The sequence below is a fragment of the Puma concolor genome, chromosome E3 (genome assembly GCF_028749965.1).
Source record: "Puma concolor isolate L17-30 chromosome E3, mPumCon1.1.hap2, whole genome shotgun sequence".
NCBI classification, from domain to species: domain Eukaryota; kingdom Metazoa; phylum Chordata; class Mammalia; order Carnivora; family Felidae; genus Puma; species Puma concolor.
Genome location: NC_141682.1, coordinates 954,470 through 1,231,127, shown reverse-complemented (window position 1 = coordinate 1,231,127; position 276,658 = coordinate 954,470). Strand labels below are relative to the sequence as shown.

General features: G+C 58.9%; 8 protein-coding genes and 2 long non-coding RNA genes across 45 annotated transcripts in view; 3 read left to right on the top strand and 7 right to left on the bottom strand.

The window, feature by feature from the left end:
- GPR146 (G protein-coupled receptor 146) overlaps positions 1 to 8,869 on the bottom strand; it is a 19,140-nt gene extending 10,271 nt beyond the window's left edge. For 2 of the 13 annotated variants that reach the window (XR_015245212.1, XM_086691185.1), the window contains exons 1-3: positions 6,870 to 6,995; positions 5,561 to 5,656; positions 2,812 to 3,048 (exon numbers count right to left, since the gene is read on the bottom strand). Coding sequence is in view for 12 of the 13 variants with exons in the window: in XM_086691185.1 (XP_086547311.1) it covers positions 2,812 to 2,826 (15 nt within the window). In the remaining variant the exon portion in view is untranslated. Of the gene's footprint in view, positions 1 to 2,811; positions 3,049 to 5,540; positions 5,657 to 6,309; positions 6,394 to 6,869; positions 6,996 to 8,446 lie in introns of those variants that run through there. The other 11 variants (XM_086691187.1, XM_086691188.1, XM_086691189.1 and 8 more) reach the window with 11 other exon arrangements.
- The window catches only part of CHLSN (cholesin), a 101,891-nt gene extending 66,502 nt beyond the window's left edge, over positions 1 to 35,389 (top strand). For both annotated transcript variants that reach the window (XM_086691198.1, XM_086691199.1), the window contains 3 exons: positions 24,479 to 24,675; positions 30,101 to 30,182; positions 34,727 to 35,389. In XM_086691198.1, the coding sequence (XP_086547324.1) occupies positions 24,479 to 24,675; positions 30,101 to 30,182; positions 34,727 to 34,909 (462 nt within the window). In that variant the 3' untranslated portion in view covers positions 34,910 to 35,389. Of the gene's footprint in view, positions 1 to 24,478; positions 24,676 to 30,100; positions 30,183 to 34,726 lie in introns of those variants that run through there.
- Positions 35,390 to 41,563: 6,174 nt separating this feature from the next.
- Positions 41,564 to 46,794, bottom strand: CYP2W1 (cytochrome P450 family 2 subfamily W member 1). Of its 2 annotated transcripts, XM_086691184.1 has the most exons (9): positions 46,597 to 46,794; positions 45,116 to 45,278; positions 44,668 to 44,817; positions 44,440 to 44,597; positions 43,198 to 43,371; positions 42,724 to 42,862; positions 42,420 to 42,604; positions 42,144 to 42,285; positions 41,564 to 41,894 (listed from the first exon to the last, which is right to left on the bottom strand). In XM_086691184.1, exons 1-9 carry the CDS (start codon positions 46,768 to 46,770, stop codon positions 41,674 to 41,676), a joined length of 1,506 nt encoding a protein of 501 aa, XP_086547310.1. In that variant the 5' UTR covers positions 46,771 to 46,794; the 3' UTR covers positions 41,564 to 41,673. The 2 variants fall into 2 exon arrangements, with proteins under 2 accessions (XP_086547310.1, XP_086547309.1); XM_086691183.1 differs by lacking the exons at positions 45,116 to 45,278; positions 46,597 to 46,794 and having other exon boundaries at positions 43,198 to 43,900; positions 44,440 to 44,511; positions 44,668 to 44,774.
- Positions 46,795 to 54,391: 7,597 nt separating this feature from the next.
- COX19 (cytochrome c oxidase assembly factor COX19) lies at positions 54,392 to 59,937 on the top strand. The gene is made up of 3 exons (XM_086692708.1): positions 54,392 to 54,549; positions 55,105 to 55,220; positions 59,333 to 59,937. Exons 1-3 carry the CDS (start codon positions 54,468 to 54,470, stop codon positions 59,411 to 59,413), a joined length of 279 nt encoding a protein of 92 aa, XP_086548834.1. The 5' UTR covers positions 54,392 to 54,467; the 3' UTR covers positions 59,414 to 59,937.
- A 17,054-nt stretch (positions 59,938 to 76,991) lies between these two features.
- ADAP1 (ArfGAP with dual PH domains 1) lies at positions 76,992 to 129,345 on the top strand. Of its 4 annotated transcripts, none has more exons than XM_086692401.1 (11): positions 76,992 to 77,252; positions 105,850 to 105,980; positions 110,723 to 110,814; positions 113,991 to 114,073; positions 120,307 to 120,419; positions 120,948 to 121,094; positions 127,352 to 127,381; positions 127,601 to 127,663; positions 128,271 to 128,342; positions 128,524 to 128,752; positions 128,841 to 129,345. In XM_086692401.1, the coding sequence occupies exons 1-11, from the start codon at positions 77,171 to 77,173 to the stop codon at positions 128,867 to 128,869; spliced, it is 1,071 nt and encodes a 356-aa protein (XP_086548527.1). In that variant the 5' UTR covers positions 76,992 to 77,170; the 3' UTR covers positions 128,870 to 129,345. The 4 variants fall into 4 exon arrangements, with proteins under 4 accessions (XP_086548527.1, XP_086548526.1, XP_086548529.1 ...); XM_086692400.1 differs by having other exon boundaries at positions 76,993 to 77,252; positions 127,298 to 127,381; XM_086692402.1 differs by lacking the exon at positions 76,992 to 77,252 and adding an exon at positions 93,815 to 93,912 and having other exon boundaries at positions 127,298 to 127,381.
- On the bottom strand, positions 121,450 to 131,037 carry LOC147572838 (uncharacterized). The gene is made up of 3 exons (XR_015245538.1): positions 130,572 to 131,037; positions 127,346 to 129,507; positions 121,450 to 126,539 (listed from the first exon to the last, which is right to left on the bottom strand). It is a non-coding gene; the product is annotated as an uncharacterized LOC147572838 (long non-coding RNA).
- Positions 131,038 to 131,268: 231 nt separating this feature from the next.
- On the bottom strand, positions 131,269 to 151,912 carry GET4 (guided entry of tail-anchored proteins factor 4). 3 transcript variants are annotated; one of them, XM_086691363.1, is made up of 9 exons: positions 151,680 to 151,912; positions 146,990 to 147,068; positions 146,577 to 146,658; positions 146,029 to 146,178; positions 139,270 to 139,408; positions 138,091 to 138,231; positions 137,855 to 137,930; positions 137,650 to 137,722; positions 131,269 to 132,101 (listed from the first exon to the last, which is right to left on the bottom strand). In XM_086691363.1, the coding sequence occupies exons 1-9, from the start codon at positions 151,829 to 151,831 to the stop codon at positions 132,016 to 132,018; spliced, it is 978 nt and encodes a 325-aa protein (XP_086547489.1). In that variant the 5' UTR covers positions 151,832 to 151,912; the 3' UTR covers positions 131,269 to 132,015. The 3 variants fall into 3 exon arrangements, with proteins under 3 accessions (XP_086547489.1, XP_086547490.1, XP_086547491.1); XM_086691364.1 differs by lacking the exon at positions 151,680 to 151,912 and adding an exon at positions 151,207 to 151,335; XM_086691365.1 differs by lacking the exon at positions 151,680 to 151,912 and adding an exon at positions 150,989 to 151,007.
- A 1,847-nt stretch (positions 151,913 to 153,759) lies between these two features.
- On the bottom strand, positions 153,760 to 208,056 carry SUN1 (Sad1 and UNC84 domain containing 1). 16 transcript variants are annotated; one of them, XM_086691348.1, is made up of 23 exons: positions 207,924 to 208,056; positions 192,702 to 192,793; positions 185,857 to 186,045; positions 184,250 to 184,434; positions 183,234 to 183,260; positions 182,930 to 183,127; positions 177,201 to 177,398; positions 176,559 to 176,642; positions 176,140 to 176,250; positions 174,924 to 175,022; positions 174,281 to 174,374; positions 172,491 to 172,549; positions 172,200 to 172,345; positions 171,564 to 171,740; positions 168,799 to 168,885; positions 167,631 to 167,674; positions 165,851 to 165,986; positions 163,929 to 164,180; positions 163,396 to 163,480; positions 160,280 to 160,395; positions 157,541 to 157,708; positions 155,829 to 155,921; positions 153,760 to 155,411 (listed from the first exon to the last, which is right to left on the bottom strand). In XM_086691348.1, exons 2-23 carry the CDS (start codon positions 192,776 to 192,778, stop codon positions 155,298 to 155,300), a joined length of 2,739 nt encoding a protein of 912 aa, XP_086547474.1. In that variant the 5' UTR covers positions 192,779 to 192,793; positions 207,924 to 208,056; the 3' UTR covers positions 153,760 to 155,297. The 16 variants fall into 16 exon arrangements, with proteins under 16 accessions (XP_086547474.1, XP_086547472.1, XP_086547473.1 ...); XM_086691346.1 differs by lacking the exon at positions 207,924 to 208,056 and adding an exon at positions 194,948 to 194,968; XM_086691347.1 differs by lacking the exon at positions 207,924 to 208,056 and adding an exon at positions 194,948 to 194,968 and having other exon boundaries at positions 182,951 to 183,127.
- Positions 208,057 to 225,878: 17,822 nt separating this feature from the next.
- Positions 225,879 to 274,583, bottom strand: DNAAF5 (dynein axonemal assembly factor 5). 2 transcript variants are annotated; one of them, XM_086691827.1, is made up of 13 exons: positions 273,931 to 274,582; positions 271,288 to 271,472; positions 263,617 to 263,741; positions 263,116 to 263,234; positions 251,180 to 251,412; positions 249,986 to 250,198; positions 244,997 to 245,140; positions 243,567 to 243,735; positions 241,474 to 241,621; positions 239,024 to 239,174; positions 237,466 to 237,622; positions 234,905 to 235,099; positions 225,879 to 226,914 (listed from the first exon to the last, which is right to left on the bottom strand). In XM_086691827.1, exons 1-13 carry the CDS (start codon positions 274,556 to 274,558, stop codon positions 226,778 to 226,780), a joined length of 2,604 nt encoding a protein of 867 aa, XP_086547953.1. In that variant the 5' UTR covers positions 274,559 to 274,582; the 3' UTR covers positions 225,879 to 226,777. The 2 variants fall into 2 exon arrangements, with proteins under 2 accessions (XP_086547953.1, XP_086547954.1); XM_086691828.1 differs by lacking the exon at positions 244,997 to 245,140 and having other exon boundaries at positions 273,931 to 274,583.
- Positions 248,336 to 249,700, bottom strand: LOC147572837 (uncharacterized). The gene is made up of 2 exons (XR_015245368.1): positions 248,848 to 249,700; positions 248,336 to 248,810 (listed from the first exon to the last, which is right to left on the bottom strand). It is a non-coding gene; the product is annotated as an uncharacterized LOC147572837 (long non-coding RNA).
- Positions 274,584 to 276,658: the final 2,075 nt, after the last annotated feature.

Sequence of the window (276,658 nt, the reverse complement as noted above, 5' to 3'; positions counted from 1 at the left end):
TCCAGGCTGGCTCTCCAAACAGGCCCGTCCTGTCACCACACCTCCCCACTAGGACCCCTGGGCCCATCCTTGCTGGAGCTCCCCACTGCCTCCCTGGCCCCTTGTGCCTGCCCTCCTTTTCCACACGCTTTAGAGCCCTTTCCGGAAGGGTCCATGGGCAGAGACACCTGGCCTGCTCTGCCCTTCCCGCCCCCACTCCCTCGGTGCCACTCTGCCTCTGCTGGCCCTGCCTCTAGCCTCCCAAAGCCTCTTCCAAGATTCCTTCAGGACTGACACCCCATCATGTCCATCCAGGTGCCCTGTCTGCACCCACAGCGATGGCTGTGCCCACGGACCGGCACCCAGGGCCCCCCGTGAGCCCCCGCTCCTGCCAGCCCACCGTTTCACTGCAGCTGAGCGCTGGGACCGTCCCCGAACCTCTCCCCTCCTCCCAGGGTGGGTGTTCCAGGTCGGAGCCCCTTCCCGACCTCACGCCACCGGAGCCGAGAAGCACACGAAAAGCTGCGAACATCTTCCGAGAGCCCCCTTCCCCATCCCACCCCGGATCTCCATGCATCCTCAAGACCCCCGCCGAGATGGGTCTGCGCTTCTCTGCGGTGTCGTGAGCCCAGACTGCCAGCCGGCCTGGGTGCACAAAGCCAGGCGCCCCTGGCACGTTGGCAGGAATGGGCACAGCAGGACCCCCGGGCCCCCACCCTCTGCTGGTCCAGAAGCGGGCGCGCAGGGCGGGGCTGCAGGAGTGCTGTGCGCCAGTATCTGGGCCGGGCGGCAAAAGGGAGGCGCTCTCCAGGCCGGCGACCACGCACCTGCTTGCGGCTGTCCAAGAAAGACCAGGTTATGAGTTCATTCTGGCTTTTCCTGTAAAGGTGACTCATGTACCCTCTCTCTCTCCGAGAGCTTTCTGTGTGTTTCGTTCTCTAATCACACTCAGAAGAAAGCCTCCGCACCATAAGGACTGGGCTGGCCTCTCCAGTGGCCACTCCCCTTCCCAGGCCTCTTCAAACGGCTTCGGGGCAGCACGGATCCAGGCCTGTGGGGCCAGTCGACAGGTGACCGAGGTGGGGGAGGGCGGAGGAAGCTGCCTGGTGAAAGCAGGCGCCGGGACTGGCCTGAGAGATGGCTGCATGAAGCCCCCCGCCCGGGGTGAGCCCTCAGCCGACTCGGACCATTACCTCGAACCCTTCGGTGGCTTGGCTGCGCATCCCAGAGGGGCAAGAGGTCACAAATGGCCTGTTCGTCCAGAAAAACCTGAGAGGACCCGGAGGCTGAGGGGGCACCCCTGCACGAGGCTGGCTGTGCGGCTGGAACCCTTCGGAGGGAACAAGGCTGTGCTCGACGCTCCAGCGTGGAGGGGTCACCTCTGGGACCCGTAGAGGAGAGCGAGGCCGAGGTCCACAAGGGCAGGGTTTCTTGGTCAAAGCTGGCATTCCATTTCTGGACTTGGTGCCACGGCTTTGCCATCCAGGCCTCTCTGCGGGCTCACGGGGTGACCTCGGGCCAGCCTCTCAGGGCGCAGTAATACGGTAGCCACCCCTGGCAGGGCAGGGGAGGCCTGACTAGCGCTTGTGGAGGATGGAGCGAGAGGCCACCGGGCGTGCAGGTGTCTGAGCATTTCTAGGGACTTAGTTTCCGGAGCCCTCTGTCTCCCTGCATCCCCTACAGAGGCCTGTGTGTCCTCAGCTGGGTGACAGTCATTTACTACAAATGCTCTCAGGTAGAAAAGAAAAGCCATTTACTTCCAAGACCACCTCTGGGCTTCAATAATTATTTTTCACGAAGGTGCTTTCCTGGACTTGCCATTTCCAGGCCCAGGAGGTGCCCCGGCCGCTCCTGGTCACGTGGGGGGGTCGCCCTCGAGCCGAGGGCCCCCCTGTGCTGGGTCAGGAGGTTCTTTGGCTGGACTGCCAGCTCAGCACAGGAGTGTCCAAGGGCTGTCTGTCCCCTGCCTGGGGCACGAGCAGCTGGACAAGGCCAAGCGACTCACAGACCTGGAGGCCCTGACGGGGCGGGGGGGGGGGGTGTCTGGCGCTGGCCTGGCGGCCCGTGGGCCCTGAACGTGCCGCCTCCGCAGGGGTCACTCTGCAGACAACCGTGAGGCCCTGCTGCGAGAGCAGGTGCACAGTGGCACTGGTGGCCTAGTGTCCAGAGCAGCAGGGGTGATCGCCAGGCCTGGGTGACGGAGGGGGACAGACGGGGACAGCACAGCGGGGCTGCAGGTAGGCTGCCTGAGGCAGGAGAGCACCGGTCCTCAATGCCTCTGCTTTCAGGCACTGCCCTGGCCTACTCCCGTCCCGCACAGGAGACTTTGCGGCGGGACCTCCACGGTACAGGAGGCCACTTACGCGGAGACTTGAGCCTTGCAGAGGGGGCTCAGTTAGTGCCCGTGACCCGGCTCAGCGAGCTCTCAGGACAGCCCTGTGGAGCCTCCGGGGTGAGGCTCTGCTCACCCACCGGGTGGTGCCCGTGACGCAGGTTCTGTGCTGCCTCAGTTTCCCCAGCTTAGGAGCTCAGGTACCTGGAGCGCGACCGGGTGGGCCTGGGTGAGTCGCCGGCGTGGGGACGAGGAGGATCTGAGCCCGCGCCCTCCTCCCCAGGCGCTCTGGGTGCCCAGAACGCGGGTGCGTGAACCTGCGCTCCGAATCGGTCACCTGAGACACGGCGAGAGGAAACCGACCGGGAGGGAGGTGTGAGCACGTGACCACCAGTCGCAGGCCCGGCGGGGCTGTCGGGGGACAGGAGCGAGTTCACAGGCTCTGCGGGCTGAGTTAGGGCTTTGGTGACACACAGCGACTTTCCTGGTGTTGCACTCACATTGAACTGGGGCATAAGTAAGCGTGTGCTTCCCTCGCGTGCGCTCACGGTGTGCAGGCAAGCCGGGACGCAGGACGGCTCTGGTCCGTTCTTTTCCAGCCCTCCGTCAGGAGGACGCCGGAGAGGCCTCTGCGCAGCGACTGGCCCTCCTCTTCCCTGCTGGCAAGGCCCGCCCGCCCGTTAGGCGGCCTGTTAGAAGCATTTTGAGGCAAGACATCGGCGGCTTGCTTTCTGTGCCTTTTCAAAGAAGACAAGATGGTATAAACTAGCCCGTCAAAACTGCACGCCTGCAAGCAGTGGGAACGCGCCGGGCTGAGGTGCAGAGTGATCTCCGTGCGGACCGGTGCCAGGAGTGGGTCCAAGCAGCATGGGTGGGGGGTGGCTGAGCTGCTGCAGGGACGGGCAGGGCTCACGGCCACTGGGAGGGAACCCCGCCTGCACACGCACAGACCCGGCAGACGTGGAAAACCAGCAGAGAGGAGTCACGCCGTTGAAAGGCAGCCGAGCTGGTCTCTCTAAAACCTTACCTGGTTTCCTTGCTTTGTTATCAGGAAATCCTGTCCTCTGGTGTGGGGCCCATCTGGGCCAGGCACCTGCCCCCCCACCCCCTGCTGGGGCCGGGCGGGGGTGAACACAGCTTCCCCCGTCCCTTGTCCACTGCCGTATGCACACACTGGTCCCTCGCCTAGACTGCCTTTCCTCGGTTCTCCGTTCCTTTGTGAAGTGCTAACTCAGTCCTGAAGTTTTATTTTGGCATCAACGCCCCGGGGAGCCCTCCCTGACTGCTGTCCCCACCCCCCAGCCAGTCCTGCTGAGAGCTTTCTGAGCTCTCTAAGCTCTCTGAACGGCGGGGGGGGGGGGGGGAACGGTGATTTGTGCCAGAAGCCTGGCTGGCTGGCTGGCTGGCTGGCTGGGGAGGAGGACCGTTAGGTCACAGGCTCCTCCCCAAGGTGAGCACCAGAACCCCATGTAGTAGAAGGGACGGCAGAGAGTGGGAGAGCTTCTTGAGGGGGGCACAGGGCTGCGAGGCCCGGGCAGTGCACCCTGCTTGGGCAGACAGCCCGGCCGGGCTGATGGTCCCGTGGGTTTCTGTTTGACATAGACCCGCTGTGCACCGTGAGACTCAACTTCAGATGAATGTTCTAGAACAATCAGAATGCTTTGAAAATGACTCCTGAATGTTTATTTCCTTTTGTAATAACGGGCAGAGGCTTCAGCTACAATTAACATCCAGCTGGCAGGAGCCAGACACTCCGGAAAGGCTGACGTTTTCATAGGTTTTCAATGTAGAGGGCTTGCACATACTGATTTCTATCGCAAACGCTGCGCCTTCCTGGGGTGCGATAAGAAGCTGTTCTTATACAGATGGGTTGTTTTGAATTTTATAGCTTTTTGCTTTTTGCTGCTCTCAATTGCAGAGCAGTGAGTGGGCCAGGCAACCTGGCTGAGACGCATAAACAAAGAGCCGCCTCCCTCTCCCTGGAAGAGAGCAGGCTTGTCTGCCAGCTCAGGAAGGGCTGTGGGGGGCTGAGACCAGGCCGCCCGGTCCGGGCCAGCGGGGCGCCTATACAGGCCACAGGCTTCCTTTCCCTGGAAGGAGGTGGGACACACACTCTTTTGTCTACGGGAGCACTAGTTTCTTGGGCTGTTTTGTTCCCTGACTGACTTGGTCTGTGGCTCACGCTCCTTCCAAGTACCCCAGGCCAGGGGGAAACACAGAGACTCGCTCGGAAATTCAAAGGCCTGAGAACAGACCAAGTCTCCCAGTTCGGACTCTGGGCAGGCCTGGCACCCCATCTGGGTTCCCGACCTCCCCTAGCTATTAACTAGGTGTGCTCTTACCTGGGGGGGGGGGGGGGGGGGGGCGGGGGCTGCTCAGAGCCCCTCATCTGGTCATCGCCTGCAGTCATTTTCGAGGGAGCAACCAGCTGGCTGTCTGTACTGAGTTGCTTCCTGGTGTGCTGGGTTCTAATTAAAACCGGGAAGCCCTTGGGCACGCCCCCCCCCACCCCCCGGCATGTATGGGAGGAAGGGGACCAGGCCAGGCCTGCTGGGGGACACACAGGACACCCGGCCCATTTCACCCTGTCCTGCTACTCCAGAACGTTCTGCTTGCACATGGGGCCCCCAGGGGACAGGACTCTGCTCCCCAGTGGGGCTGTGTCCTGGCATCTCCAGTTAGAGGGAAAACCAGCCTTTTTCTTATCTAGACTGAGGACCGAGTCCTCTCCGCTCTCTGATGCCCAGGTGGTAATTTGGGTCCTAGGCCCGAGACCCCCGTGGGCACACGCGGCCTGAGGCTGCCCAGTTATACAAGTGGCTTTAGGCTTTGAGCCAGCAGCAAGCAAGAGGAAATAACCAGGAAACACTGTTTAAGGAAGAAGGAGCACGGTTTTGTCACGCGCACGAACGTGGAGGAGCTCACCCCCCACCCCCCTGCTAGCAGCCCCCAAGACGTGGCCCTGCTATGTGGTTGGCTCCTTAAGGGCCAGGTGGCAGCTGTTTTCTCAGGATTCCAAATGACATCCTAGGGCCGTGGACGGGTGCAGCAGCCCCAGGACCCCCCTCCCCCGGCCCCCGGAGGCAGCACAGCCCTCTTCCCACCTGTAAATCAAACAAGCGGATTTCCCAACAGCGATCTCTGCAAGGATGTCACTTTCTCGCTATGTAATAGGTACAGTCAGTCTCCACAGCCCACAGCCTACATGACCCACATCAGGTGGACGTACCTTGGCTTCCATCAACCTACCATGCGCTCTGACTTGCGGGAACGCCAGGTCAACGCTGACAGTTACGTCCTGGCCTCGAGCCGTGTCCCTCTATCCCCTGGAGGTTTCCATCCTGACTGGAGAGGCAGGACACCCCATGGTCAGAGAGCGGCGTGTGGCCCCGGGCCACGGGCTTTCCGCTCTGGCCCAGCTTCCTGTGTCGAGGGGCCTGGTAAGCACTCCCCAAATACGAGCTCCAGTTTTTCGAAGCTAGGTGTCGAGAGGCCTGCTTCGTTCGGGGAGAGAGCAGAGGTTCTGGTCTGGAGAGACGGGCCCCACAGCAGTTCCTTTAGGAGCTCTGCCGCGGGCCACGGACGGTGGCCGCACGCTGGGCGTGATTATTAATAGCACCTCTGTTCGCTCCCAGCCGTGCCCCAGCTAGACCCGGTGGGGACAGTGGAGGATCTGGTCCCCGTGCGTGAGCAGCCTGGGAACAGGGTCGGAGCCATTTTAGTCCTACTCTCGTGTTTGCAGAGGTCTGTGAAACCGGCTTCCAGCCTCCCGCTCTGCTGGCTGCTCAGCTTAAAGCTGGGAGATCTCAGAGGAGGGCCTCTCCGGTGAGGGGACATCACATGCGCAGGCTCCCTCAGGCTCCCCCCAAGAAACGAGGCCCAGCCTCGGGACCAGAGCTGAGGTGTCCTGGCAGCACTTGCTGCCCGCAGAGCAGGTGGGTGTTCAAAGGCTGGGGGCCACTGCCTTCCTAGGAAGTTTTGCGGGAGCCTTTCCATACCCAGGGGAGTCGCGTTTTCAGCAAGTGTCCGAGACAGTCGGCAACAGACTTGATAACTGCGCTCAGACGTAGTTCCAGAACTTACTAAAAATTGTGTAATCACAAAGAGGAGGGAAGCTATAAGCACGGTCAGCCGTCAGCCTCCTTTCCCTCTCACCCCCTCCCCCTCCCCGCAGGACACCGGAGGAACCCTCCACAGGTTAATGACCGCAGGGCGGCTGCCCGGTTAGCTCAGCGGGAGGGCTGCCCCAGGCTGGGGACGGCGCCCCCACCCCGCCCGCAAGTGGACCGGTGCCCCCAAACCTCTGGGGAACAACGCCTCCACCCCACAAGGGGACAGTGCCCCCAAACCCCTGGGAGACGGCGCCTCCAGCCCCCCAAAGGACGGCAACCCCCACCCCCCCTCCCCAAGAGGACAGCGCCAGGGCGGGGCCGAGGCACCCGAAAGTCCCAGCGGAACACTGGCCGTGCGGGGCCGCCACAGCCCGGGGCTCGCTGTCCGCGCGGGCCGAGCCCCCGAGCGTGCCCGCCGCTCGACCCCGCGTTGGGCGCCCACTCACCGGCTCGCTGGGCCGCGGGGCGGGCAGCTCCGGGCTCCGAGGCGGCGGGGCTCAAGGCGCGCACGCCGCGCGGGCCTGTGTACACACGTGACCGCCGCCCGCCCCGCCCCCGGCCGGCCCCGCCCCCCCCCCACCCCCCCCCCCCCCCCCCCCCCCCCCCCCCCGGGCTCGCGCCGCACTCCCGCCGCGCGGGGCGGGGCGGAGCACGTCCTGTGACCCGAGGTCAGCCGGGTGCGGGACGCGAACCCCGGGCGCTGAGGTGGGCTCCCCCAAAGCGCTGGTGCTGGTCGTACCGCCGAGTCAGAACGCGCTCTAATCTGCAGGGGACAGCGGCCCCCCCGCCCCCCCGAAGGCTGTAATCTGGTCCTTCCAGGCGCACCTGCACCTCCCCAAAGCGCGCCTGCTGTCTCCAAGTTCACCCCTTACTTCTGGTCGTAGGAATTTGCCAACCGAGCCGGCCTCGGGGAGACACGGTGTAGCGTCTGCAGCCGCATTAATTTCGTAGCTGTGGTCACGATTAAAAGTCGGGAGAGTTTAAAGAACAAGGAGGTTTACTTTGCTGTAATTAGTACCTTAGCGCCTTCTAATTTATGAAGATCCGTGGTGTGACCGGGGGTTGAACGGGAGAGCGGTCGAGGCAGTTAGCATCCCAGTGCCGCCTGCTTGCTCAGGGCTCCACCCCAGGCCCGCCCGCCTCACGGGTCAGCTTCCTGACCACGGATTAGAGACGGAAGTTGGGGTCAGCTGGGGGACCAGACTGCCTGTGGTAAAAGGGCAGAGCAGAGTCCAGGTCACTTGTGGACCTCACCGCCCGCTTGGCCCTGTCGTCACTGCCTTCCCTTGCTTCTCCGCCCAACGCCAGAAGTGGGTTTATAGCAGAGAGCCGCCTGAGAGCGGGCCACGCGTCCCCCGACGCCTCAACCAGCCACGGTCGTCCAGCACTCAGCTCAGACAGCTGGACAGACCCCTCTTTGCCAGCTCCTGCCCTAGTCCCTCAGAACAGCCTTGGAAGGTGTTTACTTCCACGTTTTATCAGCTCTTAAGACATCATTAGTGCTACCTGCGCCGTTGTCTTACGAACCACTAAAAAGAAAACAACTTGCCACAATTAAGTTCTGACACTGCCGGTTATAAGAAGCATCCTGTTTTTAAAGGTGTTGAAGTGAGAGAGAAAATGTGTTTTAGCAGCAGTGCAATGCAGGACTCCCATTTTAAGTTGCACTGAGGCTCAGAAAACGTAAGGAACCTGCCCAAGGTCACACAGCCCCTGGTGGGGTCAGGATGTGAACCCAGATGAGTTATCTTACCAATGCACCCAAGTAAACGTTATCGCCTTCGTATGGGTGGCCTTGGCAGAATTCCTGGTCACAGTCCCCGGGACGCCAGGTATAACGCGGTCTGCCCACAGGATGTTCTGCAGCCGTTTGCAACTGGGGAGAGCTGACATGCGGTACCGCCTGAGCCACTTAGCGTCAGGTCACCCACACTGCCTTCTCGGCAAAGAAGACCTCTGCCAGGAATGCCAGCGGGGCCAGGAAGGACAGCACAGTGTCCGTGCATGTGTCAGGGCCACCCACCCGCAGCTGAGCCAAGGTCTGCACCTTCTAGCCCTCTCTAGCTGGCTCAAGTAAATCTCCCTCCGAGGGCGACAGCTTTGTGCCTTGTTGGCAGCTGCTCCCTGACTGTTCTGGCCGATTGCTGTGCAAGAGCCGAATGTCTGTGGGGACAGCACCACCGTCCTGGGCGGACGGTGTTGGTGTGCGAGCGTGACCTGATTCCTCCTGGGTTTCTGACCGCCTCACGCTCAGGCGTCCGTTTTCGAAAACCACACGGAGTTAGCCGTCCCCCGGCTGCTGGTGTGGGTTCCTGAGGAGCAGGGGCTGTGTGCCCCCGGGCCCCAGGGCTGTGCTTCCGCAGCCGCTCTCCCTGTGGTCACAAGGCCGGTGCCCTAATTGTGCACCGCGCTCTGCAGCGAAGAGGGAGGCCGCAGCCCAGTGTTTTGCTGAGGTCACGGGGCTGCCTCTCCACGGATTATAGAAACATCACAATGGCCCTTTGCTCACCACATTCTGGAGACTTGGCGAGTATTCCTGGTGACTGGAGTGGCAGCAGGCAAGATGGGCTGGGCTGCATTCCACACTGAGGGGACTCTGCTACCCGGAGTTTGTTTGCATGTGGTCATTCTCGGGGGGGGGGGGGCGGGGGGGCGGCTGGAGACGATGATGTGGAGGGTTACAGCTGCCTTGGCTGAAAAGGCAGGGCCAGCTTCCTTTTGGAGATGCCCCTTCTCTCATAATTATGTGCTTACACTGGATATTTGGTCCTAGGTGATGTGTCGATCAGGGACCAGGAATGTTCGGAGTTCACTTGTTCTTGTGAGTCTGGTTTAAAGAAAGGTTCTATATCTGGACTTCTTCGTGGCTCTGTTGATGTAAGTTAATGTTCTTCAGGGCTCCCTCGAACTGTGGACTCTGATAAGGAGCGTGGAGGGCTTGGCGAGAGAGACCCAGCCTGGAAAGGCCAGTGGTGTAGGCGCGAGGCGCACGGCCGGCCCAGAGCCCGGGACGGCGGTTTGTGTGTCCTCCCCACAGGCTCACGTGCCCCCAGAGTCAGAGCCCAACTTGGCATTTCATCTGATCAAACTTTCCTGCCACAAGTTTAGCAGAAGAGCTCACGATTCAGCTTCCACACAATGGAGTTAGTAAAGACACTCTGTCTTCTCAGAAGAAGCTGTTCTGTGTCGTTCTGCATGTGTTATTTCTATGATTTTTTGCGTATCTTACACTGAACACACACACGTGTAACATTAACCCTAAAAACAGAACCCCCAGTTATTTTACCAGAATAGTAGCTCGTTCCGTATTCCAGAATGGCAAAGGAATCGCACTTACCACGGGCAAACCGTGGTGACCCCCAAGTGCGTCTGAGAATAGAAGGAAGGGGGGGGCGCTGCTCAGGACGAGAGCCCCTCGGAGGAGGCCAGAGGGCGGCTTCTCACTGGCTGGGCTGCTGCCGAGAGAAACCTCCTTCCTCCTGCCGCCAGGCAGGTGCCCAGCCTGGGGCTCCTCTCCTCATTGGCCTGGGGCACGATGGAGCTCTGTGCTTAGGGGTCAGAAGTACGCGCTGAGGCTGGATGGGACGCCCGGGCTTTGCTTGGAGCGAGGCAGGGGCCCGAGGCGGGGGCAGGAGGGTGAGGAGCGAGGATTCAGTATACGGTCTCCTGTGTGTGTTCGAATCTCCTGTAAAATTTCCGAAAGAGGGGGCCAAACAAAGAATGTGCCGCTGCCCGTGGGCCGGGCCTGGGCGCAGCTCCACGGGCTCGCAGGTCCCCGCAGGGCTCCCCGGGGCCCCGGGACGGCCCCCCACCCCCCACGTCCCGGCCTCGGCCCCGGGAAGGGGCCTGATGGGCGTGCAGACTGTGGGCGCTGAGCCCCTGCGGGGGGCGGTGGGTGCACGGAGGAATCTTGATGCTGTTTGCCTTTTCTCCTCCCAAGCCTTTCACCAGTGTTAAAGACAGTGCGTATGGAAGCGCTTCCTGCACAGAACAGGAGTGGGCGCACTTGGAACAGCACCCCTGGGTGTCAGCTCCACCCCCCACCCCCGCCCCCGGCTGCGCCCACCTGCCCCTTAGGCCCCGCCTGCTGTCTGCTGAAGCCAGAGGGCTGCTGTTTGCACGACGGCAAAGGACCCCAGCCCCCGGATCCGGCCAGCGACGTGCCAGCGTCCTGCCAGTCCTGGGGCTTCCGAAAAGACCGGGTGACTGTCCTGCTTGCTTCCCCCGGCGCAGCCTGTCCAAGCCTGTCCATGCCGGTCCGTTCCCCCTCGTGACAGAGGGGCCGGGGGCTTGGCCGCGGGGCATCTGTCCAGGCCTGGAGCTGGGCGAGCACTGAGCCAGGCGGGGTCCCCTCACTCCTGGCTTGGGCTGTACGAGCTCCTGTGGGGCCGCCTGGTCCAAGCCACACCCAGTCCCTCCAGACTAGAGGCACAGACATTGCTGTTTTAGGTTCGGTTTCTGTTCTAGAGAACACTCTCTCCCTTTTGGCTTTTTATGTTTAAATAATTATAGATTCCCAGGAAGTTGCAAAAATAGTAGGGAGGGGTCGCTTGCACCTTTCACCCACTTTGACCTGATGGCTATGTTTTACACGACTCTACACGAAACACTGTGTGTCCCACCTCCACCGCCTAATCCAGACACCGAGCGCCCCCCCGCCCCTGACCCCTGCTGCCCCGTCACACCACCCCTCCCTCTTCCTGGCAACCGCGGATCTGCTCTGTAATCATGTCCTTTTGAGGATGTTGTATACACGGAGCCACTCAGTGTGTGTCTTTTGGGGACTGGCTCTTTTCCTGATCCTCACGTCCTGAGATTCAAGCTGTTGTTGTCCATCAACGGACGTCCTTTTTACTTCCACGCGGCAGTCCGCGGTACCGAGTTTGTGCCCCGTCGTTCAGTCAGAGGCCAGTTTGGCACTATTCCAGGTAAAGCTGCTGAGCGGTTGTGACAGGATTTTGTGTGGAAGTAAGTTTTCAGGTCCCAGTTGCTGGGTCACGTGCTATGTGCATGTGCAGTTTAAGAACCAGCAAAGGGGCGCCTGGGCGGCTTCGTGGGTTAACCGTCCGACTTCGGCTCAGGTCATGATCTCACAGTTCGTGGGTTCGAGCCCCACGTCGGGCTTTGTGCTGACAGCTCGGAGCTGGAGCCTCCTTGGGATTCTGTGTCTCCCTCTCTCTGTCCCTCCCCTGCTCGTGCTCTGTGTGTCAAAAATAAATAAACATGAAAAAAAAAAGAACCAACCAAACTGTTTTCCAGGGCGGCTGTAGCAGTTCTGCGTTCCTACCAGCCGTGTGTGAGGTCCACGCGGGCGCTGTCGCTGCTGGTTTGGGCTGCCCTCCTCGCCGGTGGGAGTGGAGCGGCCTCCTCCTGCTCCGATGCCTCGTCTGCCCTGATGCCTGGTGACGGCACGCACCGCGTCCCGTGCTTTGCCACCCATAGCCCTTTGGTGGCACGTCCCCGAGTTCTTCCCCATCCTGTAATTGGGTTGTTTGTCTTTTTTCGTCGAGGACAGCTGTCCACCGTTCCAGTGTCCTACAGAGTAGTCTCCCTGCTGGAAAATTCCTCCGTGGCCTGCCCGTTCATCCCTGTCCTCCGCCCACAAAACCCCCAGCACCCACCGGTCTTTTACCGTCTCCACAGTTTTGCCTTTTCCAGAACATCCTAGAGTTGGAGTCATTCAGCACGAAACCTTTTCAGACTGGCTTCCTTCACTCAGTAACACGCACTGAAGGCTAGTCCCTGCCTCTTCATGGCTCGACGGCTCAGTTTTCAGTGCCGAACGACACTCCTTTGCCTGGACCGTCCACGGTCTGTTTACACACTCGCCCGCTGAAGAACATGGTTGTTTCCAAACGTGGGCAGTTGTGAGTAAAGCTGCCGTAAACGTCTGGGTGCAGGTTTTGGTGTGCACGTAACTTCTCAGTTCCTTTCGGTAAGTAGCAAGGAGCAGGATGACCGGATCGCAGGGTGAGAGTAGGCGCATTTTGTCAGAAACGGCCAAACCGGCTTGCAAAGTGGCTGCGCCGTGTCGCGTTGCCACGGGCGGGGCCGGAGATTCCCGCTGCTCCGTGTCCACGCTGGCGGCCACCGCGTCGTGGACCCTTCTGACAGGCGCGTGTGAGATAGGACGCCGAGTGCCTGCCACCTGTTCATCTTCTGTGGTTCGCGGTGTGTTTTTTGCCTATGACCGTCCAGGACCGTTTGCTGAAGAGACTCTTTCCTCCAATGAAGTACCTCTACACCTTTGCCAAAACTCCAAGTGCTAATGAGGTGGTTTGGGGTTCTCTGTTCTCTTCCGTTCACTCGTGCGCCTGTCCCTCCGTCGGCGCCACACGGTCTTCATGGTGGCAGCTCTGTGATAATTGTGGAAATCGAATAGAGGGACTCTTCTACTTTATCTTCCTTTTCCAAAATTGCTCTAAATATTCTTTTTCTAAATATCCCTTTTCTTTTCCGTGGAAATTTTAGGGTCATCTCGTATACCTGCACGGAAAGTCTCGCTGGGGTTTTGCATTGAACCAGCGTCTCGTCTCGTGGAGAACAGACCTCTTCACTGTGCTGTGTTCGGTCCGTGAACACAGTAGGTCTCCATTTATTTAGACGTTCTCTGATTTCTTTTCGTCTGATTTCCTTTCCCGTGTTCAGCGCATAGATCCCGTACGCGCGTCATTGGGTTTACGACCTCGTGGGTTTTTTGGAAGCGGTTGTAGTTGGCACTGGATTTTGAGTTTGAGTTTCTGTGTGTTGACTGCCAAGTCACGGAAACACAGTTGACACGCGCACGTTGCTCTCGTCCTGCAATCTTGCCGAATTCATGAGTTCTTGGAGTTGTCTTGTAGGCTCCTTGGGCTTCGTGTGTTGGTCACCGTGCCGTCTACAAATACAGACCGTTGTATTTCTTCTTTTCCAACCTGCATGCCTTTGATTCCCTTTTCCTGCTTCATCGTGCGGGCTAGAACTCACTAGCAGCGGCCAGAGGATCTCTGTGCCCTTTCCCTGGTCTTGTGGGGAGGGGAGGGGAGGGACGCGGACGTTATTTATCAAGCGGACAAGACTTCCCGCCACGAGTAGTTTCTTGAGGATTTAGATCACTGCTGCCATTTGAATTTTGTCAGACGCTTTTTCTGTGTCGGTCGATATGCTTGTGTGATACTTTGTCTTTTGCCTGTCGATAGGGTGGCTTCTACGGATTGGGTCTTGAATGTTGAATCGGCCTCGCATCCCTCATTGAACAAGCCCCGCTCGGTTGTGAGGTACAATTCTTCTTATCTGTTGCTGATTAGGGTCTTTGCTGATTATTTGTGAGGGATCTGGGTCTGTAGTTTGCTGGTCCTGTACTGTTTTTGCCTGGTTTTGGTGTCAGGGCGGTGCTGGCTTTGTGGTCGTGCTGGGAAGTGATCCCTCCTCTCCCGTGTCGTGGGAGGGACCGGCCGCCTGGAGTTGGGTGACTCAGCGGTTAACAGAATTCCAGTGAAGCCCCACTCCCCTGGGCAGGAGACCCGGGGTTCCGCTTTGCAAGGCGCTGCCATGCCGGGGGAGTGGGGGGGGTGCCGGGCCACCCCGAAGGCCCTGGGCTGTACTTGGCTCGGCTGCCGCCCGATCGATCACGGCCGACAGCAGACCCTCTTTACCTGGGGCCTTACCCCCCCCCCCCCCCCCCCCGCCACACACAGTGTCTGTCCACGCCAGGCCTGTCCCTGGAGGCTAAGTGGGACGGAGGTGCCGGCACGGGAGCTCTGTGGGCCGTGCCTGCCGGTGTCCGGTGTCCGGGTTCCGGGAGGGCCACGTCCGGGCCACGTCCTCACGCAGTGGAAGGGGCGAGGGAGCTCTCTGGGTCTCTCTTGTGAAGGCACCGGTCCCATTCCCGAGACTCTGCCCTCATGACCCGTGCACCTCCCCAGGGTCCCACCCCCAACTACCATCACGCCAGGGATTAGGTTCGAACATACGAATTTGGGGGAAACGCCAACACTCGGTCCGTGGCTGCAGGCATTTTCGTCTGTTTCGTGCCCACAGCATAGCCGGCGATCAGAGTCAGAGGAGCCTTCGGTGTGAAGACGTTGCCCGACGACTCCTCCTCCTAACCAGGAGCCAAGTTTCGGGGGGGGGGGGTGGGGGGGGGTGGGGGTGGAGTTCTGGGGTCCCTCGGGACGGGGGAGCTGGTGCCAGGTGCCGCTCCTTCCACCAGCTGGGCCGTCCGCAGGGGTTCTCTGGCTGCACCAGGTCCCGCGCAGAACCAGGCGCGAGGACAGCGGCCCTGTGCCTGCTGCTGCTGACGAGGCCCGGGGCCAGACCGCCGCCGGGAGGCCGGGCCTGGCAGCACCTGCTTGGGGTAGAGCTTCCACGGGCCCAGCGTCCGGGCCCAGCGTGAGGCCCGCGCACGTGCCCCTGGGGGTCCAGAGCGCCTCACACAGGGCCTGGAAGGGACACTGTCGCGGGTAGGCAGCCCCCCCCCCCCCCACCGAGCCCCAGGTTCCTCGCCTGTGAAGTGTGGGGACAGGGTGGCCGGGAGGGAGAGACGAGTGGAGGGCACGAAGGCACCCTCTCAGCCACGCGGCCCTGCGTGTGGTGCACCCAGGGGCACCGCCCTCCCTGCTGCCAGACCGGCTCCCGCCCCTTCCCGCTCAGGTCTCCCAGGGCTGCTCTGGAGTCACCGGAAGCAGACTGGTGTGAAGAAAGCCATCGATCGGAGGGCCTGAAGGCTGTGTACTGACGCCGGAATGCACTAGAAAATCAGCACGTGGGTCCTCTGGGACTCAGAAGTCCCCCAACGGCAGTCTTGGAAACTTTTTAAAAACCATTTCCGGGTTTCCTTACCTGTAAAGTGGGGGTGCTGATGCCTGCATCCCAGGGATGAAGCAAGAAAGCACAGGTGGAAGACATCTGGCACAGAGATTGAGGTCTCCGGCGGGCGGGGCTCCTCCCTGCCCTCCCCTCCCCTGCATCCGTCCAGCTGTGGCCCAGGCTCCTGCCATGCCCGTGTGCCTGCCCCCGCTGCCCCTGTGGAGCAGCCCGCGGTCGCGGTGACAGGGAAAGCACAGAAAGATTCCAGCTTGGCTCCCGAGCCCTGGGGGTCCCTATCGGGCTGGGAAGCTGGCACGGCGACACCCGCCAGCCAGCACGCAGCGGGCCAGTGAAGGGTCCGCAGCCAGAGTACAGAGCGTCCTGGGACGCCTGGCCCCCGACCTTTGCCGGACAGGGGGGCCAGAAGCCCTCCCCTCCCCCGGCAGCCCTGCCGCAGAGCCTCCTACAGGCCCTGGGGTGGACTGGGCTCCCAGCTGCCGTGTGTGGTTTCCTCTTGTACCCGAAGATTCACCTGCAGTCTCACTGGAGGGAGTGCAAGCTGGAGAAGAGACGTAGGGCGTTCACGTGGTGAGGGCAAGACTTTGTGACTCATTTGTTCAGCAGGCCTCGGCCGAACACTGGTGTGTTGCTGGGCAGTGTCCGTGGGGTGTGAGCAGACACAGCCCGACCCTCTTGGAGCTCACGGTGCTGGGGGGACCGTGCTGTTGGGAGGGTGCTCAGTAGGTGAAGCAGAGGTTTCCCTGACTCTGAGGATGATGGGGGAGCTAGTTGAGAGGCTCCAGGCTAAGAGAAGAGCGTGTGCAAAAGCCCTGGGGAGGAGACAGCAGCCCCGGTACACAGAGCCCAAGGGTGGGAATGAGGCCAGCCCGGGGGGAGGGGGGGTAACCAGAGTCTGCCAGGGGGGCGTGGGTCCATGTGATGGGCAGAGAAACGGGGAGCACTTGGGGGCGCTGCAGCTGTGGTTTTCCTCCTCCCCTGTCCGGGCCGGGGCAGGGCCTGTTAACAGGCAGGCCTCCGGGCGAGGGCCCTGTGGCTGCCACCTGGTGGTGCGGCGGGCACCGACAAGTCGTCCCGAGTCTCCATTCCCGCTCGCGACAACCTCCTTCCACCGGTAGCCTGCGTGGGCCTCGCCTCGCGTCCCCGCCTGCTTCGCAGACCCGGCTGGGGCTGGGGTCCGCGCCCACGTGCAGGCCCCGGGGCCCCGCCCACACCCCCGAGCGCCCCCGCGCCTGCGTCACCGCCGGCCGGCTGGATCCGGTTCCAGCCGAGCCGGGCCGGCGTGACATGCGCAGTGCGCGGGCGCTGCGGCCGGGCTGCCCGGGGCCCGCTGGCGGCCCGAGACGCGGAGGTCAGTGTGCCGAGCCCGGGATCGGGGATCGGGGCCCGGGGAGGGGGTGGGGGGACCCGCCCTGCACGAGCGCGCCCGCGCGGAGGGCCGGGCGTGTCCCGGTGGGGGTGCTGCGGAAGCCCGGGGCCGGGAAGATCCCGGCCCCGGTAAGACGGCTCACCCTGCGGGTGGGGCGCCCTTCCCCCTCGGGTCGGGCGCGGGTGGGCCCACGCCGCCGCCGAGGTTACCTCGTCGGGGGGTGGGGGTGGGGCCGGAGCGCCCTGCTTCCCAGCCTCGACGTCCTGCACGGTGAGGATGGGGCCCGAGTTGGGTCCTGCACCGGGAGGTGGGGGGGGGGGGTCGTGGGGGTTGGGCCCGAGCTATGTGCTGCACCAGGGGGAGGTCGTGGAGACTCTGAGCTGTGTCCTGCACCGGGAGGGGAGGTTATGGGGGCTTCCGAGCTGTGTCCCGCACCAGGGGGAGGTCGGTGGGGGGGGGTGGGGGCTCCGAACTGTTCCCTGTGCCAGAGGGGAGGGGGCCCCGAGCTGTGTCCTGCACTAGGGAGGAGGGCTTGAGGGGGTCTCCAGCTGTGCGCCCTTAACAGCTCTTCCTTGGGGAAGGTCTCTGGGGCTCGCAGCCCCTCCGATTGCTGGTTCAGAACCTCGGATTCTAGTCTCATCCCCGGGCCATGTGACCACACGCGCGAGTTCCCTGCCTCTCCAGCCTGTTTCTCTGCAAAACCGGGGAGTGGACTAAACCTTGTCCCTGTTGTGCACCTGGGGACTGGTCTGTCCTTGCTCTCTCCACTCCTGGGACGGGTGTTGTCCTTTGCTTGGGACAGATAGCCCAAGGCGACATTATCTTAGCAAGTCCCACCCACACGTGGCACATCATCATTGTTGGGGGAGTGGGAAGGGCCTGCAGGGGTATCACCATTTTGCTTGTGAAGGTCTCTGGCTTTGACACGTTATTTGGCAATGTGAATTTTCACGGTGCACGCTCGGGAATTCTGGCAAGGCGAGAAGAAGCTAACCCATGGTTTCCGTATGCTAGCTGTGGAGCTATCTTGGAAATTATATTTAACAATGGATGGAGTTGATTTAATCATACGCTGTATTCATCCCGTGCAGCGTTTGTTTTGATGTTGCTGGTTCATTTTGGAGCCAATGAGGTGGTGGTGTCAGTTTCTCCCCATAGCTCAGACCGTTTGCAGATCTTGCACAGCTTACAGGGCCCGGAAGGCAAGGGATCCCCGAGCTGAGGCTATAGTCGTGTTCGCTACCCAAAGGCAAGGGCATTTCCGCTTCCTCGGCACAAAAGCCCCTGGGGAAGAATGCAGCGTACAGACCGCGGCTGAAAAGGCAGGAAAACCTATTGGAAAATCTTGTGCGGAACCGGCGGCCTCTCTGCGGGCTTCGCACAGGAGAGCCTGTGTTCTGGGCCTGCTCCCAGCGCCCTGGCCCGTGAACTCGGGTGGCACGGAGCTGTCTCTACGGTTTTCTACTGGGCTTTCGTTACTAGGAATCTGCTTTCTGTTAATGTGGCGAGTTCAGCACTGCCGGGTCAGGAAGGAGCGTCTGCTGACTTCTTGGAAGTTGTCCAGACGCATGTTTTTTGTGCGTTAAACGCTATTTTTAGACCCATTTCCGATTCCTGTACTTCGTTTTCCTCCTGGCTCTGCCCGTTCTGGCCATCAACCTGCCGGAATGGCATTTCCAGATTAAATTGAAAGTGCACCCTTCAATTTCTGGCCAGTCACACGTTTCCGGAAATGAGAGGAAGGCAGATTCAGAGTTTACTAGGAAGGGGGTGGGCGTGGCTGGGGGGCGGGCTCAGCGGCCTGCCGTGAACACAGGCGTGACTGTGCACGTGACCTTTGCCGTAAGATCTGGCATCCGTGCCTGGAAGCCATAACTGTGACATTCCACGGTCGGGCTGTTGACCGCACAATGCAGCTGGATTCCACGCCTTGCTGGCCTGCTGGTAATGGAGGAAAAGTTTACGGAGTCTAGATCGTTAAACCCCACCGGTGGGCAGTCCTTCTCGGAAGTGACAGAGCTCGCACAGGGGGAGCCCGCCAGGGCCTGTGCCTTCCCCCCACCCCCGATGTAGGCAAAGTCACCCCAAGGCAGTGAGGGCTGGCAGCAGGGACGTGGTGCCCTTGGGGTCTGCAGTCCAGGAAGACCCACCTTGGAGTTAGGAGACCCCGTAGGTCCCTACCTCTGGCGAGCAGGTAACCGTTTCCTTTTCTAGCGGCGGAGGCTACGCCTTGGTGTGTGGCTGTGAGGTGCTGGGGGTGTGCCTCGCCCAGTACCGCGTCCTGGGTCTGGCTGACAGAGGCCTCCAAAGGAGGGGCCCTCACGGCCTCTCTGGGGACCCCGCCTGCCCTCAAAGGCCTTCAGAGCTTGTGTGGCAGACCAGGTAAACCCCCTCGGCTCAGCAGGGCGTCTCCAGAAATGGAAACTAGAGTGCGGGGCTGCTTCCTAGCTCTGTTCTCAGTGGACTCAACGGTCTTCCTGTCCCCATGCATCCTCTTCCATGTGCCCTGTCATCTCAGACCTAAGACCTCAGGGCCCTGGACACTTTCTGTCCCCGAGCCTCTCCCGGCCTGTGCGGACACCCACGTTTGACATCTGAGCGTGTGTCCTGTGAATTGTGCCAAAACCAAGTCCGCTCCTCCCCTGGCCTCCCCCGTCTGCCCCTGGAGCTGGCGTCCTCCTAGTCCCCGTCCCCTTCTCCCACAGCCCTTGTCAGCTCAGCCTCCTCGCACCTCTCCTGTCTTCTGCCAGTGTCCACGGGCTCGGGGCAGGGCCGCGGCCACAGCTCATCCTGTTCACACCTTGTTCCCTGTGCCCCTGGAGCTCCTTGAGAGCAGGGCTGCTCTTCACCTGTGTCCCCTGAGGCGCCTGCACTCTGCCCTGGATGATGGTCCCAGATGGTGCCCATAGAGCCGGCGCTGAGCCTGACCGAGTTGTACCCCGAGCCTCCCCCCACACCTGCCAGGGGGAAGGGGTCACCGATGTCTGCCAGGTAGCTGTCCCCATCAGTCACTCAGCCCCACGGGCACCACCTGCACACGTCCCTCCGGGAAAGGACCCTGGGAGATTTCTCCACCCCCATCCCTCCCCCAAAAGTCTAGCCTGTATGCTCTTTCTGTCTGTCCCCGTGTCTACCTCCACTCAAGAGCGGGCCCTCCCAGGACATGGCTGGACATGCTGATTTTGGGTGAACGGACAGGCCAGCTGTGAAAGAGTAAATGTGCCCTAAAAAAAGTCCTCGCAGGGTCAGGGGACTTTGTCTCCAGAAAAATCTGGTCCTCGTCTCGGGGCTGGAGGTTCCCTGTGTCCCCAGGCAAAGGCACCAGCTGAACCCACAGAGCCCCGTGGGACACCCACAGTGTCACATTGCAGGCAGGAGGCTGGGCCATGTGACTCACCCTGGCTTTGCCAGTGCAAGGGGGGGTGCAAGGGGGGCTCCTCGCTGGCTCGAGACCACCCTGTCCCCAAAGGAGGTTGGTCCCCGCACAGCCCTGCGAGAGATGTGGCATCCTGACTCTGTCCCGGGCTGAAGCTGTGAGGGACCAAAGAGAGGTTTTGTGGGGCTGGTCCTCTCCAGCCTTCCTGCAGCCCCCTGACACTGCACCTGTATCGGCCTCTCACAAACTTCACATTTTGCCCACACTGCAAACTCCTGTTTGTGTCCTGGGGTTCAAAGAAGCAAGTGGGGGCACCCAGGTGGTTCAGTCGGTTGGGCGTCCGACTTCGGCCCAGGTCATGATCTCACGGTTCGTGGGTTTGAGCCCCGCATCAGGGGGGTGGGGGGGCTCTGTGTCTCCCTCTCTCTCTGCCCCTCCCCTGTTCTGGCTGCGCCTGTATCTGTCTCTGTCTCTCCCTCTTTCTCTCTCTCTCTCCTCTCTTTCTCTCAGAAGTAAATATTAAAAAGAAAGCAGTAACAGCAAGAGTGAAAACCGAGTCTCCTAGTGCTGAAACACAGGCTGGCCGCCCAGTGCTCTCCACCTCTGCTGGCGTCCTGGCTCCGGGGAGTCTGGTGCGCAGGGCCTGTGCTAGCAAGGGGGTGGCGCCACGGCCCTGGAAGCCGGGACTGGGTCGCAGGTCCCGCCGACAGCCCAGGCCATGGCTCTGAAGAATGCCCGTATGGGAGAGCCTCTGCGGAGCACTGGCCTGTCCCCCAAGGGCCACTGTCCCTGCCCACCTCCCACCTGTGACCATCTGTGGATAAGACTTGACCCCTCCAGTTCCTCATTTCTGGCAACCAAGGAGGTCACCTCCACTGGGATCCTGGAGTCTGTTCCTTAACGTGTGTCCCTGGGTGTGTGTTTCTGGGAGGAGGGTCCGGCGGTTTTCATCACGTCCATCCTCCAAGGCCAGGTGGGTTTAGGTGGCGAGAGCCGGGTAGGGAAGGAGCCTGGCTGTCCCCGGGGTCGTGGGGGACCTGCAGGCCTGGGCAGGTGGGCTCAGGTTGCAGTTATGTTTTTCACCCCGACTTACAGACCCAGGGAGTTTGAACCTGGATTAAGGAAACACTATTTGCACGGTCTCTCCTGACTTTTGGCATTTCCGCTGTGAATGTTGGCAGGCCACGGTGGCATTGGCGGGATGTGTGGAGGGCACGGGCACTTTCCTGGCACGTGACGGGTGGAGACCGCTCCCGGCGTCACCTGTACTCGGCTCCCCTGCCCGGTTGCACGACAGACCCGCACGGATGGGTTCGTGTGGTGTCGACGGTCTTTTGATGAAGGGTTCCGTTTGTGCCCCGCATGTCCTGTGTGTTCCGTTTCCTGCATTTAAAAGCCTTCTGAGAGGGGTGTCCAGGCCCCGCTACGTTGTGCAGGACCCTGCACCCAGGAGCTGTGCCCCGCCAGGAGCCCTGCCGCCCTGAACAGCCACTCTGACAGCCGCTCTCCCTGTCCTCCAGGAGCTCACTTATATCCGGCCGTGAGCTCCTCGAGGCCAGAGCCCGCGTCTGCCTCCACTCAGCGCCAGCCCGAGACTCCCGGAGGGCGTCGTGCCCACCACCACACGCACCTGGAGACTCGGCTGTGTTCCAGGAGCAGCTTCCAGAATTGTCCGCACACACCTTTTCTGAAATCGTTGTCATTTTAACCAGGACGTTGCAAGCAAAACGAAAGGGGAAATTGTTTCATTCTCGCGGGCGCGAGGGGGTAGCCGTCGCTCACGTGTTACTTTAGCCGGGGGTTTTGGGGTGGTGAGAGGGATTGGGGAAATTAGGCTTTGAAGGATCTGACAGTTCGTACCTGCACGTTCCGTATCCTTCACTGTCACTTGAATCTGCTGCTGTCGCTGTGGGTTTCCGATCGTTGAAAGGGTTCTAGGTCTGTCTGCAGACGGTGCCACGGAACGTGGACAGAGGCCACGTGGGGGTCTGCGATGCCTCTGATGACTGTACCCGCGTCTTGTTTCAGAATAAAACATTTCTCTAAAACGTTGTAGGAAACGCTCTTTTTTGTTCTTCGTTGTTAGATAAGGAAAATTGTGCTACCGTGTGATACCTGGTAGTAAGTCTGATTAAGGTGTACTTTTGAACTAGAGCGAAATTTCTGAAGGCGCCACAGCCAGAGGCATGGGCTTCCTGCCCACCTGTTTCCTAGGTTCAGAGCCAGAAGGAAGTGGGGCCTTCCTGGTGGGGAGGCCTGTGAGCCTGCTGCTGTTTTCTGGACCTGACTCGAGTCCCTTCTGTCCCCCAAGCTCCGGGCCACGAAACAGTTGACGTCAGGGGGCCTGGACTCCAGGGGGGCGGATCCCACCGTGACCCTGGGGAGCACCCAGCTGCGGGGAGCACTGGTTAGACTGTTGTGGACGGTTTATGGACAGACTACTGTGGCTAAAGATCCTCGGCACCGGGGGCCACACAGATGTGGCTCGGGCACGGCTCTGTCCACATCCCTAAACCGAGGACCGAGCAGAGACTGTCCCTCCCCTGTCGGCCAGCCCTTCAGGGGCAGCGCCGTGTGGCGCTTAGGGTGCGTCCGTAGACGCCACGCACAAACTCCAGTCGGGGTTTTGTCGTCTGAGGTGCCCTGACCTCACGGCCCTGGGTCCTTTGCCACAGCAGCACTCTGCCGCCACCCGATAGCACTTTCTACGTGAATGGATAACCGGACCACAGACTGTCGCCTGACGCTTCTCTCGATGCTTCTTAAAACCGTTTGCCGTGGAGCTGCTGCCACGATGAGCCGCCTTCTGGGGGGCATAAAGGTCTGGTTCTGTGGGGGGAGGGGCCTGCCCTCTCCCCGCCCCCAGCCCCTGCTCACGTGCTGCGACTCCCGGCTCTGGTCCCAGCTCTGCCTCCTTCGCCTTCGGGACGAGCGTCCAGACCCTGCAAGCGGCTTGGCTTTCCCTGAGCGCTCCTGGGGTGTCGTGACCTCTGCCCCCACCCCCTGGAAGAGCAGGGCCCAGGTGGGCCGGTCTGCACCCCGCTTCTCCTCAGAGGCCACCAGCAGGCCCCCTGGGACCCGGCATGAAACGGGCAGGAAGGGCGTCTTGCTCCCGCCCATCCTGCTTGGAGCACAGGCCGCACAGAAGTGGTCTCGAGAAACACTGGGTTTATTGCAGTTTTGGCCTCTTTCCTAGGCCGGCCCCGAGGCCACGTCTTGAGTCAAGGTGGAGACCCCAGGAGGGCACCGGGCCTGCCCTCCTGCCTCCCATCATGGTGTCACCACTGCTCCCCTGGACCTCAGGAAACCCTCAGAAATCCCGATGGCCTCGGGCAACTAGGCTTGCAGGCAGGGGGCATGTGCCGCCCCAGGGCTGTGTCTGTCCAGAGACCCCCTCTGGAAGCACCCCCTGTGCTGGCGGCCTGTGAGCCCCGTGTGAGAGGAGCCGTGCGTGTGTGTGCACATGCGTGTACGTGGTGTCAGGGCTGCTGGAGCCTCCCTGGGGCAGCCTGGAGGCCCCACTGCTGGTTTTAAAGGAGGCAGAGGGGGGAGCTGGAGAGAGAGCGTCTCTTTTGTTTTAGAAGATTCCGGAAAGATCTGGCGTTGAGTGGGAACACAAAGGTTGTCAAGGCACTGGCACTTTGTAAGCTGGCCTCTGGGGAGGCGAGAGGGGAGGGGAGGGGAGGGGAGGGGGAGGTCTGCAAACGCTGGATGTGCCTGGGGTAGCCTTTGCCCTTCCGGAGGCCTTGGGGCAGTGGCCTGGTCCCAGGCCAGAGGCGGAGTGACCAGTGCTCGTGTGCCAGGTTTTCCAGGAAAGGGGACGTGTGTGCAGGTCCTGGGGTCATGATCCCCCGCCCCGTTGAAAGCCTGGTTTGGTTTGATACGGGGAGCGGGTTGGGGCTGTACTGCTGGGCGCAAGGTATCTGGGAAAAAGGGTGTCAGGAGGCCGCGGCCCTATCAGGGGAGAGCGAGAGGCCGGCAGCCTGCGTCCACCAACCGCTTAGCTGCTGGGGGAGGCACCCAGGCCTTCCTCGGGAGGGGTTCCTAAGTGGAAAGGCCTCTGTGGGTACCCCACCCCCCAACCTTGAGCAGCATGCTCTCAGCCCTGCCTCAGTGCACCTGGTCTGCGGGCAGCCTGAGGGCAGCAGACAGTGGGGGCAGCAACAGGGCTGGGGGGCTGGGGAGAGGGAAAGGAGGAGGGGCAGGTCTCCTGCAGGGCTGTGGGGGGATGGGGCTCTCCTCTCCGCCCAGAAATCCTTGTCCCCAGTGCGTGAGTGCAGGTGCAGGGTCAGGAGAGAGGTCCGAGGTCAGTGAGCTTTGACACGTGCTGGGGTGAGATAGTCACACCCGGCCCTTCCCCGCAGGACTTGTCACCAGGCGCTGGGTCTCCTGGGTCCCCGGGAGGGCAAGACTTTGACAGCCCCTTCCCCAGGTACTGGGGGTGAGGGAGGGGGTCCAGGGAGCTGAGGGGCACCCTTCCAGGCCGGTTTTCCCTTGCCTTTCAGGGAGGAGCCGCCTGGGGCGCCGGACAGGACACGGCCCTCGAGCTGCCCGAGCTGACCCCGGAGGAGAAGAGGGTCCTGGAGAGGAAGCTGAAAAAGGAGCGGAGGAAAGAGGAGAGGAAGCAGCTTCGGAAGGATGCAGCCCCGAGCGTGCCGGCCAAGCCCTCCGGGGCCCAGCTGGCCCTGGACTACCTCCGTGGGTAAGGCGACCCTCTCACGCGGGGCCTGGCCGGGTCCGGAGGGTCTCTGGTGTACCAGGAGGGACGGGGGCTTGGGTGAGCTGCTCCAAATCTGGCTCCTGGGGCCAGTGGTGTCCCCGCAGCCTGGGACCTGCCCTGGTGGGCGTCACCACAGAACCACCACCCCCAGTGCCCACTCGAGCCCTCGGGGTGCCTGGCAGACCCTGGTTTACCCCGTTCCCACGGCAGGCAGAGCCTGGCATTTGCCAACAGCTCTGTGCAAGCCTGTCTAGGAGCTCCCGGAAAAGCCAGGCCCCAGTGAAATCGCTGGCTTCTGTTGGCAGAGGAACCCGCGGGGAAGTAAAGTCACGGGTTCCAGCAGCCTCCCCCCGCCCCCGCCGCCCACAATGGTTTTCCTCCTCCGGAAGTGGGGTCCGTCCAGTGGCACCAGCGGCCAGCACCAAGACGGGCTTCCCTGGGGAGACCCGGCTCCGACGCACTCATCTGTGCGTTGATCGTGGGGAGCGGTGTATGCGCAGCCGCCCCGGCCGCCGCCGAACTCCTTTGACTCCAACAGCAGCCCCTGCTCCCGGCACTCACTCCCCATTCCCCTCAGACCGCCCCGCCCGCCTCCACCCAAGCCCTCGTCCACCCCGTGTCTCTGTGGGCGCGTCCATTCCGGACGATTGTGCCCGTGGGAGTCACGCACAGCGTGGCCTTTTGCGAAGCGCTTCCTTCGCTCGGCGAAACGTTTGAGGCCCACCCACGTTGCAGCACATGTCAGGCGTCCCTTTCTCTTTACGGCCAGATACCACGCACCGCACGCATACGCCACGTCTCGTTTATCCGCTCACCCGCTCGTGGGCGTTCGGCTTGTTTCGGGCGCGGGGCCGTTGTGGCTGATGCTGTGGTGCGTGTCCCCGTACGGGATCTTGTGGGGACATGTCTTCCTCGGTCTCGGGCACAGCCTCGGAGCGGGATCGCCAGGGACCCCGTTTTTGCAGGAGCTGCAGACCTGCCCACGGCGGCTGCGCCACGTTAACAGCCCCACCGGCAAGGGCCCCGACCTCTGCCCGTCCGCGCCCGCCTTCGCTGATGACAGCCACGCGGGTGGGTGTGAGGCCGTGTCTCGCTGTGTTCCTCGTTTGCATCCTGTACGTGTTAAACAAAGATGCCGATAACCCAGGGGGCTGCCGAGCGGCACCCTCTTGGCTCCTCCCCGGAGGGGTCCCTGGAAGGGCTCAGCCAGGAAGGCGAGTGCCCCCCGTCCCAGCTCCGTGACTCCACCTGCTGGCCCCGGGCGTGACTGCGTTGGGGGCAGGAATCCAGCACACCAGCTGGCTGGCCTCCTCAGGGCAGAGAACTGAGGGTCCCGCAGCCTGGCCTGGGTGAGGAGGACCCTGTCCGCTGGTCCCCGTCCCCAGCCTTAGGGATGTGTAATTCTGTGCGACGTGGGACCCTGGGGCCTCTGCACTCTTGGCTGCTGGGCACAGTGGACGGGGCTGGAACCAGCACCCCTTAAGGAGTCCAGCCCCCAGCGTTGGTGTCACCTGGGCACACGCTCCCACACGTCCCAGTGAAGAGAGAGCTGGGTCTGGGGTCTGGGGTGCGGCTGGGGAATCTGCATGTGCTGGGACCAGGTCTCTGGCTCAGCCCTCCCGGCCTCCCTCCCTAAACTCAGCAGGGGTGCAGGGGCATCGCCAGCCCCCGTAGCCCTGGCAGAGGCTGGATTGGCCCTGCTGCATGTCATGGGTCTAGAGGGGTGAGCCCTGCAGGGACCATACACAGCAGCAGCTCGAGAATGCCGAGGGCTGCCTGGTTCAGGGGCTCAGCACCGTCCGTGCAGCCGTGTTCTCTGAGGTCAGAGCTGAAGGCCGTCCTCGGTTGGTGGCCAGAGAGGGCAGGAGCGCGTGGGTGGGGGCCCCCTGGTACTTGAGGACAGATGCCTGCTGCTCCCTCCGCTGGCGTGCGGGTGTGGGGTCCCCGGCTCAGTTGGGCTGTCAGCACGGCGTGGGGCACCAGCCTTGGGGATGGCAGGGCCTGGGCTGGAGCCAGCCTGCTGCTTGTCAACGTGGGTCCTCGAGCGAGAGGGTCGTCCTCTGTAGTCTCGGCTGTCAGCCTGAGAGCCCACGTGTGTTTCTGTGAGCGTGCACGGGTCACAGCTGGACACAGGAGGCCGCGGGGCCGGGCTGGACGGAGAAGCCGGGGGACAGGCCAGCCACAGAGTGGACCTCAGGCTGTGCCACGGGCGCAGAGCCCGCCTGGGGTGGGCGGGGGTGAGGACAGGCTAGAGGCCTGCGGCCGCTCTTCGCGTACACCCCGTGTGGGCGACAAGAGGCCGGGCTGCGGACCCGGTCTTCACTCCCGAGGCCACGCCTCCCGCCGCCGCGTGGACTGCCCAGCTCCCTGGCGTTCACCCACCGGGGGCCTGTCCTGTCCAGATGCCCCATTACCTAGAGGCTGGCCCGGGGACCCCATCCATGTTGTGGTAGGCCGCCTGTCCTCTGCTGTCTGGGCCTCGCCTCCAGCCCGCGCGGGCTCCTGTGGCCGCCCGGCGTCCCCGTGCCTGGCAGCTGTAGGTCTTGTGTGGCGGGAGCTGCACCCCATGCGTGTGCTTGGAATGGTAGCGGTGGTCTCTGGGCCCGCGGGAGCCCCGAGGGAGCCCCGAGGGCAGCCTGGCCCCTGTGGGATGTCAGACCCAGGGCCAAGGCAGCCAGCATGCTCTCCCCGGAGACCCCACACCAACCCCTCGCCAGGCTGGGGGCAGGGAGACGGACTCCGGCTGTTTCTTCCCTCTTCCACCGGGGCCCCTCCCGCCGACTGAGCCGGACACAGCAGCTCCTCTCTCACGGGGTGTCCTGTCCCGCTGGGCGCCCGGCCCCCAGCCCCATCCCCAGCGCAGGCCGGGACTCGATCAGGTGCTGCGTAAGCGGGGGTCAGCGGGGCGTGCGGCCTCAGCGACTCAGGGCCTGCCTTCCCGGGACGAGAGGCTGCTGGGCCCCATCCCTCGTTTACGCCCGGGGCCTGGGCCGGCCAGCCAATTCCACCTTCCCGTGAGCTGAGAGATTTCTGCCGTGCAGACCGGGCCGTACGAAATCCGCGAGTTGTCTGATTGCCGCGAGAGCACGGGCTGCTCTAGGCCGCGATGGCACTGCCGGCTGGAACGTGGGGGTTGGCACGTGTGAGGCCTGGGGCCGGGTTCTTAGGGTTTCCCTGAAGACCGCGGCCTTGGGGACAGGTTGGTGGAGATAGAGACACATTCACCAGCTCAGGGGCTCCAGAACCTGCCCGATGTTGGGGCTCAGGCGGGGCCCGTGGGACACACGTGTCTCTGGGTGGCCGTGGGCCGGGGGCCTGTACAGCAGCTGCACGTGCTTCTGCCCATCTGGGTGTTGAAGCGTCCTTCACCCATGACCTCACGGAGCCACGTTCTCTGGGAGCCACTGACGACTCCGTACCCCCTCGGGAGGGTGGGGCTCAGCCCTTACGACCAGGGAGCCCACCTAACGCGGGGTCCCCGCTCCCTCCCTGTGGACCCTGGTCTCTCAGATTCTCTATCCCCACGGGTCCTGCCTCTCAGGGAGGCGTCTCTGAGACGGAGCAGGAGCCTGGAGAGGCGGGCTGGCTTGTTCATGTCCGTCATCCCCAACTTCACTCCTGTGTCCTCGTCGTCCTGGTCTGGGGGCCTCCCCTCTGCCTGTCGTGGCCTAGGGGCTTGGGGCTCCCAGCCAGTGCCCCTTGCTTCCTTTGGGCCCACACGGCAGATCTGAAGCCACCGTAACACTGTCTGGGGGTTCAGGTGACCACAAGGGGGGGGTTGAGCCTAAGCTAGACCAGAACCCTGGCTCGGGTCAGGCACACAGCCCGTCCGTGTTGTCGATGCTGTGGCCATGGCAGCCAGGTCCGTGGAGCCCCAGGTCCCAGGCAGTGGAGCTCGGCACCTCCACACCCTCCGTCAGCCCAGGATGGACCCCACAGACCCTTGGGGAGGTCGTGTGCCATCTTCCAGGGCAGGGGAATTGGCCAGCGTGCAGGTGGTCAGTGGAACCAAATGGTGATTTGAACAGAGAAAGTTTATTGTAAAGAAGGAGTAAGCACAGCAAAGGGCTTGCTAGTAAGTCGAAACCCAAGACCCGGGAGGAGCAGACCCCAAGACAGCCGCTCCTCAGGGCCGGACGAGCCCAGGGCCTACACCTTTGGGGGAGGAGTCACAGGAGCTGTGGCCACAGGACTTGCTGGGAAGGCTGCTCACGGGAGGCCTGGCCAGGGCTCCGTGGACCGTCGGCTCCAGGGGGTTGCTTGCTGGAACCAGAGTGCATCAGCCTCCGTGTCCTGTTTTTATGGGTCTGCAGCTACTTCTACTTAGCGTCGCGCCATCTGGCAAACCCATTTTTTGAAGACCCCCCCCCCCCCAGCAGAGTGGGCGATGCACGGTGTGAGCCAGCGCAGTCACTTGATAACCAGCACGGGGCAGGGGCCCCTCGGGTTAACCCGCAGGGATCAGCCAGGGACAGCGCCCGGCCTGGCGGCTCTTGGGCTCTTCCTCGGGGCCTCCTCTAATGACCGCGGCCCGATTTCTGCCGCGCACTCGTTCCGGGCACAGGCCGAGGGCCACACCTGCGGGTGCGGGAGTCCGGGTCGTGGTGCCCTGAAGGCACACCACTTTGTAGGGGCGCCGGTCAGTCTCCAGGGCCAGATCCCAGATGTGAATCCACGGGTCCCCAGCGGGATGGGATGGGAGCAGGGACCCGGTCTGGCTCAGGTCCTGTTCTGTGGCTGCCACACAAAGTGCCCGTGGTCCCCGGCAGACGTGGGGCTGGGCTCAGGCGGCTCTGCTGTCACGTGACCGTGTGTGTGAAGTCGAGTAAGAGTGACTCCACCTCAGCCCCGCGAGCTACTGTCCCTCCAGTCGAGGCTGCAGCTAGGGCACATCACACACCCTGGGGGCTCACCCCCCGCCCTCCTGCCCACACCCCTCGGTGCCCCCGAGTCCCAGACACGCCGCCCTTCTCTTCCTCCTGCTTGTCAGCAGGCTGGCCTCGTGGCCGCGGGTTGGGTGGGGGCTGGGGTGGGGGGTCACACGGCCTCAGGTGGCCCACACCAGCACGACCCTCGGGGTCAGGGTTCCTGGCTCCCCCCGGGCTGCTCTCCCTCACCCTCCACACACAGCTCTCAGTTGGGAGGCCGTCCCCGCTCCGGCGGGCACACGGTGAAGGCTGACGCGGGAGCGGCTGATTTCAGGAGCCTCCGGGGGCCCGTGCCGTCTGGCGCGGATGTGGAGGCAGGCGCTCGGGAGTGAGGCGCCCTCCCAGCGCCAGGCCCCTGAGCCCCCTCCGCTGCTCCTCGTCTGCCACCCTCCAGCTGGGGAGGGGCCTCCACACACCTGCTGCACAGACCCTCTGTCAGTTCCCGCCGGCGCCTGACGTGTCCTGTCCTTGCTTCCCAGCTGGGCCCAGAAGCATGAGAGCTGGAAGTTCCAGAAGACGAGGCAGACCTGGCTGCTACTGCACATGTATGACGACGGCCAGGTATGTGCACCGGTGGGGCGGGGGGGGAAGCAGGGGTGTGCATGCTGCAGGTGGTTTGGACAGGGTTATGCACACGGCCAGGGTGGGGGGGGGGGGATGGTTAGGGCAGGTGTGTGCACGCTGGGAGGGCTTTAGGGCAGGGGTGTGCATGCTGGGGGGAGGTGAGGGCAGGGGTGTGCACCGAGGGGCAGGGGTGTACATGAGGCAGGGAGCAGGGGTGTGCACACCCGGTGGGCGTGGTTAGAGCAGGTGTGTGCACGCTGGGAGGTTGTTAGGGCAGGGGTGTGCACGCTGGGAGGGCGTTAGGGCAGGGGCAGGGGTGTGCACACTGGGGGGGTGTAGGGCAGGGGAGGGCAGGTGTGCGCACATGTCCGACAGCAATCGTGTGTGCACGCTGGGGGAGGGGAAGCATGTGCAGATGTAGGACGGCGACTGCCATGTGCGTGGTGAGTGAGCGGAGGGAGGTGTGGAGCGTGCGTCCCCGGTGGGGAGGAGAGCTGTGTGCACCTGGCGGGGTGGGGAGTGCGTCTGGGAGAAGCCAGTTCTCAGACACAGGTGGGGCACGGGGGTGCCCTCCCAACGCACCTGGTGCAGGATGGTCCATGCCGACCTCCCTCGGTCACATGATTCAGGGGGCACCTGCGTTTGAGCGTGCGGTAATCGGCCACGTCTGTGGACCTGCTTCGGGATTCTAGAAACGCCCCGATTGCCACCACACCGTTGGCGGCTCTCCTCCTGGCCAGTGGTCGCCCTGGTGCTTGCCACGTGGTGCTCCTTGGTCCACCCTCGTCTGCCTTGGTCGGCTGGCTTTCCGCCCTTGGGCAGAGCCTGGCCGCCTGCCCCCTCCCCCGCCCCACCAGAGCCACATCTGCGTCTGCGAGGGTCTTCTCCCAGGCTGCGTAAGCCCCTGCTACCGCCATTTGTTCTGACAAGTATAGCTTTTGTCACAAGCGTGACGGCCCTGCTGCAGGGAGGTCCAGGGTGCCTGTGTGCCCGTGACCGGGGAAGGACACGCCTGAGAGCCAGACTCTGAAATCAGGGTGGGGGGACAGCTTTCCAAACAGGCGCCAGGGCTGGGCCAGCCTGTACCGCTGCAGGAGTCACGGGCCGGCCTTGTGACCCACCGCAGAGCCCGCACTGGGGCGTGACACCCCACCCTTCCTTCCCCGTGACCCCCCCGTCCCGTGCCGATCCGTGGCCGCTCCCCACTCGCCATAGCTCAGGGCCCACACCCCCTCCCCCAGCACATCACCAGACTTCTGTGCCCAGGAGCCCGGGCCCCGCGGACACACCGTCCCTGGAACTCTCTGGAGCAGGTGTCACACACACGGAGCCAGCGGGCAGCTGTGGACAGAGACCTGTGTCCTGACCACCCTGCCCGCCCCCTTCCCCCCTGGGGCCTCAAGGTGCTGGCAGGTGATGGTGGCCTGACAGCCACTCCCAGCCTGTGTGGACTCGCTGTGCCCTGAGGAGGGGCCTAGGCGCCTCGGGAACCGAGGCCTTGCTTCCTGAGGCCCCTGGAGACCACCTGGTCACTGCCCACTGGGAGGTGGGCTGGAGACGTGTCATAATTTTGACGAAGCCTGATTTTTGTCTTTTTTTCTTTTGTCACTTGTGCGTCTGGTGTCATAACTAAGAAATCACGGTCTCACCCAAGGTCAGCAGAATTACCCCAGTGTTTCCTTGTGAGGGTTTTGTAGTTTCTGTTCTTACCTTTAGGTCTTTGATCTCTTTGGGGTTAACTCTGTGTGTGTGTCAATTAGGTTTCTGTGAGTAGACTGTCCCCCAGCGGATGGACTTGGCACCTTCCCGGTGTCCTGTCATTTACTTAGCCATCTGCCCCGCTGGGACGTGAACCCGGAAGGACAAGGCTCGTCGGCTTTCACGGACCCCCACATCTCTGAGCCTAACGCCCCGGAGCTGCCTGGGCTCCCCTGGAAACCGGGGCACGTGCACCTGAACCCAGCTGGGGGGAGGGGTGGTGTCCGGGGCCTTTCCGGAGGGGCGCAGTAACGGGTGGGCGGATGGACCGATGGATTCATTGGTCTCTGGTGAGCCCCCTGAGGTCAGGGTCAGGGTTCACTTGGGGTCCAGCACAGGCAGTGGGATAGAAGAAAGCCCTGGACCGCAGCGGATGACTGTGGCCGAGGCGCCTGGGGGTGGGGGGGTAGGAGGGGAGGCGCGGAGGCGGGGAAGGGGGAAGGGCCCTGGGAACGGTGTGCCCGGCCCTGGGAACGGTGTGCCCGGCCCTTGGTTCCGCAGACGCTCCCGGGCCTGCGTGACTCAGCAGGCTGGTGGCAGGAACAGGAGGGGACCCCGGGGCCAAAGCTGGGGGTCCTGGTTGCTCCGGCCCCCAGACGCTAGACGGTGCTGCCTCCTGGCCCCACACCGAGCCCCGCTTCCCTTTGTGGGCGTCCTGCCGTCCCGCCCACGTGCCCCACCGGCTGTGTGTGGCCCCGGAGCAGAGGGCCGGACCCTCCTTGGCTGGACCGTGGCAGCAGTGGCGCCCCGGTGCTGCTCGCGGGAACAGCAGAGGCCGTGACGTGAGACGAACCTGTTCCGTGGTCCCACGCGTGCCCTGTCTTCCTGGTGCGCCTACTTGAAGAACCCCCACCCCCACCCCCACCCCCACCCCAGCCTCACTTCGAGCCCCTGAGGCGCACGGGCCTGACCTCATGGCTGCCGCGTGTCTGCGTGTGTGCGTGGGTGTGCATGAGCACTTCCTGTCGGGAGCAGGATATGCGATTCGGTTTCACGGATGAGACAGAAGCCACATCCGACCCCCGTGGGGGTGGATGACAAGGGAGGGGAATAGAAAGCCCGGAAGGGAACGAGTACGCTCAGGGTCCACAGAGGCGGAGGGAGCCACGACCATTCGACGGGGAAAGAATGGCCTCCTCCGCAAGCGGAGTTTTGCCAGCTGGATTTGCACGTGTCAAGGAAGGAAGGTGACCCCATCTGACCTCTGTCAGCAGCCCTCAAAGCGGATCGAGGCCCCGGATGTCGGGGCTGAAACTAGAGCTCCCAGAAGCGAATCTGGGGGCACCTGTTGTGGCCTCAGGTCGGGCACAGGCGCCGACTGCCCCAGCACAGCGACCACAGACTCAGACTGGCGGGTGGGGAGATGGCCACCCACCCACCCACAGGAGGGAGGAGGTGGGCGCAGATCCCGATCTCACGGACTGTGGGAGCTTTTCTAGGTCGACAGAAGGGCAGCCCAACTCTAAAACGGACAAAGGGTGTGTGTCGACCTCTGTCCAGAGCAGACGATGCAGGTGGCCTTTGAGCGAGTGCCGAGGAGCTCAGTGTCACAGGCGTTGGGGAGGGGCCGGTCAGAGCAGGATGGCCCTGTGACCAAAGACAGACTGTGACCCCTGTTGCTGAAGACACAGCCGTTCTCGGCGGTGTTCTTCTCTCGTGTTCTCAGTGGATCGTGTTTCCTTACTTCTCGAGGACGTCAGCAACACCACTTTGAAGTTCCCTTCTCTCCGCACGACATTTATCTTGTTCAGGTCGCTTTTGGTTTGTTTGCTCGGCCTCTGACTTTGAGATCAGACACTTTGTTCTGACGTGATGCCCTGTGGGGTCAGGAAGGGCCTGGAAACCTGGCCAGGGCTGCGCGCACCCCAGGGGCCCGTGTCCTGAGCTGAGACCCAGATCCTGAGCTGATGGGCTGGGCTCAGGATCTGGGTTTTCTCTCCTGTGTCCTCAATTTCACGGTAGAATCTTCTAGTCTTGCTGCAGGACACAGGCTTGGCCGCCAACACCGGGGAAGCCTGTGCAGGGAGGTGGGGGGGGGAGACAACAAGGGGTGGGAGAGGGTCCACATGCGAGGGGAGTGATGTGGGGACCCCCTTCCCCATCGAATGGTCTGGGCGCCCTTGTCAAGAGCCAGCTGACCATGGGTGGAGGGGTTCCTGCCTGGGCCTGGCTCTGTCCCCTTGCCCCGTGTGCCTGTCTCTGCCTCCGCCTCCACTGCTGAAGCTTTGGAATTGAGGCCTGTGAGTCACTACCTGCTTTCTGAGCGGACCCGGCCGCCCCTTCACTCTCCCCTCTGGACGGGACCAGCCGGGCCCGGGGTCGGGGAGCCAGAACTCGGTTTTATCAGCGGGGGCTCCACCCTCAGACCCCCGGGGTGTGTGTGTGTGTGTGTGTGTGTGTGTGTGTGTGTGTGTGTGTGTGTGTGTGTCTCAGAAGATTTCTCTCCTCACAAACACGCCTGTTAACTGTCGACTGGCTGGCCTTTCGGGAGGGGGTGACATTCAATGGCTGCAGGGCCCCGAGCCCTCGAAAAAGACCGGGAGACTGGCCTGCCCTCCTCGCCTCCCCCAGCCCCGTGGTCCCACAGCAGCGGCACGGGGTGGGAACAGGGGTGCGGCACACGGGGCCCCGCACCGTCGGCGTGCCCGGGGCCGAGATGACGCCGAGCTCTGCTGCCTGGAGGAGGAGGCGGTGAGCCGCCTGACGCCCGGGCCCGCTCAGTGTCCGCACTCGTCACCTCACCCCGCCCGGCCCCTAACGCTCTGGTCCTCTTCCCCCACCAGGTTCCCGACGAGCTCTTCTCCACCCTGCTGGCCTACCTGGAGGGGCTGAGGGGCCGGGCCCGAGAGCTGACGGTGCAGAAGGCCGAGGCCCTGATGCAGAAGTCAGACGAGGCCAGGGGCGCGGACACCCTCCCGCTGGGGACGATCCAGCGCGTCCGGCAGGTGCTACAGCTGCTGTCCTAGGGCTGCCGGCGGGCCGGGTCACTGCCGCAGCCCCAGGCGGTCCCGGGCCTCTCGGTGAGGGCGACCGCGTCCTCCCGGCAGTGGGGCCCCAGCGAGGGGCAAGCGGGGTCAGCAGCAGGGCAGCGGCCAGTGGGCCCGGGGACTTCCGGGGGCCGGGCCCCTGGCCCTCGGGAGGACTGACTCCACGATGACAGGTTTTCATGCCTTCACAACCAAACGGGAGCACTTGGGGGGTAACCTAGAGACACTGGCCTGGTCACTCCGTGGCCTCAGAGCCCACAGGGAAGCCGAGGGAAAGGCCTGTTTTCTACTGGAATGACTCAGAAATCCACCAGAGCCAGCCCTTCCCGCCAGCAGTGGTCCGTCCCTGTTGGGGGCTGAGGGCGGTCCCTCCGGTGGCGGCCAGGGCTGCCTGGTCACCTGCCTGCGTTCACCGACCTTTTCCACTCCCGTTTGCAGTAAAACCATCCTGTGTCGGCAGTGGCTCTCGTTCTGTGTGTTTCGTTCTCATTTGTGCGTTGATCGACCACGAACGTGCGTCAGGCTGTGGCCGTAGCCCCCCCAGGACGGCGTCCTGGTGAGACTCCCCGTGTGGCGCTTCTGCCTGCGGGCGCCCAACACTTGCTCTGCAGGCCGCTGTCTGCACGGACCCGGGACAGGCTCGTTCTATGCCGAGAGGAGCTCTGGGTGCGTTGAACTCCCCAGAAGTCACGGGGCTCCCAGTGCCCCGGAGGCTGCGCTCAGGGCACCGCGGCCCACACCTCCTCAGCGAGTGGGGGAAGTCGGTGGGCGGCCGGTGCCGGGACCACCTTCAGGAGGCCTGCACTTCCCGGCACCTGTACGTGGAGAATCACAGGGTGGTGGAGATGTGGTGGTTTTAAAACTCATCCACCCAGGCTTTGGCGCTCTGCCCGCGGGGACGCGCGTCAGCCTCCAGCATGGGATGAGGCACGGGTGGAGCCGTGCGGCTCTGAGGCCAGGACAGGAGGCGGAGGCAGGCGGCGCCCTCTGGACGTGTGTCCTTGGGACTTGGCGGCCTTCACGTGGGAAGCCCCTGCCGGATGGGGAGGCTGCGTGGGGATCCACCAGGGTGATGGCAGGCCCTCCAGCGGCTTCCACCCCAGGTGACACCGTGCGAAGCAGAGGTGAGCTGTCACCACCGAGTCCTCACCTTGCGGGTTCGTAAACCCTGTTGCTGGGGCGCGTGCAGTAGACAACCAGGACAGCACGAAGGTGTGTAAGGTGAACTGGTTGTGTCCTGTCACGGTGCCGACAGTGAGTCACGGGCTCCTGGCCTGTGCGTAGACCGCTTATTCCAGAAGAAGGCCTGGGGCCTCGCTGTGGCCGCACCTGGCCAGGCCTTTCCAGCCACGTTCCCCCGAGGCGTCCCCTCCCAGCAGTGTCCCCAGCCTCGGTTTCTGCTTTCACTTGAGCTTCGGGTACTGTGAACCACCCGTGCCGAGGGACGCTTCTCCTTGATGGGGTCAGGCCTCAAGGTGAGGGTTCCCCAGGCCAGGAGGGGCCCAGGCTTCCAGAGGGCCCTGGGCTGGTCCTTGGGACCTCCCCTCTCTCACCTGCAACCCACACCCCTGGGTTCTGAGGGTCACGCGGCCCCACCTCCCACCCAACACCCACGCCTCCCCCGCGCCCCCCCCAGGGGCAGGGGTGATACTCCGCCACTCCCCGGGGGCATCTGGCTCCGCCCCTCCCACTGGTGCAGCTGAAACCCCGCCACGTGCACACACACACCCACTTCCGGGCCAGAGCACCTGGCGGCCCCCTCTTTGGCTTTTAGAGACAGAGGGGAGGTCCCGACCCTCCAGGCATCAGTGACATCCCAAACAGGAGGCACTTTGGAACCCCAAGTTGGCGCAGGCCTGTGAGTGCATCACCAATCCGATGTGTTGGCATCACGGCTCCACAGATAATCTGAGGGTGTCAAGCAATCGGGGTGCCAGCCTCACAGTGCCTAAGCTTTGAGGAGGCACCCAAAAAACACATTAAGGGGCACCTGGGGGGCTCAGTCCGTTGAGCATCTGACTTCGGCTCAGGTCATGAGCTTGCAGTTTGTGGGTTCGAGCCCCATGTCAGGCTCTGTGCTGACAGCTTGGAGCCTGGAGCCTGCTTGGGATTCTGTGTCTCCCCCTCTCTCTCCCCCTCCCCTGCTTGTGCCCTGTCTCTGTCTCTCAAAAGTAAGCATTAAAAAATACGTTGAAAAGTAGACACACAAAGGAAGATCCATAAGCTAGAAAAGGCTTTTTTTTTTTTTTTTTTTTTTTTTTTTAAGGAATCAGGGTTGATTGATCAAGAACCATAGCTCTGGGTTTCCTGGCAGCCAAGTTGAAAAGGGGAATGTGATGGGTCCCAAGTCCTCATCATCTGTTAATGGAAACAGTCGGGAGACCAGGGCACTCCCTTCACTTGAGCACAAACGCTCCCCGATACCAGATGGGAGAGTGCTCTTTCCTCCCTAAGGGCTCCTTCCAGGGCATAAAGTGCTGTCTACTGCAAGGTTCCCCCTGGCAGAGCGAGGAGACACAGACATGTCACCTGGGCGCACCGGGACCAACGTCACTTGCCGGGGGTGTCTGTCAGAGACGGCATGGATGAGGCCCCCGGGGCAGTGACGTGGGAGAGTCTGAGCCCCGGGGCCAGGCCACGGCGTGGGGTGGGGGCCGTGCGTGCTGAAGGACGGTCTGTGAGTCCCTGACTCACCAAGGTCTGTGTGGGGCCACTGGGCCAGGAAGCTTGACCGCGGCCGCTGTTTGCCTGTCGGCACCCCCGAGCCAGAAACAACCCAGACGTCCAGCAGCAGGTGACCGGGACACCAAGGCAAACAGCACTCAGCAGTACAAGGACAGAAACACTGACACAGGCCACAGCGTTGCACTGGGCAGGGGACCTTGGACCACAAGGGGGACCTCAGACCGCCGTTCCACTGACACGAGATTCTGGGAACGGTGAGCTTGCTCACCTGCGGTGACGGAGCGCCCAGGGGCAGGGGCGCCTTCGGGGACTGCGGCCACACAGCGTGTGCAGGTGTCAGACCCGTTCCGGGGAGCAGAGACAGAGCCTCGCGGGGCAGAGCTCACGGCAAAGCACTTTGGAAGAAAAATGGTAAAGAAGTTCATTGTCACCTTAATGTCTATTCTCACCAAAGTTCCCCGCGTCCCTCCTGGAGACCATCTCGAGCGCTCCATCGAGAATGGGTGAGGGAGCGACCAGACGTCCCGGCCGTCACTGCCGACGCCATCACCCTGCCCCACCCTCCAAGGAAGCGCCCTTCCTGGGACTCGTGTCCGAGAAACGTTCAGGCAGGTGTTGCTGTTGACCTCCTGCAGTGACCAATGGCCCCCCGCCAAGCTTCCCCTTCCGGTGCCCCCCGGAGAGCGACCTTGTTTAGTGAAATCAGTGCTTATCCAGTAGGAATGTCCCTGAGGTGCTTCAGGACATTAGGTGGCCATGAGCCAGGACCCCTGCCCTGAGAACGGACCTTCAGCCTCTCGTGTGTCTGCCCTGAGGGTGGGTGTCCCAGCGGCCCTGGGAGCTTGCTTCTGGTTTGGGGGCCAGTGGTGTGACGGGACCAAGAGCCACCCGCCGGCCCCCAGGGGCTCCGTCCCTGACAACCAAGAGGAGGGGCGCTGTGGCCATGGGAACCCACGTTCAGGGGCCCAGCTGCCCCCTCCTCACCCTCAACGTCTGGGACCCTTGATGGACGTCTGCAGAGGCTCCTCCCGAAGCCCATGCAGGCTGGAGGCTGAGCTCATTGGAGATGCAGCCAGCAAGAAATGGGACCCCAAACTTGGAAGTGTCCACCATGGATGATTGGACAACACAACACGCGCCATCCACCCACGAAACACTATTCGGCCTTAAAAGGGAAGGAAGTTCTGGCACCTGCTCCAACATGGGCGGACCCTGCAGACACTATGGTGAGTGACACAAGCCAGACATGGGAGGACACGCACTGGGACCCACTCCCACGACGCCCTGGGGTCGTCAGACGCACGGACACGGGAGGACACGCACTGGGACCCACTCCCACGAGGCCCCAGGTCGTCAGACGCACGGACACGGAGGAGACGGTGGGGCCGGGGCTGGCGGAGCAGGTAGGGTTCTGTGTGTAACGGGGACAGAGTCTCAGTGTGGGGAGATGGAACGTTCTGGAGCCAGACGGTGGGGCGGCTGCACAGCAGCGTGAATGTGCTCGGTGCCCCTGAGCTGCTCACTTAGAAGTGGTTGAAATGGTAATTTCTGTTATGTGTGTTTTACCACAAGAAAAATACAAAGCAAATGAGAGCAACCAGCAGATGATGGGGCAGAGGTGGGGGGAGGGGGCGTCCCATCAACACCTCGGTGGAGCCCCCATCACGGGGCGAGTGTCTACACCAGGTCAGGGCCAGACTGAGCAGCTCTCTGGAGCGGGTGGGCGGTGAGTCCCCCTTGTTTGCAGAGGGGAAGGCAGCGGCACACCTGGGTCTCCAGATCACTCATGCAGGGGCTGGGCCCGGTGGAGGGGCTCGGGGGCAGCGGTGACGTGCTTTCCTCGTGGGCCAGACGTCACAATTGTCATGTTGTGCACCTTCGGTGTATAATACATTTATTCTGTGTCCACCCCATAAAGCGGGGGGGGGGGGGTGGGGGGGGGACAGATATTCCCCAGACGGCCCCGGCTCTCCTGGGCCCCAGCCAGTTCTCCGCAGGGGTGAGGGGAGCCTGAGAATAGGGGGCCCGGAGGTCCCCTGCAGGGGTGAGGGGGGTGCCAGAGCCTTCCGCACCCTGGACCGGGGTGGCCGAGGATCCCTCTCACGCCAGCCCTCTGCCCGGCCCACCTCAGATCTGCACCAGCCCACAGGCCTGAGGAGCCGAGCCGCGGGCGCCTGGGGTCGCCATGGGGATCTCCTGCCTAACGTCCCGCCAGAGCTCCCGGGGTCCCCCACAGGGACCCGTTCCCACCAGAGCCGCCAGCCCTGATGCAGCCACGGGGCGAGCATCGTGTTTGTGAAGCGTTTTCCTCCGGGATCTACACCTTCCAAGCCCAGTACAAAGGCTTCTCACATTTATTCTTGGCAAATCAGAGCAATTACCCCAAAGCAGCAACGACCCTACTGGATTCTGAGGAGAAAAGTTAAGTCACCTTGGAAAGTGGTTCGTTTTGACGCCTGTTCCTGGGAGTTAGGAAATAGCGGTTCAGTGTGTGCGTCCCGCCGCCCGGCTGACGCGGGACCGCCCCGGCAGGTGCCGTGGGCCCAGCTCCTACGGGGGGCGTGGCTCCTGGAAACGGGGTCCAGGCAGCCCTACGTTCACCACAAAGAAAGGAGACCCCCGTAACCGCTGCCTTCGCTTCTAATGCTCACCTTTTCCCTTTTTGGGCTGCCCAACCCCTCCCACCACGCCCGCCCCAAGCAGCACAGTCTCTTCAGCCAAGAGCTTCTTGGAAGGGTTTCCACAGCCATTCCGGAATGTTCTGCCTCGCTCTGAAGGATGCTGTCAGTTGATTGGCCGGGATGAACTCGGATGAGATCCACGCTCCTTGTCGCGCGTGACCCGCTAGACTCAAGCGGCCCCGACCCCTCCACCCAGGTGTCAGACGTTTGAGACAGAAGCAGTCCGGCGACAGAGAAAATCCTCACCTCCCCCCCAGCACCCAGGTCTTTCCAGAAATAAAAGATACCCAGTCCATACCCCTTCCCCCGCAGGGGCCCACCATGTGAACGGCACATCCAGAAGCACACACGGCCACGGCCCTGCCCCCTCTCCCTGAGGGAGAGGCTGCCTGACCTCTGCCAGCCCCCTGCACCCCCCACCCAGGGCTTGGGACGGGGGAGGGCGGCCAGGGTGGCTGGAGTCCAAACCCCATCCCGCCAGGCTCCCGGGCCACCGGTGGGTTGCCAGATACGTACACGACCGCAGATCACTGAATTTCGGGTGCGTGGGAAGTGTGTCCCATGGACGCAGGCTGGAGAGCCCCCCCAACTCGGCCCCCCTGACCTGGTGTCCCCGGTCAGCAACAGATCCCTGCCCTAGGAGCTACCATACATCTTGGGCGGGGAGCTGGGCTTCGGGTATGAGGCTGACTGGCTCGGGGGGGCCCCCGCGTCCTCCCTGCTCCCCTTCCCACCCAAGCCTCTGGTAGCAGCTGACCCTCGATTGGCCCATGTCCCAGGGCTCAGGGTCCTGGCTCCAAGGGCAGAGCGCCTCCTGGATACGGCCCCCCAGGAGCCCCAAGAACAGGGTGGGGTCTGCAGGAGACCCAGCGGGGCCCCGCACAGCACAGAGCAAGCTGGGAACACGGGTCTGAGGCCGGCCTCTAGGTGGGTGTCACCCTGCCACCTGCCGCCTCCCCGCACCCTGAGAGCAAGTGGCCCCGAGGGGAACCTGATGGGGGCAGCGTGGAGGGTAGGTGGGTGGGGAGAGGAGGCATCGGGAGCCCGGGAGACGTGGGGTGCGGGAAGGGGGCACCCTGAGGTTTGGGGGGGACCTGAGTGCAGACCGAGGCAGCGCTGCCGCCCAAGGGGTCTGGGGGCGGAGGGTGGGGAGGGGGCCCGGCTGCCCCGGGGAGACGGGAGGAGGAGGGGTAGAGATGGCTCGGGGCAAGGGAGCTTGGCAGGGGGCTGGGCCCCCGAAAGAGCACGATCGGGCCCAGGTGGGGTTCCGGGGGCCACGGCAAAGATCCCGGCAAGGGGCACAGTGAGGGCTGTCCACCCGTTTGTCCGGCCTCCATCATCCACAACGCACCCCGAGCTGGGACCTGGGAGAGTGACTCAGACCCTCCCCGGGTCTGCTTGGGCAGAGCCCCCATGTCTGGGCACCACGCAGAGGGCCTGTGCTGGCGGCCGCATGGTGAAGGCCGGGGCGGGCGTGGTGTCCAGGGCGCCAGGGCTGAGGCCCGGTGGGGGCAGCAGGCGGTACCTGTGGAGGAGGCCGGCGAACAGCAGAAACAGCTCCGACCTGGCCAGGCTCTCCCCCACGCAGACACGGCGGCCTGTGAGGGAAACCGAGGCACAGGGCTACCAGCCTGCCCTTTGCGGGGCTGTGCCAGGGGGGCTGGCCGGTCCCCTGGAGAGGTGGGGACCCGAGAGCAAGGTGCGGGCCAGCTCCGAGGGGAAGGGATGGGGTGCTGGAGGCTGTGGGCAGTGGGAGGCCTGGGGGCCTGAGCTTCCGAGGTCCCTGGTGAGCAGGCTCCTTGGGGGTGACGGACCCCGTGCTGCCCCTGCCCGCGAGCTGGGGGTACCTGCAGAGAAAGGCAGGAAGGCTGCCCGCTTCACAAAGCGCCCGTCGGCGTCCAGGAAGTGACCCGGGTTGAACTGGCGAGGGGTCTCCCACTGCGTCTTGTCCAGGAGCACCGAGCTCAGCAGAGGGATCACGGGTGTGCCCTGTGGGTGGGGCGGCAGGTGGGCTGGGCCCGGCGCCCCCTCCCCCCGGGGGCGTGCCCCGCGAGACCCAGCTGGGCCCAGAAAGGGGGAGGGGAGCCCTGCCCATCCTGTCGGGGGCCAGGAGGGGGGCCCACCTTGGGGAGCAGGTAGCCGCCCAGCTGGGTGTCAGCCGCCACGCACCGCGGCGCGTGGGGCAGGAGAGTAATGGAGCGCTGGACCTCGTGCAGCACGGCGCTGGTGTAGGGCAGTGACCGCTGGTCCTCCAGCCGGGGGGGGCGCCCGGGCCCCAGCACCCGGTCCAACTCCTCCTGCACCTGGCCTGCGGGCGAGACGGTGGGCGCCCGCGTCCCCGTGAGCCCCGGCCCCCCCCCCCCGCCCCCCGGGCCCTGGGGGACCCTGCCCACCGACGCGTGCTGGAAAGGGAGGCTGGGGGCTCACCTTGCACACTCGGGTGCCTGCTCATCAGGAGGGCGGCCCACTGCAGCGTGGCGGAGGTGGTCTCTGTGCCGGCCATGACCATGTCGAGAACGCAGGCCACCATGTCGGCCTCGGCAAACAGGCCGTGGGGGTCTTTCCCCTGCAGAGTGGGTGGGAGAGGACTCGGCCGGCGGCTGGGCGCCACGGACCCACCCCCCCCTCCCGCCCCCCGCCAGCTCCGGGCTCAAGAAAGGGATGGAAGGAAGGAGCCAGGTTAGCAGGGCACCTGCTACGTTCTGGGCTCGGCACATCTCTGCTGCCACCCCTGAGGCAGGCACTGCAAATGCCCCATTTCACAGATGGGGAGACCGAGGCTGAGAGCGGCCCCCAGCTAGGAGGAGGGGGAGGTGGCGCAGGGCCAGCCCCGCTCCTCCTGGGGTGGGGCCCCCAAATGCCCGCAGGCCTCTGAGGCGGGAGGGTGCGTCCCGCCCACACCTGGCCCTGCTGGATCAGGGCGTCCATGTAGCTCTGCACGGGGCCTGCCCCGGGCGCGGGGGGCCGCCGCGTCTCCAGGAGGGTCCTCAGGATGGCTCGCACCTCCTCTATCTTCCGAAGGACAGGCCGGTGCAGCTGGAGGAGAGCCCCGAGCCGGGGGTAGATGTTGAACAGCTGAAGGCAGAGAGCGAGACAGCCGGGGGGGGGGGTCAGGGTGCGGTCCCCACCGCGGGCCCCGCGCCCCCCAGCAGGTGTGTGCACCTGTGCGGGTTCCCAGGTGCTGCCCTGGGACTCCGGGCGGACCTGTGGGGTGGGGGACTGCCCGTGGCCACAAGAGGGCGCCGGCTCACACTGCTGCTGGGCCCGCAGCCTGGGCTCCCACAAAACCCTCCGTCCCTGGACCGGATGGCAGGTGACGCGCCTTGACCGGTGGCTTCCCCGACGCGGGGCAGCTGTAATCACGCCCCGCCCTCCGGCCACCAAAGCCGTAGGACAGAGAAGGGGGAGAGGGTCGCCTGTGCTGCCAGTCATCGGGACAGAGAATTTGCAAACTTCAGAGCTCCAGCCGAGCCGCTGTGGGAGGGAGGCCACGGAGTGTCTGACCAGCCAGCGCGTGTCCCGCACCAGGTGGGGCCTCGGCAGCTGTCCACGGCTCTCCTGGCTGCGCCCGCATCGCTGTGCACCCCCAGGACGTGAGCGATCCCTGGATCGAATTGCCCAGTGAGGAGCCGGCACACGGGGTGGGGAGGCCCGGAACATTCCACTCCCGCCCCCCTGGCCTCCGTCCTCCTGGGGCTTCCGCGAGGAGGCCAGATCCTCCCGCCCAGCGGACGGCAGGGGCTCCTAGGAAGGAAGCGGGAGGACGGGAGACTGTGCTCAGCCCCTGCCTCGCGCCCGTGGCCGCGGGTCCATGAGAGATTGGGAGGAAGAGACCCGGCGCTGTGGCATCCCTCTAAATCTGTGCCCCACACCTAGATGCGTGCGCTTAGCGCCTAGCGCTGAAATTGCCGCGACGGTGAACGTTTCACGTTCTGGAAAAGAGTGCAATGCCCACGCCCCTGGGAGTCGGGAAAACCAGAGGGCCAGTTCGCGTGACTTCTGTGGCGCTGTGGAGGACCGATACTGGGTGGATCGTCCCTGGCCGGAAGGGCTGGGGGACAGGGGGACATCGAGCCCCACGTCCAGGGAAGAAATGCTCAGCTCCCTGACCGCCAGCCGAGGCCGGGAGCAGCCGCCTCTCACCTGCAGGCTGGGGGTCCCCAAGAGGACCATGACGTCATCGATAAGCCTCAGCAGGGACACGAACACGGGATCCTGGTAGTCGAAGCGCCGGCCGAAGAGGAGTGTGAAGGTGATGTTGGAGGGGGCCCAGCCGAGCAGGGCCAGGGGGAAGGGCCGGCCTGGAGTGGGAGGGACACGGGCCTCAGGGGGTGAGGGACCCCCACCGGGGGGTGCCCGGCCCCCACTCACCTCCGTAGCTGTCCAGCTGCCCCATGAGGCACCTCAGCTCCTGCAGGATCTTGTCGGCCATGGGCCCCCTCCCCACGCCCAGGTCATGGAGGGTGCGCACAGTGAACTGGCGGGCGGCCCTCCAGCGTGCCCCCGATGAGAAGAAGATTCCTGCGGGCCGGGCAAGTCGCCGCTGAGTGACGCAGGCAGGGAGCAGATGGGGCAGACCCGACGTCGGGGGCCTCGCCCCCATGCCCGAGCCCCTTCTGCCAAGAGCTGGCCTTGGCGAGCCTCGTCCCCTCTCGGTGCATGCCGGTCTCCTGCCCCGTGGACACCGTGTCCCTCCCCGGGAGCCACGCCGGGCACACTGTCTCCCGCGGCTCAGAGACGCAGACCCCCGCCCCGGGGTCCGGGGACTCCCGTGCTCCACCGTCCTCCGCCCCCTCCGCACCCCACACGGCACACCTACCCCCACCGCCCTGGATGAGCTGGAAGACGGCGACGGGGGGTCGGTCGGCCAGCTTTGACCCGGTGCCCACCAGGGCCTCCCTCACGGCCTCGTAGCCGGCCAGCACCACCGTCTTCTGGCGCCCCAAGTGCACAGTGAACACCGGCCCGTACCGTTCCGAAAGCTGGTGGGGACGGGCAGGAATCAGCCAGCACCCCCCCCCCCCGACCCCAAGGCTGCACCTGTGCGGGGCGGGCTCAGGGGGACTCAGAGCCAGGGGAGGCCTAGGCGGGGTCTGTGGGAACCGGGCCGGTGGAGAGCGGGCAGAATAAAGGTCCAGGGGCCGAAAAGCAGGAGGTGTGCTGGCCCATGCCCCCTCCCCGTCCATTCCGGGAAGGCAGGGGAGGGGGCTGCCATTGGTAGGAGGGGCTGTCTGCGGGGCCGCCTCCCGAGCTTGACCCCCAGAGGCCCCGCCCCTGCTCAGGCACCCCTAGCACTGAAACCCAGATGGATGGGAGCGGTGCCCGGGTGGCCTCGACCGCTCAGTTTCCCCCACGCTGACCCCCGGGGCACAGAACGACAACACGCGGCTAAGGCTGGCCTCCAAGGCCGCCGCCTGGGGCCATTGCCCTTCTGTGCCTTTACAGATGGGGAAACTGAGGCCCAGAGGCAGCAAGTGAGTTGCGGCCAGTCACACACACTGAGGGACAGAGAGGCCCGCCCCTCCTGTCCACAGCCACTCTGCTCCCCGCATGCCGGAGTATGGCCTACGGGCCCAGCGCTGGGCACGGCCTGAGACTCGGGGGCCCAGGGTGCTTCCTGGAGAGTTGCCCCCGAGGGGCCAGGCCCGCAGCCCCCTCTTCTCCTCCCACATCCAGGACCTGGGGGACCGCCAGGCAGCCACTAGGAGGTTTCTGGAATAGTTGCATTTCTGGGGAAGCACGGAGGGTGGTCATGGGAGCCGTAAGCGGCCCAGGAGTAGCTGGATAGCCCTGGTCGGGCCGGCGCCAGGCCATCCGTCTCCTGGCCGCGGGGCAGGGTAGCCGGCCGGCGACCTGGGGCCGGGACTGTCCAGCCTCCAGCCCAGGGTGGGAACAGCCACACCCGTGGGCGCCCCACCTGAGGGCACACTCGTGCGCTAGTCCAGGTCCCTCTGTCACCAGACCTCTGCTTCCTGGTGCTGCTCCCAGAGGCACCTGCCTCCTCCCCACCCCCACTCTGGCTGCCCCCAAACCTGGCTCTCCTCTAGGCGCTCATCAAATGCTGCCTCCTCCAAGGAGCCCTCCTGGCCTGACACTCCTGGCCCCCTGCTCCTTGCATGGCTCATCTGCTTCCCCGCGGGGGGAGGGGGGGTGTCCTTCTCTCTTCCCCAAGGCGGGGTGGGCACTTGGGCCTACCCAGGCTGGGACACGGACCTCCTACCCCACCGGGGGCCTGGAAAACGGGCTCAGCTTCCCCTGAGGTGGGGCTGGGCTGCCCAGGCGGCCGGAGCCCTGACCTACCTCCATCAGTGACCGGTCCTGCTGTGACACGCACAGCAAGTGCAGGTTTCCGATGAGCGGCAGTGGGCGTGGCCCAGGGGGCCAGCGAGGGGCTGGGGAGGGGGTGCGGGTGTGGGCTCGGAGCAGCCCCCAGAGCCCTAGGAGCAGCAGGAGCCCCACGAGCAGCAGGGCCATGAGGACGGCGGGCGGCGAGGCCCCAGCTCCCCACCTTGTGCCTTATAGGCTGTCGGGCAGGGGGAGGGCGTGCCAGGACCTCGCCCCTCCACCCAGAGAATGTGGACCGAGCGGTTCACAGGGGACAGCCAGGCAGCTTAAAGCGACAGGCGTGCGTGGAATGTGGGGTCGCGTCTGTGGCAGGGCGCCAGGACGCCAGGGGCCGTCTGGGGGGCCGCCGTCTAGACCTTGTACTTAAGGCGTCTCCGTCCCTTGCCTGCTGGAGAGAACACGCCGTGGTGGCCACTGTGCCCCTCCCACCGGCCTCTGCTTCCTGCCTCGGTCTCCCCATCAGAACTGGGGCTTGTGGGGCTTTGGGAGCTGGGCCCGAGCTCTGAGGGGAGCTCTGAGCCTCCCTCGACAGGGCCCATGGGGTAGGAGGTCTGTGGAGACCCCGCGGATGGCTCTCGAAGGTCTGCGCACAGCAAACGCCTCAAACCCCAGGGCCTTCAGAGGCTGCCAGAGGGCCCCCTGCCGTGTCTCAGATGGCAAGCTTTCCCTGGGTGACAACGTGCTCCTGTCACCTGGGGCAGGAGGCACTGGTCTATGCAGGACGGGGCAGGGGCAGAGTGGGTGACGGCCGGCCAGGCTTAGGAGCCCCCATGTGTCTGTGCTGCATGAACTCTGGGCTCCTTAACCCCGGCGCCCCTGCTGGGAGGGAAGGAGGCCCCGCCGTGGAACGAGCCCGTGAGGGGTGGGAGGGCCGTTGGCATCAGAAGTGGCTGGGCCTGCTCCACACCTCCTGCCCCAACATGAGGAGTTGGAACCCCAGCCCCACGCCGGGCCCCTCGCTGCAGGGCCTGTCTCCCGGGGTACCGTCCACGCCCCGCCCCACACCCTGAGCCGAAGCAGCCCGTAGGCCCGTACCTGCTTCCAGCCTCAATTTGCACACGTCCCGTGACGGGGTGCTCGCTGGCTTTCGGGCGGGCTGCCCTGTCGCACAGCTGTGGGGCTTCTGTGACGGAGGATGGTTGTCCAGCGGCTGCGTCTCTGGGTCATCTGGGCTGAGTGCCCGGTACCAAGGCCGCTGCTAGGTGCTTCGGCTGGGGCTCCTCTCTGCCCGGGACAGTCCACTGAATTAATTCCACGAGCGTTTCCGGAGTATGTGTGTGTGCTACAGGCTCAGCCAGCAGCTGGGGCCGCAGAAATCGGTGGTCAGGGATCCAAACAGGGCCCCCAAGTCCAGTGGAAGAGACCCACGTGGCAGTGGCCGTGCCACTGCAAACTTCTGAGGTATTGGGACCAGGGTCAAGTCGCCAAGCGGCGGGGCACTCCAGCAGAGGGAACAGCATGTGCAAAGCCCAGAGGCCCCGTGCCAGCAAGGAGCTGGGTGGGGGCGTGAGGCTGGAGATCCGTGGCTGGAAACGCAGGAGGTGGGAACTTGGGGTCCCTGGGGTGGGGGGCTCCATCCTCCGTGGCCTCCTCTTTCAGGTTGCTGAGGCCTGGGCTCCTGTGAGCCACCTGGGTGCCACCGCCCGGGGCCCTGTGGAGCAGGCCAGGCCCCTGCAGGGAAGGCTGGGGGCACTGTCTACAGGGGGGTCTATACTCGGCCGTTTCCGGCGGTTTTTTTTGTTTGTTTTAATGTTTATTTTTGAGACAAAGAGACACAAAGCGTGAGCAGGGGAGGGGCAGAGAGAGAGGGAAACACAGAATCCGAAGCAGGCTCCAGGCTCCGAGCTGTCAGCACAGAGCCCCCGGGCTCGAACTCATGAGCTGGGAGATCATGACCTGAGCCGAAGTCTGTCGCCCAACTGACTGAGCCGCCCACGCACCCTCGGTTTTTGGCGTTTTACCTGCAAGACCTCTGAGCTCCTCCCGACCGCCGAGGAGGTCACCCCCGCTTCTCAGAAGGGGAAGAGGGGCTGGAGCTCCACCACTCTGATTGGCCGGCTCCTGGGGGGGGGGGAATCCACCAATCTGATTGACTGGCTGCTGGGGGCCGGCTGCTGGGGGGGGGTTCCACCACTCTGATTGGCCGGCTGCTGGGGGCGGGGCGGTGGGGTGTGGTGGTGAGGGGCTCAGACTTGGGAATGAGACCCAGCCCTGTGGGCATCCTGACCGCGTGGTGTTTTCTGGGGTTTAGCGTGGACCCAGCCAGGGGCATGTGACCACGGGATGTGGCAGGCAGGCCCCTGTGCGTGGGGTGAGCTCAGGGGAGGCCAGCTGGGCACCCGGAGCTTCTTAGAGCCCGGCCTGTGGGGCTGGAGCCCCTGGTCGACAGAGTCAAATCCGGTTCACAAGGGTGGAACTGGGTGCTTGGCCTTGAATTTTTCCAGGCAACGTGAGTGTCGAGGGCTCCCTTACATCCAGGCCCCGGAAAGAGGAAGCTGGGGGTGCCCGGCGGAATGTCCCAGCATATCTGCGTCTCTGCTCGCCCCCCCCCCCCCCCGCCACCCCGCCACGGCCCTTCCTCTGCAACTTCTAGAGACGGCGGCTGCCCCCCAACCCCATGGCTGCTCCCCCGCCCACTCCCTACCCCCCAGCACTGGAAGGGTCCTGCTCAGGTCCCCAGGGGCCCCACGCTCGAACCAATGTGAGTCCTGGGGCTGCACAAAGCCACCCACAACCGGGTGTTGAAAACACCAGAAACACGCTGTGGCTGGTGGGCCCAGAAGTCCCACGGTGGTGTGGGCGGCCGTTCCTTGTCGCCAGCCCCCGCCCAGGGTGGTCTCACCTGGAGACCCGGCCCTGCAGAGACTGGAGGTCGCACGTCCGTGGGCCCTTCCCTCCCCCATCAAGGCACCCCAGCTCCAGAAGGCTTTCTGCTAAGGTGTTTCTTTGGATACTTTTCCATTGAAACAGACAATGCACGTGCCCCAGCCGGGGAGTCGGACCCGCCCGGGCGCCCACAGAGCCCCTCTCTCATGCATCCTTCCAGAAACACTCCGGCACGCACCGTCATCGTGTGCCTTTTTCGGTTGTGTCGACGCTTTCATTTATTAATGTAGCAAACAGCTCCTGTGCGGAGCTGAGACCCGTAGACAGCCAGGAAGCCCTGGCCTTGGCCAACTTCCAGAAGGCGGACGTCCTGTCTCCTCCTGCCCTGTCTCCCTCCCTCTGTTCAGTTGCTCTTTATTTGTAAGGTGACAGCGTGGCGGGATCAGACAGCAGCCTCCTCCTCTGGGACCGCTGCCTCGTCTCCTCTCTGTCGCACTGTCTCTGGGTCAAAAACATCCTGGGTGCGCGTTTCTTTGTGCTGTGAAATCAGTTCCTAGAACCAGAATCCCCGAGCCAAGGGGCTGCTGACTCTGACAGATGCTCCCACTGTCCCTCCCGCTGACCCACACCGTGTGGGTGGCGTCGGGAGGGACCCTCGCCTCCCGGCCTGCGTTCCCATCTCCTCCCCCGCGGCTGCTCCTTGTACTGCTCCCTCTCGAAGCCCAGGCTGGGTGGGGGCTTCTGGGTTCCACGCGGGGCTGCTCCGAGCCCACACCCGCACCCCCTCCCCAGCCCCTCGCTGGCCCCCTGGGCCACGCCCACTGCCGCTCATCGGAAACCTGCACTTGCTGTGCGTGTCACAGCAGGACCGGTCACTGATGGAGGTAGGTCAGGGCTCCGGCCGCCTGGGCAGCCCAGCCCCACCTCAGGGGAAGAGCTGAGCCCGTTTTCCAGGCCCCCGGTGGGGTAGGAGGTCCGTGTCCCAGCCTGGGTAGGCCCAAGTGCCCACCCCGCCTTGGGGAAGAGAGAAGGACACCCCCCCCCCCGCCCCGCGGGGAAGCAGATGGGCCATGCAAGGAGCAGGGGGCCAGGAGTGTCAGGCCAGGAGGGCTCCTTGGAGGAGGCAGCATTTGATGAGCGCCTAGAGGAGAGCCAGGTTTGGGGGCAGCCAGAGTGGGGGTGGGGAGGAGGCAGGTGCCTCTGGGAGCAGCACCAGGAAGCAGAGGTCTGGTGACAGAGGGACCTGGACTAGCGCACGAGTGTGCCCTCAGGTGGGGCGCCCACGGGTGTGGCTGTTCCCACCTTGGGAACGCTGATTTTCTCTGCACGAAGAACAACTTTCAAGCTCGAGATTCCTGAGCTTCAGGGCCCTGCCCACACCTCCTGGGCTCCAGAAAGGACCCTCCAACCACCTACAGGGACCTTCCTTCATGTCTCATGGCATCTGGACCTCACTGTTCTGTGCCAGTTGGGAAAACCACCGCAAACTATCCGGAGCAGTGTCCTGGGCAGAATGGCCCCCCCGAAATTCATGTCTCCCTCGAATGTCAGAATGGGACCTTATCTGTAAATAGGGTCTTTGCAGATCAAGTTTAGATGAGGTCATCCTGGATTAGGGTGGGGGTGTCCTCATAACAGAAAAGTAGAAGACAGACACAGAGGGAAGAAGGCCAGGTGACCCTGGGGACACCATGGAGCGTGTGGCCACAGGCCGGGAACCAGGGCCACCGGGAGCTGGAAGAGGCGGGAGGACCCCCACCCCCGCCGCCGGCCCTCGCGGGGAACGCCCACCTCAAGTTCAGCCTCTAGAAGTGGGAGAGAACCATTTTCTGGTGGTTAAGCCCCCAGTTTTTGGTGCTTTGTTACAGTGGCCCTGAGACTCCTATAAGGAATGTTCAGAACAATTCCCAATAGGCAGGAGTCAGGCAAGTGGGTGACACTGGGTCCTTGCACTGTGTTCTCGAAGTCGCCGTCTAGCCAGTCTGCCTGAGCATCATTCAACTACATGTGACTTACCATTTATTACTGACCCAGCCCAGGTGCCCTCAAGCTAGACGTTCATATGGAGCAAACAGAAAAGCTGCAAGTGATTGGCGTTCCTGTAAAAATGCAAATCGTTCCTGTCTGGCAGAAAAGATCATCCCGAAGGTTATGGTTTATTGCCCTGTGAGGGATTAACCTGTTCTAGGCCCAGCTTGGCAATCTGACTCTGGCATCTTTTTTCTTTCTCTGACCGCACGCGGCTATATCGGGGCCGGGGCGCCCTTCTTGGAACCAGCTTTGCCATCAGGCCACACTCCTGCACCCATGCATTCAATGAGACTCCGACACAGGGGCCGTTTATGTTTCTGCTGGAACTACGGTTTCAGCCTTTAGAAAAGAACGCTTTGGCAGCAGAATTTATTAAAGTGGAAAGACCAGGGAAAGTTTCAGGCAAGGTTCCATCCAGGGGCTGTTTGTATAATGTGACTCTGCCCTACTCCCCGTCGGGAGCGGGCTCCCGGCCCTGGCATCTGGCTGGGGGCGTTTGGCCCTGATAGAGGCAGTGCTCCCAGCCCCAGGAGTGCACCGTCTTGAAGTGGGTCCCAGCCTGAGGTTGAGCAACCCCAGCCGATGCCACGTGGGCCTTCTCCAAGGCCAGCCCACACTCCAAGTTCTTGTGCAAAGCAGATTGCCGTTTTACACCTCTGAGTTCGGGCCGTTCGTTACACGGAGCTAGATAGCTCGTGTGCAGGCTGCGTGACCTTGGACGAGGAATTTAACGTCTGGGAGTCTCTATGTGTGAGATGAGGGTAAGAATACTGCCTAGCTGGGCTCGTCCTTTAAAGACTAGTAACGGGACGTCCCCTGCGCACCAGACGCTGTTGTGACAATCCCATGTGAAGCAGCCTGGCACAGAAGGCCCTCCCCCATTTTTTGTATCTGTGCACCAGAGATGAAAGTCCCTTCGTTCTCTCCCGGCCAAACGTGTCATATAGAGCAATAATCATTTGCCAGGTACGGACATGTCAATTAAAAGCTGGCTGTCGCCTCTAGGTCACGGGGCCTGCAATGCTTCATTGGTCCCTCAGGGCCGTCGGACAGAGAGGCTGCAAGGAAACATTGGGGGGCTGGGCTGTCCTTTTTCCTGCTGAGTAGTGTGATCTAGTCAAGTGGAAAAGTGCTATTTGCTGGGTAATAAAAGCGTCTTTTGTTCACGGCCCTGGAAACATATTAATGAATAACCCAGTGCGTGGCCCCTGGTGCTAGCCACGTAAAACAGTCTTTTATGTGACAAGATCAAGGTGCAATTTTCCTTTTGTAGTTTTTAGTGGGTACAGAACACCAGGCTGATCAAGGCCCCAGCAACCGGAATGAGCTTTCCCTGCGGCCCCACCGGACCCTACAAACGCTAGGGCCCAGCTCCACGCGCCGCACGACACACAGCCCAATGCCACGTGAGGCACGGAGATCCACTGCTGTGCCCTGCAGAGAGACAGGAGCGAGTGGGGAGCTGGATGCCTCAGGGCAGGACTCGAGGAGGGGGCAGGCCCTGAGGTGGGGGCTGTGAGGGCTTGTTGGCCGGGCACTTCTCGGCAAGGCCCCTCAGTTGCTGGAACCGGCTCCTTCTCCTGGCCTTAGGAGGAGGTGTGGTGCAGGATCGTGTCAGGAACCGGTGGGGGAGGGGGGCGCGGGGGGCGGTGCAGCTGGTGAGCTGTGTGACTGAGGACCCAATTTGCTTATCTCCAAGGCCTGGTATGTGGCTGGCCCTCGGGGGGCATGGATGAAGTTTGGAGCTCATGACAGAGTCCTAGAGCCCAGGGGCGCTGGTTGGGGGTGGGGCAGTGACCCACTTCCTCCGTTCAGATGAAATCGGGATGCCCAGTTGGGGAAGAGGGGTGACTGTGCAGGGTACAGCGCTGGGAGGAGGCTCAGCCTGGGGGAGCTGGGGTCTCCACTGAGCCCTTTCACCGTTGTTATTGTTGCCATAACGACAATAATAAGCGGTTGCCAGAGCTGACTTTTATTCTGTTACAGGTTGAACTGCACCACCCCTCCCCCACCACTTCATATGTTGGAGTCCTAGCCCCCAGTACCTTAGGAGGTGACCTCTTTGGTAAACAGTGTCATCGCAGATGTAATTAGTTATGATGAAGTCATTAGGGTGGGCCCTAGCCTAGTCTGACCGGCGTCCTCACAAGAGGAGGACCTCTGGACACAGACACACAGGGGGATGCGGTGGGAGGGTGAAGGCAGAAACAAGGCCCAGCGGCCCAGCAGCCCCCAAGACTGCCTGCCAGCCACCTGCAGCTGGGGGGCGGGGGAGGGCAGCCTGGAGCCGGCTCTCCCAGAACCTCCAGGAGGAGCCAGCCCTGCCGCACCTCCTCCGTGTGGGACATCCGGCCTCCAGAACCCGGAGCGACCACCTTTCTGTAGCTGAAGCGGCCCAGGGTGTGGGACTTTGTTGTGGTGGCCCTCACTCCTTCCTTGTCACCAGCTGAGCCCCCCCCAGACACCTGGGGATGCACAGCCACCCGCACAGCCTGCCGAGTGCACTCGCCCTTGGGCTTCTTGTCGTCTCAAGCTGTGTGTCTGGGCAAAGTCCAGCCTCTCTGGACTTCCGTTTCCTCATAAGGACATGACGCCGGCCTCTGCCCCTCGGTCCCTGTGAGGGTCAGCCTGGCAAGGACCCGGCAGAGCAGCCTGGATCAGGGCCTTTCGGAGCTCCCTGGGGCGGGGGCGGGGCCTGATGGGGGGAGGGCATGCCCGGGCGGGGCCTGTGTGGCGAGGGGGACCGGTCCCGTCGGTGGAGAGGAGCCCGGTCAATAACGGGCGTGGCCTTCGAGGCGAAGACGGGGCCCTGCAGCGTGGGGGCGGGGCCTGGGCGGCGGGGGCGGGGCTTGCCGCCCGCGGCCGTTCGCCGCTCGACGTGCTCGGCGCTCTCGCGGGGCGCGCTCGGCGCTCGACCCGCCGCCCTGCGTACGGCGCGCGTCCTACTCCGGGGCTCCGGCGCCGCCATCATGTCGACGGCCATGAATTTTGGGTCCAAGAGCTTCCAGCCGCGGCCCCCGGACAAGGGCAGCTTCCCGCTGGATCACTTCGGTGAGCGGCGGGCGGCCGCCGGGCTCCTGCGCCGAGTCTCGGGTCGTGGGTCTCCTCCGGTGGCGCCGTGCGGCCCCGTGGGCGCTGGCGTCCGCACGCGGTTGCAGGTGGGGAAACTGAGGCCCGCCACGGCCCACCTCCACCACCCCGGAGGCGGGCCTGCGGGAAGAGGGGCGACAGGTTGCGGAGGACGTCCCGAGGGAGAGCGTTGCCGGCGTCCGGGGGACTCGCGCCCAGCCTCGCACAAAGCCCGCAGGCTGTCAACCTGGGCCTCGCGCGGACCTGGAAAGTCCGCGTTTGGGGCGAGCCTCTGTGCGAGCCAAGGCTCCGGAAGTGGGTCCGCAGATTTTTCTCATAACCGACGCCTTCCCCTGCAGTGTCCCAAACACGCAGCGGAGGGGCGGTCGCCGCACCATGGGGCACGCGGTAGGCTCGTCCTTTCCAGCGTGAGTGTGAAGGAGACTCGTTCTGGAAGGACGGCTGCGGGTGCGCGTGCTGTCCCACCGCGTCGCGTTTTCACTTGAAAACTGGGTGCTCTTTTCCTTTTCGTTCTAGGCGAATGCAAAAGCTTTAAGGAGAAGTTCATGAAGTGTCTCCGCGACAATAGATTCGAAAATGCTTTGTGCAGAAGTGAGTCGAAAGACTACTTAGAATGCAGAATGGAGAGGCAAGTACCTGCTGGCAATGAACGACTTCTGGAACCTCCCAGCACTCCCATGGAAACTTTTTTTTTCCCCAAGAGGTCATTGCAGCGGGCCTCATTCATCCCCCAGGTTCCAAGCCTTTGTCTTTGAGAACGTAGAGTGGCTCGCCCCTGGAACGGAGGCCTGCCAGATTCAGTGGCACTGAAGGTTTCACAGTCATGGGGACCCTGCGGAGAGGGAGCGCGTCTTACGGGGTTGCATTCCTGAGTGTTTTCTTTGCACGTTTGGGAGCTGCTGACCCGTCATTAAGGTTTCAGAATCGTACATCTTAAAAATGCTGACGGAGTCAAAAGATGTGCAGGTCGTGGGCACAGGGTTTCTTCCTCTCACGTTCTCAGACCGTAAAAATACCGTTTGGTTCCACGTAGCTCAGCAGTGCCTGAAATATGACAGGGGAGACAATGGGCCATTCAGAAACGGTGAAACATGGAGGTTTGTTCTGTCCTGACCAGAACTGACTAGCGCTCGCTTTTTTTTTTTTTTAAACGTTTATTTGTTTTTTTTTGAGACCGAGAGAGACAGAGCATGAACGGGGGAGGGTCAGAGAGAGGGAGACACAGAATCTGAAACAGGCTCCAGGCTCCAAGCTGTCAGCACAGAGCTTGACGCGGGGCTTGAGCTCCCTAATGGCGAAATTGTGACCTGAGCCCAAGTCAGATGCTTAACTGAAGGGGCACCCCTAAATTACTGTCTTTTAAGTCGATATACCTTTCAGAAATGAACTGAGTTTCTTTCTGGTGCTGCCACGCCCTGGAGACAGTTTGAAGTTGGTTTCTGACCGCGTGTGAGGGTGTGAGCAGGTCACCTGCCCCCGTGAAGCTCAGGTGAGCCCACAGTGGCCAGCACACGCAGGCAGCCGCTCCTGCTGGGAGCTGCTCCAGAGAGTTGGGCCGTCTGGGTCCCCAGAGAGGCTCCTGGCTCGTCTGGCAAAGGACAGCAGAAGGGTTCTGACTTTTCTCCCCATGTGACCCTGGAAGTGGGCTGTCTGCTCTCCACGTGGCCACGCCTCGCTCAGCACGGCCTCTGGAGACCAGCCTGCCCTGAGGCCTGCTGAGGTCAGTGGGGACGGGGTGGCGGCGGGGGGTGCAGCTCGCCTCTCCGTGAGTTCCGTTATTTCAAGCGGCTTCTCTGGTTGGTCCGGTGACGTTAAGACCAATGTAGGGGGTACATGAGTGTTCAGACTCGGTCGGTGATTTTGGCTGTAGACTTTTGGATGGTTTTCAGTTCCAAGTCCATGACCATCCAGGTTCAGTATCGAGACGGCACGTTTATTTCCCTTCCCACTTTTTGTAAACCTTTTTATTCCTTTCATGCTGAAATCCCAGACATTATATACCTCTACGAACGTCCATAGGCATCTTTCTTTTAATGTTTGTTTAGTTTTAGGTGGGAGGGAGGCAGGGAGGGGACAGAGGATCCGAAGTGGGCACTGTGCTCAGAGCCCAGTGCGGACCTCGAACTCGTGAACCGTGAGATCGTGACCTGAGCCACAGTCGGACGCTCAACCAGCTGAGCCACCGGGCGCCCCCACCATATGCATCTTTGTAGAAAACTGGACCACAGTGAGATTTTAGAGTTGCCTCTTGAGGACTTGGCCGTCTCAGCTCGACGTGGAAGCGTGTGTGCGGTTTGGGTGTGGATCACACTCTCGTGGGAAGAGCTGTTAAATCGGGGAGGACTTTGTTGGCCAAGAAAACAGCAAGCACCCTGCGATCTGCGATCTCAAGCCTCTGTGATCTTTTGACTTTGAGTTCCTGCCCCGTGCGGTGGGCATCCGGGGGCTGTGCCACACACCCTGGCGTGCGATCCGGGCCTCCTGGCCGGGCTGGAGGAGGCCCGGCGCACGCTCCTTGGAAAGCCTCAGGTCCTAAAACCCTGCACTGTCCCCTTATGCTGAAGGGGAGGCGTCCACGTCATCCTTTTGGCTTTAGAACTCGGTAATCGTTGGATTGTCGTTGTTGTGTCCTGGCCACAGAGCTGGATTTTGTGAAGACTCACACGTCTGTAGAAGGGGCCTCTTGAACTGCGTCTCACTGAGCTCGTAGTGTTTCCCCCCTCGCTCCCTGTTTGCTGCTGAACACACAGGTCCTTCCTGTCGTGTCTCGAGGAGCACTGCTGCTCCCCGTGCTCCTGGCGCCCCCAGCTCACGCACGTTCTGCAGCGAGACGTCTGACGCAGGTCCCGCGGGCCGCGCCCCTCGTGGATGCTCCAGTGCAGAGCTGCTTCTGCCTTTCCAGCTTCCAGAGGCGCCCACGCCCCTCGGCTCGTGGCCCTGCTCCCTCTGGAAGCCGGCGATGCCGTGTCTCTGGCCCGTCCTCCTCCTCCGTCCTTCTGACCAAAGCCAGCGCGGGCTCTCTGATTTTAAGGGTTCCCGCGTTGCAGCTGAGTCCGCCTGGGGAGTCCGAGGCGGTCTCCCCTCAGCACCACCTGGTGGGCTCCTGTGTTCCGCCTCAGCCCATCCCCCTTTGCCGCGTAAGGACACAGATAACACAGTCAGTCTGGTCTACAAGTGGACTTTGTACCTTTCAGCGGATTCCAGCTTTTTGTAACGGAAATTGCCGTGCGCACCAGTGGAGGGAACGCAGCGCCGCGGCACCTGCCCAGTCCCCCGTCCCCGCGGCTGGAGCCCTCGAGGGCACGGACCCTAAACACTTAGTTTCGTTCTCAGTGGGGACGGCCTGGACAGCCCTTGTGAAGCTTGGGTAGAGGTCATCTGCCAGGTTTTGTATTTCTGCAGGAGGGTAGCCGGCTCGCCTGGAGCCCCACAGAACCCGCAGAAAGTGGGTCGTGTGACCGGTGACCAGGTGACTCACGGTGTCCCTCGGTTCCCAGCGTGCTGGCTGAACCCTGGCTGCCTGTGCTGGCCTGCCGGGCTTGCGGGGGGTGCGTGAGCTCAGCGGTGTGTGGGGGGGTCACAGCGCCAAGTGATGGTGGCTTGGCGCGGCGGGCGTCCCCTTTCCCGCCCGGGCCTGTTGGTTCCTGCAGGGACACTGAGCTCCCACCAGCAAGCAGGATGGACAGGTGGCCCCCAAGAGTTGGACCTATCCCTGCCCCCCCCTCCCCCCCAAAAACGAAGCAGAATGAAATCCAGGCCCTCCCGCCCTGGAGTGTGGGCAGTGAGAGGCTGAACGGGGGCGGCTCCAGCCCAGCAGGTGCTCTGGGACATCTCGGTCTTCGAGGTCCTGACTTAAAGAGACATGGTGAGGGGCTGGCACACGGCTGGGCACAGAGGGAGCGGGAGCACAGCGGACACGGCCGCCGGCCAGCTGTGGGGCCACGGCTCGGGCCGTGTGGGGCACGGGGCCTGGGGCAGCAGTGAGAGGAGACAGAGCTGGTGGGCCACGTGTCCCAGTGTTTCTGAGTCACAGGTGAAGCTCACAAGTGCAGTGACCCTTGGACGACACGATGTGAACGGGGCAGGTCCACTTACCACCCAGATCTCTTGATCCGTGTAGGACAGTGTTGTAAACGTATTGCTTCCTGACCATTATCTTAACGAGCTTTTTTTGGTCCGGCTGACCTGTTGGTAAGAATACGGCCGGAAGACACACGACACGCAAAATGCACGTTGTCGCTGAGGCTTCTGGTCGGCAGGGGCTGTAGTCCTTAAATTCTGGGGAGTCAGGAGTTAGGAACGGATTTTCGACTGTGCAGGTGAATGGTGCCCCTAACCTGTGGCTTGTTCAGGGGTCACTTTACCAAGTGAAGTCTGTCCTGTCCCCGCCCGCCCTGTCCGGTGCATCTTCCCAGCGACCTGGAGGCCGGTTTGAGGTTGGAGCCCTCGAACGGGACACACGTCTGCCCCAGACTGGCACCCGGCGGGGGGCTCGCGGCGGTCTGCCCGCTTCCTTCGGGGTCCCGGCTCCACCCGGCACCCCAGGGGCTTCGCACACTGTGCGCCAGCGGCCGTCCGTCCGGAGTCCAGAGGCGCGGGTGTCAGCTGGGAGGAGGAGGGCGCAGAGAGGCCCTCGGGGTCCCGGGGGCCTGGGTCCAACGGTGCCACCGGCCGCAGGCAGTTGGGATGGGAGCGAACGCGCAGGCCTCGCACGGACAGTGCTGTTCGTTTTTGTTGCAGGCAGCTGATGGCACAGGAGCCCCTGGAAAAACTGGGATTCGGAGATTTGATGGATGGAAAACCAGGGGCAGAAACTACCTCCTGATGGGAAGAAGTCCATCCGCCGGCTGCTGGCTTGTCCAGGGTGGAGCGTGTTGGGTGACCTTGTCAACTGACGGTTTATGGTTAGGCGCTGTGACTTCAGAAGAAGTTTCTGGAACGCCCTCCTTGGCGGAAACCTTTCCTCTTGATGTCTCCCAGGTTATTCTGAGAAGCGATTGTCCCCTTTAGGTCTCATTTTCCCCAGGAGCCTTAGATTTTATCTTTACATTGAGAGAGTTCCTAGGGAGGCCTGTGGCGGGTGGGAGGAAGGAGAGCAGAGTCACGCCCGCTGCGCGAGGGGACACGCGGGCATCCGCGACGCGGTGACTCCCTCTGTGATACCGTCCGTAGCTTCTCAGTACTGACATGCTGAATGCTAGCGGTTTCAGCCCATCACATAGACGCTGCCCGAAAACCATTTCCTGGCAAAATGGTTTCCTTCTGTGCCCATTTATTTCCCGTGTTTTTTTTTTTTTTTAAGCAAAATATAAAATATAAACTTGGAAATAAGATTGTTAACTTTTGACATATTTGACTTACTCGTTTTTTTTCTGGTAGTGCCTGAAACACCAGTATCTTTTTTTTTTAATTTTTTAACGTTTTATTTATTATTGAGAGACAGAGCATGAGCATGGGAGGGGCAGAGAGAGGAGCAGACACGGAATCCGAAGCAGACTCCAGGGTCTGAGCTGTCAGCACAGAGCCCGACGCGGGGCTCGAACCCACAGCCCGTGAGATCATGACCCAAGCCGAAGTCGGACGCCCCACCGACTGAGCCCCCCAGGCGCCTCGAATCACCAGTACCTTTGAACCAGAGGCTCATTTTCAGACCTGTGTGCGTGTACATAAAGCCAGTTCAATTTCAGTAACTCATTTATTGTAACTCTGGAAGTCCGGACTCTTGTAGTTTGACTTGCACGCGTGGTCTTCCGGTGTGTTGCTGTGAGAACACCCATGTGCACGCGCCATCGGCACTGGCTTCCAGGGCCTCTGAGCACACATCAGGGCAGGGTCTTGTGGTGTCCTGTCTCACCGACCAGGCCCACAGCGGCAACGTCCAGGAAGGTACCAGTTTGCCTGCAGTCAGTTAGACCTCACGCGTACCCAGATGCCGAGCCGGGACCCTGGGCCGGTTCGGATGTGGCCGGGGTTCAGATCCATGAACCGGGTGCTGAGTGTGTGGGGTCTGGGCCCAGCACTGCCTTCCCTGGCTCCCGGCCAGCCAGCTGACTTTTGTCCTCACATGGCTAACGGAAGACGGCAGTCGGAGGATCCTGGGCACGTCCCCACGTGGACAGCGACCCCGGTGGGGACAGCCAGCTGTGACCCGGGTCTGGGCTCCCAGAAGTCACCTCCACCCCCGCCTTGGCCATGGCTGGTAAGAGGCGTCTTCGCGTCCAGTCCTCTGCCTCGAGGCCCCTGTTTTCCGTCCTTCAGTGGCATGGTGCCTCTTGCTCAGACCCTGAAGCAGGTCCCTCCCACGTGAGTCCTTGTCCTCGGGGCTCACTCTGGACCTCCTCTTGCGTCACTGGTTGGGCACCACCGGCTCCCTTCTGCAGTTTCCGCGGAATACTGGGTCTGCCCTCCGCTGGAGTCGTACAGGTCTTTTGTGTCCGTGTCTAGTTTATGAAGTGTCTTGGCTTTTACCGCCAAGCCGAAAATCAGGTCACGAGAGTCCAGTTATATCCGCGCAAGGGTATTTGCCGTACAGATCACTGAGGCCATGCAAATGCCCACACTTGTGAGCCTTCAGTGACCTAAGGCCGGTCCACACGGTTCACTGGTGCAGCCGCGGGCGGGCGCAGGCGGGGCGGGGGTTGGGGAGGTCTGCGCTGACGCGGAGTGACTCCATGAGAAAGGCAGCCTCCAGAAGCATCTATGGTATCGTTAACAAGAAAGTCGCAGGAAGCTGGAAGCGTCTGTGGGTTTGTGCAAACACGAAATCGAGGAAGGAGAAACCGGATGCTGAGAACGGTCAGCAGCGTGTAGTGTGGCTCAGAGTCCCAGCCGTCTGCCCGTCTCACGTGCGCAGAAATGAAGCCGCGGTGGTGGCCCAGCCAGGTGGCGGGGGGAGGGGGTTCCGAGCGGCGCACGGCTGGGGCAGAGCGTGGCCGCAGTGGACAGCAGAGGTCAGCCTGGTGCTGGGGACGAGGAGACAGGCTGTGTCCTCTGGGCAGTGGTTCACCCTCCCCAGTTCTGAAAGGGAGCGGGAGAGTGCAGACTGGGTCCTGCTTGTGTCACAGGTGTAGGTGGCCGCACAGAGAGAGACTCGGCTGCGTGCGTGCGTCCACACACGTGTGCCGGCCAGCTCTGAGCACCTGGGTCCTGGAGCTGCGACACCGGAAGCAGGAACCAGGCTCCTGGGGGGACAGCTGACGCTGGGGCCAGTGCCCGAAAGTCCACGCCGAGCCTGGACCATTTTGTGTCCGAAAGTAAGGGATTCCTGGAAGAATGAGGGGGCACGGCCACGCCACGGAGCCACACATGGGCCAGTTGGAACAACACAATATTGTAGTGGGTTGTGGTCCTCAGAACAAATGACTGTCCAGGAGTCCACACTCATAAATAATTAATGGAGGGCGCCTGGGGGGCTCAGTCGCACAAACCGACTCTTGGTTTCGGTCCAGGTCATGACCTCTCGGTCGTGGGATTGAGCCCCACGTCGGGCTCTGTGCTGATGGCCTGGATCCTGTTGGGATTCTCTCCTTCTCGTTCTCTGCCCCTCCCTGGCTCACTCACTCCCTGTCAAAAATAAACATTGAAACAATTTTCATAATTAATGGAATAAATGTGTCAGGGAGGGAGGGACAGTGCCCATAGTGGCACTGGGGACAGCAGTCCCTCCACAGCGGCAAGGGGTGCGGATGGGCCGCCCGGGGGCCTCCCCTCAGGGCGCCCAGCACTTACAAAGGGAGCCATAGGGTCAGTGTGGTCACTTTAGGTGCGTGGTCACCACTTGGTGACCTGCCCACGGCTGCTGCCCCCATCTGATGCCCCGAGAAGACCATATCCTTCTGGGGTTTTCTTACCAGAAATGGTAACCTCTGTCCATTGAGCCAACGCCAAACTGAACACGTTCTGCAGAGTGAGGACCAGGTGCTTTGGGAGCGCCAGGGTCCTGAAAGATAAAAACTGAGGAGGGGTCCAAGGAGACTGACTGCCACGCGGGCCCTGGGTCAGGGCGGATGGTGGCAGGCAGCCCGGGAGGCCTGGCGACCCACAGGACGCTTGGATTCTTGTTCTATGATGACGTAAGATGTTGTTTGGGGAAGCTGGACGTATGAACTCTTGTCCTGTTTTTGCAAATTTTTGGAAGTTCTAGGGGCACCCTCGTGGCTCAGTCGGTTAAGTGTCCGACTTCAGCTCAGGTCACGATCTCACGGTTTGTGAGTTCGGGCCCTGTGTCCGGCTCTGTGCTGACAGCTCAGAGCCTGGAACCTGCTTCAGATTACATTATTTCAAAATGAAGAAAGTATGTGGCATCAGATTCTGCGTGGTTTAACTGTACGTGATTGAGAAAATTCTCGCTCTGAAACGCATTCAGTGGATTTCGCAGCAGGTGACGTGACTCAGTGGTGTCGGCCCGGGGAGAGGAAGTGTGGGGAGAGCCCAGCTCTCTTCGAAGGAGCAGCAGTCGGCATCGCCTTGAACTTCCCAGATCAGAGTCGCTAGCCACGTGGCACACGTCCGTGCCGGACATGTGTCCACTTGAGCAAAGCCACCTAGGCACTTGTCACAAAAAGCCACCAGCCATATTCAAAGGTGCCCACGGGTGACCTCCAGGATGTTTTCCAAGTGTCCTCATGCAGGAGACGGCTTTCCCCGCCCACTGTGGTGAGGCCTAGGCCCACAGCCGCCTTCCCCGAAGATGAGCCCTTCCCCGGTCTGCCTCCCTCTGGCCCCTTGGGTGGGCGCGCTGGATGTGCCCGTGGCCTCAGCCGCACGATCGTGTCCGGAAGCGCTCGGGACGCAGCCCTGGGGTTCCCTCTGCCCCGCCGGCCCTGTCCCTCCCACTGTCACGAGCAGGACAGACTCCCCTCCACGAAGCGTCCTGTGCTCACATAAGTCACCGCAGACCCAGTGGCTTAAACAATACAGGTTTATGTTTATGCTCTGACCGTCCGCAGGTCAGAAGTGTAGATGGGCCCATAGGGCCGCGTTTCTTCCGGGGCTCTGGCGAGAGTCCGTCCCCTTGTCTTTCCAGCTTCTAGAGGCGCTGGCGTTCTTGGCCCGGGCCTGTCCTCGAGGGCGGCGCCTTCTCTCTGCCCTGACCTTCCCCCCTCTCCCGTCTTCTCCCTGACTCTGACCCTCCTGCCTCCTTACAGGGATCCTCCTGTTGACAATGCTGACCCAAATAATCCAGGGTCGCCTGCCTGCTCAACCTCCTTACCCTAATCACACCCAGAAAGTCGGATTCACGGGGTCGAGCCAGGGATGGGGCATCGGACCGCGTGGGCCTCGGGGCCGAGCAGCTGGCTGGTGGGAAGCTCGCGCAGGCCCGTGCCCAGAGGATGTGCTTTTGGGCAGCTGTGGGGTCTGTCTCCCCTGCAGTGACCCCATCACGGGTGGAACTTGCTCAGGGCTGCTGGAATCCCGTATTTTTCTGAGGTCTTTGTTACTGGTTGTTACTGGATTTGCAGCCACTCTCGCTGGTGACGACAGAGAATGAGTATGGCTTAATAAACGGGATCAGAAGGTCAGAACCGGCCTTTGCACGTATGACATGACCCCTCTTCCCGTAAAGCGTCTCTCTAGACATTTCCGGATTCGATGTAGACGCGAGAGAGGTCTGGGATCCCATACGGTGAGTGTTCACAGTGCACGTCCATGTGGCGGGCACGTCTGGACGGACCTATGTGGCTTTCCTCCAAGTATTTTTCTTTATGGCTGTATTTTATAACAAGCGTGCATCGTTTTTATAGAAACAACCGTTAGTTTAAAACTGCTTGTGTTTGGCCGTAATTTTATAGAACCTATAAATTACGTGCTTGTGGTTGTAATTTTATATCGTGCACGAATACTGCCCGGTTTCTTTTTCCCGGTAAAACTGTGCCGGTTTTGGGTTGAGATGCAGTTCCGCGAAGCACACAGGGCTGGCCTGATGTCCCCAGTGGTCACTTGATGGAGTCTTGGAGGGGAGGCGTGGCGGTCTGCTCCGGTCCCCCCCGCAGGAAGGCGGGAACACCGTCACGGAGCCAGCCCTCCGACGCCTCCCCAAACGAGAGCCCCTTCCTGTCTGTGCTGCCTGCCTCCTGCTGGTCTCTCCCGGGAACCAGAGTTCAGTCATCCCACCCACCTGGCATTCGGATTCAGTCTTTGAGTGAGATTATTTACGGGTGAAAGGGCAGGGATTTTAGGACTGCAAGAGGCAGTGAAGAACTTTCTATCAATCCACAGAAGTGACTCTCATAGTTCTATGAGGACAATTGTGAATCTCTAGTCTTTGGGAAGAGTGGAACCAAATTCACACCTGCCGCACACAGAGCTTCGTGGGGGAAGGGACACCTCCTGGGGAGAAGGGTCCAGGCCTGGCGTCAGGCATTGGTCATCAGCTTGGGCTGTCACGGCCCTCCTGCTGGTGGCCCGGTGGCCTGGAAGGACGTCATCCACCAGCTTTCATTAGGGGACACACCATGTGGCTGCACCTGCCACGCTCTCCGGGGCGTCCCAAGGCGTTAGGGAGCCCGGAACCACTGTTGTGTGGGGTTTGTCCGGCGCTCGGGAAGGTGGAAGCCTGGGAGCTTCTGTGCGGGTGTGGTGGCACTGCCTTTTTTTTTTTTTTTTTTTAATGTATGTTTATTTGTTTTGAGAGAGAGAAAGAGACAGCAAGCGGGGGTGGGGGGCAGAGACAGAAGGAGACAGAGAATCCCAAGCGGGCCCCTCGCTGTCAGTGCAGAGCCCGATGTGGGGCTTGAACTTAGCAACCATGAGATCACGACCGGAGCTGGAATCAGGAGTCGGACGCCCGACCGACGGAGCCCCCCACGCGCCCCTGTGGTTCTGCTTGAAAACACCCGTCCGCTGGCCTGTGTGGAGGGCAGGTCCGGGGGTGCTCAAGGTTGGGGCGGACAGGTCCTTCCTGCTGCTGGGCCAACGGGACCCAGAGCCGTGAAGGCAGGTGGGGTGGGTCCGGCCTGCGTGCACGCCGCCTGCCACCCGAAAGCCATGCCGACTTCTTAACCAGGGCAGCAGGCCTCAGGACTCTTGTCCCCTCCCCAGTGAGCACCCTCCTGCCTCTCGTCCAGTTGGCTCTTTCTTCTTCCTGGTACAGGCCTGTCTCCCTGGGCTGCCTGACCACCTCGTCTGGCATCCTGTAGTCAGGACTGGCGCGTCTCCCTGTGCACTGTGCCCACGGCCTCTCCCGGGCCTGCAAGGACGGGGCCGTTCTGGTTCCGTGCAGGCTCCCGGGCAGCTCCTGTGACAGCAGAGTCGGCTCCTGGAGCCGCCCCATCAGGTGGGGGCCGTAGGCCGGAGGGAGCCCTCCAGGCCCCACTGGGCAAGCACAGAGCTGAGAGGTCGGGTGAGCTGCTTGGTGTCCAGCCGGCCGGCAGGCCCTGCACAGGACCCAGCGGCAGCTCCAGCAGGAGAGCGGTCGCCCTGAGACGGACGCGGGCCCAGCCCGAGTGGCTTCTGCGCTCCGAGAGGAGGGACTGACGTCCGGTCTGCAGCCTCTCAGCTCTGATCTCTGATCGATGGTCACCGGGACGGGCTGTGGCCGGGGGAGCCGTCCCCTGGCGGAGGGAGCGTGCCCAGCCACTTCTCGGGAGCCCCTCTGTCATGGCTCAGGCACTTACACTCTCGCGTCATGTGGACCATTCCCTGGGGTCCTGTCCCCCTGCCCGCCCTGTCCCCCACCCCCGGCCTGGGCCCCTTCCCTCCTCTGGGTGGACATCCCTGATTCTTCCAGGCCAGGCCTGCGTCCCCGCTGCAGTCTCAGGGGGGCCTGCGTCCCCTCGGCAGACGGCGGGGCAGGCGGCGCCCAGTGACGACGCGGGAGCAGGTGACTTCGTGGGTGCTGCCCGAGGACGCTCCAGCAGCGCTGAGGTTGGCTGCCAATGCCCAGGAAAGCAGAATGTCACTGTAAAGCAAGTCCTCTTGCCCGTTTGGTTCCTTTTTTAAAAATTTTTATTGGGATAGAACCGGCATCCCACAAATTCACTTTTGGAAGAGTACAGTTCACAAAGTTGTGCGAACATCTCTCACTGGAGTGCTTTCTTTGGGTAAGTTCCATGCCCAGCATGGGGCTTGAGCTCACGACCCTGAGACTGAGAGGCACACAGTCTCCTGCCTGAGCCAGCCGGGCGCCCCAGTGCCTGCTTGGTCTCCTGTCATCACCCTTCTTCTCCCTGAAGTCGGAAGGCAGCCACCAGTCTCTGGGAAGCTATGGATTTATTGCTGAGCCCTGTGGGGAGGGCTGCAGGGGCGAGGGCGGGAGAGCGCCTCGTTCACGAGCCTGCCCCAGTTCCAGGCTGTCTCAGGGCTCGGACCAGCCTGTCTTGCCCTCAGTCCAGTGGAACCCCAGAGTGGCGTGGCCACTTCAGATCCTAGGACACTCTCTGCACCCTCTCCGCCTTGGGAGTGGGGTGCGTCTCTGTCCCCGCCCCTCCATCTGGGACCTTTAGAGGCAGCTGAGCTCTGAGGAAGCCCAGGTGCATTTCCAGGGGGAGCCCACGCGGAGCGGTCAGGGGACAGGAGGAGGGGCGCGTGCCCGTGGCCCCCGGGGCCGGCACTGCACCTGAATTCCCGGGACCCCGGAGCCTGGTCGTGCTGTCTCGGCCACGGCATGTCCCGGACGGGTCACCGGAGGAGGGGAAGGAGGTGGGACAGGAAGTTACTTAGAAGGGGCACAGGGATCGTGAGGCGGGAGATGTATCGGCAGAGATGATCCCACCACCCTGACCGCTGTGCTCCGCCATGACACGGGCGGGGGGAGTTCTGGGGAAAGAGCTCCCGGGCCAGCGTTCTGCTTGCCACCTTCCAGTTTGGGATTTCATCGACTACCACCCCGCCCAGCAGAGGACAGCCCTGCGCTTCCTGGGGGACACCCGGCTTGTGGGTCCTGGTGGGGGAGGGGGGGGGCGGCGAAGTCAAGGCTGGAAGCTTGGGGCTGCAGGTGCGGGGCCCAGGAGGCTCGGGCGAGCCGGCGGTGTTGGGAGGACAGGGGGTCCGGGACGGGTGTGGGGGCCGGGCCGGCTGCCACTTGGGGCTTTCAGGGTTGGTCCGTGGGGCTGGGCGACTGTGCCCCCGAATTACAAAAGCCCAGTAATGGGGCAGGGGTGGGGGCCGACCACTCGGAGGAAACCAGCTCTCCCTTCCTCCCGTTGGCCTGCAGGGCCAGCGGCACCACGGGACAGAATGTGGTGGCGTGGCGGCCCCTGCCGGACAGTGGCGACACCGCAGCGCCTGAAGAGGGCCACCTAGGGGGGACCGCGTGCACAGTTTTCCCCACGCTCCAGGAACTGTAGATAGGAGCAGGGCTGTGCATGCCTGAGGCCCCAGGTCTTCCTGACCTGACGGCCAGGCCGGGGGCTCAGGGGCTCAGAGAAGGGGAGCCTCAGCTGCCCGCCACCGCCCCCGTGCCAGCTCCCCCGTACACGTCGGGGCAGCGCAGAGCAGGTGCATGCCCGGTGCCTGGCACCACAGGGGAGTCCGTGATGGGTGGCAAGGGGCTCGCCGCACCCACAAACCGTGATCTGGGGGTAGTAGGAGCCCCCCTCAGAGGACACCCCCCTGGGGACAAGAGGGTCCCCGTGAATGAGGGGGCTGGGAGGAGGGCTCAGGCCAGGCCTAGGGGCCTTCCAGCCCCTGGGACCCAGCGCTAGGCTGCAGGTGTCTGCCCGGGGCCGCGGTCTCCTGAGGCACGCAGCCCTGTGGCCCCTGCTCCTCCAGGCCTCTATTCTCCTCTCCCCTCCTCCCTCCTCCCTCTCCCCTCCTCCCTCCTCCCTCTCCCCTCCTCCCTCCTCCCTCTCCCCTCCTTCCTCCTCTCTCCCTCCCCCTTCCCTCCTCCTCCCTCCACCCTCCTCTCCCCTCCTCCTCCTCCTCTCCCCCTCCCCCTCCTCCCTCCTCCCTCCCCCTCCTCCCTCCTCCCTCCCCCTCCTCCCTCCCCCTCCTCCCCCCCTCCTTGTCTGTCTCTCCTCTTTCTCCCACCACTATGCCAGTTAGCTCTTGCCAGACTGCAGGCCATCCCAGATTTACCTTCAAGCAACAGCATTTTATGGTTCCGATTTTGATGTCTCTAAGGTCGGCCGCCGCACCTGAGGCTCCTCACTTGCACGGACATGGCCGGCACCTGAGCCGGGAGGCCTCTGTGGCAGCTGGGGCGTCGCTGTCTCCGGGCCCTCTCCGTGTGGTCTCTGCACTGTGGTGGCTGGGGGCCAGGCTTGGTACCTGGAAGCTCAGGTTCCCGAGGAGAGACAGAGAGACGGAGGCAGAGACAGAGAGGGCACCAGGTGGAAGCTACATCCTTTTCGGACTCAGCCGGAGAAGTCTATCCGGTGTCTTGCAACGATCCTGTACTGGATGGGGGAATCACAGCCCCCCACTGAGACTCGAGGTGGGGACGTAGATCCCACATCTCAGTGGGAGGTAGGAGGGATGTCAGTCATATTATAGAAGATCCCATAGGAGGGAAGACAGAGACGGATGATGGATGGATGGTGGATAGATGATGGGTGGATAGGCGGATGGATGGACGAGTGGAGAGATGATAGATGTTGGATGAATGAATAGATGGGTGGGTGGGTGGGTGGATGGATGGGAGGGTGGGCAGAGGGATCTTCTCTGGGAAATACAAGACCTATCTCAAATGCCCTGTCCCATGGCACCTGTCTGAGACCTGTCCTGATGTACTCGTTCGTAGACTCAGTTCACGGCAGATGGGCTCAGAGGCAGGCAGCTGTGTTCGCAGCGTGCGGGGCCTGATAGACTATGAAGTGCTTCCACACCTTCCTCCTCGTGCTTTGTGAGGCTGAAAGGCTCTTTGGCCACGGTGGTCTGCGGTGTGTGGGGGTCCCTTTGCCCTGGTCTGTCCTCAGGCCTGTGGTCTGATCTTGGAGGGAAGCCTTGTGATCTGTGTGACCCAACGCGTCCCGCCTCAGTCTTCCCATCCTCTAAGGGATGTGATGGCCTTGTGTGGGGCCGCTGAGCAGTGGGAGGCGGGACCCCTTCGTTCAGGAGGCTCAGCACAGGGGCCACGACGTCAGACGCGAGAAGCACAGAGCCTCTGAGTTCTTACTGCAACACAGGGAGACCGGCGTGAGTACTCCCGTGAAGGGGACTCACAGGAGTAGAATGCAGCGCGCGTCCTTTTGTGGCTGGTGGATTTCACCAAGCGTCGTGTTTTCCGGGTTCGTCCAGGTGGTGCGTGGGTCACTACTCCGCAGAGTAATATTCCACGGTGCAGCAGGCCACGTGATGTTTACTTATTCCTCATCTGATGGACACTGGGCTGCTTCCGCCTTCGGCTGTTGCGAATAGTATTGAATTTCTACGTGCGTAATGCGGACATGTGTGTACAAGCTTTTATGCGAATGTGGTTTCGTTTCTCTTGGATCTGTACTTGGGCTTGCTGGGCACTTGGGAATTCACTGACCGTCGGAGGACCTCCCAGACCGTTCACACAGTGGCTGCGAATTCTACGTGCCCAGCAGCCGTGGACGAGGCTTTGGGTCCCACACCGTCGCCACACTTGTCACTTTCTGTTTCTGAGTTGCAGCCATTGTTGTGCATGTGCACCTGTGTGTACGTGCGCCTCCCTGTGTGCGTGTGTTCCTGTGTGTGCATTCCTGTGCGTGTGTGTACATGTGCACACGCGTGCATCTGTGCCTGTGTATTCCTGTGTGTACATGCGTGCATCTCTGTGTGCCTGTGTGTGCATGTGCACTTGCGTGCGTGTCTGTGTGTGCGTGTGGCGGGGGAGAAGTGGGATCTGCTAGTGACTCGACCTGCATTTCCCTGACGGCTGAGGGTGTCGAACATCCTTTCGTGTGCGTCCTGGCCAGCTGTAGGTCTTAGAGGAGCGTCTATTCCGATCATCTTCTTGTTGCTAAACTGGGTCACTTGCCTTTTTTATTATTGACTTGCAGAGGTTCCTTATAAGTGATTTTTTGGAATTTTTTTTGCACTGATTTGCGTGTGAACTTAAGATCCACTGCTCAACGTCCTTGCCGGAAGGGGACCGGGTCAGGGGAAGAGAGCAAGCCCCAGTGGCCTATTTCGGACCTCGCCCTTCTCCCCAAACCACGGGAACGGCTGAAAGTGGCAGACAGCCCCAGAGGACCCGACCCTTGCGGCCCGCCCGGCCCCGGGGACGCCTCACGCGCAGCGGGGGGACCATGCCTTTGCCGGCCCGCGGGACGGGTGGGAGCGCCTCCCACACCCACCCTCCTCCCACTGCCAGATGCTGTCGTGTTCTCGCTCTTTGGGAAACCAAGCAAAACTGTCTTTCAGTGTCCCCGAGCCCACTCGGCAGCCCTCAGCACCCCACCCCCACATCATCTTTGGGGACACCCCCGGAGACCCGCACCTTCCGAGGCAGTTTCTGGGCTAGCGCCACGCCCAGACGGCGATGTGGGAAGCATCCGGTGGCTGTGGCTTCTGGGCTAGGGCAGGACGGCGCCCTCTTTGCACATCTGTCGGCCCCCCGTTTCGTCCTCTCTCCCGTGAGGGCCTGGGTGACTGGGATCCTCTTTCCTTTTGCTGTTTCTGTGTTTCTCTTGGTGAGCAAACAAATGACCGTGTCTACGGGGGCGGGGCCGTGGGCTGATGGCCGACCCGAGGGCTGGCGGGGAAAACGGAACTCTGTGGGGACAGGGCTGTGTCCCCAGCCGCACCAGGAGGCCGTTTCTCGCGGCCAGGCGCGTGGCCTCCCTGGACCTCGTGCCGACCCTCCTCGGCTTCCCCATCCCGTGCCCTCCCTGGGGCTTTGCCCGCAGCTGACACTCCGGCTCACAGTGGAGGCCAGGGGCCCCCTGGGGACTGGCAGGCCCAGGGAGGAGGGAGGGCCAAGGCACCCGGATGCGGCCACCCTGCCCAGAGAGGGCCGAGGAGGGCGTGAGGCCCCGGGGGAGGGTTCCGGGACGCGTCCTGGTTCCCGCTCTGCTCACAGCTTGCCCGAGGCCGCCCTGGGATCTGCTGCTTGCTCGGTGTCTGTGGGGAGGGCTCCAGGCTGGGGTCTGGGTCTGGGAGGCAGTGTCTGCCCCGCCTACTCCAGGGTCAGGCCTGATGCAGTGTAGGCCTCGTGCCCGGTGTTGGGGGGGCGGGGGCTCTGGCAGGGGCTGGACCCCCTCTGCTGGGTGCCTTGGGGTCCCTGTCTCCTCCCCGATGAGGTGGCCGGCTCCTCCAACCTGCTCAGGGTTCTGCACGGAGCAGGTGCTCAGTGAACACTGTCGAGGCGCGTGGCCGCCGCCCGGTCCCAGGGGAGGAGGGGCCCGGCTCCCTGGAAAGACAGGGCCGTATAGACCAAAGAACTCTGAGTGTTCTCCCGGCTCCTCCTGCGTGCCGGCCCAGGGGTGGAGGGGATCGGCCTCCACGCTGCCCACCTCCTTTGGGCTGGGTGTGCCCCCTCCCCTGTCCCAGGCGGGACTGCCAACCCCACCTGCTTTACAGAATTTCCTCAAGAGTCTGGAGATGGCTGGTGTCCGGGCAGAAAAAGAGGGAGCCAAGGCAGGCGGTTGGTGGTCAGCTCCCCTCGGGGCTCCTGGCATCCAGGGAAAGGGGACACCTCTGTGGGGACACCTGGGGGGACACCTCTGTGGAGACACCTCTGTGGGGACGGGGACACCTGAGGCACCCAGGCCCTCATGCTGCCTCCTTGTCTCTGAACTTGTCCTCTCCACCTACCATCTGTCCTGCAGCTCCCCCCCCCCCACCCCGTCCCGCCTCACTCACCCCTTCCCTGAGAGCTCCCTCCAGCCCCGCACAGCCCTCCCGGGCACCCTGCTCACTGTAGCCTTCCCCTGTCCCCGTCTCCGGCCCTCTGTGTCTGTGCCCACGGCCCCCGGGGGGACCCCTCCCTGTCCTCCCTGATACTTGGTGGCCTCTCCTCCCCCCTCCATCCAACATGGGTGACGGCCAGTCTCTTGGCCTCCCTGGAGGCAGGGACTGGCCTACAGGGGCTCCCACCCCAGACGGGGCACACAGTAGGTGCTCAGTAAGTGTGTGGAATGGGTCCACCAGGATGGAGCAGGGAGGGCCTCTGGAGGGCAGGACAAAGAGGGGACACCAGGTGGGGGTCCCACAGGAAGGTATGGCCCCGGGCAGGGCTGCGGGCCAGGGGTGTAGGCAGGAACCTGGAGACGTGAGAACGGGCAGCTGGGGCCTCGAGGGCTTCCTTCGGCTTCAGGGGGAGGAATATGCACCCCCAGACTTGGGCCCGGGCTCTAAGGCGGTCAGACCCCCACCCCGTTTGCTTTATGTCTCCCCAAGTTAGATTGGTCCAGGCATCCTGGACCGTCCCCGATGCAGGTGGGCGGGAGTCTGGGGAGGGAAGAGAGCCCGTGGGTCCCCTTGGGTGCAGGCCACAGGGGGAGGTGTGGGTGCCCGCCAGCCGGCTGATGGCTTCCTGACTTGTACGAAGGCGGCTAAGAACAACAATATGTAACTGTGTTAGTTCACTCGTGAGGCTTTGAACTACAGACATTCGTCCCCCCCAGCTCTGGGGGTGGCCCCCATGGAGGCCAGGCTCCTCCCGGAGGCTCTGGGGGAGGCAGCTGCTCTGGGACGCTCCCCTTGCCAACCCCCTGACCCCCCGATCTCTTCGTCCTTCATCACGTGGCGCTCTCCCTGGGTGCGTGTCTGTGTCCAAATCCCCCTTTTATAAGGACTCGGTCATTGGATCAGGGCCCACCCCTCATGTGCAAAGTCCCCCTCCCAGATAAGGCCACTTTCACAGCTCAGGGGTACAGGGGCTGGGACTCCAGCCTGGCTTTAGGGAGACAATTCAACCCACAGCATAAATCAGCAAATGCAGGACACTGTGAAGGCAATCCTGCAGCCCGGGGTGGGGGGTGCTGCCCTCTAGGACCCTTCGTTGCGGGGCCACCGTCCCCATCAGGCACCAGAGCGGCCCTCCTGCCCCAGCGCAACCTTGCTGCCTGCCAGGAGGCGCCTGAGCGGGACGCCCTGCTCTTGAGGCCCCCTGGGCCACTCTTCGCCTCTACCAGCCTTGGTTTCTCCGTCCCGTCTGGACCCCTGCCTTCAGTTTTGGGGCTCCGTCTCCGTGGCTGGGCCGGAGGGTCTCTGTCCTCTGCCCGCCACCGCTGTGCATCCTGGGACCCCTGAGCAGCCCAGGGCCTGCTCTCCAGCGAGGTTCTCCGTGACCAGGCCCAAGTTTCAGGCCCAGAGCGGTCCAGTGTCTTCCCAGCCCAGCTCACACGTCCGAGCTGCACGCCGGCCAAGCCGGGATTCCCTCAGCTTCCAGCCGCCTCAGCGTCCGCCTGATCAGGACTAGAGATGTCAGGGGTGTGGACAGACACCACACAGCACTCCCGTGCCCCAGAGCCGCTCACAGCTTGGAGGGGGACTCCACGGACTAGCAAGGTTTCTTGGTAGTCCCATCAGTTCGTGCTTTGGAGGTCTTAGGATGGAAAGAGCTTGGTGGTAAAAAGACAGGAAAGTGTTGAGAGGGTTCCCTTTGTGTTCTGCTCAAGGGGGTGTTAGAGCGCAGGGTGCTCTGGGCCTGATCATCTCAAGACTCTGGGCTGGGAGCTGGGTGTTCTGAGGTCCATGGGCAAAATCCTGACACTGGGCAGGGGTCATCTTTCCTCATGTGGGGATTTCTGCCCAGGGCCGTCTGGGAGGGCTTCAAGGAGGAGGAAGCAAGGAGCTGTGTGTATCTGCAGGGAAGGGAGCCTGGCAAGGCTCCTGTCACCCGCCTTTGGAAAGTGGGTTCTCTGTCAGTAGAGGCCAAGTGCGAGGCTCAGGGCAGGTCCATCCCTTCAGAGGGGCCCAGCACCGGCCCCAGTCCCTGGAAGCCTGTGTCCATTCCACTCCTTCCTTGGGAGGGCCAGCCCCTGCCAGTGCCGACGTGCCTCCCTGTCCCCTAGCCCAAGGGGCCCGGTCTCACCTTGGCTCTGCCAGCCGGTGAGACGCCGGTTCCCCTGCCGGCCAGCCGTGCGTGGCCTCCCCCGGTGCTGTGGGGATGGGCAGCAGGCAGGCCCCGCCCCCCGGAGCTCCCCGTCTGCTCGGGGTGGCTGAGCGGTCATGGGCGGGCAGGCACTGGCTGTCCAGGCCCCTGCCTGGGCTCAGAAGATGCTTGAGTAACTGGGACTCAGGGACCTTCAGCAGAGCCTTGCAGACCAAGGACAGCGGGAGGGGCAGGCGAGCCGCCCACGCCGACCCCGCGCCTCCCACGAGACCCGGGCCGGTTCTGACCCGGCACCGGCCGTGCTGTCACAACCCTCGGCAGCCCGACCGCAGCCAGCAGCAGCCCTTGGGGGGGCCCACCCCTTGCCGGGCGGCCCGGGCAGGGGCTGCACATCTTGCTTTCGCCTCCTTTGGGGTCATCCCTCCCCCGGGGACTGTGTCATCACCCCTTCAGTCGGAAGGGGGAAGGGGCAACAGAGAAGGCGGAGGACCCCCTCCCCACCCGACAGGGTGAGGCCAGCTGCTCAGGCCGTTCCCTCCCGTGGAAAGCACTTGCCCGTCCCTTTCCTGGTCTTCCTCCGAGCCCCTCTGTGCCCCCCCACCCCCCGTCCTTCCATGCTGTTCTCTGTCCCCAGGTGGACCACATCCAGGTCCACGGCAGTCGGCCTCTCTGGGCACCTGACCAGCGTGTGTGTCTTTCTCTTTCCCAGTTATCCGTTTACTCCGGTCCTGACTTGTATAAGCCATGTGTGGCTTGGAGCCAGTGACTGAATTGCCCCATGCCTCAGTTTCCCCATAAAATGGGAGTTAAATAAGAAAGTATTTATTTTTTTTAATTTTTTTATTACGTTTCTTTATTTTTGAGAGGCAGAGACAAAGCATGAGTAGGGGAGGTGCAGAGAGAGAGGGAGACACAGAATCTGAAGCAGGCTCCAGGCTCTGAGCTGTCAGCACAGACCCTGACATGGGGCTCGAACTCATGGACTGTGAGATCATGACCTGAGCTGAAGTCGGGACATTCAACCGACTGAGCCACCCAGGCGCCCCAATAAGAAAGTATTTCTAGGGGTTCAACCTCATGCCTGGTGCCTGGTGCCTGGTCAAAAGCTGTAACTTGCTAATGTCTTCCTTCGGCAACATTCTTGCTTGTGCTGGGGGGTAGGATCTGACCCTGGCACCGGACCCAGAGATGAAAATGCCATCTGTCCTCATTCACAAGGCCCCAGTCCGATGGGGGAGACAGACGTGTGACCAGTTAAACCTCACAGCACCACGGGATGCCCGGCTGGCTCGGTCGGTGGAGGCTGTAACCCTTCATCTTGGGGTTGTGAGTTCAGGCCCCACGCTAGGTGTGGAGACTGCTGAAAAAAATGATAAACAGCACACAGCCCCACAGGATCTAGAAATGCAGACCAAAGTGGGTTGCCGCACTCTGTGGAAAAGGTGGCTGAGGCTCCGGGAGCTCCGGGACCCTCTGTTGGCCAGGGCGCGGGGAGCCAGGCCCCGGGGAGCAAGCCAGTGCAGCCTTGACAGAGTGCAAATTCACAGATTGGCCACGGATTCAAACGCCTTTCCCCTTGTCCCCGAGGGGACTCCCCTTGGAGAGTCGCAAAGGTGTCGGTGGTGGACTCCGTGGTGTGGCCTGTGACTCTGAAAGTCTGCAAACAGGCCAGCGGCCCCTCAGCCCACAGCTGGGTGGACATGTGATGGTCCCGCCGAGCCCTGAGCAGGATGCAGCCATTGAACAAGAAGGAAGTGAATCTGTATGTGTGGACTTGGGAGATAGGAAGGTTTATTAAGCGAAAATAAATCAACCGACCAAAAACCAAACCAAAACAAATGACCAAAAAAAAAAAAAAAAAAAAAAAAAAAGGCGGCAGATCAGAAGGACTAGGGACTCCCCTGGTGTTCTCACAGGCCAGGGACCATTCTGGAAGGACGCTAAGGGATTGTTAACAGTGTTTGGTTCAGAATTTCCTGGGGTGGGGGTGGAGAGAAGCTACAATTTTTCGGTCTGATAGTTTCAATTTGCAGTAACAGCAGGTACCATTGCATTCATAACAAGAAAATGGAAAGAATTTGAAAAACTGCCGAGGCAAGCAGACGAGGAGACAAGGGGACACCTTTGTGACCTGTCCCCTCTATCTCCCCTCACCTGCACTCCTGGGTCCCTGGCCTCCTGCCAGAGGGGCTTTATCCCGGGCACGGTGACCGGCAAGGTGACAGGTGTCCTGTCCCTTCTGCGGCCTGGGCGCCCGCTGACGCCGGTGCCCGCTGGCCACCTCCTCCCTGGTGGGACTCGGTGCTCGGATGGGCGTGGGCGGCGGGCAGACCTCCGGGCTGGTCCCCACGCGTGCGGGCTGGGGGCCCGGGGCGGGCGCGGAAGGAGGCCGCCCGCCCGCCCGCGCCGCTGGGGGCCGCCCGCGGGCCGCGCCGGCCAGAGCAGAGCGCGCCGTGCGCCCCGGGCCCCGCGCCGGCACACGCTCGGCGGCCGCGGCGGCGACACGAGCGGCGGCGGAGCCGGGCCGGGCGGCAGGAATGCGGAACCGGCGCGCGGGCTGAGGCCGCCCAGGATGGCGCAGGGCCGCGGGCGGCGGGCGGCCTGCGTGGGGCGCTAGCGCGGCGGGCGCACGCTCCGGGCCCGGCCCCGGCATCGCGGGCGGGCGGCATCGCGGCCATGGCCAAGGAGCGGCGAAGGGCGGTCCTGGAGCTGCTGCAGCGGCCGGGGAACGCGCGCTGCGCCGACTGCGGCGCCCCGGGTAGGTGCGGGCCGGGCGGGTGCGCCCCGGGGTGGCTGCGGGGCCCGGGCGGGTGCGGGGCCGGGTGTGGGTGCGGGGCCCGAGCCCGGGCGGGTGCGGGGCCGGGGCCGGGGCCGGGGAGGGTGCGGGGCCGGGATGGGTGCGGCCCGGGGTGGGGGCCGGCCTGGATGCCGGCCCCGGGCGTGGGGGGGGGGGTTGGGTGGGCAGGAGGGCTGCTTGAGGCGCCTGCGTGGCTGGGGGGCGCGGGCCCGGAGTGCACCTGCACGGAGCCGGCCGTCGCCTCCCAGCGGCCCCGGGCCTGAGGCTGTGTCGTCTCCCTCCACCCCCACCCCCGCCCCCCACCCCGGGCTGCGTGTCTCGCTGTCACCCGCGGACCTCCGCCGCCCCGGACCTCCCTCCGCCGCCGCGTTGCGAAACCTCGGCTCCGCAGAGAAAGAGGAAATCGCGCGGGCGAGCGGCTTCAGGGAGGGAAAGGGCCAGGCGGCCCCGCGGGCTTCTGTGCGTGGGTGTGTGTGTGTGTTGGGGGGGGGTCCACCTGGCTCCCCGCCACCTAGAGGTGACGTCATGGCCCCCACCTCGAGCCACCCTTTCGCCGGGGGATCAGGGGGCAGGGGGAGCAAGGACCGGCTGGGTCCCCGTGAAGCCGGTGGGGTGGGAGAGGGCTCCCCCCTCTCCCCCCCGCTGGTGCGGCTGCGCTGGGCAGGCGGCCAGCCCAGGTGGCGCTCGGGGGAGGGGGCAGGTGCGGCCTGTAATGAGCTCGCAGTCCATCCACCTGCGCGGATCCTCCCCGCCGCGGCATCTCCTGGACTTTGCTCCAGGGTGGCCCCTGCTCTGGGGTGATTTCCAAGGTGCCAGAGTCCTGAGTAGCTTCCCCTCCCTTCCTGGGGCTAATTGTCCTGGGATTGACGGGGAACAGACAGGCTGTGCCCTCGGGCCATCAGCACCTGCTTCTGAGCCCAAGGCAGCAGCCCCTGGGCCTCGCTGAAGGTGGGGGTGGGGCAGGAACGGCCCCTAGAGGCTCACCTGCTCCCTGCCTCGTGGAGGGTGACCCCCTCAGGCGCTGTCCCCCAGACACCCCAGGGGGACACTGGACGCTCTGCTGGGGGCTTCTAGCCTGAGCTCCTCAGAACAAAGCTAGCACCCCATGGAGAGGCTAAAGGCCTGCATTCCTCCTGAGACACCAGTCTGAGACGTGCGTCCTGGGCACTCCCAAAGGGACCCTGACTCCCCTCTGTCGCCCACCCGCTAGGCCGGGAGGTGTCTCTGGCAGCCCCAGGTCCTGGGAATCTGCTGGTCAGCGGCAGTGTTGGAGCCTGAGTGCCCCAGAGGGGAGGCAGCGACAGGCTTTTCTGGAAGCCGAGCAGCCTGAGGTGGCCGTTCTCCCGGCCCCCTGAGCTCGGGAGCCGCAGGGCCCACCCTGGTGGTGCGGTGGGGGCAGCACTGGCATCGCTACTGTGCCCTGCCCCCGCCAGCTGGGCTGGTTCACCCCACGCTCTCCCTCCCTCTTCCAGACCCGTTCACTTGTTCGGGAAAGCTGGCCTCGCCGGGGAGAGGGCAGCTGAGAAAGGGCAGCCAGGATGTTCTCAGACGTGGGCTGGGGGCCGGGCTTGGGGGGGTCGGGCCCCGTCGTTCCTGGTCACACTGCTTGGGAGCAGTTTCTTTGGACCCAGAGCCGCCGCCCCCCCCCCCCCCCCCCCGCTGGCTACCTCCGGGGCCCCCAGCCTGTAGGTGGGAGAGGGGGCTTCCTTGGCCTGTTGGGCCCTGCGGGGGGGGGCCTCCCCTCCAGTGGGCACTGCCTTGCCCCACCCACCCGCTCCGCCGGCATCCGCCGCCCCGAGGCAGGCACGCAGGGCTCTGGAGTGGTGGGTTCTTGCAAGCCCAGCTCTCCTTGGCACTGGGCCAAGCCTCTCGTCTTCCAGAATCGACCCACAAATCGGTCCGCGACACCGGCATCTTGCCTGATCTGTCGGGCAGCCTTGTGGAGCCCGTTTCACAGCTGGGGAAACTGAGGCCTTGGAAACTTGAGCCGCCTCGGGGGACATGGTGCTTCAAAGGCAGAGCAGGTCTCCTGATGCTGTAGCCCTGCTCCCCCCCCCCGGCCTCCCCCCTGCTCCAGGGGTGTGTGGAGGGGTGAGGCCTGCTACCCTGCCTCCTCCCTCGTGATCCCCACAGAATGCTCGCCTGCAGTCCCTGCTGCTTGGATGAAGCTGCCTAGTCTGTCCAGGTTCTGAGCCACCGTGGGGTGCTGCCGCGGCCCACATGGGCGACTGGGGGCCATTCTGTGGTGACACGGACCGGCTCGTGGTTGTCCTGACCACAGCCAGGAGCAGGGCATCGCCAGGGCAAGGGTCCCCGAGGCCTGGGCCCTGGACAGCAGGACATCAGGGCGGGCCTGGGTCGCCTCCAACACCCGGCCCGGTGGGGGTGGGGGGCCTTGCGGTAGATTTGGGCAGACCTGGCCGGCTGGTCGTGTGAGGGCTCCTGGGAGGGGGCAGTCCCTGCAGCCCCCACAGGACCTGCTCCCAGACCCTCCCTCCCTCCCTGTTACCTGCCCCAGCAGTGGGCCCCCCCTGCCTTTGAACACGGGACCCGGCTGACAGCCTCCAGAGAAGCGTTTCTTGTGACAGGCCTGGGGGAGTAAGTGTGTTTGCATCCGTTTCTCGGCAAGGCCCGGGTGGGGGCCCCATCTGGAGGGGTGGGGCGGCCCGCACACCCTCCAGGCTGCCTGCCTAGTCGGGACAAGTCCTGACCTCGGGGCCGGTGCCCTGGAGGGACTTGGGGTTCTCAGCTGTTCACCTGGCTTTGGGCGTGGGCCATCATTCTGCGGTACTCTGATGGGCGGGGACACCTGGGGCACCAGGTCAAACCAATCGGGGCCTTCTGGCTTGAGCGGGCGGCTCAGCGAGCAGGGGTCTCTGTGCCCGGCCAGACAGCGGATGTTCTGGGCTGCCCCACGCACGGTTTCCAGAGCCGGGACCCGGAGGGTCTGGGCGTGACTGACCTGGGGGGTCCTTGCGGCTCAGCCGGGACCCGGCGTGTGCCCGCACGGCCTCTCAGGTGACCTCAGCACGAGCCCCTCCCGCAGCCCTGCAAGGCCTCGAGGGAGAGGCGACTCTTCCAAAATCGGAATCGCCGTAAGCCAGGACACAAGCAGCTTGGCGGGGAGGAATTTCCGGAATGTGGCCTAGTTTGGGAGAGGGTCCCCTGGGTGGGCGCATGGTTGGCAGAGGGCTGCTGAGGAGTGGTCCGGGCAGCCCCACCTGAGTTTTGGGTTAACCAAAATGGTGTTATTGTGGTAAAGCATGGATACCATAAGAGCTGCCATTTTAACCATTGTACGTGCGCAGTTCAGCGACAGGAGGTCCTTCTCGTTATCATGCAGCCGTCCCCACTGTCCGTCTCCTGGGCTCTGTTCATCCCGTCACTCTGAAACACGGATCCCCGCCCGCTCCTCCAGCGCCGACCCCACCGTCTACCCTTGTCTGGGAGTCTGACCACCCCGGGACCGTGTGTGAGCGGGTCCCGGTGCGTGTCCCCCCGTGTCGTGAGTCTGATGACCCCGGGACCGTGTGGGAGCGGGGTCACGCAGTGTTCGTCTTGTGCCGGCTTATTCCACTCAGCCTCAGGTCCTCCGTTATCCACCTTAAGGGACCACGTTCTGCTCTTGTGTGGATGGGCCACGCTTTGTCCCGTCATCCACCCGTGGACACCTAGGTGACTTCCACCTCTTGGCTGCCATGAACGTGGGTGGGTGGGTCTCTGAGTCCTGCTTTCAAGTCTTGGGGGTGAAGACGGAGGAGGGGATCGCTGGGTCACGTGAGGACCCTGTGTGACTGGCGAGGGGAACCTGCAGGCTGTTTTCCATACCTGGTTCTGTGCTGAGGCCACAGGCCAGCGGTCCGGTGTGTGTGTGGGGGGGTGTGGGGGGGGTGCTTATGGCAAGGAGTGGTTGCTCAGGACACAGCCACCACCCTCACCTGTTCCCCGGACTGTGCCCGCTCCCCACGTGGGAGGCATAGCCACGGTGCCTGTCCTGCCAGGGGAGATGCACGTGGCTGAGATGGCCCCCGAGCCGACCCAGGGCTTCTGGGTTGACCAGAAGGGGCCCGGGCTGGCTTCTCCCTCCACATGGGTGTGTGAGCTGTGCCCGCGTTCCAGCTGCATGTGGGGCGGGGGATGGGGTGAGGGCGACCTTGTCCCTGGTACCCCCCTCGTTTGCTGCCAGCTTTGGGCTGTGTTTGCTAAGCCCTGGTCTGCACCAGGTGCCCCCCTGCAGGCATGTCCCCTGTTCACTTACTCCCCATGCCTGTGAGCTGGCGCACGGTCCCAGCTCGCCCAGCTCCCCCAGTACACCCCAGGCCCCTGTGCCCGGCCAGGCCCAGGGGTGCAGGGGGAGGGTGTGGGCTTTCTCGTCTGCTGCTCTCCATGAGGCCCAGGACAGTGGCTGGGACAGGCTCTTCTCCCCCTTCTTTCTTTAAAAAAAAAATTTTTTTAAAAACATTTATTCATCTTTGAGAGACTAAAGAAAACAGAGTGCAAGCAGGGGAGGGGCAGAGAGAGAGGGAGACACAGAATCCGAAGCAGCTCCAGGCTCCGAACTGTCAGCACAGAGCCGGACGCGGGGCTCGAACCCACGAACCGTGAGATCGTGACCTGAGCTGAAGTCAGACGTTTAACCGACTGAGCCCCCCAGGCACCCCTTTCTTTTTATGGTTTTAAAATAGGGGCGCCTGGGTGGTTCAGTCTGTTAAACGTCTGACTCTTGATTTCAGCTCAGGTCATGATCCCAGGGTCGTGGGTTCAAGCCCCCCATCGGGCTCTGTGCTGGCAGCTCGGAGCCTGGAGCCTGTTTCAGATTCTGTGTCTCCCTCTCTCTCTTCCCACCCACCGCCCCCACCCCCGCTCACGTTCCGTCTCTGAAAAATGAATAAACGTTAAAAAACATTAAAAAAAAATCCTTTAAAGCTGAGATGTGACTCACACACAGCATTCGATTAGGGTCAGGTGTACAACATAATGATCCGATATCGTGCGTGTTGCCATAGGACCCCCACAGTAGTTAACGTCCATCGCCACACAGTTACAACTTTTGCTGGTGTGGAGAGCTTTCAAGATCTACTCTCTTAGCAACTTGCACCTATGCAATCCGGTGTCATTAACCTCAGTCCCCACGCTGTCCCTTACACCCCCGGGTCTTACTGTCTTACATCTGGAAGCTTGTGTCTCTGGACCCCCTTCACCCGTTTCACCTGCCCCACCGGGAGCCACCAATCTGGCCTCTGTATCTATGACTGTGGGGGATTTTTCTTAGATTTCACGTGTAGTATTTGTCGTTTTCCGTGTGGCTTATTTCCCAAGCCACGCCCTCCAGGTCCATCCATGTTGTCGCAAATGGCAGGGTTTTCTTTTTTTTTTTATGGCAGAATAATAATGCGTATGTGAACGCATTTTCTGTGTCTTCTCGTCCACCAGGGGAAACTTACCTGCCTCCGTATCTTGTCCCTTGTGAATTATGTTGCAGTGAACGCAGGGGTGCAGATAGCGTTCTGAGTTAGTGCTTTTGTTTCCTTTGGGTAAATACCCAGAAGCGGAGTTGCTGGATGTTACAGTACGTCTATTTTTAAGTTTTGAGGAACCTCTATAGCGTCTCCCACAGTGTCTGCACCAGTCTGCATTCCCACCAGCGGTGCGAGGGTTCCCTTTTCTGCACGTCCTCACTGACACTTGTTCCTTCTTGTCTTTTGGACGGTGGCCATTCTGACAGGTGCAAGGTGGCATCCCACTGTGGTCCTGATTTGCATTTCCCTGATGATGAGTGGTTTGAAAAAAAAAATTTTTTTTAATGTTTATTTATTTTTGAGAGAGAGAGACAGAGTGCAAGTGGGGGAGGGGCAGAGAGAGAGGGAGACACAGCATCCCAAGCCGCTCTAGGCTCCCAGCTGTCAGCACAGAGGCTGACACGGGGCTCGAACCCACGAACCGTGAGACTGTGACCTGAGCCGAAGTCGGACGCTTAACCGACGAGCCCCCCAGGCGCCCCAATGCTGAGTGATGGCGAGTACCTTTTCCTGTGCCTGTTGGCCATCTGGGTGCCTTCGCTGGAGAAATGTCCAGTTTTTAATTGGATTGTTTGGGGTTTTTGTTGTTTTGTTTTGCTGTTGAGTTGTATGAGTTCTTCATATATTTTGGACATTAGCCCCCATCAGAGATCTGATTTGAAAATATTCTCTCCATTCCACGGGTTGTCTTTTCATTTTGTGGATGGTTTCCTGTGCCGGGCAGAAGTTTTGCAGGTGGATGGTGTCCCACTGCTTTCTCAGAATTGCTTGGCTATTTGGGGTCTTGTGTGATTCCATACAAATTTTGGGACTGTATGCTCTATTTCTGTGAAAAATGCCATTGGAATTTTGATAGGGATTGCACTGAATAGTAGATTGTTTTGGGTACTGTGGACATTCTGACAATATTAATTCTGCCTGTCACGGGCACAAACTCTCTTTCCATTTATTTGTGTTGTCTTCATCTTATTTCTTTAAGATTAAAAAAATTTTTTTTCATGTTTATTTATTTTTGAGAAAGAGACAGAGCGTGAGTAGTGGAGGGGCAGAGAGAGAGGGAGACACAGAATCGGAAGCAGGCTCCGGGCTCCCAGCTGTCAGCACAGAGCCCGACGCGGGACTCGAACCCATGAACCGCGAGATAGTGACCTGAGCCGAAGTGGGACGCTCGACCGACTGAGCCACCCAGGCGCCCCTAAGATTGTTTTTTTTTTTTTTTTTGATGTTTATTTATTTGTGCGACAGAGAGTGTGAGTGGAGGAGGGGCAGAGAGGGAGAAACAGAAAATCCCAAGCAGGATCCATGCGGCAGCACAGAGCCTGACACGGGGTTTGAACTCACGAGTCGTGAGATCATGACCTGAGACGAAACTAGGAGTCAGACGCTTCACGGACTGAGCCCCCAGGCACCCCTTTCTCTCGGGTTTTACAGTGTTCAGTGTACGGGCCTTTCGCCTCCTTGATGAAGTTTGTTCTTTGGGGTTTTATTTGATGCACTTGTCAGGGGCATTGTTTTCTTAATTTCTCTCTCCGATGCTCTGTTATTAGTGTGTAGAAGCTGATTTCTGTACATTGATTTTGTGTCCTGCAGTTTCACTGAATTCATTTACCAGCTCCAGCAGGTGTGTGTGTGTGTGTGTGTGTGTGTGTGTGTGTGTCGGCTGAGCTGTCGTCTGCATCTCCGTCTCGCCTGGTTGCTCTGGCCGGGACACCCAGGACTCTGTGGGACAAAAGTGGAGAGGCTGGGCTTCCTCGTCTGATTCCCTATTTTCCAGGAGAAGCTCTCAGCTTCCCCCTGTTGGGTGTGATAGGAGCTGTGAGTTGTCACATGCAGCCTTTAGCCGTGTCTAAAGGACGTCCCCTCCGTCCCCGCTTTGTTGAGGGTGGTTATCAAAACAGACGGCAAATTTTGTCAAACGCTTTTGCTGCATCCATTGAAATCATCATACGATTTTAATCTTGCACTTCATGGATGCAGTGTGTCACATTAATTGATTTGCGGATGTCAAATTGATTTTTTTTTTAAGGCGATACAAGTTTATTGAACACGCCAGCAGTGGACGGGACAGCAAAGGGGAGACTGACTGCTCGAATCGATTTCTTTTTCTCTTTAAATTTTTTTTTAATGTTTTTTATTTATTTTTGAGACAGAGACAGAGCATGAACGGGGGAGGGGCAGAGAGAGAGGGAGACACAGAATCGGAAGCAGGTTCCAGGCTCTGAGCCATCAGCCCAGAGCCCGACGCGGGGCTCGAACTCACGGACCGCGAGATCGTGACCTGAGCCGAAGTTGGACGCTTAACCGACTGAGCCACCCAGGTGCCCCTCGAATCGATTTCTTGATCCAAACCCGCATCCCTGGAGTCAATCTCACTCTTTTGGGGCGTGTGACCCTCTCAGTGCGTTGTTGAGTTCGGTCTGCAGATACATCACCGAGGGCTTTTGTATCTGTGTTCATCAGGGATATCGGCCTATGATTTTCTTTTCTTGGGCCGTCCTCATCTGGTTTTGGCCTCAGGGTGGTGCTGGCCTCATCAGGTGAGTTTGGAAGTGTTCTTCCCTCTTCTCCGTTTTGGTATGGATCGGTGTTACTTCTTTAAGTGCTGGTAGAATCCACCAGCCAGACCACCTTTCGCCGGAAGGTCTTTGATTACAGATTCAGTCTCCTTGCTGGTCACCGGTCTGTTCGGATTTTCTACGTTTTCACGACTCCGTCTTGGTAGGGTGTATGTTCCCAGGGATGTTTTAGTTTCCTGCTGGCGTGCAGTCGTTCCTACTAGTCTCTTGTGATCCCCAGTGTGTCTGTGGTGTCAGTGGCACGTCTCCTCTTCGTTTCTGATCTCATCTGAGTCCTCTTGCTGCCCCTCTGTGTTTCTTGTTGAGTCTGGCTAAAGGTTTGTGCTTGTATTTCCCCCAAAGCGGCTGTACGTTCCATTGATCTTTCTATTGCCTTTCTCATCTCTGTTTCATTCATTTCCACTCTGCTCTTTGTTATTTCTTTCCGTGTGCTAACTTCGGGCTTCTTTGGTTCTTCTTTTTCTGGTTCCTTGAGGTGTGGAGTTAGGTGGTTTATGAAAGATCTCTCTTGTTCCTTTTTTTAAAAAATTGTCAATGTTAGTTTATTTTTGAGAGAGAGACAGTGTGAGCAGGGTTGGGGCAGACAGAGAGGGAGACGCAGAATCGGAAGCAGGCTCCAGGCTCTGAGCCGTCAGCACAGAGCCCCACGCGGGGCTTGAACCCCCAAACCGTGAGATCATGACCTGAGCTGAAGTGGGACATTTAACCGGCTGAGCCACTCAGGTGCCCTGTTTTTATGTCTGTTTTGATTATGGTGGCTTTGTATTAGATTCTGAAATCATGAGGTGTGAAACCTCCAAATTGGTTGTCCTTTTTCAAGATTGTTTTTGCTCTTCAGGGTCCCTTGAAATTCCATATGAATTTTAGGATGGGTTTTCCTTTCCGCAAAATATGTCATTCGGAATTTGATCGGGATTGGGTGGAGTCTGTACATTTGCTTTGGGTCATATGGAATTTTGACAGTTTCTTTTTTTTTTTCTTTTTTCTTTTTAAATGTTTTTATTTATCTTTGAGACAGAGAGAGACAGAGCATAAACAGGGGAGGGGCAGAGAGAGAGGGAGACACAGAATCTGAAACCGGCTCCATCCAGTCTGAGATGTCAGCACAGAGCCCGATGCGGGGCTCGAACTCACAGACTGTGAGATCTTGACTGGAGCTGAAGTCGGACGTGTAACCGACTGAGGCACCCAGGTGCCCCTGGAATTTTGACAATTTCAAGGCTTCTCGTCCATGACATGGAATGTGTTTCCATGTATTTACATCTCTCATTTCTTCACACAATGTTTTATAGTTATCATCCTGCAAGTTTCTTATCTGTTTGGTTATTTCTTAGGTATCATATTGTTTTTGATGCTGTTGTAAGTTACTTTCAGATCGCTTATTGGGTGTAAAAATGCAGCCCGCTGGAGCGCCTGGCTGGCTCACTTGGGTGACCTCAGACTTTGGCTCAGGTCGTGATCTCATGTTTCATGAACTTGAGCCCTGCCTCAGGCTCACTGCTGTCAGAGTGGAGCCCGCTTCGGATCCTGTGTCCCCCCCACCCCATCTCTGCCCCTCCTCGGATGGTTCTCTCTCTTTCTTTCTCAAAAATGAATAAACATGTAAAAAAAAAATTAAAAAAAATGCGAGCACCTGTCTGTCTGCTCTGCCTCTGCCCCACTTGTGCTCTCTCTCAAAGTAAAAATTTTTAATTAAAAAAATAATAAAAATAAACATGCAACGGATCTCCGTGTGCTGACTTTGTATCCCGCTCCTTTGCTGAATTCACTTGCTCCGACGGCTGTTTCGTGCAGCCCTTGGGGCTTTCTGTGTGGCAGGACCACGTCCTGCTCAAACACGGTGTTGCCGCTTCCTTTGCGCCGTGGGTGCCTTTTCCTTCTCTCTCTCCCTGCTTGCTCTGGCTGGAATTTCCAGTTCGGTGTGGAACAGAGGCGGCGAGGGCCTCCTCGCGTGTCTGCTCCTCGAGGAGGAGCTCTCGGGGTCTCGCCCCTGCGCATGACATCCCCCGTGGGCTCTCCAGAGACGGCGGGGACCGTGTGGAGGTGGCTCCTCCCGTTCCCGGTTGGTTGAGTGCCGTGATGACCGCGTGGGGCCGGCCAGGGGCCGATCCCGCGTCCGCGGGGGTGGACGATCGCGTGGGTCTTCCCCCCTCTGCCCAGGGGCCGCGCCCCCCGGCCGGCCTGTTGTGGGGAGCCCTCCTCGCGGTGCAGGCGCGAGGCGCCTCGGGGCGCGTCGTCCGTGGGTGCGCTGTCGCGGTCTGTTTGCCGGCGCTCTGCTCGGGCGTTTGCATCAGCGCTCACGAGGGGTGGCGGTCCCCGATCTCCTCCCGGCGCCTTGGGCTTTGGTATGGGGGCTACGCCGGCCGCCTGGAAGGAGTTGGGACGCGCTCCCTCTTCCTCAGCGTTTCTGGAGAAGTCTGAGAAGGACCGGCGTGGGGTGTCCTTGAAGCGTTCGGCGGGACTCGCCAGTGAGGCCGTCGGGACCAGGATTTTGCTCTGTTCGGGGGGCGGGGGTGGTTCCCGAGGGGGGCTCCTGACTCGTTTACCGGCCCGTGCACACCGTGCATTTCTTCACGGGTTCGTCTTGGCGGCCTTTCCGCGTCCAGGGATTTATCCACTTCATCTTGGTTCCCCCGTCGTCGGCGACCTTGCTCACAGCGCTGTCTCCCGGACCCTTTGATTTCTGGTGGCAGTGTCCCCGCTTTTGAGTCTGATTTCAGTGGCCCGAGTGGGTTTCTCAGTCCGTCCGGCTCAAGGCTCGCCAACTGCCGCTCTTGTCGAAGAGCCGGCTCTTGTCGGTTTCGTTGACTTTCTCTCCTGCGTTTCTACTCCCTCCGTCGTCACGCTCGCTCCAGTCTCCCCTCCCTCGTGCCGGCCTTGGATCTGGTTCTTCTTTGTCAGCTTCCTTCCGTTGTCCATTAGGTCACGGACCGGACCCCTTCCTTGTGCTTTAACGGCGGCGTTTGCGGCGCCAGACCCGCCTTTGGCACCGCTTGGCTGCATCCCGTGTTTTGTGGTGTTTCGTCTTCCCCCATCTCCAAGTGTGTGCTCACCTCCCTTGCGGCTTCTCCTTTGGTCCACTGGTCGTTTCGTAAAAGCGCGTTGCTTCCACGAAGTCGTGGACGTTCCACTTTTCCTTGTGTTGACTTCTAACTGCATCCGCCCTGTCACGGCCAGAGAGGACACCTCGTAGGAGGCCGACAGGCGGCCTCACGTGGGGTCGGTCCCGTGCCGCGTCCCGTGGGCACCAGGCCAGAACGCGTCCCGGTCGGCCGGCGCGTGTGGTTGGATCTGGTCGTTTGTGTGAAGTCCTCGTTTCCCGTGTCGGACTCTGCCGTCCGTTACCGCGAGCGCGGTATCGAGCCCCCCGTGTGCTATTCGAGGCCGTTTCTCCCTTCACCTCCGCCGGGTTTTGCTTCGTAGGTCGTGACGGTGCGGCACGAGGCGTGAGCGTGTGTCCCGTCTTCTGGCCGCACCGAGGACTGATTAACGTGCAGCGTCCTCCTTTGCCCCTTGGGACCTTGCTCTGACTTCGAGTCTGTCTGTCTGGTGTCCGCGAGACGCACCAGCCTCCTGGCGGCTGTGTGCACGAATCTCCGTTCCCGCCTTTGACCGCCACCCCGTTGTGTCTCGACCTCGGCCGAGCCTCCCGCGGACGGCACGTGGCTGGACCACGGGCTGTCATCCAGCCCGCCGTTCCCCGTCTGTGGATCCCAGAGCTTCCCGCGTTCACCTTTCCCGTGGACGTGGATAAGGAGCCCGTCCTGTTGCGTGTGGCCTACGGCTTTGCTGTCCCTCACTTCCCGCATCCCTGTCCTCTCTCGTGTTGAGCTTCTGTAGTCGAGCGTTGAGAGTCCCTCCCGGTTCCCTTTTGTGTATGTTCTGTGGCTCTTTGTGGTCGCCATGGGGATTCCATCTAACATCCGAGATCTGTAACCTCCTGGATCCAATTTATAGTAGCTGAACTTCAGGAACGCGCGGAAACTGCTCCCTCACTCGGCCTGGACCACACCCCGTGGTTGTAGATGCCACTGTCTTACCTCTTGGTACACTGTGTGCCCTGAGGCATAAATAGTCATTCTTCTTTTTGTATTTATTTTATTTAAAAAAAATTTTTTACGTATTCTTTAAATTTCTTTTTAATGTTTATTAATATTTGAGAGAGAGAGACAGACAGACAGAGCACAAGCAGGGGAGGAGCAGAGAGAGAGGGAGACACCGAATCTGAAGCAGGCTCCAGGGTCCGAGCTGTCAGCACAGAGCCCGACGCGGGGCTCGAACCCACGAACCGTGAGATCATGACCGGAGCTCAATGAAGTCTGACACTTAACCGACTGAGCCACCCAGGTGCCTGCTAAAAATTTTTAAGGTCATCTCTACACCCAGTGTGGAACACAGACTCGTGACCCCAAGATCAAGAGTCACGTGCTGTAGGGGCGTCTGGGTGGCTTAGTCACTTAAGCGACTTGGCCCAGATCTTGCCTTTGGCCCAGATCATGATCTCGTGGTTCGGGAGTTCCACTCCCACACTGGGCTCTGTGCTGACAGCATGGAGCCTACTTGGGATTCTCTCCCTTCTTCTCTCTCTCTGCCACTCCCCCCACCCCCATGCTGTCTCTTTTAAGTTATTTATTTTGAGAGAAAAAATTTTTTTTTTTTTTATTTTTGGGACAGAGAGAGACAGAGCATGAACGGGGGAGGGGCAGAGAGAGAGGGAGACACAGAATCGGAAACAGGCTCCAGGCTCCGAGCCATCAGCCCAGAGCCTGAAGTGGGGCTCGAACTCACGGACTGCGAGATCGTGACCTGGCTGAAGTCGGACGCTTAACCGACTGCGCCACCCAGGCGCCCCCTGAGAGAAAAATTTTAAATGCAGTAGTTTCTTATGTAGAAAATAAGATTTAGGGTAAATACCAAAGTTAGAGTAACAGTGACTCTTACTTTGATAATTGTTTTTTTCGTTAAATGAATTAGTCTCAAATTCTGTAGAAAACCGTTGTTTGAATGCCTTCCAGTGTCAAGAAACCACTCTTCTAACAGCACTAGCTTCTATAATCGCCACGTTATTTCCTTCTCCGGAGATCTTCGTCTCCGTCCGGCCTCGTCCTGTCGTTTCACCTGCAGGCAGGTCTGGTCACAAACTCCCTTGGCCTCCGTTTAGCTGGGAAGGTCTGGATTTCTCCCTCACTTTTGTTTTTTTTTTTTTTTTTTGTTTTTTTTTTCTCAACGTTTTTTTATTTATTTTTGGGACAGAGAGAGACAGAGCATGAACGGGGGAGGGGCAGAGAGAGAGGGAGACACAGAATCGGAAACAGGCTCCAGGCTCTGAGCCATCAGCCCAGAGCCCGACGCGGGGCTCGAACTCACGGACCGCGAGATCGTGACCTGGCTGAAGTCGGACGCTTAACCGACTGCGCCACCCAGGCGCCCCCTCCCTCACTTTTGAAGGACAGTTTTGCCAGAAACAGGATTCCTGGTTGACGGCCTTTCCCTCTAAGCCCTTTGCACATATCGGCTGACGGTCTTCCGGCCTCTGACGTTTCCAAGGAGACAGCCTGCTCCTCATCTATTTGGGGACGTGTCGGAAGTGACCCGTGGCCACTGTCCCGCTCCACGGCCCGCGAGTCTGGGTTTGGACGTCGCGCTGTTGGGTCGCGGCGTTCAGGAGCCTCGTGGATGCGTAAGCTCCCGGCTCCCTGCACCTGGGGGACTTTCCCGCCGTCATGTCCCCCCGCTCGTGTCCCTGCCCCCGCCCACGAGCCCCCACGCCCGTCGCTTGGCCCCTGAGGCTCTGCTCACGGCGTCTCGATCTTTCCGTGTGGTCCTTGCCCCGCAGCCTCTGTGGGTCCCGCTGCTCGGCTCTGCCTCCGTGTCCGTCTCTGGTTCCTTTGTACCGTTTCTGTCTTTATTCCTATCCCCCGTTTGTTTGTACATCGTTTTCTTGGCTTTCTCCACACTTTTCCGTTAGCTCCTCGAGCACATTTAAAACCGGTTTTTGCATCTGTGTAACTTATCTGCTGCGGAATCTTTGTCGGGGGCACATTTTGTTCATCTTTTCCTTCGAATGGGCCTTGCGTGTCTGTGTTTCTGCCCCGTGATTGTTTTCCGATAAGGTGGGAGCTTGGACATCAGGCTCTCCCCTCGTCCCAGGGTTTCGTCATTGTTTTTGTTTATTTATCTATTATCTCTCTGTCATCTGTTTATTTATTGTTGGAAGATGTCCGCCAAGGATCAGCCTGAGGGTAAACTTAATACCTTCCTGGGTCTTAGTTTTTCTCTGGCGATTTGTGGTCACTTTAAAATCGTTCCCAGGGGCGCCTGGGTGGCTCAGTCGGTTGAGCGTCCGACTTCAGCCAGGTCACAATCTCGCGGTCCGTGAGTTCGAGCCCCGCGTCGGGCTCTGGGCTGATGGCTCAGAGCCTGGAGCCTGCTTCGGATTCTGTGTCTCCCTCTCTCTCTGCCCCTCCCCCGTTCATGCTCTTTCTCTCTCTGTCCCAAAAATAAATAAACGTTGAAAAAAATCGTTCCTGTCTCTGCAGGTGTTTTGAATATCCCGGTCTTTAAGGTCTGCCGTCCAAGGGGGCAGAGGGGGTGCTGGGCCTTTATGCCCTTGGAGGTCACTTGAGCGGGGGGGAGCGGCCGCCCACCTCCTGGTTGGAGGCGGCCGTCCGTGAAAAGAGCTCGGGGACGATATGTGGAGGACGGGGTCCCTGATGCCCACCTGTGTGCTGGGCCGCCGCCTGCCCGGGGCCAGGGGTCCACAGGTGTCGCTGCTCTTGTGCTAAGAGCTGACATTGACCACTGACCGCAGTTTTCCATCCAGGCCTCCCCTGGTCTAGAACATTCAGCTCTTCGGGCACAGGCTTTGGTGGAGGGATGGGCTCTACATGACGTGGACGTGAGGGGCACAGGCCGGGGGGCTGTGAGGAGAGGGGCAGCGAATGGACCGGTGGCCCCTGGCGTCGGGGCAGGCCGCAGGGGAGCGCAGGTGCTGAGGTGGCCAGCGTGGGGTTACTGGCAGTGACCAAGGTCAGGGTGTGGTCCTGGGGTACGGCGAGGGTGTCGTGAGGGTGCCACCAGGACGGGACGTGGGGAACGGTGGGTAAGAAAAAGGGGCGCCGGTGCCGGAGTTTCCGGAATTATCCACAGAGGAGGGGAGACGGCTCCCCTGGAAGGCGGGTGGCCCCGGCCGAAAGGGGAAGCAGGGGGGCCGGTGTGTCCGGAGCCAAGGGTGGGGGGCGGGCTCACCGGTGACAACGGTGCACGCGGGGCCTTGTTGCGGCTCTCGGGGAGAGTCCCCGGCCGACAGAGGTGGGGTGGACGCCGGGAGACCGCGGGGGGACTTTGGAGTCGTTCGGACAAGAGGTGACGCCGCGGGAAGCGGTCAGATTCTGCGCATGTTCTGAAGTTCGGGGAACAGCGTGTGCTGCGACCTGGGGCGTGTGGTGCCGGACAGGGAGAGGCGAGGCCACTCCGGCCGAGGCTGAAGGGAGTGGGGTGGAGACCAGGAGCTGGCGTTCGGGTTGAGAGGTCGCCACAGACCGGGGGGGGGGCGGCGGGGGGGGGGGGGGAGACACGAGCTCGGGGCTGAGGAGCGTTCTGGAGAAGCGGCCGGAGGCAGAACCCAGGTAGAAAATCGCCGACGGTGTGCACCTTTTTCCGTTTCGTGTTTTTCTTCGCCGAGGGGAAAGTCACACAAACAGAATCGACCAGTGAAAGCCACCAATTCTGCGGCGTCTGTCGTATTTCCAGGGCCGTGCGGCCTCCATTCAGCTCCACGGTTGGGTGTTTAAAGCCGGGGGACCAGACGGGGCGCCACGGAGAGCTGGGGAGCTGGCGGTGGCCGGGAAGACCACCGGGGGTGCGCAGGCCGGCCGCGCGCTGCCCCGTCCCTGAAGGGCTCGGGTCGGCACCTTGGAGGCCAGCGGTGTCTGCGACGGGGCTTCGGTGAACGCGGGGGTGGAGGCCGGAAGGTACCGTGGGGCCAGGAGGGGGAAGGGAACGTGCCGGGAGGAGGCCCCTGGGCCAGGTGGGCCGGAGGGGACGGTCGGGAGGGGGGGCCGGGTCCTCCTCAGGGGGGGGAGCAAGGGCAACGTGGGAGCCTCCCTCCTCCAGGTGCCACAGGGCCGCTAAGCGCCACTGTGTGGATGGCCCCTCCTTGGTGGCGGCAAAAGTGCCCCCCCCCCCCCCCCCCCCCCGAGCTTGGCTTCTGCGGGGGGCGGGGGGCACGGGATAAACAAACAGCAGGGTGGCTGTGGGGGAGGGGCCGCCTGTGCCCTCCCCCCCTCCCCGGGCCCACTGTAAGTCTGGACCTCAGCCCCCCTCACTCCTGGGCCTCAGCATGGGAGGGGCGACGTTCTCTGGGGCCCCGGCCACCGGGCTGTGCCAGACCATGGTTCCAGACGATACCGGCTCAGTCCGGCTCAGCCCCAGGATGTGTCTCACCTGCCCAGGTGCCTCCCTTCTGCTCCAGGAAATGGTGAGGGGCTGAGTCACCTCCAAGCCCTGGGAGAATGCAGAGCAGAGGTAGATGGAGGGCAGTGACATCCCGGAAGGCACGGGAGGTGGGGAGGAGAGGAGGGGGTCGCTGGGGGAGTCGGGAAGAAGCCGGCAGCCTGGGGTTGATGGGCAATGTCACCCCAGAGGGCGAGGCCCTGGCCTGATGTGCCGGCAGCCTTGATGTCGTGGGTTTGGGGACAGGGGTAGAACTGCAGGCTCAGGCCCATCGCCCCTCTGCGCCCCTCTGCCCCCCCTGCCTCCCCTCTGCCCACCTCTGCCCTCTGGCCCCCCTCTGTCCCCACCTGCCTCCCCTTTGCCCTCCTTTGCTCCCCCCGTGTCCCCCTCTGTCCCCACAGGTGCTGGAGGCTCACTCCAGACCCCTGGGCCAGGAAGCCCTGATCCCTGGTGCCCGAAGAGAGGAGCGGGGCAGGCTCTGGACAGCTGTGTGTCTGGTCCTGGGGAGGGGGTGCAGCCAGAGCAGAGCCTGGGAATAGGGTGTGGGACCCTCCTGCCTGGGTCAGGGGTTCTGCTGCTGGGATACCCTTGCCCCCCCCCCCCCCCCCCCCACCCGGAGGGGCTCTGAGCTTAGGAGCGTGACATGTGGACATCCTACCCCTGGTGCCTGGCTCTCATATTGGCGGGGGGGGGGGGGGAGGTGCATGTGCACAGGTGGGCAGACCTGACTGGGGGGGGCGTGTGCTCAGATGGGCAGATCTGGCTGTGCTCCAACGGCCTGAGAAGGAAGCCCGCAGGCCCAGCCCTGCCACTTGGAGAACTAAAGCATCAGCCCCATCCTTCTTCCCTTGGGGACCTCCCGCCAGCCTTCATCCAGCTGCTCCTGTCCTCCGTGCACGCGCACACAGGCCCCACTCTGGAGGCCCCGCTCTGGAGGTGAGGGTGACCTCCTGAGAGTCTGCCCAGGGGCTTTCTCGGGGAGGAGGGAGGGGCTGGGAGCCCAGGAAGTCTCTGGCTCCAGGAGAAGCAGCAGCACTTGGCGAGGAGTTACTCCACTAACCTGACTCCTGTGGGGGTGCTGGTCCTGGTAAGACGTGGGCACCGGCAGAGGGCCAGTCTGTTGGGCACTGGCCCTCTGCCCTCTGTTGTGGTGGTTTCAGGGGCACGCGGCGGTGGGAGGGGGGAGGGTCCCTCTGCTGGAGCCCAGGAGTCTTACAGGGCTGCTCAGAATCACTTCCAGAACTGTCCTTCCAGAGTCAGGATCCTTCTTCAAAATAAGGGCTTTTGTTTGTTTTTAACTTTTTGAGTTCAGGGTCTTTTCTGTTTTAATTTTCTTTAATGTTTATTCATTTTGGGAGAGAGACAGAGCATGAGCAGGGCGGGGCAGAGAGAGAGGGAGGCACAGAATCGGAAGCAAGCTTCAGGCTCTGAGCTGTCCGCACAGAGCCCAACGTGGGGCTCAAACCCACGAACCATGAGATCGTGACCTGGGCCGAAGTCGGACGCTTAACCGACTGGGCCAGCGAGGCGCCCCTAAAGTGAGGGCTCTTGCCTTCCCAGGCCCCAGGCCCAGGGGTGACGTTTCAGGTGTGTGTTGCTTGGACAGGGCCCTCTGGGGTCACTGAGTCCGAGGACAAGGACCATGTCCCCGGCTGGCCCCAGGGGGAGGCAGGCACCCCACGCCTCATCTTTGGGATTACAGGCTCTCAACCCCGGTGGTGCGCTCGCTGGGGCTGCTGTGAGCCTACTGTGCGCAGGCCCCTCACACAGGCGGGCTGGCCGGCCGGCCTCCGAGTGGCACTCAGCCACCGTCCTGTGTGACCACAGAGGGGACATTTGGGCAGGATCTTCGCTCGGCAGACGGCACCCCCACACAGTGCTGTGGAATCATTAGCCTGAGGCTTGGGGCGGGGACCGCACTCTGCATCTTGGGTCAAAGTACCCCTCTTGCCGGATCAAGCCCCGCTCCAGACCCTGCCGGCCTGGAAGACGGGCCCCAGGCTTCTGCTTCCTTCTCCCCAGCGGCCCAGCCCGGTCCCGCCCCCTGCTGGCGCTTCTCCTGGCGGCCTTGGCCTTGGTTCAACGCAGAGCTCCTCTGTGGGGTGTGGTGAGGGCTCCCCAGGCGGGGAACCTCTGTCCCGTCTGTCACGGATTTGCGAGGCGAAGGCGTATGCGGAGTCCGGACTCCTCTTCCACACTCCCCCGCCCCAGGAGGGGAGGCCGGAGGGGTGGTGGGCAGTCCGTCACCTCCCGGGACGGCGGACGGGCGGGCCTCGCCGGGTGGGATCCCAGCTGTGCCCAGCCTGTGCCTGTCACTGGTCGTCTTGCTTCTCCGGGCCTGAGGTCTAGGACCCGGGGGAGGCCGCGAGCCCCTGCGCCCATCGTGACGTGAGGGTGTTCAGAGAGGCCCGGGGTCCCCGCACCTCCCCCTCCTGCCCCTGGAAGGGTCGGACCCAAATGTGAAGTCACTCCTCTAGTGGGTTTCCACGGGTGCTGGGAGCCCTGCCCGGAGGCGGGGCCACTGTGCCCACCCTGCTGTGTCCCTGTGGACCTGCCACACGGCCCCCTGGGAGGCCAGCCCCGCCCCCAGGACCTCTTTCCCCCTCCCCTGCCTGGTCCCACAGCCCGTGCCGCTTCCCACGCTCCTGGAGCCTGCCTGCGCTGAACAGGGTCCGGGCGGGCTCCGGGAGACAGGTGCCAGCCTGGTCCAGCTCTGCCCCGCTGTGTGACCTCAGGCGAGTGTGTGACCCTCTCTGGGCTTTATGTGCCTTGTTCTGTAGAAGTAGACTACTAGCAGGATGGGCAGAGCTACGGGACCAGGTGGGACAACGTACTTGATCTTTAGCCCCAAGCGAGTGTGATGGGGGTTAGTGCCCCTACCCCAGGTGGACGAGATGGCCAGCACGTTCCTGCTTCCTGCTTCCTGCTCCAAGGTCAGGCCGCTGGATGGGCCCACATCCAGCAGGTCCCTGCCTGCCCCGCAGAGCAGGGCGCGCCGGGGTGAGAGGCCCTGATTTCGCTGCTTCTCCGGTGTCTGGGGTAGGGCTGGGGTCTAGACACACCTCCGCTTTCTTAAATTCACCTTTACCGAGGCGTGAGTTACACACAAGAAAGCGCACCCCGTCTAAGAGTGCCGGGATGCTGGGAGGAGAGGCTGGAGGGCGGGCTGCCCTGGCCCCAGAGCTCCCACGCCCGTCCCGCTTCCCGGATGGCCAGCCAGGCACTACCCGTGCCAGGTACCGCCCGCACGTCGCCTCTGCTGGGTCGATTCCCTCTGCCTCTCTCTCTGATGGAGTTCTTTTCTTCTGAGTTCGAACAGTTCTTTATGTACTTTGGACGCAAGTCCTTCGTCACATACACGATCTGCAAAACGTCCTCGGTGCGGCCGGCCTCAACCGGTGTCTTTCAAAGAGCAGATCTTTCTTGGGGCGCCTGGGTGGCTCAGTCGGTTAAGCGTCCGACTTCGGCTCAGGTCACGATCTCACGGTCCATGAGTTCGAGCCCCGCGTCGGGCTCTGTGCTGACAGCTCGGAGCCTGGAGCCTGTTTCAGATTCTGTGTCTCCCTCTCTCTGACCCTCCCCTGTTCATGCTCTGTCTCTCTCTGTCTCAAAAATAAATAAACGTTAAAAAAAAAAATTAAAAAAAAAAAACCAAAGAGCAGATCTTTCTTGGGGCACCTGGGTGGCTCGGTTGGTTAAGCGTCCGACTTCGGCTCAGGTCACGATCTCGCGGTCCGTGGGTTCGAGGCCCGCGTCGGGCTCTGTGCTGACTGCTCAGAGCCTGGAGCCTGTTTCAGATTCTGTGTCTCCCTCTCTCTGACCCTCCCCTGTTCATGCTCTGTCTTTCTCTCAAAAATAAATAAACGTTAAAAAAAAAAAAAATCAAAGAGCAGATCTTTCCAAAAATTCTAATGAAGCTTAACTTACTTGTTTAATTTTTCAGTTTTCTGTGGCTAACAAGGCTTTGCCTAACCCAAGGCCCCAAAGGCCTCTCTCCTTTTCTTTGGCAAGTTCCTTGGCTCTGGGTCTTACCGTTGGCACCGCGGTGCGTCGCGAGTGACTTTTCGTACGTGGCAGGGGGTGTGGATGGCAGTTTAATATTTTTGCAGATGTTTTCCAACTGTTCTGGCGCTATGTGCTGAAAGGTTCTTCTTTCTCCCCTGAATTGCCTTTACACCTTTGTCAACAATGCGTGTGGACTGTTTCTGGGTCTCTATTCTGTTCCACTGAAACCAAGTAGCGTTTGTCCCTTTTCCAGGTTGTTTTGGCTAGTCTACGTCCCCTGTAGTTGCACGTGAATTTTAGAATCGGGTTGTGAATATATACTTTAAAATCCTGCTGGAACTCTGATTGGGATCATTGAGTCTCTGGGTTAGTTTAGAGAGAATTTTCATCTTCACGATATTGAGTCTTTCAACCCAGGAAAACTGTATCTCTGCGTACGTATTTAGGCGGTCTGTGATTTATCCCAGCAACACTTTGTGGTGTTCAATGTGCTGTTTTGCATATCTTTTGTCATTTTACCTGTAGGTATTTGATTTTTTCAATGCTTCTGTAACAGTGTTTTTAACTTTTCATTGTAGTAAAACACATAAAACATAAAACTTACTGTTTCACCCTCTTTTTTAAAAATTATTTTAAACGTTTATTCATTTTTGAGAGACAGAGCACGAGCAGGGAGGAGGGGGGCAGAGAGAGAGGGAGACATAGAATCCAAGGGCTCCAGGCTCCAAGCTGTCAGCAGAGAGCCCAACGCGGGGCTCGAACTCACAAACCGTGAGATCGCGACCCGAGCCGAAGTCAGGCGCTCAGCTGACTGAGCCACCCAGATGCCCCTACCCTCTTTAAGTATAGTTCAGTTGCATTTAAAATATTCACATTGTCGGGGCGCCCAGGTGGCTCAGTCGGTTGAGCGTCCGACTTCGGCTCGGGTCACGATCTCACGGTTCGTGAGTTCGAGCCCGCGTTGGGCTCTGTGCTGACGGCTTGGACTCGAGCCAGCTTCAGACCCTCTGTCTCCCTCTCCCTGCCCCTCCCTCCCTCCCACTCACATCTCTCTCTTTCTCTCAAAAATAAACATTTAAAATAAAGTAAAAAATTAATTAAAAACACATTCACGTTGTACAACGATCTCTAGAATATAAATGGTATTTTTATTTTTTTTAAGTTTATTTAATCTCTGCACCCAACATGGGGCTCCAACTCATGACCTGAGGTCAAGTCACATGCTCTTTCAACTGAGTCAGCCAGGTGCCCCGTAGGTGGTGTTTTTAAGCGTTCAGTTTCCAACTGCTTATTTCTGATATATACGAATATAATTGATTTTTGTATATTTTATATCTTGCAGCTTTATTTATATATATTTTAACATTTATTTTAGAGAGAGAGAGACAGGGTGAGCAGGGGAGGGACAGAGAGAGAGAGAGAGGCGCAGAATCTGAAGCAGCTCCAGACTCTGAGCTCTCAGCACAGAGCCTGATGTGGGGCCTGAACCCACAAACCGTGAGATCATGACCTGAGCTGAAGTCGGACGCTTAACCGACGGAGCCCCCCAGGAGCCCCAGTCTTGCGACTTGACTAGTTATAGTAGTGTTTTTGTGGAATCCATCAGATTTTCTGCATTGATAATCATGTTGTGTGTGAATGAAAGAGGTTTTGTTTCTTTCTTTCCAACCTGGAAGCCTTTCCTTTTGTCACTGCCTTATCGCACTGACTAGAATCTCCAGTTCAGTTTTTAATTAGAAGCGATTAGAACAGACCTTCCCGTCGTGGTCCTGATTTTAGGGGGAAACATTCAGTCTTCTTCCGTTAGGTATGATGTCAGCTGTAGGTGGTTCATAGAAGCTTGTGTACCGAGTTAGGAAAGGTCCCCTCCGTTCCTAGTTTTCTGAGAATTTTGATCGGGATGTTACATTTTGTCACGTGATTTTTCCGGACCTACGAGACAGTCCTGTGAATTTTTAACCTGTGAACATGGCGAATTACGTTGACCGATTTCCAGATGCGAAGACAGCTCTTCATTCCTGGCATAAATCCCTGGAGGCGTGGTCTGTGTCCTGTCTCTGTTACTGGGTGTGACCATCTCCCTGTGGACGTGTCTGCCTTTCGCCTTGGTGAGCACCTGGGAGTAGGAATGCTGGTTTACGGGGGAGAGAAGTTTACTTCTGTGAGCAGCAGCCAAACGGTTTTCCAAAGTGAGTTGAAGCCACTTATCGTCCTGCGGGTGACGTATGAGGGTACCAGCCTCCCTGCACCCTCGTCACACGGGGGTCCAGTCTTCTGCATTGTAGCTTTTCTGGTGGATGCGTAACGGCATCTCGTCACCAACGCTTTTCTCAAAAGGTACGACAAACATCCTGTTCCTCGAGCGATAGCCTCTAACACACGTGATGTACCTGATTTTGTCTTTTGGTTTTTTTTTTTTTTTAATTTTTTTTTTTCAACGTTTATTTATTTTTGGGACAGAGAGAGACAGAGCATGAACGGGGGAGGGGCAGAGAGAGAGGGAGACACAGAATCAGAAACAGGCTCCAGGCTCTGAGCCATCAGCCCAGAGCCTGACGCGGGGCTCGAACTCCCGGACCGCGAGATCGTGACCTGGCTGAAGTCGGACACTTAACCGACTGCGCCACCCAGGCGCCCCTCTTTTGGTTTTTTTTTTAATCTCTGTGCCCAACGTAGGGCTCGAGTTCATGACCCTGAGACCAAGAGTCAGATGCTGTGCTGACCGAGCCAGCTAGGCGCCCCGGTTTCTGTCTTTGTTCCTCTGCGATAGGCTTAGTGTCTCCATTTCTTAGAGTCAGACTTCCTTGAGCCCCCCTTGGACGGAGCCCTCCTGTGTGCGGGCGTGCACACGGGGCGTGTCCCCCCACACGTGCCAGACGGGCAGCCTTGCAGGCAGCCTTAAGTTGTGCACCAGTGGGTCCTCACGTCAGTCGTGAGATGTCGGGCCCATCTGCAGCCACTCCTTAAACCCAGAAGCCTTGTTGTCAGAGATGATTGTTAGCAGTGACGGGAAGCACCCCTCCGATCACAGGTCCTCCCTGGGCTCACGTCTGTGTCTCACCCCTTTTCCCTCTAATGCGGGGCTTGGCCAACGTTTTCTTTTTCTTTTCTTTTTGTGTCTTAATCTCTACATCCAACATGGGGCTCGAACTCAAGACCCCAAGATGGAGAGTCGGTATTCTTCTGCCGAGCCAGGCAGCAAATGTTTTCTTAAAGGGCCAGATAGGAAACTTTTCAGGCTCTGCTGGCCACACCTTCTCTGTCACGACCGCTCAACTCTGCTGGGTTATTGCAGAAGGACCCATAGACTAAATGATCGACGTGGCCGCGTGCCAATAAAACTTTATTTACAAAACACTGGGCCCGAGGGCCGCAGCTTGCTAATCCCCGCCAAAGTGTTCCGCGGACAGATGTTCCAGGCCGGGACACTGCATAGAAGGATGGCCGGGCAGGGGCATCTGGTGGTCTTTGTTCAGCCAGTCTCAGAATGTACACACAAGCGGATGAAGGCCGTGGGGAGGGAGGCCTGGGCTAGAGGTCCACTCTCAGAGCAGACGTCCCCGGGTGGTGAAAAGTGGGGGTCTCTCCTGCACCCCGGTGATTCTCCCAGTTGGCCCCGTTTTGCAGGTGTCTGTTACTGTCCCATCTTACAGATGAGGAGGGTGAGGCCCGGAAGGGGTGCTGCTCACCCAACACTCTGTACCTGCTGGGTACTCTGTGTGCAGCCGTTGACGGAGCAGCTCCGTGAAGGTCTCTGGGGAAGGCACAGCCGAGTGGTGAGCCGGGGCTCTCCCCTTCCTGGGACCTGCGCTGGTCCTCGCCATTCGTTCTCCGGGACAGCATTTCGCTGCAAGCCGTGAGCCCCGCTGCAGCTCCCTTCTTCCCCGCGAAGCCCCTGTGCTCTGCACGCTCCCCGCCTGCCCGCGCATCCTCGGCGGACGTGGGCCGGTGAGGTGGGGGGCGAGGCCTTGACTCTCTCTTGGAAGTGGGACTGCGCGTAGGGCTGTTGGGTGGCTCATTCATCGTGAACTCCTGGGCCCCTGGTTTTGGCCGGGTTCTGTGCTGGGTCCTGGGGGCCCCAATGGATGGGGAGACAGTTCGTCAGGAAGGCCAGCGGCCGTAACAGACACCCCGCATCTCAGAGACCACGCTTGTCATTTGTCATTTGCCTGTAACACAGAGCTTTGCAGGGGTGCCCGGTCCCAGCTCTCCCGGGTCTCTCTGCTGCAGACAGTGCCTCCGGGGCCCAGGCTCCTCCCGCTATGGCCTCCTCCCCTCCCCGCTTCTCAGAGCCCCCCCCCCACCACCACCAGCCAAGGATGGAGACATGAGCACCATGGGTGGGTGGTGGCTGTCGGCCAGGCCCAGAGGGACACGGGTCCACCCGATCACGTTCCCCGGGCCAGAACCCCAGCCGCGCCGAACTTCCGGGAGACTGGGAAGTGAGCTCCGACCGCGGGGAGCTGGAGAAACAGATGCTGCCGAGCCGCAATGGTTTCTGCCGCAGACCCTCGTCCCGGGGGGCCGAGGAAATTACCATCCGAACCGGGACATATCTGAGGGTGAACGGAGGAGCCGTTAGTAATCCCTGGGACAGGCAGCGTGGCCTGGACGCATGTGCCGCTGCACGACAAGTGCCCTTGACCGAGCACTGTGTGCCCGGCTGTTGCACCTGAATGCTCTGCGTGCCCATTTTGCAGGCCAGCAACAGACCCAGAGCAGGTCAGTGACTTGCCTTGGGACGCCCAGCTGAGGAGGGTGGGAAGGGAGGGGGACCCGGGGCCATCTGGCTCCGGGGGGGGACTGCTCAGCTATGCGGCGCGTGTGACGGGGCCACGGGGTCCTCCCTGGTGAGCGGCCAGTGGGGCAGCTCAGGCGGGCGGGGGCCCACGTCTCTCCTGAGTACGAATGCGGGAGGGAGCCGTGGCTCCCGGGTCTGGCTGTGGGAGAAAGCCCGCCGCCCTGCCCTGGTGTGATTTTCCGCTGCTGGGCGGGCCCCTCCGGCCGGGCAGCAACGCCAGGGGACCCAGCCCAGCTGGCGGCCGAGTCTGCGGCCGGCGTGGATCTTCCCTGCTCGCGTTCTCTCCTGCCGGACGAGTTCCGCATTTCCTGGTGGGGCAGCATTTTCAAAAAGAGGGCGTGGCTCCTGGGGCCCAGGGAGGGTGGGTGCCTCCAGGAGGGCCGCCAAGGGTGGGCCGTGCCCACGGCACAGGGGTGCGTGGGGCGGGGGCCTGGCGGGGGGCAGACCGGGGGCGGGACTTCCATGTGCCCCTCGCAGCAGCCGGGCGGTTTCTCGAGAATGACACCAGAATGCAGGGAGAGGGTATTCTGAGAAGAGCGGGCAGAGGTAGAGGGGGGTTCGTGCGGAGCCGGGGACCCCGCACTCGTTCTCTGCGTGTTGTCCGCATCCCCGCGTTCCTGCGAAGGCTTGGGTCGCGTGTGGCGGTCTTCTGTCCGCGTGCTGCCAAGAGCCCTTGGGCCGGAGGTGGGTCTGTGGCTCTCTGACCCCCGCCCGGGGTTTCCTTCTGCCCCCTGGGCCCCGGGGAGGCGCAGAGCCGGGGCACGTGGCCTCCCCCCCACCCGAGCTCCCCGCGGCCCACTCCCGGGGCCCCCGACGTGCCCGGCCTGCCTGCTCCACGGTCCCGGCACGTTGGAGGCCTGGCCTCTGGCCGCAGCCAAGCCTCGTCCCCAGGTCAGTGCTCAGGGCGGCAGGGGTGGTGGCCTGTGCCCTGGCGTCCCCCAAGCCGTCACCCTGGAGCAGCAGAAGGGAGCTCGTGGCTGTGGGGGCAGCGTAGGCATCTGGGTACCGAATGTGGGTGCGGCCGGGCTGCTGGGAGGGGGCTCGTGGCACCCGTCCACGCGCAGCGGCCCCGACAGCACACGAGAAACAGGGAAGGAACTAAGTGTCGGGACCGGCAGGTGCCGCGAAGAACCCAGAGGGCGTTACGATGGGGACGCGCGGGGGGTCCCTCGAGCTGGTGTTCGGGGGGCCTGCGAGGGTGACATTTGCCCTGAGGTGTGGGAGGGATGGGACGGGCCGGGCGTGGGGAGGAGCCCGGAGAGGTGGGGAAAAGTCCCCTGTGGGTTCCAAGCAGAAAGCTGGTGATGTTCTGGTTTCCGGGGTGGCGGCCTGTGGGCGGAGCTGGCAGAAGGGCCCCGGGGGTGGTGGGGTGGGGGGAATGGATGGAGGGGACGTGTGGGAGGACGGGTGTGCCTGTCTGCTCCGCGCCTCTGCTCACAGCTCTTCTGGGGGGGTGGGGGTGGCGAGGCTCCCAGAGCCGAGGCTCTGAGGCCTCGGGCTCCCTGGGCTGCGCCCTTCACGGGAGCCTCTGGGTCGGCGACCCCGGGATAGAGAAGAGGTGGGGGGGTCGGGGCTCCTGGTGGTCTCAGAGCGTCGGCCAGGAGCCTGTGTCTGTGCGTGGGGTCACCTCCCCGTCCCGCACCGCCCCAGACCCACCGGGACCCCCATCCTGCACCAGCCACCCGCACCCCCACCCCATAAGCACCTGTGGGGACCAGGAGGGAGGGCTCGGAGGCCCCGCCCCTCAGACAGTCGGCCTGGGGGCCGCAGGGCCCTCGGGATGACGTGGCTGTTCTCCTGAAACTTCTCTATTCTGGGCGCCGCTTAGAAGCAGCCTGCCTCCCCGGCCCGCACTTCCTCTGCTAGACCTCGGCTCAGCACCCCGTGGGCGCCGTGGGGACGGGGGTGCCGTGAGCTAGGCTGTTAGGTTTGGAAAGTAGCGAGGCCTGTGGCTGCCAGGTCTGGTGCTTCTTGTCCCCGTGCTCAACTGCCCAGCCTCCCGGCCGCCTGTGTCCCTCTCGGGTCTCGCTGTAGGCCAGCCCTCGTCTCCCCAGACGGGCGGGAGGGGGCGGGGCTGGCTGCCCTGGGGCAGCGGGAGTCCGGGCGGGAACGGGGGACCCCAGGGCCCCAGGTGCCCCTTCACAGCCCCCGCACCTGCCCACTCGCACACGTGTGCACACCCACATCTGCCCACTCACATGTGTGTGCACACATGAGCTCTCACACACTCACACATGCACGCCCCCTGCAAACACACCCCTGGCACAGAGCCGTGGGCCTGTGGCTGGGCCTGTGGTGTCTGCAGAGGGGCTCTGGCCCTCCTGGCCTCTTGACTCGAACCGGCTGATCCAGAAGCTTCACTTAAAAGTGGAAGGTGTCGGGGCGCCTGGGTGGCGCAGTCGGTTAAGCGTCCGACTTCAGCCAGGTCACGATCTCGCGGTCCGTGAGTTCGAGCCCCGCGTCAGGCTCTGGGCTGATGGCTCAGAGCCTGGAGCCTGTTTCCGATTCTGTGTCTCCCTCTCTCTCTGTCCCTCCCCCGTTCATGCTCTGTCTCTCTCTGTCCCAAAAATAAATAAATGTTGAAAAAAAAAATTTTTTAAAGTGGAAGGTGTCTCAGAGGCTGCTGCCCCTTCTGAGAGCTGGCTCTGAGGCTCGGTCCTTCCAGCCCCCGGCCCCGCGCGCCGTTACCAGGCCGGGGTGTGCACAACAGGAAGGACAATCCTGGAGGCGCCGTCGGTGCCCCGGGTGAACAAGCGTCACGTTCCGCCACGCTCGCCTGCCGTGGCTCAACGTGAAACCTGGCAAACCTGCGGAAAAGTGGACCCGCGCCCCTGACCGGGTCAAGGGCCATCCGCATACGCACGTGGCTGTTGCACCGAGCGAGACGTCGGGGTGCGTCTGAGCGCGTGGGCGCGTGGCCAAGCCAGCGTCCCCGTCGCACCCGGCGCACTTGGTGCCGATCGAGTGTCGCTGTCGAGCACGTCTCCGTGGCCGCGGCGCGTCCGCTCGGGCGTCTGTGGAGCTGGGACTTTGGGGGTGGGGCCGCTCACCTGTGGCTGGTGGCAGGGACCCCGCGCGGGGCACAGAGCCGGTGCGCCCCGGGGATCTCCTCGCCGGTCTCCCGTCGCACAGGTGGAGAGACTGAGGCCACAGAGAGGCCCGGCCGAGCTCCAGCCCCTGAGGGTCTCGCCTTTGCCTTCCAGATCCCGACTGGGCCTCCTACACCCTGGGGGTGTTCATCTGCCTGAGCTGCTCGGGAATCCACCGGAACATCCCCCAGGTCAGCAAGGTGAAGTCAATCCGCCTGGATGCCTGGGAGGAGGCCCAAGTGGAGGTACGGCCCCGAGGGGATGGGGCTGCGGGGGGTCGGAGGAGCCCCTGTGGTCCGGCCGCACCCCCCACGGGGCCCTCGGCCCGGCCCCCTGGGTCACAGACACCTCGAAGTGGCCACCCCCGGTGTTCCCGGCTCCTGGCTGTGGCTGGCACTGTGAGGGGGGAGCGGTGGGGGGCGGGGGGGTTGAGGAGTGGGGGGTGGGGGGAGGGGAAGAGGGATGAGGGCAGGGCGGTGGTGCGGGGAGCCCAGGGGGCTGGGGGCAGGGAGGGGTGGGCGGGGCAGGGGACAGGTTTATGGGGTGAGCAAGGCCTTCGTGTCCTGTGCTGTCCGCCCCCCGGTTCGCCCTTTCGAAGCACACAGCTCAGCTGTTTCCGGTGGGTCCACGGTCAGGCCACTGTCGCCGAAGTCACTTTTAGGGCATCTCACGCCCGACAAGGGAACCCGTGCTCCTCGCCGTCCGGTCCAGGCCGAGCGGTGTCCGTAGGCTCTGCGTCTCCACAGACGTGGCTGTCGTGGGCATTCTCGTGGAAGGGCGCAGGCAGCAGGTGGCCTTGGCCTCCGCCGCTTTCCCTGAGTGCCACGTGGCCAGGCTCCGCCCGCCTGGTAGCGCCTGTCAGGGCTTCGGCCTTTCTGTGGGGGACGACGTCCGCTGCGTGGACCGGCCTCGTCCTGTCTGCCCGTCCACCTGCCCACGAGCACCTGGGGCGCCGTGGTTTGGTACCGAGCCCCGTGCCCACAAGGAGTATTGTGACCGAGCGTGGCCCCCGTCCTGCCCGCCGGGGCGGAGTCACCCCTCCGGTGAAGACTCGTGGTTCGTGGAACCAGGCCCCTGGACAGACATGCCAGCTCTGCCTTTCCCCACCTCCTGTGACCGCCAGGCCACCGCGGGACCCGTGGCAGGTCCTGGAACCTTAATTCCTGCACGTGGGAGGTCACGTGACTGTGATTCCGGGAGACTTCGCGTCACCCGCACACCCTGGCCCCGGGATCCTCCTCTGCTGTGTCCCTGCGGGATCCTTGTTTTCCTTTTTATTTTTTTTTTTTTAACGTTTATTTATTTTTGAGACAGAGCACAAACGGGGGAGGGTCAGAGAGCGGGAGACACAGAATCCGAAACAGGCTCCAGGCCCTGAGCCGTCAGCACAGAGCCCGACGCGGGGCTCGAACCCACGGACTGCGGGATCACGACCTGAGCCGAAGTCGGCCGCTTGACCGACCGAGCCGCCCAGGCGCCCCTATGGCATTTTGTATCATGAGTGACGCTGAGCGTCCGTGGCGCGGGTTGGCGTCCTCTGCGTCTCATCCGTGGCCTCCCGTTGGCGCCCTGGCTGACACCTTGTTAGCTGTTTCGTTTTCTCGGGTCCTTCCACGTTTGGGGGTCTGACCCTTCGAGACAGTATGGCCCTCCGGTTCGCGCTGCCTTTTGACTCTGCTCGTGCTGTGTGCAGTGGAAACTTTTTTACTTTGGTGGAGTCAAAGTTATCAGCGTTTTGTGGTTTTCGGGTCTCTGGGTACCTAGAGGGGCCCGCTCTGCCCCAGGCTTCTTTTGACTCACAAGGGCGTTACTGAGACGCAGCTCTCACGCCAGGCCACTCGCCCTTGTGAGGTGTGAACGGACGCGATTTCACCGCGTTTCCGGCTGCGTAACCGGCCGCACTGCCTGATTTTGGAACATTTTCCCAAAATAAACCCTGTGCCCCTCAGCAGCCCCTCCCCCTTCCCTCCACGACCCCCACCCCCGCCCCTACTGGAAGTAACATCTGCTTTTCTGTCCCGATACGTCTTCTGGGCGGGTCATGTCAGTGGACCGCCCCGCCCCCCCCCCCCCCCCCCCACCGCCTCTGACTTCCTTCCCCCGTGGAGCACCATGTGTTCAGGGTTCAGCCACGTGGCCATCCCCTTTATCGTGGACTGCTTCCCGCTGTGTGGACAGGCCACGTTCGGCTCGCCCGTCCATCGGTGACTCTTGGGCTGCGTGACTCCCTCGGCTCCCACAGGAAGTGCTGCTGCGAACAGTCAGGGGCAGGGGTCGCCTTCCTCCGGGAATGGCCTGGCCTCGCTGTGCCTTACGGGGCTCTCTGTTTGACACCTGGGGGCCTCCCAGGGGGTCCAGGACAGGTGCACGTGGCCCCTGGCAGTGCACGGTGGTCCCCGGGCCCCCAACGCATCGTACCGCCTGCCTCTGATTCTAGATGCCCTCGTGGGCGCCAGGCGGTCAGCATCTCCGCGTACGCCGGCCGGCTTGTCTGCGTACGTGCTCCACAGAGACGTCCACGCAAATCCTTTACCAATTTTTTGGGTGTCTGGGTGGCTCAGTTTGCTAAGCGTCCGACTTCGGCTCAGGTCATGATCTCACGGTCCGCGGGTTCGAGCCCCGCGTCGGGCTCTGTGCAGCTCAGGGCCTGGAGCCCGCTTCGGATTCTGTGTCTCCCTCTCTCTCTGACTCTACCCCTCTCACACTGTCTCTCTTTCTCTCTCAAAAATGAACAAACATTAAAAAAAAAAAAAAAGAAATGTATATTCTTGAAGAGCTATATACGTGTATATTTTTTATTACTGAGGTGAAAACCACATAACAGAAAACCCACCATTTTATTTTATTTTTTTACATTTATTTATTTATTTTGAGAGCGAGAAAGAGAGCACGAGCACGAATGGCGGAGGGGCAGGGAGAGAGAGAGAATCCCCAGCAGACTCCACGCCGTCAGCACAGAGCCCGACGCGAGGCTCGAACTCATGAACTGTGAGATCATAACCTGAGTCAAAGTGAAGAGTCTGACACGTGACTGAGCCGCCCCAGCGCCCCCAAACCCGCCATTTTAAAGGGAACAGTGTGATGGCGTCTGCCACGGTCACGTTGTCTGTTTCCAAGTATTCCCGTCACGTCCAAGGACGCAGTGCCACCGGCCCCGCGGCCACGCGCTGTGCCCTTCTCGCCCGGCTGCTGTCATTTAGCACCACGCTTGCACTCTCTCGATGGCATCCTTTGGAGCACAGTTTTTAATTCTGAAGTTCCACTGTTGTCTCTGGTTGTTTGTGCTTGTGGTGGGACATCTAGGAAACCACGTCTTAACGGGAGACATTAATGGGAGATTTCCTCCTGTGTTTTCCTAACATGATTTTAAAAATTATACCATGGTTCTTATCTACTCTTTTTACTGTTTAATTTTGGAAATCACAGCTTCAATTCAGCTGGAACTTATGTCACTGAAAGGCTGCGTCCAGCCACACTTTTTCTCCAATGGTTTCCGCGTTTCCTGCCCCCACTGATGATCAGCCAGTGGGCGCCCCTCGCTGATGTGAGATGGGCGTTAATCCTATTAAATCCACTTAATATCAGTATTAGATTCTAGCGGATCGATTTCTGGATCTTTTCTTGGTTTCATTGATTAGGCTTTCTAGTCAGTAACAGGTTTTAATATCTGGTAGGAAGAGTCTTCATTTACAGAATTTTCTAGAATATTTTTTCTTGTTAATTGTATTTTTAAAAAAAATTTGTTTAAGGTTTATGTTTTTTTTATTTTTTTTTTAAATTTTTTTTTTCAACGTTTATTTATTTTTGGGACAGAGAGAGACAGAGCATGAACGGGGGAGGGGCAGAGAGAGAGGGAGACACAGAATCCGAAGCAGGCTCCAGGCTCTGAGCTGGCAGCACAGAGCCTGACGTGGGGGTTGAATCCACGAACCGCGAGATCACGAGCTGAGCTGAGTTGGACGCTTAACCGACTGAGCCACCCAGGCACCCCTACTCTGCTTGTTAACTTTAAAATGAACTTTAGAACCATTGCTAGCTTTAAAAACGGCTATTCCCGTTTTGTTTTTGTTTTTGACAGCTTCCAAAAGCGCATAGATTAACATAAGGAGGTGGCATGTTCCCACCCCTCCCAGGCACGGGTCTCTGTGCACAGTTTTGTGCTCATCCCTCAGGAGCGTGTTAAGTTTTGCCTTGTGGAGACTTTGAGCATTTCTTGTGAGGCTGCTTCTCGGCTGAGGTTTCAGATACATAGAATTCTGATTTCAGAATTCTAATTTGGTTCCAGCCTTTTGCTCAAGTGTCTTACTGTTGGTGGTATTTTCCAGTTGACCCACTTGGGTCGTCCATGGTCACGACCCAGTGGTCCCCAAAGCTCCATGCTGTTAGAAGAAAGGCTTTCCCTGGAGGCTTCGGGAAGGAGGCAGGATTGGAACACAAGGGATTTCCTTTGCTCCCCTTGTCCTCAAGGCCACTTGTGAGGTCAGGCCCCTCTGGCCCCTTCCCTGCTCCCCACACCGGCCCTGGGATGTCGTCCAACACCAGCACACCAAGCACCCTCCTCAGGGCCTTTGCACCTACTGCCCACCCACACTGCCCGCGTAAGTGCCCTGCTCCCCACTCCTGACTCCTGCTGTCCGTCCGCCTCGGGGGACACGCACTTTGCTGCCCCGGGCCAGTCTCCGTCTCTGGGCCCCTCGCTGTGTCCAGTTCTCGAGGGCCGCCTGCCCGTGTGGGTCAGATGAGTGGACGGCGGGCCTCGCGTGAGGCAGGGACGGGGCACCTTGGGCGGAGGGCACAGCGCTGCCGTCCCGGGGGATGTATGCAGGGCCCGGCCTCTCTGCCACCCTCCCCAGCACCCCTTCTACCCGGAAGCGCAGGTCCTGTCCCTGCGGCCACTGCGAACTACCTTCGCTGGGACAGCAGCGGCTGGGGCTCAGCCGGCCCGGCCCCGGCCTCCGGGAGCACTGACCCTGTCCTCTCTCCGCAGTTCATGGCCTCCCATGGAAATGACGCTGCGAGAGACGCGTATGAGTCCAAAGTGCCTCCCTTCTACTACCGGCCCACGTCCTCTGACTGTCAGTAAGTCGCCGAGCGGTTTTGTCTGGGGCTGGAAGACCGGAGGGGGGCGGGGGCGGGCCCGGGCCCGTGGCTGGGCAGTGGGGTCCTTGCTGGGGGCCCTCGAGCACTCCCCGGAGGTCTGAGGAGGATGCTGAGAAGCTGCACCTGTGCGGCCGCCTGTCTCAGGGTGTCCCCCTGTCCCCCCGTGCCCCCACCGAAGCCAGTCATCCCCTCCCCCGGCATCACTACACCTCCCTGCATTCCCTCCCTCCCTCCCTGGGCATCGCCACCCGGGACGCCTCGGTCCTCTGCTCCCAGCACGGGCCTGGCCCTGGGGTGTCACCCAGACCCGCCCCCCGCCGACCGCCTCTCTTCTTCCACGGTGGCAGCCACAGCTCAGAACGAATGGCCCTCTTTTGACAAGGGTGTTCCCGGGGGCCTGGAGGGGTTGGGTGAGTTTCTCAGGGTAACACAGATGCCAGCAGACGAGCTGGAACCAGCACTTGGGACGTGGTCTCTATGCTGGGGAGCCCTGTTCCCATGGGGGCAGGTGGGAGACCTCGTGGCCACTTGCCTGGGGGTGAGCTGCCCTTTCTTGGAAAGGAAGGTGGGGACCTGGCCCACCCACCTTCCGGGCCGGTGATATGCTGTTGGCTGCGGGTCTCTGGGGACAGGACGCCTTGCCAGGGACCCACCCCCATGCAGACACCGTGTCACGTCCTGAGACCCCACTGCTTCTGGGCTCCCGGGGAAATCTGGACCCTGAGGCCACTCCAGGCCATTCACGTCCCAGTATGAATCAGCGAGGCCAGACAGCTATTTGTGAGATGTGATTTTATCGCCCCGGCCACAGGCTGCCCTGTGGTCTGGTTATTTGCATGTGTCCCCATGTGTCCCTTCTGTCTGAGTGTATGACAAGGGACTGCCTTGCCGGGGCAGTGTGGTCAGGACCCATCAGGTGACTGGGCATCCCAGGGTGGTGAGCGGGCTGACCCGGGGCAGGCCTTGCCTTCCAGAAGCTTCCGCCAGGTGGAGGTTTGTGGGAGCCGAGTCTGCCACGGCCCCCACACTCCGTGGGTGTTCAGGTCTGCCCAGGCCAAGCCCCAGAGGCCCAGGAGGGTGCAGACATCTGCAGGGGTGAGGTCCCAGCCCCTCGTGGGGAAAGCTGACCAGGGAGGTGTGGCAGCCGACCCACCAAGCTCCCTGTGGACAGCCATGCAGCGGTAGGAGGTATGGTGGAATCCCTTTGTAAACCGTGGGGATTCAGATGTGCACACTGCAGAGCCAGGGAGGCTCCCACGTGTCGTGAGGATGGCCTGGGGGGGGGTGTGTGTGTCCCCCTGCCTGGGGCACGGGGCCCATGAGGAGCCGTGCTCAGAAGGCCTGGGGATCAGGCCGTGTTAGTGTCAGGCGGTGACTCAGGGGGGCGGGACCCAGTTCCCTTCCCGTGTCTGCCCTGCTGGCCTGGCATTCGGTCCTCACACGGCGGGAAGAAAGTCACCAGGGCCCTCCCGGTTTTCCCTCTGCTGTCAGCCAGCCCCTGGCTTCCTGTGACGTGGGCTCAGCAGGCAGCCTCGGCGGAACCTGGAGGAGCCCCCCGAGCCCTCAGCGGGCAGGGTGGCTGGCAGGGGCCCCGTGCTGGCTTCCGGGGGCCAGGGTGACGAAACACCGGGTGCTCAGCTTTTGCAACAGAAATTCACTGTTCCCACATCCTGGAGGTCGGGGTCGAGGTGCGTGTGGGGTCCCCTGAGCCCCCTCCTCGGCTCGTACGTGGCCGTCCTGTGTCTCTGCAGACTCCCCCCACCCCGAGGGCGCCCCGACTCCAGGGCGACCTCATCATAACCCGTTAATCCGTCCAAACGGGGGCCAGTCTGCAGTGTCGGTTAGGACCCAACGTCTTTTCATGGGTGGGGGACACGGTTCATCCCTTAACGGCCTCTGAAACCAGGCGGATGAAACGACAGGAGGTCTGGGTCTGCTGTGGGGAGGGCGGAGGGCACGGGGCAGGCGGGGGGGCGGCGAAGCCTGGCCGCCCTCAGCTCCCGAGAACGTAGAGCATGTCTGGGGTTTCATCAGAGGCCCGAGACGGGGTGTGGGCACTGCCTCCCTCGTCGCCGGGCCTCACGTGTAGCGGGAACCCCGTCGCTGCTGGCTTTCCCTGGTGCGGGAGGCCGGGCCAGATGGCCTCCGGAGGACGGGGCCCCCTGCCGCGACACCCTGGCCGTGGGGTCCCCGGGGGCCGAGCGGTCCGGGATGCGCCTGCCAAGCAGCGTGGGGACCCCCTCCCATGCCTGCTCCCAGGGCTTAGTCCCGTTGTTGCCACCGGGAGCCTCTGTGCCGGGCCCGGGGAGGCCCCCGCACGCGGCAGGAAGGGCCTCCGAGCCCGAGGGCCGTGCCAGGGTCCCAGACTGTCGTCGGATGGCCCCTTCCGAGGGGGGTCGGGCCCCAGGGGCCACAGGGCGAGGAGGGCGAGGAAGCCGCTGCCTCGCCCGGTGGAGGGGCCGCGAGGGCCGTGGGCGCCGGGCCGTCTGGCAGGACCCACCACGGGCGTGAGCGGGCGCTCCGGGCAGACGGCCCTCTGCCGCCTCTGGGGCAGCCCTCCCGGGGGGCGGTGGGCGGGGGTGCGCCTCGAGGGCCGGTGGACGGAAAGGAATGACGCCCCAGTGGGGCTGACCCAGACGGCCTCGTACCCGCCCGGTTCCGTGCGGAAGTGGACTGCGGGTGGGGGCTGGGGGGGGGAGGGGGCGCTGGTGGGCATGGGGTCCTCTTTGGGGTGACGGCGGCATAACCTTGGGAAGGCGCCGTGAGCTGCCAGAGTCAGCGCTTTCGGTGGTCGCGTTACGGCCACGTGAATCAGAGCCAATTTTTTAGGTTTTTTTTTTTTTTTTTTTTGAAATCTCTGCCCTCAGTGCGGGGCCTTGAACTCCCAACCCCGAGATCAAGAGTCGCAGGCTCCTCCGGCCGAGCCAGCCAGGCGCCCCCGAGGGCCATTTCTTCTTTTCTTAGGAGGAGGTGTTAGTGGCAGACCTGTCTGATCGCAAATGATTTTAAAAATCAAAGCGGGCGGCCCTTCGGCCCTGCCGTCTGCAAGCGGTGGACACGCGCGCTCTCAGTGGCCGCGTGTCCGTGGGGTGCCAGGAGCCCCCACGCGCCGCGGTCCCGCTCGGCCCGGGGCTCACTCTGCCCTCCCTCCCCAGGCTCCTGCGGGAGCAGTGGATCCGGGCCAAGTACGAACGGCTGGAGTTCACCCACCCGGAGAAGCAGGAGCCGTACTCCGCAGGTAAGAGTGCGCGTGTCCCTCCGTGTGTCTCTCTCTGTCCTTATCTCTCTGTCCCTGCCTGTCTCTGTGTCTCTCCTCCCTGTCCGAGGCGCTGGCAGGCCTAACTGGTCTGGCCCGTGTCCGGTCCTCCTGACACTGAGCTGGGCGGCCCGGTGCTCAGACCCCATGGTCACCCACAGCACAGCTCCGACGGGGCTGGCGCCTCGGGGCCGCGGCGGGCACCCGAAGGGTGACCAGGTGCCGGTGGGAGGGGAGTGACGGACTCGGCCTGGGTGGGGCCGGGGCCGGAAGATGGGGCAGGGGTGATGGGAGCGGCCCTGCTGGGTTCCGGAAGTGAGGGGTGCAGGCACCAGACCGGTCCACGGCCGGAGTGCGTGGGTCCATCCCAGGCGCTGAGGTCCACGAGGGCCGGGTCCCCCCTGTGCCTCCCACCGCGGCCGCGGGGCCAGCCGGGAGTCCTCTCTGCCCGTTAGAACCCGTTCCCCCAAGCTGCTGCCACCGCTGTTCCCCTCGGGAAGCGTCCCCAGCATCTCGTGCGTGCGTGAGACAGGCCAGGAGCAGGGGGTCCTCAGGAGGGACACAGCAGCGGCCCCGAGCCCGTGGCCCCACAAGGCCACAGCCGTGCAGACGGTCGCCCCTCCACCGGACCCCGCGGGGCTGGCGGAGGGCACTGGCGTCCCGATTCCAGGGCCCACGCGGGCCGTGTGCGGCCCCCGCCCGGGTCCTCACCGGACTCCCCCTCGGGGCAAGGCCACGCTCCAAGTCACGTGGGAGGTGCTGGTGCATGGGCCTCAGAGGTCGGCCTCGGGGACCGACCCCACAAGCCTGGGGACCCAGAGGAGCCGGAACCACGGCCCCACACGGCCTCTGGATCTCACCCGCTCACCACAGAGGCCTCCCCAGTGCCCCACACGTGCCCTCCTGGGTCTCCCAGACGGGGGCCTCCAAGGCCACCAGGCCCCGCAGCTTCCGGTGCCCGGCTGGCCGGGCGCCCCAGACCCCAAGCCCGCGCAGCGCTCCGCTGAGACGGAGGGAGCGGCCCCCCCCACCCCAGGCCGGCGTCCAGGGGGTAGGGCAGGGGCACCTGGGGGGCCGGCAACCACTGAGGAGTCCCGGCCCTGTGGTTCCTCGTCGGGCGCCCCTCCCCCAGTCCTGTGAGGACCACCAGGGGATTCCCGGGAGCACTTCCTGCCAGAAGAAGACTTTCTCGGGCCCAGGGGCTGACACACCCACTGGCCATCCGAATGCAGTTTAGCCGGGCCCCTCGGAGGGGGAGGAAGGGAGATGCGGGGCTCGGGGAGGCCTCCAGCCCCGGGAGCCCGGTGAGGCCCGGGCACAGCAGAGGCAAAGCCATGGCCACCCTGCGGCTCAGAGGGGCCGTGGCGGGAGCCTGCGCCCCCAGTAGGAGGTGGGGCTGGCCGGCGACCACCACACGTGGCCCCGGGAGGAAGGGCTCGGCACAGTTGTGTGAGGGGACGTGGGCGCCAAAGGTGCCACAGGGGAAGCGATGCCCGTGAGCCCACGGAGGGACGGGCCAGGGAGGGAGGGCCAGGCCCCGGGCGGACTCCCGGCGGAGCAGGTGTGGACGGGCCCACGGCGGGGCTGAGACCCACGGGGGCTGGAGGAGGGGCGGGGTTGGCACGGCCCCCAGCGTCTTCCCGTGGACTCGGATTAGGACAGAGGGAAAGGGTGTCACCGGCAGAGAAGCTGCTGGACCCGCCTGACCCGCGGCAACCGGGCTGGACGGGGCCCCGGTGCACGGGCAGCGTGGCTTCCGTGGCCTTCTGGCCAAAGACGTAAAGCCTCTGCTCCGCCTCAGGGAGACCCCAGACAGACCTGCATGAGGGGCCCTGACCCGAAGAGCTGACCGGCACTCTTCGAAGATGTCAAGGTCACGGCCTGCAGGGAAGACCGAGAAGCTGGTGGCGCCTTCGGGCATCGTACGGCTGTGGGGACTCGGCGGGGCCGCCGAGAACGGGGTAGTTCGTAGTGCCCTGTGGTCGCCAGGTGTGGAGTGGGCCCTGGGCTCCCGCCGGGTCACGCGCAGGCCAGGCACCGCCTGGTGCCTGGGAGCGCGGGGCGAGGGGCGGCCACACGGCCCGGGCTCCGGATGGACCCTGGACAGACAGGCACCAGGCTGGCGCTCCCCGCCCTTGGGCAAGGTCGCGGGTGTGTAGAGATAGGGTGTCTCCACCTGCCCCACCCCAGCTCGCAGGGGTGACCCTGGTGACGGCTGCCTCCCCACCCTGTGCCCCGCCTCAAGCCGGGGCCTCAATGGCCGCCTTTCACTGGGAGGACAATGCCCCCTGTTGTCCAGAGGGCCTGGCTGCCCAGGCCGCCCCCAGTCACCGACAGACACAGCACTTCCTGCCGAGGCTTCGGACCCCGTTCCTGCCGGGGCTGGGGGCGGGGGGTGGTTCGCCCCATCTCCCTGTGTCCCCTCCTGTCTGTGCAAAGCAGGGCCCGTCCCGAGTTTGCACCCTGCCCCGCCTTTGTCCTCACTGTCACAGGATGACCCAGGGGCTCCCTGTGTGACAGAGCCCATCCCCCCGTGCCTCGGTTTCCCCATCTGTGTAGCGGAGAGGACACAGTGCTCAGCATGGAGTCGTCGTTAAGCATCAAATAGTGTTGCATGCGGGGCAGCCAGTGGGCCTGAGGCATCCCTGGGGTGGTGGCTGGTGGGGTCCCGTAGAGTGAAGGTGCTCGGGGGGGGGGTCTGTCTGGGAGGGGGCAGGCTGACGGGCCCCTCACCCCCGCACCGACGTGGACGCGAGCGGGCCCCCACGGGGCTCGGGACTGTTGGCTGCTCCCTCGAGTATGTTGTGCGTGGGGATCGGGGTGTGCGGCGTGTGGAGTTGGCCACGCGGAGGGCTGTGCTGGTCCCCCAGCAGGGAGGGGAGGGCTGCGGGAGCAGGCGGGGAGACTGGGGGGCTGGCTGGGGCAGCAGGGAGAGGGGGGCAAGGAAGGCCAGGCCTGGGACCCTGTGTCAGCCTCTCAGGGTCTAGAACTTACAGGCCGGGAACCAGGTCTTGGCCCTTCTCGGGAGGAGGCTGCCGTGGGCCTCCGATTCCCTGGTGCCTCCCCGGGCCCTGTCTCTGTGCCGAGAGAACGCCTCTCCACCGGGCGTCTCCCGTCCTGGGAGGGCCGCCCGCCCTGGGTCTGGGCACGGGAAGCCACGTGTCCCGGCTCCAGTTAAGAAATCAAAGATACAATCCATGTATAAGCTCCGTGCCCGTGAAGGGGACAGTTCTGTGAGCCGTGACAAAGGCAGATACGGGACACTCCCAATCAACCAGGACCCTGAGGGCCATCGCCGGCCTCCCCTCCCGGCCCCCGCTCTGCCCCGGAGTCACTACGTGGAGCCAGTGACGTGGCACCTCTGGAGTGTGGCGTGACACGCCCGACACTGGCCCGCGCTGCGCCCGTCCCCGGCGCTCCTTCCCGCACAGAAAAGTGTCGTGTGCGCGGACGAGTCCCCAGCTTGTGTCCGGTTGCAGCCGCCGCGAGCGTTGTGCTGAGGCTTTCACAGGAACGTGGTGTCCGTTCTCTCTGCGTCGTGTGAGAAGCGCGTGGCGGTTCCCCGTCCGCGTCAACGAGCGGCTCTGCAGCCCCTGCGGCCGAGGCGGGGCCCAGCACCTTCTCCCCGCACGTCCAGCCCGGGCGCCGGCCCGCCCTGGGGACGGTCCGTTCCTCTGCTTTGCTCGGGCCGCCCCGGGGGGTGAGCAGCGCTGTCCCCTGGGGGCCCGGCACCTTCTCCCCGCACGTCCTCCTGGCGCTCCACGCGGGGCTTCTGGGGAGAGGCAGCGAGTGGGGCCGGGAGGTGGGCTGGCCAGTCTGGCTTCCCAGGGGGTGGTGGGGCCCGGCACACAGTAGGCGCTTAGTAAATGCCAAGTGAACCATCTGGCCTCTGCCCCGGGGCTGGTCAGCCCTTGGGAGTAAAGCAGTCTCCCCGCTCAGCCCAGCTCCGGGGGTGCGCGTCCGCAGGGCACCCTGGGCCCTGTGCCGCCTGGAGAGACCCCTCTGGCAGGGGTGTGGGGAAGGGTGGGGCATCGAGACACCCCAGGCTGTGTAGGCATGCGACACGATGGCCAGGAGCCCCGGAGTCTGCAGGGGGCTAGAACCCCGGGGTGTGGCCCCGGGTGTGGGGGGCGGGCGTCCTTCCCCGGCCAGGGCTGGGCAGGCCTACCCCATGGCAGGGCCGGGTGTGAACACGGCCGGCCGCTGGCTTCGGGCTCCGGGCCAAGACGTCCTGCTGCTGGGGCCAGTCGGGGACCCCGGCCAGCGCCCGTCCGAAAATACTGCCGCTGCTGGAATTAGGCCTCCTGGCGGCTGGCCATCGGGACCCACGTGGCCCGGGAGCCAGAGCAGTTTGGGGCCCGTGCTTGCCACCCCACCCCCCCCCCCCACCCCCCCCCCCCCCCCCGCTTCCAGCAGGGCCTGGGCCTGCGGGAGTGTGGGTCGTGGGCGCTGCTGCCACCTGCTGGGCCCGGCGGGCAAGGCGGGCGGGCGGGCCGGGCCGCGGGGGTCCTGCTGCTGCGCCGGGAGCCACAGCCCCGAGCCGAAGGTCAGCCAGCGCTCCATGCCTCTGGGCCTCAGTTTCCCCTCCTGCACGAGGATAACAGCGCGGAGGGCTTTCTGGGGACCGAATGGGGCCGTGTGTGTCGGGGGCCCAGCCGGAGATGCTGGTGGGGACCGTCCTTGCAGGTGTGGGGGCCCCACCTGCCGGGCAGAACCTGTGTTCTGCACTTCCCGGTGTGGACGCTTGCTCACAAAGACCCGGGGAGGCAAGTGCATTTGCAGCTTTGCCCTGGGTGGGTGTTCGTTTAGTCAACAGACATTCAAGGTAGGGCCCTGTGTGGGCCTGGGGACATGGTGGTGGGGAGGTGCTGCTGGTGCCGTATGCAGGAGCCTCTGGGGGGGGGGGGGGAAGGGGAGGGGAGAGGCCCCGTTTGGCACTCAGTCCCGGGACAGACTGAGCGGCACCAGCTGCCCCCTCCCCGACGCCAGGCTGCCGCCTTTTTATGGCCACGTGTCTCTAGAGCAGAGAAAATAGCCCCGGTCTCCGTGGTGTCCGGGAGGGGGCTGCCAGGGCCGCAGAGGGGAGGCGCGGTGGGGTCAGGGCCTGGAGGTGGCATCCGAAACCCGAGGCGGCCAGGGCTGTCGGGCTCCGGGGGGGTACTGAGCGGGGCGAGGGGCCGGCACGAGCGGCCCCGGGCCCGGCCGCCTCCTCCTCCCGTCCTGGACCAGCCTCAGACGGCCCCGCGCGGGGCCGACGGCCCAGGTGGGTGGCCGGACGTGAGCCCCAGGGAGCCCCCGGCACCCGGGGCAGAACAGGTGGAACCGTGGGGCGATTTGTCCCGGAACCCACAAGCCCTGACCGCGGCCGGCAGCCCCGCCGTGGAACGCGCCCAAGGATGGCAGGCACCCGGAGCCGCGGTCGCACCGGGTGGGCCCCACCCAGCAAAAAGGAAGGAGCCGCACACGGTCCGCACGCGCGCTGTCGGGGGAAGGCACAGCGGGGCGCCGGACCAGGTCTTCAGGTCTTGGAACGGGCGAAGTCAACGGGAGTGAGGCAGGAACGAATGAGAAGGGGGCGTCTGGGGGCAGGAGCGTGCACGTGAGGGGGCAGCGTTCCCTTCCAAAAGCTGCCGCAGCGGCCGGCCCAAACTCGCGTGCCTCAGGGCGACACAGACTGGCGGTCCCGCGGATCCGGAGGGGAGGGCCGCAGCCTGGGTCCGGGGGCCGGAGAGAAGGCCAGGGCAGGCCCGCTCCCGCATCTCCGTGGTCGTCCGCGTGCAAGGACCCTCGTGATGACCTCGGGCCCCCTGGACAACGCGGGACGCTCGCCCATCCCCAGAACCCCCTCACGCCTGCAGTCCCGAGGACCCCGCGGTGGGTACCTCGGGGCTGCCCGGCGCGGGCGGCCCCACAGACGTATCCGCAGGGGCCCGTGGGCCTGCGCACGGGGCCGCACCGCACCCCTTCCGTGTGTGTTTATTATGCCTCCAGGAAGACAAAGGCAAAATGGCCCAAACGGCAGGCAGCAGCGGGCAGCGTGCTGGGGAGGGGTGGTCTCGGGCCCCTGCACCGTGGGCCCGTCTGGCCCGCGCGCACCCAGCCTCCCGGCCCAGAGGCTGGTGGGTCTCCTGGAGAGGGGCGGGACCATGTCTGTGCGGGTCAGGACGGCGGCCTCGACTGTGGTCCGCTCTGACCCTTGCCCTCCCTCCCCCCAGGATACCGAGAAGGCTCCCTCTGGAAGCGAGGCCGAGACAACGGGCAGTTTCTAAGCCGGAAGTTTGTGCTGACCGAGCGAGAGGGGTCCCTGAAGTATTTCAACAGAAATGATGTGAGCTGGGCCCGGGGTCTGTCGTGGCTGCACGTGGTCCCCAGCTGCCCGCCCCCCTCCCCCCGCCCCCGTCCACCTCAGTCTTCCCCGGGGCCAGGCCTGGGTCGGCGATGCCAGGAACGGAACCAGCGAGCCCTTCCCTGCTGGGCACGCCCGGGCAGCGAGCAGGGGAGGGGCAGGTCGAGCCCCGCCCCCACCCAGACCAGTTCCAGATCAGAACGTGGCCCCGTGACACAAAGAGCCGAGGGTACGGTTGCCGGCCGCCCCAGGCAGAGAGGAAAGCCAGGCCGGCGGGACGGGAGCGGTGCGGGGGACCGAGCCCGGCCTTGGGCAGGGGGCACACGGGACAGAGGCGCTCGGCGCCAAAGGAGCGGAGGAGGGTCCACCTAGGTGCCGAGCGCCGGTTGGGAAACCAGGTCCAGGGAGGGTAAGCACCTTGCCCAAAGCCACAGAGCACAGCCAGCGCCCAGAGGACCGCACTGCCCGCTCCCCCGCCCGCCCGGAGCTAAGGCGCGGCCTTGCTTCCAGGCCAAGGAGCCCAAGGCTGTCCTGAAGATCGAACATCTGAACGCCACCTTCCAGCCGGCCAAGATCGGCCACCCCCACGGCCTGCAGATCACCTACCTGAAGGACAACAGCACCCGCAACATCTTCGTCTACCACGAGGACGGGAAGGTGGGTGCCGGGCTGCCCTCGTCTCGGGAGAGCCCCGCCCCCACGGCGAGTGCGGAGCCAGCTGGGCCCTCGTGGGGGACGGGGCCCGGAGGGGCCCACATGGGAGAGAGGGCCACGGTCTGGGGGCGTGTGCGCAGCGTCCTGCTCCGCGGCCGTCCCCGCTGCCTCCCACCCCGCACCTCTGCAGCCTGAGGGTGGGGGCAGCTCCCTGCAAACACCTCGGGGTCTGTCCTTTTGGCCACTGGGGGACTCTCGTCATTGTTCTTTGGATTTTGTCCCACGTTTGGCTCCAGACCACGTGCCCGTGGTTTCAAGGGCAAAACGTGTCTGTGAGGCTTCAGACACAAGCACCCGGCAACAACCTTTTCTCCTTTTATTGCGCTAAAATGCACATTCTCGCAATGTTTAAGCATTTGCTTCCGGGGTATTAGGTACGTTCGTTGTTGTGAAGCCGGCCCCCCAAATCTGTCTCCAGAACGTCCCATCTCCCCACGGTGACCCTGCCCCGGCCCCCCTGCCCCGCCGTCTGCTCTGTGAGTCTGACCACTGCAGGACCTCGTGTGAGTGGATCCCAGTGTCGGGTTCTCCTGCGTCTGGCTCGGGTCACTCAGCACCACAACCTCAGGGCTGTCCACATGGTAGCGGGTGTCCTTCCTTCCTTCCTTCCTTTCCGAGGCCGAGGGGTCGTGTGGATGGACCACCTGTGGTTTATCCCCTCCTCCTCCGACAGACCCTTGGGTGGCACCTGCCGGTGGCCGTGAACGCTATCGCTGTGAACGTCGAGGTACCGACACCTGAGACCCCGCGTCCGGTGTTTGTGATTATACAGCCGGGAGGGGAACTGTGGGATCGCGGGGTCACCGTTTCGTTTTTTGAGGAACCACCACACTGGTTTCCATGGCAGCGGCACCACTTGGCATCGCCATGAGCAGGGCACGCGGCTCATTTCTCTGCGTCCTCGCCAGCACCGGCTTCTGGTTTCTGATTCTGGCCGTTGTGATGTGTGAGGGGCCGGATCACAGCGGTTTTGACCCGCGTCTCCCTGATGATGCGTGACGCTGCTCAGGGGGAGGGGCACCTGCACGTTGTGTCTGGAGAAATGTGTACTCGGTTCCCATTTTCCCCGTTTGGGACTGAGGTGGGTGGTCTGTTGCCGAGATGTAGATTTTCTGTATGTTCTGGATGTGACGCCCTTATCAGATAGGTGATCTGAAAACATTCTCCCACCTGTGGGTCCCTGTTACTCTGTGGATAGTGTCATTCGAAGGACGCAAGTTCACAATCTGCAAAAAGTCCAACTTGTCTCTCGCTCCCTGTGCCTTTGGGGTCACGTCAGCACGATCGCGGCCGTGTCCGATGCCACGAAGCTTCTGCCCTGTGTTTTCTTCTAAGATTTGTAGTGACCAGTCTTACCTTGTCCTCGATCCACTTGGAGTTCATTTTTGTGTGTGGTGTGAGGTAAGGGTCCAACCTCATTCTTCTTCGTGAGGACGTCCACTTTTCCCAACACTTGGTTGAAAAGACTGTCCTTTCCCCCGTCGGATGGTGGTGGCGCCCTTTCTCAAAAAATAACGTAACTGCTCCCTGGGCTCTCGGTTCCGTCCCATTGGTCTGTGTGCCAGGTAATTTGGATTGCTGTGGCTTTGCAATAAGTGCTGAAATTAGAAGTGTGACTCTTCCATGTTTGCTTTTTAGAACTGTTATGACTCAGGTTCCCAGAGATTCTGTACGAATTCCGGCAGATGCATTTTACCCACCAACTGAGGTGGTGATGTCGTTTCCTCTTCCTTTACTCTGTTAATACAATGTATTACATTCATTGATTTGTTGAAAATTCCTTGCATTTCAGGAATAAATCCCACTCGGTCGTGACGTATAACCCTTAAATATGCTGAATCGTTTGCTAGTATGTGGTGGAGGGTTTTTGCGTCAGTGTTAGCATGGGATATTGCTCTGTGGTCATCTTCTATTTTTGTCTGGCTTTGGTAATCAGGGTTGCACTGGCTGCCTAGGAGTTAGGAAGTGTTCCCTCCTCTGCAATTTTTTTGGAGACGTTTGAGAAGGACTGGTGTGGGTTATCCTTGAAGTGTTTGGTGGAACATCAGTGAGGCCATCAGGACCGGGGTTTTTCTTTGTTGGAAACTTTAAAAAATGTTTATTTACTTTGATAGAGAGACAGAGTGAGTGAACAGGGGAGGGGCAGAGAGAGAGGGGGAGAGAGAAAGAATCCCAAGCAGGCTCCATACTCCGCTCAGAGCCCGATGCGGGGCTTGATCTAACAAACCGTGAGATCATGACCTGAGCCAAAATCAGGTCAGACGCTTAACATACTGAGCTGCCCAGGTGCCCCTCTTTGCTGGCAAGTGTTGATTCCCGAGGGGGGCTCCTTACTCGTTTATCGGCCCGTGCACACCGTGCATTTCTTCACGGGTTCGTCTTGGCGGCCTTTCCGCGTCCAGGGATTTATCCACTTCATCTTGGTTCCCCCGTCGTCGGCGACCTTGCTCACAGCGCTGTCTCCCGGACCCTTTGATTTCTGGTGGCAGTGTCCCCGCTTTTGAGTCTGATTTTAGTGGCCCGAGTGGGTTTCTCAGTCCGTCCGGCTCAAGGCTCGCCAACTGCCGCTCTTGTCGAAGAGCCGGCTCTTGTCGGTTTCGTTGACTTTCTCTCCTGCGTTTCTACTCCCTCCGTCGTCACGCTCGCTCCAGTCTCCCCTCCCTCGTGCCGGCCTTGGATCTGGTTCTTCTTTGTCAGCTTCCTTCCGTTGTCCGTTAGGTCGCGGACTGGACCCCTTCCTTGTGCTTTAACGGCGGCGTTTGCGGCGCCAGACCCGCCTTTGGCACCGCTTGGCTGCATCCCGTGTTTTGTGGTGTTTCGTCTTCCCCCATCTCCAAGTGTGTGCTCACCTCCCTTGCGGCTTCTCCTTTGGTCCACTGGTCGTTTCGTAAAAGCGCGTTGCTTCCATGAAGTCGTGAACGTTCCACTTTTCCTTGTGTTGACTTCTAACTGCATCCGCCCTGTCGCGGCCAGAGAGGACACCTCGTAGGAGGCCGACAGGCGGCCTCACGTGGGGTCGGTCCCGTGCCGCGTCCCGTGGGCACCAGGCCAGAACGCGTCCCGGTCGGCCGGCGCGTGTGGTTGGATCTGGTCGTTTGTGTGAAGTCCTCGTTTCCCGTGTTGGACTCTGCCGTCCGTTACCGCGAGCGCGGTATCGAGCCCCCCGTGTGCTATTCGAGGCCGTTTCTCCCTTCACCTCCGCCGGGTTTTGCTTCGTAGGTCGTGACGGTGCGGCACGAGGCGTGAGTGTGTGTCCCGTCTTCTGGCCGCACCGAGGACTGATTAACGTGCAGCGTCCTCCTTTGCCCCTTGGGACCTTGCTCTGACTTCGAGTCTGTCTGGTGTCCGCGAGACGCACCTGCCTCCTGGCGGCTGTGTGCACGAATCTCCTTTCCCGCCTTTGACCGCCACCCCGTTGTGTCTCGACCTCGGCCGAGCCTCCCGCGGACGGCACGTGGCTGGACCACGGGCTGTCATCCAGCCCACCGTTCCCCGTCTGTGGATCCCAGAGCTTCCTGCGTTCACCTTTCCCGCGGACGTGGATAAGGACGGCCTGCCGTCTGGCTCGTGCTCGTCCTGTTGCGTGTGGCCTACGGCTTTGCTGTCCCTCACTTCCCGCGTCCCTGTCCTCTCTCGTGTTGAGCTTCTGTAGTCGAGCGTTGAGAGTCCCTCCCGGTTCCCTTTTGTGTATGTTCTGTGGCTCTTTGTGGTCGCCATGGGGATTCCATCTAACATCCGAGATCTGTATAACCTCCTGGATCCAATTTATAGTAGCTGAACTTCAGGAACACGTGGAAACTGCTCCCTCACTCGGCCTAGACCACACCCCGTGGTTGGAGATGCCCCGGTCTTACCTCTTGGTACACCATGTGCCCGGAGGCATAAATAGTCATCCTTTCAAATGCTCTATCTCCTAGCGTACATATAAAACAAGATATGTAATCACAAACCAGTTACAGTTAAGAGTAGCTTTTAATTACTATTTGTTTCTTTCAGAGTCTTAGTCTTAAGTCACGTGAAGAACCCAGCGTATAGTCAGAGCCTGTCGTTACAGTAACACTAGCTTTTGCAACTGCCCCAATGCTTCCCTTTCCCGAGACCTTTGTTTCTCCGTGTAGCTTCGAGTTACTGTCTGATCTCAGAGGAGCAGCTCTGTTTCCCCAGCTGCAGGTCTGTCCCGTAATAAGGCCTTTATCATGTTGACACACGTCCCCTCTGACCCTTCATTTCTATCGTGAACAGACTGTACTTTGTCAAAAGCTTTCCTTTGCTTTTTCTGCATCTGGTGAAACGATCATGCGGTTTTTATCCTCTGTTTTGTTGACGCGACAAACCGTGTTGGTTTGTGACTGCTGAGTCACGCTGGCGTCCCTGGAATAAAGCCACTTGATCAAGGTGAATGATCACTGGATTCGATTTGCTGGTACTTGGTTGAGGATTTCCGTATCTATTTCTCAGAGCTCTTGGCCTGATGTTGGCTAACTGTGTTTGGTTTGCTATCTGGGTAATGCTGGCCTCACAGGACAAATCTGGAAGCTTTACTTCTGTCTTTTGCAGTAATTTGAGAACCGGTATTAACTCTTCTTTAAACATTCGGTAGAATTCACTGGTGAAGCCGTCCGGTCCTGTAATTTTGTGCACTTTGAGATCTCTGATCACGGATTCCGTTGCGTTACTGGTCGCTGGCACGTTCGAGTCTTCTACTTCCTCATCTGGTTTTGGAAGATTGCACACAAGGTTACGTGCTATTAACAGGTTGTAGGAGGGATGTGGCTCAAGGCGTGTGAGCCAGTCTTCAGCTCCACCCAGAAGCTTCCACCCTCTCTCTCCTCAGGAGACTGAGACCGGGGCCTTCCTGTACGTGCGGCACGCGTCTGCAGCGGTGCCTTCCCCGAGAGGGTTGTGCGCACCTGCTGGGGCCGGGCCCTAGGCCTGGACGCAAGGAAGACTGTGTGACGTGGTTCTGCCCTCAGTGAGCAGGTGCACGATTTGTCAGGAGAGACAAGTGGCTAAAATCCCACCTACATTGAGGACTGGAAACAGTGACTGCGGGGGAGGGGACCCACATCCCAAGGGTGAGGACAGACACCGGGGACGGCACGTGCAACGTCCCCGGGGCCAGGCGAAACGGGAGACGCTGGATAAGCTGACAAGGCTGAGATTGGCAGGAGAGGAAGGGCACGGGCTGGGCCGACCCCCAGGGCCTGCGGCCACGCTCTGGACTCTCGCCTCTACTGGAGGCGCAGCAGCGGTTTGCTGGGAAAGCGTCACCGAACTGCCAGTGACTCGCCCAGCTGTGTGGTTTCGATGATCCGAGGGAGGCCTGACGTGAGGTGGGAGGCCAGCGCCGGGGAGCAGGCAGGAGACGGTGCCTTCCGGTCTCCGGGGCTGGTGAGGAAACGGGAGAGCCCAGTGGTCACTGGAAGGGTGAACGGGGTTGTGGGCGGGGCCCAGGTGGAGGTCACGGCCTGGACTGGACGTCCTGTGTGGGAGGGTGGGGGACAGAACAGAAGGGGACACTAGCCGGCCCCAGGGGCAGGGATGGTTAGAGGGCGTGGGATCTGCAGCAGCCAGGCATGGCAGAGGAGGGAGGGGGGCGGCTGTGGCCGAGGCGGGCGCAGGGTGACCCGTGGGCAGGAGCGGGCTGCCCGGCGGTCGGGGAGAGGCGGCCCGATGGGTACCAAGCGCTGGCAGGGGCAGGAGCTGTTGGGGCTCGTCCGAGGTTGGGGCAGATTCCAGCATCGGGTGGGCGGGGGCCCAGAGCGGGGCGTGGCGGCCAGGAGAGGCAGGGGCTGGGGTCCACCCTGCCCGGCGATGGGGCTCCCTCCCCTCCCGCAGAGCAACCCTCTTGCTCTCTCCCTCAGAGGACAGGGGTGGCACCCCCGGGTGGGGTTACAGACAGGCCTCCCTCTGGGCCACGTGTATGCTTTGTAACCGCAGCTCAGCTCCGTAGGAGAGGAAAGGAGCCGCCCAGAGCCCGGGGCAGGGTCAGCTCGGGGCCAGGGGCCGGCCGGCTCGGACGTCGCCACCCCGACCCTGGGCCGGCTCAGGGCTGCCCCCCCGCCCCCCCCCAGCAGGCCTCGCCCAGCACACAGCCTGGGGGGCAGAGCTCACGGCCCAGGCCCACACCAGCCTCTGACCCGCAGGAGATCGTGGACTGGTTCAATGCGCTCCGCGCGGCCCGCTTCCATTACCTGCAGGTGGCGTTCCCGGGGGCCAGCGACGCCGACGTGAGTGGTGGCTGCTCGTGGCTGTTGGAGGGGGTGAGGGGCACAGCCCGAGCCCGGGATGCTGGGCCGGGGGGCCGGCCGAGGGCCCCCATGGACGCTGCTCCTTTCTGCTGGGGCGTTTCAGCTCAGCGGCCATGAGAGTGGGACGGAGGGGCTGGGACACGCGGGGGGTGGGAGGGGACCGGGAAGGCCTAGGCCTGAGCCTGTCTTCTGCCCCAGCTGGTGCCAAAGCTCTCCCGGAACTACCTGAAAGAGGGATACATGGAGAAAACCGGGCCCAAGGTGAGTCTGACTGGCTGACCTGAGCCGCTGGGGCCTCCTTGGAGGCCAGTGTCTCAGCCTCCAGGGGCTGGGGTGGCCGTGCAGGGTCGAAGGGTCAGCGACACACCTTGGCGAAGATTCGCTGTGCTCTCGGCACGCTTCGAACGGGTCATCTTGACCCCAAAACCTTTGTAAGCAGGGGCCCTGTGGACCCAGGACTGTGGGGCTCTGGTTAGCCCTACCCACTCAACCTGGCTAGTGCAGGTCCTGCCTCGTGCCTCTGCCCGTCCGTCTGGTACCTGTCTGTGCACCCGCCTGGGGCCCCCTTCCCTGCCACATGGAGGCCCGCACGCAGTGACCCCACGGCCCAGACAGGACTCTGAGGCTGAGCCCCAGCTGAGCCCCTAGGGAGGATCAAGATGCACAGAGCAGCAAGCAGGGGAACTGGTGGGGAGGGGAAGAGAGGGGAGGGCACAGAGGTGGGACAGTGCAAGTGCAAAGGTCCTGGGGCACCATCTGGCGGACGGAACAGGACGCAGCAAGCCTACAGAAGGCCCGAGTGAAGAAGGGACACAGGTGGGGGCCCTGCCCTCAGGCTAAGTGACCAGTCCCCGGGTTTCCCTCACAGCAAACAGAAGGCTTCCGGAAGCGCTGGTTCACCATGGACGACCGGAGGCTCATGTACTTCAAGGATCCCCTGGTAAGGACGGGCCTTGGCCCGGGTCAGCTGGGCCCTCACGGGTGATGCCTCCTCTCCCACGATGACAGGCCGAGGGCTGCCGGCCACGGGCGGCGGGGAGAACATACGGGAGGGGAGGGCCGCATCATCCCCGGGGCCTGGGCTGCCTGGCCCCGAGGCTCAGCCCGTCCCCGACCCACAGGACGCCTTTGCTCGCGGGGAAGTCTTCATCGGCAGCAGGGAGAGCGGCTACACGGTGCTGGACGGGCTCCCACCGTCCACCCAGGGCCACCACTGGCCACACGGCATTACCATCGTGACACCGGAACGCAGGTTCCTGCTGGCCTGTGAGACGGAGTCAGAGCAGCGGGCGTGGATGGAAGCTTTTCGGAAGGTCGTGGACAGACCCATGCTGCCCCAGGAGTACGCAGGTGAGTGCAGGGGGGCGGGGTGGGGGTGGGGGGGAGCCCAACACTTCCTGCGTGGCTGTGACACAGCCGGACGCCTGTCCTTTTCCAGTGGAAGCCCACTTCAAGCATAAACCCTAACAAGAGCTGGTCGTGGAGGCCGAGGGAGCTGGACTCACGGGAAATGCCACCGAAGAGTCAGCAGCCAGAGGGGACCCGGTGACGGAGGACAGGCCTCCCGGCCCCCGCCCTCAGGGGCAGCCCTGGACGTGGCCAGGCGGGGCCTGTGCTCTAGCCACTAAGACTCGTTTCTCCGGAGCCTCACTGCAGGCCGGCTGACCTGACCTCTGCCCCCATCATGCTGCTGCCCATGGATGTGACCCTGCCCACCCCCCCACCCCACCCCCCCCCGTCCACTGGACCACCCTTCCTCGGGGCCTGGGCCCAGCCTCCTGGCTCAGGGCAGCCCAGCGGCCCCTCACCAACTCACCCTGCCCCCTGCCCACCAGAGCAGGACCCTGCCCGAGCAGGAGGCTGGGCTGTGGGGACAGCGGGCAGCCTGCATGCCTCCCCTCCGGCCCCTCCTACGTATCTCCTCAACAAGTATTTATTGAGCACCTGCTGTGTGTCAATTGTGCGGTCCTGGGTGCTGGCACGGAGACACCGTCCTCGTCCTCAGGGAGCTGACCTGGCGTGTACACGAGGGTCTGGGGGGCAGAGGCCCCAGTGAGCTGTAACACCCCGGGTCGGGGTTTCAGGCCTGCCTACCTGCTGGGCACCTGGACGGGGCGGGGGGAAGATGAAGGGTCAGCTCTTGTCTGCTGCCGCTGGGCACGGACTGGTGACCCACCCCGCCGCCTGGAAGACGGAGGCAGAGCTTGCCCCCCACAGGACCCCAGTGTGCTGTTGGCCAGACGGTAGTTACAGCCGCCGAGCCTCGTCCCCGGGCGCCCTGGCTCTGCCCACCCTTGGTGGGGGGACAGAGGAGAGTGTGCAGGGCACGGGCTACCAGCTGGGTGATCCGGGTGCCCCTCACCCCTGTCCTGCCTGGACCAGCCCTTGAGGGGACCGGAAGACAGTCCCCAAGGGAGGGTGTCCTGACCCATCACACCAACCCTCACATCCTATCCTGAAGTGGCCACTGGTGTCGGAGGCGGGGGTGGGGGGGGCTCTGGGCCCCAGGAAGACCTACCCACTGGCCTCAGGCACATGGCAGGAAGTGGGGACACCTCCAGGAAAAGGGTGTCCGAGGGCCTCTGCCTGTCCTCGTGGGCCGGGCTCCCACCACCTGTTCTCCACTCTGCATCTGAGCACACGGCCCACCAGCTCGGACCCCTGCACACCCGAACGGGGGCGCGGCTGCAGGGTCAAGAGGGAATACGAGGCTGCACCATGCCCCCCGCCGTCTCAACCCTGGCCCTACTGCACAGAGGCTGCGGGGCAGGGGTCCCCCAGACAGCTGGGCTGGGGGTGAGGCCAGCCAGAGGCCAGCCAGGGCCACTGCCAGAGTCCCAGAGACCCCACCTGCCCCAGGAGAGACCATCCACTGGCCCTGCTCCTCCCCAGCTGTGCCGCCACACCATAAGCCACCGTCACTGGCCCGTCTTCCCCAAGGAAACGAGGAGTCTCCTCCAAGGTGGAACGGGTAACCTCGTGGTCCCCTCCCCGAGTGGCCAGCGGCCCAGGCCACAAGTCCTCTGGGACTGGTAGTCTAGACCCCCTCTTGGCCCGGAGGCAGAGGTGTTGTGCCCGTTTCAACAAGAAACAATTTCACCACCGGCAGGAACAATTTCCGAAACAAGGTAGGAAACTCATGGTCCACAAAGGGTGTCACCGAGCTTACCTCACAGACGTCCGGGTGACGGGCCGCTCGTAGTCCGGGTGCTGGGCTAGAGAGGCCGGCTCGGGGCTGGTGGTCGTGGTGGCCTCTGCTCCCTCGTGCCGTAGGGGGGAGACGCGGGGACACAAGGCCCGCCCGGCTGCAGGCGCCGCTCACGACTGCCCGGTAAAAGGGCCGCACCCACGGGGGACGCGGGTCTCCGTGTGCTGAGGGTCCAGGCAGACGCCACCGCCGGGGGACGTGGGTGCAGGCAGGAAGCAGCTGTACAGGGGTGCCATGCTTCCCGGCAGAACCGCACGGAAAAACCGCCGTGCCGCTCAAACTCCCCTCACGCCGACTGCGCTGGGCGCGCGTTGTAGTTCCGGAACAAACGTCGCGGCAGGAGCCAGGCGCCCGTGGCGGGCTTGGACCCTGCACTTCAGAGCCAACCTGTGCCACCACCTGCTCCGGAGAGCCACGCCGGGCAGCTGGGGGGGGGGGGGCCTCGGCGTGGTCTGTCCCCACCTCCCCCGCGGCCCGTCTGTGGTGTCTCGCACCTGCGTATGCGCCACCACGTTTACACAGGAGCCACGAGACCGCCCGCGACTGGCCGTGCGTGACCATGCGCAGCACCCACGCGGGCACGGTCCAGACAGCCCTGGCCAGGCCGGACTCGGCAGCCGCTCCCCGCCGCGCACTCACAAAGGACGAGCACGGCAAACCCAGTACAAAGGATTTATTTGAACTCAACAGTTAACACAGGCCTTCCTTTAAACCTCGTTTCACAGCCAATCAAAGCGTGTGTATCTTACTCCTCGCCATGCACGATCACTGTGTATTAATCTACAACTCTTATCTTAAATCGTGAAAAAATAAAGTGTCTCCCCTCTTGTAAGCGCCCTGGGAACACCGGGTCTGGCACCAGCGAGAAAGGGCAGATCCGCTCACTCCCAGACTGGCTGTTCGGTTAAACCCTAAAACGTCAGGTCAGAGGAATCAACCACCCAATGAAAATAAATACCGCCTTTTGAGACGTGGAAAGGACTCCCGATCCCCTCGCGAGGCCCGTCCCGAGCGGCCGTGGCCTCGGGATTTGGCACAGAGCAGCCGCCCCGAAGCTCTCCGGGACACCGGTGGCCGGGCCACCGCAGGACGTCCAGGTGGTGCCGGCTGGGCGGCGGCCACCCCCCACGCCACCCGTGACGGGGACGGGCCTCCGTCGGACGCCAGGCGGCCTCCCGAAGCAAACCAGACACAGAGGACAGGGAGAGGGTGGGAGCGCGGCAAGGCCCGTGCTTTATTGTGGTCAGTCTGGAGGTGCAGCGCGGCCCAGCCAGCACAGCCGCGGCGGAGGCGCAGCCCGGGGCGGGCGTGCAGACGCCGACGCGGCCACGGCAGCCGCGGACCGGGAGCCCCCGGGCGTGGGGGCCCGGGCTCGGGGCGGCTTCGTGCGGGCCGCCGGGCGGGGTCAGTCGAGCTCGATGGGGCTGCTGTCGTCCTGACTGTCCTCGCCCTCCTGCTCCGAGGCGCCCATGAGGCTGCTCAGAAGGTTCCCTGGAAGCAAACGCAGGCGCCGTGAGGCACAGCGGCCCCGCGTTGCCGGCACCCCTGCCCGGGGAACCCCACCTTCCGCGGCACCGCGTCCCGGGGCCCGGACGGGAGGCGCGGGGGCCCCACCACGCGTCCCTGGGAACGCGGATGCCTGTGCACGGAGCCCTCGGAGTGGTCGGTAACCCGCGGTCACAGGGACGTCACCATCCACCGACACGAGGCCGTAAATTACACACGTGCTGACTTAAAGGTATCCAGAAATGGGTCAGGACGCGTCAGAGACCCCAGGGCCACACGCGGAGACGTTAATGGCTGTCGCCCACTGGCGCAGTCACCACGGACACTTTGCCTCACTCTGATCTCACCCACGGAACCACTACTGTGTCACCACAGGGTCAGCAGTTTACAAAGCCCTTGAAGCCAAGCCGCCGAGAAAGTAAGAACACACGCACACGGGAACGACGTTCTCGGGACAGACTGCCACGAAGGTGCAGAATCGTCCCCGATCTGCCGCTAACCCGGGTCCAGTGAACACACCAGCAGCACTCTGGGCGCCGGAAGGGCCGACTCTGAAGTTCTGGTGAGAAACGAGCGAGCACGAGGTATGAGGATGCGCGTGGCGAGGAGGGAGGCTGCACGTCAGGCCCGACAGATGCAAACACGCAGTCCCCAGGCCCGGGTGAAACCACAGAGCACCTACACGCAGCTGGCACAGGAAGGAAGGTGGGTCTCCACCCCCCGCCTTCCCCGGCACAAATCCGGACGCCAGACACACAGTTTACAACTAGAAAGTCAAACCGTGTTCCCCAGGAGACGCCTTTCCACGCAGTCTCAGGAAGACCTTTCCACGGTTTGGCCCACGTGCATCAAAATGGCAAACGTCCACCCAGCCCAAGCCCGAGGGGCCGACGAGGCAGGGTGCCACGTGGATTCGGACAGCAGGACGGGGGCAGGGTCACGGAGCTTTGCGGGACGAGCCCGCGGCTGAGCCTGGCACCTGGGGCAGCTTCAGCTCCATCAAGAACCAGGCGCAGTGTGGAGGATACGTCGCAAGGGCACACAACAGCCATCTGTGTGTTTTTGCAGTTACTTCTAGAAGGAAGCTGAGGAAGGGAGGAAGTCTGAACGGCAAGGCGGATTTCGGTGCGTGCTGGCGAATACGAACTCCACGAGGTAACACCTACCCGCTCAAAAGTAGTAGCACGTCGAGGCTCGTAAAAGCCACTCTCAGATGAAGGGCTACAAAGGTCCCTGCCCCGGTGGAGGTCGAAGTTGACATGGGACCCCAGTGAAGGCGATGGCACGTGGTGTTGAGGCCTGGGGCCGCCAGGCTAGGCAGACGAGGGGCGGAGGCCTGGCCTCGAGACGCTGGGTCAGAAACCTGGCATCTAACAGCGGCCAAGACGAACCCGTGAAGAAATGCACGGTGTGCACGGGCCGGTAAACGAGTCAGGAGCCCCCCTCGGGAACCACCCCCGCCCCCCGAACAGAGCAAAGTCCTGGTCCCGACGGCCTCACTGGCGAGTCCCGCCGAACGCTTCAAGGACACCCCACGCCGGTCCTTCTCAGACTTCTCCAGAAACGCTGAGGAAGAGGGAGCGCGTCCCAACTCCTTCCAGACGGCCGGCGTAGCCCCCATACCAAAGCCCAAGGCGCCGGGAGGAGATCGGGGACCGCCACCCCTCGTGAGCTCTGATGCAAACGCCCGAGCAGAGCGCCGGCAAACAGACCGCGACAGTGCACCCACGGACGACGCGCCCCGAGGCGCCTCGCGCCTGCACCGCGAGGAGGGCTCCCCACAACAGGCCGGCCGGGGGGCGCGGCCCCTGGGCAGAGGGGGGAAGACCCACGCGATCGTCCACCCCCGCGGACGCGGGATCGGCCCCTGGCCGGCCCCACGCGGTCATCACGGCACTCAACCAACCGGGAACGGGAGGAGCCACCTCCACACGGTCCCCGCCGTCTCTGGAGAGCCCACGGGGGACGTCATGCGCAGGGGCGAGACCCCGAGAGCTCCTCCTCGAGGAGCAGACACGCGAGGAGGCCCTCGCCGCCTCCGTTCCACACCGAACTGGAAATTCCAGCCAGAGCAAGCAGGGAGAGAGAGAGAAGGAAAAGGCACCCACGGCGCAAAGGAAGCGGCAACACCGTGTTTGAGCAGGACGTGGTCCTGCCACACAGAAAGCCCCAAGGGCTGCACGAAACAGCCGTTGGAGCAAGTGAATTCAGCAAAGGAGCGGGATACAAAGCACGTGGAGATCCGTTGAATTTCTCTACGCCAATAATAAATAACCGGAAAAAATATCAAGAACAATTCCATTCACAGCAGCATCCACAAGAATAAAACACTGAGGCACTGGCTTTAACTGAAAGGCTGAACGACTCATGAATGAAAATGATAAAACACTGAAAGTCACTGAAGTCACAAATAAACGGAAATGCTTTCCGTGTCCACAGGTTGGAAAATGTGATACCGTGTAAATGCCAATACCCTCCAATACCATCTACAGGATCAATGCAGTCCTTGTCAAAATCTCAACGACGTTTTTGCAAGAAAAGAAGAACCCACTCTAAAATTCATACAGAATTGCAAGAGACTCAAACAGCCAAAACTACCCTGAACAAGAACAAAACCGGAGAGCTCACGTTTCCTGATTGCGTGAGCTCAAAGCGGTGTGGTGTGGGCAAAGACACACACACACACACACACACACACACACACACGCACGCACGCACGCAAGCAAAGACCCATGAACAGAACAGAGAGCCAGAAACAGGCCCGAGCACATGGGGGTCAAACAGATCTGACCAGCGTGACAAGATCACTCATGGGAAGATCAGTCTCTTCAACAAACGGGACACTGGACCCCGACCTCGTGTGCACACAAAAAATAGCTCAAAGTGGATCAAGGACCTAAATGTAAGCCCCAGAACAGTAAAACTCGCAGAAGACACAGAGTGAACACTTCCCAGCACCAGACCTGCCGAAGACTGTGGCTGGGACACGCAAGGCCCAGGGAACGGAGGAGAAACAAACGGACTTGGTGAAAATTTTAAGCTCTGCGTCAGAGGACGCTACCCAGAGTGAAAAGGCTGCTGGGTGTTGGGACGGGCGAACAGGCAGAGCACAGAGGATTTTTAGGGCAGAAACCACTCTGAATGACTAATGGTAGGTGTGTGTGTCTAAACCTATAAATGTATGTATGGCATTAAAAGTGACCCTGAATGTAAACCATGAACTTCAGATGAGAGTGATGCGTCCGTGCAGGTACAATTTCAACAAGTCCCCCCTCTGTCGCGGGATGCAAGTACCAGAAAGGGCTGTGGGGGGCAGGGAGGTACATGGAAAATCTCGGGGCCTTCCTCTTTACGTCTGTGAAACTTAAGCTACTTTAAAAAAATAAAGTCTGGCGGCACCTGGGTGGCTCAGTCGGTCAAGCGTCCAACTTCAGCTCAGGTCGTGATCTCACGACTCATGAGTTCGAGCCCCACATCGGGCTCTGGGCTGACGGCTCAGACTCTGGAGCCTGCTTCCGATTCTGTGTCTCCCTGTCTCTCTGCCCCTCCTCTGCTCATGCTCTCTTCCTCAAAAATAAATAAACATTAAAAACATTTATCACGATAAATAGTCTTAAAAAAAACAATCCACAAAACGGGAAAAAATATTTCTGAATCTTACATCTGACAAGTGTAGAGAATTCGTCAACTTGATTCAAAAATAAGCACGTGACTTGACCAGATATACAGGTGCACAAATAGCCAATAAGCACGAGAAAACATGCTACACAACCCTCGTCATTAGGGAGATGCGACCCAGCCACAGCGAGCTCCCACCTCACACCCTGTAGGACGGCTGCCAGTAAAACACAGAAAACGGCAAACGTGGGCGAGGATGTGCAAAAACCAGACCCCTCGCGCACAGCTGGTGGGACACGTCTGTCGGGCACAGTTGGGTAGCGACTCCAAACTTGGAACACAGAACTTCAATGTGACCTGGTGAGTCCAGTTTGGGGTGTACTACCCAAAGCACTGGCCGCAGGGATCCCAGCACACAGGTGCACCCCATATTCACAACAGCAAATTCACACAGCGAACAGGCAGAAGCAACCCGTGTGCATCACAGATGAAGGTAACACAACACGCGCCATCCACCGACGAAACACTATTCGGCCTTAAAAGGGAAGGAAGTTCTGGCACCTGCTCCAACATGGGCGGACCCTGCAGACACCATGGTGAGTGACACAAGGCAGACACGGGAGGACACGCACTGGGACCCACTCCCACGAGGCCCCGGGGTCGTCAGACTCACAGACACGGGAGGACGTGCACCGGGACCCACTCACACGCGGTCCTGGGGTCGTCACACTCACGGACACGGGAGGACGCGCACCGGGACCCACTCCCACGAGGCCCCGGGGTCGTCAGACTCACGGACACGGGAGGACGCGCACCGGGACCCACTCCCACGAGGCCCCGGGGTCGTCAGACTCACAGACACGGGAGGACGCGCACCGGGACCCACTCCCACGAGGCCCCGGGGTTGTTAGACTCACGGACACGGGAGGACTCGCACTGGGACCCACTCCCACGAGGCCCCGGGGTCGTCAGACTCACGGACACAGGAGGACACGCACTGGGACTCACTCCCATGAGGCCCCGGGGTCGTCAGACTCACAGACACGGGAGGACGCGCACTGGGACCCACCCCCACGAGGCCCCGGGGTCGTCAGACTCACGGACACGGGAGGACACACACCGGGACGCACTCCCACGAGGCCCCGGGGTCGTCAGACTCACGGACACGGGAGGACTCGCACCGGGACCCACTCCCACGAGGTCCCGGGGTCGTCAGACTCACGGACACGGGAGGACACGCACCGGGACCCACTCCCACGAGGCCCCGGGGTCGTCAGACTCACGGACACGGGAGGACGCGCACCGGGACCCACTCCCACGAGGCCCCGGGGTCGTCAGACTCACGGACACGGGAGGACGCGCACTGGGACCCACTCCCACGAGGCCCCGGGGTCGTCACACTCACGGACACGGGAGGACGCGCACTGGGACCCACTCCCACGAGGCCCCGGGGTCGTCACACTCACGGACACGGGAGGACGCGCGCTGGGACCCACTCACACGCGGTCCTGGGGTCGTCACACTCACGGACACAGGGTAGGTGGTGGGACCGTGTCTGGGGGAGCGGGTGGAGGTCCGTGTATAACGGACAGAATCTCAACGTGGGGAGATGGAACATTCTGGAAATGGATGATGCAGATGGCTGCACAGCAGCGTGAATGTGCTCAGTCCCCTGAGCCGTTCAGTTAGAAGTGGTTCAGATAGCAAATTTCACGATACATGTATTTTTACCACAAAAGCGAAAGATAAAAGAAAACACCCACCGACGGGGCCCTGGGACGACAGGGCCCGCACGGCTGTGTGGGAGTCTACTGGGAGAAGGACCTCAGGGCCGAGCAGACACGGAGCCCGGGAGAGGACCGCACCTGCGCCCGCCTCGCTCCCTCCCTGCGCCCCCGCCCGCCCCCCCACTCACCCAGCAAGCCCCCGTACGAAGACGTCTGCTTGGGCGGCACCCCAAAGAACAGCTGTCCTATCCGGTCCAGGTACTGCAAGAGACAGAGGCACGGGCTCAGCGGGGCGCAGACACGCGGGCGACACGACCTCCCACCCGCCCGGTCCCCGAGGCTCCCCGTGCCCTCTCCTCCTCCAGCCGTCGCCCGGCCCCACGCGCCCCTCACCTCATTGTACATGGGGTCCCGCCGGAGGGACGGCTGGTACTGCTCACACAGCACCGTGAACACGGTCAGTTTGCCCCTGAAGCGACACGGATGGCAGCACGGATGTCCAGGAGAGTCCAACGTGCAGGGCACACGCACGCGCCCCTCCACACGTGTGCGCATCCCTCTGTGTGCTCTGTACCCCCTCCCCCCACACACACACACACACACGACCCCTCCACGCACACACAACTCACCCATCTACGGCCAACAGCAGAAACCAGATGAAATTCAGCAGAGGCTGCACAAACGGAGGGCCGTTCTCGATGGACGGGTGTTTCTGCGTGTACGTTGTGAACACCACTGACGCGCTGCTTTTGTTCTTTAAACAGAGAAACCTGGAAGGGACGCCCTAGTAAGCAGGGTACCAAGGCAGAAACAAGGGACTCGCACAGACGCTCACGTGAGCACCAGACCTGGGACGCTTCTGGGGGCACAGCAGAAGGCCGTCCCCAAACAGCACACGGGGGCCCCCGCCATGCACAGCACCCCTCTGCATTCGCAATTTCCAGGCGAGGACGTGAAGCTCATGAGGGTGACCGTGTCTGTGGTGGGTTCTCGAACTCCAGACCGCGTGCGCCCAGCAAGTCAGTCCAGGGCCCTGGGGAGTGTGCGGGGCAGTGGGACAGGCTCTGACTCCCGCCCCGTGGGGCCATCTCCACGGCCTTCCCGTGGCCGCTTGTCCCTCCTCGTCAAAGTGCGAGCGAGGTGACCAGGTGGTCTCGGGATCCACACACAGGCGCCGTGCACCACACAACTGGGCTCGGGGGCTCTGGAGTCCCGGAAACTCTCCATTTAGAGGCACAGACACGTATCAGGCCGCCGTGCGGCGGGGCGGGGAGCTCCGAGGTGCCGTCAGGCCCAGCGAGCGTGCTGTGACCCCCCTCCCGTTCACATGCACAGAACGTGTCCTGTTCCAACACCCGGCCACTGATTCCGGGGGTTTCCGAGGCGGGAGCGCGGGCCTACCCTGCCTCCCTCCCAAGCTGTGCGTGCTCGACGGTCCCGGAAAACCACTGGCGAGGGGGCAGGGAGACAGACCAACGGGAGCGGGGGAGCCTCACACGAGACGTCCGGGACCCACACTCGCTCCTCGACCCGGGACACCTCGGACATTTTATTAAATATGCACACCCCCCGAATGACAGCGGCCTGCCACCCAGAAAATCTAGAGAACGGAACACGGGGAGGAACGGCAGGACGCCGGTCAGAACACTCCCTTCCGCGGCCGCCCGACTCAAATCCCACAAACGGTCCGGGGGACCGGGGCGACAACACACAGCCTCCCCGACAGGTCTGCGGCAGGGTCGTGGGGTGGCGACCCTGGGTGGCGTCTCGGCCAGGTGACAGGAGGCCGAGCCAAGGCGGGTACCTACTGTAGCACGGCCTGGGCCACGAACATATCCACCTCGCTGCGGAAGCCCCTGGACGTGGAGTACTCCACCAGCATGTGCGCACAGCCCTCGCCGTCCGCCGAGTGCAGGAAGTGGTACCGGGACTCGCAGTAGTTCTGCTCTGCGGGAGGGAAGCGGACACCGTGAGCCCCGAGCGCTCTGCACACAACCCCGGCCCCCCTCCCCCTGCACACCTGCCTGTGCCCCGCACACCCGCCCTGGGCACCCCCTGCACTCTGCACACCCGCCTCGCCCCCCCCGGCCCCCGCACACCTGCCTGTGCCCCACACACCTGCCCTGGGCACCCCTGCACTCAGCACACCCGCCCCGCCCCGCCCCCCCCGGCCCCCGCACACCTGCCTGTGCCCCGCACACCTGCCCTGGGCACCCCCTGCACTTGGCACACCCGCCCCGCACCCCCCCCGGCCCCCGCACACCTGCCTGCGCCCCACACACCCGCCCTGGGCACCCCCTGCAGTCGGCACACCCGCCCCGCACCCCCCGGCCCCCGCACACCTGCCTGTGCCCTGCACACCATCCCCGCCCCCCACACACCTGAGTGCGCTCTACACCCACCCCCTAGGCGTCCCATTCACCGCCTCAAATGCCCATGGTGGGAGGGCAGGCTTCGGGCTGAAGTCCCCACACTGGCGTCCGCATTAGCTGGCTCACGAGAGCAGGCCGACGCGAGACCCCCGGACTCATGCTTCTGACAACTGAGACGCAGGCCCCGCAAACCCCGGCACGCAAATGCAGCGAAGGTCAGAGTGGTGCCAGGACCAGGTCGGGCCCGCCTGTCCCCCAGGCCACACGAAGGCCCCTGCCGTCCTGACGGCCACCCACCCTCTGTCCACCTTCCGACGCACATTCCACATTCACTACTTCCCTCTCTGTGTTTGTGGTCCGTCCCCCTCAAGAAGCCCTGCTGGATGAAGGACTGGATGTCCCCACCAGGACTGATGTCCCAGTCAGGATGGACCCGTCCTGCGAGTAGTGAGGACACGGCTCAGCCCCACTGTTTCCCAAGAAGGGCCACACTGTCCCACTCAACGCAGAGTCACCTAGGAGCCGGACAGACACGTGGAACCTCAGGCCCCAAACTGGAACCTGCACCCCAACAGGTGAGTTGGGGGCACTCTGGCCTCGACCTTCTGAGCCTGTTCCCTGGGGCCACACCTCTCACCAGGGCAAGAAGCTTTAGTGCTAACAGCACAAAAGGGGGCTGGAAGGACCTTCCAGGAGAAGTGCGCTCCAACTAACCTGCTCCTGAAGCACTCCTATTGCACGCTGCTCGTGGGATGAGCTCTACTGGTACGTTTGTTAAAAAAAAAAATCCCAGCCTTCCCAACGCCAGTAAATGACTCCTGCTGTACCCCTGCTCCCCACACTCATTGCTCGGAAACCTGTCTCCCCGCCTGCTGGCCCTCACAACACTGGCGATTCGACACCCTTCCCTCTTGCCGGATGCTGGCAACGCCTGGGCACCCCTGGCTGCCATGGCCAGGGGGGCGGGGCTCGGCATCCTACAGAGCACAGGGGTCCAGAGCATCCGCCGTGCTGAGGCACAGCCCCGGCCTAGACCAAGCACCTCCCCGCACCCTGGCCCATTTCCCAGAGTGGACCGGATCACGACCCCGTCTCGCTCACAAGGCCCCCCGGCCCCCACACCTTTTCAGGGCTGAGGTGCCATGCCCCAGCCGCCTGCCGCCTTCTACCGGGAATAGTGGCCCCTGGCTGGCCAGGACTGCTTCCTGCCGTTGGCCCCAGCCCCCAGCGCCCCGCACACCACCTTCCGGAGCTCAGAATGGTTCGAGCCCCCATTTCTTTGTGTACTTGCGCTCTCTTCTCTCCCTCAGACCATCCAAAAATAACCTTCTGGTTTTAGAGCATCCACAGGAACAGAAAAATTGGGCAAAACCATGCCCGGATGTTCTGTCCCAGAACCAGACTGGCTCCAAGAACCGTACTGGACCCTGCACAAGAGCACCTCGGGGATCCTGGGGGTCGGTTCCAGATCACTGCAACAAAACCAAGTTTTTGGTTTCCCAGGGCACAGAAAGCTGTGTTCACAGTCTGCTAAGCGTGCCCTAGCTCTATGTGAAAACAAGAAATTGAACTTAAATAACAAACGTTAACCATCACCCAAGCCTGCAGCGGGCTGTAACCTTTCTGCCGGTGGAAGGTTTTCCTGGAGGCCGCCGGCTGCTGACCGTCAGGGTGGAGGTTGCCGGAGGCTGGGGTGGTTCTGGCAAGTTCTGAAATGAGACGATCAAGTCTGCTGTGCTGACTCTTTCCCGAAAGGCCCCTCCGTAGCGTGCGATGCTGTTCGACAGCATCGTACCCACAGGAGAACTTCCTTCACGCCTGGGGTCCAGCCGCTCACACGTGCTGCGGCTTTAGCGACTCCGTTTACAAGCTGTTCTCAACCCTTTGTGGTCATTTCGACCGTCCACGCGGCGCCTTCAGCAGGAGTGGGTTCCAGCTCCAGAAACCTCCTCACTTGCTCACCCGGAAGGAGCGGGTCCTCGTCTGGTGAAGCGTGAGACGGAAGCCGTCCAGCCCCACCCGCAGGCTCCACCTCTGGTTCTGTTCTCTTCCTGTTCCCCCACATCTGCATGGACTTCCTCGCCCGTGTCCCGAACCCCTCGAGGTCGTCCCTGAGGGCTGGCATCGCCTTCTGCCAAACTCCTGTCACAACTGACATTTTGGCCTCTTCCTGCGAATCACGTACGTTCTTAGTGGCATCGAGAACGGTGACTCCTTTCCGGCAGGTTTTCAGCGGACTCTTCCCACCAGAGGAAGCACCATCCGTGGCAGCTACAGCCTTACGAAGTGCGCCTGTTAAAGAAGTCTTGGGGCGCCTGGGTGGCGCAGTCGGTTAAGCGTCCGACTTCAGCCAGGTCACGATCTCGCGGTCCGTGAGTTCGAGCCCCGCGTCGGGCTCTGGGCTGATGGCTCAGAGCCTGGAGCCTGTTTCCGATTCTGTGTCTCCCTCTCTCTCTGCCCCTCCCCCATTCATGCTCTGTCTCTCTCTGTCCCAAAAAAATAAATAAACGTTGAAAAAAAAAAAATTTTAAAGAAGTCTTGAGGACCGAAACGACTCCTCCGTCCACGGGCGGTAGGACAGATGCCGAGTCAGGCATGAACACCACACTCGTCTCACTGCCCATCTCACTGCCCGTGTCCGTCCGAGCTCTCGGGTGACCAGGGCCGTCGCACACAGACGCGCTGCCATGCGGGCGGCGGCGTCCCGTCGGCAGAGGACAGGCAGCGCCCACTCTGCGTGCTCGCTCGGGGCCCTGGGACTCGAGACGGGTCGCTGGGCACTGGCCCCGGCTTGCGGTCGCCGGCTGCTGCGTCAGCCCCGGACGGGAGGGTCGGCCGGTCCCTTGAGGCTGGGAAGCCAGGTGCCGATGTCTCTCCAACGACGCACGTCCTGACGCACGTCCTCGACCCGTGTGGCGTGCGGGCCCCTTGGTTAACGGTCGCAGCTGGATCTTCCGGACCCCCTGCGGCCGCGTCTACACCGCCGTGCACTCTTCCGTCTTGGACGCGGCCTCTGCTGGCTTCAGACTCTCCTCCCGCAGCTTCCTCCCCGCCTCGGCCTTCCTTCGTGGAACTGAGGCAGTCAGCGCGTGGCTCTGGGTTGGGCTGTAGCTTACGGGGATGCCGTGGCTGGTTCGCTCCTGTGTCCCGACCGCTAAAACAGGGAGGCTGATTCCTTCCCATGCTAATTTCCTTCCGGAGTGTGTCCTTTGCGCCGACCACCCGGCTAAGTGTCTAGGGCGAGGGGCCCGGTTTCCGCCTTCCTCACCGAGCTTACTCGTCCGTAGCTCGTGATCTGACGTCACAGACGTGAGACTCTTCCTTTCGCTGGGACCCCAGGGGCCTCTGTAGGGTCATTACGTGGCCCAGTTTCAGTGTTGCTGTGTCTCGGGAAACAGGGAGGCCCGAAGACGAGGAGGGAGATGGGGGAGCGGCCGGTGGGGACAGCGGTCAGCACACACACGGTTATGGATTGTGTTTGCCCTTACGTGAACGCGGTTCCTGGTCCCCAAAACAATCACGATGGCAACGTCAAAGATCACGGTCACAGATCACAGTGACACATTATGACAAAAAACCTTGGGGCATCTGGATGGCTCAATTAGTTGAGCGTCCAACTCTTTATTTCGGCACAGGTTGTGGGATCGGGCTGAGCGTGGAGCCTGCTTGGGATTCTCTGTCTCCCTCTGCCCCTCTGCCCAGCTCGTGCTCTCTCTCAAAACTAAAAAAAGTTAACTTTAAAAGAAATAATAATAGAAAGAATAAAAATCTCAAAGTATCGTGAGAATTAGCAAAATGTGACACAGAGACAGCAAGCAAGCAGGCGCTGTTGGAAAAATGGCGCCAATAAACTTGCTCAACACAGGGTCACCGCAGACCGATGTGTGGGCAATGCACGATCTGTGAAGCGTACCAGAACGAGGTGTGCCTCAATCAGCAGACCGCCACAACACAGCAGAACTGACAGTGGAGGCAAGCTGTGGAGGGGCAATCACCGCGGCCGCAGGCCTGTCCCCAGGGGCCACAGCCGCACAGACATCCCTAAACACAGGCTCTGGACACAAGCCACGGACGCCGGGGCAGGACAGGACGTGGGATCTGTGCCTCAGGCACTACGCATAACTGCCTATATCCTGAATTTTAAAATCACGTTCCTAAATATGAACGCCTTAAAGCTGGCTCTCAACCCCTGAGGCCCCTGAAGGACTCTTTTTTTTTTTAATGTTTATTTACTTAAGAGACAGCGAGGGGCGCCTGGGTGGCGCAGTCGGTTAGGCGTCCGACTTCAGCCAGGTCACGATCTCGCGGTCCGTGAGTTCGAGCCCCGCGTCGGGCTCTGGGCTGATGGCTCCGAGCCTGGAGCCTGTTTCCGATTCTGTGTCTCCCTCTCTCTCTGCCCCTCCCCCGTTCATGCTCTGTCTCTCTCTGTCCCAAAAATAAATAAACTTTGGGAAAAAAAAAATTTTTTTTTAAAAAAAAGAGACAGCGAGTGAGCACATGCGTAGGGGAGGGGCGGAGAAGAAGAGAGAAAGAACCCCAAGCAGGCTCCCCAATGCCAGCACCGAGTCTGACGTGAGGCTCGATCCCACGTACCGTGGGATCGTGGCCTGAGCTGAAACCAAGAGTCAGGCCCTCAAGTGACTGAGCCGCCCAGGCGCCCCCACCTCTGAGGGTCTCTCAGAGCCACGGACGCAGGATCACATCTGTTTTCTGCCTGGCATCTCCCCATGGACCCCCCAAATAGACTGGGCAAAAGGGGCGCCAAATAAATGCTTGCTAGGAACACAGGTTTGCTGTAGCCGCCCCTGATCGCAGAGCAGGCCGTCCACCTGCACGTGCACACCCCAGGCCGGCCCCTGCAAGATGGGGCGGGAGTAAGGGGCAGGGGCCTCAGGGACCCCCCACCCCGCCGGGCCGGCGAACACCGACGGTCTCTCCCTGAGGGGCTTCCGGGCACCCACAATGAACGAGACACTCCAGCATCGGGTGGGTGGGAGGGCGTTCTGGTGGGGACAGACGACAGACAGAAAATGCATGGGGCCCAATGCGAGGCTGGAAGGCCAGGGCGGCCCCAGGGAGGGGAAGCAAGGCGCCCCCAGGGAGTGCATGCCAGCAGAGGAGGGGCCCAAACCGCCTCAGCCCCAGCGCCCAGCTGCTCCTGCTTGGGCCCCCCTCCGGCTCTGGGTCGAAGTGGGGAAGGGACTCAGCTGCCCTCTAAGGAGAGCGTCCTGACTGTCTGGCCTTTGAACTCATGCACATCTGACCGTTATCCTCCCAGCAGCCCTCTGGGGTGCGGGCAGGGCTGGCACGCCAGCAGCTGAGGGGTCTGAGGAGCCCCACTCGTGGGTCACAGCAGGTGGGGACACGCGGACCAGTGAGCGGTGCCACCCCGAGACAAGAGGGGAGGAGTCTGCGTGCTCACACAGCCGGCATCCCCGTGTGGGCGAGGGCTGGGTTCGTGGGGGGCGGCCACCACACGCGTGCCGCCGGACGAGAGGCAGAGCAGGGACGCGTTGGGCCCGCCGGCGTGGGGAGCAGGCAGGCCTATCTGACCCCAGAGCCGCCTCTGGACCCAGGCTGCTTCCGGGAGGAGCCGCTAACACAGACGCGACCCGGCGGAAGGCCGCCGGCAAGTGAAGGAAGGTGACTCTGTGTCCCCACCAAGGCACCTCCCCCCTGCCCAGCGGACGCCCGGTGACGACCCCCGGGAAGGCTGACGCGGTCTGAATGAGCTGCCCGCAGCACTCGCTCAACAGGACACGGCTGTTCAAACCCTCCTGAACAAATGCTGTCCAGGTCACCAAACCGAGGGTCTTTCCCGGCCCTTGAGCACCAGACTCAGAGCTGAGGGTGCGAACCACACCCAGAAACTGCCTGGCATCCCCCCCGGCCCCCTCATCAGCCAAGTGCTTAATCAGAAGCGGAGATTTAAACTTGAAGACGACGCAGCACGCCGTGCCATCACAGGGCCCGCCTGGGGAAGATGTCCCAGAGAGGAAACTGGGGTGGCGGGGGGCGGACAGGAAGGGCCAGACCAGCGGAGAGCAAATCCTCCCCTCCTGGCTCCCCGCGGCCCAGGAGTGCGACTGCTGACGACAGATAACACCAGTAAGAGCCACCAAGGCAGAAACAGGGGCGGCTGTTTGGGGACGGCCTGCACCCTCCCGCCGAGAGCTTTCCCCGCACCGGGCCTACCTTTCCACAGGGTGAGGGCCAGCAGCTGGTGGAGACGGGGGTGGCCCAGCTTCCCTGATCCTCCACTGGACCACTTCAGGGCTCGAGACACAAAAGCCACTCGCTCTGGGGAATTCGGGTCCATCAGACTGAACAGTTTAGCCAGATTTTCTAAAACGACACAAACACAGACCCTTATCCAGAGAAGCGCTGCCGTTCAGCGCCCCACAAACCACAGGTCAGGGTTCACCGAAACAAGAACTATTCCGCCCCGGAGCTGAGAAATGGCGTTCTGGTGTGTCCCAGGCTCCCCCCCCCCCCCCCCACCGCCGCTGACCTCTCGGCCGCCAAGTCAGCAGCCTGGAGGCTCGGCCTGTGTCCTGGAGCAGAGGGGGAGGTGGACTACAGCAGGGAGCTGGCCCCCAGGGGACCCGCCCCGATGCACACTCAGCGTGCGGGCAGGCTGGCAGGCGAGGTGCCAGCGTCCACCAGAGAGGGCGCGCGCGTGCGCGTTGGGGCGTCACTACTCCACGTGCACAGGTACCTCGTGCACAGTCAGAAAGCCTCACCCAACAGGTCAGCGGCCACCTCGACTTCCGCCTTCTCCAGCGACTCTAAGACCAACATGGACAAGTCCGCAGCGCTGTTTTGCTACAAAACACAGAAGTGAGTAGGAATCACAGAAGCAGAGCCCTGGCTGGTCTTTAGAAGCCCCGGCAGAGCTGGACGGCTGCTCCGGTGTCCAGCCAGAAACGCGTGGCGGGGAGACGCACGGGGCCCCCCAGGCGGGGCGCCTGGAGGACGGAGACCCTGGCCGGCGCGGCACCCGGCACCCTCACACGGCACCCCGGATGCAAGCACAGCCGCCTGGCGGTGGCCAGCGACAGGGACGGTCCACGGTCGTCCGCCACACCTCTCCCTGGTCGCTCCCTTTCCAACCCGCAGGCCCCGAGCAGAGGGGGAAAGGCAGGCCCGCGCGTACTTGGCCGTGGCTGAAGAACAGGAGTGCCCCCGAGCACATGAGCTCCCGCGCCTCCGTGTGCTTGCTCTGTGACATGTACCTGTAAGACAGAGAGGAGGGCGGAGCCCCAGTTAGGCCCGGTTAGGCCCCGTGCTCCCCCGCAGACGTCCTCCACAGTCCGACACGCTCTCGGAATCGCGCTCGCCCAGCCCAACGGCTACGGTTTAGAGAGAAAGTGCAAAAGATACAACGTGGGATGAAACACAGGAACTTTATACGGCAAACGATCCCGGAAACACGCGTGTGCGCCTGCGTGCGTGACCGACCAAGAACAGAGTCGAGCTGTGTCGTCGCCTGAGGCCTGCCACCTCACCGGGCGGTCATGGCACCCTGGCCCCCACCCACCGTGGCAGAGAGTCCCTGCCGTCAGCGAGGCAGGCCTCGGGGGACTGGCAGACCCACACCCCCCATCTGACAGCAGCACGGGTGGGGGGCCCAGCGCAGCTCAAAGGTCGCAGCAGAAGGACCCAGAGAAAGGCTGGATGACGTCCACCCCGAGCACACAGGCCCTGCTTCGGTGGTGGGACCCATGTGAAGGACAGAGCGACATACTGGTGTCCATCGGAGAACCAAAGGTCAGGGCCCCGCTCGGGGGTCGGGACAGCAGGAGCTCACTGGGGGACGTCGACTCTCTCTGTGGTCCCCACTCCCTCCACCCCACCCTGTCCTGCCTCACTTTCCCATTGTGGACACATTTCTCAGTTTCCTTAACTGCAGAGGGATAGACACACCGAGAAGCCGGAGCCTGGCAGGCAACTAAACACAAACAACAGGATGGCAGTCTGTCTGCGACAGGCGACATTTAGCGAAGCCGAGCTGAGCCCGAGAGAGAGCCAACGGCAGGAAGCAGCTCCCCGCAGCCCGGCGCAGAGCTAAGCGCGCGACCCGACGCTCGACTCGCTGGCCGTGCGTCTATCTCCGTGATTATCAGAAAAGAAACAGAACCAAAACAAATCGAAGAAAGATACCAAGCGAGCAGCACAAGGTGCTCCCAAGACAGGCAAACAGCAAACACGGAGGCCTGGGAGCCCGTCTGTAGCTCGTCCCGACCGGCAGGCCGGGGGGGGACGTGAGCGCCTGGCTATTCAACTAACCACAGAAATGGTCTTTGTTTCACCAAGGTTCCACGACCGGAACCCCCCAGGACAACACGGCCCCGCCGCGATCAGCACACAGAAGACCCATCTGCCGGGCGGGGGCGGCACCGGTGGGGGGAACCCGCAGCCTGGCCAGAAAACCACCGCCAGCCTGCGGGCTGCGCGCCCCCCACACGCCCAGCTCGTCGCAGCCCGGTCCTGCCGGGGGCCCACACTGCCACGGGCGGTCCCGGGAAGGCGAGTTCCAGAGGCGCGCAGCCCCACGCTGCCACCGGCACGGACACGCGGAACCGCAGGCACCTCTCCGTGACAATCCTGCCAGCGTGTCGCTGCTTACACGAGACGTGACAGGGCTCTAGACTCTCCCGTCTGAGATAACCTCTCAGAGCACCAGATGACAGAAGTCCCTGGGACGACAGGGCCTGCTTTCGAGCACCCGCAGCTCCAGGGCTGGGGGCTCCAGGGGGAGCGGAGCAACGCAACGGTTCCACGGCGCACACGCCCGGCTCGGGGAGCTCGCGTGTTGCAGATCAAGCAAAGCTGGAAAAAACGGAAACAGTGAAAGGCGATCGTGAGAAATGCACGTGCTTCTGTCTGGAATTCAGGGGATGGGAAGGGATTTAGTGCCGGGGCCCAAGGCGTTGGGGGGGGGGGGGGAGCTGAGAGCAGGCGGGGCACCGTCCACCATCCATGTGGCCCTGACGTCAGCACACATGTGTACGCGCCAATGGAACCTGCACCTGGCCAGCACGTGATTGGGGCGGGGGCGGGCGCCCCACCCAGCCTTGTGCCTTGTCCGTTGATTCTGCTTTTTATTAGAAGAAGCAAGCAGAACGTAACAAAAACGTTAATACTACCAATAGAAATTGTGGGGTCAGAGAGAGGCATGTCAGGTGTCAGCTAACAGCACCCCATGCTGTGGAGCTCAGGAGGGCTCAGCATCACCGCAGGGTCACCCCGAGAACACGACCGGAACCCCCTGGAACCCCCTGGCGCGGCCCCCTCCTTTAGGAAAAGTTCCTTATTTGCTTGGAGGTTGCAGAGAACACGTGTTTTAAGTTTTTCTTTTAAAAATTTTCATTTGATTCGGGAGGCAAAACAGTGACACAAATGTCAGAAGGCCCCTGGGAAGGAAGACGGATTTTGGTGAAATCAGAGGGACGCAGGCTGGATGCAGAGGGGCCCCCCCGGGAGGTGACAGTGGAGGCACTGGGCCAAGGGAAGCCAGAAGTGGGGGGCTAGAGAACTACTGAGTACCCATAACCCAACAGGCCTGGAAAAGAGACTCCCTCCTAGTCCCAGAGGAGCTCTGAAGACACTAAGTGGCCACCTGCTGGCACCCCAGGGGGGTGGGGTGGGGCGGAGAGGGGGCAGAGCGTCCAGCTGAACGACTGGACCTCTGCCACGGTCCACGCCTAAGGGACGCGCACCAAGTAAGCCCGACCCACCCGACTGCCCGATTCCGGGCTCCCTTCTCCTTCAGCTGCCCTGAAGTACGACAATTACAAGTGTAATTTGTGAAAGTCTCTGACAGGTGAACGGGTGCCAAGCTGTGGTCCATCCGCACTACAGAACACCACTTGGCCACAGAAACGAATTAACGCTACGCACGGGGGTAAATCCTGAATGATCATGTTGCGTGGACCCGAAAAAGACAAAAAGAGGATATGATTCCACTCACGTCACATTCTAGAAAATGCGAATCCATCTACCGTGACCGTGATGCAGAGATCAGGGGTTGCCTGGGGGCGAGGGGTACAGATGAGAAAACTTAGGCAGTGACGGAAACTCTTAGTATCCTGACTGCTGACGGTTTCGTGCGAGCACATGCCAAAACTCATCAGAGTGCGTGTTCTACGTAAACTCTTACACAAACGTGTATTTACTTACACAAAGACCAAAAACCTAATGTAACTCAGTGAACCTGACTTCTCCCAGAGCCACGCACCCAGGAGGAGGGTTCTAAACAGGTCCGCACGGACGGTACCCTGGGAGACAAGGACAGCTCCCGGCTGTTTCACTCAGACCTTGTGGACGCCACAAATGCCACCACCAACTTCGTCCCCAGGGAGGCCAAAGGCAGATCATTTACTTTTCCCAACTACCAAGAGGTGAAGGTACACCCCACTGCCCCACGACCAAGCCGAGGCTGAGACAGGTTCAGCAAGATGTCGTGGGTCACTGGTCACAGAGCAGAGGTGGAATTCGAAGTAGGTCAAGGCTGTGCTGGCAGAGAGCATGCTTTCCGTCACCACCCCCGGCCACTCCAGACACACACCCTGTGCAGAGACACTTGCCTCTTTATAGCTATCAACACCTCCTTTCCCCACACGGGCAGAAGTGTCTCAAAACAAGAAACACTGTTCATTTTCGGGAAGATCCAGTTTCGCTGATTAATCACTGGGGCAAATATTTACATACAAATCCCAGAGAACAGCGAGCACCGGGGCAGATCTCCAGGCCACATGGATATCTGATTGCCAAGCGGCCAGGCGGAAGGCTTCATGTTGCAAACTTCAATGCCTAGCCTACTCAAGTCTTTGGCTGATTCCCTGAACCACAACCAACTCACTCCTACCTGGTCCTCTAAGCCAACAGAGCCCACCCGGTCGTCTGGGACGTGACGAGCCGCACTCAGAGCACCTCTGAGTCCCCAAGACCTTGATCCAACTGGTTATTTAAAGAAAATTAAAAAACCTAGGCCGAAATGGTGAACAGGCCCGACTCTGTGGCAGTTGGGAAAGAAAAAGCAGGCCACAAAACAGCTTTAACCACCTATAAAATGGTCTTTAAGGCCTATCCGACTCGCAACGAACGGCCCATTGTGTTCTGGCCTGAACCGTAGAGAAGCGGCAGAACTTACCGGAATGTGCCAAGAACCACCCAGAAATCACAGCAGCGGACGTGTTACAGCGCAACTACCGAAAGAAAATTAACGCAGGCCACGCGACACTCGCCAACGCTCCAGGGCCGCACCGGAAAAGCACATTTTATCGCCCGCAACCCGCAGCGGGCCAGCTTGCATGCGTCGCGAGCCCTGAGCGCCCCCGCGCCCCGCAGCTCAGCGCCTGGGACACTCACCGTGGCGCCGGGGCTGCCGGCCGCGCAGGTGCAGGCGCAGCGCCGGGCTCGCGGGCACGGCTGGCCCAGCGCGCAGCGCAGGAGCCCCGGGGCAGAAACACGCTTAACCCGGACGACCGGACCGCCGGGGGACGCAGACCCCGAGGCTCGGTCCCGGGGTGGCCGTGGCTGGGCGAGGCCGGCCAGGGGCCTGGAGAGTGGATGTGTCGGGCCAGGCATGGGGCGGCCGGGCCGGGACTGGGGGAGGCCCGGCTGGCGGGGAGCTGGGCCGGGGCACGGGGGAGGCCGGGCTCGGCGTCCTCAGTCCTCCGCCTCCCGGCCGCCCGCCTGCTCCGACCGCCGCGGCGACAGGCAGCGGCGCGGGCCAATGGGGGCGCGGGGCGGCGAGGCGCGGCCAATGGAAGGCGGCCGGGGGCGGGGCGCCAGGCTCGGCGGAAAGCCCTGGAAGGCGGCGGCCGCGGCGCAGCGGCTACCTGAAGAACAGGGTCCGGTACATCTGGTGCGCCTCGTAGTAGTCACCCTTCTCGACGCTGGCGCGCAACTTGCCCTCCACGCGCTGGACACCGCCGCGATTCCGGGCGCCGTTCCGGGCACTCTCCTGCTCGGCCATCGCCGCCGCCGCCATCGGGCCGGCGCTCCGCGAAGGGCTGACGCTGTCGCAGGCGCGGTCGGCAGCGCCTCTCGGCTTCCGTCCCGGCGGCCGTCCGACGCCCTCTACGGTGGCCCGCGAGGAGCCGCGCGCAGCTGGAGGCGGGCGCGCCGGCGGGCGACCACGTGATTGCGGGGCGGGGCCGTGGAGCCAGCGGCGGACGGCCACGTGACCTCGGGGCGGGGTCGCGGAATCTGCGGAGGGCGGCCGCGTGGCCGCTGGGCGGGGTGGAGGCGGCGCGCACGTGACCGCGGCTCGCTGGCTGACGCCACAATGGCGGCGGCACGTGACGACCGGGTTCTGGGGCGCTGCGGGGGAGAAACTGAGGCTGAGCGGCGCGGGGCTGGGGAGGGTGGCCTGAGGTGAAACAAGCGGCATTTCCACCATCGTTGGGACGCAAAGATTCCTAAATAAAAGCTGTGTTTTCACGCTTTCCGGCGCGGGTACAGGGGAGGTGAGGGTCCTGATTTGGCCCGGGTTTGGGACCAAAGAGAGGTCGAAGTCGAGATGACACGTCATCGCTCGAGTCGCCGGCTCGCTTGGACGCAGAAGCACCTGTTAACACAGAGCTGCAAGTCTGGTGGGAGATGGGGACAAGGACAGGACAGGGATGGGGGCAGGGGACGAGGACACATACGGCGGCTGTGGACCGGGATGGGGAGAGGGTGGGTTTTGGGGACAGGGATGGGGACACAGATAGAGGCTGGGGACACAGGATGGGTTATGGGGACAGGGACAAGGATGGGACAGGGGATGGAGATGGGATGAGGATAGTGGATGGGTTCTGGGAACAGGGACAAGAATGGGACAGGGGATGGGGAGAGAGGATGGGTGATGGTGACAGAGATGGGGACACAGATGGAGGCTGGGGACAGAGGATGGGTTATGGGGACAGGGACAAGGATGGGAGCAGGAGATGAGGACACAGATGGAGGCTGGGGACAGTGGATGGGTTCTGGGTACAGAAGGATGGGTTCTGGGGACAGGGAAAAGGATGGGACAGGGGATGGGGATAGGGACAGTGGATGGGTTCTGGGGACAGGGACGGGGGGGGGGGGGGGGGGGGAGCACAACTGCAGCCCAGTTGGATTTCAGTGTCAGCCAACATCAGACCCCGGAGGATGTTGATTACAGAGTCCTTGTTTGTAACCTAATGTTCGCATAGATGATGCAAACAAAGGTCGGTAGATCAGTAACCATTAAATCCCCAATGGTATTGCTATTTTGTTTAAAGTTCCTTCGTGACAGATCTCCAGGTATTTTTCACAATGGAAAAAAGGGAGGCACAGCGCTGTTAAGTGGAGTACGCGGTCATTTGTCTCCTGTAAACAACAGCGAAGTATACACCTATTTTTGCTAGTGGGCACAGTGTCTCCAGAAGGGCAAAAACAGAGTGGGAACCCGAAAACCGACAGGGAGACGCAGGTGCAGCCTTCCCCTGGGGGTCCTGGCCTCCAGGGTCCCTTCCAGGCGGAGGCCTCACGCCCCGCCACCACGCCCCGCCACCGAGGTGCTGTGCTGCTTCCTCCCGCCGCTTCAGCTCTCGCCGAAGAGGCGCTCTGTCCTGGCTCACTAGGGATCCTCAGCCCAGGGCCTCACGCACGCAGTAGGCATTCAGGAGGTGTTGACTGAATGAACCAATCCCGGGTCAGACTTACAAATGAACTCCCGTCCCAAACCCATCTTTGGCAGCAGGTGCCCTGATGACGCAGATGTTCCTTGGAGGAGATCCACCTCCTCTTTTTCCCGATTTTCTCCTTGTCCGGCAACCCTCTCTGCAGTTCACCTCGTTTCCCAAGGGGCCGTCTCTAGAACTCGCAAGCGTCATCGCCCCACACCCCACGGGCAGGAACAGAGCAAACTGAGAAAAGACACCATTTATTATGCATTTGAAACATCACATGCACTTTTAAAAATTTAAACTCTTTATTTAAACATTTCAATAGCATCTTATCAATTTGGTGGCAGCAAAAGCAGCACTACCAAAGACAAGTGTTTTGAAAAGCATTTACAAAAATATCACGCACAAAGTCCTATCTTGCATCTTTAAAAATAAATATTCAAAATACTTCCACCCAACTCCCAAATTTAGTTTTATATAGGAAATTTTGATTTATAGATTTATCCCGTAATATATGAAACATCTGTATACATTTTATCTGACTTAACTGCATAGGCATTAGTTAGTCCCAATTCTAAGAAGAGTGAAAAAAATGCTACTTTGTGTAGTTTTTATGTATCTGAGGACTGTTGTGCAATATACATAAAACTCTTCAGAAAACCAGTCAGCACCATCATTTTCTTTTTCTGAAAATACAGTATTTATGAGAACACCAAAAGAACGGTCTTAACCAATAAAACTTAAATAATTTTTAAAACATCTGTAACACTTTAAGTGCCTTGCAGATATCTCATTTATAAAGTCTGCTCAGTAAAATAGTCTAAATATTAAATATTAACTATAAACAATGAGTCTCAAGGAATTGAGAACGGCCGACAGCCATAGTAAGAGGCAAATCCCAGCTAGAGGCGGGAAGAAAGTGCCACTGTGAGAAAAAGTATAACCACAAAATGTAATGGTTTCAAGAAATTGCTACCCTGAACAATCCCCTTGGATAACCGTCAGTGGAGGAAAAATTTTAGACTCGGAAAGACAGGGAGCAGGTTAGTGTTCAACTCTGCAGCAAAATTCAAACCAGACGCAGACGACACCCACAAGCCTGGGTGTCCCGGCTCCCTCAGACACTGCGCAGACTCGGGGACAGCCCCCGGGGGGATGAGCCTCCTTGAGACCTGAGAGCTCGAATGATGTGTCCATTTAGATCCAGACCGCCCCCTTTCATGTGAGACCCCCCGTTCAGCCCACAGTAAAACAGACTAAGCAGAAATACACACTGCAGGAATTTCCCCACCTGGTGCGGGATAAAGGGAAAAATCCTACCCTGGAAAAAAGGAGTTCACAACCGAAACTTGGTGACGCGGTTTTTCCCTGAAAGAAACGTGTGCTGGATCGAACACATGAAATCGATCTGCCCCCGAAAGTCCTTGAGAAGGGCCAGTGAAAGGCTAAATATCAAAGCTTCAAACACTTCGACCTTTTAATTTGCTTTGTTCCTGATGTCAAGAAAATACAAATATCAAGAGCTTCATGTTCAAAAACAAATCCCCAAAACAACACATGTGTCTTTGTGACCCACACATTCAAAGGAATCTCCACAGAGATCGGCTGTTGCTGGCAGACCTCGGTGAAACTACGCATTCGACATGCAGTGTTTTCTGTGGACAGAAGAGCAAGCAGGGCGTCCACTCCCAGTGGCAGTCGGTGGCGTTTATTTAGGGGTGACAGTATCCTGTTACTCCATGTGCCCTGGTTCACAAAGGGTTCCAGTGTGTCAGGCTGTCCCAGTATATACAAGATGTACAAGAACTGACAGCAGGATCTTTACTTGATGGGTTCTCCGTGGACTCTGAACCGATAAAGACACGTGTATTCCGGATGGCCCCAGTTAGAGAAAATCCGAAGTTCCACTATTTGGAAAGCTCTCTCGGGTCTTTTCTGGAATCACAAGGTGGGGAGGAAATCACGATTATCCACATGACACCCCAAGCCTGATCACTTTCCCGACCATGATATTTGAGAGTAAGCGGTCAAGCTGGAGGATTAAGTTCTCAGTATGAACTAAGTCACGTATCCTAGGACACGTAGCTCAGGTAGAAACGGACTCCTAGCGGGCCCCAGATTTACTTTCGGCTTCCGGCAACGGGACACATGCACGTGGAACCAAATATACGCTAAGAAGGCTCCTCTGGGAAAAGTCAGGAGGCTCAGGGTCACTCGCTCAGGCTGATGCCCACGGACCCCACCGGGCAGCTTTGCTGAGGCCAGCGGGGGGTCCTGCTGAGCCGAGAGCAGGCGGAGTGCGCGTCAGGCCTCGGGAAGCTACGGGCCAGGCCGAGCCGCGCAAGTGCTTACCGGCGCGTGGAACATCTGGAGGGACTCCCCGTCTTGATCATATGTAAACCGTCCCAGGAGCCGTCCTTCCTCCTGGTGTTCGTTTTCTAGTCCCTGAGACCAAAGCCACACAGTCGTTAACAAATGGAAAAACGACACTGCGTTAACGAAGACTGCTCTCCTTCTACACAATCTGGGAAGATTAAAGCAGGAATAAGGCCTTCTCCAGAAGACCTGGTAAATGCTGGGCATTCCACAACCACACAGCTCACGACAGGCCCCCGAGGGAGGTATTGTTCCTCCCGGACGTGGACAGGGAAAAGCACAGCTGGAACCGGCAAGCTAGCAAGAGAGGAGGGACTGACCGCAGGCACCCCTCTGTGACCGCCCGGCCCGCGGCGCTCCACACGCCACAGCGGAGCCCCAGGGCATGGGATGAGCCCGGGGAAAGGACGGCGGCTCAGCAGGCTGTGAAGCCGCAGGAGGCCGACTCGCACGAGGGCAGACGGGGCGCCAGGAGCTAGTGTGGAACAGGGACGGAGGCTCGGTTTGGGAAGACGAAGTTCCGTGAGGATGGCGCGGCAGCGGCACAGCCTCGTGAACGCGCCGAGTCCGGCAAACCGCACGCTTAACGTGGCTAAGGGGTGACTTTGGTTTGTATTTTGGCGCATCAAGGAAGCAGCCAGTGGGAAGTACAGGCGACTGTCAGAGTGGGTCAGAGCGGGAAGGGACTTCCGTGCGAAGCGTGGAAGCAGTGACAGAGGACGAGCAGAGGTGGCTACGTGCAGCATCAGGACGCACACTGGGAAGCGTGTCTGTAAGAGGGACGCGTGACAGGCGTTTCTATGTGGAAAAAGCTCAGATGTGCTTAAGGAAACTAAGACTCCCGGAAGATAAATGAATAAAAACAAAATGAACCTACAAAAGAGGAAACATGCGTGTGAAACACAGAAACGTAGACCAAGTAGGCCGTTTTTACCGGCCAGGCTAGTGGAGGTTAGGACCAGAGGGCTCAGTGAGGTGAAGCACTGGCCAGGGCACGCTCACGCCCCCCTTCCGCCCCCCGCCACGAGGTACACGGTGGTGCCACTGTGAGCATCCAGTCTATGGGGGGGGGGGGGGGGGAGGGAGACCGCGGGTACGGCCGCCGGCCCCCAACACAGAAGCTGCGGTGACAGCGGGAGAAGTGGAAAGGTACGTGAGCGCCTCGCTACGTGACGGTGTTTCACGTATTTAAAGATGCGTACGAAGCGTTTATCACCATCACAAAACACAAACTGTGCCGTCTCGGCTGTATCTTTTACAGGGAAAAAAGTGGACAGAGCAGAAAACGCCAGGATATGAACAATGAGTTCTCTGGGTGCTGGGATTCTGGGGGCTCTTTCTCCAACTTTCGTGTTTGGGAGTTTTCTGTAAGTTCAGCAGCATATAGTTGTCACGCCTGCCTTTATGGCCGAATGGGCAAACGTTCTCTAGACACAGAACTCTCCGGGTCGGAGGGACTGGTCCCGAGGGCAGCACTCCCACAGAGCGGGGGGGCAGCGAGCACAGTCCACGCCCGCTGGCCTCCCTGAGATAGACTGGACCGTCTCCCTCCGCACGTAACCGGCTCAGAGCACTGATGGGGGGACAGGGGCCGGTGACACAGACTTGTGTCGACAGCCTTTTCTGGGCTCATCTGAGGGAGGTTCTGGAACTGAAGGGAGGGGAGAGCCGGGACGAGGCTCACTCACATAGACCGCGAAGTCCTTGGGGGCGCTGGTGATGTTGCCCGTGGGCGACAGCGTCTTTGGTATGTGCTCCAGAGTGAAGGTGGTCGGGTGGATCTCCATGGACAGCCTCACCACGAGGTACCCCTGGGAGCCCCTGAATGCCCAGCAGTTGCCTGGATAGATGTCAGGCTAGGGAAAAGGCAAAAACCGAAAACTTAACACACGTGACCCTAGAACGGCACGGGGGCCGGGGTACTAGCTGCCTGCACGGTGAAGACCCCACGAATAATCTCTGGCTCCCCAGCACCTCTACTGACAGCCTACAGGCAGCCAGAGGGCTTGCTGCATGGGCATCACACACCTTCTGCATGGGTGATACACTGCACCCTTACAATGAAATAAACTAGAGAGAAGCAGCACCACAGAGCTCATGACGGGGAGGACAGTGCAGAAGCGGACCCGCACAGCTCAAACTCGTCGTTGAGGGTCAACTGCAGGTTGAACGAGCCCTGAAGAACGTATCTGACAATCTGAAACTTAACACACAGCAACGACAAGATACTAGTAATACCGATGTAGTAATAAACAAACTTCTACACGGTAAACAGCCATCATAAGCAAGATCAAAAGACAAAATGCGGAAAGGCCTTCGCAACTTAAACTCCAGAGGGTGACGATCTCCAGTATGTTAATGAGTTTCATAAAAGTTAAGGTAACCAGCGCCTTAAACGAAAATAGACAAGACAAACTCATTTTTTAAAAGAAGTAAATTTAAATGGTCCTCAAACATACGAAAAGATGCTGCATGCTACGTAATAACAATAGAAATACAAATTCAGGGGCGCCTGGGTGGCGCAGTCGGTTAAGCGTCCGACTTCAGCCAGGTCACGATCTCGCGGTCCGGGAGTTCGAGCCCCGCGTCGGGCTCTGGGCTGATGGCTCAGAGCCTGGAGCCTGTTTCCGATTCTGTGTCTCCCTCTCTCTCTGCCCCTCCCCCGTTCATGCTCTGTCTCTCTCTGTCCCAAAAATAAATAAACGTTGAAAAAAAAAAAAAAAAAAGAAATACAAATTCAAACGACAGGTGGTTACCCTTTTTCACTGAAAGGATCAACAATAATGCACGGGTTTGACAGTGTCTGTCGTTGAACCGGGGGCAGCGTCGACTCTAACACACGCCGGTTAGAACGTGCCCCTCCGTAACCTGGCGCTATCCAGCAGAGCCCGTCCTGGCATCTACCCTCTGACCCAGCTACCCTCTGCTGTCCCTAAGATACACTGGCAAAATACAAAACGACACAGGCGTAGGGATATTTTTGTGAGAGAAGCCACCATGCCTGTGACGGGGGGCCTGGTGCATGCACTGTGCTGGCCAGAAAGCACCAAGTGAACGAGGCAGGGTCCCTGGCAGGCAGCTGCTCGTGAGCTGGAGCAGGAGGGGAAGGGATAGACACAGCGACACCTGTGTATTTGCTCACGCCTGTACTCAGTTTTGGTTGATCCCTCGTTCCTGATTTATGTATCCTCTGTACCTGCCCTGTGCAAATGGACTGGGACCTCAAGGGTTAAGCTCTGTGCACGGAGGGTGCCCTCACTGGGAACAGCTTCCCCAGCACCCTGGAGGGTGGCACCATTCAGTGAGCCCTGGCTGTGCCCTCTACAAGAAGGTCTGGGCCTGAGCCCTGGGGGGCTGGGGGACACTCTCTCAGCTGCCCTGCCTTGGTTGTGGAGGTAGGAGCTGGTCCTGTGTCTGCAGGCACCAGTGCCTCACGTGCAGCCTCCCCGTCCAGGTTCCCGTGTGGGTGCTCCTCACAGAGCAGTCCCTTCCTCACGCACGCCTAACACAGAGTGCCACCGATCCAGTCGGCGGAGCAGGCACGACTGCCGTGGGCCAGTGTGGTACCGGGGGGACGACAGGAACATCAAGACCTCTGAACTGTTATGATGGCAAACGGCCTCACCCTGCAGCCAAGGCAGCACCTGCCGGGGTCCCGGGAGCACCCACAAACCGGTGCAGGGGCACGCGGCCGTCCACCCCGCGCCTGGGGGTGCGCACCCGCCGTGGGGTCCACCCGCCCGCAGCGATGGGCACCCCGCCCGACACGCGCTCAGGACTGAAGGGAAGCCGGTCCCGCGCACCAGACCACAGCCAGGCTACCAGGACAGCACCCGAGCTCCGAAATGTTAAGTTTACCGATACTTAAACGTTCACGGTAATTCACGAATTCTCTAAGACTGGATGTGTTTCCAAGTGAAAGACAGCTAGCTATCCTGTGCACAGTTCCCACAAAAGGAATCGTTTGACCTTTCTTCAAAACTGTCATTAACACAAGGCAGCATTTCAGAACTGAAGGGAAACCAACATACAGCTGAAATTCCTCCCCTGAGTCTTTGGGACGGACCGTGTAAAACGGGCGCGGAGCAGCAGCGTGTGCTGAGGGCAGCCCGCGGACACCCCAGACAGAGGCAGCCGCAAATGCTGTGTGAGCACGGGCCCCCCAGGCCCCCGGGGCTCAGTCCCGCGGAGGCACCTTCCTTGAGGTGCGACCGCGTCCACCTGCTCTGCCTCTTTAAAGAGCGAGAAAGCGCGAGCCTGTCTCACGAGGGAAGGTCCTCGGCCGTGAGCATGGCCACAGCGGAGCATCGCCTCTGCGGGGACTGCGGGGACAGACTCGCAGACGAGGGCACACGAGCACAGCGAGGGGATCGGAGGTATCGGGTGGTGCTGGGGACTGTGCGCGGACCCTGGGCCGGCCGGCTCACCTGGATCACGACGCGGGGGGACTGGGAGAAGTACCAGAGCGGGATCCCGAAGAGGCTGATCAGTGCGGTCTTGGTCTCATACGTCTCCGAGCAGCGAGTGCTCAGGATGCTTCCACCTGAAAGCAGAGGTCGGAGCTGCCTGGGTGTCTGCACCGGCCGCCGGGAAAGCGGTCACGGGGGGCCCGTCCCCGCCGCGGGGGCTCACGTGCAGGTCTCTGTGTCCACAGGGAACCGTCTACTCTATGATGGGCCCCAGGCTCGCTCACTCTTCTGCCAAGCCGGGCATTCAGAGACTGCAGCCGCTTCAGGACACAAGGGAAGCCCCCCCCGTCTGCACTACGGCAACTCTCAACGAGCTTTCGTTCCTCTTTCTAAATAAATGACAAATCGACAGGCACCAGAGCTGCCTGACAGGTGCGCAGGTGCGTCTGCTCTCAGAGGACCTACTGTGGACAGGCCACAGCGACGGGACACGCTCGATCAGCAGCTTCTCAGGGAACGGCGGGGGGGGGGGGGGGGGGGCGTGTGCTACCAGGTCCAGGGGTCTCCTTGGAGTAACACAAATATTCTGGAGCGAGACGGCTGCACGACACAGTGACCATGAACCCGCCACATCAGACGCTTTTCAAAGGGTGAAGCTCAGCTTATGTGAATTGTATCTCCATTAAAAAGAAGTGTTAGGGGCGCCTGGGTGGCGCAGTCGGTTAAGCGTCTGACTTCAGCCAGGTCACGATCTCGCGGTCCGTGAGTTCGAGCCCCGCGTCGGGCTCTGGGCTGATGGCTCAGAGCCTGGAGCCTGTTTCCGATTCTGTGTCTCCCTCTCGCTCTGCCCCTCCCCTGTTCATGCTCTGTCTCTCTCTGTCCCAAAAATAAAAACGTTGAAAAAAAAAAAATTAAAAAAAAAAAAAAAAAAAAAAGAAGTGTTAAAAAAAAAAAAAAAAAGAAAGGTCCAGTTTGCCCCTCAACAGGAAACAGGGCAGACAGGATGCTGGTGGCAAGGCACGTGAGCTGGCGTGGGGAACAACAAATTAAAACGTCATACAAATGCAAATACAAGCTCGTATTCTAAGAGGCCGTGGCTCCCGAGTGTGGCTGTCCATCAAACCCCTCAGGACACCTACACAAGCGCGCACATGCGGGCACTTCCCCTGACTGTGGGGGGCAGACCTGGGCGCTGGGAACTCAAACAAGAAGAGAAAGTGATTCTGACCTCACTGATCAACAGACTTGAATTTCTGAACCTTTGTATTATGTCTTTAAACATCCTATTCTCACTGAAAACAAAAAGCGTCCTTAAGTACAGACACTGTAAAAAAAAACAGAGTCAACAAATGCCTTGCGTGGTGACAGAACCTTCAGTTCAACCTCATCAAAACTGCCCAAATTCCAAATTAATGACATACAAATCTGTAAGGATTAGTTATGCTTCTAAGAAAACAATGACCCAGCTGAATGGCTAGAAGAGCATTTGATGTCTCAGAACTGCAAATAGTTTCTTCATAAATCACTGAATTTCAAAAACGTGTTTATCACGATATTCTAGAACAGTCATTCTCAACAAAATACACACACAGAAGAGTCGACGGCCTTCCTGACTCCCATTCAGCATCAGAAGAACGTGGAGGACTTTGCTCGCAACAGAGGCTCCGGGCCAGCACGCGGCGCCGCTGCAGAGACACAGACGGCCGGCGTCATGGCCGCGGCTGCAGTGAGGCCAGCGGGGACCAGGCTCCTGACCAGGGGCGGCGCTCGGGTTTCCTCAAGGGCTGGGTTAGGGTAAACCGTGTCCCTGCTGCCGTGCAGGGCTCCCCGACGCTTGCACTGGCTACCGCGTGGCAAGACCCTCTGTTTCAGGCACCTGGGTGGCGCAGTCGGTTGAGCGTCCCAGGGTGATGGGATTGAGCCCCGTGTCGGGCTCCGTGTGGGTGTGAAGCCTGTTGAAGATTCTCTCTCTCTCCCTCTGTCCCAGACCACACGCGCACACCCTCGCTCTAAAAAAGAACCTCCTAAGAGAAAATGTTGGTCTGCTAACCCTTGGTCTGCAATTCCTACATTTTAAAAACTCAGAAAACTAAGATATTCTCTTACACACATGGTGGCCAAACCTTCCCCGAACAGACATCATGTCTATCACCTGGAGTCTCGACCTGTCTCGTGTGGCATGGACATAGGCCCATTTCTTCACAGAGACACTCTGTGTTTGATCCAGGCGCTGTCCCGAACGTCCCCGAGGAGGCAGGTGACGGGAAGTGTGCGAACCACTTCACCAAACCACAATCCTCTTAAATTCTTTGTTAATTTTTTTAATTTAATTTCACTTTTTAAAGTAGGCCTCACGAAGCATGGCTTGAACTCTGACCTGGAGATCAAGAGTCCCACGATCTACCAACTGAGCCCACCGGGCGCCCCACTAAACCGCAATTCTGTTCCTCCAAATACACCTGGGCCCTGAGCCTGGGCACGCGGGCACGCAGCACCTCCCCGACTTAATGGACCACAGTTTTCTCCTTGATGTCTTTGCGGAACCAGAACAGCATCCCCATCTCTCTACGTATTCAGCAGCCATTTTCACGGACAGGTACCACTGGCTACTTCCTGTCTGTCATCTGTGTCCCCTACAGAGTGACAGCTCCCATAGGGCCGGGACCCAGAACAGTCCTCACACGCAGCAGGCATTTAAACATCGCTCACTGGACACCTAAACAACACGTGTTCACGTATCGAGTGCTCTCGGAAACCGTTTAAAAACCACTTTTCTGGTATCAATTACTGTACTTCATTACTTAAAAAAAACACACCTTACAACGCAAAAGATCGTAAATACTTAAGCAATATTTCTGTGGCAGTAAACTCTGATGTAGCTAGAAAAATCTAAAAGCTACTCAAATGCCCCCAAATTGGGACTTTGCTGACGCCCACAGTTACACGGGCTCACGCCCATGGACGTGTGAGCATAAACACCGGCCTTCTGTGGGAGAACCTGACCACACGCTAAATCAAGAGCACCGGGGACTACCTAGTTCTAGCAGGTTCGGGGCCACATGGAATCGGGGCAGGTAGCAGCGGTCGCGTCTGCAAGGCCGCCAGCAGGTGACCACCGTGTTCAGTCTACTCACCACCAGACTCCAGGGCGAAGTCCACCATCCCGGTCTTATCTTGGGAATACAGCTTCAGGGCGTTGTTCACAAGGACACGCGCTTGCTGGACGGAGGCAACGTGCATTAGTGGGGGCCAAACAAGGCTCAGGTGTCGACAGAGAAATGAAGGCCCGATGTCTTACTAGAAAGGCATCTTCAGTTAACTGTAGCAGAATTCACAGGCACGGGGAGTGTCGGCCCTGTGCCAGACCACAGGGCCGCCACGTGGAGGTGGGACGGCACCACCCTTGACCCGGGGCTCACACACAGCCACAACGGTCACTGCTCCAGAGACCAGGCCCCCAGGCAGCGGCTGACCGGCATCGAGAGCAGCCACAGCCCGCCGAGCTGGCACCCTCTCCGCACCCCACACGGCGCCAAGCACCTCTGCGACCACAACCACATCCCTGGGGGACCCTCGTCGGGTAAGACCTCAGGATCTGCCAGCTCGGTAACCAGGTCATCGGTTCCGTCACGATACACGCCTCAAACATTTCCCATTGCCTACTTACCGCTTCCGTTATCCCAGAAGCCCCGGCCTCATTCGCGGCAGACGGTAAGGTCTCAGGGCCGGAGACCTGCTGTGTCACAGAAGTGTGGCGGGTGACGCTCTCCAGCACCTGCAGCTCCAAATCCCGCAACAAACCCTGCAAATCACCCTTGCTGACGAGCCGGGAAGAAAGTTTCTGTAGCAGCCATTCCAGAGAACCGCCTTGCTCATCGGAGAACATGAGCTTGATAGTTTCTCTGACTTGGGCGTCCACCTAGTAAAATCATTAGTAAGCAGAACGTGAACTTACTGTTTTAACCAAACCATCTAAAAGCTTCATTTCTGTCACCTTAACACCTCGCAAGGACCACAAACCTTCTCCAAAACCCATAATGTAACTGTGACAACTTTCTCCCTTCACGTTAAACTCGAGGAGCTCTCCAAAAGCGTTGGAATACGTTATAGGAGGGCCGAGGGAAGGGAGGCTCCTCCAACGTGGTCACCCTGCACGCGCCCCTCAGCAGGCACTCACTGGGGGAGTGACTCATGGGTCAGGTGCACAGAGGAAGGAGCCCCCGCTCTGCAAACTCGGTGCGGTAAGGAAGCAGTCACGTAAACAACATACGTGTGACTTTCCATGTGCCAGAAATGCCCCTGTGCTCTCGCTCTACCCGCCCTGGCTCTTGACGGATGCGGCACAGACGGATGCACAGGAGAAAGCACAGAGTCCCACAGCAAGGCCGGGAGGCCCACCTGGCCCCTCGCACAGCTCCGCAGCACTCCGCACAAGGGACGCCCTGCTCCCGCGTGAACGGCGGCCCTCGTTCACAGGCCACAGATGTGCCACGGCCTCCAGCCCTGCGAGCCCTCCAGCACTAACCCTGCAAGGCTCCTCACGGCCTCCGCGGTTCCATCTGCCTGTCGCTCTCATTGCTGCCGGGGGCCCCAAGCGGGCTGCTGCCAGGTTCGGAATATGCATCTGTGAAACTGGCTGATATCCCAAGATCTCCCCCACGAGGGTGGAGGTATCCAGTCCCACCAGCCACAAGGAAGCCGTCTCCCCGAGTCAGTGCTGGGGGGAGGGGGGGTGGGTCTGTCCTCCCTCTCGCGGCCACTTTGAAGGCCGAAGGACAGGTGTTCACTTTTGTCTGCAAACCCGAGGAGTGGAAACGAGTGACCCGCTCACATGCTTTGCCCACGTCCCCACTGTCTTTGCTGTGGCCAATGCCAGGAGCTCTTTGCAGAGCAGAGATGATTTCATCAACTGTATCGCAGACACTTTTTCCCAATCTACTGTCCGACTCTGACTTACGATAGCTTTTGCCATTCAAATGTTTCTTTTTCCATTTTCATGCAGCATAAATGTCTGGATTTCCTCTTTTGCATAAAGAAACTGGGGCCTGAAACATCACCGGGATATGTGGCAACAGGAAGCTAAGCGTCAGAGTGCCGTGCGAATCTACTCTGGTGAAAAGACGTACAAAATGGCCTGCCCCCAAACCAACATTGGCAGGTGGCCATCTGCACACAAAGTGTGGACAGACGCACACCTAGGTGCTAATGTGCTAGAGGAAATTCCAGGAGAGCTGAATATTAACTTTTTTATGTTAAACGTTAAACGCTATCTTAAAGGTTTAAAACTTCAGATGTAGGGTGACTCATGCGGTTAAGCGTCCGACTCTTGACTTCAGCTCAGACTGTGATCTCATTCATGGTTCGTGGGATGAAGCCTTGCATCAGGCTCTGCACTGCACAGTCTGACTGTATGGGGCCTGCCCGGGATCCTCTCTGCCCCTCCTCTGCACGCTCTCTCAAAGTAAATAAATACGTACATAAGTAAATAACTTAAGATATAATAAAAGTTCTAAAGAAAGTTGAAGTTCATGAACATAAAAGTTCAACTATAGTGTTTTATTTTCTATGATAAAACATTTTACAACTTGCCTTTCCGTGTATCGTGCTGACTTCCTCACAACTGGTCTTCAAATGCTGCCACCTGGACAATTCTGATCTCAGATGACCCAGCTCCAGTTCCAGCTGCTTAACCATGGAAAGGAGGTGCGGCTCTTCCTCAAGCCCGCTGGGAAATCGGGAGGAGGAAGGAAGTCAGGCGTCCCCAGTCGCACACGCTTAAAGTAAATGCGTGCGATAAACACGTGGAGGGACCCACAACCCCACAGACAAGTCAATACTGTAAACACAGCGACCTGTCCCACCTTAACATGGAAACTTAGAAGTTTCAAGTCAAATCCCAAAGAGACCTTCTTCCACAGCAGTGCACGCACGAACACACAAACGTGCCCTGGTGTTCAGGTAAGATGTCTAACACATGCTACTTACTCCCAGCGGCTGTCAGCAGCAGGAGAAAGCTCTCAAAACTACTTAGTACTTAAAACCCACATCTCTAAAAGAAATAAATAGGGGCGCCTGGGTGGCTCAGTTAAGGGTCAGACTTCAGCTCAGCTCATGATCTCACGGTCCGTGAGTTCGAGCCCCACGTTGGGCTCTGAGCTGTCAGCACAGCTTCGGATTCTGTGTCTCCCTCCCCCTCTGCCCCTGCCCCGCTCACCATCAGGCACTCTCTCTCCCTCAAAAATAAACAGACGTTAAAAGAATAATAAATAAGTAAATAAATAATAAAAATAAAACCTGTATCTATCTCCTCAAAACTATAAAAAAGACATCTAAAATAAGAATTTATCAACAACCATTACAATGTTGAACATGAAATTTTCATGCTAATGGAACAGGTAACTGAACTGAAAAATGTACGGCTTCAGAGTTTGTCTTAGTAATTCCTATTTTTATGTAGAAATTGTACATTATGACGCAAAATATTGTGATATTGTATTTGCTTAGAGGCAGCTGTGGTTGGTAAGCCACCAACACTACAGGTCTCCAGGCAGGAGAGTCCGGGAAAACCATTTTAGCATCCACATATCGGCATAGCAACAAACCTTCTTGTGGAAATACAGGCTCTGAAATGGAATTAAGATGTGCTGTTAACACTCATATCCATCCTGACGGAAGGATATATCGGGTCTAAAATAGTGATATGGGATCTAAGAGCCAGAGACAGGAAGGTGCAAAGTTAGAACTCATCGTCTGGTCCCCCATGTGGAGCCACAGGAGTGACAGGAGGGACAGAAGGGCACAGGTGTCATGTCACAAACACAAATGGGGGGGGGGTTGCACAGGGCCCACATGGATAAAATTGGAGGGTGTGGAAAACGATGTGTAGCTTCGAGCGTATCAAGGGAAGGGAATGGCGTTACTTCCAGAAGAATCCGGGGGAGCCGATAAAGGTGCCAGAGAAAAGGCCGGGGCAGTGAGGACCCCAACAGCATGCCCCCAGAAACTGCTTGGGGACAGGGCTGTTTAGGCGGCCAAAACACAGCCCAGAGGTGTGGCACAGCGCCCCCGTCCTGTATGTGAGAAGGCCCCTTACAAAAGGGCGGTCCTGGACGGCCAGGGGCGGCCCGCAGGAGAAGCTGCTGAGGCGGTGCGCGTCCAGGCCCAGAAGCCCACCTCCTACCGGGGCCCCGCAGGGAGCCTCTCTGTCGTCAGTGCCGCCAAGGGTCGCCCACCAAGATGCCATGGGAATGTGTTCACCCACAAAGCCCAGTAACTAGAGGTGCACACGGGGTCCTGCCAATGACCACTCTGTCCCACACAACAAGGAAACACAGAAGACAAAATTTTAATTTATTCAAAATTATCGTACCTAGCTGTTCGCAGCTTGGTCTGTTCTAATTCCTTCTGGATGGCCTAAAAGTGAGAGAAAGAAATCTGTTTATATACAAGAGTCACATACTAGCATTTTATAGATCAGACACTCAATTAACCATGTGTTTCCATATGAAACTACACATATTTATGTGAGTTTTCCCTTTAGTTCAAAGCCCAGACCTGCCTGCTAGCTGGCAGGGGAGGGATGTTTATTTTTTCAAAGAAAACTATTAACACACACACGATGTGTATTCAGAGAGCGGTGCCCGTCACATGGGACAGCCTGATGGATTTTCCAAACAAGCAGCTCCCGTAACCAGCACCCAGGACAAGGAGTGGAACACTGCCACCACCTCTGGCAAGTCTTTTCTGAACGTGGCAGGCTAAGGAAATGACAAATACACAAAGATGTGATGATGAACAGGGTCCGTTCAGAGACGCGGGAGCTAACGAGACCACAGCGAGTCGAGAACTGCGCCTCTTCAAACTGTAACCGAACGGAGGGGGGCGTCCTCCCGGCACAGAGCGAAGCGAAGGCCGTCCCTGCCCTCTCGCTTCCTTCTCCGGCTGCCCACCTCTCCTCAGTGCCACCCTGGTCAGCGGGTGACCTGAGCTCGCCTGGCTCCCCTGGGCAGGAACACGGCAGCTGCCCCAAGACCCCCAGGGCTGCACCACGGCTCACGCTGGGTCCGAAGGTGCCCGCTGACCCTGAATCTGAGCGCCCCATGGTGTTGCTGGCTCAGATCACTGCAAACATCCTGGCCTCCCTCCTCTGCCTTCACCAATACCTGATAATAACAGCTCTTCCACCAGAAAATTAATCTGGTCTGTCAGACACAGTCACTCTGGGGGAGGCTGTGGGACATCGAGAAGAAAGAGGGGCCCTGGAACCTGGAGAGCCGGCCACAGCTCGGTCCCCCCGCTGCCACCTGAGCTCAGGGCCCCCTCAGACACCTCGGAGTCCGTGAGGCAGACACGCTAACGCGATGAAAGGGAGCTACCAGGGGTGGGAGGCAACAGTGAGAAAGATTTTTCCGTTTTACAAAGGACAACAGCAAACCCCCTAAAAGAGGCACTTTAAAGGCTAAGGAGCGGAACAACCGGGGCCGACCCCGATGTCCTCTCACTGCTGGGGCCACAAGTGAAAGGTCGAGAATGCAAACCTCGGATTTTTCTGTCAGCTTTCCAAGAACGTCCTCTAGGTTTGAGATTCGCGATTCGTGCTCCTGGCGGAAGGTCACGGAGTCAGTCTTGGAAAGGAATGGAAAGGAACAGGAGTGAGCACATGGTAGAGGGGCGTTAACAAGCAGCCAAGACCTGGCAGTCGTTTCTGTACAGAACCCCAAACACTCGAGGGCGCCCGGTCACGGCCTGGCATCCTGGGGTCCCTCAGCGTCCTCACCCCACCCCGAACCCCGGAGCTCAATACAGTCCCACTTCTCCAGATGCGAGCGAACATGTGGACGCCTTGCGACTCTCAGGGGACACTGCACAGACAGCCCCTGCCGTGTGAGCCGCTCCCAGTGTGCGACACACAGCCAGGCGCCACACGTGACCTGGCGAGAGCACTTCCCCACCAGGCTGCGGAGCGCAGCCGGGAGGAAAGGGACAAAGTGCTGCACAGATGAGCTCTCCTCCGTGCTCACAACATGAGAGACAAGAGAGACAGTTGCATCAGATGAGAAGAGTTTTCCAGCACAGGTGAACCCCAGAAAACTGCAGTTCACACTGCACACAGGTAAATACCGGGAAACGGTGTAAGACGAACCCGTGAAATCTGTACGTATGCTAATTTATAACCTAAGTTTAATAAGATGAGCCCAGAATGCATAAAATTTGGTCATTTGTACTACACTAAAACGGACTCTTGGGTTTGTTTGTGGGTTTGTTGTTTTTAGCTACCATTTCTTTTCTCCACAAGAGAAGGAACTAAGTCATAGGCAAAGGAGCTCGCCACTGTTTTATCAAGGACTTCACAGTCCTCTCGCCCCGCGGTGGTGACAGTATTTCAGGCTGCCTCAGCTAGGAGCACATGCTACCTGATGGGACTCTGCTCACCCACAAACGTTCTGCCCACGGGGACAGCTGGACTGTTGTAGGTGGTGCATCACGGATCCAGTCCAGCTATCTTGTTTTTCAAACCGGCATCTCCCTCGAGACGGACGCGCTTCAACCCTTCCCACTATTCCCGTCCCGTCTGCAAAAAACGGGCCAAGTTCCCATTCACCCTTTCCATCTACAAAGTTCTCACCTGGCCAACAAGAATAGACCAGTCATAACTGTGCCAGCGGGACGTGACTGAAGTCATCCCAACTTTATAGTCAAGAAAACAAAAAATAAGCAACGACTGAGGAATCAATGAAGGACGCCAATGCTCCTTGAGCAGGTACAAACACTCCAAGCATGGCAAGCTGGGGGACAAGCTGGGGACAAGTGGGGGGCAAGTGGGAGACACGCTGGGGGACAAGCTGGGGGCAAGTTGGGGACAAGCTGGGGGGCACGCTGTGGGCAAGCGGGGGCAAGCTGGGGGCAAGCGGGGGACAAATGGGGGGCAAGGTGGGGGACAAGCAGGGACAAGCTGGGGGCAAGCGGGGGACAAGCAGGGGACAAGCTGGGGGGCAAGTGGGGGCCACGCTGTGGGCAAGCGGGGGACAAGCTGGGGCAAGCGGGGGATAAGCTGGGGGGCAAGTTGGGGACTGGCAGGGGGCAAGCGGGGACAAGCAGGGGATAAGCTGGGGGCAAGTTGGGGACAAGCTGGGGAGCACGCTGGGGGCAAGTGGGGACAAGCTGGGGGACAAGCTGGGGAGCACGCTGGGGGGCACACTGGTGGCAAGTGGGAGTAAGCCGGGAACAAGCGGGGGGGGGCAAGCGGTGGGCAAGGTGGGGGGCACGCTGGGGGCAAGCGGGGGCCGTGCAGAGAAGGTGTAAACTGTGCCCTGTCACCTGACCGTCCTCCCATGTTATCAACACATCACAATGAAAACTAGTGATGTTCCTCAGGCCAAACCAGAGTTGAGAAAAGGGTCATTCACTCCACTAACATTCCTTTTGGTCCCCATCAGGTGTGAGAAGACAGTGACTTGAAAGGTGGGTGGGGAAGGTGGTGGGCGGGGCCATGGGGTGGGCAGTGCTCCCCCGAGGCCAAGTGTGGGGGTGCTGGCGCTTAGAGACAAGAGGCAGGCTTGCCCAGGGGCACGGCAGGACCAGGTCCCGCGCAGGGCCTTGAGGGTGCCCAGGCTGGAGGCCAGCGGCACCAGTGAGGGAGGGGAGATGGGCTCACGCCTTGACTCTGGTGCTGAGTGGGGAGGGGGCTCTTGGTCGAGACCAGAGACGTGAGGGAACAGCAGGTTGTTAGGGCAAGGGGCAACCCGTATTTGAAAGATTTCAATCCAAAGCATCTAAATACTGAATAAACACGCATGTTGGAACCTAAGAAAATAAACATCAGCCGTGGGGAGAGTGGACTGACAGGTCTCTCCTTGAGAATATACCAAATAAACAAGACTCTCTTCAGGGTTCCGGACAGAGAAGCAGCTACTCTTAACCGCTTGATGACCGCGAGACATTTTACATCAGACTTGAACTTTTCAAATCAGTGTTGACAGGAAGTGCAAAGCAAATCCCTACTGAGATGAAACGTCACTGAATTGTGACAGGCCATTTTCAGATTAAGACGCAGGCCAGGAGCCACCTGCAGAGCGGGGTACCCGGGCACGAGATCTCCACGCTGCCCACCGGAGCTCCCGGTCACGGGACAGCACGCAGCTCCCAACGACCGATTGGCACGGCCACCTGTCCCCTCCGTGCCTCTCCCACTCTTCATCCCCACGAAGAGAACAGACCCTGGGGAACTGCTGGGCACAACCTCGGAGCCCGACAGTCCGCCAGCACGTGTGGCCCCTGAAGGCCGCCCCACCGCTCTTCTAACCAGGGACAGGGTCCCGCCGCCGTCTCCGTCCATCTGGTCTATCCGCGCCTGCAGTCTCCGAAGCACAGCCGCCAGCTCTCGGAGCTTCTCGTCGTGGCCGTGACACTGTCCAGACAACGAGGCCACCTGCCTTTCCACCTCGCTCATCGGACGCCGGGGGAAAGCCTCGCCGCCGCCCTACAACAGGGACAGCAAGTTCCAACCGCAACACAAATGGAGAACTCCGTCTGGCGTCAAATAATCTGAAGTGCAATTTTGAGTCAAAAGCACAAACCAAACACTGCAGTGAAAGGTCCCCTAAACGCTACGGATACACAGCGTGACGATGGCCGTCATCAGGGATTTTCCCCACGTGGCAGACATGGGGGGTTGTATTTTCTTCTTCATACACTCTGTATTTTCCAAAGTAGTAAACGCTTTTTTTTTTTTAATTAAAATTAACAGAATGAGAAAATTTAAATAGGCATTACCCAAACTATCTCCGAACATTTAAGGAGCAAGTCTTAAGCCTTGCCTATCTGATGTTTAAACATACTTTCTAACACAGGGCAGGGCACCTGTTCCCAGCAGTACGAAAACCTACTGGGAGGACGACGGATGGGGAAGGCCGGAGAAGGGGGCTTCCTGGGTGGCTACCTCTGGCGGCTGGCTCAGATGAGGGGCATCAGGTGTGAAGGTGCCCTCAGGGATGTCCACCCTCTGGGTTCCGTGCGCACGTGTCCAGTTGAACACAGGAAGGCCTGACAGGAAGTGTCCCTGGCCACACAGGGACAGACCTGCACCTAGAAGAGGAGAGGGACCAAGCTGCACGTGCATGTGCAGACAACGCTCTGCGCAACGTGCACCGAGGTCCGCAGCCCTTTCCCTCCTTTCACCTTTACGTGTGTCCGTTAATCATCTGAGGTAAGTAGGTCGAATTCTACTTACCTAGTAAAAGTAATAATGGAATGAACAAGATTAAAAACTTGCAAATGTTTCGAAGGCACCTAGGAATAAGAAGAAAAATATTACCTTGGAAAAAGAAAGGGCAGGATCGCCATTCCATTTTACCTCTCTGCGTAATTTCATACCAAATAACCCCCCTCTTATCTCAAAATGAAAGTCGACAGTATTAGAAATGCAGTTACAGCTGTCTGTCTGTTTGCAAAGTAGGCTCCACACCTAACGTGGGGCTTGGACGCATAACCCAGAGCTCCAGCATCGCAGGCTCCCCGACTGAGCCAGCCAGGCACCCCCTCGGCGCCTACAGGGGAGCCTGTCCATAAAATGATGTCTCCTGGCCCATATTAACCATCGACTATATTCACTAACTCTTGGCATGCAAGGTGCCACGCAGGGCACTAAAGAGCTTTGGTCACTAGCCACACTAAGGTCACTGGGAGCCGGAGGAACTGCCCGGTCTGGCTCCCAGTCCTGACCATCCCCCTCCCGACCTGGGTCACCCCTGTACTCTGAGAATGACAGTGCCTTTCCTTTCTCACAGAAGTGGTCTGAAAGATTAAATAAAAACACGAAAGCACTTTGTAAACTATTAGGTGACACAGGGGCGCCCGGACGGCTCAGTGGGTTAAGCATCCAACTCTGGATTCCAGCTCAGATTATCATCTCACAGTTGGGAGACCAAGCCCTGCATCAGGATCCTACTTAGGATCCTCTCCCTCCGCCCCTTTCCCCCTCAAAGGCGTGTGCACACATGCGTGTGCCGTCTCTCTCTCAAAAATTAAGAAATAAAAATAAAGTGATATAAAATAGGCAAGACATTAATATACTGAACTATAAAAATGTAAATAGAACATTAATCATTATAAAACATCAAATCAGGGGTGCTGGGGGCCTCAGTCGGTTAAGCGTCTGACTTAGGCTCAGGTCATGAGTAAACATTAAAAAAATAAACAAAAGAGGGGCGCCTGAGTGGCGCAGTCGGTTGACTGTCCGACTTAGGCTCAGGTCATGATCTTGCGGTCTGTGAGTTCGAGCCCTGTATCGGGCTCTGTGCTGACAGCTCAGAGCCTGGAACCTACTCCGGATTCTGTGTCTCCCTCTCTCTCTGCCCCTCCCCAACTCATGCTCTCTGTCAAAAATAAATAAACAGTAAAAAAAATAAAAATTAAAAAAAAATAAAAACAAACAAAAAAAACCCAAACAAAAAACCCAACAAATCAAATTATGTCCTGCAATTAGCACAAGGTCAGTATTTTATTATAAAATTTTTTTTAACGTTTATTTTTGAGAGAGACACAGTGCAAATGGGGGAGGGACAGAGAGAGAGGGAGACACAGAATCTGAAGCAGGTTCCAGGCTCTGAGCTGTCAGCACAGAGCCTGACGCAGGGCTCGAACTCACGAACCACGAGATCATGACCTGAGCCGAAGTCGGACACTTCACTGACTGAGCCACCCAGGCATCCCACAAAGTCAGTTCTTTAAAACACCAAGTTGAGGGGCGCCCAGGGTGCTCAGTTGGTTAAGTGTCTGACTCTTGACTTTAGCTCAGACCATGATCTCATGGTTCATGAGTCTGAGCCCTGCATCTGGCTCTCTGCTGACAGCCTAGAGCCTACTTGGGATTCTCTCTCCCTCTCTCTCTCTGCCCTTCCCCCTTTGCTGTTTCTCTAAATAAATTAATTAAATAAATAAATAAATAAATAAATAAATAAATAAATAAATGTTTAAAAACAAACAAAAAACATTGAGTTGACATGATACTGGTTTTCTTACCTTGTAAGAAGAAACACATTCAGCCAAGAAATCAAAGTAACAAACTGGTACCATCCAATCCCTAGCCACCAGAATATTCCAGAGGCTGCCTTCCCTAAAAGAGAAAACACCAAACATTCTAAAGAAATGGTCTTCGGGAAATCAAATTCCTAAATAGACAGTTTTCGTGAAGGCCAAAAGAGAGCACAAGGCAACGTGCAAACAAATATCACGTAAGTATGCTTAGATGAAATTAGGGATGGCGCACATTAAGATGCCGATCGTCACGGCAGGAATATCCATACAGTCAAACACAGGGACGTCATAAGCACAAAGCAATATGGAATGCTGACAGAGCCACAGAACAATGATAAAAAGGGGAAACCCCAAATTCATGCATTCTCAATTACAGTTAACGCAAGCAGCTAGACTTAACACGGGACACAACACAGAGGAGAGACGAAGACGCTCACACACCCTCACACACCCGAGAACACAGTGTGTTAGCACTTCTACGCAACCGAGAACGAAACATGTTATGTCAAGGATCAAAGCACGTAGCCCTGAAATGAAACTTTCATCTGGTTAGATAAGTCATCTCTTGCAGGCGCTAGCTGCCCAAAGCCCTGGAGAGAGCGCTAACACAGAGAGCCAGAATAACCACCTGGAGCAACCACGGCCAACCAAAGGAGTGACAACAGTGTCTTCGACACAAACCATCCGGAAGCTCCAATCCTCTGCAGCATCTGTACCAAGAGGTGACCTGTGATAGACAAGACGTGTGCAAGAGGGGCACACTCAAAACTCACACCGGAAAACCAGCTCTCCATAGTTACAGTACAAGAAATTCCCACTGGGATCCATTTTACCAAGACTCTCAAATCAGTTACGTCAAGAGCCTCTTCTCAAAGAGAAGAAATGATCAACTATTTAAGTCCGAGCGAGATTCTGAAATTCAATTATGAAACGCCGCCGCGTTCACTTCCTCCCAACGCAGGGAAGGCAGACTCCCCTACAGAAAGCCCTGAGGGTGGCGGGCAGCTACCCCCACGCCCACCGCTGGAGCTAACAGATAAAATCTGTGGACACCAGCAGTTTAACGTGCTCTAGGTGAGACCACGGTGACTCCAAAACCATAGACTTGGTCTTCACTTGATCATTCTACAAGTTAGCACTTCCTAGTGAAAAAGTATTTTGGAATGACAAACGGCAGTACCACTGGGTAACAGACTAACATGATAGACTTTGGTTATCAAACACCACGCATCACATAAGGCAGAAAAACTGCTGAAAGTTATATACGCATTTGCGCGTTGACTCCTGACGCTGTTAATTCCAACATGCCTGAGAGGAAAAGAAACATCGTGGAACAGGAGTTCTTAATCTATCATTTTATGTTTTAACTGTTAATACGGTACAGTTAATACTGTTAAAACCGTATGTTTTAACTGTTAATACAGTTAAGAGGCCATTACTTTTGGAGTTTAGCTTAAAAAAAAACTCTAAAAAAGGTGCCCCTTTAGCAAGAAACTTAGGGGTGTAAGTTAGAAAACATGTAATTGTGCACGTACACGTCCTTGCCGCAAAGGCTCAGGACACGGCGGTCACGGGAGCGATGCACAGGGCAACGGCTCCTACTGAGCTCCACCCGGGAGGACGACCAGCCTTTCTAACCCGTCGTGTCACCTCAAGCAGGTTACTTCTCAGACGTTTAGCCTGCACTCGATACGTTCCAAAGGAGCTTTCCGACAGAGACATTCTCTGTATTTCAAGCTAAAGTCAGTACTCTTCCTGTCAGTTTTTACAACACAAACAAACAGGGAGCCACAGCATTTGCGAAGAACGTGATAAGAACAAAACAAAAAGGTGTGAGACACAACCTGCGTAAGAAAAGACGTGCCAAATGGCCCCCGCCACCCTCTCTGGCCTTGAGGACCGCAAGCGGATGTCTGTGTGCGTTTCAAGGAGCTTCTTCCCCTCACGGCCATCGCCTGTGGGTGGTGGTGACAAGCAGTTAATTTGACAGATTACCACGCAGACCTGCTCAATCTCGACTGTGCACAACAATGGCGGTTCGCAAACATTAGGAAACTCAATTACGCAGGAAAATATATGCACGGACATGTCACAGCAAACGCAATCTGGGGCTGCCGGCGCCTCTTACGAGGGGTCGGCCCGCGCTAACCCGCGAGGGCTGCGCGCCCGGGGGGCCGTGGGGCCGTGTCCACGGGTTCGCGCCACCACCTGCGGCAGCCCCCGCCAGTGCCCAGCGTCCCACCCGCGGCGCGGCCATACTTACACGGGGACTCCCCGTTTACACTGACGCGGCCGTCCTCTCTGAGAAGCCCTCCTACATCCACTGTCCCACAGTGACCGGAAAGAGCTGCAATACACGCAAAAAAGGCTCAGAGACGCTCGCGGAGGCGGAGTTCGGGCCGGAGGGCACGCGAGGCCAAGCACGCGGGCCTCAGGCCGGCCCACGGCGCAGCCGCGCAGGGGAGGCGGGGCGACGGGGCGTTGCCAGGGAGACACTCGTGCGCGGGCCCCACCTGGCCGAGCAAGGCACCCACAGCCAATGCAACAGAGACGGACCGGCCTGCTCAAAGACGGCCGGAGACCACTACCTTCTAAGTGCCATTCAAATAAGCTACTTCTGCCTTCAAGAGGGAATACGAATCGAAAGTGGAGTACGTTAACTTTTTAAAAAGTGACTTGAAAAACATTTAAGCGCTGGTCCGCTTTCAGAAAACAGAACCAAAGCAGCACATGTTAGAGAGTTCCATAAGCCCCTTATAGGAAGACCCGAACAAAGCACGAGAAAGTCCGCGGAAAGGGCGTGAGAGGAGCAACGTGGATAAAGCGCCACGCAGGAAAAGCGGTGCTTTCTCCACCTTGAAAGCATGATTAGGTGGAAAAAGGAGGAAAAAAATTATTTAAATACCTTTTGATTCATGGCTTTTTGACTTATAGCTTTTTGATTCACGATCTTTTGATTCGTAACTTTTCAATTTGTAATTTCCTGATTCATAATTGAGCTTCATTAAAACCACTCGGAAAAGGTGGGCTAAGAATGACGACAGGGATGACGAAGTGTCCGTGGCCAGCCACAAAATCCTATCCGTGTGGAAAGAGGCACCGCCTATTGAAAAACCGTGAACAGAGTTATTTCTTCCCACAGGGCCAACATCTACTCCCCTAAAAAGTCAGAGAGCCAAATTATTCATCTCGGGAAGAGCAGAACCAACTCTTCAAAGGTACATCAGAGAGGACTTGGGAAAAGCCCTGACGACAAATGTCACCGCCTCGCGTGCCACGTGTCACCTCCTGACAGAGGCAGAGCGACACGGCAAACCTGTAACGGCGAGCCCAATGCCAGATCTCTGGCCCAGGCGAGCCTGCACAAAACAGCCAGTCTGAGGTAACTGCACCCCCATTCTGCTGACGTACACCCCAAATCTACATACTGCTCGACAGCCCCTCCCTTAACTGGCCTCTGGCCCGCCCAGTTCACTCTGTCACCTGCCTACAAAAGGACCATCAGATACGACCAACGGCTGCAAAGATGCCTGCGCCAGAAACCACCGGCAAGAGCGCCTGGGAGGAGCAGTTAACTTCTGGAACAACTAAGCCAGCAATCCTCAGCGGTCCTCTCTGCTTTTTATCAGGGCCTAGAGCTTCAGAAGATACGACGTGATCTCTGCTGTGTCCAACCTATTAACCTAAAATGTGCAGGGCGATGGTCTACAAGTTCCAGTTGCCGGAACTCTGCATTCCTGACAGCTCCCCTCACACGGAGACCCGGTGGCAAGGCCAGGGCCTGCCCAGAAGCGCTTCTGAGACCGGTCCCCGTACCGCCCGGTCAGGGGCCCTTGCGCCAGCGTGCGGCAGGAGGCCAGCTGGGACTGCTGAAGTCTGGGTGGGTGTGATTTTATTTTATTTTTTTTTTATTTTTTATTTTTTAATTTTTTTTTTCAACGTTTATTTATTTTTGGGACAGAGAGAGACAGAGCATGAACGGGCGAGGGTCAGAGAGAGAAGGAGACACAGAATCGGAAACAGGCTCCAGGCTCTGAGCCATCAGCCCAGAGCCCGACACGGGGCTCGAACTCCCGGACCGCGAGATCGTGACCTGGCTGAAGTCGGACGCTTAACCGACTGCGCCACCCAGGCGCCCCCGGGTGGGTGTGATTTTAAAGAAATAAGATGAGGTGTTTTGTTTTTTTTTTTTATGGAGGCCATTTGTGGCCTAGAGTCCGGTGCCAAAAGCACCGTGGAACCCGTGGACCGTGGTCGGTCCCCACTCTGCTCACTCTCCTGTTCTACGCTCCAGTGAAAACTGGCTACAAAGCTCCGTACAAAGAGAAAAAACTTACTGAGAGGTAACACGTAGTCTGGTTCCCTGATAATCAAAAACACTGAAACTCCATTTTTTACCCACCAAGTTGGCAGAAGTTTAAAAGGAAAAACGGAGCCCTGGCGAGAGCACACGGGGCGGGGACCCGCATGCTGCCGTCCTGGGAAAACAGTGCGGGTCAGTCTCTGGGGAGTCAACTGGAGAATCTATTTAAACTGAAACTGCACATGGGGGCTCCCGGGTGGCTCAGTCGGTTGACCATCCGACTTCGGCTCAGGTCATGATCTCACAGCTCAGTGAGTTCGAGCCCCGCGTCGGGCTCTGTGCTGATGGCTCAGAGCCTGGAGCCTGCTTCTGCTTCTGTGTCTCCCTCTCTCTCTGCCCCTAACCCACTCGCATTCTGTCTCTCTCAAAAATGAGTACACGTTAAAAAAAAATTTTAACCTGAAACTGCACAAAACCATTTTCTTCCCAGAGTGACATCAATGTAGGAAGTGCAAGTAGAAACGGGTTTTAACTACTTAATTGCTAACTGCGGCATCTTCAGGACAGAGGCTTCTCCTGATTTAGGGTCCAGCCCTCGTGTCTCAGCTGCCCAGCTCAGGGACGGCGCCTGCAGCTGGCCCGCCACAGCTGTGTCTTCACTGCATCTGCTCGCTTGGTGACAGCCACACCCCGCCTGGTGGCTCCGCTGCACTCACCCAAAGGAAGCAGGCATTTAAGTCCTTCTTTCTCTAGAGCCTGAGGCTGGTCCAATAAGCAAAATTCTGCTGTAAGCCACCACGACAAGTGACAATTTTTCAGAACAGTGACCTATCTTTAACTTCTACCTTTTGTTGGGGGCTTTATGCGTTGCCTTAGGCAAGACAGAGACTACAGAAGAGTCTGTTTCCAGATCCCCTGGTGCTTCCCTGGGAACACAGGAAGGACTCAGGTCAGCCTGAGGCCCAGGAAGGCCCTGCGGGCGCTAGGCTCCTCCCAAGCTCCCAGCTTCCTAAGGGGACTCCAGTCTGGCCCTCTGCACGCACCCCATCAGTACCCTGCTCTGGAGAGGACGGCTGGATGTTCCAAAGGAAAGACGTCCGAGCCTTTTAAATGTAAAGCCTTTTTGATGTGAACCACATCAAGGGTGTACTTCACCCGAACCTCAAAAGGTCCAGTCCTCAGAACCCACATGGCTCTGCGGCCTCGAACGCACCCGTTCTGGTTTTTCCACCGCACGGAAGGATCTGCCCACGTACACACATAGGTACGCAGAAGGAGACACACCCGAAGAACGCTGCTTTTAAAGGGATACAAACAAAAAAACCTGAATGTCCGTCTGGATACGAAACTGATGAACTAGAATTTGGCACGTGCACCTAGTATCACAGAGCTGTCAGAAATCAAGTCACTCTCACTTGGCACATAAAATGAAGAAAGATGCACAGCCATACGCGTGCATTTAAGACAAAACAGAGCACGTAATTCCATAGGTACAAAAAAGCAAAATTTAGGTGGGAGTTGCACAACATTGTGAATGTACTAAAAAATGCCATTTAATCGTCAGCTGTAAAATAGTTACTGGTTAATTTTTTTTTTTTTCAACGTTTATTTATTTTTGGGACAGAGAGAGACAGAGCATGAATGGGGGAGGGGCAGAGAGAGAGGGAGACACAGAATCGGAAACAGGCTCCAGGCTCCGAGCCATCAGCCCAGAGCCTGAGGTGGGGCTCGAACTCACGGACCGCGAGATCGTGACCTGGCTGAAGTCGGGACGCTTAACCGACTGCGCCACCCAGGCGCCCCCTAATTTTTGATGTTATGTGCATTTTACCTCATTTTTAAAAGCAAAAGAATCCCCCATGATCCACTCCTCTCAGCACCAGCTCCTTCTAGAAGGGAGACCAGAGGGGGTGGAGGAGGAACAAGGAAAAGGGAAAGGAACTTATTTTAGCTGTACCATTCCAAAGTTTTACAACAAGAACATAATTAAAAACAAAAATACTGACACAAAACGAGTGTGGGGTTAATTCACGCAGCGTGGTCTGGACCGGGCGATCAAGGGAGAAGCCTGCTGGCCCCACCGTGTAGCGGGGTTAGCTCTGGGTGGAAGGGTCCAGGAGACTGTAATTCTCCTTGGGCATCTCTGTGGTTTCCAAATGTTCTTCGATAGACACTTTGCCCAAATAATGAGAAGTAGACGTTTGTTAAGAGTAGTAAATTAGTGTTGGTCATATGATCACTGTTCTAATTTAAAAGAACAAGGCAGGTGATAAACACAGAAGCCCGAAGCAAATAAAAATGTGTTTTCTCCACAAAAACATTCAAGACCAACTCAACGAGAAAGTGCAAGGGACCCCCTGCGGCGACTACCAGACCCGCACTGGCTCCTCCATCCGAGCGGAGCTCGGGCCGCTGGCCCCTACCTACAGCGTCAGGATGAGGACAGGTGGCTGTGGGTAATAGACACACGTGACCTCTACTATGCTACGAGGGAGGGGCCATCCCCACTAGTATGTAAGCACCGTCGCTGCACCAGGCGATGGCTGTGGAACGCACTTCCACTTGAAGAACGACGTTGTGTTCCACTTGGTGGGTGACAGCGGGCTTCAAAATGCAGCCTCAATGTAGCCACACACACAGCACCTTTGATGGTGACACAGAGTTCAGTCAAGTGCCGGGCTTTCCCCCGGATGGTGAGCCCACAGGAAGTGGCGTGGCATCTCGGGGACAGCGCCCTGGAGGCACGATACCCGGGTCCAGGTGCTAGCCCCGTCCCTTCCCAGCGAACTTCCTAAGCTAATGCCTGGTGCGCCAGTCTAGAAGACATGCATGGCCACGCTGCAGGGGGCTGCGGCGCAGGCCAGAGCACCAGGGGCAGAGAGCGCCCCGTGACACTGGCTCCACAACCCGGAAAGTCCAGGAACAGAATCCTCGTGTCCGTTGGGCCCCTCCCCCTCCCCTTCGACCTATTCTGCTAGGTTAGAGCCAACAGTGTCAATGACCTACAGTAGCCAAACCAGAAACTTGAGCCACAGGGTAAGATGCTAAAATGGGAATAACTCTCAGTCCTGGGACCATCCTTCATTACCTCAAAACAATCATCTGAAAAGTACTGCGTGCCGTTACATGCGGGGCACAGCCGGGAACATGGTGAGACACAAATGACGGGCCACCCTCCTGGCCACTGGCCCTGCCCTGTCCTCCCGAGGAGGACCTCGAGTCTGGCCCAGCATGTGGGCACTTGCATTAAACAGAGGAGTGGCGGAAAGCTGGGGAACAAGGCCATGGCTCCCTGGCCTCTCCATGCTGGAGGTGAGCGGGAATCACGGGGCAGGAGTCACGGACGGAAGCTGGCCGGGGATCTGCAGCCACGCTCCCCTCAGGGACCCGGGCCAAGAGTAGAGCCGGGAGTGCCGGGCCAGGAGGAAGCCCGCAGGCCCGCCTGGAAAAGCCACGCAGCCCTGGCAGTTCTGAGAGGCAGCCGAGCGCCTCCAGGGCCACCTCCGAGGACCTCCCTGTTGGAGCGGGCGCAGCCGGGACTCAGAACGGGGCCCACCTCCACCGGGCGAAGGGCCACTGCCTCCCTCGAGGGCCTCCCCCAACAACTGCCCCCGCCCCATGTTCCAGCCGAACCGTCCCTGGAGCGGAAGTAACGGCACAGACCACAGAACACACTTTGCTCATCTCCTGCACATAAGCCCCCGCGGCCGTCGAGGCCAAAGCACCACCACAAAGCTGTTCCCGCCACATGTGGGAACGCCTATGATCTCGTGGGAAAATAAAGTGGCCGCATGGCGCCACTACGGTTTCAGGGAAGGACTCTTCTTTGCTCACCCGAAGTTCAAATTCACAGAACTTCACGCACTCCTGGGTATAAAACTACAAGCCACAGAAAATGAATTTATTCAAAGAGGACAAGGAAGAACAAAGCTAATTTGGGGCGCATTTCTTTTTTTTTTTAATTTTTTTTTTTATGTTTTATTTATTTTATTTTATTTATATTTGAGAGAGAAACAGACAGAGAGCGAGTAAGGGAGGGGCAGAGAGACAGAGACAGAATCCGAAGCAGTCTCCAGGCTCTGAGTTGTCAGCACAGAGCCCAACGCGGGCCCTGAACCCACGAACCGCAAGATCATGACCTGAGTGGAAGTCAGAAGCCCAACCGACTGAGCCACCCAGGCGCCCCTTGGGCGCATTTCTTAAACTTTTATCACACGGTTTTGAATTCAAGTGAATGACAGAAAGTAGTGTGGATGGATGCTAAAAGGCCTACAAAAGTAGGGTTATGTATATATACCTTAAAATATTCGGACATGCAATCTTTTTCTAACCTTTGAGAGAGACAGACTCACGTTTCTGACTCTCGTCCCTCGAGTATGTTCGCGACGACAGTCCATGGGCAGTGGAGCGTGCCGTGAGCGTGTCCTTGTGCTCAGAGAGCAGGATGCAGTCTCTGCAGGTGTAGCCGTTGCTCCTGAAAGTTTCTGCTGCCAGATCCCCATTTCCCTGAGCGGCAGCTTTATTTCCCCCTGAAGTTTTCAGAAAGTAGAGGGAACCTGTTTATCACAACCTGCAGATACCTACAAAAACTTCCATCTTGAAAAGTGTATTTAAAAAAAGAACTGAAATAATTACCTTTGAGATCTCCGTCATCGTCAAGACCTAAAACACACACACATACGCGTGTCTGTTCATGAGCTCGAGTTATCAGAACAAAACCCACACACACAAAAAGTAAAGGTTACAATGGTTAATATGTCGGCATTTTGGCAACGGCCAAGATTCACTTCCCGAAATGCCTACAACTAACAGAAACTCCTCCAGACATATGCAGACGCCATCTTTTGGTTCCAGGAGAAAGCACATCTTTGCAGACAGCACACACCTGTACACGCACACCTGCGGACCCCAAGGGCAGACACGGAGGAGGGATCAGGGGAGAAGAACGTGCTCCCTCAGGCACCGGCAGGCAGAAACCTCACCGGTGGCGTCCACCCCCTGTGCCGCCTACGAGCTACCCTCGCCAGCTGAGCGCCAACTCCCAGGCTTGCCCGAATTAGCACACAACATTTTGGGAGCTAATCTGGATCTCCTCATCTTCTCAAAAGAGCCGCCGTGAACATCCAGTGGACACAGGCAAGCAGCCACGTCCCTCTGAAAGCTGCGGCTCCCCGTGGCCATCACACTGTCAGCGGCAAGGACCAGGTCACACCGTTGCTGCCTAAAGTCAAGAAGGCTCACGAGCCCACGCTGCTTTCTAGTGTCAAGACATCCACGTGGACTGCTTCCCAGTGACTCGAAAATACTGTGTCTGCCTGGCTGCTTAGAGCTGTCTGAACCTGAAACCACACTGGTGAACCTCTGTGACAACTGTACTCAGCCAGCCTACACAAGTAATGCCCTTAGCAGGAGAGTTCTCAGGCTACTACCAGACTGCTTCAGCTTCCACGTCACAACAGACGCTTCCACGTGAGCGCGGCCAGCAGAAGCGGCAGAGGGAAGCCGCTGCCCGCATTCTTGTATTTGAGTCTGGAGAAACGCCTTGAATCTTCTAGGAGCTCCTCCCACCCTGTACAGGGCAGAGGGACAACCTGGCCCGGGACTTCCCTCCTCCCCAAGACAACCTGAGAACCCAACAGCAGCCAACTCACCCCAGAAGTGGTCCACTTTGGTTTGCTCACGGATCAGAGACTCATCCAGCACAGAAGGCCGCACACAGGCCGTGCCTGACAGCGAGCCGGCGCCGCCCTGGCCCACGGCCGAGGACACGACCCGCCTGGAGGCATGGTGGACACTAAAAGCCGGCTTGCTTGCACTTCTGCGCTGCTTTGCAGTTCTAAGAAGAAAGGAACACAAGGGACAAGTTGACAGACTTCTCAGAAATACAAAACGATTACATTTTACCGATACAAAATCTTTAAGAACGTAGTATTTTTAAGGCAACGTTTCCTTATGTCTTCTCTGCTGTAATGAAACGCTCATTAACCTGCAACAGGAATCCTTGAGCCAGGGTCCCAGAGCTGCTTCTAAAATTGTACATACAGGACAGTTTTCAGAGTATTCTGGGCCCCATGACCCCAAAGTGATTAAAACTTAAAATAATCTAATAAAATGACCTAACAATAAAAATTATGATGTATAAACTTAACCCTTCTGCTTTTTAGAACAAGTGTGTGCACAGACACGCACATCCTGCACTATTTCAGGGTCCCCGGTGAAGCCGGCCTTGCATTAAGGACAGCGAGGAAAGGCTGTAACCTCATTTCTGTCCTCCTGTTTGGCACAGACAACAAAGCCCCAAGCACCGAGCTGGGGCAGGGAGAGGACCTCCCTCCTCAAGGGAACGAGCAGTGGGGGGACAGGAACACAAGTCTGCACATGAACACAGCACATCAGGAAACCGATCGTGGCATCGCCCGGCGGCAGAGAAACAGGCGGGCCGAGGCCAGGCAGCCGAGGCCCCGTCTCGCACGTGGAGCCGACTGGCGCCCTCAGGTGCGCTCACGACCACTCATGAGCCCACTGAACCGCGGGCCCATCCTCTAACCAACCCACAGTGAGTGTGAGGCACGTGGGAACCTTGGCAGGGCACCTGGCTTCAAGCTGGCCTTTCACCGCCTCTTCTAACACAACCACCCCATTCCTGAGTGAAAGACGACCATTTCCATCGGAGACTCATCATTCTTACGTGAGCAACAGAACACGATCTTTAAATGGCACAAAGATCGTGCACTCTGCTTCTTCTTGGCCATGCGCGTGGTGGTGGGCACGTGCAAAGCTCAGGAATCGAGTGAACATCGTCAAACGGCTGGCCGTCATGATGCATCTGTTAGTTCACACAGACTTTAATACACAGACCTGGCTGTTAACCATGCAGAGCTCATCCACGGTGGCCACAGTGCCACGCAATCGTCGGGGGAAGGCACCCCTCGGATGACAGCAGAGGACAGCCACATTTGGCTCCTGCTACAAGGCCGGCCGTGCGGACGGGCACCGCGCATGCTCCAGGGTGTCCGCGCCCCTGCCCGAGTCTGAGTACAAACACAAAACTGGAAACCGTGGCCTGCACGAGACCGTCCACACCAGACAGGCCACACGGTCCAGAATTAGGTTCAGTCCTCACCGTAGCACAGCGACGACAGTGTGAGTCTCCCGTGTGTACTTAAGTGCAAGAGTGTGGTTCTACAGACCAAAAAGCTGGTACGTTTGTTTTAATGTTGTTAGAGCGTGTGCGGGTAACAAGGAAGACAGTGCTTACCTGGCCGCTCTGTCCTTCAGGGAGGCAGTGCTACTGGCACAGGAGTGAGCGTCCCCAGCCTGGCCGTCCTCCGTGGCACAGGCTGTGGTGACCAGGCGCAAACTGCGGCGGGACATTCTTGGAGAATCGAACACAGGGTCCAATCTGTGCTCAGTCTCAAAAGTCAGAGCATCAGACGAATAACTCGAACTAGAAGGAAAAAAACTCGTCAGAGGTAAATAACGCTGACGGAAGTTTCTGAAACAAACTGAATAATGAACGGGACACATAACAATCCAGTGCAAATTCTGAAAAATAGCCATGACTGCGTGATGACTTTTCTACAAAGCCGAAGTCACCACAGACGCTCTGGCCGCACCCTCTGTGAAATAAATCCCCAGGCGCCCAGATATTTCACTCTAGAGCTGGCCCTAAGAACTGCCTCAGGACGCGCTCATAAGAACTCCGCTATGTGGACCTGTGTCAAGATCACTGAAAATCAGAATGCATTTACAATAGACTCCACGCCTGACACAGCAGTTCAGGAGACAGTGACCACACGGTATCTAATCCACTGTGAGGAGAAACGCGAACGGCAAGACGCTGAACCGTAAAGCCACTTTGCGTCTAACTCACCATAAAGCCAGAGACAAGCTGATGACAAAGTCACTTCAATACGCTTCCGTGGAATCATCTTAAATCAAAAGATACATTCTTCTGTGTCGTTGGCAACTTTTTCTAAATCAAGAAATATTAACCCACAAGGAGGCATCCAGGAGGCCAAGGGAAAACCACTCCTGCCTGGGAGAGCAGACTGGGCGTAGGGTCTAAAACTCAGCAGGAACCAGGAGTCTCTCAAGGAAACCAAGAAGGCTAAGGGCGTTTTAGCCTTATGTTTTATTAGAAAAATATTTTCAGGATCACGTTTACGATAAACGTATTAGACCAGGTGTGTCTCTGAGTGGTCAAGCTAGACCACGACAGAAACGTGTGGAAGCAAGCAAGCGGCCAACGTGCACAGACCTCCACCTCCCAGCCCACCCCACAGGCCCCGGGGGCTCCAACGTGGGGACACTACAATACTGTACAGTGTGGAAGGGGTCCCGGCTTTCCAACACAGAACCTGGGGTGCCTCTGCCAGCAGAGGGCGTCCCAGATCCCTGTTAGTGTCTTCAGAAAGACCCCGAGCAGACGGAAGTACAAGAATATTACAACGGCAGACGATAGGAACTGTCCATCAGCAGGGGAATGGTTCAATAAACTGGAATACGTCCGAATTCTAGAACACTGTGAGGCTGTTAAAAATCATGAAAGATCTGCATACACTGTTAAAGGAAAATATCCTACTATCATCTTATTTATGTTAAAACCAACTATAAAACAGAACCACATGGGGTCAGTAGAGCATGAGACTCTTGCTCTCGGGGTCATTGAGTTCAAGCCCCACGTCAGGCCTAAAGCTTACTTAAAAAACAAAAGAACCCCATAAAAAACCCCAGAAGCACGTATTCTCATACATACAGAGGTAGGTAAAGTCATAGAGACCTGGAAAGTTCTCTTCAAACTGTTAACAGTGGGAACCTTTGGGGCTGAGACCAAGTGGGGCAATGGGTCCTTTCAGTCTGGACCCACCTGTCTGGTCACACCCAGGGACACTCGTCTAATGCATTCGGTACCCACGCCTCTGTCAATGCTGTAGTCCGGGGACCCACCCTAGCAAGTGTGCTGTTAAGGTACTTTATTCTAATACTAGGATAGAAAAGGAGACGCCAGAAAGACCCCAAAGAAAATAACAGACTGAATCCTTCAGAGCAGCTTTTAGTTCTGTTCCTTCATCAATCAAATGTCGTTTTAAAAATGTTACCTAGATGCGGGGCGCCTGAGTGGCACAGTCGGTTAAGCGTCCGACTTCAGCCAGGTCACGATCTCGCGGTCCGTGAGTTCGAGCCCCGCGTCGGGCTCTGGGCTGATGGCTCAGAGCCTGGAGCCTGTTTCCGATTCTGTGTCTCCCTCTCTCTCTCTGCCCCTCCCCCGTTCATGCTCTGTCTCTCTCTGTCCCAAAAATAAAAATGAAAAACGTTGAAAAAAAAAATTTAAAAAAAAAAAAATGTTACCTAGATGCACTTAAAAAACTTTTTTTAATCTTTATTTATTTTTGAGAGAGAGAGCATGAGCGGGGTAGGAGCAGACAGAGACGGAGACACAGAATCCAAAACAGGCTCCAGGCTCTGAGCTGTCAGCACAGAGCCCGACATGGGGCTCGAACCCACGAACCATGAGACCATGACCCGAGCCGAAGTCAGACACTCAACCGACTGAGCCACCCAGGAGCCCTTAGATGCATGTTTAATTAAAAGGCCAGGAAAAAATCTACCACCATTGAAAGCTGGAAAATACGGACACGCGGCAGCCACAAGGCACGAAACAGGGCAGCGCCACGGGGCAGGTGGTCCTGCCTCCCGCCAGAGCCGCGCGGAGCTAAGTGGTCATAAATGAGCAGTTCGGCCACTGGGCAGGGGTGAATGGGCAAAGCGAGGCCCACAAGGGGGCAATTCTAGGAATCTGACCAAACCTCCACGGGTCCGAGTTCTGCTGACCTGGGTGTGTGACCCCAGTGGCCGCCCATCTGACCCCTGACCCTTCGTCACCCACCGGCCGGGATCCTCCACCAACGCGGTCCCTCAGCTTCGCCCGGGGCTCCAATCGGGATTATGGTCACAGCACCCCCACCCGGCCACTCCCCTGCCCTGTCGGTGCTTCAGTCCCGGCTGTGCCCCTGGATGGTGCCGACGGCTGCACGCCCCCGAGCCCATGGCCCTCTGCACCAGTGGCGCTCGGGTGCCACCCCTGCCCCGGCAGGCCTCCTCCCTCCCGCCTCACCTCCTCCTCTGGCTCCTCAGCAAACCAGCCACACCAGAGAACTGCGGACTCCTCTCAGGGGAGCCTATGATGGACCCACGTTCAGACGGCCCTTCCTCCTCCTTCCGACCACAGCAGACGTGCCACCCTAACGCCCACCTGTGCACTCTGGACCGGATCTCTCCCACTCTGCAGAAGACCTTCTCCATCTGGTACCTCTTCTCTCTCCGAACTCTTCAAACTCCCTGTGGTGCCCAACCATCAGCACCTAGACACTCACCTGTCCCCACGGTGGAGAAAAACGACCCTAAACAGAGCCGGGCCCTTTCTCCTCCCAACCAGCCACGCTTGTTGTAAGAGTTGTCTACACTCACTCCTCAACCCGTTTCATTCCGACTCCTGCCCCCGTTGCTGCTGCCTCTGCCCATGGCGTCCCACGGGGCTGAACTCACGGCCCGTGTCCCAGTCCCACCACTTTGGCGCGGGACCCACCTTCTCGAAATACTCTGTTCTCTTGGTTTCCGTGGCAGAGACCGAGGCGCGCTTACGGGAGGCTGACACGGTCAGACACGGACTTTTCCAGGCTGCCGGCCTCCAGGGCACGGGCTGCCACCTGACCTGGGTCTCCTCTGGTTTGTGTGTGTGTCAGGGGGCGGGGGTGAGGCGGGGGGTGGGGTGGTGGGGAGAGTGGGTCTCGATGGGCTTCTGGGAAAGTCTGCCTCTTGCCCAAGCAGTGTCCCTGTGGCTGCATCCCCATCGTGTGGGGGGGCTGTGGGGGCTCCTCAGCGGTGGTGTGGCCCAGCCGCCAGCACCGGGCAGCCTCCGCACACCCTCAACAGGAAGGAAGTGCACAGTCATGCCAACAAACAAAACCTGGGACTGATCGAACCTCCGCATCTAACCACTGTCTCACAGGAAGCAAATAGGTACTATGGGAAAATCCTGCTTAGGCTCACTTCAAGCAAAACTGAGGATCTGGTAAATTGGAGCACCGACTGTCTGGTGTATTACAGAGATATCAGGGGTTATTTTAAGTTACCAGGGGCTTTTTGGTGTGATACTTGTATTTTGGCTAGTTGTTTTTAAAATATCTTTTTTTTTTTTAATTATTTTTAACGTTTTATTTATTTTTGAGACAGGGAGAGACAGAGCATGAACAGGGGAAGGGCAGAGAGAGAGGGAGACACAGAATCTGAAACAGGCTCCAGGCTCTGAGCGGTCAGCACAGAGCCTGAGGCGGGGCTCGAACTCATGGACCGCGAGATCGTGACCTGAGCCTAAGTCGGAGGCTTAACCGACTGAGCCACCCAGGCGCCCCATGTTTTTAAAATATCTTTTAGGAGTGCCTGGGTGGCTTAGTCGATTAAGCGCCCGACTTCGGCTCAGGTCATGATCTCACACATCGTGGGTTCGAGCCCCACGTCGGGTTCTGTGGTGACAGCTTGGAGCCTGGAGCCCGCTTGGGATTCTGTGTCTCCCTCTCTCTCTCTGCCCCTCCCCTACTCGTGCTCATGCTCGCTCTCTCTCAAAAAATAAACATAAATAAATAAATAAATAAATAAATAAGCAAGCATCCTGTGAAGATTTGCTTCAGAACAATCCACCGGAGAGGGAGGGAGGGAAGGGGCCCAGCGCCAAACAGCAGAAGGTGGGAGGAGGCACAGGGGCTTATTACCACCACCACCCCTGACTTTCACCTAACAGTCTCCACAGCAGGAAAACATTTCAGTTAAACAAACGGACCGACCAGGATGGTGGCGGACCCTCCAGGTGGGTACTCAGGGGCTAAGGGGGAAGATCGGGGCGGGGCCAGACAGCCCTGGGCCGGGGTGCAGAGTCCCCAGAACTGAGGGGAAGGACCGGCCCAGGTAGCCGTGGGGCGCATGCGTCAAAGCGGGGCTCGGGACGGGGGAGGGAGGGACATGCAGTGAGGTCAGGTGGCTTCCGGTAGAGCCCAGTGGCACAGGCAGGTTTCAAAGACGGGGAACACAGCGGTGACGCAAGTGGAAAGACCAGAGACAAACAGGCAGGGGCAGGTCCCCTCCCGCCGCCCCGGGGGCCGCGGGGCCTCAGCCGTGGGCTCCATCCACCACGACCGCCGGACACTCGCCTCGCGACCCGCCACCCGGCGCCCGGTCCTGCACTACACGCGGCTGCCCAGACCAGAACCCGCCACCCACAGACCGCCCCGCTGTCCCCGCCCTCCCCTCCTTCATCTCCACCCCAGCTGCCCAAGCTGGGCCGGGCCCCTTGTACAGGCCACCACAGCGTCACACCTCGGGGCCCGCCATGGTCTCCCGGCCGCCCCCACCCACCCTACCCACCCCTGCAGGCTGCAGTCCCTCCAAGCACAAGCCTGGTCACGCGGCTCCCGGCTTAACGCCCTTGCCGGGTTCCCAGTGCCCTCCAAGTCTAAGTTCCCAGCACGATGCACCAAGCACACCGGCCGCCTCTGCCCCTTTGGTCCGCCCACACTTCCGCGTCTACGCCCACATCTCACTGGAGGAGGGCCGCGTGCACCGAAATTAGCCGGGCGACTTTCCCGGTGCAGAGACCCACACGTGTGCATTTTTAAAAAACTGTATTTAAAATAGGTTATAAAAGCTAAAAATAATTAACCGAGAGTAATTATTTTTATGCTCCACAATACAGAACAAGGAACAGTTTTGAGTTGGCCCACTCCCTTTGTTCTAACATATTTCAGAACTTTTGACAAAAACAGTCAATGATCTAGAATCGTGAATAAAAACGCAATCATTCAATGTGACGTTTGACTAACACTGTTAAAAAAAACAGTTAAAAACGCTGCAAAAACATCTTTGCCAGGGGTGCCTCAGTGGCGCAGTCATCTGAGAGCATCTGACTCTTGATTTCGTGGGATTGAGCCCCACGTTGGGCTCCATGCTGAGCATGGAGCCTGCTTATGATACTCTCTGGTGCATGCGCCTCTCTCCCCCCACCCCCCCGCCTCTGCTCTGCTCAGGCACTCACTCTCAAATGAAGAAACAAAAGCATCTTTGTTAAAATACCTTCCGATTTTCTTAAGTTTTAAATTATATTTTTCCCTTTTAGAAGACAAGTCATTGAAAAAAGTTACATGAGCATTTTCCTCGTGTGCCTTCAAGGTCTTTCCAGAACACGACAGGTGTTTTTTCTTTTTCAAAAAAATTTTTAAATGTTTATTTTTGAGAGAGAGACAGAGACGGAGCACGAGCAGGGGAGGGGCAGAGAGAGGGGGAGACTCAGAATCCCAAGCAGGTGCCCGGCTCCGAGCTGTCAGCACAGAGCCTGACGTGCGGCTCGAACCCGTGAACCACGAGATCACGACCTGAGCTGAAGGTGGACACTTAACCCACTGAGCCCCCCAGGGACCCCCACAACAGCTTTCCTAACTGCCAAACCCTAACCCGCCCGGTAGCATATTTTCCTTTGGCACAATCCCCTATTTTATAATCCATCTGAATAATCACTCCTACTTGGTGAACTAGACATGCAAAGGGCTACTCAGCAACTCTTAGACTTAGCCGTGAACTTCAGTATCATGTCAGAATAAGAACTGAAAACCTCGCATCTGAGAAAAGCCGTGTTCTTCAAACCTCGGGCTTCATAAAAATTCCGTTTAGGATACCTCCTCTCAAAGGCAAATCATTTTCCAGGTTATTTCTACTAACTTTAAAATACCCGGCCATCGGTATAAATCACAAAACCCTACCCATAACCTCAAAGATTTATTCTAGAGACCACAGCCACTTGGGCGGGGTCCGAAACAGCAGTACATTTGCAATGACTCATCCCTGAGTCATCAGAAATGTTCAGTTTTCAAAACCACCTCACAATTTCCATGTCAGTTTAGCAGTTTTGCAAAGCCATAGTATGATATAAACTCCGTAGAAACGTTCACTTTCAGAAGACAGCGTGTGGCTGCAAGCAGCAGGAAGCGCCCACAAATCCACGGCATCCAGGGGCAGGAGGCGACCGGGAGGGCGACGGAACGCAGGCACGCTCACCTGAGTGCGTACGTGTAGCCAGTGTTCTCGGGCGCACACTGAGGAGGGGTGTACATGTGGAGCCGAGAAAAGTCCATGGTCACGGTCTCATACTGCAGAAGGTGGGGGAGAAAGCAATGCAGGGTGTTAGGAGGGTAGAAACACAGAGAAGTGCTGTCTGTCACAGCCAACCCATGGCACATAGTTGGTGACCAAAACGTCACCACCGAGATTTTAGTAAAACAAAGCTAGTCGTTCTTTGTTTTCTATTTTTTAGACAAAGGAGACAAAATCTTCTCATCGCTGCAAACCCTTATGTTAGGCGTAGTTTCCTACAGCAACATACCCTGGGAGTCAAAGGGGAAACCCGAGATCAACTCACTTATAGTTATGAAAATTGGGGCACTTTCAGAAGAATACAGAAAGTGACTCAGACCCTTTTCAAAATGTATTTTTAAATTCTTAAAGGTGTCAAAATGTTCTCTTTCTTATGTAGTAAGTTTTCGTTGTTGTTAACTAAAATAGATGGGATTCTTGGGGCACCTGGCTGGCTCAGTTGGAAGAGCATGCGACTCTTGCTCTCAGGGTTGTGAGCTTGAGTCCCACGCTGGGCTTAGAGATGACTGAAAAAGGAAAACAAAACAAAACAAAACAAACTACCTAAAAAAAAAAAAATAGAAGGGATCCTTAGTCCCCAGTCAGACACTTATCACAGATGCTGACGCTTTTCCAAGCACCTCAGAACCAGAAAACTGCAGGCTGATCGACACACGAGCTCAAGGCACTGCTTACACTTTTATTTTTCCCCAAAAGAACTTTTTTTTTTTAAATAGTTTTAGGGCACCTGACTGGCTCAGTCAGTAGAGCATGCGACTCTTGATCTTGGGGCCGTAAGTTTGAGCCCCACACTGGGTGTAGAGATTACTTAAAAGTAAAATCTTAAGGGGCACCTGGGTGGCTCAGTCGGTTGAGCGACTGACTTAAGCTCAGATCATGATCTCAAGGTTCATCGCGTTCGAGCCCCACATCAGGCCCTCTGCTGTCAGCGCAGAGCCCGCTTTCAAAAAAAATAATAAATAATAAAAAATAAAATCCTAAAAACACGTTTTGAGCACCCTGTTTTTCAGATTGTCATCTAAACTTCCCTGGAATGACTCAAACTTTCCTCTGGCTAAAAATATTCTCTCTCACACACACACTCACCACACACCCACACACACTCCAAATTAAAAAAAAACAAAAAACAAAAAACACACCTCATAGTAGTAATGTGAATCATAACCCACTGTTGAAAAATCTAAGGAAGATAAAACTAAAAATACAGACCAGCCTGGACAAAAAATACTTACGTGTAAATGACTGTCTCCTATAAACCAAACCAAAAGTACTTCAATTCACACCATTTTCTAACAATCCAAATATTCTTTAAAGGATTAAGAACCACAGAAATAAAAAGCATTGTTTATGTTATAAAAATTGTACTGTGCCTACTAATGTCAACAAACACACAGAACTCCTGCATGTAAAAAACTTTTCAACACTCTTCCGAGCTTCTCAGGGACTCGGTCTACTGGCCCACGGAACAAACACGTTATTTGGCCCTCTAAACGCGCACTTAACCCTTGGGCTACAGACAAATGACCTCTCACTTACGGCGTGCCGGTCCACGACGCGATCCCCCGCCCGACCTCCTAGAGTCGCCTCCGGCCCACGTGGGAGTCCAGGCCAGAGTCCGGGCTCGGGCGCGGCAGGAGGGCACAGCCAGGCGGCCTTGTCCCCGCTCCGAGTGTGGCTCACCTGCCCGGCTCCCCTGCCGGTGCGGATCGCAAGCCACGCCCCGCAGCGTAACCGCGGCTTCTGACTACCCCAACTTTACCAGGAACTTACTAGGCAACCATGAAAGGCTTATATAAATACCCCATAGTTGTTCTCACTCTCCAGGGTGGAAACGGACTAACTTTTTTATTCCCTCTTACTCAATGATTAACAAAACCCAAACTTTCCAACTTCATTCCCAGTGACCTTTCACCCTAACATTCTCCAATACCTGCTCTACCGACATTATTAAACCTCAGTGTCAAGTTACCATCATCATTAATTGCCACCAACTGTGCTACAGTTGGTATTTGATACATCCTCAGTGAACGGTGTCTTGGGTTGGTTTACGTTTCCCTGAAGTTTACAGAAATCAGTGTGACAAACACGAACGGCAGACGCCCCCCCCCCGCCCCCCACCCCCCACCCCAGGCAAGTACTTGAACAGTCACCTCAGAGATCAGGACGCACAGACATGAGAGCATCCAGCTGAGAACAGGGGCGGAGGCCTGCAGATCTGGGCTCGGTCCCAGCTCGAGCTCCGCCCCACTGGCTGACTGCGGCGGCTGACACGTGGGAGGCTCGGAGCGTGGAGCAGGGGCGGCTCTCCCCCTGACAAGGCCACTGAGGGCCGAAGGGGCTCCAGCCTGTGACTCAGCACAGAGGCGGCAGTTCCGGGCCCTGGCGAGGGCATAGGCAAGAACTCACAGCCTTACTTGAAAAGTTACATTTACATGTTCTCACATTTTTATCCCACTACAAGAACTACACTAATTTCTAATGCGCGACGAATGGTGTTTTCAGAAGCTAACAGGGGTGGACGACCAGCTACCACCACTTTGAACCACTCGACGAGCCCGACGACAAAGCTGAGAGCCATCCCAACTGTAGCCAGGTTTAACGTAGCCCTTGTGACACAACTTACAAATAAATTTAATTTCTTGTCGCTGAAATAATTTCAAGCCCAGAACCATGCACAGCTACTGCCTGCGGCAGGAATCCTAGGAATGACAGGATTCCAGGAGAGGGTGTCAAAAATCCGACAGGTGAGAAGGGGGACAGGGAACCTGGGGAGCAGCAGACCCGCTGGCTGACTCTGGGTGAAACGTCTGATGAGAGGAGATACAAACGTAACAAAATGCCCGAACACGACACCCTCAAGAGGGTGCCAGTGTGGACAGACGCCAGGCTCTAGGAACAGCCGGCAGCCTGGCTCTGGAGGAAAGACAGGAGGGGACGGTGGAGGACACACCAGGATGCTCACGGCTCACCGGCTACGACGGCAGGAGGGTGAGGGTGTGGTCGCTCACCACTAAGTGGGACCTTTTCCCACCCACTCCTATAATCACGTGAATTTCACATCATGCTTTTCAGCGAGATGCACCTAAGTCTAAAACTCTACACAGTATCTGGCCCCGGCTTAATCAGACCCGTGGCCCAGGGAGGTGTTTTTGCCACGGCTTACTCCACAGCCCAGAAAACCACTTCTCCCTGGAGAAGCACACGAGGGTCAAACTCCTGCACAGCAGAACGTGCGAGGAGGCAGGGCTGGTCAGTCTCCAGAGGGAGGGGTGATTCCGACCCTCTCCCAAGCTCACTGCAGAACAGAATTACTGGAGGTGATGGTTAATGTTACTAGATTCATCTGGGTCCTTCCCTCCATGGACCCCGCTCTTTCCTTCTTTCCCTCCCTCTCAAACAGATCGTACGATGGCTTCAGAACACTGAAATTATTCCTCAGTTCCCTTCATGAAATGTGAGCATTAAAAATAATTACAGGATGAAAATGAAATCAAGTGGAAAGGATTTTAATTTTTTTTAGTTTTGAGAGAGAGAGCGCGCGAGTGCACAAACGGGGTTGGGTCAGAGAGAGAGGGAGACACAGAATCCGAAGCAGGCTCCAGGCTCTGAGCTGTCAGCACAGAGCCCGACGCGGCGCTCGAAGCCACGAACTGTGAGATCATGACCTGAGCCGAAGTCGGAAGCCCAACCGACTGAGACACCCAGGCGCCCCTAAAGCGGAAAGGATTAAATGAAGTAACGCATGTAAGGCAGTGACCGTGACAAACACTCACATACTAGCTTTAGTATTTTGTAGAATAAAGTTAGATAGCCTGTATTTTAAACCTTTTAAAAACCAGATTGTTTTTCTTCAGTTAGCAACTCTAGAGGTAGAAGATGCACTCAACCCCCAGACTAAATAAAACACAAAGTCGACCAGGCAGCTCGGACAGCTCCAGCCCGGAGTCGACAGGTTGCGAGGCCAGCCCTCTCCCAGAAGCGGATAGGAACGCGTAACAGCAAAGCAGCAATTCTGATACTAGACCCACTGATAACTAAACCTAAGCGCTAAGCATTTTCCAAATGCTGTTCCCAGCTTCCATTTCCATCACTAAGTCAAGTCCACACGTAACCTTAATCTTCCTACTGTACCGCAGCCCTGCCCCCACCAGGCTCAGCCTGAGACCCAAGGGAAATCACACGAACGGTAGGTGAAAAAGCGGACTGGAAACGTCTTCAATGACATCAGAAAACCCTGGAAAGAATTTGAGGTCGACACTTTGCAAACAGATGTGCTACAAAGAGGGACACGGTCCAGGCTCCACTGCCCTCATTTCCCCAGTCCCTTCCAGGCTGCTCCCTTCTCAAAGTGTCCTGTGCTGACTGCTAGGGCCTTATCAGGCCCCAACTGCAGGGCCAGAGCCCCAGGGCAGGACTCCCCCAGGCTGTCCCGCCTGGCAGATTTGCACGAGGGGGCTTGGGTAAGAGCCCCACAGTGCAGGAGGGGCCTCCTCTGCCCTACTAAGAGAAGCCTCTTCAGAAGGGGCAGCTTTCTAAGCTCAGGAGACAGAGGGCCAAGAGCAGCCTGTGCAAGCGGGAAGGACTACGCCCCTACATCACCCCAAGTGTCTCCCTTGCTCTTGGTTGCCGAGTGGCTAAGACAGCATGCGAGTCAGCACACACAGGCAAAGGACAGGTCCTCTGTTTAGGCTGAACTTTGGCTACAAACCTAAGGAACTAAGTATCTTTATAAACATGCGGTTCTTAGCAGGCTTCTAAGATCAGATTAAAAAAAATTTTTTTACCGTTAAGGGCCACATGGGTGGCTCAGTCGGTTAAGTATCCGACTCCTGATCTCAGCTGAGGTCTTGATCTCAGGGTTGTGACCTCGAGCCCCACACTGGGCTCTGCGCTGGGCAAGAAGCCAATAAATAAATAAATAAATAAATAAATAAATAAATAAATAAATAAATAAATAACTAAAACTCTTAAGTTACACTATGCTTCTCCTTTAATGCCTCTTGAGTACATATGGTTATATTGATATCATATGATAGAGGTGAAAACATAAAGCTTAGTTTTTGTTCTTCAATGCTTTAACCAAGAATGAACTTGAGGCACCTGGGTGGCTCAGTCTGTCGAGCATCCCATTCCTGATTTTGGCTCAGGTCACCATCCCAGGGTTGCGGAAGCAGGAGCATGGAGCCTGCTTGGGATTCTCTCTCCTTCCCTCTGCCCGATACCCCGCTCACGCACACTTTCACTCTCTTTTTCTCTAAAATATATTTATATATATATATTTAAATACATATATGTTAAAAAGAATGAATTTTAGTTCTATGAGCACATATAATTTGAATTTTTACTATTTAGAATGTCCCTACCTAATCTAGTAACCATCCAGAAAACATGCCTGAAAAATCATGAAAATTACAAGTCACACAAGGTTGAAAACAGAGCTTCAAGCGAAAGGCAAAGCCAGAGACAGAAAAAACTAGTATCTCTGAAATATCAGCACACAATAATTTCTTAGGAAACGCTATCCGTTCTAAAGAAAAACTGGAGACAAGAACCTCCTCTCACCCTACAGACCACAACTGCACCACCCAGTCGGTAACGGTGTATAAAGCACTGTCTACAGAGATGGACAGGTCAAGTGGATTGAGACTCAACGAGCCCAAGCGGAACAGACCAGTGCAGCTTTCCGACCGGAAATCCCCAGAAACAACCTGCCGTGGGTCCACCTCATCATCCCTGTGCAAAGCGGCCCTCTCCCCGAGGCAAAGGTCAGAACTGGCGGCTCTCGTCCATGACCTGTCCACGGGGACAGCGGCAATCAAAGGGGACAGTGACAGACTCTCCTCCCAGGTCTGGGCGCAGCTCCAGACACCGCCATCTGCCACAAGAGCCGTCCCAGAGGGACGTTCTGTGCTGACGGCACAGGGCTCCTGCCGCACAAGGCAGGCCCACAGCGGCCCCAGGACGTGCATGCACGCCTAACAAGCGTTCTAACGCCACCCTCACCCGCCCTTAATCACCCAGGGCTCTGTTTTCAAAGGGCAGCTGCCCTGCAACTGGGTGTTCCATTTGTTAAGTCCTCTGCAAACATGAATTGCTTTTCAAACTAAAATGAGTCTTTAAAAATTAGAACGAAATCTTAATGTAACTGTTCTGCTCAGATCTTAATCCTGTTAAAATTAGATAATGTAGACTAATAAAAACACCAGTTATTTCTGCCTACAGATTAAAAAAAAAAAAGCATAATGCAGTCTAAGTAAAAGTATAAAAAAATCATAATTTGGGTTAGAAATTGGCATTCATCTGTTTTTATCTTAAGAAACAGAACAATGTTAGTTTATGAAATACTACAATTCATACTAACTCAGAATCCTAAAAATGAACTGGGTATTTAAAACAGTGAATCAGGGGCGCCTGGGTGGCTCAGTAGGTTAAGCAACCGACTTTGGTTCAGGTCACGATCTCGCAGCTTGTGAGTTTGAGCCCCTTATAGGGCTCTGTACTGACAGTTCAGAGCCTTCAGCCTTCTGATTCTGTGTCTCCCTCTCTCTCTGCCCCTCCTTTACTAGTGCTCTCTCTCAAATACAAACATTTAAAAACTAAAAAAAGGTTGTTAAAAAGAAAATAGTGAATCAGATACAAACGACTAACACAAACATACTTGAAAGGCCCTCACAGAATGCTAAATGTTATGCGTATGTACATACTGTCTATATCCACACACACACACACACACACACACACACACACACACACGTATTTCAATGTTTTTTAAACTTGTAGAAGACACCACTAAACTTGATGGTAAAATTATAGACAATGGGACTTCCACGTTTCATTTACACTCTTCTGCTCTGCTCAACAATTCTTTTAAAGAGTAGGTATTGGTCTTGTAATTTCAACAACTGACCCAGTAAGTACAATTAAAAAAAAAAAAAAAAAGGCTTTTCTGGTCTTCATTTGTGAAGCAGGCTCCGAAATTCAGCCGAGAGACCCCAGAGCGAAGGGGAACGACGGTGCACTTACAGCTGCGTGGTGCCATCAAATGGGAGTGTCACCCGAGGAGTGGACTAGTGACGGCCCCGAGCCTGCTTGTGTCGCCTGGCACAGGGTAGAAGGACTCCATAAAAGTCGGGGCGCCTGGGTGGCGCAGTCGGTTAAGCGTCCGACTTCAGCCAGGTCACGATCTCGCGGTCCGTGAGTTCAAGCCCCGCGTCAGGCTCTGGGCTGATGGCTCAGAGCCTGGAGCCTGTTTCCGATTCTGTGCCTCCCTCTCTCTCTGTCCCTCCCCCGCTCATGCTCTGTCTCTCTCTGTCCCAAAAATAAATAAACGTTGAAAAAAAAAAAAAAAAAAAAAAAGTCATCGGCAGCAACAAGTCTGCACTGAGAGATAGTTTTCGGCCAAGGCAAGTTTCTCTTGGCGAGGAATGTAAGACACAGGAAGAGACTAGGCTGATGGGTTTGTTTTCGTCAACACAGCTCTGGGCTTGTAGAGAAGGTGATTGCTTCTCTGCACCCCTTACATCTCCCGATGATAAGGGCTCTGGATGATAAGGGCTCTTTTTAAATAACAAGCCTGCTTCCTCTCACATTGGGATTATCATGACGTTTCAGCAAAAGCCCGAAGTCAAGCCACTTATCTGTACATGTTAACATAGACAGTCCTTCATCTGAGACCTCAGGGCATCGACAACATAGCTTTACTGTGTTGCTTCACACCCGGAAGTCACCACACCCCCCTACAACCAACACAGTTAGCAGGCCTGCCCGAGGCGTCACTTCCACAGCAGCAACCGGGCGTCGTTTCCCAGGCTCCACCACGCCCGATGGCGCCACCACTGGGAGCTCGGACCGCGTGCGGCCACTGTGACACGGGAGGAAGACCCAACTGGGAGGTCTGCCTTTTCCTTACTGTTTTATAGGATGTCAACCGTACGCGTCACACAGGCCTGGGACGTCCCCATTTGCCAATGAACTGGCCTACGGTGACCTGGGCTGTCCAGATCACCCACCAGCCTGCTTCTCTCCTTCCAGTGGCTCACCCCCTCTTCAGTCCTGCTCCCCCTGCTTGCCATCTCCTGCTGGCTTCCGGCAAGCACTGCTGACTAGTTCCGCCCTCTAGACCTGCCCCCTCAAGCCAGAATACTGCCAGAATGGTCTGTCTACAAAAAGATCAACCCCCTCACTGCCTTCACATGCCACCCTGGCTCCCTAGCACCCAGACACAAGACGTAAGAGACTGAATGCACAGAACCCTCCACCCAGACGCCCCACTTCCCCTCTCCATCTGCCGGCAATCCACAGGGCCGCCTCACTGAAAGCCTGGACTCAAGACAACCCTCCTCTCCTTATCCCATTCACACACTGTTCCTACACTCTTCCCTCCTCTGGGATGTCCTCCTGATTCCCCGTCCTCATTCCCTTGGGCTCTTTCCACCCCGAATGCTCCTGGCTACCTTCTACTCATCCTTGGAGTTCAGAGCTGAGACACCGCCTCCAGAAAGCTCTCCTGGAGCTCCCAACCCCCATGTCCCAGTTAGATGCTAGCTTTAGTGCTCCCCAGCAGCCCTCACTTGACAGAAACTGTAATAACTACCTATTAATGGGTCTTTCCCTCCACCTCAACCCTGAACTCTCTGAGCCAACGAACCCTTCGTAGGTGTCTGCACCGTGGGGCACTCACTGCTGCGTGCCTTTAGACTGAAAATCCTCGAGTCCCTCAGCGGTCTCTCCACTGCTCATCGGTGTGCTTGGCAAAACCACGGTCGAGAGCTACACACGTGCATGGACAGGGAGGGTCGTGCATACCTGGGCCACCTCATTCTTCCCAATGCATTCAAAACACTTTTCCTGTTTCCTCATCTGATCAAAACAGCTGTATCAGCTTTGTTTTATTTCCAACTGTAATTGGCAACAGCAATTATAGGATTTTAGCTGTGCCATGAACGTAAACACTTAACGCACACAGTTCTCAATGACCCTTTTGATGCTCTGTCCTCCCATCCGCGAAGCACCAGGCTAAAAATGAGGGTCTTCTGGTAGTGAAAAGGTCTGCAGCATAAGCAACAAGTGAAGACACCATCCAACGGATCTGTTTTCCATATTCTAGATATAGCTCACATCTTCTAATAACATTAATTGAAGATCAAACAAAATAAAGACAAGGACTAAAAAAGCACCCAGGCAAAGCACCGCTTTGTTTTGAAGCTACTCAAGTGCCCAGAGAGGCTTCTCCCCCCTGCTGGGAATCGCTGGTCTATACCGAGTGTTCTCCCCACTCCTTACATCCGGGACCCGCGCTTTCATTCTGCACAAACATCAGAAAGCATCTGTCACATAGTTACCTCTTCAACGAAAATTTGCAACCAGTGACCAATCACTGAGTGCCCGTGTGACTACACCAAAGACGACGCGCCCAAATAACAAGCATGGTTAATTACAGATGTGATTCAAACCGCAACACCGCCTAATAATCACACGAGTTACTTAATGAAGTAGAACCGACTACAACATACGATTATGGCAAACAACGCATCATAAGCAGCAGAAGTTCCCCTCTGCCAACCCTGTTCATTTGGGTCCCGTGGAAGTGAACCGGTTTCACACGCGCATCAGCAGGTCCACACTCCTCCACGCGAAATCCAGAGGGGCGAGCAGCCCTAACAGCAATGAGTTCCGAGGGGAGGAAGACAGAGAATGGGCACAGCTATTCCACTGAGAGGTGCAGCAGCACCTCAGGTCCCACGTCACTCCTGCTGGGACACCATCAGTGTCTTGTTCCCGCCCGCCCTGTGAACCCAGATGTGGACGCTCCTTCCTGTGGTGTCCTCAAGACCGCCGCACCTGAACCAGCAGTGGGCCTCACGGTCACTGCAATTCCCTGGGCTCTTGCCTCACCCTGAAGTATTTAGGTGAGGACGGGAGCTGCAAAGCTGAAAGATGTAACTTTCATCCCCCGTCACTTCTCTCAAAAATGTCGTCTGGCATTTATACTGTTAGCAAATTCAAACTGGCTCTATTTTCAGAATCTGGAGACCATCTGACCATCATAAATTCAGACCAGAAAACAATGGTTATGAGCAGACACTCCATCAAATGCCAGCTTTCTCTGAAAATAGGTCACCCAAGAATTTCCAGTTTAAAATGGTGCACGGGGGGGGGGGGTGGCACCTGGGTGGCTGGGTTGGTTGAATGTCTGACTCTTGATTTCGGCTCAGGTCATGATCCCAGGGTTGTGGGCTTGAGCCCCACGTTGGGAGTGGGGAGTCTGCTTGGGATTCTCTCTCTCTCTCTTTTTCTCCCTCTCCTTCTGCCCAGATCGCTCATTGGGCACACACGCACTCTCCCCAGCTTGCACACACACACTCTCTCTCCCCAAAATATAAAATAAAAAAATGTTTTAAATGATGCACTGAACAAAGATGGCACACCCCTCCTAAAAAGGCATATCTCCTAAAGGCATATATCCACAGAGCAAAACAAAGGAGGAGAGCACAATAAATAGCAAGAACCTGGAAACCAGAGAGCAAAGGGATCAATGAAAACACAGCTACGCCATAAAAAGCTGGATCATAAGCTTACAATGAGGAACATGGAGAAATAACGCGATTGTCATCATGGAACCCCCAAATGGTTAAGACAGTGGCACCTGCGTACATCTACAAGTGAGTGTGTAGAAAAGAACCAAAAATACAGGAAGAATCAAACGCTGGAAGTCTGTTTAAGAAGCAGTCAGACAAAACCACGTGATCATGCAGGAAAAGCACTTGTCAAAACGCAACATTCTTTCATGATAAAAATGTTCAACAAACTAGGAACGGAAGGGAATTTCCCCAACCTGATAAAATGCATTTACTTAAACCCACCGCTAACGTTATACTCTATGGTAAAAGACTGAAAGTTCTCCCCTAAGATCAACAAGACAAGGATGCCCGCTTCCACCACTGCTATTCAACATTGTACTGGAGCTCCAGCCAGAGCAATCGGGCAAGAACAAGAAACAAAAGGCATCAAATTGAAAAGGAAGAAGCAAAGCTATCTCCATTCACAGATGACACGGTCTCATGTATGGAAACTCTTAAAAAACTTACAAAAAACTATAAAAACTAACAAATTCAGCAAGGTTGCAGGATACACAATCAACACACAAAAATCGGTTGTATTTCTACAAACTAACAATGAGCGATCTGGAAATGAAATTAAGAAAAATATTCCTCTCACAACAGCATCAAAAAGAACAACACATTTAGAAATAAATTTGACCAAAAAAGTACAAGACTGGTACGCTGTAAATTACAAAACACTGCTGAATGGAAGAAAAATACATGGAAAGACATTCCTTGTTCGTAGACTGGAAGAGTTAGTATTTTGAAACACAGAAACACACTCCTAAGAGATCTACAGATTCAATGCAATCTCTGTCAAACCCCAACGGTCTGGTTTTGCAAATACGGTAAAATTAATCTTTAACTTCATATGGAACTGCAATGGACCCCCAAACAGCCAAAAACAATCTTGAAAATGAATAACAAAGTTGAAGGACTCCCACTTCCCGATCTCAAAATGCACTACAAAACAGTGTTGTTCCTTGCATAAGGATAGATATGTAGACTAACAGCACAGAATTGAGAGTCCAGAAAATACATCCATACATTTATGGTCAACTGATTTTCTACAAGGATACCAAATCAAAGAACAGAGTTTTCAACGGCGATGCTAAGACAAATGGACATCCACATGCAAAAGAATGAAGCTGGACCCCCACCTCACAGCACATACAAAAATTTACTCAAGACTGATGGAAGGCATAGATGCCTTAAACTTTAAGACTCTTAAGTGAAAAATAGGGGTAAATCTTCACGATCGTGGATTTGAAATGGTTTCTTAGATATGACACCAAACACATAAGCAACAACAACAAAAAACAATGGATGAACTGGACTTCGTCCAGAAAAGACAAAGAATCGGCAAAGAAACGGAACACACATTTCTCCAAAGAAGATACACAAATGGCCAACCAGCACGTGAAAAGATGCTCATCAGTCATTAGGTAAATGCAAATCAAAATGAGACCCCACTTCACATCCACTAGGAAGACCATTACAAACAGAACAAAGCAAAAACAGAAGATTACAAGTCAGGAGAGGATATGGAGAGACTGGAACCCTTACACAGAGTTGGTGGCAATGTAAAATGGTGCAGCAACTGTGGAAAACAGTTTGGTGGTTCCTCTACACGTTAAACAGAACCACCATATGACCCAACAACTCCACTCCTAGGTACATACCCAGAAAACTGAAAACAAGTACTCAAACAAAAACTTGAGTACAAATGTTCTCCGGAGCATCATTCATAATAAGAAATGAAAACAACTCAAATGTCCACTCACTGATGAGTGGATGGGAAACGTGGTACATTCGTGCTGTGGAATATTATGCAGGCACAAAGAGGCACGAAGTACTGACACATTATACAACACGGATAAACCTTGAAAAATTTATGCTAAGGGCAAGAAAGCAGACACAAAAGATCACATATCGGATGGACCCGTGTACATAAAAAATCCAGAATACACAAATCCGTGTGCAGAAAACAGATTAGCAGACGCCAGAGCTCGGAAGCAGTGGGCAGTGGGGATGTGCCTGCTACCGGGTTGGGGGCTCCCCCGGAGGGTGCAGAACAAGCAGTTGTGAAACCAGACAGTGGTGACGACTGTGCACGGCGCTCAATGCCACTGAGCTGTACAGATTCAAGTGGCAAATTCTGTGTTAAGCGTCCTACCACAATAAAAAAAAAAAAAAAAAAAAAGTAGCAGTTAGCTACTAGGCGTCAAGTCCCTTCCTACCTTCCCGTAAAAAAGACGGGAGGATAAAAACCAAGGCTTCTCTACACCAGAGGGTAAGAGGAAAACTCAAGTTCCAGGATGTCTTCCTGAGGAGGGAGAGGAGTGAGCACTTCCTTACTAGTTTTTGGAGGCCACAGCCACACTCTTCCGGCCAACTTTGAAAACAAGGCGAGAGGCTGGAAAGCCCTTCTTTGAGAATATAAAAAGCCCATTAAAAGGACCTAAAGAGGGGCGCCTGGGTGGCGCAGTCGGTTAGGCGTCCGACTTCAGCCAGGTCACGATCTCGCGGTCCGTGAGTTCGAGCCCCGCGTCGGGCTCTGGGCTGATGGCTCAGAGCCTGGAGCCTGTTTCCGATTCTGTGTCTCCCTCTCTCTCTGCCCCTCCCCCGTTCATGCTCTGTCTCTCTCTGTCCCAAAAATAAATAAACGTTGAAAAAAAAAAAATAATTAAAAAAAAAAATAAAAGGACCTAAAGATACGAAAGCCAACTGCTATCAGCCAACAGCCCTAAGACCAAAGCAGGTGCACAGAACCTCCAAAGGACCGTGCGGGACCCCACTCTCTTCGGGATCACCCAACATTTCGGCCAAGATATACCAAAGCGAGCAAACGCTGAGGTTACAGAGGGAGACGATGAGGTGCTACCACATTTACAAAGTAAGTGTGTCACTAAGTTTTAGAGGAAAAAAGCTCTGGGAAATTGAAAATATGTTGGCCAAGGGGCGCCTGGGTGGCTCAGTCGGTTGGGCGTCTGACTTCGGCCCAGGTCACGATCTTGCAGTTCGTGGGTTGGAGCCCCACGACCGGCTCTGTGCTGACAACTCAGAGCCTGGATCCTGCTTCGGATTCTGTGCCTCCCTCTCTCTCCGCCCCCCCCCCCCCCACTTGCACTCTTTCTCCCTCCCTCAAAAATAAATAAAACATTGAAAAAAATGTTAAATATGGTGGCCAAAATAAAATGCCAAATAAAAGAGTTAGAGGAAGATTGAGGAAATCGCCTACAAAGTGAAACAGAAAGACAAAAATGGAAAAAATGGGAAAGATAAAGATTTTATTTCTGAGTAGAAATAAGGCCCAAGAGGTCCAATGCCCAAGTAACAGTATTTCTAAAACACACAGAAAAAAGAAAACTGAAACAAGATAAAGAGGAGAAACTTGTCAGAGGAACTAATCTGGGAAAATACCCCAGGACTAACCAAGCATCATGAGTTTCCCGACTTGGAATAACTGTATAAACCGAAATGGATGAAAACAAACCCAAACCCAAGGTTCCAGGCCGAGGCGTCCGGGGGCACAAACGGCTTGTAAACCCAGGCCCCAGGGCAGCTCCCACCTGGGCAGCAGCCCCGGAAGCTCAGAAAACGCCCACGAGCCGAGCCGAGCCTTTCCGACGTGGGGTTAGGGGCACGGGCACGCAGCCGAGCGAGGGAGGCGCTGGGGAGCCCTGCCCACCAACAGCGGCAGCGCGGCAGCAACCGGGCTACCCGCAGGCTGTTCCCTGCGGCCGTGGACCGGGGACCGGGCCTGCGGCTCGCGACTGCGACGTGGGGTGACGGCCCCGCCCGGCAGCACAGGTGCGTTCTGTCTGCGGGCCGCAGAGCAGGAAAAGGGGGGCGTCCCGAGCCGGACACGCAGGGCGGCCCCTCGACCCAACCCAGGACTCCTGGGAGGCCGAGCACCCCGAGGCCGGGAACCGGACGAGTGAGAGGGGGGACAGAGGTAAGGGGCGCCCGAATGAGGCGGGTGCGGGGGGAGGCGGGGTACGGGGGCGCCCGGGGGTGTGTGTGGGGGGAGGGCTGGGGTCGGGGCAACGCGGGTGAGGAGCGTCGGGGGCGCACGGGTGTAGGGGGGGGGTCGAGGGTGCCAGATCGCCCAGGTGTGTGGGCGGGAGCGGGGATCCACGATGCGTGGGGGGGGGGAGGTCGCCCGGGTGTACCCGGGGCGGGGGGCGGGAGCACCCAGGGTGGGCGGGGGGCGGCGGCGACAGAGGCTTTCGGACGCGCACGCGTCCCCAGCGCCCCGCCGGGACCCCGGCACGCCACTGACGTCGGGCGGAGGGGACGCCCCGGGCCAGGCCTGCTCCGAACCCGGGCCAGGTGCGGGGACGCTCGGGGCTGAGGAGGGGGCGGCGGCCGTTGGCCGCCCAGGCGGGGCCCGAGACTCGGCCCGCGCCGGTCGCCGCCTGCCCGCCGCTCCCGCCCGCGTTGAGGGACGCCTTGGCCCCAGTCCTGTGCCCGCAGCCGGCCTTGCCGGGCCCCGGCCCTCCACCCCCACCCAGGAGCTCACCTGCCTCGCGCCACAGCCACCTCCGCCGGGCGCCTCTGCTGCCGCCCGGGGCCTGGTCCGCGCCGCCCAGACTCGATCCCGAGAGGAGACCTTGCAGACGCCAGCCAATCGCGCGCCGCGCCCGGAGGCGGGGCGGGAGCGACACGGACTTCCACCAATCTCGAGCGCGCCGCCTGAAGCTCCTCGGTCAATGAGGAGGCGGCCTATCCAGGGGCCTGGCCTATCGGAAGCTGAGGCCGGGTCCCCGAGGCGGAGAAGTGGGCGGGGCTTCGAAGCGCCGCGCCGTACGGCGGGAGGGGCCTTACGTCGCGGGGGCCGTGGAGCGAAGGCGGGAGCGCGGCCGCCGGGAAGGGGGCCCGCTACGGTCGCCCGACTCCCTAGTCCTGTCCCGGCCCCGCGGAGCTGGGGGCCGCGATGGCGCCCCGCCCCGTGTCTCCCGGTCCACTTCTGCCCGCTGTCCGGGCGGCGCCGGAAGGGACCCTCCGCCCCCCTCTACGGAAGGGGAGACAGACTGGCGGGCGGGAAGGCCGGAGCGAGTACTCGCCTCTCCGCTCCGAGCCGCGCGCTAAGGCCGCGTCTGCAGGGCCGCGGATGGGTGCTCACCCCGGAGCTCACTCCCTGAAGGGGAGTTCGGGGGTCCGCGCCCGCGCGTGCGCAGGAGCGGCCAGCCCAGCTGGCCGCACAGGTCGCCTTAGAGGTGCACAGATAGCTGCACAGGTAGCGGTTTTGGTTTCGAGGTGGGGGCAGGAGGGCAAAAATATCCTTGGCCAAAACAATAGAAACAGAGGCACTTACTAGAGTCACGTGCAAAGGGGAAACCGAGCAGGATGGGATGCGGTCGAAGGGAGAAGCGGTCGAAGCAGAGATGACAGTGGCCTCTTCTCCGCGAAGCCCACCGCCCGCGCGCACACACAGTGATGGGAGGAAACCCACAGCCCCCCTCCCCTGTATCGTGTCTCTGCCACCTGGGGAGTATCAGTGATGGGGAAAGAGGCAGAAATCAGGGAGGAACCCAGTGGTGCCGACTCAGGTGAGCACCTGAGCTGGGGAACAGCTTCCACACCTGGAGCCCTTTCTGCGACCCTCACCACCCTTACGGGCTTCCAGCTGGCCTGTGTTGCTGCGTCTGGACTGAACTGGCTGCGACCGGAATGTACCAATGAACCGGTTTCAAAGAATCCATCTGTTACCATAGCTGTGCGAGGCGGGTCAGCACCATGACGAATACCCTGGAGGACGCTAGTCCAGCCTCTCGAGACAAGGCCTGAGAAAGGAGAGACTCCTCTATGAGCACCGTCGGGGCGATGGGGGCCCTTGCATGACTTGCCTTGTTTGCCCCCCTTCCCTCTCGCTGTTGGCCGCCTACTCCACTAGACCTTCCCCACTCGCCCAGCCGGTTGGTGATCCTTTACCCCAAACCCAGCACACTCTCTCCTGGACAGTTCCTCAGTCCTCTGTGTCCTCCTTACTGGGATTGCACTGACTGAACGCATGTCTGCTGGGTGCCAGGTACTGTAGCAGGTGCGGAGGTGCAAATTCTCTGTCCCCGTGCTCCAGGGGGCAAAGCTATGCGGGAACAGCACCGTGTGTTTCTGTGGTCTGGGAATGTGGTGAGCACCTTGGAAGAAAACAAAGCAGACTCAGGGCTAGGTTGTGGGGGGCCTGCAAATTTAAATGTGGTGGTGACACTTGAGACCCAAAGGGAGGGAACGAGCAGAGAACTTGGGAGAGAACATTCTGGGCAGAGAAAAGTGCAGGTGCCAGCGCCCTGAGGTGGGAGTTAAAGACAGAGAGGCCTTCGCTCACTGTTCAAGGAAGCAGAGTACGTGTGGACACTGGCTTCCAGGTGGAAAGAAAAGGAAAGAATTCTTCAAGTGACAGTGTGGGATCACAATGAGAGAACTTGACTGGAACGTGACGTTGTAGACTTAAGTCATGGGAGGAAGACACAAGTCCAGGAACAAAGCTAGTTCTTGAAAAAGAGCGCCTTACGGTGTCACGTAAATGCAGAGACCAGGACTTGAAACGCACTTAGGAAGCGACGAGCGGTTCACCGCAACACGCATGGGCCGTGGGACTCCGTGGCTCACGCACACCCGGCACAGAAAACCGACAGCTGTAATTCTGTCCAAGTAGGGGCTTTTCTCTTCCTACTTGATGTTATCTGTATTTTGCACAATTAGCTCAAAAGTTTTGGAAATTTTAAAAGTGGGTGCCTGGTGGCTCAGTTGGTTAGGTGCCTGACTTCAGCTCGGGTCACGATCTCGCAGTATGTGAGTTCGAGCCCCACATTGGGCTCTGTGCTGACAGCTCAGAGCCTGGAGCCTGCTTCGGATTCTGTTGTCTCCCTCCCTCTCTGCCCCTCCCCACTCATGCTCTGTGTCTCTGTCTTAAAAATAAATGAAACATTAAAAAAAAAAAAAAAGATAAGATGCTTGAGTTCACTTGTGATCCAAAGAATGCAAATGGAAGTAAGTAACTTCTTCCCTCTGCACCTCCGTCCAGCGGGCAGCAGAGGGTGGGTACCACCAAGCTCTGGTGCGCAGGTCGGGGGCACAGGGATGCTCGCGCCCCGTGACCTCACACCCCGCCCCAGACCCGTGGGAAGGGGACCTGAGCAGGCCCTCCCTTCCGGGACGCCCATCCTGACACCCTAGGGAGGAACGAAAAGCTGTACTCGGCAGTGACTAGATGGGCACTGGCCGTGTGGAGCGGGGCGGTGAGGACACCTCTGGTCGTGCAGACCCCGACACCCTGGCAGACGGGGGGGCCCTGGCCCAGTGGGGCAACAACCTGGATCGGCCTAGGCGAACTGGGAAGATGGTGTGCTGGTTGATTTTATGTGTCAGCTGGGCTGGCCACCGGGGGCCCAGATATTTGCTCACAGATTATTCTGGGCATGTCTGTGAGAGTGTTTCCACATGAGATAAACATTTGATTCAGCAGACTGATAGGGCAGATGGCCCCCTCCAGTGTGGGTGGGCCTCGTCCAATCCACTGTGGCCGGGATAGAGCACAAGGCAGAGGGAGAAAGGATTGTCTCTGTCTGCCTGCCTGTCCTCGAGCTGGGACATCGGTCTTCTCCTGCCTTTGGATCAGACTCAGACTGGAGCTCACAGCATCGGCCCCCTGGGTCTCCAGCCACCGGATGTCTGAGCCTCCATAATCATGTGACAATTTCATATATTTATACACACACACACACACACACACATATATATATAGACACATAAACTTGCTATATATGGTACATACATCCAGATGTCCTGTGGGTGCGTACCTCGCGTACATGACATTTCTCCCACTGGTTCCGTTCCTCTGGAGAACCCAGACCAACACATACTGACTCCTTCCCGCAGCGGGACACCATTTAGGTAAGCGAAAACACACCCAAACAGTGCTGTATGTCTAATGAGGACACCGGCAACAAGAAAGACAGACACCAAGTATACGGTACAGATACCTACGGGGACGGGGGTGGCAATGGAGTCGGGAAGGATACGGAGAATAAATGGGTAAAATGAGAAGGGTTCGACGATGACGGCCATGGAGGAGGGTTTAATTACCGCCTCCTTCCACACTTGACGGGGAGGTGGGGGACGTTACACAGATTGATGGTAGATAAATAACTAGGTAAGGAGAAGACGGATGGATGGATGGATGGATGGATGGATGGATGGATGGATGATTCATAGGGCTAACGTCCCCTTCTCAGCCCTCAATGTCTTCCCTCAGCTAGGAGGCTGGCAGACAGATCAGCAGTGGCTGTTCCTCCCGCACACGAGCAGATACCTGTAAGGACGCACAGCCCTGGGTATCAGTGCACCTGGAGCACCAGTGCGTGCCCCGCTCTGCTCAGCGAGCCCTCCACGTTAGGATTTGAGATGGAACCCCTTGATTTCAAGGGCTCGACTCCATCCCTGACGCCGGATGTGTCGTGTTCCACACTGAGGACAGAATAAATCTGACCTGATGTTCTCGTAGTGGTGGGTGTTCAGTCCCCTCCCAGGGCGTGTCTTGCGCAGAAGCTTCGCTAGCGCATTACCCACAAGTGGGGCCTCTCGGTGCAGAGACGACACGTTGCCAATTTTAGACACAGCTATCTTCATAATAAATGTTCGACTTAATGTGGTTATGTGTTCTATTAAGAATTATTATTTCAGGGTGCCTGGGGGGCTCAGTCGGTTAAGCGTCCGACTTCAGCTCAGGTCATGATCTCACGGTTCATGAGTTCCAGCCCCGCATTGGGCTCTGTGCTGACAGCTTGGAGCCTGGAGCCCTTGAATTCTGTGTCTCCCTCTCTCTCTGCCCCTCCCCTGCTCACATTCTGTCTCTCTCTCTCTCTCTCTCTCTCTCAAAAATGAACAAACATTTAAAAAAAAAAGAGTCATTATTTCAAGGGGCGTCTGGGTGACTCAGCTGGTTCAGCGTCTGACTCTTGGTCTCAGCTCATGCAGGGCTTGATCTCAGAGCCCTGGGTTCAAGCCCCATGTGGGACCCTGCACTGGATGTGAACCCTACTTAAAAAAAAGTTATTATATTGCATTTAGAGAAGTTATTAAAACATGACTAAATACAGACTATGTTTACAAACAGTACATTTATATATCATGTAAATATCTACATGTATCATAGAAACAAATGAGTTCAGTATGTTTGTGTATCCTATGAGTGAATACAAGTATAATTTATTTATTTACAACCACATAAATTCCAAAGAGTTAATGGAGAAAAACCCGCCAGATTTCAGTCAAGGTAGAGAAGCAACAGAATCAAACTTTCTCTGATACTTTCCCATTTTTTGGAACTAAACATGATTTTTTCAAAATAATTTCACGCCACTCAAAAACCCATTTTGCCCTAACCCACAGGTGCGGAATAAAGTCATGAGAGGTGCGAAGAGTGGAAGATTGTAGGTTGTTATTCTCCCCCAAGGGCTAAGCGGGGGGAGTGTGGGTTGGGGGGACCGGCGGCTCCGGCCTCACACCCACCCTGAGTCAGCCAGCTGGAGCTGTGTGGCCCGGGCCAAAGTCCTCGGCCTCTCTGAGCCCCAGGGGCCTCCCCTATCAACAGGATTCATAATGTGTACCTGCAGGGTCTGTGCGAGAATGGAGGTAAAGTGTTTGCAGTGGCCGGCCCTCTGGAGGTGACCGGGAAGGGATGTCCACTGCTACACAGCAGTGACAGCAGGAAGTACATGGGATGGAACCTAGGGTCAGCTCTGGAGCAGACAGGCTGGAGTCTGGGGACGGCCTCAGGACCCACGTCGTGGGCTTGCGGGCAGGTGGGTCGCTCACCTCCGAAACTCCGTCGTTCTGCAGGCCCGAGGCGTCACCTTACACCCCGGCTCACCAGGCCAAGGGACACTCCTGGGTGTCACGTATCATGTGCGTGAAGACAAGGGCTTTCAGGAGCATGACTCAAGTGGCCTCTGCACCCAGAGCCCACGGCCTGGTCTCCACACCGGAGAGGACCTTGCCCCTGGGGGTGCTGGAGGCCTCCGCGTAAGGGAGGGACCAGGAGAGGCAGGCGGGAGGGTCTGGGGGGCCTCCCCACAAAGGGCAGCCAGCGTCTGCTTCTCTGCCGGGAAGCAAACAGCCTGGTGGGCTGCCAGCCCATCCACCACACTCCCAAACTGCCGGTGCCTGCGATGCCCGCCTCCCGGCTGCTGCTGGTCACAGCCCGGCCGGAGTGGAAACAGGGCGGTGACACGGCTGCTCACGGTTTCAGCTCGAGGCCAGGGAAGCAGACGGAGAGCAACGACCGCGGAGGGAACAGTTCTCTTTCCTCCGGGAGCTCCTGCCTCCAGTTTGGCACGGTTGCTTTCAGTTGTAAACAGAACCTGACTCCAGGGAGAGGAGGAGGAAAGCCTTGTAAACAGAACCCGACTCCCGAGAGAGGAGGAGGAAAGCCGGGGTCAGAAACCCAAGCCCGGCTCCGAGGGCCAACATGAGATCAGGGGGCGGGGCTGGCCGGGAGCCGGGTTAGGAAAGTTACCAGGGGCAGCGCCCGCCCGGAGAGGGGGAACAATTTCCCCTCTTGCGCTGGTTCCTGCCCCTGCTGCTTCTGGGTCCTCCTTGGGCCGGGGGGTGTCATCCACAAAGGACCTGCTGGCCTCTGCTGTCTGTGACTGTGCCCTGCGGCCGGCAACGGTGGCTCCCAGGCCCTGGTGTGGTTTCACACGCGAACAACGTAGGGATGCCCAGAAGGAACGAGACAGACAGCTGTGGCCGTCCCGCTCCGGCCAGCTTTCCCAAATTGCAGAATTCCAAGATCTGCGTAGGGGTGCGCTCACTGTCGACAAGGGGTTCTCTCTGTTTTATTGACCCTGCGTCCCTAACAGCACCAGCCAAGGGCTGCAAGGAGCCTCGTGAGGGAGGCTCTTCCAGGCTGCTGTGCGTAAGTGGGGAGGGTCTCTCCGTGTCTCTCCAGCCTCTGGAGGCTCCTGCCGTCCTTGCTGTGGTCTCCTGCCTCCGGCTCTTTCCCCGTGTGAGTGTCCTTTTCTGCCTTTCTCCTCCTGTAAGGTCACCCGTCAGTGGGCTTAGGGCCCACCCTAACCCAGGGTGACCCCATCACGAGACTCTTACTGCAATTAGATCTGAAAAGACCCTTATTCCAAATGAAGTCATGTTCGGGGTCTGGTGGGCACACTGATCACCCCACCACGTGTGTTTCATAAACCCGCTGAGGGACATCTTGTACCCCTCCCCCGTCCTTTCGCTCGCATCTGAAAAACCGAACCACAAAACTCAAAAACCGTCCCAGGCCCTCCGCTGCCTGCCTCCTCGTTCCTCTCCTTGGAGGAACGATCCGCTCCCCCAGCCTCCTCTTGCTTTCTCTGGAGCCCTCCTTGCTTCTGCTGAGGCCACCGCCGACCCCTGCCTCACGGAAGCCAGTGCTTGGCGGCAGCCTCATCTGGATCGTGCTCCGCCCCCCAACCCCGCTCCACGCGTCCCCTGGCTCTCCGGCTCCTCCTCGGCTTCTTCGAGCCTCCTCATCCCTCCGACCCCTCGATGCCCATCCCTGGACGTCGTAGTTCTGTCCAACGCGCATTCCTTTCAACACGTCGTCAGCTGAGGGTGCCAAGATTCGTGTCTCCAGATGGGAACCATCCCTGACCTCTGGCTGCAGACGTCCGATCACCTACGATCCACCTCTTCTCGTGTTCCCCTCTACCTTGCGGACAGATGCAGAGTCGGACCGCGTCCCCTCTCTGTGGCCATGACCCTGACCCAAGCCACTACCCCTCTTTGCTCAGATTACCACAGGAGCCTCCCAGCCGGTGTCCCTGCTCCGGCTTAGCCGTCAGACCCTTCTTGGTCCCATGACCTCTCCCTTCACGACCACCCGTGGCTCTCAGGTCACTCAGAGGAAAAGCCCGAGTCCGTATCCCGGCCTTGAGCAACTCCCCCCTTTTAACTTTTCTTTTAATTGAGGTGAAATTCACATAATGTAAAATTAACCAGTTTATGAGAAGGCAAAATGGTGCCATCGCTGTGAAACGGCCTGGCAGCTCCTCAGAAACTTAAACGGATTCCCGGGTGACCCAGCGATTCCACGGCCGGGTACGTGACCAGAAGAACGGAACGAAGGACTCGAAGAAATGCTTTCGCCCCACGTTCACAGCAGCGTGGTTCCCAACGGCCAGGACGTGGGAGCCACCCAAGTATCCACTGACAAGCGAGCGGATGAACAAAATGTGGCCCGTGCACACAGAATGTCAGCCTTAGAGAGGAAACCTGCCACCACATGGGTGGCGCTCGGTGAGGTAAGACAGACGCTGTAGTATACTGTGCTTCCGTGGGGTCCCGGGGTCTTCAGACTCACAAAGACGGAGTAGGTGGTGGGGGCAGGCGTGTTTAACGGGGACAGGGTTTGTTCTGCAAAGAGCGAAAGCGCTTTGGACACGGATGGTGGCGGCGGCCGCACAATACCACTGAACGACCCACTTAAAAACGGTGAAGGGGGGGGCGCCTGGGTGGCGCAGTCGGTTAAGCGGCCGACTTCGGCTCAGGTCACGATCTCGCGGTCCGTGAGTTCGAGCCCCGCGTCGGGCTCTATGCTGACAGCTCAGAGCCTGGAGCCTGTTTCAGATTCTGTGTCTCCCTCTCTCTGACCCTCCCCCGTTCATGCTCTGTCTCTCTCTGTCTCAAAAATAAATATACGTTAAAAAAAATTTAAAAAACAAACAAACAGTGAAGGGGGTAGACTGCATGTGAACCATCACGAACCATCTGGAAAGCAGCCTTCCCCAGATTCTGCCTGTGGATGAAATTCCCCCACAGATTGTAACACCACCTGCTTGGGGACTTGAACCGGTCCAGAGGAGAGAGGGCGGCCTGCACACGGCGACCTGGGAGCCAGGCGGGAGAGAAGCGAGGCTTGCCTCTGACGGGGCGCGAGGGCGTCGCTCAGGCCGCAGTGGGGCCACAGCCGCTGCAGGTGGCGGCCGCTTTTCAGCTTTTATTATTTTTCCATTTCGCAGGCAAGCTGTGTTGTAGCGAAAACGGGAGGAAAAACCCATTATGGGAGGACAACCTAATACCACCTTAAGACACGCCTGCGGCAACCCACGGCCAAAGTCAAAGACAAGCTGCTCACGCCCACCACGTGGTCAAGCTTTTGTACTTTCCCCCCAACCTTCCAGACCCTTTGAGGAACGCTGGCGCTCTTTGCACCCCCGGCTGGCCTTCCTGGGGTGTAGGACGCTCAGAGCCAGAACCCCGGTGGTTCCGGGTGAACCACGATGGTTGAAAGTCCTATTGGTCATCAGAGAGACGTGCTGTGTGTGTAAACACACGTCAGATTTGAAAAGACTCAGTATGAAGAAAAGAATGTAAAATAACTCATTCTATTTTAGGTTGACTAGTGAGATAATTTTTTTATATACTGGGTCTGGGTGAAATAAAGTATGTTATCCAAATGAATTTCCTCCATTTCTTTTTTTCCCCTATCGCAGCCATTAGAAAAATTTCGATGCATACGTGTCACATGATGCTTCTGCTGGACACGATGTTATCTGACTCTGGGTTCTGGAAGGCGGTGGGGGGGCGGACTGACCCACATGAGGCAGATGGGTTCTGTACAACAAATGGACCCTGGGCCTATTTGTTTGCATGGACACACACCCTTGGAAAAACTATGCCAGGAAATATTTTGTAATGTTTATTTTTGAGAGAGCGCAGGCAGGGGAGGGGCAGAGAGAGGGAGACACAGAATCGGAAGTGGGCTCCAGGCCCCGAGCTGTCAGCACAGAGCCCGACACGGGGCTTGAACCCACGAACCGTGAGATCATGACCTGAGCCCAAGTCGGACGCCCAACCTACTGAGACAGAACATTAGGGATAAAGAAGGATGTTAAAAGCATCCAGAAATTGAACTCATGACTCTTACAAAGGAAGCATCATCAAACTGTCAACAGCAAGACACTAACAGAGCTGCGCCTTCACAATTTGAGGGGAGACTTGGGATCTACAAGTCTACGTCCGCTAGGACGGCAAATTAAAGGCCTTCTTAGCGCGCAAAGACTCCCCTTTCTGAGGACCTGCTTGTAACGTATGTCAGAGAACCAAGGACACCGAGAACAGGGGAAGCATGGGACCAGCTGAGCAGCGGGCCAGTCCGGAGGCTCGTGGGGTGATGTCCACAGTGATGGCTGGGCAGCAGGCCTGGACAGCAAAGAGGCTGGAGAGCTCTGGGACTGACCACTCCAGGGGAAAAGGCGGGCATCTGGGGCAAGATCTAACATGAGAGGCCGTGTCAACGTGATGATATGATGAAGGCACGCTCTTTAGAAGATGAGAAAAAATAAAGGCAATCAGAAACTCAATAAATAAAATGAAAAGCTATAACCATGAGCTGTGCAACTATGGCCCAAAGAAAACTATGGCAACATCTTGGGCTATTCATGGAATGTAATCATTTTCCTTAAGGCCATCGGGCATTAAGAGAGAAAATGCTCGTTCAAAAGGTTGTTCAAGAAATAAAACTCATATAGCAGCCATAAAGGGAAAATATTGCTGGTTGACTTCTAGACTTTGGCATCAGCCTACAAGCAACACAATCTCGTCTAATGATAAGCAGCAACCTGGACAATGTCCAGGCAAAAGCATAGGTGACGTGAGCCAGGAGGCGATGGAGGCATGGGAGGCCGAGGGGAGGGTGGGATCCCTCTCTTCTGTGGTGGGAGAGGACGCAGAAACCATCCAAGCTGCTGGACCAGATACAGAGCTTTAAGTAGGAAATAGGACATAATGCTACACAGGTAATTGAGAAAAACCTAAAAGGATACTCAAACCGTACTAAATGGAGGTGGGAGATGTGGAGGGGTGGATGAGGATTCCTTCTCTAACCTCACCTGATGTGGCACCCATGACACGCTGGCCGTCTGTCCAAGCTCGCCTCCTGCCACCTCCCTCCTGCTCATCCGTAAGCCCCCCAACCTGGGCTCCTCGCCACTCTCCAATCTGCTGAGCTTGTCCCTGCCGGACACATCCATACTCGCCAAGCCGGTAAAGGCAGGTTGGGCACCCGAGAGCCCATGAAGGGCATCCACCCGAGCTTCCCATCAGCTCGCCCCATTCCGGGACACGAGGGCAGCCCGGACGTGGACTCCCCTTGCTCCCCCAGCCCAGGAGAACGATGAATTCACCCTGGCCCACCTGAATCTGGCAAACAAAACAAAGCAAAACAAAGCGCAGACAATTCGCAAATGCTTTGCCCAGCTTTTCCCACCGTTAACGCCTTACAGATCTATGGCATAAATATCAAAGCCAGGTAGCTAATTCTGGTGCGGTACTGTCTCGGTCTGGTGGGGCTGCCGGAACAAAATAACACAGGCTGGGGAGCCAGAACGACAAGCGTGTACTTCCCACGGTCCTGGAGGCTGGGGTCCAAAGCCAAGGCTTCGGCAGGTTGGTGCCTGGCGAAAGCCCGCCTCTCGGTTCACAGACAGCTGTCTTCTCTCGGCGTCCTCGCGTGGCAGAAGGGACACGCTGGTTCTCTAGGCTCTTCTGTGAGGGCGCGGGTCACATTCAGGAGGGCTCCATTTCTTAGGACCTCAGCACCTCCCGCAGGTCCCGCCTCCAGACACCATCACACTGGGGATTAGGTTTCGAAGGCCAAGTTTGGGGAAAACGTGAATATTCAGTCCGTGGCGCACACTGTCAACTGACTCCGGACTTGATTCAGATTTCATGTTTTCCACTAACGCACTCTTCCCGGTCTGGGCCAGTCCAGAGCCCCACGTCGCCTTTGGCTGTCATGCTCCTCACACAGCTCCAATCTGGGACAGCTCCTGAGGACTGCCTTATCTGCCGGGAGCGTGGCCCTTCGGGAAAGCACTCTGTTCCGCTGAACAATGTCTTGCTGTATTTCTCTGACCTGTTCCCAGGATCCTGGCGAGAAAACCACAGAAGTGATGTCGGGCCTTTCTCAACGCGTTACTACATCAGGGACTATGCCGTGGCTTCATCACCTGGCTGCGGGGCGTCGATCAAGTTTCTCCACTGTGAAGTCACTATTTGTTCCCGTTAATCGGCAAACGTCTTGGGGGAGAGATGTGAAGCAGTTCAGCTTCTGCTCGCTGATCTTAGCACCCTCCGATCTCGCGGTGACCGCCACGGCGGAGGCACCATGGTGGCGTCTGCCCCGAGTCGCTCCCCGGCTTCCCTCACCCCTACTACAGCTCTTGTGACATTTCTACAGGAAAGGGCCGTCCCTTCTCCCTCACCGACTTGGCTGCTGTTTCTTCATAGCGCTATGGACTCGTGGGTGTTCAGCTACGAAAACAGTTATCGTCCAACAGCACTACCTCTGTGCTCATTATTGCTCCAGCCTGGGCCGCCGGGAGCTCCTCCGGGCTGGCTCCTGAGCCCTTGCACACCCCATATCGGTTGGTGAGCTCCTCCTTCCCTTCTAGCGACACAGGACGCATCGGGCTCATCGTGTGCTCTCCCGATGATGCCGGCCCTGGGACCCGCCCGTTCGTTAAGAGGCTCATTCGGAAGCAGCAGCAGGGTGTGGTGAAGAGGGAAGGAAGGGCACTCCCGGCCTCCTCCTCCCACCCCAGGTCCCCGAGGGGTGTGCTTCCCACCCGGGAGGCTGCGGCCGGGCAGCAGGTGGACTCCCCGCAGCGGAGCGCGGAGGGGGTGTGGGGGAGGGGGCCCTGCGGATCTTCCGAGGGCGGCGTCCGGGGCGGGCGACTGCAGTCGGAGGTGCGGGGCGAGGCCTCGACGGGCGGGGCACCCCGGAGGAGGAGGGGCTAAGTGCCCGCGGTCCGGGCCGCACTTGGAGGTGCAGGGTGTGGCCTCGGCTCCCGGCTCCCCCCTCCCCCGGGAAGAAGGGCTAATTGCCGCGCTCGGGGCTGCAGTCGGTCGGCACCACTCCCCTGGCCCCCTGGGCCCCTCCCCGAGTAGGGAGGGCGGGGGGAGTGAGCCCGGTGAGGATGGGCTCGAAGCCCAGTGGCCCAAGCACCTCCTCTGGGTCAGACCGACGCTCGGGAGACGGACACTCTGACCTCGAACGGGTCGTTCTGACCGCGGTTGGCCGCTGTTTCGAGGGAAGAACGCTCGGCTCGAACCGGCGCCAGCAGCGCAGGCTGCGAACACCCGGGGGACTGCAGGTGCATTTCTCGGAGGAGGAGGGGGACAACGCCACCCTCGCACCAGCCACTGCCGAGGCGGCGCTCGGACCCCGGACCTCCACCCTCCAGAGGAGGGGCGCGGCCACGTGACCCGGACGCGGCCAATCGGGGGCGACGGCGCAGAAGCGCCCGCGCCATTGTCTTCCGGAGCGTCGGCTGCCGCAGGCGCGGGGCGGTGCTCGCCGGGTCGTCGGCTGGTGGTCACGTGCTCTAAGCGACAGCAGGGGCACCTGTCAGGCTACTCGGAGGCGACAGGGCCCCGGGGGCTGTGGGGGCGGGCGCCGGGCGTGCTGGGGGTGCTAGGGGCGCGAGCGCTAGGGGAGCTGGGGGCCGGGGCGGGAGGGCGCCGGGGACCCTCCCAGCAACCCCGGGCGCAGGGAACGCCGGCTGCCCCCAGTTGCCCCCAGCTGCACCCAGCCCTGCATGTTGGGCGTGGGCACCGGCTGCTAGGTGACGCTGGCGCCTCCACCATGTCTGGCGGTGGGCTCTTGGGCTCCGATCCGAGGCATCCCAGGCCACGCAGCTGGGGGAGGATAGGGTTTTGTCCTAGAGCGAGTCCTATACAAGTTGGTAGTGCCTAATCGTGGTTTTGCCACTACGTGTTTTATCAGGGGTTTCAAGTCGTGTGTGAAATGTTCACAGTGGTTTCTCAAAAATAAAGTTCACGTCGTGAATAAGGGGAAGATGTGCAGGTTACAGCCCTTTGATGAGAGGGTTAGTGGCAAGGGCCGTCATCCCACCAGGAGGCCCAGGGCCCCTTCTCAAGGACGAGTGAAGCCTCCCCAGGAGGACCGTTTCCAGCAGGTTGTTGACCTGCCCAGCCTTGGTCACCTGCCGGTGTGCAAGCGGCAGGACTGGTGGGTGTGCTCGCACTAGAACCAGGACGCCCCTGCGTGCGCACACAGCCCAGAACAGTTGATCTTGTTGCTTGTACACCGAAACATTGCCAGTGTTGCACACCAAAGCCAGTTCGCCTGCGTTCAGTGTTTCCCGGTTTTACGTTTGCCGTGGTCGCTGCACCTCTTTGCGCTCAATCTTAGCCAAAACGGCCAACTCACATTCCGAAGGACAAAAATGTAAACTAACGAAGTCCTAGAGGATAAAGGCGCCCGGCAGTTAGGCCCGGGAGAGAACACTTAGACTTCTTCATAGGTTCTTCTGTCTATGGTTATCTTTCTCGTCCGCCAGCAACAGGCACTGCCGTGATTCCAAGTTACACTGTCCCAAACCGGAAAACCCCGCGCAGATGCCTGGGGACAAATCAGCCAGGGCCGCTGTCCTCGCAGCAGGTCCCAGGCCTCCCTGCCCCAGCCAGGAAGAGTCACAGGAAGGAGGCTCAGACCCTGGGGACAAGGCCAAGGACACTCCCAGGTCAAAGGAGGGGCTGGGGGAATAGAGTCCAGGCTGCAGCCTCCCTTCTGGGACAGCAGTTCTCATCCACGACTGCACTGCCCGTGGCCTCTGAAAATCCGTAGCCCACCCTAAGTAACACGTAGTAATTTTTCCCTCGTGTCTGACATCACACAGGCAGTGACTGGATGTCCGGATGACCCTGGCTGTTTAGACAGTCCGGAAGATGGAGAAAAGTCAGGAAGAAAGCTTTTTCTTTAGAGAAAACTTAATTTTCCACCCTGATTGTAAGGCGACTGGAAAGGTGAGTCTAGTAAAGGGGACGCCCCACCCCCCGCCCTGGGGAGTGGTGGCCTCAGCACCAGTCTGAGCCTGGGCCTTCCAGATCGTCCCATGATTGTTTTTCAGGTTTGTAACACTTTCAATTATGGAAATGTTCACGCAAAGTTTGCTCATGTGTGAGTAAAGAGGGTAACGGTCCCTGAAATGACCATGTTGATTCAGTGGTTGAAAAACAACTGGGGGTGGGGGGCGCCTGGGGGGCTCAGTCGGTTAAGCGTCTTGACTCCTGATTTCTGCTCAGATCATGACCTCATGGTTCCAGAGATCACGCCCTGCGTTGGGCTCTGTATTGACAGCAAGGAGCTTGCTTGGGATTCCCCCTCTCTCTGCCCCTCCGCAGCTCACTCTCTCAAGATGAACAGACATTAAAAAAAATATTTATTTATTCTTTTTTTAAATTTTTTTTTTCAACGTTTTATTTTTATTTTTGGGACACAGAGAGACAGAGCATGAACAGGGGAGGGGCAGAGAGAGAGGGAGACACAGAATCAGAAACAGGCTCCAGGCTCTGAGCCATCAGCCCAGAGCCCGACGCGGGGCTCGAACTCACGGACCGCGAGATCGTGACCCGGCTGAAGTCGGATGCTTAACCAACTGCGCCACCCAGGCGCCCCGATATTTATTTATTCTTGAGAGACAGACAGACAGTGCAAGCAGGGGCAGGGCAGAGAGGGAGAGACAGAATCCGAAGCAGGCTCCAGGCTCTGAGCTGTCAGCACAGAGCCCGACGGGGGCTCAACCTCCCTAACTGCGAGATCATGACCTGAGCTGAAGTCGGACGCTTAATCGACTGAGCCACCCATACACACCAACAAACATTTTTATAAGAAAGTAAATTCAGAGACACCAAAGGGCACAGACAGAACTCTCACTGCAGCTGTCACACAGGCGCCCTCCCCGGAGGCCACCAGTGGTCCTCACGAGTTTCTTCTGTGCCCTTCCAGAACTAGTTTATGCGCATGAGAGCAAACAGGCTAGCTCTCTCCTCTTACATACGGTTCATTCTATACAGTGTGGTTTAGTCACTACTGCACTTTATACGGGCATGTCTGGGGCTACATGTTTTATCTTGCACCAACTGCCCCTAGAGACATGCCGTGTTTTCATAGAGGCCACAGAAAGGAGATTTTCAAAGCAAGTGAAGCTTGCCTTTGATTGGTGCTGTAGGTAGGGGCAGGCAATCATCTTTGTGTAAAGAACTTTCTGAGCTTCTTAAAGTTTAGAAGTGAAACTTGCGTTTCAGTGAAGATTTCTTAAGAGTACAAGAAACACAATAAATTAACGTATTGATACGCTCTGTCGAAACTAGTTTCTGTTCTTCGAGAGACGTTGTTGTAGGGTGTAAACGGGCGCCCGGCTGGCCCAGTTGGTGGAGCGCACGACTGTCCATCTCGGGTTGTGAGTCTGGGCCCCGCGCTGGATGTGGAGGTTACTCAAAAACAAAAGCCCAAGGAGGAAGATGAAAATAAGCTCCAGAACGAGCGGTAATATTTGCGAGCCGTACGCGACGAAGCTCTCGTATCCACAATAGCTCATATTCAATATGAAGACCTCATTTTGAAAAAATGGGCAAGAGATTTTAAGACATTTCACCAGCGAAGACATACAGACAGACAGACAGACAAGCATGTGGGAGGGGCTCCACATCGTTAGACGTTAGGGAAATGCAGACCGAAGCCATCCTGAAGTCCCCCTCCGTGCCCGTTAGAGCGGCTCCGGTTAAAGACGCTGCCGTGTCATGTGTCGGCAGGACGGTGGTGCTGGTGGGCGGATGAGGTGGTCCCGCCGCTCCGGCTGGACGTTCTCCCCTCCTGGGTGTCCGCCCCAGAGAGATGAGAGGCGTGTCCATTCGACGACGTGCACACAGTGTCCCAAGAGGCCATCTCTGTGACGGCCACCAGGTGTGGTGTAGACACAGGGCGGAACACTACTGCTCAGCAGCGAAAGGAACGAGCCGCCACCCACCGGCGCTACAACGTGGGTGCATCTTGGTTATGCCTTGGGAACACGGGCGAGGGAGGGAAACCAGAAACACTGTGTCCACTTACGTACAGTCCCACGGAGTGCAGACTGCGGGGCAGTGACCACGGCAGATCAGAGTTGCCTGGAGGTGGGCAGAGGGGCGGGAGAGAATGCCTGCGGGTGGTGGGGAGGTTGGCGGTCTGGCCTGTGGTGGTGGTTCTGTGCGTGTATGCCTGTGTCGGGATTTCTCAAAGTGCCCACTTAAGTATGTGCAGTGAATCGTAGGTCAGGCATCCCTCAGTGAAGCAGTAAAAAATACCAATAAATCCATCAACCGGGGCTACAAACACGTATCAAATATGACCTAGTAATTCTACTCAGAGGTACCCGCCCAAGAGCGATGGCCATGAATCATCTACGCGTACCACAGAGCTCAGAGTGGTTTTATTCATAATGGCCTCAAACCTAAATGCCCATCAACAGGTGAATGGAAAACAGTAGAGTTGGGACAATTGGGTCCACAAAGCCTAAAATATTTACCCTCTGGCCCTTTCCAGAAAGAGGTGCCGATCCCCGAACCAGTGTGTGAATAGATAACCTCAAAAACTATGCTAAGTGAAAAAAGCCAGACGCCTAAGACCACCTATCATATGGTCCCACGTATATGAGGCATCCGGAACACACACCACTTTAGACACAGAGCAGCTCGGTGCTTGCTGGGGCTGGGAATGTGGGCAGGGATCGGCTGCACACGGGTTTGGGTGGGTGGGGGCCCTCGCACGATACAGTGCTGAACCAGCCACGGTGGTTGGCACACAGCTCCGTAAATTACATCTCAATAATGCTGTAAACTTTCAGGGACCAGTTTTTTTTTTAATGTTTATTTTTTATTTATTTTGAGAGAGAGAGGGAGAGTGCTAAAAGGGGAGGGGCAGAGAGAGAAAGAGAGACAGAGGATCCCAAGCAGGCTCTACACCGTCAGCACTGAGCCCAATGTGGGGCTTGATCCCACAAATTATGAGATCATGACCTGAACCGAAATCAAGAGTTGGATGCTTAACTGGCTGAGATCCCCAGACACCCCTCAGGGACCAAATTCTACGTGTCCCTGTCCTCGGCCACCAGCACAGGGAGGGTAGGGCTCCATGAACATTTGAGGAGTTGAGCGAAGAGTGCATAACACTTGCCAAGGACACGTCGGTTCTCAGGCACTTAGATCGCTAACCCCGTCAGCTGAGCCTTTGTGTCTTTCTCTGGACACACACCTGCTCACGTCACACGAGTGGTACTGACTCACTGTCCTGCTGCCTCTGCACACTTCCCCTTGAAGATGTGCAGAAACAACGTCCTGCCTCTCCCTGGCGGCCGGCGTGGTTTGTATCCCGCTGCCTCTCCAGGCCCGCTTTCCCTGCCTGAGCCGCACACTCAGGCGCGCCCGCGGAGGGCCCCACGAGCTTGGCGGCCGGCCTCGTGATGGGGTTTGGAGCTCCTGCCACCTGGTGTCCAGAGAGGACACTGCACCGAGCAGTGGGAGAGCCTGGGGCCCGCCACCCAGGTCTCGGGGCGGGGGTCACCGGGAGATGAGATCTAAGGGAAAAATAAGCGATTTCTAAAAATGTTGATTAACTACTAAAGCACACTAACACAGGCATACAAAATAACTGTAATAAATATTTTTAATTAAATTTTCAAACACCTAAGCATAAATGTTCATATTTGATTGTTAGAAAATACACACAGTATTTTTTTCCCTGGTAACATAAATATTTGGCTTACGGAAATAATATCCATTTAAAATAAAATTTTTTAGGCACTTGGGTGTAGAAAGTGCTAGAGAATAAAACCCCATTTTACTTTACTGCTGCTTATATGAGAGAGCTACCAAAATTACATCCGATAAAACATTGTATTTTCAACACTGTTTGCACAATGACCTAAGAAAAAAATATCATGACCGAATGTATCCACTAACACTCCGAGTTCCAGGATATTTTACACGGAAAACTGTAACTGATAAAGATTTCAAATTCCTTTTAGACTGTTCACTGTGATGCTAAGTTTTAGTAGACACAACACAAAGAAAGAAAAAAATTTCTTTTTAATAACTTTTGCTTGAAAGAAAAATAGTCAAGAACTTTCTCGGTGAGGCGGGCATTTACGCAAGACAGAGATACTGACCCACGAACGTAGCAGGTGCACGTAGCTTTGAAACAAACAGGATGCTTTGGCTGCCAGGGTGAGCAGGTGCCATCTCGTTCCACTTTCAAATTACCCGCAGATTTTGGGGAGATCTGTCAATGGACTGTAATAAATGAGACAGGACAGTACAGAAGCCGCTCAGCGAATGTTACTTCAGAAACTGCCGGGCCGGAGAAGTGTCTTGGGAGAATCTTGCACACCACACGTTTCCTGCAATACTCTTGCTATCAAAGTCTTGCCTGTGAGTGTCCTAGGTCGTTGACACAAAGGTGCCGTGTTGTGAGGTGGAGAGGCCCCGGCCCCGGCCCCGGCCCAGGGGAGGACGGGAGCTCGGGGCTCGCTCCGCGCTGGCTGCTGCTCACTGGGCGGGCGGCTGGGCCTGCAGGTGCTGTAGCAGCTGCTGGCAGAGGGCAGGAGAGCGGTGCTTGTGGATGACAGCCTCTGTCTCTCTAGCCAGGAGCTCAGGGAACAGGACACTGCCTGCTTTGAGGACCTCTGTAAAACAGCAAAACACCATCAACACGCCAGAAATAAACACGAAACCAATTCCTGCTTATGAAAAGGGACTGAGCGGCCACACGCTACCTAATGACAAAGGGTCAGATCTCCACGCGACCAACGAGCCTGTGCACGTACGTGCCTAATAGCAGAGCGCCAAACCACGTGAGGCAGGTCGATCCACACTGTGTCTAGAGACCTCCACACTCTGTGTCAGAGATGGACAGACCCGGCCAGCAGAGAACCAGTGAGGACGCGGCTTAACAACGGCACCACCCATCACTGGCTACGATGGATATGTGCAGACGACTCTGTCCAACGGCATCCGAATACAAGTCCTTCTCAAGCTCTTGTGGCACACTCACCAGGACAGACCATGTTCCAGGCCGTGAAAAACACCGCAACAAATTAAAAAAACACCAGTCCTACGATGTCTGCTCTCAGAACACAACAGAGTTAAACCAGAAATCAATGAAAGAGACGTAAGCTGGAAAAATCCCCAAACACGTGGAGATTAAACAACACGTTTCTAAATAGCACAATAGTCAAAGAAGAAATCTCAAAAGAAACGAAAGACTTTCTGAACTAAATGAAAATGAAAACACAACTTAACCCAAAATCGTAGGATGTGGCGAAAGCAGTGCCTGGAGGGGACTCACAGCATCGAGTGCCTGCGTGAGGCACGCAGAAAGATCTACAAGTCGATATTCTCCTTTACCACCTTAGGAAACTAGAAAAAGAAAGGCAAATCCAAAGTAAGCAGAAGAAAGGAAGTAAGAATTCTAAAAGCAGAAACCAATGAAGAAAATCAACAGAACCAAAAGCTGGCGTCCTCTGACCAAGTCCTGGACCGCAGATGTGATGTGACCCCGACGGGGTGGACGAACCCCTTCCCTGAAAGACACTCACACAGGAACAAACAATCTCCACAGACCTACATGGATCCAAGAAACCCTCAATAATTAATAACCTCCCCAAGCAGAAAGCACCAGCCCCAGATGGGTTCACTGGTGCACCAAACTTTCAGGAAGAAATTACACCAACTGCCTACCATCTCTTCCAGAGGATAGAAGCTTCCTGAGTCACTCTACGAGGCCAGCATGACCCGGATACAAAACCAGACAAAGACATCACAAGAAAAGGAAGCCACGGATGGTTACCTCTCATGGACACAGATGCAAAAATCCTCAACAAAATAGTAGCAAATCGAATCCAATAGTGTTTAAAAAGAATGATGCATGAAGCCCAAATGCAAGATGGTTCAATATTCCAAAATCAATTAATGTAATCCATAGCATCAATAGGCTGAAAAAGAAAATCATATGGTCACATAAATAGCATTTTGACAAACGCCGGTACCCATTCATGGTAAAAATTCTCAGCAAACTAGGAATAGAGGGGCACCTCCTCAACACAATAAAGAAAATCTATAAAAAACCTCAGAGCTAAAGTCATACTTAATGGCGAGAAACTCAAAGCTTTTCCACGAAGATCCCAAATTGCCACTCCTTTTCAACATTGTACCGGAAGTCCTACTGAGTACAATAAGAAAAAGAAGTAAAAACTAAACCAAAGGTAGTATATAAACGAAAGAAAAAAGAACAAAATAAAATAAATGGGACAGCCATTATGTGAATTTCATGTTCAAGGGTAGGAAAGCTCAATATTGTCAAGATGTCAGTTCTCCCCAACTTGATCTATAGATTTAAGGCAATCACAATAAAAATGCCAGCAGGTCATTTTTCAGATACTGATTAAGTGAATGTAAAGTCCCAGAAGAGCCAACGCAACACTGAAGGAGAACGAAGTTGGAGAACTGACACATTCTGACTTTAAGAGTTTCTATAAAGCCAGAGTAGCGAAGACAGTGTGGTCCTGTTGAAGGAACAGATAGATCGATGGGCCAGGACAGAGACCCAGACGCAGACCTGGTCACCCAACAGGGCACAGAGGCTCCGTTCCAATAAACGGAACCGGGACGAGTGGGCGTGCACGTGCCGGGGGAAAAAAGAATCTAGACACAGACTTTACGTCCTTCACAAAAGCTAACTCAAGACAGATCACAGACCTAAACGTGAAACTGGGCAAAGAATGAAAAAGTACAGGACTCCTGGAAGAGAACGCAGAAGAGAACCTAGGGGACCCTGGGTGTGGCGATGACTTTTGGACACAACACCGAAGGTAAGACCCACGGAAGAAGTAACTGATGGGCTGGACGTCATTACCTTCAACACTCGTGCTCCACAAAAGGCAGCGTCGAGAGACTGAGAAGGCAAAGCCTCGGGCCGGGAGACAGTTCACAGAAGGCACATCTGATAAAGGACTGTTATCCAGATGCACGAAGAACTCCAAACGCTCACCAACGTGAGAACAATCCAAGCAAGAAACGAGCCGAAGACCTAACGACACCCCAGCAGGGGAAAGACACAGAGCACAGACAGGCACCGGACACGAGGCTCCACGTTGCGTGTCCTCCGGGAAACGTGGAACAAAACAGCAAGGGGACGCCACCACGCGCCTGTCGCAAGGGCCACGGCCCACAACACGTCACGGCGGACGCTGGCGAGGAGGTGGAGCAGCAGGAACCCCAGGCCCTGCCGGCGGCAACGCGGGACGGGGAAGCCGCCTTGCAAGACAGGTTGGTGAGACTCGTGACAGGACTAGTAACGTTCTCACCACGCGACCCCGCAATCGTGCCACTTGCTATCTACCCGAAGGAGCTGAAGCCTTATGTGCACACGTATATTTACAGCAGCTTTGTCCGTAACTGTCCTTCAGCAGCCGGACGGGTGAATAACGGGGGTCTGTCTAGACGGTGGATTATTCAGTGCTGAGAAGAAGTGAGCTGTGAAGCCACGAAAAGACGCGGAAGCACCGTAAACGCGTTAGCAAGTGAACGAGCCGGTCTGGGAAGGCTTCACACTGTAGCACTCTGACTCTGTGACACTCTGGAAAAGGCCCAACTATGGAGACGGTAACAGACCAGTGGCTGTCGGGGTGGGAGGCTTCAGGCAGAGCACACACGGCACTGGGACTATTCTGTGTGGCTCTGGAATGGTGGGCCCAGGTCACACGTCCGTGCGCGGCCGCCTAGAGAGAGCCTCACGGAACCTGGTCTCTGGATGGTGCTGGCCTGTCAGTGTGGGTCAACAGCCGTAGGGACAGGTGCACCGCCAGTGGGGAGGGTGATGCGTGTGGGGGGCAGCTGGTAAGTGGGAGAGTTCTGTACCTTCCTCTCAATTTAGCTGTGACCCTAAAACCACTCTAAAAAAAACAAAGTTTTAAATAGAAAGTCGTTACAGCATTTAAATCCATCGGATGTTGCTGGGTCAGCATACAATGGTCCCAGTGTAGACAAACAGAACTTAAAAATAATCTTGGAGGGGAGCCTGGGTGGCTCAGTCGGTTGAGCGTCTGGATCTTGATTTTGGCCCAGGTCACGGTCTCACGGCGTAGTAGGTTCGAGCCCCGTGTCGGGCTCTGTGCTGGCAGGCAGGGCCTGCCTGAGGTTATCTCTCTCTCTAGCCCTCCCGAGCTTGCACTCTCTGTCTCAAAATAAATACACTTAAAAAAAAAAAAATCTTGGAGTTGTTGGTGGACCACAAAAGTCCTCCAAAATCCCCAAGGGTGATTTATGTGTGTCATTTTGGCCTTAGAAACAGCTCTTATGTTAGTAGATAAACTGGCCCAGAGATATGGTCAACCCTTCATCACACTGACTGATGCGGATTCATTCAACAAACACCTCCTGCAGGCCCGCTGTGTGCTGGGCTCCGTGGATATGGCAGGCAACAAATGTGTGTCCAGGGACCCTTCACACTGTTGTCTGAGAGCAGCCTCTGAGAGTCAGAAAGAGGAGGGAAGCCGGGAGCAGCACGCGAGAGTCAGAAGGAAGAGGCAAAGCTGGGAGCACATGAAGAATCAGAAGGAGAGGGGACCAGCGTGCAACAGTCCGAAGGAGGAGGGACCAGCACACGAGAGTCAGGAGGAGGAGGAAGGCTCAGAACAGCTTGCGAGAGTCAGAAGGAGGAGGGAAGGCTGGGAGCAGCACATGAGAGTCAGGAGGAGGAGGGAAAGCCAGGAGCAGCATGCGAGTGTCAGAAGGAGGAAGGAAGCCAGGAGCAGCACGAGAGTCAGAAGGAGGAGGGAAGCCAGGAGCAGCACGCGAGACTCAGAAGGAAGAGGCAAAGCTGGGAGCACATGAGAGTCAGAAGGAGGGGGGACTAGCACGCAAGAGTCAGAAGGAGGAGGGACCAGCACACGAGAGTCAGGAGGAGGAGGAAGGCTCAGAACAGCTTGTAAGAGTCAGAAGGAGGAGGAAGGCTCAGAACAGCATGCGAGTGTCAGAAGGAGGAAGGAAGCCAGGAGCAGCACACGAGAGTCAGAAGGAGGAGAAAGCGGTACGTGAGAGTCAGAAGGAGGATGAAAGGTGTGAGCAGCACGTGAGTCAGAAGGAGCAGGGACAAGCACACACGAGTCAGAAGGAGGAGGGACAAGCACACGCGAGTCAGAAGGAATAGGAAGGCTGGGAGCAGCACACGCGAGTCAGAAGGAGGAAGAAAGCACACTGTTCCTGGTCACCACTACAATGGGCACGGTGGGGGGCTGGCGGGGGCTGGACTCTGGGTGGGAGGGGAGGCGGCAGGTGCCGTGGGCTGAGCACTGGAGTCATCCAAGCCATCTTGCAGGAGTGCCCTGGCAGATGCAGGCAGGGGTGGACAGAGACAAGCCGACTTAGGAGGTCATTGGACTTGGCTCCGAGGTTTCTGCCGTCAATCACGAGGAGGACGGAACGTTGCTGGTGGTAATGGGGACGCGGTGGGGGAGCAGGGTGGCCAAGCGGGGGCAGTGGCCCCGGGGGTGGCCTGAACGTTACAGCTGTTGTGCCCGGCAGACGCTCGTGTCCTCTGAGCACCTGGGTATGCGCGTGTCTAGATTCTGGGGCAGACGTCTGGCCTGGACTTCGGTTTGGGGGACCCCGGCACATGGGTAGCATCTGAAGCCAGGAGAGGAGACAAGGTCACCAAGATGCCATGTGCAGAAAGAAGCAGCGGCCAGAGGGACGCAAGGCAACCCAGGAGCCATGGGGGTGGTGACCAGTGGTCCCGTCGAGTTTATGCAGCTGCAGAAGAGTCCCGAGCAGGAGGCTCAGGCAGCAGGACAAGAATGGCTCTTGGGGGGGGGGGGCGGGGTTAGGGGACACGCGGGACCAGCCGTGGGAGTGGACATGGAGGAACTTCGCCTTGTCAGTGGGACAGAAGCACCGTCATCGGTCAAGAGGTCCCCAGGCGTGAAGTGCTGAGGGGAGGCTGGCAGGGGGAGCCAGCCCTCTGGAGGGGAAGACCAGTCCTCTGGAGGGGAGGCTGGCAGGGGGGAAGGCCAGTCCTCAGGAGGGGAGGCCGGCAGGGGGGAAGGCCAGTCCTCAGGAGGGGAGGCCGGGAGGGGGGAAGACCAGTCCTCCGGAGGGGAGGCCGGCAGGGGGGAAGACCAGTCCTCTGGAGGGGAGGCTGGCAGGGGGGAAGGCCAGTCCTCAGGAGGGGAGGGCGGCAGGGGGGAAGGCCAGTCCTCTGTAGGGGAGGCCGGGAGGGGGGAAGACCAGTCCTCCGGAGGGGAGGCTGGCAGGGGGGAAGGCCAGTCCTCACGAGGGGAGGCCGGCAGGGGGAGCCAGTCCTCCAGAGGGGAGGCTGGCAGGGGGGAAGGCCAGTCGCCAGTCCTTCGGAGGGGAGGCCGGCAGGGGGGAAGGCCAGTCCTCCAGAGGGGAGGCTGGCAGGGGGGAAGGCCAGTCCTCAGGAGGGGAGGCCAGCAGGGGGAGCCAGTCCTCCAGAGGGGAGGCTGGCAGGGGGGAAGGCCAGTCCTTTGGAGGGGAGGCTGGCAGGGGGGAAGGCCAGTCTTCCAGGAGACGTGCCTGGTCTGCTGGAGCAGAGCAATTGGGGCGTTTGGAGCTCAGGACTCTAAACACGGCCGGCTGGCCGCCGGGACAGCAAGGGCGGGATGTGCTAAGAGCTGGCGTCGCATGAGCACCCAGGTTAGGGTGCACGCCGAGGTCAGGGTGCAGGAGCAGAGGAGCAGAGTGGTCGGCCTGCCCCAACGTCTCTGCCACTTCGAGTCCCGCCAGCTCTGGCAGGCAGAGGACACGCACAGGGTACACGCTGGTCCCCTGGGTCCTGGACCCCTGGCCTCCGCAGCAACCAGGCTACAGGCCAGGGAAGATGGACACAGCTGTTCTCTCTCTCGCTGGCGGTGGGGGTGGGGGGCAGAGAGGAGAGCGAGGTGGGGTCTGCGAGGACCCGGCCAAGCGGCCGGACCCAGCTCACGCACTGGGAACGGCCGCGGAGCCAGCCCGACACTGCCAGCACCCGCCCGACACTGCCCAGCTGTCGCCCACACCCGCTGGGGACGGCCCTCAGGGGTCTGGGAGTCAAAACTGTGTCCGGGACTCCCCCGGACAAGGCCGCCCACTCGCTGCGTGACACAAAGCAGGGCGGGCAGCTGTAGGGTCAGTGAACCTTCTGCTGCCAAGTTCCCTTAAGAATGTCCTCGATAAAGCAGTCAAGATTCTTCCGTTAGATCAGTTCTCAGGCAGCCCAGCTGAGTCGTGATCATCTCACTGACTTGACACTGTCTGCCTTTCACCTGGAACGTCCAGCTTGTTAACGTTCAACGAGACTGCAGCAGAGGCTGCACCCGGTCTCTCTGTCTCTGGTTGGCCCTGTCTCTGTGTTCTTCCTGGCCTCCTTTCTTGACTTCCTTTGGGTTATTGGAGTATCGCTGGGAATTCCATTCAAATCTACTTTTTGACACAACACCGTTCGTGCTGCTCTGGGGACGACACCCGATGTCCCTGCTCTGCGGCATCTGCCGTCGGAGTGTCCTGTGTGGTGGGGCGGGGGCACGGCAGGGTGTGCCTGGGCCCCCAGGACACTGCTGCCACGACAGCACGAAGACTCAGGTTCCTCGCACTTGGGTACCAGGCAGGACACCGTCTCAAAAACGAACAGAGTGACGGTACTTGTGGCCAATGAGAAGATTTAAGCTTTCAAGCGGAAACCACAATCACGGTAACTTGTTTCCAACACCGTCAGCTGAATGGCTTCCTGCAACTTTTCTTCCCGAGACTTTTCTGAGCTCGATGCCGACAAACGTGACTTCTGGACACGGCCTGACAAAATGGCAACGTGCAGGACCAACCAACAGGCGAGAACGTAGCCGGAGTCAACCCCGCAGGACCCTGGAACGACCGCCTGGGCAGGTCGGGGCGGTATGAAGGCATCTCTGTGGTTACACACAACAGGTACCCCTGCCTCCGACAGCGTACCTGTCCGGGGCCAGGTTCCTTCACACGCTTCCCTGGACAACACGCACCACGGCCAAGAACGCGGAAGCCACAAACGCCCAGCTGCTTCTACCGAGACGCGCGGAAAAGTAAAGCGACGCTCCCCTGTCTGCGTGTATTGTTTTTAGAAAATACATCTTCCAGGGGCACCTGGGGCTCTGTTGGTTCGGCTTCCGACTTCGGCTCAGGTCATGTTCTCACGGTTCATGGGTTCAAGCCCTGCGTTGGGCTCTGTGCTGACAACTCAGAACCTGGAACCTGCTTTGGATTCGGGGTCTCCCTCTCTCTCTACGCCCTCCTCCGTGCCAGCTCTCTTTCTCAAAGAAAGACACTAAAGAAATAGACACTAAAAAAGTTTTAAAAAGAAGAAGAAAACCTACGTTTCAAAACCACACATTAATTATGTTAATATATGATGGATTTACAGTCATTCTAAACAAATTAATAGACACCTAAGATTTTTCTCCACTGTAACTTCTACCGCAGTAAGTTTCGAGGGCTGTAACCCACCCAGGAGGCCAGTCCACAGAGGCCCTGAGGCCGTGGCCCTGCCCCCCGCCCTCATGTGGCCAGCCCATGATTCGGCTGTGAGGAGCCGCGTCTACGCTCTGGGGACAGCCTTCACAATGCAGCACACGTGGTGGAGACTCCTACCTAAAACCGCATCCTGGACAGTGCTGTCCGGGTCATCGAGGTACACGAGGAGCTCTCTGTACAGGAACTGAATGTGGCTCTGGTAGCAGGACTTCACGTCGTCGTCGCTTCTGACACACGCCAGCCACGTGACCAAGGCGGAGGTGGCCGCGAGCCTCACTTCGTGGGAGACGTCGTCCAGACGCTTCAGGAGCTCTGGAGGGAGGGCCGGATGGGACAGTGAGACAGAGGCCGGCACAGACGGAGCACTGGAGCTTCCAGAGTGGGGACCTGACCCCACCCCTGGGGCACTCGTCCTCGGGCCATGGTAAACCCATCCTGTGGGGAGACTGGTGCTCGTGTGCCAGGGGCTGGGGGCGGCTCCCAGTGTGCCGGACCCCTTGACCGCACTGGCCACAGGGTGGACCCTGGGCCGGGTGGGAGGAGGGGTGGGCAGGCCTGAGCTGCTCTCCCTGTCTCACCTGCCAGGTGCCCCGGGCTCTCTGTGGCTCCAAGATGCTCTGTCTGTCACCATGGGCATCACACCCTGGCTGCCCGTCCCCTGGATGTACACACCGCCCTCCCAACTGGGCTCTAGGGACAGAGCTCGGGCCCCAGTGACATGATCACCACCACCTGTATCAGTGTTGTTTCTGCTGAGCTCTGAGCCAGACCACTCGGCTGCTGAAAACAGGAACCACCTCTCCAGTTAGCAGAAACTCACCATTCACCGCTGAGGTTTTTATCAAATGTATACTTTTCTCCCCCAAACTGTGAGAAATCCCTGGCCCTGTGGCCGGGTGTCTCTGGAGACTCAGCAGTCGCTCGGGCACTCCGTGAGCAGGGCAAGAGGTAGCCGGGGGTAGGGAGCAGGGCTGCAGCCCCAGGTGGTGGGAGGCCCGGCCCCCGGAAGTGAGCAGGCAGGGCTGTGGGCTCGTGGCACTGCGGCCTCCTGCCGGGCACTAGCTCATGGCAGAAGGGCTTTCCTAAGGGTCTGGGCCTCACCCAGTCCTGGGACGGCGGCCTGGTGGGCACACCACCACCCGAGTCCCGCAGGGACTCCTCCCATGTCCTCACTCCCTCCGGCTCAGGCCGACTCTGGCATGGCGTGTTTTCCTCTGACAGTAATTCCCGAGTTTTAAGAAGTGGCCTGGAAATTCACTTTTGTGATTGGGGTCAGCCGTCACGTGCAACTGTGGGCTTGGAACAAAGGGTGGCTCTCTTGGGACCCGTGCTGGGTGCACATGCATCCTCCATACGACAGACCTCGGGGCGTCCTGCCCTTTGCAAACACATCGCCACCCAGGGCCCTGAACTGGTCCCAAGAAAGGAGCCCGCAAGGAAATCCTTTTGCATGAAAACAACCCCCAAAGCCCAGATATGTGCAATCTTTTCGCTGGCTCTTTTTAGACGTGAGCAAAATCCCAACGGACTCTGACAGTCACCAACTGACTTGGCGCAAACAGAACTGTAAGGGTCGCTGGGAGGAATACGGTGTTTGTTGTCACAAAAGTAAACACAAAAAGTGAAAAGAAACTTGCAAGAACGCGTGAGAAAGGGGACTTCAACTCTGGATTTCAGCAGGAGGCTTCCTGCTCAGCATCAAGATGCACCACCTGCAGTTCCGGAATATTCTGAGCCACCACCTCTGCCGGTATCAGCCATCCATCCCTCCCCCCGGAGCTGGGAGCGCTGGAGCCCCTCTCCCCGCAGACGCGTGTCTTCCTCTCACGGCGTCCCGAGTGGACTCCGCTCACGAATCCCGTCCCCACCACGCTCCGTCTTGTGCACCCATTGGCTCCAGCTCTGAACTTCAGGGACTTTTCATTTCTGGGACTCCTGAAAACCACCTTTTAGGAATCACTACATCAGCTAAATGCTGCGGCACAGAGGACAGCCCAGTGTGGCTATGACGGGCCGTGGAGACCAGCCACAGGTGCGCCCACAGACGCTGCACGCCCCACCTGAGGCTGACCGCCCCCTCCTCCTCCTCCTCCACCTCCTCTACCTCCTCCTCCTCCACAGGACCCTCCCTCCAGTTGGCGTGCACAAGCCTAGAGCGTCTGCCGGGCTCCTTCTTATCTGCAGCTTCGTCCCGTTTCGTTTTTGTCTGAGCTCTGAGCTGGGCTCTAGAACATCTATCCCTGCAGTGTTGGGATCCTTGTTCTCCTCCTCAACGCGGCTTTCTCTGTGTTCTTAGGAATCCTCTGCGTTTGCTACTCTGCTCAGGGCCGGGGTGGGGGTTGTTCCTCTGCTTCTGATCTGGGACTCGCCCGGTGCTGGGGCTCCAAAGAGGCGGAGACGCGGGACGGAAGGCACGGCCGCCGCAGAAGCTCTTGCCGCGCCCGTCCTCGCACCCTGGCCTCGCACCCTGGCCTGGCCGCAGCGCCTGCTCTGGGGTGGGGGTGCGGGGCCCCACTGCCTGGGCACGGGCTGCCTGCCTCGCTCTCTTCAGTGACGGCTCACCGGTCACGGCTGCGTCTGGACTCCTGGCACCAGGCCGACCGGAAGTCCAAGTACCAGCTTCCATCTCCCTCTAGAAGAAACAGACCCACACGGTTTGGGAAAGAAAAGCATCGTACCAGGATAAACCTTGATGAGCTTATCGGCATCAGCCACACCACCGGAGGTCTTTAGAAATGTGTTGATGATTTGGCACGAAATTAATCGAGTCATCTGGGAATCTTCTTCCAGGGAGGTTAGAATCTGCGGCATCAGCGTCTCCTGAACTTTCCGGATCTGTAATCGGAAGACAGAGGAGGGTCCTGATCGGCTCTGTCCCGGAGGTGACAGCGCTGGTCCCTCACTGTGCACACGCTGCCCATGATGGAAGGAGCTTGGCTCTCGTACAGATATAAAGGAGTCTGGAATGTTTTTAAAATTTTTATGTGAGAACTCAAACCTTGATTTTAAAATCTAGATGACTTAGGGCGTCTGGGGGGCTCAGTCGGTTAAGCGTCTGACTTCGACTTCAGTTCATGTCACGATCTCGTGGTTTTCAAGTTCAAGCCCCACGTCAGGCTCTGTGCTGACAGCTCAGAGCCTGGAGCCTGCTTCTGATGCTGTGTCTCCCTCTCTCTCTGCCCCTCCCCTGCTCGCATTCTCTCTCAAAAATAAATAAACACTAAAAAAGAAATAAAACCTAGATGAACAGTTGAACAGTTTTGTTTAACTTGGTCAGTGGACAAGCCCATCACTCACAAAGCCGTGGAGACAAGCCTACAGCCTGCTCCTTGCTAGCGTGGCTGCATGTTGTGTCCATACAATTTGGGGGATGTTTTAACTCAAATCATGGTGGTTCACATTTGCAACAACGTGGATGGAACTAGACGTATCATGCTAAGCGAAATAAGGCAGTCAGAGAAAGACAAGTATCACACGATTTCACTCGTGTGGAATTTAAAAAACAAATGAACATAGAAGAAGGGAAGGAAAAATAAGATAAAAACAGAGAGGGAGGCAAACTGTAAGAGACTCTTAAATACAGAGAACAAACTGAGGGTTGCTGGCGGGGTGTTGGGTGGGGGGATGGGCTAAATGGGCGAGGGGACGTTAAGGAGGGCACTCGTTGGGACGAACACCGGGTGCGATACGTAAGTGATAAATCGCTAAGTTCTATTCCTGAAATTACTATTACGCTACATGTTAACTAACTTGGATTTAAGTTTAAATAAATTAATAAAACAAAACCTACTTAAAAAAAACTCATGGCGGTTCAGTGGACCAGGAGGTTGAGCTCACACACTAGATGAACACCTGGCCGGATGCCTGCAGACCTGGGGCCGAGCGCAGAGAAACAGCAAGGCCTTCGGACAGCTGCCCCTCGCCCCCCGTTTCCCTGATCCCGTTGCGCAGGTGGAGTAACAGTAGCGCAGAAACCCCGAGATCGGCCAAGCTCAGGTAGAGTTCTGTGCATATGTTCTCTGCGTTCTCTGCTCCGTAAAGAGCCACGTTCAATACATACACCTAATGGCAGCCCCAGCTGATCAAAACAAAATGCTACGGGTCACGATGGCCGGTGGTACCCTGCCCTCGCCCGCGGCCCCCAGGCTCCCTCCCCTGTGGGTTTCAGAAAGCAGTGTTTGGCGGCTACACGTGTGTCCCCCCCCTCCCCCTGGCAGGTGTCCTTGGGAGCCCCACCTGCTCGTCCGACAGGACCTCACTGCTGATGAGTGCCCAGAGGCAGGACACGGCTGCCGTGCGGATGGCTGCAGCCGTCTTCCCTGCGTGCCACTGCAGATTAGGGACCAAGATGTCCTTCGTCACAGTGTCGAGGTAGTGGTGAAAGTGCCTGGGGTGGAGACACGAGATAGCAGGTGAAGGGGAGCGCGCGGGGCAGAGGGGAGCCGGAATAGGAGGACGGCTGCCTCCCTGGGGCGGACGCCCTCCCTGCAGGGGAGTGGGTGCCTGGGGGAGAGCCAGCGGCCTTCCCAGCTCCTGCTGGCCTCTGCTGGGCCTGCAGCCTCCAGAGCACCCCACCCCCCCTCTGCAGGGGTGAGGCTGTGGGGGGCCCCACCCATCTCTGCTGGGCTCTAAAAGAGGAGACGTGAGATCACCGGGCACATCAACCAGGCCAGCAACGTCATTTGCACATGTGGCCATCCTACGCACGCACACCCGACACCCCCCTGTGGGCACGCTCCCCTCCGCACCCAGGGCCCGAGCGCCACGGTCACAGAGACGTGGACGTTCCTGCCAGCAGTCTGGGCACTTGGTCTGGATGTAAACTCACACATCCCGCTGTGCCGGGCGGCTTGTGCTGCGGAGCCACTCTCTGAGCACCCCGTTGAGAGGCACCCAGAGAAAAGCCTGAGCGTCCACACGAGTCCCACTGCGCTGCCACCATTCATCAACTTATTTCTGAACCTTATTCCAAAGTGTATTTCAGAGGTGGCTCACGTCTCAAATACCAGCTGTTCCGGAATACCGAAAAGGTGTAGTAGCCTCCAAGGCGAGGCCAGAGCCGCGTGGCACCGAGGCTCTCCCTGCACCCTGCCCTCCGGCCTCTGCTTCTGTCCCTCTCCGCTGCCTGGACCCTCACTCGGGGACTGTCCCTTCTGGGGAAGGCTCCACCTGCTTGCTTCCAGCAGGGGGCATCCAAGAGCCAGAGATGTAGGTACGCGGCAAATCTGGTTCTGGACTTGCACACACACGCACACACATGCTCGCTCGCACACACACACACACACTCACACAATTAGGTTTTCGACGTGCTTTAGTTTTTACACAAAGGGCTGCTATTTCCCGCAAAATGATTTACGAGGGGGCTCTGTGGAAAGACCCAACGGTCCTGTCCTCTGAGGCGTCAGGTGAAGTGGCTGGAAAAGCAAGGACCGCGTGCTGGCCAGGCTGCCGCTCTGCCGAGGGAGACGGGCAGCGGCCCAGGGCCTGACTTTGTGGAGCAGCTCCATTGCGCAAAGCAAGGTCCCCGCTGGGGTCTGAAGACAGACCTCCTACCGCTGCTGGCGCCCCTCCCCCAGTCCCCAGTCGACCTCTAGGAGCGGGCAGAGCCCAGGTGGTGGCCAGCAAGGTCTGTCGCGTCTCCACAGACGCCCCGGGGAGCAGAGGCCACGGGATTGGGGGTGCAGGGACCACCAAGAGCAATGACCAAACCCAGGACAGGTGGGGGCCGGCACCAAGGGCCCACGCTGGGGGCGCTCTGTGGAGGGAGCAACCCGTCCATGGAGGGTCCCCAAAACAGCACCTCCTCAAACTGAGGAGCCCGACTTGGCGCTTCAGTAGGACATCGTGAGGCCAAGGACCCAGGGCAGCCGATCAGCGCCCGTGTTCGGCCACCTCGGCCTCAGGTCGGGACCCGCGGGCGGCCGGCGAACACGTTCTGGCAGAAGAGGGTTGGCAGTGCATCCCCAGGGCTCCCCGTGCCCGGGGGCTTGTTGAGGCCCCTCACGAGGTCGTGGGGGAGCACAGGCTGTGAGGCGCCAGCTGGCCCGTGCCCTTGCGGCTTATCCACGGGAAGCTCCCCTGCCGGGAGGCCTGCGGGCCAACATCGTCTCTTTGTGGCCCTTGTAGGCTGGAAGCTCGGGCAGACGAGCAGCAGACAGGATTCCCTGCCCGCGGACGGGCCGGCAGAGCCTGGGGAGAGGAGGAGCCCCAGGGAAAGGTCCCAGCACACTCGTGACATGGCAGGACGCGCTCCTTCCGAAGGGACAGGGTCCCCACACGCCTTACCGCCCACCCAGCCGCTGGGGGCCTGGGGGCGAGGTGCACCCACGTGGCGCCCGACCAGCCAGGGTCTGCCGCCGGCCCGTCACGGGTTTACTGCCCTAAGTCCTTGCTGGCAACAGGGTTTTCCTCACGCTTTAGCCACTAAGGGGATTCAGCCCATTCTCTGTTAGGTTTCAAAGGTACCAAAGGCATTTAAAACTGAGAATAGCTAACGTATAAACCATTAACAGTTCATGTTCCCTACAACCTCTTCGTTCGATGGAATTTTAATGGCCACGTGGAAACGACGTGGACTCCGTGTCTGTCCGGGCGGGTGCTCGCTCCCGCGGCCGGCGCCAGAGCCCGGGGTGACCCCAGCTCCCACCTGAGAGCACCCGCAGAGGCTGGAGGCCGGGCACACCTACCCCTGGGAGTCGACAGTCTGCTTTGCGCTCAGCAGCACCCGCGACAGGGAGGAGAAGAGCTGCAGGCGCATCTGTGGGTCCCGGGCGGGCTGGAGGCAGCTCCTGAGGACGGGCACCAGGTGGGGGAGCACTTCTCCCAGCGCCGGGCCTGGAAAACACACAGCTCACGGTTCCCACGGCTCCTGCTCGTGGGACGACGCAGCCCCCACCCCGCCGCCGGGTCGGCGCCGGGTGCCGGGGAGGGGCCGTGGGCACAGGGGCGGTTACGGCCCGTCCACCACCTTCCTCTCCTTTCTGGATCGAGGGTGTCCCTGTAAAAGCAAACACTTAACCCCCAAATCGTGCTAATCGTTCAACACGGTGACTTTCTATTTCCTCGTGTTTTCTCAGATTCTTAAAAAAAAAAACGTTACAGTCAAGCAACACTTTAAATATCAACCAAGATAAATTATTCAGAACACGTACAGTGTTTAATATTTGCCCCTACACTCGGCAGCCACCGCCCTTCCCGAGCTGCTGCTGGACAGGCGCCTGCGCGGCTTCCCCGGGACCGTGGGCCTCACACACGGGCAACGAGCCTTAGTATCTGGAAGGGCATCGAGTCGTGATCGGAATAAAGAGTCCCTGGGGTGCAAACACGCGCTCGGGTTGCACGGACGTGGGTCACGGAGCGCCCTCCCCTCCAGGCGGGCCCTCTCCCAACCACCCTGCTCGTCCCACGGCAAGGCCCAGATGCATTGTCTCACACTCGGCGTCAAAGCTGCAAGACGGAAACGCAAGGCTGCGCATTAATCTGAGGGCAGGTGTGGGTCTGGGGGAGAAAGAGAAACAAAGGCAGAAGGAGGACGTGGCCCAGGGGCAGGACACTGCCAGCACCGGTGGGCACCGGGTCTGCTCACACCCTCTGGGGTTTGTTTTCCTTGGAGATCACACGGAAGATGGAGCCCCGGACCTCTCACTGCAGGAGGAGGGAGCGATCTTCCGGGAAGGGACCCCGATCTCCCAAGGCCGCGTTTTCACGGAAGACAGAGCGCACGAGCAAGAGGAGAGAGGGGTTTCAGGGAGCATCTTCCGGCCCCTCCTATAAAGACTCTTTCCGCTCACGTGCATCACTGTCCCCTCATTGCTATCCAGGCACCAAATGCCATTTTGAACAAGTCCAGTCTGTTGAACACGCTCTATAAAAACAAAGTCTCCAGACAGCAGGGTGTCTGTCACGGCTGATGGCGTAACGAGACACGTAAACGGGAGCGTCCTACGGGAAGAATGCCGACACCGAACAGACCCGGGGGCGCAGAGGCGTGCTCTCAGTGGGACGGCGCCGCGTGGGGAGCGGGCACCTGGCGGTGAACGCCGCCCGAGCACAGCGCATGTGAAGCAGGACGCTTCCGGACACAGGACGGAGAAACACGCCATCGACACTCTGAGAAAGCACTTGGAAAAGCACACCGAGGCCACGTCCCCTCTTCCTGATTGGCCGGCCTCAAGGGTGCACAGGTTTTCGGTTCTGGAGCCTTGGGACACGGCCTCTGGCTGTTTTCTAAGCTGGGGAGGGAGCTGCTGTTCAGAGTCTAAGATCTTTTTTTTTTTTTAAGACTCATGTTTTAAAATGAAATCTGTCCGGTGAGACCTCTACGGACGTCCCGAGGCAGGGAGAAGGCACGGGTCTGAGCATAAGCTCTGCCTGAGGAACATTCTTTCACCCACCCTGCGGCCTGGCGGGGAAGGGCCTGGAGACACTGGACCACAGAGGCCCACGCCACGCGTGAGGCTCTGCAGGGACACTGTGGACTGTGCAAAGAACACACTGCGCCCAAGGCCACGATAAGCACACCTCCGAGGCTTAACGTAAACACCGTATGCCTGGCAGACTTTCTTTTCTTTACGTTTTTGTTTACTTCGGGGGGGAGGGGCAGAGAGAGAGAGACACACACAGACACACACAAGCCGAAGCAGCTCCAGGCTCTGAGCTGTCAGCACAGAGCCCGATGTGGGGCTCGAACTCACAAACCGTGAGATCATGACCCGAGCCACCCAGGTGCCCCTGCCGGGCAGACTTTCAAGGGCCACATTACACAGTTTTGGGAGCTCACCTGCGTGGTTGATCACCACGACGAACTGCAGAAGCTCTGCTGAGTGGACGGTCCAGTCGTGGTGCGACGCGGCCAGCCACTCCACGAGGGGGCCTGCGTGCTCTCGGTACAGATCCTGGCGTCCGTTGATGTCCTGTGCCGTGGCCAGCGCGTCCATGGTCTCCCGGACCTGGAAATACGAGTCACTGGCTGGGGAAACCCCACTCCTAAGGCTCAAAAGCCCAGGGAAGACCAATCGTCATCATCAGAGCGCGCTCTGTCACACGACGGGCTAGGACGACCCGGCCGACCGCGAGCGCTCCACCTCCACCGCGGAGGACGCGCGACACAACAGAGCCCCTGGAGCGCCCGCGGGGGCTAGGACTGCAGGGGCCCGTCTGACGGCTACTGTTCACTCTGGGTCGGCGCCATCTGGACGACAAAGAATAGACTTGCATTTATGAGAGATTCAGCTGCTGTGCCCCCAGGCTGCACAAGGCTTCTCCTGGGGTCCTCAGGCCCCCTGCGGTGGGAGAGCTCGATCTGTGAGGAACAAGGGCACCTGGGGGCTGCAGGGCACTGAACTGAGGGACATAAACTATGCTTGCCCGAGGCCACCCTGTGACCAGGCCTTCCGGTGGTGACAGTGGTGACAGAGGTGACAGCGGGCCAGGGGACAGGAGATGGGCTGGCAGCCACCTCCCAGCAGCCTGTGCCTACAACCTGGCGGCTGCTCGGTTTCCTTCCCATGGGTCCCAGGCACGTGGATTCGGCTCTTGCTAGTGTGTGTGGCTTTAAGGTGACAAGCCGCCTGCTGAGGTATGTGCCCTTGGGAAAAGTGGAAAGGTTGTTTTTAAACGAAAGAAAACAAAATTCAGATGCCCAAGAAAGGAAGGGGAGGGCGGGGGGCTTCCTGGACACGGGGCCTGTGGCTCTGTGAGCCTCCCCGGCACGCCTCCTCCATAGGTGAGCCCCAGAGATCTGTGCACGGCTGTAGGAGGAAGACACCCCCCCCAAAAGGTCCCTGGAGCCCAAGGGGAACTGGACGTCAGTAGAGCATTTAAAGCCTAGACCCAGAGCTGAGAGAACAGAAGTAGTTCTGCAAAGCTGGCCTGTGATTAAACAGGAAACACGATGCTATTTTCTCTCTAGACGGTCAGTCACCTACGTGTTTACCACAGACGGAGGCGAGGTTACATGTGTCCGTCTGTCTGCAGCTGTCACCCCTGAGACACAACGACAGGCGGCAGTTAGAGGGAATCTGAAATTCCCTGCGTCCCCGAGGCTGCCTCACGAGCAACCCGTCCCACACGCCCTTCCACGCTTCCGGTCAGCCGAGCCAGGCAAGCCCAAGGCTTCCGGTTCCACGGCAGGATTTGTGGACGGTGGTCCCACCTGCTCAGGGCCGAGCACCCTCCTCAGCATAAGCTCCGTCCCCCGCGCCGCCTCACCTTGTCGCCGAGGCCTGTGGCACCCCAGAGCGCCTCTATGGTCACCAGGACCTCCAAGAGCTGTAAGCTGCACCGTCTGCAGTCTTCGCGGCACACGGAGACCAGAGTCCGCACGCACAGCAGCAGGTGCTCCCCGTAGAGGTGCTGTGAGGAGAGCAGGGAGCACCTGAGCCAGCTCTCCCCCAGCCTGTGCGCTCCTGCCCCCTGCCGCGCCCCCAGGGCCCCCCTGCACCCCCAGCCCCAGCTCCCTCCCCGCTGCCCTTCTGCCCCCCAGCCCCCTCCCCTTCTGCCCCCTCCAGCTCCTGTCTCCCCCTGCCCAGCACCCACCCACAGGACACAGCACACTCTGGTCGCAGATTAGAACACACGGACCATAGGAGGGCGTTCTTCGACGGGAAGACTTTATGGCGTTCTTTTCCAGGGGAAACTGAACACAGCCCGGAAAGAAACGCTTAACGGTCTCTAAGTTACGCTTAAAGAAGTTCTCATGCGTCAGCAACACATCCCCTAGAATTCACAAGGGAAACGGATCTGCTTGCAAACACCCAGCCCCCACCAACCTGCCCCCAAAGGTAAGAGAAACAGCGGAGGGAGGTGGACACACAGCAGAGTCTGAGCCCACGGCCGCTGAGGCTGTGTGGGGGCGCACGGGGTTCATTCTGCTCTTCTGCTGCTGTGTGTTTCTGAGTCTTCCCACGCTACTGTTTTAACAAAAAGAAAGAAATTCCGTGGCTCGGGAAGTGCTTCCTGGTGGCCGGGGAGACAAGGGGATGCCTCGGCTGGTCCGTCCAGCCGCTCCCCTCCTGGCCTCCCAGCCTCGTCATCCGTGGGCCAGGAGCGAGTGTCCACGTGTGCTTCTAGTGCATCCCTCCACACGTCTGCTTCACGCATTTCACGAGGGGCAGGAAGGACGGGGTCGCGGTCACGGAGCAGCGCACAGAACACGGGAAGCGTGCTCACTGTGCCGCTGGCGGGGGTGGGTCCAGAGTCCCTTCTGGGGCCCTGGGGCTCACGCACAAGTGACGTAAACCACCAAAGTTTAAACAGAACTCACACGGGATCATAGAGGAGTGTGGTCTGTGCACGCGGCTCGGGAGGACAGGACGAGGCCTTGAGGGCTGGGTGTCCAGCTACCCCGAGAAGCCAGGCGGGTGACTTTGCTCAAATCCTCACGTGCCCTACAGCCCAATTCCTCTGGTCCTGGACTGAGAGTAAATGAGTTTCTGAGTACGTGAGTTCAGTGAATTTCTTTTTCGTTGTAAATATTTACCAAGGGAGACAGCGAGAGACAGCGCGTGGGAGACGGGAGGGGCAGAGAGAGTGAGAGAGCAAGCGAGAATCCCAAGCAGGTTCTGTGCTGTTGCGCAGAGCCTGACTCGGGGCTCAACCCCCTGAACCTGAGCCGAAATCAAGAGTTGGGCATCTACCCGACCGAGCCCCGCAGGCCGCCCTCAGCTAACTTCTGGAGTGACCTGGACCAGAAGCTTCGGGAGCCATTCCGGGAGGAGGAAGCTCCCTTCTGGAGGCGCGAGCTGTTCCATTCTGGGTGGTCCGGAGGCCGCGACTCCCGTGCCAGTGAGGAGTCACGTTCCCAGCGGCGCCGTCGGCGAGGAACGGTCCCCACCTACCTGCCCCCCAGAGGCAGAAAGGACGCAGGCCGCACACGGACACCCAAAGTCATGTTTTAGCCTCTGCTCCTGAAGGTGTCACCTGAGGCCGCCGACTTTACTGCGAGAAAGTGCCCGGGGCTGACGTTTCGGTAACGGTGCCGGCGCCCCCGCACCCGGGTCTCCGCTGGTTCAACGGGACCGCTGACTTCTCCTTACGCCATCAGACAATTTCCTCACCTCGAGCTCCTGTCACAAAGCAAACATTTCAAACGGAAGGATCCGATCCCTGGGCCCGGGCCCGGCCCTGGCCAGACCACGCACCTGCCGCGGGTCCCCCAACTCACCCCCCCCCACGCCCCACTGCTGGACGGACACGATTGTGTCCACCCCTCGGCTGGCTCTCGGGAAACAGCCGCCTGGGGACGTCTGCGGGAAGCACGTGCCGTGTGTCCTGGGTCACCATAGGAGCACGAGACCCTCCCCGCCTGGGGGTGGGGGCGACAGGGCTGTGTCCGCGAGCGAAGGGGAGGAAGGCGGCTGGGTCTCCCCTGCGGCTGGAGCGCGTCCAGAGGGACACTCGGCGCCACGGCGCTTCCTCGGCGAGGCATCTGTGTACAAACGTCATTGCAGAAACGCCTCCTCGAAAAAGCTGGACGCTTAATCCAATCCGCGTGGGTTAAGGCACTGGTTTTCCCGTGGATGACACTGAGGGGTGAAGGTCGTATCTTCTCTACCCGTGGAAGATCTGTGTTCGAACACCTGTGTGGGGGCGCCTGGGGGGCTGGGTCGGTGGAGGGTCCGACTTCGGCTCCGGTCTCGAGGTCGGTGACCCCGAGCCCCGCACTGGGCTCTGTACCCTCTTCTCCGCCCCTCGCTCACGCACGCCCTCTTTCTCGCTCTCAAAACAGATAAATAAAACGCTAACGAAAAACAGAAAAATAAACATCTATGCTCCTTCTCAAACTTAATTTTCTGGGAGGAGAAAAACTTCTGGCTCACACATCTACAGAGGAGTCAGAACCGTTTCCAGGCCCGCCTGCATACACGTGCACAATTCACGTGGATTCGCTGACTCTGTGAAAACCAGATTTGGGAAGAGGTGAATCGTCCTAGAATCACCAAAAGCAGGTGGAGCGGCTCACGGCCACCTCCGCCGACACAGCCCCGCTCCCTCCGTTTAGACGGCCTTGCACGTGGATGTTTGTCCGAGCCCAGACCACCTTGTCACCTGGGAGCGAGGCGGGGAAGGGGCCGCGAGGACCAGATGAGCCCGCGCAGAGCACCCTGGTGGCCGTGCGGAAGGCGTGGCCGGGCCCCAACCCCCCCCCCACCCCCCGAGCGCCCCGAGCGGGGTCCCCAGGCCGGCCAGCGGCGGGCAGGCCCCTTGTCCACACAGAGGAGAGGGAAGGCAGCACCCAGAGCTGGGGACACAGGGCTGAAGCCTGTCACCGCCGCACACAAAGTCCTCATTTTTTCTCAACGGGAAACGATTACGAATCATTCCACACGGCTAGGCCCGAGCGCCCAGACCGCGTCGGGAGCAGAGGGGGCGGACGCCGTCACCGCCTCCCAGCGCGTTAGTAAAACATCCAGGGACGCGAGCAACGCCCCGGCTCCTAGGGACGGGCCCGGCCCCGCGGCCGTCCCCGGCGTGGACGTGTCCCGCTTCGTGCTGCCCCCCACAGAGGCCGCTGGGCAGGTGGGAGGAGGCCAGCGTGCACTTTCAACATGTCTTTTTAAAAACGCTTATTTTCGAGAAAACGAGGAAGAGTGCAAATGGGGGAGGCGGGAAAGAGAGGGAGACGCAGAATCCATGGCAGGATCCAGGCTCCGAGCCGTCAGCACAGAGCCTGACGTGGGGCCTGAGCCCACGAACCTTGAGATCGTGACCTGGGCCGAAGTCAGCCGCCCGACCAACCGAGCCACCCACGTACCCCCCAACGTGTTTAGTTTTACCGTAACAGGCTACGGACTGGACAGAGCGGAACGTGGCAGTGGGCACAAGAGTCCCCAGACCCTGGCTGCCACTGTCAGGCGGAAGCGTCTGACGGCTGGAACCTGACGTCATAACCATCCGCAGCAGTGCATGCCGGGACCTCATCTGATAACAATCTGCGGCGGTGCGTCCGGCCCGGCTATAACCATTCGTGGCAGTACATCCGGGACCTGACGTCATAACCATCCGCGGCGATGCATGCTGGGACCTCATCTGATAACCATCCGCGGCGGTATGTCCGGTACCTCATCTGATAACCATCCATAGGGATGCGTGACGGCACCTGACGCAATAATCACCCGTGGTGGTGCATGCCGAGACCTCAATTGACAACCATCCGCGGCGGTACGTCCGGCCCTGACGTCATAACCATCCGCGGCGGTGCGTGCTGAGTGATCATCTGATAACCATCCGCGGCGGTGCGTCCGGCCCGGCTATCACCATTCGTGGCAGTACATCCGGAACCTGACATCATAACGATCTGCGCGGCGATGCGTGTTGAGACCTATCTGATAACCATCCGCGGGGATGCGTCCGGACCTGACGTCATAGCCATCCGCGGCGTGCGTGCCGGAACCTCACATGATAACCACCTACATCGGTGCTTCCGGCCCTGACGTAATAATCGTCTGCGATGGTGTGTGCTGAGACCTGACGCAACAACCATCTGCGACAGTACATCCGGCCCCTGACATAATAACCATCCGCGGCAGTGCGCCCGAGACCTGACGTAATAACTAGCCGCGGCGGTCTGTGCTGGGACTTAACGCAATAACCACCTGAGGCGCTGCATCTCGGTCCTGACATCATAACCATCCGCAGCAGTGCATCCGGGACCTGACGCAGGAACCATCCGCGGCGGTGCGTGCTGGGACGTCGTCTGATAACCATCCGCGGGGGTGCGCCCGTCCCTAAGGTCATAACCATCCGCGGCGGTGCGTGCCCGCACCTCACATGATAACCATCCGCAGCGGTGCGTCCGGCCCCGACGTAGTAATCTGGGCGGTGTGTTCTAAGGACTGACGCAATAACCATCCGCGGCAGTACATCCGGCCCCTGACGTCATAACCATGCGCAGCACTGCGTCTGGAACCTGACATCATAACCATCCGCGGCAGTATATCCGGGAACTGACGCAGAAACCATCCGCGGCGGTGCGTCCTGGCACCTGACACAGTAACCCCCCCCATGGCGGTGCGTCCTGGCACCTGACGTCATAACCATCTCCGGGGATGCATCCCGGCCGTGACGTTATAACCAGCCGCGGCACTGCTTCCGGGACCGGATCTAATAGCCGTCCGCGGCGATGCGTGGACAGTGTCGGCAGGGGGCGCTGTCCACCCCTCACGACGCGCTCCACCCGCCTCCCTTCCTACAACTTACATTTTCAGAGCCTTGGCAGATGTGGGGCCGGGCCAGCTCCGTAGCGATGAGCGTCAGGTGCGGCCGGAGGGCCTCCCTAGGGCAGCCTCTGACGATGGACGCAAGGATCAGGAGGCCCGAGGGGGAGGGCGACTTCTTCAGCGCGGGCAGAACCAGCTTCAGAAACACCTCCGGGCTGACGAACGCCCCGACCAGCTCGGCAGATCGGATGCACTGTGCGAGGAGAAGAGCCGCTGGCGGGCTGCTCCGGGCCCTCCCGCGGCTCCCTGCAGGCCTCCCGGCCCTCCCCGCGGCTCCCTGCAGGCCTCCCGGCCCTCCCGCGGCTCCCTGCAGGCCTCCAGGCCCAGCACAGACAGGGAGGTCTGTGCCTGGCGTGTGTGCCACAGTTAGTGCCCACCGGGTCCCACACCCCTTGGCTGCTGCCGGTGACCCAAGCTTGCTTCGAACAAACAGCCACTCGCTGGCACCACCGTGCCATGGGTGCCACTGGGCAGTCAGGACAGCGGGCCCTAGGGCATCGGGAGGAGTGAAAAAAGCCGACCTCTAAAGGGCACACTGCACGATCCCATCTACACAGTATCCCCTGGTGACAGAATGGGACGACCACCAGACTGTCAGGTCACTTGTTGCAGGCCCACATACGTCCGAAGTGAGGTCCACGTGGGCTGTGGCTTGGCAAGGTGGACCAATCAGGACAAGGGAAGTAAACCTGAGGCTCGACTGGCTGCACACGGGGTGGCGCTAACCGCCAGCCGTCACACGCCGGGCCGCACCCCTGCCTGGCTTTCCCTGCAGAGCCCGTGGGCGTGACGGCCATCAGGGCCAGGGAGGCGCCCTCCTGCCCAAGCTAGACTCTCAGGAACAAGCCCGTGGGTGGTGTCCCCGGCTCGCTGGTGGGATCGATGCATCCAGAGCCGTCGCCTGCACGTGCTGGGAGCGCAGCTGTGGGGAGCGGCAGGCTGGAGCCTGCTGAAGAGGGACCCTACGTGTCCCCCCTCCGCGGGACCAGAAACCAGACATGGGTTGTGCAGGGGCTGTGAGCGAGGGCACAGCTGCCGAGACCCCAGGGGATCTCAGGCGACGCGAACGTTATCTTGGCCCTCCCGTTTGGTAAAACCCACAGACCCGCGGCCTAACCAGGGCGAAGTCCACAACCCGTAGCCACAGCTTCCGTGACCGGAAGAGGCAACTCACGCTGCGGACCACGGCCCTGTCGTCGTCGGCACAGGCCCGGTGCAGGGTTCGCAGGACGACCTCCAGGTGCTGTGTGACGTGGTCCTCGGCGTGCAGCAGCAGCACGGCCAGCAGCTGCGCGGCCTTCACCCTGGTCCCCGCCACCCAGTCAGTGACGTCATGACAGATGGCGGGAAGGATCTTGGAGAGGTTTCTGAAGACGAGCTCCCGACAGCCCAACCCGGGGCGGTTGTCTGCAGGTGAAAAACACAAACTGCAATTCACAAAGCACGTCTCACGACTCCTAGGGAAGGTCATTTGTCACACATCCCTTGTTTGAGGTGCACCTGCAAGTCCCATTTCATTTCGAGATCTTAAAAACGCAGGCTGACTCTGAGGACGGAGATGGAGCCGCGTGGCCTCACTTGGCTTAAAAGTTTTGTATGGCGACCGAGGTCTGACACACAACCAAGTGCACCGCGTGCCTAACCCGATGTGTTCTGACACACGGATATACCTCCGTACCAGCGCTGCAAGCAGGATGCAGCTACCCGTCGCCCCAAAGCTTCCAGCACCCCTGTGGTGCTCCCGGGCTCCCCACTCCGCTTCCCGTTGCTGTACACAGGCTGTCTCTAAGCGGGACCGTGCGGCTCACACCGGCTTCGCCAGCTCCTGGCCCCCTTCCCGCATCCGTGTGACCCTGTGCCTTCATCCCTCTGCCTGTCCGTCACCTGCTGGGACCTCGGGCTGCTTCCCGGGCTGGCTGTGGCCAAGAAGGTTGCGTGGACGCAGCGGCCGCTTCCACGACAATACTCCACCGAACGGGCAGTGGCCTCACCCCTTCCAAAGTGGCCGCGCCGCTTCGCATCCTGCCCCCTGGGCGTGTGGGGGGCCAGTGCTCAACGACAGCCACTTAGAGCGTGTGTGGAGCCTGCTGTGGTTCCCCATTGCTTCCTAAGGACGCGGCGCAGCTTCTCGCGAGGTTGTTTGTATCTTCCGTGATGAGGCGCTCTACAAAATCTGCCCACTAAAAAATCTGTTCTTGTATCATCGAATTCTGAGCGTTGTTTCTGTATTCTGAATGCAGCCCTTCAATCTGTAATTTGCAAATCTTTTCCGTCTGTGGCTGTTGCTTCACTCTGTCAACAATGTCTTCCACGGAGCACAGGTCGTCGTTCTGGTGAAGCCCACTTCGTCGGCTCCCCTTCTGCCCACGACGCTTCCCCACGACATGCGAGAGAACGCCCCAGCCCCGCTCACAGAGGTTTACAGGCTTAGGTGTTACATTTAGGTCCAGGATGCAATTCAGGTTAATTTTTGAAAATCATAGGAGGAATGGACCCAAATTCATACCCAATTATGTGCAAATCCAATTCTTCCAGCACCAATGCTGAAAGACCATCCTTTCTCTGCCAAATTGTCAGGGAACCTGTCAAAGATCAGCCGTCCACATGCGTGGGTGTCTACTTGAGGACACGTGACCCCGGCCCTGTCCCCCCCCCCCCACCTGTGGGTTGGCCCCATGCAGTCTGGAGTTCTGTGCTCTCACTCTGCAGATTGTTCTGGAAAAGGAAGCGTTAGCCTTTCAACTTTGCTCTCCGTTGTCAACGTTCTGGCTGCCCTAGGTCCTCCGTATTTCCATGTGATCTTAGAGTAACTTTGTTAATTTCCACAAAAACAGGTTCAAAGATTCTGATTAGAAGTCTGATCTTAAAAATTTTAAACTCTGTTCTCAAACTATTCCGAAAGTAGAAGAGGAAGGAAAACTTCCAAATTCATTCTGTGAAGCCAGTACCACCGTGATACCACAAAAAAAAGAGAACTATAGGCCAGTGTCCCTCATGAACACAGGTGCAAAAGTCCTCAACAGAATATTAGCAAACCGAATCTAACAGTACATTAAAAAACTCACTCACCACATTCAAGTAGGAAGGATTCCCGGGCTGCAAGCATGGTTCAATATTCAAAAATCAATCAATGTGATACATTCCATTAATAAAAGGACAGATAAGAACCACATGATCATTTCAATAGATGCAGAAAAAACTTTTGACAAAGTACAACATCCATTCGTGATAAAAACCCTCAACAAAGTGGAAATAGAAGGAACAAACCACAACATAATAAAGGCCATATATGAAAACCCCAGGGAACATCATACTCCATGTGAAAAAAACCGAGAGCTTTTCCCTAAGGTCAGGACCTAGACAAGGACGTCCACCCTCACCACTGTTGTTCAACACGGTACCGGAAGTTCTAGCCTCAGCAATCAGATAACACAAAGGAATAAAAGGTATCCAGATTAGTAAAGAAGAAGTAAAATTTTCACTATTTGCAGATGACATGATACTATATATGGGAAACTGGAAAGACACCACCAAAAAAAACCCCTGCTGGAACTGATACATGAATTCAGTAAAGTTGCAGGATACAAACTCAATGTATAGGAATGTGTTGCTTTTCTATACACCAATAATGAAACGGCAGAAAGAGAAATTAAGAAACCAATCCCATTTACAATTGCACCAAAATACTAAGACACCCAGGAATAAACCTAACCAAGAAGGTAAAAAAAGACCTGTATCTGAAAACTATAAAACATTAACGAAAAAAACTGAAAAGGACACAAAGAAATGCAAAGACATTCCATGCTCATGGATTGAAAGAACAAATATTGTTGAAATGTCCATACTACCCAAACCAATCTACAGATTGAAGATTTTGTTAAGTATTCTTGAGACCCAACATAGGGCTCAAACTCACAACCCCGAGATCAAGAGTCGCACACTCCACTGACCGAGCCAGCCAGGGGCCCCAGCAATCTACACAGTTAATGCAATCCTATCAAGATACCAACAGTATTTTTCACAGAGCTAGAACAAACAATCCTAAAATTTGTATGGAACCACAAAAGACCGCGAATAACCAAAGCCATCTTGAAAAACCAAAACAAAGCTGGAGGCATCACAATTCTGGACCTCAAGCTGTATTACGAAGCTATAGTGATCACAGCAGTATGGGATTGGCACAAAAACAGACACGCAGATCAACAGAACGAAAGAGAGAACCCAGAAATGAACCCACGATTATATGGTCAATTAATCCTCGACGAAGCAGAAGAAAATATCCAGTGTGAAAAAGATGCTTCAACAAATGGTGCTGGGGAAACTGGACCACTTTCTTACACTATGTATAAAAAAAAGTCAAAATGGATTAAAGACCTAAAAATCCTACAGTAGAACACAGGCACACAGGCAGTAACTTCTTTGACATTGGCTGTCCGTAGCAACTTTTTCCTAGATATGTCTGAGTCCATGGAAATAAATAAACTACTGAGACTATATCAAAATAAAAAGCTTCTAAATGGTGAAGGAAACAATCAACAAAACTAAAAGGCAGCCTATGGAATGGGAGAAGATATTTGCAAATGACATATCTGATAAAGGGTTAATATCCAAAACATATAAAAAAAACCATATACAACTGAACACCTAAAAACCAAACAATCCAATTAAAAAAGGGGCAGAAGACATGAACAGGCACTTCTCCAAGGACGACATCCAGATGCCAACAGACTCGTGAGAAAGTGCTCGTCATCACTGATCATCAGGGAAATTACACATCAAAACTACAACGAGGTACCACCTCACAGAACAGCTAAAATGAACAACACAAGAAACAGCCAGTGTTGGCGAGGATAGAGAAAGGGGAACTCTCACGCACTGTTGGTGGGAATGCAAACTGGGGCAGCCACTCTGGAAAACACTACGGAGTTTCCTCAAAAATTAAAAATAGAACTTACTCTACGATTCAGTAATTGCACAAGAACACTAATTCGAAGGGGCACATGCCCCCCATGTTATAGCAGCGCAATCAACAACGGCCAAGCTGTAAAGCAGCCCCAGTGTCCACTGACTGATGAACAGACACAGAAGATGTGGCATCTGTGCAATGGGATATTATTCAGCCATAAAAAAGAACGAGATCTTGCCCTTTGCAACCACACGGATAGATCTAGGGAGTATTATGCTAAAAAGGTGAGTCGGTCAGAAAAAGACAAATACCAGATGACTTCACTCATGTGGAATTTAAGAAAACAAAACAAAACAAAAAAATGAACAAAGGCAGAGAGAGAGAGAGAGAGAGAGAGAGGGAGAGGCAAACTACAAAACAGACTACTAACTAGAGAACACACGGCTGGTCACGGGGCGGGGGGGATGGGGAACAGGCGACGGGGAAAAGGACGCAGCTGTGATGGGCAGCAGGTGGTGTGTGCAGTGTGAATCACTACTCTGTACGCCTGAGAACGTTACGCTGCACGGTAACTAACCGGAATTCAAACGAAAACTTCACGAAAATTCAAAACTCTAAAGGCAGAAAGGAAACTGAGATCAAAGTGCAAAGGCAGTGTTTTAGGAGAAGCAACAGTATGCGCCGTGAGGCCCCATTTCCAGGTCTTCCCGGTTACTTTTCTGTGCTCGTGCTGTATTAGGAAATTAGTTCCACGCGACTCCTTGTTGGCTGTTGAAGTGAGCCTGCTGTAATTTTGCCAACAACAGATAAACAAGAAATACCTTTCTTCCTAATGATGCATCCAGTGTGGGAAGCCTGTCAGATGAGGGGACATGAAGCAGGGTGGCAGGTGACAAGGGGCCACGAGGCATTTTCGCAGAAACACGGGCCTCACTACATCTGTGTTCTGAAGCCTACCTTCCTGTGCTGGTTAATGGAGCAGAAGTGACCATACTCTTCCAGACCAGGGGTCCAGGAGCCACATGTGGCGTGCTGCCTCCTTCTGTAAATTGAGTGGCAGCGGGGCACGCGGCTGCACCTGCTCATTTACTATTGTCTAGGGCCGCTGTGACATCACCACAGCAAGTGGACCAGCTGTGGCACACACGTGGCTTCCCAAGCCTGATCTACCGACCGTATGGTCTTTCACAGAAAGAGTTGGCTGAACCCCATTCTAGACTCTAGAATTGCAATTTCCAGCCTGGTAGCTGCTAACCAACATGGCTGTTTGAAGTTTGTTAGGCTTAAATGAATTAAAATCCAGTTTCTCGGTCCCCGAAGAACATTTCAAGTGCTCAGTAGCCGCCCACAGCTGGCGGCTGCTGTCCTGGACGGCAGAGAACACCCCGTCTCGGTACAGTCCTCGTGCTCAGTGCTGCACTGGAAGACGCGAGGAGAACCCAGGCTGTGGTCTCAAGCAGCAGATGGAACAGAGCACCGTCATCTACGGACTGATCCTTGGTGTCCTCGATTTGCAAGACGAAACAGCCAATCGAGTAGCTGGGGAGAATGAACTAGGCGGCCCGGGGGGATGGCCAGGGACACGAAATGCACCTGCTACCCCTGGCCCCAGAAACCAGGGCACACGCCTCTGTGCCTGGCTGTTCCCGGCGCTCTGGGACACACGCTCTCCCCACAGCACATGCAGGGCCGCTCTGGACACGCAGGTCTTCGTGGTGTGCTGTGTGCTCTCCAGCCCCAGGGCCATGGGCGGCTCCCGTCCGGTGGCTCTGCGAGCACCTGTGGGTGCAGGCATTCTAATTCCGGGAGAGCCTCTGGGTCTGGGGGCACAGGTGGTGTGTCCTTTCCTTACATTTAGGTCCAGGCTGTGCTTAGACAGAGACAGGGATACAGTGAGGCACATTCAAACAGCTGGCACCTAGAAGCTTCCATAGCTGTTATCTCCAAAACGATCACTTTGGCGGAAGTAAACCCTCCCACTCCCTCTGGGTGTGTGCATCCCCGTGTGGCCTCCTGGAGAATATATAAACGAAGTAAACAGGATGTGAGGGAGAAACGGGCCTGGGCGAGTGGCAGCCTGTGGCCGGGGCGGCCCCGGACCTGGCTCTACCCTCAGAGCGCCCACGTCCCAGATGTTCAACTCAGACCTGACCCCAAACTACAGCCCCTCCAGCAGTCCGCCGTCAGGGTGCCGGGCCTCCCCGGCACCTGCGTCCTCGTGCGCCGCGGCTCCAGAGTCCCATCACGCGAGGGCCATCCCCGGAGACCGAGCCCTGAGCGGGGCAAGAGGCCGTCGAGCCACCATCTTCTGGACCGTGGGGTGGGAGCCCCCAGTACATGCTCGCTGGACCCACCGACAGCCTGCTAACCCTGACACGCCTTGCGGGCTTCGCGGCGCTGCCGAGCTGTGATCCAGCTGCCTTGGAAGCTACTCGCGGCCCTGTGCTCGGAGGGGCTACCCCAGTGGTACCCCAGCCCACAGAGCCCCGTGCTGCTGGCCGCCAGCCCCTCCCCTGCCCCGAGTCAGCTTTCCCCGCCTACCCTTCCACCTTTTCTAGAGGGCTCATGTGACCGAGCCCGTTCACTAAACACGACGTTTCTGAGTCATTCATGTCATAGCACACGTCAAAACACTCCTCTTCGTGGCCAGGTGCTGCTCCACGGTGGCAGCAGACACGACTTGTGGACACGGGAACCAGCTGGTGGACCCTGGGTGCTCCCACTTTGGGGCTGTTATAAACGATGCTGCTGTGAACACGCACGTCCGTGTCTCGTCGAGCATTCTCCTGGGCTGGGACGGTGGGGTCACGTGATCGCGTGGGAGGTGCAGGTTCATCTGGGTTGGGACAGCGGGGTCACATGGTAACTGCGTGTTTAACACTTGAAGACGCTCCCAAACTTTTCCAAAGCAGCGGCACCATTTTTTACCTTCGCACCGGCACCGCGTGAGGCTTCTCTTTCCCCACGTCGCGATTACTGTTGACTTAGGAAACCACGCGAGGTCAGCGTTCCTGTTTGTCCTGGAATCCGGGGAAGCGCCCCGAGGCCTGAGTGATTGACTCATGTCCAGAGTCCAGACTGCAGCTCAGCCGCTATCTTCTCATCTTGTCCCTGAAAACTCCCGGGCATGCAGAGGCAGCTCAAGCGGACAGAGGGCGGCCGGCGTGCTGGCTCGGCCCCACAGAACCGGCCGCCGTTACCAGCCTTGCTCAACCTTACAGCAAGCAGGCCAGACAGACGCTTGTACAGCCAATTTGTTTTCATAATTGAAACAGAATTAACCGACGGCCACAGACAACTGCTTCACCTCGCTAGAAACCAAACGTGAAGGTCAGGAGTAACACGGCAACCTCGTGTCGCGACACCGTAAAGGTGGGCTGCGAAGGAGGGTCAGAGCCAGCGGGGTGTCAAGTCTGTGCGCACAGGAGGCAGACAGGCTCTGGGAGTGGTGACCTCTGGGTCTGAGGTCAAAGTTCAAATCCTGGCTCACAGCGCAGGTGTTCTGTCTTCCCTGTAGGTGTCCTTGATTCATCCCGAGGTCGTTTTTCACACCAGCTGACCTGGGGCTTTATCATTGAGCTGGGTGGGTGCCCGGGGGCTGCCAGGCCTGTGGGTGATGCCCCTGGTGCAGACGCAGCAGCCAAGACCCATCCTGGGGGAGGGAGGGGCGCGGTCTGCAAATGGGCAGAGCGCCCCCCCACCGTGCTGGAGTTTTAACTCAAGGAGGGGTCGACACAAAGCCTTGACTAAGCTGGGCCAGAAGCACGCAGAACGTTAAGTCTGCTTAGTCTTTGCACCATCAGGCAAAGCGCAATTTAATTGTGGGCGGAAAAACAGCTCAGCGGCTTTTTAAAGCGCGTATCTAAGTGTGCTGCCGGGTCTGCCCCGAACGCGTGTGGGTTTATGAGGCACCACAAACAGGCAGGGTGACACTCGGGCTTCTGCACGAGGTTCCCGTGGACGCGGCTCAGAGTCGACCAGAGACCGTCCCTCCTCAAGAAGTGCAGGGGGCGGCGGTCAGCGGGAAGGCTGGGGAGGGTCACCAAGGACACACACCCGTGTCCTAAGCCCCAACCTGGCTCAGGCGGGTGCCGGTCCTGACTCCCTGCCCGTGGACCAGCCGCTCCCTGCTTTGGGCCTGGGCGCCTCACCTCTGATAAGGAGAAAACCAGGTTCGCCCAGCCTTCTGGGCAGTGGGACCCTGCCCGTGTCCCGGAGCCCCTGCTCCCCAGCACCCAAGGCTCCCAGTGGCTGTGCTGTGCGCCACGGACCCTCGCTTGGTTGCACACGGTGCAAACCCGCCCCCGCCCCCCATGCCCGCCCATCTCTCCTCCGCACAATGAGACTTTCCTGACCACTGCCACCTCTCCAGATACCTGGACGAAACAGGCAAGCAGAGCAGGTCTGAGCTCTGCAAAGAACACGAAAACCCTGAAGGGCGTCACCGTGAAAGCGCTCACGTTACAACGGTGTTTATTCAAACGGAACTCTACTTATTGCTAAGCTGGGGAAAAACCAAGTCTGTTCTCTCTTGCGTCAAAAGGTCTGGCAAGCCAGTCACCGTCACGAGGAAATGCTTTCCTCTTCGCTCAAGCGGCACCAAGGACAGCAGTGTTCACAGGAGGAAAGTTTCCGGGAGAAGGGACTCCGGAACCCACGGTTCGAGGGCGCGACGGATGGGCACGTCCTTTGCAAGCACGAACCTGCACTTCTTGGTTCAGCGAGCGGCTCACTCCGGGACGTAGCTGGGTTCTAAAAGTGGAGATTTATTTCTGTGCTGCAACAGGTCACTTGCGTTTGTCAAGCTAATGGCAAACCGTGTGGTGACGAGCACGGCCCATGCTACGCGCACCTGGCCCGAACCCCGATGTGACAGGAAGCAGGTCCCTCGGCAGTGAGCTGTGCACCTCCTCAAATCCGTCCGTCCGCTCACGGAAGCACGGTGTCAGGGACAGCAAGAGGCCCGTGAGCAGCAGGGGGTCTCCTTCTGCGAGTCAGAGTGAGCGGAGCAGGCCCCGCCAGGGCCGCGGGCAAGCTGGGGACTCCAAAGGCAGTCCGGCCAGAGAGAAGGGGCGCAGGACACAGAGCCGACAGAGGCCCGTGCCCAGAACGCATGAGGAATCCTCACAACTCGACAGTAAGACAACAAACAACCCAATTTAACCCGGACAACAGATCTGAGCACTCGACCCAAGAAGACGCGTGGATGAGCACGGGGCGTGAGTGCACGACAGATGCTGAAGTCAGATTAGAGCCACGACACGCCCATGAGGACGGCCGAACAGCAGACCCAATGCCACGGCGTGTGCTGACCAAGACCAACAGCGACCTGCCCCCTGCAGGTGGGACGCAGACACGCAGCTGAGAGACAGAGAGACAGAGAAACAGAGAGAGAGAGAGAGAAGACACAGAGAGACACCCAGAGACAGAGAGACACAGAGACAGAGAGAGAGAGAGACAGACTGAGAGAGATAGAGAAAGACGGAGACAGAGACAGAAAGAGACTGAGAGAGACACAGAGAGATTGAGAGACAGAGACACAGAGAAACAGAGACAGAGAAGAGACACAGAGACAGAGACTGAGAAACACAAAGACTGAGACAGAGACACAGAGAAACAGAGACAGAGAGAGAGAAGACACAGAGAGACACCCAGAGACAGAGAGACACGGAGACAGAGAGAGAGAGAAAAAGAGACTGAGAGAAACAGAGAGAGAGAGAGAGAGACAGACTGAGATAGAGAAAGACACGGAGACAGAGACAGAAAGAGACTGAGACACAGAGAGATTGAGAGACAGAGACACAGAGAAACAGAGACAGAGAAGAGAGAGACACAGAGACAGACTGAGAAACACAAAGACTGAGAGACAGAGACACAGAGAAACAGAGACAGAGAGAGACTGAGACAGACACAGAAAGATAGAGACACAGAGAGAGACACACACAGACTGAGAGACAGAAAGAGAGCGAGAGACAGACAGAGAGAATGGCAGCACCCACTCCCTGGGGCTTAACCGAGAGAGAACACAGTTCATGCAGAGACCCGGACGCAGGTGCTCAGACAGGCCTTAATCGAAATCACCCAAACCCAGAAATGACCTAAACATCCTGGCTCCAGCGGTAGGTAAACTGAGGCATGTCCACAGAAGGAGATGCTCCCCGAGGCAGGAAGGTAGGCCCCCACCCTAGGGAGCCTTCTGTGGGAAGGGTGAACGTGCAAATGGAAATGATCTCACGGCCGTGTCACGAGTCGAGGGGAGGCAGGTGGCAGGGCCTGGGGTGGCTCGTGAAATCTGATGTATGAAATGGTGTAAAAAAAAAAAAAAATCTTAAAACTTAGATTTGAAAGTCTACTTACAAAGAAGTAATTTTAGGAGAAAAATACTAACAATCTAACAAAATCTAGTGCTCATACCGCTAACCACGATTGGAATTTGTTCCAAACTCGTTCCGGTGGGACTGAAACAAGCCTCCGGAAGGTGGCTGTCTCAGAGCCTGAGAGCCACCAGCCTGCGTGCCCCTGAGCCCTGCGTGACCCGGGAGATGACCCAGCACTGCGCCCACACCGGACAAAATGTCCCTGCAGCGGGAGGACGGCCCCGCGTGCACGCGGGTAGCCGGGGGAGGGGGGGCAGGGCGACAGGCTGACCACTCCTGGGCGGAGACCCATGTGACACGTGGGGAGCTGTCGGCCGAGAACCTCAGGTTTGCCCAGGACCGGGGAGGGAGGCGTCCCGACCTCACGTCCCAGGGCGGTCGTCATTTCCCGTCCGCGGTGAGAAGCCGGCCGGGACGGCCCATCGGCAAGCGGAGTGTGGTCTCCCGCCGGGCCAAGTGGCGAGATGCTGCCTCCAGGCAGCGGGGGGCAGGAAGGCCCCTTCGGAGCTCGGCTTCCTTCGCAGGCGATGAGGGCGCGTTTAAAAATAAAATCACAGGGGCGCCTGGGTGGCGCAGTCGGTTGGGTGTCCGGCTTCAGCCAGGTCACGATCTCGCGGTCTGTGAGTTCGAGCCCCGCGTCGGGCTCTGGGCTGATGGCTCAGAGCCTGGAGCCTGTTTCCGATTCTGTGTCTCCCTCTCTCTCTGCCCCTCCCCCATTCATGCTCTGTCTCTCTCTGTCCCAAAAAAATAAACGTTGAAAAAAAAAATTTAAAAAAAAATGTTTAAAAATAAAATCACAGCGAGCTTTACGTCGAAGGTCCACACTTTAAAAAGACGCCGCGCTGTTGGGGCGCCTGGGTGGCGCAGCCGGTTAAGCGTCCGACTTCAGCCAGGTCACGATCTCGCGGTCCGTGAGTTCGAGCCCCGCGTTAGGCTCTGGGCTGATGGCTCGGAGCCTGGAGCCTGTTTCCGATTCTGTGTCTCCCTCTCTCTCTGCCCCTCCCCCATTCATGCTCTGTCCCTCTCTGTCCCAAAAATAAATAAAAACGTTGAAAAAAAAATTAAAAAAAAAAAAAAAAGACGCCGCGCTGTCAAGCTTTACCGAGGCAGAAAAACCCCGCCAGCCGCTGAAGTTGTCCCTTTCTACGACCTGTGTAATCTCCCCTGTACCAGCCGAGCACACTCCGGAAGGGGTCACGGGGCTGGGAGCCTGGGGGGGCTGGGGGGCAGCTCCCGTCGTGGCAGGCACAAAGCGCAAGCACCTGTGTCCGCGCGGCCCTCACACCGCGGGCTCCTCGTGGCCGCTATCGACCGACCGCGCATCTTTACCACCGTGGCCCTCGCCAGCGTTGTGTTTGAAGGAGACACGCTGCAGACAGACCGCAGCAGGAAATGCCGCGTCCCGGCGGAAAGCGCTGCTCGGCACGTGGGTCCGTGGGGCAGGGAGGAGGGACGGCTCTGGGGGTGGCTCCGCCCGGCCTGGCTCGCGTGCCCGGGACGCGCTGACGACAACACGTGTGTGCTCGCGGTGTGGCAGGGAACCACAGGGAGGCTGTGGGGGCGCCTCTGTTCTGAGCGCGCCCCTGGCCCGGGCCCTGCTCCTCCCCTGTAACTGCATTTTGGGTGCAGTTCACAGGTTCTCTTGTAAAGTGGCAGCACCGCCTGCTTCCACGATTCCTGCCACGGCCAGCAGCCGCCGCCCACGGCTTCGCGGCCTGACGTATCCCCAACACCCGCAGCGGGCCCAGAGGGGAAGGCCCCAGGGAGGTGTCCTGGGCCGGGTCTCCGGCACGCTCTACTGTGCGGGCCCGGGCGGCCCACACTCACCTGGAGAGGGGTGGTGGGCTGGAGGGGGCGAGGCGAAGTCCAGCTTATCTTTGAGGTCGTCTTCGTTCTCCCTCTGCCACTGCAGGCCCACCTTCTCCCAGAGGCTGGCGGCTGCGAGCCTGTGGGACAACATACGTGTCAGGCAGACATGCGGAAGGCCGGAGCCACGTCCGCCCCCGAGGGCGCTGGGAACTCCGAGGGCTTCTGACGGCTCTGCTCACGGTGCTAAACCCAGATGGACTCCTTGACGTGCCCGAAGCACCGGGAGCTCTCGACTATTTAAAAGCCGCAGACGCGTCCCGTGGGACACACGATCCCACAGCAAGCAGGACAGAGGGGACGAGGCGGCCTCCAGAAGGGACTCCGCAGCAGACACGGCACCGCTGCTGTAAGTGACAACTTCGGAGGGGCCCCTGACGGTCCCGGAAACTCGGGGACCCGCACCCGGCCGGCCCAGGCCTCGCCCAGAGCGGCGGCCACCACCATGAGCTCCGTACTTACGCGATCTCAGGGATGTCGTCCTCGAGGTTGCTAAGCAACAGCGGGATCAGCTTGTGGAAGAAGGAGTAGCGGTCCCGCAGGTCCAGCAGCCAGCCCCCCACCACACAGGTCACCGCCTGCCGCACCTGCACGCGAAGGAAGTGGGGGGGGGGAGGGCTTCAGCCGGGCACAGGACGTGCACAGGGAACCCGCCACGCAGACCCTGCAGCGAGCCCGGGTGCTGCCATCCTGGCCCGACGCCCGCCTGGGGGGTCCCAGAGCGGCTCTGCCGTCCACGCCGCGGGCTGCCGGAGGAAACGCCAGGACCGCCCCATCTCGTGGGCGTGAGCCCGCGTCTCCCGGGCTCTGGCCTGGTCCTCTGCTGGCTGCAGCAGGTCCCACGGGTCTCGCCTGCAGGGCCTTCGGCGTGGGAACCCCCCAGGCTGGGCGCTGTCTCACCGCGGGTGTTCAAATGGGCCGTGGGCGAGCCCCCGCGAAACGTCAGCCTGCAGAGGCCACACCACCGAGGCCTCAGGCCCCGGAGCGCGAGGGCCTCCTGAGGAGGCCAACAGGGGGCCCCTGGTTCTGGCCGTGTGCCAAGGCGGCCCGCAGGCCTCTGCCCACTTTGCCGGCCGCAGGGAAGAAGCGAGGTGCCTGAGGCCCAGCTCCCTGAGAACGGAGCCCGGGGCGGGGACTCAGCCAGCCTGGCGTCGTGGGAGGAGAGCGGGATGGGCTGAGCCCCAGCCTGCGCCCGATCCTGGGGAGGGCGGGAGCGCCACCGCCCCCCTCCGAGGGCTGTGTTACCCCGGGCAGGCGGCCAGGGTACGTGCCCACCGCTGGCTGGGGCTGCGCTTGCAGGGCCCCCCGGCGGGTGTGCCGTAGCAGTGACGCCCCGCCGCTCACAGGTCGGGGGACCAGTGCGGGCAGCCCACGCTCACGTCTAGGCGCCTGCACCGGGAGTGGCCCCTGCGGCCACCGACCTCCCTGAAGCTCACTCTCCCTTCTCCAAAATGGGAGGACAGGGCGCTGGCTCCCGGCCAGGGAGGAAGGCACCTGGGGCGGGGCTTGATGCACAGGAGGGCCAGGCGCCTGGCTCACTAACCCCAGCGGCCCATGCGTGTAAACAGGGCCGACCAAGGGAGGGGCGGTTGGGGCTCCGCGCTACTGTTGAGCTTCTCGTGAAATTATTAACAGTCAAAACTGCAGCTAAGGATCCCGGAGAATCTGAGACGTTCTCCCAACGACCAGAGGCCCCGGTGCCTACAAACGGACACCCACAGCCGCCCACGCCGACTGTGCCGCCGCCGACAGAAGTGGCATAGAGCGATCTTTCCGTGAGGTCCTCCTGCGTGACCCCGGGGCCCCGAGGGACTCCTGAGGAATCAGCGTGCCTCAGGGCAAAAGTACGAGCAGCAGGCGAGACCCCCGAAGCTCAGCCAACACCTTGAGCTGGTGGCGCCCGAGAGCCTGTCTGACGAGGGCCTACCTGCCACCCTGCTGGGTGCCCGAACACGGGGAGCAACTGGGGCCTCTGCAGGATGGCAGGAGCTGGGGACCACCAGACTCCAGGGGGCCGGCCCCTGCAGCAAAGGCACGTCCCGGCCGCCGGGGGTCAGGGGCCTGCCGGGACCCTCGGGAGACCGTCTGGCTGCGCTCTCCCGACAGTCACTGCAATGTCCCCCAGGATCCAGGCATTTTGCAGGTTGGAGACTTCAGGTGTCTCCCCTCGTGAGCTGGGAGAGCCCAAGGGCCGGCCTCCCCCAGCCTCAAGCTGGTGTCGCCAGAAACCTGCCGATCCCCATCATCACGAGACAAATTACCCCTTTCGGCTCAGGAAAACAGCACTGAGCAGAGTTGCCAAGTAACGGTTTGACTAGGCAGGAAATCTTTCAAGTAAAGGAGAAAAAGCAGAATGAACCGAGAGTTCTTCCTCTCCGAGTCAGGCTGCAGACCGGGGGCGGGGGCTGGGCCACAGAGACCGGGCACCAACAGCCAAGGGGGAAGAGCCGTGTACTTAACACAGCACGTGAACACGGAAGAGAACATCCCACACTCTCCTTTAACTGGAGCGTCTCCGGGACCCAGTGAACCGCCCGGCTCTTATAAGGAGCCCGTTTACTTCCGTACCCTGCTCTCGGCAGAGGCTAATAAGGCCGACTCCTCAGCAGACTGGCCCTCGTCATCCCACCAGACTCGAAAGCAGTTGGAGGAAGTCGCCTTTCCCTGGAGCTTGAGCAGTTCACGCTTGGGGGCTGGGGGTCTTTCTGTCCAGGGCCTGAGTGTAATTAACCGTCTCACGCGAAATCGTTCCGCAGCACATCGCGGCCCGTGCTCACCAAATGCCTTGAATTTTACGCATCTTACGTCATTTCAAGGAAGCCCCGTCTTTATAATAAAAAACTTTTTTTTTAATTAAAAAAAAATTTTTTTAAATCTTTTTATTCATTTTTGAGACAGGGAGAGACAGAGCATGAACGGGGGGGGGGGGGGGGCAGAGAGAGGGAGACACAGAATCTGAAGCAGGCTCCAGGCTCTGAGCTGTCAGCACAGAGCCCGACGCGGGGCTCGAACTCACAGACCGCGAGATCATGACCTGAGCCGAAGTCGGACGTTTAACCGACTGAGCCACCCAGGTGCCCCAATAAAAAACGTTTTTAATAGTATCAACACAATAATATATTTTGTTATTTTATTTAAAAAATTTTTCAGTAGGCTCCACACCTAGCACAGAGCCCAACAAGGGGCTCAAATTCACGACCCTGAGGTCAAGACCTGAGCTGAGATCCAGAGTCAGATGCTTAACCAACCGAGCCACCCAGGCGCCCCTCAACACAATATTTTAGTAACACAGCAAATTCTGTTTCAAGTATACAATATTTAAATTCAGTTAAAAAAAATTAGCAGAAAGGGTTTCAACTAAACCTGTAACATTTTTAGTTCTTAATCCTGAAAAAGGCTCAACATAATATTTCCTAAGTATGCACTGGACCTGAACAGCCACTGTATTTGTTGCCAGTTTTCCTTCATTTCAACATCAGGGGCAGGAGGCGGGAAGCAGACGGGGAAGGCGGGAAGGTCACGAGATGGGAGGCGGAGGGGGAAGGCGGGGAGGTCACGAGATGGGAGGGGGAAGGCAGGAAGGTCACGAGGCGGGAGGCGGAGGGGGAAGGCGGGAAGGTCACGAGATGGGAGGGGGAAGGCAGGAAGGTCACGGGGCGGGAGGCGGAGGGGGAAGGCGGGAAGGTCACGAGATGGGAGGGGGAAGGCGGGAAGGTCACGAGATGGGAGGGGGAAGGCAGGAAGGTCACGAGGCGGGAGGCGGAGGGGGAAGGCGGGGAGGTCACGAGGCGGGAGGCGGAGGGGGAAGGCGGGAAGGTCACGAGATGGGAGGGGGAAGGCAGGAAGGTCACGAGGCGGGAGGCGGAGGGGGAAGGCGGGGAGGTCACGAGGCGGGAAAGTCACCAGGCGGGAGAAGGAGGCGAAGGCGGGAAGGTCATGAAGCGGGAGGGGGAAGGAGGGAAGGTCACAAAGCGGGAGGTGGAGGAGGAAGGCGGGAATTCCCGGTCATGAGGCGGGAGGGGGAAGGCGGGAAGGTCACCAGGCGGGAAGGTCAGGAGGCAGGAGGGGGAAGGCGGGAAGGTCAGGAGGCGGGAGGCGGAGGGGGAAGGCGGGAACGTCACCATAATGGCAGAGCACGTGTGGACCCCATTTCCCCTGCGCACAGGTCCCAGATCCTCTCGCTCCTGCGGTGAAATCGAGACCTGCCACCAGAAAGTACCCTGCTCCACAAGAGCGACAGGCTCCCCGTCTCAGGCTGTTCTGAGCGAACGCAGGACTCCGACACCCGCTCGGTGCCCCGAGGCAGGACTCCACCCCGGGGTCTGCAGTTCATCACATCCCCTCCCACAGCCTCGAAAGTCCCCAGAACCGGTGGGGCGCACCGTCCTCTCCTCAGGCACCGCTCCGTCCCCACACCCATCACCCCTCAGCACCAGTGAGGTCCCGGCAAGGCCGGGGCAGGGCCCGCCCGAGGCCGGGCCTGGACGCCCGCCGAGCTCCAGCCTGCCGAGCCAGGCATTCCCGGGCAGGGCCCCGCGCGGCACCCAGGCAGGTCCCAGGTCCCAGGCGCTTCCGTAACGGGGTCGGCGCATCTTACCCAGACCGCGGAGAGCACACACAATCCCAGCTTCTGGCTGAGACGTCATCACCTGCAACCCGCAGGGGTGCGTGAAGACGAGGCTGACCCCAGGGGCACCCGAGGGCTGTAGAGGACACGGAGGACTATGGCCAGGGGCAGAACCCCGGCCGGTGCCTCCCCTCGCGGTTGGTGCGTGCGGAGGACGGGTTTCAGAGGAAGCCACCTCAGCCCTGCCGCGCTGGGACACCCTCTTCCCACATGCTCAGACATGTCCCGGAGACCTGAGGTGACAGACCTCCAGAGCAGGAATTCCGGGACCTACCGCCCACGTTCTGAGCCCCCTGGCCCCCGGGGCAAGCTCCGTGCCCCTCTGTGCCCCGCTTCCCCACCCGTGAGACGGGGGTCCTCACGGTCTCCTCTGCACGGGAGGGCCACACAGACCGAAAGGGTCAATCTGGGCGAAGCACCTCTAGTAAGTTACTTCTGACAGCCACCCGCCCTGCAGTGTGGTGACCCAGGATACGGTCCAGCAAAAGCCATAGGACAGTAGCTGTGGGATGTTTTGCACAAGTTACGGAGCAGAGAGATCCTCACCTTCCGCGTGGAGCGTGGTGAGATCCGGACACAGCCCCAGGCTGTCCATGGGACCGCGGGTCCGCAAGAGGCCCGGCCCCTGAAACCACAGAAACACCCGCGGAGCCCGGGACCACAAGGGCCTGAGACCCCGTGCAGACACATAAGGGGTAGCCAGTGACTTCCCTACCAACTCACCGCGAGGAACTTGTTGGGCACCCCGCTGACAGGACCCCTCATGGGCGAGAAAGCTGGTGGCCAGCTCCAGGTTGGATTGGAAATCCTACCTCGATCGGCCCTGGAAATTGTGCAGAGCAAATCAAATCCCACCGGGAAGAAACGAAAATAAAGATAGCTTTAATAGCGGACAGTGTTTCTGGAATACTAAACCACAAGAAAGAGTTGCAGCCCCAAGTTCTGGAAAACTCCGTCAGCAAGGAGGCGGAATGTTGCCCCTGACGGCAGCAACGGCCGTGCCGTTCTCAGGGACCTGTCCATTGACACGCAGCCATAGGGTTTACAGGGACCTGTCGACACCCATTCACAGGTCCACACTCACGGGGCCTGTGACACAAACAGGCTGTTTACGGGAAGCTGCCGACTGATACTCAGTAGCACTGTTCACACAAAGCTGTCGTACGCAGTCATCACGCTCCTTCGAGGAAAGCTGTTCCATCTGCCCAAGCGCCTCGAGTCCGCCTGGCACAAGCCGGGAGGGAGGCCGTCCCAGGGATGGCGGCACCACCGCCTGCCACCGGGATCCAGCTCGGCCCCTGCCTCCCGCAGCAGGTCTCCAGTCGCGGCCCGTCTCCAGTCCAGGCTGCAGCCGACCCAGCACCCCGCCCCCTCCCGGGGCAGAGCCTGCTTCTGCTCTCGGTCCCCACCTCCCATGCTGCCCGGTGCCGACCCCATCCAGCTCACGGGGAGGGATGGGGGGCAGCGTCCCCAGTCACCCCCGTTCAGCGGCCCACAGGTTGTTGGGAGCAGGGAAGGGCTCTCTGTCCCTGAGGGGTATGGACACAGCCTGAAGCGACATCCTGGGCATCTGGCACGTCACACCCGGACCCCGGTGCGGGACGTCACAGGCGGGCAACTGAGGGGGACTTCTGTCCTGGCCCCTAGAGCCCTGAGGGAGACTCATCCTGCCGAGAGGCACCGCCAGTCCCCAAGGGGCGCCGGGGCCACCCCCAGCCCCTCTGCCTCGTCAGGAATCCAACAGCAAGTGGTAAGAAGCTCTAAGCCGTCCACACAACCCCAACAGGCATCGGGGCCCCTTCTGTGCACGTGTGTACACGTGCCTACGGGCCACACTGAGACGCCGCTTCATACCCGGCAGGACGGCGACAGACACACACAGACCCCGGAGAAGCGCCATGGGGATGTGGAGGGGGCGGACCCCTTGCGCACCGCTGCCGGGAATGCCAGGCGCGCGGCCACCGCGGAGAATGGCCCGATGGCTCTTCAATAGGCCAAACAGACAGTTACCGTACGACCCAGCACCCCCACTCCTGGGTCTACGCCCCGGCCCCAGAGAAGCGAACATGGGCTCAGACACCCGCGTCCCCACGTTGGCACAAGCGCCCGGCGACGGGTGAAGGGACAGAATACAGCCCACCGCACCACGGCGATCCCTCAGCCTCACGGAGGAACGCAGCGTGACCCCCGCTCCAACACGTCGCCTGGTGGAAGAGCCACCAAGACCACTCGCTGTCCTGCTCACGGGCAGCAGGGAGTGGGGGCGGGGAGGAGGGGGAGGGTGCGATGGGAAGAAGTTGTGGTTAACGGCGGCGGTCCCACCGCGTCGTGAATGTACTTCACGCGTCCGAACTCCATCTCAAAAGTGGTAGGAATGGCCCACTTTACGTTACGCGTATTTTACCAAACACTCTAAAAATAACATACCAAAGACGTCGAACATTTAAGTGAGTGATTTGCACACTATGTGAATTGTAGCTCCATAAAGCTGCGTAAAAAAATAAAACCAAACAAAGCAACTTGGAAGGAAACTGAAGCGTGCCTGCGGCCAGGCGAACGGATGGTGCCGGGCAACACTCTCTAGTGTCACCACACCTGGGCCCCGGGGGCCAGCTCCGGCGGGGCCACCCTGAGCGTGCAGCACCGTTTCTAGACCGCAGGGGACATGCGAGCAGCTGGTGTGAAGGGTTAAAGGACACGGTGTGTGGACAATGGGGGGAGGGGCCGGCACACAAGTGCTCCCCCATCGGGACAGCAGGGGCCAGGCGGCCATAGCACCAGCTTTTCAGTCCTTGGCCACCTTGGGCCACCTCATGCCCCCACGGCCACGGGCAGGGGCACTTTCTAACCACTCGGGGGACTTCCGCCAGCAACCGCTGCCCCTCCCTCCCCGGGCGACCCCCTGGTCCATCTCCTCCCTCCCCTAAGTGATCCCCTCCCCGTCTCCTCTCTCTGGGGGGCGGGTGGCTCTCCTCCCCTTGTTGTTGCCGGGGGTCTTCAGGTTCTACAAGCAAACTGTGGCCTCACATCCATGACCCAGCCTCCCACCTGACTTCTGCCAACAGAAAAGCCAGCATGCTGGTCTCGGTCTGTCTCTCTCTCGGTGGGTCCCAAGGCCCAACAGAAACATGACCCCGACACACCAATTCTGACCCTCCTCCTCCTCCTCCTCACAGTTCTGGTTCACCAACCGCTGGGGTTCATCAATCCGCCTCAATGGACGTGCGTCTCACAGACGCCTCTGAAACCACGCGCTACACACAGTTCGACTGTTTTCCAAGGAGGAAATACTCCCGTCCCACGTTCCCCCAAGTGAAGAACAACGAACATATTAAAACAATTCAACTCTCCCCGTTTTCCCAGAGGCGTGAACTAAGACCACCCAGTGACGGCGAATGATGCAAGATGTCCGGGGCAACAGGTAAGAGTTTTACAGAAAAAAAGAAGTTACAAATAGCGCGTTCCCGGTGAAGAGGGGCGGACCACCTAGAGGAGAAACTCGTTACCTGGGGGACGTCATCGAAGAGCCTCTGAGCAAAGTGAGGGAGGACGTCGTCCACCGACTTCCCGCTGCCAAACTGGATCACAGAGCCGGTGGCCTCGATGACAGCCACCCGCACCTTCCAGTGCTGGTGTGAGATGCTCTGCATCAGGGGGCCGATCAAGGACTCCGACTGCATGTGGAAGTGGTCTGTGAGACAGGGGAGGAACCCAGTTACCTCCACGGGCTCCTGGGAGGACAGGCCCCCCCGTGTCCCAGAACGCCCTCTCCCCACCCAGGTCCCTGCTGCCGGCCTGCCGAGCACAGGTGTGTGCCCCCTGGCGCCGGGAGAGGCACAGGACTGGCGTGTGGCCCAGACAGCACGAAAGGAAAAGGCCAGGGGCTTGACTCCCTCTCGGCCGAAGGCAGGAGCTACGAGGAGAGTGTGAGGCTGACAGCAGTGGCACTGGGTGTCCAAGAGGGATGCCAAGCAAAGGAGAGAAACGGAGCCTGGAGGACGCTGCCCAAGTCCCCACACTGGCTGTGCCTCGAAGCCAGATGGCTGGTGCTACACAGGGAACAGGGCCGACATCACTTGGGGTGAAGCCACTCCACCTCCTACTTGTTCGGGCCTCGCACAAAATCAGAACTGGGATGTCTCTGACAGGTAGGCCGGCCCGCTGGTGTGGGAGTTCTGACTTCAGTTCTGCCGCTGCTGGAGACGCAACCACAGACGGCTACTTCGGTGATGCTGTAGCTGAGTTCTTTCACCCTGAGGGCCTCAGATCAAGGCGGGATATTGACCTAGCGCTGCCCAGTGTGGTGTGGATCCAGGAGAGGGTCCTCACGGGGAGCCGGCAGAGTAGAGGGTTTGGAGGAGGGACATCCTTCAAGCACAAGGAACCGTCCCTCGCTCGGAAATGAGTGGGCACCCAGGATGCGGGCAGGCACTGCCCCACCCTTCCAGAACTTACAATCCAGTGAGGGAACACGCAAAGGCTGCAAGGCAGAAGCCGTCACCCTGGCTGACACACAGACCAGGGAGCGAAGTGGTCGGGGGGTCAATGAGAAATGTGTTAAAAGCTTGTAATTCCCTTGGGGTGCCTGGGTGGCTCAGTCGGTTAAGCGTCTGACTTCGGCTCAGGTCATGATCTCACAGTTCGTGAGTTCGAGCCCCGCGTCAGGCTCTGTGCTGACAGCTCAGAGCCTGGAGCCTGCTTCACATTCTGTGTCTCCCTCTCTCTCTGCCCCTTCCCTGCTCATGTTCTGTCTCTCTCTGTCTCAAAAATAAATAAACATTAAAAGAAAAATTAAAAAAATAAATAAATAAAAGCTTGTAATTCCCAATGGCTGTCTCCAGCCCAAGCCTCAAACCCTGCTCTCTTAGAATTCTGTACTATTTGAATCCAAACTTGTCACTCACAGTGGAAATCTTGACGGTCCCTAATGGCAAAGGGTGAAAAGAAGCCTCATTCATTCTTCTTTGTCTCCTGTCCACCCAAACCTCCTTCTCCCTCATCCCCCACCCAGTTCGACAGGACACCCTGCCGGCTCCGTGCCCAACATCCATCCATCCATTTTCTTCCATGTCTGTTAGCGGACCGCTCGCCCCCACAAGTCCAAGCCAACCATCATCTAAGTATGGATTACCTCTCGCCCCAACTGACCTTCTCATTTCCCCTTGCCACCTTTGGTGATCAATTCTCTCAGCACCACAGTGATCTTTTAAACATCAGAACTGGGGTGCCTGGGTGGCTCAGTCGGTTAAGGATCCGACTTCAGCTCAGGTCATGATCTCCCAGTTTGTGGGTTCAAGCCCCACGTCGGGCTCTGTGCTGACAGCTCAGAGCCTGGAGCCTGCTTAGGATTCTGTGTCTCCTTCTCTCTCTGCCCCTCCCCCACTTGTGCTCTGTTTCTCTGTCTCTAAAATAAATACACGTGAAAAACAAAATCAGAATCTGAGCCTCTCCCGCCCTTTCTCCACACCCCCCACTGGCTCCCCATTGCATTTAACACTAAATTCAAACCTGCAGCAGCTTCCCCCCTTTCTTCCCTCCAGCAATCTTGACCTCCTTTCTGCTCCTCAGATCGACCAAGTTGTTTATTCCTCAAAGCTGGTTTCCTCCAGACCACAGATCACAGATCTTCAACCTCTATATTTCCTCCTACAGGAAGCCTTCCCAACGGGACTAAGTAGAGGCCTCCAACCATTCCACATCCTAGGCAGTAAGGAGAAGTTAACTGGGGCAAGATCCTGCAGAAACAGCTACTTAGAAAAAGGGAATGTCCTGATCAGATTAGAATTCTTAAAATAATGGAGAACGAATTAAAGGAAAACATGAGAGAAGCGGCCTCTCTCCATTTAGGAGGACAGCGCTCCGACCCAAAGAGGGAAGACCGATAGGCTTAGCGATGGGGACGAGGCCTGGGAGACCGCAGCGGTGAGTCTCGGAGCGCGCTCCCACCAGCGCCCGGGTTCGCCACGCGGGTGAGAAGCAGTTACCGGAACGCGCCGCGTCCCAGACCCTCTGGGCGATTTCAGCGGGGTTTCCGCGACTCTGCATTTTGCGAACCACCGAACGGCCACGAGCGGCCGCAGCCTCGGGCGTCGGGGACGGCGCCCGTGCCTGCCCGCACCCCCACCCCGACCCCCGCGCGAGACGGGCACCTGGCGTGGCGCGCGCCAGGCTGGCGGCGCACTGGCAGCTCTCGCGGCGCACGGCGGCGAACGGGTCGAGCAGCGTGCAGCGCAGCACCCTCACGGCGTCGTCCAGGTGGGGCGCGAGCGCGGCGCCGCCCAGGCGCACGGCCAGGCCGAGCAGCTGCACGAGCGCCAGGCGCAGCTCCTCGCAGGTCTCGGGCGGCCGGCCGCGCTCGGACTCGGGGCCGGCCAGGCGCGCGACCAGCGCCGGCAGCAGGCGCGGCAGGGCGTCGCGGGGCCGCGCGGCGCGCCGCAGGCCCAGGCCCAGCAGGTGCGCCGCCAGCGCGCGGCAGCCCTCCGCCGGGTCGGCCAGGCAGCGCAGCAGGCGCGGCAGCAGCAGGCGCGCCCACGGGCCCTGGAAGCCTGCGGCCGCGGCGGCGGACTCGGCGGCGGGCTCTTCGGGCCACGCCGCCTCGATTGCGCGCTGCAGCGCCTCGAGCGCGCGCCGCCGGCTCAGCTTGCTGTCGGCCTCAAGCCCGGGCAGCAGGCGGCTCAGGGCGCGGCTCAGCTCCGCCGCCTCGGCCGTCTCGGCCGCCTCAGCCGCCTCGGCCGGGCCCGGAGGCGCCGCGGCCTCCGGCGCCACCAGTGCCGCCATCTTGCCCGCGTTGCCCGTCGCTAGGGGAGACCGGCGCTTTCACGACGGCCGCGGCGCGGATTACGGCTCCCCTTCCGGTTGGTCGCGAATACAACTTTATCGGCAGCTCTGGGCGCTGACGGGACACTGCCGGGAGGGGCCGGAAACGCCGCGGGTTCCTGCGCGCTCGGGTCTCAGCGTAGCGATAGGAGGCGAAACTGGTCCCGGGGAATGAATGGCGAGGGGACTTGATGTGGACAGGTAAGGCCTGCCCGTGAAGTGACAGCAGCGGTGACCGGGCAGGGTCAGTGAGAGGAACTCCGCGGAGGCGCTGGCGGGAGAGCCGGAGCGGGAGGGAAACGACAGGGGCAGAGGCCTCGGGTGGGGGTGCTGTGGTTTGAGTTGTCTCCCCCAAGTTCGTGTATTGGAGTCCTAGTCCCGAGAACCTCAGAACGTGACCTTATTTAGCGATAGGGACCTCACAGCGGCCATCAGGGTAAAAATACGTCACGGGGGCCACGGTCCCATGCGACTGCCCCTATTGTTGCATCCACACGACTCCTGAAACAGAATGCTATGGGCACCAGTGACAGTCACAACAAAGTTTATTACAGTGAGAGGCAAGGCCGACCGACCGGGACCAACACTCTTGATAAGAGTGCAGCCTCGAACAGCCGGAGTAGGGAGTTTTTATAACCGATCACATCGTTTTATCATCACCTGGGAACAGAACAGAGAAACAGTTCCCAGATGAGTTAGAAACACCCCAGGTGAGGTGATTATTTTAGACTTTCTGCCTCTAAGTTGCAACCAGTGGATCTCCTTGACCCTGCCTCTGATGCACTTTTCTTTGAACTTTTGTTTCCTTAATTGGTGAAGCCTAATTTACAAGAGTATGAGGGGTAGTTTACAAGAGCAAAGCAGGGCTATTATCTCTTAACCTTCAGTGTCAACCCGAAGCTGTTATTTTTCAGGCTAAGCCTTAGCCCTACACTACAGTTTAACCCTTACACTATGAAGGGCAGATTTTGGAGGTGGATGCAGCACACACGGAGAACACCACGTGTGCAGGCCAGGGACGCCGGCCCGGGACAGCGGCCCAGGACAGAGCCGCCCTGCAGCCTCCGGACTGGGTGGCCCAGCAGCCTCGGGACAGCGGCCCAGGACAGACAGGCCCGGCAGCCTAGGGACAGCGGCCTGGGACAGACTGGCCTGGCAGCCTGGGGGCAGTGGCCCGGGACAGACCTGCCCCAGCAGCCTGGGGAGGAACCAGCCCTGACTTCTGGCCTCCAGACTGTCGTGGAAGGCACCCGGTCTGCCAAGGGAGCCCATCAGGGAGGCCCCGACGCTGTTCTAGAAGTTCCTTGTGGCTGCAGCCCAGGGACCCAGGGAGAGCAGGAAGGGGGGGAGGGGGTCAGACCACCAGGGCCTTTATCTTAGACTGATGGGGACACAAGGAAGGCTGCAGGGGTGGGAGAGTCGGCACCGGCAGGCTGGCACTTTTCTGAGCGTGCTTTGCTGCTGTCGGGGGAGTGGGGGGCAGTTGCGGCTGTTTGAAGGTGAGCTCTGCCCCACATGGGAAACAGCAGGCAGTCGACTTAGGGTGTTGCGGCCTCCTGCTCCAGAAAGCGTGGTGCAGACTCACTGTTCCTTGCTCCTTCCTGTGGAATACCTTACCAGTAATTCCACAGGGATGGGAAAGGACAGGCCAGGGTCCTCAGCACTGGGTGGTGGCCGCACAGTGGGTTCCCTGGGTTTTCCTCTTCTCTCTCACAGGTTCCCAGAATAGGTGCCAGAGAGGCCTGCAGCCCAACCCAGAACTGCCTGCAGGCTGTTGAGTTTGACTAAACTCATCTATAATGTTGCTGCCTCTGTGTCTGTGGAGTGTAGCCAGGCAGCCTGCAGGGGCTTTGGACCAGCACCAGCCCCTCCCACGTGCACGTGTCCTAGAATTCCTGCAGAGTCCCAGTCAGTGAAAGTTCTGGTATAACTCTCTTACGACCCTTGTGATAAGCACGTTCCCCTGACGCCCAGGGAGCCCCTGCAAAGCTGACCAAAGCCCTGCTCTTTTTCACTCAACCTGACTGATCCGGCCTTAGCCCCGAACCCCCAAAGCACTCC

Excerpts from the sequence above, each read along its gene's own strand:
- CYP2W1 (XM_086691184.1), bottom strand. The coding sequence starts at position 46,770 with ATGGCCCTGCTGCTCGTGGGGCTCCTGCTGCTCCTAGGGCTCTGGGGG. Across the intron at positions 45,279-46,596 it reads AGGACCGGTCACTGATGGAG|CTTTCGGAACGGTACGGGCC; the intron begins GTAGGTCAGGGC and ends CGTCCCCACCAG. Across the intron at positions 42,286-42,419 it reads GCGGCTACCTGCTCCCCAAG|GGCACACCCGTGATCCCTCT; the intron begins GTGGGCCCCCCT and ends CCCCACCCACAG.
- COX19 (XM_086692708.1), top strand. The coding sequence starts at position 54,468 with ATGTCGACGGCCATGAATTTTGGGTCCAAGAGCTTCCAGCCGCGGCCC. Across the intron at positions 54,550-55,104 it reads CTTCCCGCTGGATCACTTCG|GCGAATGCAAAAGCTTTAAG; the intron begins GTGAGCGGCGGG and ends TTTTCGTTCTAG. Across the intron at positions 55,221-59,332 it reads AATGCAGAATGGAGAGGCAA|CTGATGGCACAGGAGCCCCT; the intron begins GTACCTGCTGGC and ends TGTTGCAGGCAG.
- ADAP1 (XM_086692400.1), top strand. The coding sequence starts at position 77,171 with ATGGCCAAGGAGCGGCGAAGGGCGGTCCTGGAGCTGCTGCAGCGGCCG. Across the intron at positions 127,382-127,600 it reads CGGGGGCCAGCGACGCCGAC|CTGGTGCCAAAGCTCTCCCG; the intron begins GTGAGTGGTGGC and ends CTTCTGCCCCAG. Across the intron at positions 128,753-128,840 it reads GCTGCCCCAGGAGTACGCAG|TGGAAGCCCACTTCAAGCAT; the intron begins GTGAGTGCAGGG and ends GTCCTTTTCCAG.
- GET4 (XM_086691363.1), bottom strand. The coding sequence starts at position 151,831 with ATGGCGGCGGCGGCGATGGCCGAGCAGGAGAGTGCCCGGAACGGCGCC. Across the intron at positions 138,232-139,269 it reads GTGGCCCAGGCCGTGCTACA|GTTTCTCTGTTTAAAGAACA; the intron begins GTAGGTACCCGC and ends CGTCCCTTCCAG. Across the intron at positions 137,931-138,090 it reads CTGCTGTTGGCCGTAGATGG|GGGCAAACTGACCGTGTTCA; the intron begins GTGAGTTGTGTG and ends GTGTCGCTTCAG.
- SUN1 (XM_086691348.1), bottom strand. The coding sequence starts at position 192,778 with ATGGACTTTTCTCGGCTCCACATGTACACCCCTCCTCAGTGTGCGCCC. Across the intron at positions 177,399-182,929 it reads TGAGTCTGTCTCTCTCAAAG|GCGGTGCCTCTTTCCACACG; the intron begins GTTAGAAAAAGA and ends GTTTTTCAATAG. Across the intron at positions 155,412-155,828 it reads TCCAGATGTTCCACGCGCCG|AAAAGACCCGAGAGAGCTTT; the intron begins GTAAGCACTTGC and ends TTGTGATTCCAG.
- DNAAF5 (XM_086691827.1), bottom strand. The coding sequence starts at position 274,558 with ATGGCGGCACTGGTGGCGCCGGAGGCCGCGGCGCCTCCGGGCCCGGCC. Across the intron at positions 251,413-263,115 it reads AGCCCACCACCCCTCTCCAG|ACAACCGCCCCGGGTTGGGC; the intron begins GTGAGTGTGGGC and ends TTTCACCTGCAG. Across the intron at positions 241,622-243,566 it reads CGTGGTGATCAACCACGCAG|GCCCGGCGCTGGGAGAAGTG; the intron begins GTGAGCTCCCAA and ends TGTGTTTTCCAG.